We start from the raw sequence: 288,358 nt of genomic DNA, 5'->3' as shown, positions 1-288,358 counted from the left end.
ATTTTTTTTTTTTTTTTTTTTTTTATATATATTTTTAATAAGACTGAGTAACAGGGGCTTCCCTGTTGGTCCAGCAGTTGAGAGTCTACCTTGCAGTACAAAGGACACTGGTTCGATGCCTGGGCTGGGAAGATCCCACATGCCACGGTGCATCTAAGCCACAAATACTGGTTCTACACTCTGGAGCCCACAAGCCGCAACCAGTGAACCCACATGCCACAGCCACTGAAGCCCACGCACCGTAGAATCTGTGCTCCACAACAAGAGGATCCACTGAAAGGAAAGAGAAGCACTCGCTCTCTGCAACTAGAAAAAGTCCGCAGCAACAGGGGGCCAGCTCAGCCAAAAGTAAATGAATAAATAAGCTGAGTAACAACAAGGGAAAACTCATGGGCATTTTCTCCCACTTAATTTTTTTCTTTTTTTAATTTTCATGCTCTGCTGTTTTACCACTAAATATGGTGATTTGTGACTGTGAGCTCGTGTTCCTTGCAAATGCATTCATGGAAACGAAAGGGAAGGAAGAGAGGGAGAGGAAAAACGAGGAACACAGCATAGCTTGGAAGAGCAGTGTATTAAGACTTCGTGGGAGGCAGAAGTGGTTCAGCGGGTGGAGTTAGGAATACAGTGAACATGGTAGGAGTGTGCCCTCTGCTGGTAGCTGCTGAGTGGTGCAGAGAACAGCACGTCCGGATGGAGCCTCGGGCAGCCTCCTTCAGCGCATTGTGCTGACTTGTCTCCTAGAACAAGAAGTTCCTTCTCTTTTGCAGGCAATGTGAAGAAGGCAAGATAGGGTAGAAACAGGAACTGCTGGGCATCTGACAGGAGATTACCGTTTGATTGTGGGAACAGGAATTCACTGACTTTCCTCCACCCTCCTCGACCCCAACCAAAAGCTGAAAACCTGAAACTATTTGTGTCCTGAGGGTGAACGGATTCACAGAACACAGGCAGGGCGTGGGTACTAAAGCACTTCAGTCGTGTCCAACTCTGCGTGACCCTGTGGACTGTGGTCCACCAGGCTCCGCTGTCTATGGGATTCTGCAGGCAAAAATACTAGAGGATTGTCAAAAGGGGATCTTATGAGGGGATCTTCCCGACCCAGGGATGGACCCTGCGTCTCTTAAGTCTCCTGTATTGGCAGGCGGGTTCTTTACCACTAGTGCCACCTGGGGACACAGGACATTCAGTGCTAAAACCTGGACCATCTGAGCAAACCAAAACTGTTTGTCACCCTGCTCCCAGTGTCCTTGACTTTCTGGAAATAAAAATAACAATCAGTTCAGTTAAGTTCAGTTCAGTCACTCAGTCGTGTCCGACTATTTTCAGGTCAGTTCAGTTGCTCAGTCGTGTCCGACTCTTTGCGACCCCATGAATCACAGCACGCCAGGCCTCCCTGTCCATCACCAACTCCTGGAGTTCACTCAGACTCACATCCATCGAGTCAGTGATGCCATACAGCCATCTCATCCTCTGTTGTCCCCTTCTCCTCCTGCCCCCAATCCCTCCCAGCATCAGGGTCTTTTCCAATGAGTCAACTCTTCGCATGAGGTGGCCAAAGTATTGGGGTTTCAGCTTTAGCATCAGTCCTTCGAATGAACACCCAGGACTGATCTCCTTTAGGATGGACTAGTTGGACCTCCTTGCAGTCCAAGGGACTCTTAAGAGTCTTCTCCAACACCACAGTTCAAAAGCATTAATTCTTCAGCGCTCAGCTTTCTTCACAGTCCAACTCTCACATCCATACATGACCACTGGAAAAACTATAGCCTTGACTAGACGGACCTTGTTGGCAAAGTAATGTCTCTGCTTTTGAATATGCTATCTAGGTTGGTCATAACTTCCCTTCCAAAGAGTAAGAGTCTTTTAATTTCATGACTGCAATCACCATCTGCAGTGATTTTGGAGCCCCAAAAAATAAAGTCTGACACTGTTTCCACTGTTTCCCCATCCATTTGCCATGAAGTGATGGGACCAGATGCCATGATCTTAGTTTTCTGAATGTTGAGTTTTAAGCCAACTTTTTCACTCTCCTCTTTCACTTTCATCAAGAGGCTTTTTGATGTGAAGCCTTTGAAAGTGAAGTTTCCTCTTCACTGTCTGCCATAAGGGTGGTGTCATCTGCATATCTGAGGTTACTGATATTTCTCCCAGCAATCTTGATTCCAGCCTTGTGCTTCTTCCAGCCCAGCATTTCTCATGATGTACTCTGCATATAAGTTAAATAAGCAGAGTGACAATATACAGCCTTGACATACTCCTTTTCCTATTTGGAACCAGTCTGTTGTTCCATGTCCAGTTCTAACTGTTGCTTCCTGACCTGCATATAGGTTTCTCAAGAGGCAGGTCAGGTGGTCTGGTATTCCCATCTCTTTCACAATTTTCCACAGTTTATTGTGATCCACACAGTCAAAGCCTTTGGCATAGTCAATAAAGCAGAAATAGATGTTTTTCTGGAACACTCTTGCTTTTTCCATGATCCAGCAGATGTTGGCAATTTGATCTCTGGTTCCTCTGCCTTTTCTAAAACCAGCTTGAACATCAGGAAATTCACGGTCCACATATTGCTGAAGCCTGGCTTGGAGAATTTTGAGCATTACTTTACTAGCATGTGAGATGAGTGCAATTGTGCGGTAGTTTGAGCATTCTTTGGCATTGTCTTTCTTTGGGATTGGAATGAAAACTGACCTTTTCCAGTCCTGTGGCCACTGCTGACTTTTCCAAATTTGCTGGCATATTGAGTGCAGCACTTTCACAGCATCATCTTTCAGGATTTGGAATAACTCAGCTGGAATTCCATCACCTCCACTAGCTTTGTTCATAGTGATGCTTTCTAAGGCCCACTTGACTTCACATTCCAGGATGTCTGGCTCTAGGTGAGTGATCACACCATCATGATTATCTTGGTCATTAAGCTCTTTTTTGTACAGTTCTTCTGTGTATTCTTGCCACCTCTTCTTAATATCTTTTGCTTCTGTTAGGTCCATACGATTTATGTCCTTTATCAAGCCCATCTTTGCATGAAATGTTCCCTTGGTATCTCTAATTTTCTTGAAGAGATCTCTAGTCTTTCCCATTCTGTTGTTTTCCTCTATTTCTTTGCATTGATCGCTGAGGAAGGCTTTCTTATCTCTTCTTTTTATTCTTTGGAACTCTGCATTCAGATGCTTTCCTTTTCTCCTTTGCTTTTTGCTTCTCTTCTTTTCACAGCTATTTGTAAGGTCTCCTCAGACAGCCAATTTGCTTTTTTGCATTTCTTATTTAGCACTTTCTTTGTGCTCTATGTAGCTTATGTCATAATCCTCACACCAACTTAGAAGGGAGGTATTTCTGAGATAATAAAATTTATGAGCCTGGAAGAGTTCACAGATTTCCACACCCACTCACCAAAGAAAGTCTATAAGACAGCTTTACTCACAGCACCCCGCTGCCATCCCTGTAGGTGAGTGTTCCATCATTCACATTGGCTGTTTCTAATGTTTCTGTCTTTGCAAACTTAATGCTCCCCCCCCCTTTTCTTTTCTATGATTAATTACAATGGATTCCTCCCTCCACCCATACCTGCATTTGCCTTTTGAATTTCAGGAAGCCTTGCAAAAGATCAAAAACCTTTAAAATGTGATATCTTTTAGTAATTTTGACAATGAGATAGAGAACAAAGTTTGGAAGAATTCTTACAGAGAAATCAGCCCTTCTCCCTCCCCCTCCCTGCCACCCGCCGCAGGGGTGAGAACAGGCTTCTGCCCCCAAACATTTGTAGACTCCCCCAGATAGTGTTTCTTTCAGTTTTCTTTCTCATGTTCTAAGCTTTATGTCAGAAAGGAGACTTTAACATGTATTTACATCTGAAAATAAGTCAAAATGCATAAGATTCTGGCAGGCAAAGTTAGATACAATAATTACTTATAGACAGAATTGTTTACTTAATTTTTATTGCTGGTTATTAAGTATTTGGAAGAATCTTTTTTTTTTTTTGGAAGAATCTTTGACAACAGTCCAATTAAGCCCTGGAATCAAGATATTTTCCAAAAGAGGTAGATATTGATGTCTTTAAGTTTTTTTTAAAATCCAGTTTAAAATTTCTTTGACTGATATAAGAGATAAGTTGTTCACTTTAAATTGTTGGGTTTTAGGGGGTTGTTGGAGGGAGACTCAAAAGGGAGGGGATATATGTATAAAAATGACAGATTCACATTGTTGTATGGCAGAAACCAACACAACACTGTAAAGCAATTATCTTCCAATTAAAAATAAATATAATAAAACAATTAATTGCTGGATTTCCTTTTTTTTTTTTTTTTGCCTCACCCCAAAGCTTGTGGGATTTTAGTTCCCTGACCAGGGATTGAACTTGGGCCCATGGCAGTGAGAAAACCAAGTGTCAACCACTAGACCACCAGGGAATCTCCTGATTGCAATTTTAAATGTAAAACCAGGCACGTCTTTTCTGAGAATTCAATTCACAGCTTGATAAAGAAAAATATAATGTACTAAGAAAGGAGGTTATCAGACAATCTTTTTTTTTCCCCATGGAAAGCTCTTTCCCCTAAACACATAAAACTAACTTCCAAGTGAAGCTGGATTTGAACTGAGATCAGGGAGCACAGAAGAACTTGCAGAAATCTGACATTCCAAGATTCCCCTCATTTGGGACAAATTCATCTATTGTTACTTCCCTCCCTCCTTCTCCCTTATTCATTCCATCTTCTTATCTGTTTTTTCTGCTCCTTTCTTGCTTCCATTTCTGAGTTTAGGTGCAGAAGGTCGGGTTCATCATACACCTCGGTTTATGACATAACATCCCGTTTGCCCTGGTGAAGCTGCTCCCTTGTTTAATTGATTCCTTTTACCCCTCGTCTCCATTTCCATGTTCCTGTCTTCCATAAAGAAACCACTGCCCTCTAGTGTTTACTGTCCCTTCTTTTGTTCTGTATTCTTTTAAAAAGGTACATTTGTTTGGTATGCAGGCTTTAACCGACTCACTAAAATGGTGTATAAAATATCTTGTTCTGTTGCTTTTTGTCTGTTGACACTTTTAAGACTCTTCCCTGTTGCTCAGAGCACAGCTGACTCACAGTGTCAAAATATAGACAACTTACTTTCAAATGGCTCAGAAAAAGCAAGCAAAGGTGAACCTGGATGACAGTGTCTGCGTTTTCTTTGTACTATACACTCAACTTCTCTGGTTTAAAATTTTCAAAATAAAATGTTGGGGGAGAAGAAAGAGGAAATCATAGAAACATTAACAATGCACATTGAGAACTGGACATGAAAAGGCCCGCTTGTCCTCAGAAATGACCGTCAGTCTCCCAGGGCAGGAGTGGAGATGGCATCTGGTGACTTTTGAACTGCGGTGTTGGAGAAGACTCTTAAGAGTCCCTTAGACAGCAAGGAGATCCAACCAGTCCATCCTAAAGGAAATCAGTCCTAAATATTCATTGGAAGGACTGATGCTGAAGCTGAAACCCCAATACTTTGGCCACCTGATGTGAAGAACGGACTCATTGGAAAAGATCCTGATGCTGAGAAAGATTGAAGGTGGGAGGAGAAGGGCACGACAGAGGATGAGATTGTTGGACGGCATCTCCGACTTGATGGACATGAGTTTGAGCAGGCTCCGGGAGTTGGTGATGGACAGGGAACCCTGGCATGCTGCAGTACATGGGGTCGCAAAGAGTCGGACACGACTGAGCCACTGAACTGAACTGACCACCAGGGGGCAGCCTCCTGCTTCCCTGAGGTGAGCAGGGTCCTGTGCAGGCTTACTCTCCTGGGAGGCTGGAGCCCTGGCTCTTTCTCCAGGGTCTATTTCCCTCACACTTAGGGTTCTCTCCAGGGACTGAGCAGAACTTGACCTGCCAGGTTTGCAGCTCCCAGGACTTCACAGTGAAGAAATTCAAGTTCAGCGCCCCCACAGTTCTCCAAGCCAGGCTTCAACAGTGAACCATGAACTTCCAGATGTTCAAGCTGGATTTAGAAAAGGCAGAGGAACCAGAGATCAAATTGCCAACATCCGCTGGATCATCGAAAAAGCAAGAGAGTTCCAGAAAAACATCGATTTATGCTTTATGCCCAAGCCTTTGTATGGATCACAATAAACTGTGGAAAATTCTGAAACAGATGGGAATACCAGACCACCTGACCTGCTTCTTGAGAAACCTGTATGCAGGTCAGGAAGCAACAGTTAGAACTGGACATGAAACAACAGACTGGTTCCAAATAGGAAAAGGAGTATGTCAAGGCTGTAAATTGTCACCCTGCTTATTTAACTTATATGCAGAGTGCATCATGCAAAATGTTGGGCTGGAAGAAGCACAAGCTGGAATCAAGATTGCCGGGAGAAATATCAATAACCTCAGATAGGCAGATGACACCACCCTTATGGCAGAAAACAAAGAACTAAAGAGCCTATTGAAGAAAGCAAAAAAGGAGAGTCAAAAAGTTGGCTTAAAACTCAACATTCAGAAAACTAAGATCATGGCATCTGGTCCCATCACTTCATGGCAAACAGATGGGGAAACAGTGGAAACAGTGACAGAGTTTATTTGGGGAGGGCTACAAAATCACTGCAGATGGTGACTGCAGTCATGAAATTAAAAGACTCTTAACTCCTTTGGAGATAAGTTATGAGCAACCCAGACAGCATGTTAAAAAGCAGAGACATTACTTTGCCAACAAATGTCTATCTAGTCAAGGCTATGGTTTTTCCAGTAGTCATGTATGGAAGTGAGAGTTGGACTATAAAGAAAGCTGAACACAGAATAATTGATGCTTTTGAACTGTGGTGTTGGAGAAGACTCTTGAGAGTCTCTTGGACTGCAAGGAGATACAACTAGTCCATCCTAAAGGAAATCAGCCCTGAGTATTCATTGGAAGGACTGATGTTGAAGCTGAAACTTCAATACTTTGGCCACCTGATGAGAAGAACTGACTCACTGGAAAAGACCCTGATGCTGGGAAAGACTGAAGGTAGGAGGAGAAGGGGACGACAGAGGATGAGATGGTTGGATGGCACCACTGACTCAATGGACATGAGTTTGAGTAAACTCCGGGAGTTGGTGAGGGACAGGGAGGCCTGGTGTGCTGCAGTCCATGGAGTCGCAAAGAGTCGGACACGACTGAGTGACTGAACTGAACGTTTTAGAGTAAGTTTATCAATTCTTCACAACATCATAGTATAATAAAATTTTAGTGTTTTTAGGCATCAGTAAGATAAAGGGAACCAGGTACATGGAAAGAATGTAAATCTAGAGACATAAACTTTCACTTTTAGGTCACCTGAAAAGAGTTATTCTTGTGATTATGTTTGGACTTAGGGAAAAATTGATCTCTTAAACCCTTTGCCCAGGATTTCACAACCATCAACTATCTTGGTGAGAAATAGTGAGATATTGACACTGGGCAGATAAGGGGAGGTAAAGAGGTGTTTACTGTGTTCCCACATCTCCCTTACAGAAAGTCGTCATCAACAATAACTACTTCTTGTTCAGTGTCATTAAAAATCAGGTAAGTCAGGAGATGTATTGCTGTCCCACATCTATTTTTCTGATGCTATACTAATGTAATCCCAAACCGTGGTTGTGGTTTTGATGTAGGAAATTATAAATGTAGTGTTTGCCAAATGGGTTTTCACTTTAGCACATTTATTTGTAAGTGACTTTCAAACCAAATATAATGAAGGACTCATTAAAAGAGGTAAATTGAATGCAGGTTTGCTTAAGCAATCAGTGCTGGGATAAATTAACACAGCAACCCAACCCAGGATTGTGGTGGTCAAAAAACGAGGGCTGTTGAATGAGTTGTCACTTTCATTCAACAAATAACTGGATGCTGGGTATGACACACACAGGAAGAATCAGAAAGTTCAGATTTATGGAGTTCAACTGAATTTTCCAGAAAGGCATTGTCTTCACCCAGTTCTTACTTCTTACTTTGAAGTTGGTCAAAGTGGTAAAGAATCTGCCTGCCAGTGCAGAAGACAAGGGTTCGACCCCTGAGTCAGAAAGATCCCCTGAAGGACAGCGTGGTAACCCACCCCAGTATTCTTGCCTGGAGAATCCCATGGACAGAGGAGCCTGGCGGGCTACAGTCCGTGGGGTCACAAAGAGAGCACATGACTGAGCGACTGAGCACACACACATGCATACATTTGCCTTCTAACTGCAAGACTGTTTCCAAATTCTTCTTCATGGATGTGCCAGTTATCTGGGCAATCTGACTATTTTGCTATATGGGTCTGCAATTAACTTTTTTAAAAGCACATTCCAGCCTATTATACAGAGTGAAGTAAGCCAGAAGGAAAAACACCAATACAGTATACTAACGCATATATATGGAATTTAGAAAGATGGTAACGATAACCCTGTATACGAGACAGCAAAAGAGACACTGATGTATAGAACAGTCTTATGGACTCTGTGGGAGAGGGAGAGGGAGAGGGTGGGAAGATTTGGGAGAATAGCATTGAAACATGTGAAACGTCATGTATGAAACGAGATGCCAGTCCAGGTTCAATGCACGATGCTGGATGCTTGGGGCTGGTGCACTGGGACGACCCAGAGGGATGGTGTGGGGAGGGAGGAGGGAGGAGGGTTCAGGATGGGGAACACATGTATACTAATTAAATAATTTTCTATTAAAAAACAAAAACAAAAGGCAAGAAAAATAAGTACTTGCTGGAAGGTGTACTTGGATGTTCTCCAGGAAAATTTTTGCTGCAAAAAAAATAAATAAAAGCACATTCCAGTTCTTTCTCCTCCTTAATTGCAATCGATTACTAACTTCAGGCAGACTCCCCAGCTCACCCCAATAGCATGGTAGCCAAGAGAGATTACTCCGGAACCTGATATGTAGTGTCTACACCTCCCAGGACAGATGGAGAGTCTGTCTAACTCATATAAACAATTTGAGTTACGGCCTGCATTGCTGCCAACTTGCTAGCTCACAGAAAACCTCCCTAGTTTCCCTTTAAAGATTTTTTAGAGCAAATGATTATGCTGGTTCAATAGTTTGTACCATTGGACAGCTTCTTCCAAAATGAGTCCTCATCTCCCAATTACTTGTCAAAACCTCATTCTCTCTCTGTAAATCTTTCTCAATTAATACAAATTTCCGTAAATTCTGAACAGGATGTTTGATGATAATTTAATGACCATACTATCATTTGGTACTGGAACTGCCTTTTCTTGATTATTTTGTAATGATTCAAACTCAACCTAGAGTTTCCAAACATCATTCTATTTTATTTAGAGATGGGTTCGCATTCAAGGCTGGTCCCATCATCAAACCACGTCCAGCAATGGACTCTGAGCAAGAGGCTTGGGGACAGAGGGCTGAAGAGGAGGAAACAACACATTCAACCTTGAAAGCCTCTTCTCCTATTCATGATGCCTGGGACAGACATGAACTTTTAGGAGCTGGATCTTGTGGTGGCGAGGAACAGGCAGGGCTTTGGAGGCCAACGAAGCTAGGCTGGCCTCATTACTTCCTAGCAGATGTGATTTAAGGCAAGTTTATTTATGTTTAGCTTTCAAAGAAAAGTGTGGTAAAATATAACTGACATAAACTGTCCCATTTTTACATTCTTAAGTGAACCATTAAGTACTTTCACACTGTGTTACAATCGTCACTGCCATCCATCGCCAGAATATTTTCATCTTCCCAACTGCTACTCTGTGCCCATTAAACAAGAGCTCGCCATTGTCCAGCCCCTGGCAACCACCCTTCTCCTTTCTGTCTCGAATCTGACTACTCTAGGACCTCATTTAAGTGACATACACAATATTCATCCTTTTGTGACTTGCTTATTTCACTCAGCGTAATGTCCTCAAGGTTCATTCATGTTGCAGCAGGTGTCAGAGCTTCCTTCCTTTTTAAGGCCCAATAAATACTGGATTGTACGTAATAAACGAAACCACATTTCATTTATCCATCCATCTGTCGATGGACAGTTGGTTGCTTTCATATTTTGGCCACTGTGAATATAGCTGCTATGAACACAAGTGTACCAATATCTGCTGGAGTCCCTGCTTTCAGTTCTTTTTTTTTTTTTTTTCCTGCTTTCAGTTCTTTGGAGTATATTCCCAGAAGTGGAATTGCTGAATCATCTGGTAGTTCCATGTGTGTTTAATTTTTGGAGGGAATTTTTAGCTTTTTATTTATTTTATTATATATAATATATTATTAGAAAGCGGACATGAGTGTACTGTTTGAGTTTTCACAAGCTAAGTACTATATAACTAGGACACAAGGGTTGTCAAGATGATTCATTTACTCATTCAGCAGATATTTATGAAGTGCTTCCTTTGTGCAGGGTACTATGAACAAGACAGATAAAACCTCTCCTGGAGTGAAATTAGTAAATATGTGTGAAAAGCAAGCACAGGCGCTTGGCTCATAATTGGTACTCCGTAACTGCTCAGTTTGCTCTCTCCCCTCCCCAACCTACTCCTAGTCACTGCTATCATATAAGCAGTCTCATTTCTACCTTCTTCAAGTGAGATCCCATCTGGCTGGTAGATCAGAGAGGGCACCAGGGTCAGATGAACACAGAGCAACCCAGGCAACGTCTCCTCCGATAAGCGCGGGAGCCGCAGACCAGTAGCATACGAGTTAATGTTATTCTGTTAGAAAAGGAAAGGAAAGAAACAACTAGAGATCTCTGTCGTCACCTCAAATAAAGCGCTGATGTACGCCAAACTGGGCTTCCCTAGTGGCTCAGCAGTAAAGAGTCACTAAGAGTCTGACACAACTGAGCAATTGAGCGTGCACGCACGGGTCCCAAATACAGTAGGTGCAGTGTTGATCCCGACAGTTGCCTAGTTTGGCCACCAGGTGGCGCCATACACCAGTAAGAGGCCATGGCTACCGCCGCACAGGCTCCGCTGCAGGCTTGGACCGGCTGGTGAGCCGGAGAAGGGGCACAGAATGAGGAACCGCAGGAAGTGAGTGAAGGCTAAGAATGTCGAGGCAGTCCAGAGTAGAGGCAGGAAGTGTAGACTCTGGGATCAAATGGCTTGCTTCGGAGTCCCTGCTCCCCCACCTTCCTAGCCCCTGGCCTTGGACATCTTAGTTTTAGATTCTCATTGAAAAAGTGAGAAGACCGGCTCAGGGTAGGTCATTCAGTGAGGAAAAAAATGGAATAATGTTGTGGAGCACCAAGCACAGCATCCAGAACTTACCAGTCACACAGCACTCATCTGGGGCTGCAACATGGTAGAAATTTAAGACTGTATTACTGTTGTTAAGGGGAAAACACTAATGAGACTTTGCATACACAAAGGATTTTTACATCTGTTATCTCTAATATTTCTCATTTTGCAAAAAGGGGAAACGAGAGCCTAATCCACTGAAAGGGTACATGCACACTTAGTTGCTCAGTTGTGTCCAACTCTTTGCAACCCCATGGACTGTAGCCCACCAGGTTCCTCTGTCCACGGAATTCTCCAGGCAAGAATACTGGAGTGGGTAGCCATTTCCTTCTCCAGGAGATCTTCTTGACCAAAGGATCAATCCCGCATCTTCTGCATCTCCTGCCTTGCAGGCAGATTCTTTACTGAGAAGGGCAGACAGGATGAAATGATTGGATGGCATCACCGACTCCATGCACACGAGTCTGAGCAAACTCCAAGAGATAATGAAGGACAAGGAAGCCTGGCGTGCTGCAGTCCATGGGGTTGCAAAGAGTCAGACATGACTGAGCGACTGAACAATAACAGCATGCTCTTGAAAGTACCCCTCCCCTCCTTCCTCTCTATCTCCTTCCATCCTCAGCAACACAGCTGGGAAAGCGCTGTGTGGGGTGTTTTATTTCCCAGGAGCAGACCCCGGTTCCTGAAGACTGGGTTTCACTCCCCTTTCCCCAGCCAACGTGCTACTGATTAATCTCTTTTTAAAAGGAGTAAAGAATTATTGGGGGGGCAGTGGTGTCTTGGGTTATCTGTTTAATGATTTTTTTGTTTTGAAGAAGAGGAAAGAAAAGAACTAAGGAAGTTCATGAGTAATACCTGGCACAACACTATTTTTTCTTTTCTTTCCTTCTTTCTATATGTATATAAAAGCAAATACACAATCGCCTTCACAGCATGGGTCATTAATAGATCCCTTTCTCATTTTAAAATTAAATTTTCAATTCTTTAGTGCACCATTAACAATGGAACAATTGGGCAGAGATAAAGATTTCTAAGGAAAACTAATGGTTGACATTCTGCTATGTTACTCATTTTGAATTAAAGCTGTGGTTTTGGAAAGACTTACCTAGTGGTTCAGTGGTTAAGACTCCACACTTCCACTTCTAGGGCCATGGGTTGATCCCTGGTCAGGGAATTAAGATCCCACATGCCTGGAGGTGTGGCCAGAAAAAAAAAAGTAACAATGTTTGCATTTCAAGATGCTTATTCCAGGGTAAATTCAGTTCAGTTGATCAGTCGTGTCTGACTTTTTGCAACCCCGTGGACTGCAGCACACCAGGCCTCCCTGTCCATCACCAACTCCTGGAGTTTACTCAAACTCACGTCCATTGAGTTGGTGATGCCATCCAACCATCTCATCCTCCAACCATCTCATCCTCTGTCGTCCCCTTCTCCTCCCGCCTTCAATCTTTCCCAGCATCAGAATCTTTTCAAATGAGTCAGTTCTTCCCATCAGGTGGCCAAAGTATTGGGATTCCAAGGTAAAGTGATGAATAAGTGTTCTTGGAAATTTTTTTACTCAATTAGAAATACTACAATGCCAACTTGAACGCTAGACGCTTTCTGGTGTCTGGTGGAGCCAGTAGAAAAGGGGTATAAAATTACAGTAATTTATATGGAAAAGAAAATAAATCTTCCCCTTCCACATTTTGCCATCATCTCCAAGGGTACTCTGGGTTTTGCCCAAGAATCACCTGGAGGTCAGGGCACAGGTGGATGACAAGCCCTCCGTTCTCTAGTTTGCCCTGCAGCCTGAGGGTCACCTGGAGCCAGAACCCCAAGGCCCCTTTTGGGGGAGGTGTGCCCCCCGCCCCCACCAGATCACCCGGTAAAGCCCCAAACTACTTCCTCTCTTTCCAATCCAGCACACCCAGAATCGTCTTTCTTACAGAGTTGGTTCAGTGAAAACCACACCAGTAACAGCCAGATGTGTGTGTGTGTGTGTCTCTTAGTATTTGCGTGTGCACTCAAAATATGTTTTTAAAGGAGATTAACTGAGAACCCTTGAATAAAGGAAAACTGTATTTAATCCTTCCTTCCTTCAAATCACAAATTCCAAATAATGATATTATTGTAAGGGCTTCAAATTCTGGCCAAAACAAATCTCTTGGGGTTTCAAAATCCTCTTTCACTGGTAATGAAATAAGCCTGTTTACAGAAGGCTGTTGTAGTTCTGTGGGCAGAAGGTGGCCGCCTACGTGGGTGGAGGCAACAGACAGTCAAGAAACTGTGGGTAGGACGTTTGGACTTGGAAACCGGCTGGAGGAGATGGGGGAGCGTGCAGGCGGTGTCATAATATTAATAATTACAGGGTTTGGGGAATGCGTATCTGAGCATGTGGCAATACCCTAACTGACAGGAGGGAAATGGCAGAGAACAAGCCCCAGGGGGAAGTTTAAGGGCTCAGATGAAAACCGAAGTGAGAAGAGACCATCTCAGTGGACCCCTTAAGCAGTGGCATCAGATGCCATGGAGAGGCCAACACATGAGGACTGAAAATGTCTCCTGGACGTGAAACAGGGAGGCTCCTGGTGATCTCTACAAGCATGAGTTTTATGGCATCATGGAGATGCAGGCAGACCAAGACAGGCTACTGAATGATTATGTGTTGGAGTAGAAAGAGTAAGCGGACACAATTTTTTAAAGATGCTTTTCTTGGAAAAGAAACAAAGAGCAGTAACCAAAGAGGGTTGAGAGTTTAAAGGAATTTTTTTAAATTACTTTTGTTTGTTTGTTTTGCTTTTTGTTGACATATAGTTGACATATAACATTGTATTAGTTTCAGAGGCTTCCTTGATGGCTCAGTGGGAGAACTGAGACCCCGCCTGCCAATGCAGGAGACAGAGGTTTGATCCCTGATCCAGGAAGATCCCACATTCCTCAGAGCGACTGAGTCCCTGGGTCACAACTACTGAGCCTGTGCTGTAGAGCTCAGGAAACACAATGAATGAGCCCTCGTGCCTAGAGTCTGTGCTTCGAAGCGAGACGGGCCCGTGCACCAAAACTAGAGAATAGCCCCCACTCTTCGCAACTACACAAGAGCCCACACAGCAACGAAGACACAGGGTAGCCAAATAAATAAATAAAATTCTTTTTTTAAAAAATAAAGAAAAAACATTAGTTTCTGGATGCAACATAATGATGTAATGTGTATATGTAAGGAAATCAGTCCTGAATATTCATTGGAAGGACTGATGCTGAAGTTGAAACTCCAATACTTTGGCCACCTGATGCGAAGAACTGACTCATTGAAAACAACCCTGATGCTCGGATTAAGGGCAAGAGGAAATGGGGACGACAGAGGATGAGATGGTTGGATGGCATCACCAACTCAATGGACATGAGTTTGAGTAAATTCCAGGAGTTGGTGATGGACAGGGAGGCCTGGCGTGCTGCAGTCCGTGGGGTCGCAAACAGTCAGACACGACTGAGTGACTGAACTGAACTGAACTAACATCCATCACCACACAGCTTCAATACTGTTTTCTTGTAATGAGAATTTTCAAGACTAAATCTCTTAGCAACTGTCAAATACGCAACACAGTATTGGTAACTATGGTCACCTTGACCATGTTTATTATATCCCCAGGGCTTATTTATCTTATAACTGCAAGTCTGTACCTTTTGACCACCTTCACACCTTTCACCGTCGTCGTCCCCCCCACCCCAACTCCTTGCCTCAGGCCACCACCAATCTGTCCTCGGTGTCTATGAGCTTGATTTTCTGTTTGTTTTTTTAGACTTCATGTGTAAGGGAAATCATATACTTGTCTTTCTCTGTCTGACTTCTTTCACTTACCATAATGCCCTCAAGGTCCATGTTTTTGTTTTGAAGACGAGAAAAGCAGCTGCATTTATGTTTAAGTGCTGATGGGAAAGATTCAGTAAAAAGGAAGCGTTTGATGATGCAGAAGAGAGATTGGGGAAAACTGCAGAAGCCAAGCTTTGAAAAGGCTCAAAGAAATGAGAGTCCCAGTGAGCACATACATGGAGCTATCGGCCTTTGTCAAGGAGTCTGGGGTGCACAACTTGGGTTCTTTGGCTGGACAAGGGGAGCTGTCAAAGAATCTACATGCCCCACAGCCTCACTACAAAGTCAGGGTTAAACCAGCTTCACCCAGAGATATTTATTAGGCCCAGTTATCAGCACAGAAGACACAATACCGTTCATGCAACCAGGTCTGCAGGCTTGACCCACTGCCAGTTCCCCAGCCTCACAGGGTTGGTAGGTTGTGTCTGTGTCCATGTTCCCCATCCCTGACCCAGCAGCCTGGGGTCTGGCCATGTGGTTTGCTCAGGCCAATGAAAGGTGGAGCTGGAGAAGACTCTTGAGAGTCCCTTGGACTGCAAGGAGATTCAACTAGTCAATCCTAAAGGAAATCAACCCCGAATACTCATTGAAAGGACTGATGCTAAAGCTGAAACTCCAATACTTTGGCCACTGGGTGTGAAGAGCTGACTCATTGGAAAAGACCCTGATGCTGGGAAAGATTGAAGGCAGAAGGAGAAGGGGAAGACAGAGGTTGAGATGGCTGGAAGGCATCACCCATTCAATGGATATGAACTTGGGCAAACTCTGGGAGATGGTGAGGGACAGGGAGGCCTGGTGTGCTGCAGTCCATGGGGTCGCTGAATAAGACAGGACTTGGCGACTGAACAACAATGAAAGGGAAGTAGAAGTGATGTGTGTTACTTCCAAGTAGAAGCTGTAAAATCCTCCCCCTTGGTCCCACGATCATTCTCTGCCTCCTGCCTTGAGACCAGCATATCCCACGAGGGGCTGCTCCCTCAGCCTCACGGGGTGAAGAAGACCATAGAGCAGCACCTCAGCCGACCTTCAGCCAACATGCCGGGGGAACCAGGACACTGTTTGCTATTGTAGCTAAGCTGATACACAGGATTTCCAGCCTACTTTTGTGTGTGTGTGCACTGAGTCGCTTCAGTCGTGTCCAACTCTTTGCAACCACATGGACTGTAGCCTGCCAGGCTCCTCCATCCATGGAATTCTCCAGGCAAGAATACTGGAGTGGATTCCCACTCTATAAAGGATTCACTTGGACATCTTTCCCAAGACAACATTCTGCACCCTCTTTCTGATACCAGGTGGTCAGAAATTTCTCTAGGAGAAGGAAATGGCAACCCACTCCAGTATTCTTGCCTGAGAAATCCCATGGACAGAGGAGCCTGGTGGGCTTCAGTCCATAGGGTCTCAAAAGCGTCAGACATGACTGTGACTAAACAGGAACCATGGTTTGTCTTCCATGAATTATGTCATGGGATGTCTTCAAGTCCTCGCCAAATGGTACTGAGTCTAACTGCTCCGTAATATTGTTGCTTACGTTATCTGGGTGAGGAATGGATCTATAACTCTCCCCCTGGCTTTCACCCTCATAACTGTGAGAAACGTTTGACCCAAGTGGTGGATATCAAGAAACCCCAAAAAGACTGTCAGCATCTCTAGAGAGTTACTGAGCAGTTTTGCCAAATCCTGCTCTTTTTGTTCACACTGAACTCCAGCCAGTTCGAGATAATGTCAGATTCATTCTGGCAGCTTTCCATGGCTTTAGCTGAATAAGCAAAGATATGTCAATGGCAATGAGCAATACATCTCGACCTTTGTAATGGACTAAGTTTGTGTTTCCTAAAAAGATGTATTGAAGTCCAAACACCCATTATCGCAGAATGTGACCTTACTTGGAAACGAGGTAGTTGTGGGTGTAATTAAGAGTAAGATGAGGTCATCTTGGGCTTCCCAGGTGGCACAGTGGTAAAGAATCCACCTGCCAATGAAGGAGACGCAGGAGATGTAGGTTAGATCTCTGAGTGGGGAAGATCCCCTGGAGGAGAAAATGGCAACCTACTCTACTATTCCTGCTTGAAAATTCCATGGACAGAGGAGACTGGAGCCTACAGTCCATGCAGTCACAGAGTCAGACATGACTGAGCGTCCGTGCACACACACACACACACACACACAGAGACACGGCGGTCATGTTGGAACTGGAGTGGAGAGCTCAACCCAAAATGACTGGTTTCCTCAAAGAGAGGAAACGTGGACACATACAAGCACAGAGGGAAGGTGATGTAGAGAGACACAGGAAGAAGGGACCCTGTGAAGATGGAGGAGGGACCAGACTGATGCATCTACAAGCCAAGGAGCGTGGCGCTGCCAGAAACCAGACGACACGAGAGAGGAGACTTCCCACCAGGCTTCGGAGGGCTCAGGGCCTCGCCGTCACCTAGAGTCCAGACTTCCAGCTCCAGGGCCAGGAGGAACATAAATTCCCGTTCTTTCTGGCCATACAAATTTTCCATACAATTTTCAAGCAGGCCTAGGAAACTGATGCCATCTGCGAAGACTTTGGTCTCTGCCCTCTGTCGTCCTCCTAAACCTTCAGATCACTCCCAGATCCCACTCAGAAGGATGCACAGAGAGGAGAGAGAGAGGATGGGGAGGTCCAAGGGCGAAAATCCTCCAGGTGATGAGCGGATCCACCATAAACCTCAGGGACCCAAGGGGGATGTGAAGGCTCTGGAGGGGCTTTGAGGTCCTGAGGCTGGGCCCCTCCCAGGGGACAACACGGTTGTGTATCTGCATGTGTCCCTCTGTTCACCTCACCCCACCTCTCCATGCCCATCTTGCAAAAGGACGTGTTATTAACCGTACTTAGAATGAAAGCTGAAACAGATAGGCGTACACCTAAGATCATGCTAATTACACTGAAGTTTTAAAAAGTGAATTGCAGACACCATGATTGGGTAGGCAGGGCCGTGTTTGTGTCTTGGAGCCCTATATCAAGGTCACGGGTGTGGAGCTCTGTACTAATGTTATAGGATAAAAATCTCTGGAACTGACTGAGCCCTATAGTAACTGTTGCCATGAGCCTCATGATCTAAACGGGCCAGTTCCTTCACCCTATATTAGGTAAGATACCCACCCTAGTATCCACCTTATAGCATTCTAAGTGTTAGTTGCTCAGAAGTGTCCCACTCTTTGCAACCCCATGGAATGCAGTCCGCCAGGCTTCTCTCTCCATTGAATTTTCTAGGCAAGAATACTGGAGTAGGTTGCCATTTCCTTCTCCAGGGGATCTTCTTGACTCAAGGATCGAACCTGGATCTCCCACATTGCATGCAGATTGTTTACCATCTGAGCCACCAGGGAAGCCCAGGGAACGCTACATTCAAGTAGGAATTTTACCTGTCTTGAGACTATAAAAATTGATTACTAGCCTGCAAAGGGGTTCTGCTGTCCCTTGAGCAGGTCCCCTGTTCTAACAGTGTCTCCCACTCCAATAAACTTTATTCTCCTCTCATTTTGCCTCATGTCTGGAAATTCTTTTCCAACCCACACATAGACCACGAATGTGTGTGTGTGTGTGTGTGTGTGTGTGTGTGTGAAGGTTTGAGGAGGGGAGAAGAAAAGGCCTGAGGGAGTTATTTTAGAGAGTGGGGAAGTGACCTTATTAGTAAGATTTCTTGCTCCTTAAAGTCTATGTGAAATTTGTGATCACATCTCTAATAAGGTCAGCCTGCCCAGGTGGGCGGAGAAGGCGATGGTACCCCACTCCAGTACTCTTGCCTGGAAAATCCCATGGATGGAGGAGCCTGGTAGGCTGCAGTCCATGGGGTCGCTAAGAGTCAGACATGACTGAAGTGACTTAGCAGTAGCAGCCCAGGTGGGTGATTCCTCAGGAGTGCCAGTGGCAGGTGTGGAGCAGGTGGGGCTGCCACAATCTAGGACTTGGTCTTTTCCAGATGATACAGCTGACAGAAGGAGGTGGCATTGCAGGTGTTTACCAGAGTTTATAATTTGGGGTCGTGGAATTCTGGCTGGACCTGAGATGATGGCATCTGTGGGGAGGGGTCTCCAGGAGGCTGAAGAGTTGTTCCCGTGGGGATCCTGGAGCTAATAGGCAGGAAGGATGGGGGATGATTTGGAGAAGAGGGTTTCTGAATGTGAGATTCCAGAGGTGTCGCACTTGCTGGTCATGACAAGATCCAGGGTTTGGGATTGGAATTGGGTGGTTGAGATGGACGGAGTGGAGGAAATCGTTCTTGTGAATGGATGGTTATGGAAAGAAGAGGCCAGCGTATAAATGCTGATGGAGTTATAGTTGTATCTTAATTGCTAAGTCCAACTCTTTTGAATATGGAGTGAAAAGACTTCCTCTTAAGTGACTGCAGGGCAGAGAGTAGGAAGTTGCTTGAAAACAGAGAAAAGGTGATTGGGGAGAGTGGGGTGGTCTCATGGTCTGAGTATCAGGGGAGCTGGGATCATTTGTTGTTGTTCAGCCACTCAGATGTGTCTGACTCTTTGCGACCCCCTGGGCTGCAGCACGCCAGCTTTCCTGTCCTCCACCATCTCCCAGAGGTTGCTCAACTCACGCCCATTGAATCAGTGATGCCATCCAACCATCTCATCCTCTTCTTGGCAAAAAGGAAAAGGAGAAAGGTCTGGAAGGCAAGGACAAAGGCACAGAACCCAACTTGGGATCTGAGATCTGAGTAGTGTGTGTGTGTGTGTGTGTGTGTGTGTGTGAAAATGAAGAGAAACTGCAGAAGCCGTTGGGGGAAGCCCCTGTTAGGGAAAGGAGGCGGGAGAAGAGATGGGACTGTAGGGAGCTTCTCTGGACACAGAGCGGGTGTTCCTGGGAACTCAATGGATGTTTGGAGCCATGAGCATGAACAGCTGGATCAATCAGAGCACGTACTGGGCAGTTTGGGGATGACACTGGCATGTCCTCCTCTAGGACGTGCTAGAGGCTCTAGGATTGGAGTCCTGACTTCTTTCTAACCTGGTTGTTCAAAAGATTTTCCTAGAGCCATGGTGGCATCGAGGGGCAGGGATTCCATTCCACCCCAGGGCAGGTGATGAGGAAGACAACCCCTCTGAGTTTTCTGGGGGACATGGTGGCCAGTTTCCCCTCCAGGTGCTGCAGGGAGAAGCCAATTCTGACCCCTCGTTGGAAACTGTTTCTTTGACTTGATTTTCATTGCTTTTGTTACTATGAAGTGAAGTCGCTCAGTCGTGTCCGACTCTTTGCAACCCCATGGACTGTAGCCTACCAGGCTCCTCCGTCCATGGGATTTTCCAGGTAAAAGTACTGGAGTGGGTTGCCATTTCCTTCTCCAGGGGAAATTCCTGACCCCAGGGATCGAATCCCTGTTACCATGATCTTACTTAAATAGCTTGTCTCAGAATACCCTGCCCCTCTGCCTGACCATAAACTAAAGCGCTCTTAGAGCTCTTGGAGAGATAATCTGACCTGTGAATAGAAGAGATTAACATCCCCTTGGAGATGTTTTACAAGACTGAAGACCCTTTCATTTCACTTCCCCACTGCCTCTTCCTCTCTATTCTGCCTTTTGACTTTAGTTCCTCATTGCTTTTTTCTCTCTGACTCTACAAAAGAACCTGGCATCCAGACCCCAACAAGATGGTCATTTTGAGGTGCTAGCCTGCCATCTCCTCGGTCAGCCAGCTCGACAAAACAAGTGCCTTCCTTGTCTTAACCCCTCATCTCTCAGATTTATTGACCTGCCTCGCGGCAAACAGAGTGAGCTGTCACTCCCAACTCTACTGCTTTGCAGCTTTCTCTGCTTCCCATGGCTGCTGTTGATTGATTATACAACAATGTGAATGTACTTCACACAACTGATCTGTATGCTTAGAAATGGTTTCGATGGTAAATCTTATGTATGTTTTACCATCATTAAAAAGATTTTAAAAATCTGTGGAGGTTCTCCCAAAAGCCTGGACTGGGTGATTTACACGTGGCAGAGAAAATACCAAATAGCAGGAAGAAAACAAGTTATAGACCCCCATTCTGTTCACTCAGATCACCTCTGTGTCCCACTTGGTAGTTCCTGGTTCAGAGATTATCCAGTTCAAAGCTAGGACACCCACAAAGCCAGATTCTAAGCCCAGAAAGACCAGCATTCAACAGCAAGTATATTTCAAAGAAGTTATTAAGAACACTAACTTTTTTTTTTTTTTTTTTTTTTTGTCTTTTGCAAAGATGTCTTTTCTCCCCCTCTTCTTTTTCAGATCAGGAAAGCTTGCCAAGAAAAAAATAATCAGGTAATTAAGAACTGGTGTTGTTAACCAGCCGCTTCTGTTTTCATTCATAATAAGAGACCTTCCAATTTCCCTATGGAAAAGAGGTCTTGATGGCAATGATAAACCCAGAACATGGAAAGAATAGGATTCACTGAAGTCCCCTTTGGCCTTTGTCCAAGTTGGCTCTGGGAAATTTGGCAAGGCATGGGACATCACTTGGAAAACTCAGATTAGAAAGCCTAGAGGAGAGCTCCCTGGGGAAGTGGATCAAATGGATGAAGAACTTGGCCTACAGGGCACAGGGGAACCTGCCAGGGACATTGCCTGCAGAGGCTTCCCAGGCCTAGAATGCAGAGAAGAGACTCCCTACAGACCTCTCTAGGGGTTGTGTTTAACTTTGGGGGCTCATCGCCATCCATTCATTTACAACTATGCTTTTTAAACAGAGATGTAGCAAATTCTTCACTCACCTACCCAAGCAGAGCGGGCCTGGGGCCAAGAGAAGGCTTGTTGTGTCTCCATCACCAGTCCCCTGACTGTTGAGTGAGCCCATGACTGAGAGGTGGGGAGGAGGGTGAGATGAATCAGTGTCCATCGGCCCCACAGCCAGTCCTCCCCCTGCCTGACCCCCCACCTCCTCCCTTCTGTTCCCTCTGCCTTTGTACCTGCCCTTGGATTTTCCCTCCCATCCATTCAGGTCTTCCCAGAGTTCTATCTCAGAGCTGAAATCTTCCTTAAGCCAATCTCTCTATTGTTTAAAAGCTTATCCCTTGATATTTGAGTGGCTTTACTCAGAAGGACAAGGAGGTGAGGATGATGATAATAAAGGCAGGAGGGTCTGAGGTATTGATTAATTTCTTCTCTCAGCTTCCAAACTAGGGTATGGGGCATATAACACACAGGAAAGGCAAATATCACAGCATTTTCACCAGGTCCTCTACAACTGTGATGGGGAGGAAAATGTACCCGTGTGGGTCGTGACCTCCATGAGGCAGCCCCTCCCACCACTCTGACTATGTTAGTCGCTCAGTTGTGTCCAACTCTTTGCAACCCAATGGACTGTAGCCCACCAGGCTCCTCTGTCCATGGAATTCTCCAGGCAAGAATACTGGAGTGGGTAGTCATTCCCTTCTCTAGGGGATCTTCCCGACCAGCGATCAAACCTGGGTCTCTGGCATTGCAGGCAGATTTTTTACCATCTGAGCCACCAGGGAGGTGGCACCCTGCCTCAGAATCATATTTCTGATTTCAGGTGTTGAATGGAAAGTTATCTTACTAGCTTATTGCATCAGTTCAGTTCAGTTCAGTCACTCAGTCATGTCTGACTCTTTGTGACCCTGTGAACTGCAGCACACCAGGCTTCCCTATCTGTCACGAACTCCTGGAGCTTGCTCAAACTCATGCCCATCGAGTTGGTGATGCCATCCAACCATTTCATCCTCTGTCGTCCCTTTCTCCCCCTGCCTTCAATCTTTCCCAGCATCGGGGTCTTTTCCAGTGTCAGTTCTTCACATCAGGTAGCCAAAGCATTGGAATTTCAGCTTCAGCATCAGTCCTTCCAATCAGCGCTTATTGCATAATCAGTGCTTATTGCATAATAATGACAAAAGAAAAGGAGTGGTGTCAAGATAAGACTGAAGATCTTTATCTAATGTTTCAAAGGGAAGAAATGAATCATTCTGGAAACTGCCATGATGTAAAATTCCAAAGTGCAGTAGTAAACCTTATGATGATTTTGAAAAAGAAGCAGTGATCATTGAACCGACCTCTCAGGTTCAATAAATAAAGAAATAGAATGCCAAAGTAAATGCATATGCTTATAAAAACTGATGGATCTGAAGAAAACTGTAGATCCTGTATACAGATTTCAGCAGGCATCTGACAAAGTTTCTTAAGATGTCCTTGATACAGACATACACAAACACACACACGTATAAATATTTGATTTAGTTAAGGTGATTATGGTGATTATTAGGGGAAGAACATTAAATGAAACCAACCACTCTGGCCAGGTACCATAGTAACCATTTTTGTGAGTTATTTTATGACAGGAGGTCCTGGTAAGGAACATGAAACACATAAGCTACCACCAACTGGAAGAATTCAGGAAAGGTCAAAAGGTGATGCCATGTGTCCTAACACCTCCCAGAATCCTTCTCGTTGGCATCTATCTTGGCTGAGCAAAGCATGGGCCACCAGGAAGGACCTTAAGTCATAATGATTGGCCAAAGACAACCCAGAAACGACTCCCATCACCATAAAACCCAAGACTGTCAGCCACACGGCAGAGCAGTTCTCCTGGGTTCCCTTACCCTACTGCTCTCTGCCCGGGCACCCCTTCCCATTAAAGCCTCTTGCTTTGTCAGCACGTGTGTCTCCTTGGACAATTCATTTCTGAGTCTTAGACAAGAGCCCACTCTCAGGCCCTGGAAGAGGTCCCCCTTCCAGTAACAGTTAGCTGACTCAGCTGGTAAAGAACCCTCCTGGCCAATCCAGAAGACACAAGAGATGTGGATTCAATTCCTCAGTCGGGAAGAGCCCTGGAGAAGGAAATAGCAACCTGCTCCAGTATTCTCGCCTGGGAAATCCCATAGACAGAGGAGACTGGTGGGCTACAGTCTGTGGGTTAGAAAACAGTTGGACACATCTGAGCAAATGCACTGAACTGAGCACGTGGTACAAGGGCACAAATAGCCATTTCATATAAGTGGAACCATGTGGTATTTGTCTTTTGGTGACTGGCTGATTTAGCATAATGTCCTCAGGTTCACCCGTGCTATAGCATGTGTGCTCATGTGTTTTTGCCTAAGAAGGTGTCCCTGTCCTTCATACATGTAAAGATCCTTTCATCCTCTCCTCAAAAACAAGATACATTTCCAACAGTCCTCGTCTCTCTCTAGTTTATGTTAATGTTTATCTAGTTCAGTCACAGTCACTCTGGACTAATCTGTTGGCTAAAGAATAAATCATAAATTTAAACACCATCGAAAATCCTCACATAAACAGCATATACAGAACAACAAAGTAGAAAACATGCCTAGCTGCTGTAGATTTTTTCCTATTACCCGCTCCATCTTGCCTTTCACCTCAGCCAGAAACTCAGCAGGTTGGGATTGTTTACCTGCTGTTGTGACCTAAATCTTCATTCCTAAAGGATCAGAATCCTGCCTTAATTGGATTCATACAGTCATTCTCTTAAGCTTTACTACTAGACTTCAGGTTATAAAGAAGCATTTCAGGGAGCCCCTGGTTTGACCTAGTCTTACCGGCCACCCCTGCCGCCGCCCATGTAGTAGCAACCCTACATCCTCTTATAATAGGAATCAATTACTCCAGTCTATAATTTACCTTCTTCTTTGCATATTGATTTAGTGGCAGGGAAGCCTCCAAAACCAGTTCACCTGGAACCATTGATGTGTCTCCTGGTAGATGCATTCTCCTCTCAGAAATGAAGAAAGCCCACTAAAACTGCTGCTAAGTCGCTTCAGTCATGTCCGACTCTGTGCAACCCCATAGACGGCAGCCCACTAGGCTCCCCCGTCCCTGGGATTTTCCAGGCAAGAACACTGGAGTGGGTTGCCATTTCCTTCTCCAATGCATGAAAGTGAAAAGTGAAAGTGAAGTCGCTCAGTCGTGTCCGACCCTCAGCGACCCCATGGACTGCAGCCTTCCGGGCTCCAGTCCATGGGATTTTCCAGGCAAGAGTACTAGAGAGGGGTGCCATTGCCTTCGTTAAAAATGCAGGAATGGGAAGCAAATTTTAGGTATACGAGAGCAGCTATTCTAACTTCTGCCACCTGAATCCTGGACCAGTGTCTGACTGTGGGAGAAATATTAATTTCATTTCTGAACCAAAGCATATACCTTATCCTATAGAATAGTACTCCAACTTAACAAGGTGCTTTCAACCAGGGAAAGGAGTCTCCCTGGACACGAAGAGGGGGAATCCACTTGTAATGGTGACTTAGGGACCTTTGGTGTCAAAATCATTTATTTGTTCAAATCCACACGAATGTCCCCGTTTCAATTATCAGCATCCTAGTGCTTAATTAAGGCCCTATGGTTTATGACAGAAAAGTAGAGAGACTGCTGAATCAGTTTCTCTGGTAATTCTTCAGCCCAAATCATCCAGATGTGGGTCTCTATCAGTTCTGTGTCTACAAAGGGTTAGTGATTTTTCTAGGGCCAGCATCAAAGTTCTTGGGTTCTCTGGTGGCCTTAAACAGTATTTAATGTTCTGGGTTTGTCATTTTCTTTTGTTAATGCTCTTTGGTATAGTCATGAGCAGTTATCCAACCTCACAGTCCTTGCACCATCATTCCCAAGGAAACATTAAATGCCACAACTGCTTAGTGTCCCATAGCCTTGTCTTTGAAAGGCAGTTCCTCCTAGGCAATCAAAGGCCATAATTCAAACACCTCTTTTGCTGCTTATGCCACACCCTACCCACGTCCTAGTTTCCACTGGCCTATAGTTGCCACTATACTCCAGCCCCAACAATTTGATGACCAGTCTCAGATTCCCATCTTGAGGATCTGGTGTGTGTGTGTGTGTGTGTGTGTGTGTGTGTGTGTGTGATCCTATCCTAGTATCACATACTGCAACAGTCAGTCTCTGGTCCAGAGAAATACGACTCTCAAAAGCATTCTTCTGCACTGAGGAAGACTGAGTGAGACCCAGGCTTCATAAACACAGAGGGTAGAGGAGCATATATGAAGATGCTTCAAGGAGAGAGGGAAATGCTGAATTTTTATGACTAAGGCATGTGCGTACTTGAGTGTTTTGTTGGAAAAATGAAAGTGTGGTGACTGTGCTTGTACTTGAACTAGATGAAGTAGGTCATACTGAAGGGCTTACATGACCTCTTTCTTAAACAGAAGGCCGGGGACTTCCCTCGTGGTCCGGTGGCTAAGATTTTTGAGCTCCCAATGGAAGGGGCTGGAGTTTGATTCCTGGTCAGGGAACTAGATCCCACATGCTGCAACTAAGACCCAGCACAGTTAAATAAAAAAAATAAATACCCGAAGACCAAGGAGATGGCTCCCTCATGTAAATTTCCCCTGCTCTTTCCATCTCTTCCAGCTTTTGGTGCTTCACCCATGATTATTTTTCTGTGAACATATCCTACCACCCCAGTGAGATTTCAAGCTCTAATGACACAACCAGAAACTATTTTCTTTCCTAGATGCATAACCTTAAAACACAGTGATGCCTGAAGAGACAGGAAGAGGTGAACTCATTCACCCTGTTAGTCATCCCTTTGATCTCAGAGAACTAAAATTACCAATCAAAAACATATTAAGTAACAGAAGTCACAAAATAGTAAATGATTAGCAGAAAGAAAGTCTTAAATGTATTACCAAAATCAAACTAGTTAAGGTTTTTTGTTTGAAAAGTGAGTCTCAATTTTCATCTATTTTTGTATTTACTCAGTTTCCAATTAATATTGCACAGTTGGTCTTCATGTACTGAGTTTCTATTTGCTAAACCATTACACAGATGATTTCCATAACTTAACTCCTGTAATGGCAGAAACAATAAAAACGTTAAATATTAGAGGTAAGGGATCAGTGTCAATTCATTTTAAAATTACGGAGTAACGATTTCATTATCTTGGAGAAGAATGCAGAGTTTAAGTTCCAACCCCTTTACATTTTATTCTCAAAGCAATGTAATTGAGCAGATTTGTGTTTGTAGCTAGAAATAGGAGCAAATGAAACCAGAAACATCAGGTGATTTGGCCACGGTTTCCTCTGCCCGTGTGAGAGTCTCTGTGATTTGCTTGGACTGATTGGACTATTTTGATAGATAGATGCAACCACTGGTGCTTTCCGGGTGGGGCTGGTGAGTGGGCATGGGAAAAGCTTTCTGCCTCTGAAACACATATATTGGAGAAGAAAATGGCAATCCACTCTAGTATTCTTGCCTGGAAAATTCCATGGCCAGAGGAGCCTGGTGGGCTATGCAGTTCATGGTGTTGCAAAAGAGTCACAACTCACTGAGTAAACTGAGTAAACAACAATCAAATGCATATGTGTGGAATCCAGAAAAAATGATACTGATTAACCTATTTGCAGGGCAGGCCTAGAGAAACAGATATCTAGAACAAACTTGTGGGTACAGAAGGGGAGGAGAGAGTGGACGAATTGAGAAATTAGCACTGACATACATACACTACTACATGTAAAAAAGAGCTAGTGGGAAGCTGCTGTATAGCACAAGGAGCCCTGTGCTCTGTGATGACCTAGAGGGCTGAGATGAGGGTGGGTGGGAGGAGGGTGCATGAAGGGAAAGATGTATGTATGCATACAGCTGACCAATGTTGCACAGCAAAAGCTAAAACAACGGTGTAAACCAATTATACTACAATTTTAATTAGTTAATTTTAAAAAAGAAACTAATCCTCCCAACACCTTAATCTTGGATTTATAACATCTAGAACTGAGTAAATCAATGTTTGCTATTTAAGCTACCTAGACTTAAGGTATTTTTATTATGGCAGCCTTAGAAAACTAACAGAAGGGTCAATTTTAATATCTTATTGTATAAAATGTCACAAAAAGCAACTTGAAGTCATAACTATATATTTTATCATTGTAGCAATCTACCTTTTATACCAATGTTTTAGCATATTTGTCGCCTAAATAAAAGTGTGTCTGTGCCTTAAATATCCACAAAGGAATTGTATCAGATCAGATCAGGTCAGTCGCTTAGTCGTGTCCGACTCTTTGCAACCCCACGAATCACAGCATGCCAGGCCTCCCTGTCCATCACCAACTCCCGGAGTTCACTCAGACTCACGTCCATCGAGTCAGTGATGCCATCCAGCCATCTCATCCTCTGTCGTCCCCTTCTCCTCCTGCCCCCAATCCCTCCCAGCATCAGAGTCTTTTCCAATGAGTCAACTCTTTGCATGAGGTGGCCAAAGTACTGGAGTTTCAGCTTTAGCATCATTCCTTCCAAAGAAATCCCAGGGCTGATCTCCTTCAGAATGTATGGGTTGGATCTCCTTGCAGTCCAAGGGACTCTCAAGAGTCTTCTCCAACACCACGGTTCAAAAACATCAATTCTTCGGCGCTCAGCCTTCTTCACAGTCCAACTCTCACATCCATACATGACCACAGGAAAAACCATAGCCTTGATTAGACGAACCTTTGTTGGCAAAGTAATGTCTCTGCTTTTGAATATGCTATCTAGGTTGGTCATAACTTTCCTTCCAAAGAGTGAGCATCTTTCAATTTCATGGCTGCAGTCACCATCTGTAGTGATTTTGGAATTGTATGTGAAAGTCTAATTATCCTAACAACTTTTTAATATGCTAAAAAGACTGGAAGTTTGTACTGAATGTGTTGTGTAATAAAGAATAAAATAGAGTAATTTAAAAACATTTTAAAAAGCAGCTGTATGTTCCCTATAAGAAACAAAATGCACTTTATATATAAAGATGTATACAGAATAAAAGTAAAAAGATTAAAAAGATATACCATGCTAATACTAGTCAAAAGACAGAGTAGCTTTATTATATTAGAGCAAAGGATATCCAGGGATAAAGACAAGAACGTCAACTAATCAGAAGAGTCCAAGCTCCCTCTGCTCTCCACACGATAGGCCAATGAATCCCAGAGATGAGATGTTGCAGCAAGGAAAACGACTTTACTCAGAAAGCCCACTGACTTTGGCAGGATAGTGCCTCAAAATAGTATCTTATCACGGTCTAGATGCCAGGTTCTTGAGATGGGAGGAGGTGAGGAAGCAAGGTAAAAAGGCCGTTAATCTTGCAAACATCTCCTAGCATGGCAAGCCTCAGACAGGGGATGTGTTAATTTCTTTCTTCCTGCCATCTGCAGGTGGCCGGGGTTCTGAACAAAGGCACTTTAACAGTCAGGCAGAGGGGCAGGACTGTGTGGATCACCACAAACTGTGGGAAATTCTTAAAGAGATGGGAATACCAGACCACCTACCTGCCTCCTGAGAAATCTGTATGAAGGTCAGGAAGCAGTTAGAACTGGACATGGAACAACAGACTGGTTCCAAATAGGGAAAGGGGTACGTCAAAGCTGTATATTGTCACCCTGCTTATTTAAATTATATACAGAGTACATCAGGAGAAATGCTGGGCTGGATGAAGCACAAGCTGGGAGAAATATCAATAACCTCAGATATGCAGATAACACCACCCTTATGGCAGAAAGTGAAGAAGAACTCAAGAGCCTCTTGATGAAAGTGAAAGAGGAGAGTGAAAAAGTTGGTTTAAAGCTCAACATTCAGAAAACTAAGATCATGGCATCTGGTCCCATCACTTCATGGCAAATAGATGGGGAAATAGTGACAGACTTTATTTTTTTGGACTCTAAAATCCCTGCAGATGGTGACTGCAGCCGTGAAATTAAAAAATGCTTGCTCCTTGGAAGGAAAGCTATGACCAACATAGACAGCATAACAAAAAGCAGAGACATTACTTTGCCAACAAAGGTCCATCTAGTCAAAGCTATGGTTTTTCCAATAGTCATGTATGGATATGAGAGTTGGACTATAAGGAAAGCTGAGTGCTGAAAAATTGATGCTTTTGAATTGTGGTGTTGGAGAAGACTCTTGAGAGTCCCTTGGACTGCAAGGAGATCCAACCAGCCAATCCTAAAGGAAATCAGTCCTGAATATTCACTGAAAAGACTGATGTTGAAGCTGAAACTCCAATACTTTGGCCATCTGATGCAAAAAACTGACTCATTTGAAAAGACCTTGATGCTGGGAAAGATTGAAGGCAGGAGGAGAAGGGGACGACAGAGGATGAGATGGTTGGATGGCATCACCGACTTAATGGACATGAGTTTGAGTAAACTCTGGGAGTTGGTGATGGACAGGGAGGCCTGGCATGCTGCAGTCTATGCGGTCGAAAAAGAGTCAGACATGACTGAGCCACTGAACTGAACTGAGAGGGGCAGAGTCCTTGAAAACAAGCCATTCTGTTTGATTATAATAACAAAAGCAATAAATAGCAAGTCAAAGAAGCAGTTCCAACATAGAGTCACAATTGGCTTCTTCTCTGCAATGGAAGGACCTAATAATTTTTAATATTAATGCCCTGAATATCTGTTTCAAAAATCCATGAAAGCAAAACCTGATAGAACTGCAAAGAAAAATAGATAAATCCACAATTGTCAGAGATTTCAAATCTCTCTTCCAGTAATTGAAAGAATATGTAGACAGAAGATCAGCAAGAATATAGCAGATCTGAGCAACATGATTAGCCAATAATAGACCATAAAATAAGTCTCAGTAAATTCGAAAGGATTCATTCAAGTCATATCAGAAATATTCTCTGACCATGATGGAATTGAATTAGAAATCAGTAATAAAAAGATATCAGGAAAATCTTCAAATGTTTGGAAATAAAAGAATATACTTTTAAATAACCCTTGGACCAGAGAGGAAATCAAGAGGAAATTAGAAAATATTTTGAGCTGATTGAAAGTGAAAACAGAGTATGTTGGAATTTGTAGAATGCCAGCAAATCAACCCTTGAGAAGTTACAGCACTATATTAGAAAGGAAAAAAAGGCCCCAAATAATCAGCCTCAAATTTTCCCTTAAGAAACTAGAAAAGGGGCCTTCCCTAGTGATTCAGTGGTTAAGAATTTACACTTCCATTTCCAGGGGCATAGGTTCGATGCTATGGTCAGGGAAGTAAGATCCCCCAAGCTGCAAAGTACACCAAAAAAAAAAAAAGAAAAGAAACTAGAAAAGATAAAGCAGTCAAACCCAAATTAAGAAAGGAAATAATTAAGATCAAAGTATAAGTTGATGAAATAGCAAACAGCAAAACAAGTGTGAAAATAAATCCAAAACTGGCTCTTTGAGAAGATCAACAAAATTGTTAAACACCTAGTGAAACATTCTTGTGTACCATTTCCAATATCTCATAAATTGTTTTGCGGTCTATTGAGATAATTTTGTGAAAAGTAATAACAAGATACAACTATAGGGAATTTCCTGACAGTCCAGTGATTAAGAATCAGTGCCTTCACTGCCATGGGAAACCAGGTTCAATCCCTGGTCACAGAACTAGGATCCCATGCACAGTAGCCAAAAACACAGATAGGACTAGAGACTTCCCCGGTGGTCCAGTGGTTAAGAATTGCCTTCCGATGCAAGCAACAAGGGCTCAATTCCTGGTTAGGGACTTAACATCCCACATACCTTGGGACAACTAAGCCCACAAGCTGAAGATCCAGTACAGCCAAAAAAAAAGTATGACTATAAGATTATAGGGCTTCCCAGGTGGCGCTAGTGGTAAAGAACCCACCTGCCAATGCAGGAGACAAAAGAGATGCAGGTTCAATCCCTGGGTCAGGAAGATTCCCCTGGAGAAGGGCATGGCAACCCACTTCAGTATTCTTGCCTGGATAATCCCATAGACAGAGGAGCCTAGCGGGCTACATAGAGTCCATAGGGTCACACAGAGTTGGATATGACTGAAGCTACTTAGCATAGTATAGCACAGCATAAGATTATAACATCATTTCTAAATGTCCATTAACCTATGGTGCTGCATTTAATTCTACAAATTGCTTAATGGTTTGAAATTGTAGAAACTGATAATTAAGGCAAAATGCATTCATTGGTCAATTCTGTGAGAATTCACAGAACTTGTTCAACAAGGAGAAAAATGGGATGTTTGGCCCCAGAATACATCCATCCTGTCTCCTTGATGCCAGATCACCTCTGTGGAGATTTAAGAAGAGAAGTCTGTTGCTTCCCATCTCAGAAAATTACAAATGGCAAAGCTAAAGCAAATATCCTACAACCCAAAATGGGATGAGCATTAAACATATCCAGTGAGCTCATACTGCATGACACCACGTGACTGATATAAGAGAACAGATTCTGAAACTAGAGTTCTGTGTTCAAAGTCTAGCTCTGTCCTTTACTTGAAAAACTTTACTCAACCTTCAGTGCTTCACTTTCACTGTCTGAATAGTTTAGATAACACTGGATCACAATGCAAAATATATTTCTAACTATGGGTCCCAGTCCAATATGTTGAAAGCCATTGATGTAGTAGCTAAGAGCCTAAGATCTATAGTCAGGTCTTCCACCAACAACTGAATACTCCTTTTGCAGTTCATGCCATAAAAGTTTGGGGAATTTACTCAAGTTCTCCGTGCTCAATTTTTTAATCTCTATAAAGGGAAGAATCATAATAACTGACTCAAAGGTTGTGAACTCTATTTATAACACAAGCTAATTTTTATTAATCACTTGGGTCATTACCTGAGATAGAATAAATGAACTCTAGCACAGGAACTATTTTGGCCTTGGTTGGTTGGTTGGTTTCAGTGGGTACTTACTTCTTTGGGAAAGACTTGAGGATCACAGGGAGTGTCCCATCAAAGCACTTATCAGCAAAAATATTTTGAACAAGCACAATTTTTTTTTTAAGGCAACACATTCAATATTCTATAGAAATTATATAGCTTTCCCCATCTGTAAGTTTTGCCCAAAACACACAATGATAACTTGCTGACAAGGACTAAATCTTATATTTACTTTTATCTCTGCAGCTAGCATGGTGTTCATATGTAGACTGTTAGTTAAATCCAACTTCAAGAGCTTAAAATACAGCAGTGTCCAGGGCACAAGAAAACAGTTGGATGTAAAGACTGGCAAGTGAAGTGAAAGTCACTCAGTCACGTCTGCCTCTTTGAGACCCCATGGACTATACAGTCCATGGAATTCTCCAGGCCAGAATAGTGGAGTGGGTAGTTGTTCCCTTCTCCAGGGCATCTTCCCAACCCAGGAATTGAACCCAGGTCTCCTGCATTGCAGGTGGATTCTTTACCAGCTGAGCCACAAGGGAAGCCCAAGAATACTGGAGTGGGTAGCCTATCCCTTCTCCAGGGGATCTTCCTGACCCAGGAATCAAACCGGGGTCTCCTGCATTGCAGGTGCATTCTTTACCAACTGAGTTATCAGGGAAGCCCAAAGACTTGCAAACAGGGTAATAAACAGACTACTTGCTTAACTAAATTAGGGAGAAGGGAGAAGCATGTGTCAAAGATGACTACTATAGAATTAGGAGAGCAGCTCAGCAATGGATAGAAAAAGGGAGAGACAGGAAGAGAGACAGAGACGGAAGGAAAGGTAGAAGGAAAGAGAGGAGGAGAAAGACGAGTTTTTTAAGAATGCCAGCAGGGACTTCCTGGCAGTCCAGTGTTCCCAATGCCAGATTCCCTGTTCCCAATGCAGGGGGCACAGTTTCGATCCCTGGTTGGGAAACTAAGATCCCTAGTCAGGGAACTAAGATCTCTAATGCTACACAATGCAGCTAAAAATAGAAAAAAACTTTTAAAAAAGAAAGGCCCGCAATACTAATGAGGACAGGCAACGCTACTCAGTACTCTGGAAGGGTCTATATGGGAAAAGAATCTTAAAAAGAGTAGGTATACATATACATACAACTGAATCACTTTGCTATACACCTAAAATTAGCACAACATTGTAAATCAACTATGCTCCAATAAAAAATTAGAAAATTTAACTAATTAAGAAGAATGGCCTGCATTTTGTGGTAGGAAAGCCAGTGGAGAAGTTTAAGATGTCTACAACAGGGAGGGGAATGCCTGATCTTCTCCTCACAGTGTGAATTGTAAAGTCCAAAAGAAATGACACCTTCTAGCAAGTTAACCGCATGGTCTTGCTCCCACAGTTAGGATTCTTACAGGTATCCCGGAGTTTAGGGATAAGCCAGTGCCTGATGCTAGCACCTGCTTTGGAAGCATGTTCTCTTGTAAACTTCCCAGAACTTTGGCACTGGCACTTCCAGCACCAAAGGCTGGGATCACTGGGCACCATTATAGAGAGATAATGAAACTACGAGACGAGAGAGGGTGCAAGGAACCCAAGGCTCACTTATCTGAGTAAACTTCCCAGTCATGTTGACTCAGGGATAAAGTAAGAGCATGGAAACCTGGCAGCAGTCCCCAGCCGAGCCCCTAATTGTGAAATCAATGGAGCCTTCCTACGCCAAGTTTCAGCAGGTGCCCGTGGGCAGCCTCTCTTGCGTTCATGAGCAGCCGTGGCTCTCTTCATGTGGTTAAGAGGTGAACTGAAAACACCACATGTCTCTCAGGGGTGTGGTGTTTGTTGTTCTTCCAAGACAACAGCTCCAGGGAAATCTCACTCAAGGGTGGGGAGAACCACTGTCCGGTCAGTGCACTGGGCATCGTGAGAAGACACTCCAGAGAGGGTTTCCTGGTGCTTCCAGGCAGTTCAGTTCAGTTCAGTCGCTCAGTCGTGTCCGACTCTTTGCAACCCCATGAACCACAGCATGCCAGGCCTCCCTGTCTATCACCAACTCCCGGAGTCCACTCAAACCCATGTCCATTGAGTCGGTGATGCCATCCAACCATCTCATCCTCTGTCGCCCCCTTCTCCTCCTCCTCTCAATCTTTCCCAGCATCAGGGTCTTTTTCAATGAGTCAGCTTTTCGCATCAGGTGGCCAGAGCATTGGAGTTTCAGCTTCAACATCAGTCCTTCCAATGAACACCCAGGACTGATTTCCTTTAGGATGGACTGGTTGGATCCCCTTGCAGTCCAAGGGACTCTCAAGAGTCTTCTCCAACACCACAGTTCAAAAGCATCAATTCTTCAGCGCTCAGCTTTCTTCACAGTCCAACTCTCACATCCATACATGACCACTGGAAAAACTATAGCCTTGACTAGACGGACCTTTGTTGCAGTGTGGCCCTCTAGTTCCCGTGTCAGTGCAGCCTTCCAGGAACCAGACCAAGGTACTAATCAATGGGCTGGAGTACTTCCTGCACTTCACACCCCTCTCAAATTGCCTTCTTGTGAAGTCTTGGTGTTTCTGGGATGGTCCTTCATATCACCAAGTAGAGGTGATAGAAAGGCAAACACATAACACAGCTAGGAGGGCAGGTCTTTGAACCTTCCCACGGAAGGGTGAGGACTGGGGTCTTGTCAGTCAACAGGAGGAATCAGGTTTACTCTGCGGCCCAAGGTTAATCCCAGCCCTGGAGACCTCTCTTGGGCCCCTTTAGTGACTCAGAAATACCTGGCTGTATTTCCAGGTATTTAAGAATTCGCAGTTCATGGAACCTGTAAGACAGTCTTGCTAACATCTTAGCAACGTTGCTTGTAGTTTACATCCATATTTATACACTTGATATCAGGCCACAGCTTGTCTTCTGCCTATACTTTGTAGAGGACATGGATTTAAATCTGTAACTAAGTCAATAAATTTTTATCACTTGTACTAAAAAAAAAGTTTCATCAAAATATTTTTGCTAAGTCATCCTTACCTTTGAATTCTGAAAGGGAACACAAACTACATCTTGACTCAACTTGGTTGTTTCCAAATTCCAAGTTGGATGAGCTCCAGGGCAAAGAATGCACTCTTGTAGCTCAGGAACTGACGGCTTGGCCCAGGCGAGAGCCTAACTATTCAGATTCCAATGTACGTCTACAATGGTCATGGTGCTATTCAATATACCCCTCCTAGCAAGCTTTTGAGGCTTATCATTTAAAGTCAGACCTTCTTGTTTTTCTCAATTCAGTTTGCAGTCCAAGTTAATGATTGTGTCATATTATGCTGAGTGCTAATGTGGTATATATAACAACTGAGATAGGAACTGGCTTGAAGGTTTCCCATGACTCTAAAAAATGCCCAAGTGATCTGACTAGACAAGAGAAATTGGGGCACTGGTCTCGAGCAGAGTTCCTGGGACCTGTGCTGTTCCTAGGTGGATAGGCCTTGATTTCAGCAGCAACACCTAGAGTCAAGGATGTGCCAAAAGGCAATATCTGGAAGGAAACTGAAGTAGAAGACAGACAGCGCCACCCAAGATATCAAGCAAAGGGACTAAGAGAAAAGCAGAAAGTGCAGGCCCAGTATGAGGTCAGAAACATTCAGAATCAGGCTCAAATAAGAGAGTTCAGGGACTTCCCTGGCAGTCCAGCAGTTTCGACTCAAAAAAAAACAACAAAAAACCAGAGATAGAATGTAAACCGAGTGACGGTCCATGCCTTGCCTTGCACTGTTCCCATGGTATTGAGAACTACCCAGGCAGTTGCCTGTGTACAGCTATTAGGGTCTTCTTGGTAGATTCTGTAGCTGCCAAAAGTTGTTTTAAAAAAAAGGCTAACTACCCCCCAATAATTTTGCTATAGAATTTTTTTTTTAATTTTTGCTATAGAATTTTAATGAGAGCTGATTTCAGACAGAATTCTGTCACGAGTAGAGTCAGTTTTTAGCAAACATTTATGAGCAAGCAAGGATTTCCCAGTTGGCACAGTGGAATAGAATCTGCCTGCCAGTGCAGCAGACACAAAAGACGCAGGTTCAATCCCTGGTTCAGGAAGATCCTTTGGAGTAGGAAATGGTAACCCACTCCAGTATTTTTGCCTGGAGAATTCCATGGACAGAGGAGCCTGGCGGGCTAGTGTCACAAGGTCACAAAGACTCATACACAACTGACTGAGTGACCATACACACACACACACACACAAGCATAAACTTGTTCTGTAAACTCTGTGAAGTCCTGGCTCCCTGTCCTCATATGTGCTCTAACTACCCTTGTGAAAGTTTTGATTTGAGACTGATACACAGTCTAGAGATAAGAAGTAGTTAACCCACTGGCAGTTAAAATTCTCTGAGGTCATAGCTGGGCACACAAGACCATTTCGGAAACATGCCTTGAGATCCAGTCCAAAAGAAGAGGGAGGGAAATCTCTCAAAGTCTTATTTCTACCTTGTTCACGTAAGGTGTGGTTGACAGGATGCTGTCTAAAATATTTCACTATACTCATGTCATTTGAGTGCCACTGAGTCACCAGTGAGGGTCTACATCTACACCCATAAGCCCATTATGAAACATTCATTTCACCAGTAGTGAGAACTCAGTTACAACTCAGTCCAGTAGTTAGAACTCAGTGCTTTCACTGAGGTGGGAACTAAGATCCCACAAGCCATTCTGCATGGCCAAAAAAATAAAATATAAAGATAAGGTCATACTTGATTAGTGTGGACTCTAAATCAAGCACTGGTATCCTTAAAAGGAAACCTCTAATTGCTATATATATTTCAGAGCTCTCCCTATTATCTGAAGTTATTGTTTGTATTTTCACTTCTTTATATGTCATCCTCTACTAAGCTGAAAAGGACCCTATTTGTTCGCTTGTTTTTTTCCTGTATTCCTTTACGTCTTTAAGACTGTTAGGTGAATGGTAGAGGCCCAATAAATATTTCTGAAATCAATGAATGAATATGGCTGTAGTTTCCTAGGGTTGTTATAATAAATTACCACAAATTGGGTGGTGTGCAACAACCACACATATAAGAAATTAATTCTTTCACAATTCTGGAAACTAGAAGCAGCACCAGTTCTCAGTGTAGGGGGCAGGGGTAGGGGGTAGAAATATAAATGAAAGTGCTCCCTCTAGGAGGAAGCAAAACCATCAAGTGAAAAAAAGTCTGGTCTGGTTGATGATGGGATAAAACTGGAAGAAAGTCCATACTGAGGAGATCAGGACCCTGGGCTCATCAGACCTAATCTAGTGAAACTGATGTAGAGAATTTGCAGCCCCATAGCTCATGCACATGGTTAAGTTCTCTTGATCAGAATCAACTTTGGAGTGGAATGCATGACTTTGTAAAAGGCATTCAGTTAATGCCATAGATGGTGGGACTGGCACTAGCGTGGCTCACAAGGAAACCAGTTCCAAATCCAGAATGTGTCTATCCCACTACAGACAAGTTGCTGCCCTAGTTACACTGGAAAGGCCCAAGGCATCACATTCCAGGAGACAGCTGGGGTGGCTTTGTATCCTTTGGTGGTATTGTTAGGTAGTTAGAATAGGAAAAGAGTTCAGAATGGCTGTGGCTAAAAGATAAGGAAGGGAAAAGCCAGTGAAAATAGAAAAAAGGAAGTTCCGAGGACCAGAATGAGGACCTCAGGTAAAACAAACAGCAGTCCTGGTTAGCCCAATTTACATAGGACAGGCCCAGGGGGAGGAGGAAAAAAAAAACAATAAAAAGAGAAGCCAAAATTGGGCTGGGGCCTCTCTTCTCTTCGGGTCTTTTGGGTCAGCATTTCCTTGTGTCTCGAGGAAGTATTTTCCTTTACTTTCTAAATAAAACTGAGTTGTAAGATGGAACTGTAACATTGGCCTGTCCAAGAGCTGTCACACTGGTCCCTCCGAGGGCTGTAACGCTGGTCCGTCTGTCGCTTCAAATTTTTGTTGCAACAAGACAGAACCAAGGAAATTACACACTCCCCTGACAGTATGGAACCATACTGAGGTTTTGGGGTTGGTTGCTACAGTTGTGGGCAAGCTAGACACTCCATAGTGATAGCAGCCAAGCTAACTTGACGGGAAGGAATCTGTGTTACGGAGTCGAGGCATGGCTTCCATCCCCAGCACCTTCGCCACTTTGTTCATGAACTCATTAAGCGGGTCTTAAGGAGGCTGATCAAAGAACCATTGTAGAGTGGAAATACCCGATTTGAAAACACGCTCAGCAGTGAGGGACTCCCAGCAAGCAATCACATGGGCAAAAATATTATCTCACTGTGGGATGATGTCAGAGATCCATCCATCCATTCATGCATACATCTCTCCTCTAGAATTTGTTACAAATCTTCCAACCAGGGACTTCCCTGGTGGCTCAGTGGTAAAGAATCTGCCCGCCAATGCAGGACACATGGGTTTGATCCCTGATCCGGGAAGATCCCATATATCACAGAGCAACTAAGCCTGCGTGCCACAATTATTGAGCTTGTTCTCTCGAGCCCAGGAGCTGCAACTAATGAGCCCACGTGCTGCAGCTACTGAAGCCCAAGCACCCTAGAGCTTGTGATCCACAGGAGAAGCCCCTGCAATGAGAAGTCCCCACTTGCACAACTAGAGAAAAGCCTGCACAGCAAGGAAGACTGCACACGGCCAAAATAAATAAATAAATAAATAAATCTATTAAAAAAAAATCTTCCAACCATTAATTCCTACAATCTGGCTAAAACTGCAGCCATGATAGATGGATAGATAGATAGACAGATATGTTAGGTAGTTAGAATAGGAAAAAGGAGTCCATAATGACGGTGGCTAAAAGACAAAGAAAGGAAAAGCCCTTGAAAATAGAACAAAGAAAGGTCAGAGGACCAGAGTGAGAACCTCAGGTAAAGCAAACAGCTCTCCTGATTAGCCCAGTTTACATAGGGCAGGCTCAGGGGGAGGAGAAAAAACACATAAAAAGAGGAGCCAAAATTGAGCCTCTGGCCTCTCTTTTCTTCCATCTTTTGGGTTGCCTGCCCTCATGCCTGGAGGATTTTTTTTTCTTTGCTTGCCAAATAAAACAGCTGTAACACTGGTCCATCTGTTGCTTCAAATTTTGCTATAGCAAGACAGAACCAAGGAAATTATACACTCCCCCGACATACAGATAGATAGATAGAGATAGACAGGAAGGAAGGAGGGAGGGAGGTTAGAAGGAAGGGAGGAAGGGGATATACATTCATGTCTGTTCATCTTTCTCAGGCTATGCCTTCTAGGCAAGGTGGGTAATAAAGTGTACAGACCACTCAAAATTTTGCTAACAGGGACTATTTCGTATCAACTTATATAGTTCTATCCCTGAGTGTGGCTAATACAGTACAGCAGGTCACTTTTCCCCGAGATAAGCATTTGGTGCAAAGACTGCTACTTCCTACTCTACAGGCACTATCAGCAGGGTGTTATCAATGCAGTGGACCAAACTGCTACCCTCTGTAATAAGGAGATGATAAAAGTCACTGCAGACTATTGTGGCAAAATGCCTTCTGTCATTTTATGTCATTCTACATCAAGATAAGTCAACTGCTTATTGTGTTCCCTGTTTATTGGGTGAGAGCAAAGAAACTGTCCCCTCAATAGCTACATATCAGGTGGCAGGTGCTATGTCAATTTTCTCTAGGAAAGAATTTAATCTAGAACAGCAGCTGTTATTAGAGCTACCATCTGATTAATTTTGACTTCCCTGGTGCCTCAGATGGTAAAGAAATCTGCCTGCATTGCAGGAGACCACGGTTCTATTCCTGGGTTGGGAATCTCCCCTGGAGAAGGAAATGGCAACCCACTCCAGTATTCTTGCCTGGAGAAACCCCATGGATAGAACAGCCTGGCAGGCTACAGTCCATGTGGTTACAAAGAGTCAGGCACGACTGAACGACTAACACTTCACTTTCACTTTCTGATTAATTTTATAATAAGCCACTTGCTTTATTCCAGATCTATCTGACTTCTGCACTGTCTAAACATGGGGAATAATAATATTTGCTACCTATAGAAGAGTTTGGAGAAGGAAACGGCAACCCAGTCCAGTGTTCTTGCCTGGAGAATCCCAGGGACGGGGGAGCCTGGTGGGCTGCCGTCTACGGGGTGGCACCACCAGGCTCCCCCATCCCTGGGATTCTCCAGGCAAGAACACTGGACTGGGTTGCCATTTCCTTCTCCAATGCATGAAAGTGAAAAGTGAAACTGAAGTCACTCAGTCGTATCCGACTCTTAGCGACCCCATGGACTGCAGCCTGCTAGGCTCCTCCATCCATGGGATTTTCCAGGCAAGAGTACTGGAGTGGGGTGCCATTGCCTTCTCCAGTAGCAGCATAGAAGAGTTATTAATTTTCCAATGGTTGTTCTTCTCTTATTTCATCATAATAGAACTCTTGTTTCCAGCTTGGCACACGGCCCTTCCAGCTAAGAGTGGCCATGAGACTAAATTCTGGCTGATGGAATTTAAGTGGACGAGTTCTGTGCTTATAAGATTTAAGAGTATTTGTTGGGGACCTTATATCGCCCTCCTTTACTGCTGCTGCCTAGAAAGAGTGTGTAATCACCAGTCCTCCTACAGCTGAGAGGCCGTGGGAGTGAATGAGATCATTGTGGGTGTCAGTACAGAGGATGAAAAGAAAAGTTAGGACAGTGAAAAAAAATCAGAAGAGATGACTAACTATAAGGTAGGCAGAGAACTGAAAGAGTTATGCCCCAGAGAGCAAGAGAAGAAAGTGATTCAAAGACAGCTGTTCAACAATAGTACACAATGCTTACAGGTTGAGTAAAACTTGGAATGAGAAATGATCATTGAATGTGGCAACAAGAAGTTTCCTGGTGACTTTGGGGCTTGTCTACTGTCTTCTCATGATTAAATTCAGGTTACACATTTTTGGCAAGAACATCACAGAAATGATATTGTGCCCTTCTAGAGAAAAAGAACTAACAGAAGATGAAATAAAATTCATATTTTATGACAAGAAAAATTTAAATTTCTCTCTGCATGTTTGAGCCACCTCCCTCCCCTTTAGTGTGTATCATGCAGACCTCCTTAGGAGATAACCTGCCTTCTTAATTTTGGAAAGAGTCAGGATGACCCACAACTTTGTACCAGCAGATTTGGATTGTGTAACTGTCAATACGTCATCTGACAAATTGCCCTTGGCCTCAAAAACACACATAACTGTGCATTGATCTCTAATGGTGCAGAAGAGTCCTCATTGTTTTCTAGAAGACTGTCTTCTAGGGTTATAATACCCAAGTTGGCACCAACAGAATTTTCCAGTTCTTTCTTGAATCAACTATTGATCTATGTTTCATCGGCATATACCTATATGTATATAGACCTTTATAAAGAAGATTTATTATGAAGAGTTGGCTTACATGATTATGAGGACTGAGAAGTCCCACTATCTGCCATCTGCAAACTGGAAACCCAAGAAAGCCAGTAGCATAATTCAGTGCAAGTCGCAAGAAGGCCTGAGGGCCGCGGCGGCACGGGCGGCTGAGGAGGCGGCGGCTGAGGAGAAAGCGGCCACAGCGGCTGAGGAGAAAGCGGCCGCGGGGACGGAAGCCGGGTGGGGGGGAGGGGGGGAGACGGAGCAGCCTTGAGCCCTGCGGGGGCCGTCGCGCGGGGGGACCCACCCGCTCTCCCCCCCAACCCTCCTCAGCAGAAGCAGCCGGCGGCGGGGGCAGGAGTCAGTCCACTTCCGACTGCACCCCGCCCGCCTCCCGGGGCTCCCATTCTTTGGCCCCGGGACCCAAATTAAAAAAAAAAAAAAGAAGGCCTGAGAACCAGAGGAGGCAAAGGTGTAAATATCAGTCCAAGGACCGAGAAGATGAGATGAGACATCCGTTCAAGTGGTGAGGCAGGAAAAAAAAAAAAAAAAGGAGGGAATTCCTCTGTCTCCTGGCCTGCTTCTATTCAGGCCCTTAATAGGTCGGATGATGATGGCAACCCACCCTAGGGAGAGTAATCTACTTTACAGAGGTCACTTATTCAAATGTTGATTATCCAGAAGTCCTTCACAGACTCACCCAGAAATGTGTAATCTGGGCACTCTGTAGCCAGTTGAGCTGACATCTTGTTGGAGACACATGATATAGATGTTTCTACACGGTGTTGTTAACTCGATCACAGGTTTCTTCACTGTAAATGTCCTATTTCTCTTTCAACTTACTAAGGGTCTTGTGGGGCTGTGTTAATACTTTAAGACTCTGAAGATATCCTGTTTCTCATCTGTTTTTTTGCCTATTAATTTTAGCATTTATTCTTACTTGTAATTAGTATTACTGTGATGCTTACCACATGGTTATTTTTAAAATTTCTGCCAACCCATCTAATTTATTAATGTAATTAATATAATGTAATTTATTAATGTAATGTAATTATTAATGTAATTAAAGAGTCTTCTGCTCACTTCTAAGTGAGAATTGGTAGGACTGTGTCCTGACTGCTGGCTGTGTGGTTTGTGGAGATGGTTCATGGTCTCCTTTGTCCAGGAGAAAAATTGAGGAGTGGAAGGAAAGGCACCAGCCTTCTGACCATGAAGAAAAGAATTGACTTTCATTTCTTCATATTGTTCTCTAAATTTTATGTGATTATATTTTCATGAATTTAAAAATCACAGTTTACAGTAAAATAGACCATAACATGACTGACTACCTTCTGGGTGACTACATTCATTAAGTCAGAAAGAAAAGAGTGGGAAGAGGGTAGAAATGAAATAAAAAATTCTCATTCAATGTCCTCTGCATGTGAGAAGCAGAGAAAGGACAGACTTCTCAAGCTCAGCGTGAATGATATGATGACCTTTATGAACCCTGGATGCTTTAGATAATCTAACAAAGCCTTTTCATGGACTTGGCTGGAGGCTCAAGAGGCGCTATTGACTCGAGAAAAATGCTTTGATTTGAAAGGGGTTTTGGTTTCTATTTTTCCTTACAAGAGCAGAGGACACAACATTTCGTCTCCTACAGAAAACTGTACTCTCCTGATGGAAAAATCAGGGCAGGGTCTTTTATCAGATGAATTCCAAGTGTTTTAGGGTTGGCAACTCACTGTTTCTCACAATGCTTCCTTACAAACAGGCACAGGATAGAGAATTATTAGTCTTTGCGTAAAAACCAAGGGGAGGAGGGCACTGCTGTAATAAAAAAGGACACGCTGGCCTCTGCAGACAGGTGGGCTGATGGCTGGAACACTGGACAGCTGCAGCTCTCACTGCTGAGGTTTGCCGCCAGCGCCTCACGCAAGTTCATTTCAGAATCCTTTCTCAACTGTCTCATGGTTTGCTCTCCAAATATCTGCTGCTGCTGCTGCTGCTGCTAAGTCACTTCAGTCGTGTCCGACTCTGTGCGACCCCATAGATGGCAGCCCACCAGGCTCCCCCGTCCCTGGGATTCTCCAGGCAAGAACACTGGAGTGGGTTGCCATTTTCTTCCCCAGTGCATAAAAGTGAAAAGTGAAACTGAAGTCGCTCAGTCGTGTCCGACTCTTAGCGACCCCATGGACTGCAGCCCACCAGGGCCCTCCATCTATGGGATTTTCCAGGCAAGAGTACTGGAGTGGGGTGCCATTGCCTTCTCCGCTGCAAATATCTAGACTCCCCTTATTCAGAATAACCCTGGAAACGCCCTGCCTTCCTGATCTTCAATCAATTCCTTGATCAGACTTTGACCCTTCGTAAGTGTTGTATCCACAAATGACAAAGGAGTGAAAATGAATTTTATATCTCACATGTTATCCTTTTGCCCTCTGACTATGAGTACTTCCCGACACAAACAAGACCAGATTCTTTTCTCTGAGCAGCAAGAACATTGAAGGAGGCAAATAGAGAGGAGATTAAGGACTGGTTCACAAAAAAAAAAAAAGGAGAGGGGGATTGAGGTTTGTCCACCCAAATACTAATGCGTTGATCTTCTTGAATCTCTAATCCCACCTGCTCATCTCAACTCTACCTCCACCACCCAAGCCCAGGTGATAAGTATTTCTCTCTTGGAAGACACAGTCATAGTGACCAAAAGAGCCCTGAATTCACTCCAGCCCAGTGATTCTCAATAAGAAGTTGGCTTCCCCAAGGACATCTGGCAAAATCTGGACACATTTTTAGTTGTCACAACTAAGCGGCGGGTGGGCAAAGAGTGCTGGCATCTAGTAAGTAGAGGTTAAAGACACGGCTACACGTCTTACAATGTATAGGACAGCTCCCACCACTGATAATGAATTATCTAATCCAAAATGTCAGTGGTGCTGAGGTTGAGAAAGCCCGCATTCAGTCTCCCTGCAAAACCTCAAAAATGTAACCATGCTCATTCTTTAAAAGGCAACTTGTATCATGCCATACCATTCCTTAAAACTGTTTAATCTTTCCCATTTTTTCCTGTTAAGATTAACCAAAAAATCCTCCACTCCTTGAATCTGCATGACCTAGCACCCAGCCTCCCTCCTTTCTTGTGTTCTGTGCAGTAACCAAACTAACTTTATTCCTGTTTTTCTAGAAAGTGTCGTGGTTCTTCCTACCTCACAGGGTCTTGGCACCTGCTATTCCCTCATATATCATTTTCTCCGGCTTACCAGCCCCTCCCCCCTTTTCCTGCTCACAGCTGCCTTATAATCCTTTAGGAGACCTCAGCTCACAGGTGACTCCATCAGAGACTCCCTCCCTGACCTCTGAGCTGTCAGCAGTCTGAGGTGAGAGGCCATGTGGGGAGAGAACCCAAGCCACCCCAGGTCCTCCAGCCATCCTGGCTCAGCCCACGGTGGAAATGAGGCCCGTCTGGACACCCAGTGCCAGCGGGGCCCTGGCTGTGAGCAGGCCTGTGAATGAGCCCAGGAGGCCAGCAACAACTCTGCCTCATCAGCCTCACAACTGTACTGAGTAATGAATAAGTGACCACTGCTTTAGGAGGCTTATGTCTCAGGTTGTTTATGTAGTGACAGACAGCAGATTCATTCTCCCTGGTGTTCCTGAGCTGTGCACTAAGAAAAGCTCCCTGCTACTGTGGGGAATTCCCCCCTCACCTCCTGCTCTGTCTTCACAGGATTGCTCTCAGAACCTGAGTTTCTGAGTCACGGTCCACTTGACAGGATGACACTCTCTCCCCAGTAGGTCAGTGAGTGGAGGTGGAGAGACTGTTCCCCTTCCCATCTCACCATCCTGTCCATCTCCCTGAAACTGCAGCCCTGCACTGGACTGGGGTGTTCTCATTTAGTTAACTCAAGAGCTGGAGTAAAGTCAAAAGGGTATTTATTTCACTGCAGAAGGGAAATGGCTGAAGTTTTTCACAACTTGTCTTTTCTCAGGTTCTAAAAGGGAAATCACATAAACAGTTGGTCATTTAGCAGAAAAAAACCCTTCATGGGAACTCCCCAGGGCAACACCATCCCTCTTGCCCTTGTTTTTTTACTGAGAGCCCCCTTCCACTCTGTTCACATGAATCTCTACCTGTCTCCTACAGGAGACCAATCCTCATAGGAAAACTTCATCCCCATAGAGGTCTCATCTCCTGAATCAGGCTCCGTTTCCCTGCCCAGTCACCAAGTCTTGAGTCTAAATTACTCAGTTGAGTGACAGGGGTGTTTCCTAGGGCTCAGGTCAGTAGGGTGGGAGTGTCTGAAGGAGAAAACATCTGATACAGTTGGCTCCTGGCTCTAGTGTGAGCCTGGGTCTCCTGGACAATAGATTTCCTTCCAAGAATCCCACCTCTAAAAAACAAAAAAGAAACAAAAAAAGAATCCCATCTCCGAGAGGTCCCTGAGTGTCAGGTTCTTGATAGGTCTATAATCCTCACCTGCCTTCTATCAGAAGGGGAGGCATGAATTTCCCAAAGTAAATATCACTTTTAAAGGGGCCGATGCAGACCACACTCATATCAAGAATTAATTTTCTTAGCTATTCCAGCGTGCTTCCCTTCTCTAGGTCTCTAGGAGACTAACACACCGTTACTGGGCAGAAGAGGGTTTGATTTCTTTCTGTTATGTTACTGACCCTCCCGAGTCAGACATCAACAGAGGTCCTTCCACTGGTGATCACAGAAAGATCAGATGAGATGCACAGGAAAGTTTCAGTCATTGATAAGAAAAGGAGGGGGAGAGTTTACCCTTTAGCATACACTGCCCCTGAAGGCGTGCTTCCCTGGTGGCTCAGACAGTAAAGAATCCACCTACAATGCAGGACACCCTGGTTTGATCCCTAGGTCGGGAAGATACCCTGGAGAAGGGAATGGTCAGCCCACTCCAATATTCTTACCTGGAGAATCTCATGGACAGAGAAGCCAGGCAGGCTATATATAGTCCATGGGATTGCAAAGAGTTGGACATGACTGAGCAACTCACACTTTCACCTTCATTCCCTCTGAAGGCACTTGGACTCGCTGCTTTATTTGTTTCCAGCCCGCCAAGAGGCAGTTGGAGCTCTTGTGGGTCAAGCACACATGTGCACCCACGGCTCCCCACAGCTGCAAATCACACTGCCAGGTGCAGCATCTCTGCACATGGCCCCCTGGACACCATCTCGAATCACGGTGCGAGTGCAGTGACTCTGCACATGGCCCCCTCGCTGCCCTATTGAATTACAGTGATGGGTGCAACACCTCTGCACACACTTGGCATCCCTAGATGCCAATCTGAATTACAGTGCAGGACATAATGTTTCTGCATATAGCCCACCAAGCCAAGGTGCAAGCATTTCACACCAGGGACTCTGGTCTGAAGGCCTAGGTACAAAGCCTCTGCTTTGAACAGGAACCTCCTCAAAGCACAAAGGAAAAGAAAAAAGTCTAGATTTTATTTATGAGCAGAATCTATGTTTCCTCCTGGGAACTGTTGATGGGCTTTGCGGGTAACACGTCCCTCCTGTGACTCCCGCCCTGAGGTCACTGATGGGGAAGGTCTGGCTCCTGCAGCTTCCTGGTGAGTGTGGGGTCGCCAGGGCCCTGGGGAGGGGCAGGACTTCTCCCGCCTCCTGGAGACGGGTCTGGTGGCCGTGGTCATGGTGGCGGTTACTGTTTTTATGGTGACAGTGCTATGTATGGTTCCCCCAGCCAAGGTCACTGGCCGCCCTCTGAGCACAATGATTCCTACAATTAGTCTGCTCTTTCAGGAAACACTTATGTTGCTTTTTGGAAGAGAGGCTTCAGGTCAGAGACTGGTTCACACCAGTACTCAAGGAGATCCGTTTGCCCAGGTTATCTCCCCACAGGTTGGGGATCAGGGCCCCTTTCACTCGAGTGTGATGTCCCCACAGAGTGAGCCCCTGCAGCTTCAAGGCAGATGGGTGGTTGGCATCACCAAGTGGGATCCCTTCCTCTTAGGAATAACTCACCTTGCAGGCTCCAGGTTTTCCACGTTTCTAAGACATTTCTGGTCTCCTGGCCAAAAGGGGTGGAGGGCAGGTTGAGGGAGGGTAGCACATGGTTACCATGGCTTCTCCTACCTGGAGGGCATATTTCAAGGGGGTTAAAGTGTCCCTTCTTTTGGGCTTGGGGAGTGGGTCTAACCATACATGAGCTCACATACTGCTTAATTTATCCCTTGAGGCTAACCACATGCTGAGTAGTGTGTGTGTGTGTGTACTCACCCATTCAGTTATGTCTGACTCTTTTGGGACCCCACGAACTGTAGGCTGTCAGGCTCCCCTGTCCATGGGATTTCCCAGACAAGAATACTAGATTGGGTTGTCATTTCCTTCTCCAGGGGATCTTTCTGACCCAGGCTTTGAACCCTCATCTCCTCCACTGGCTGGCAGATTGTTTACTACTGAGCCACCAGGGAAGCCCTTGTTGTTGTTGTTCAGTCGCTCAACGGTGTCCTACTCTTTGCAACCCCATGGACTACAGCATGCCAGGCCTCCCTGTCTCCCACTATTTCCCAGAGATTGCTCAAACTCATGTCCATGAAGTAAGTGATGCCATCCAACCATCTCATCCTCTATCACCCCCTTCTCTTCTTGCCCTTTAGCATTAGGGTCTTTTCAAATAAGTCAGCTCTTCGAATCAGGTGGCTAAAGTATTGGAGTTTCAGCTTCAGCAGCAGTCTTTCCAATGAATATTCAGGACTGATTTCCTTTAGGATGGACTGGTTGGATCTCCTTGCTGTCCAAAGGACTCTCAAGAGTCTTCTCCAACACCATAGTTCAAAAGCATCAATTCTTCAGTGCTCAGCTTTCTTTATAGTCCAACTCTCACATCCATATATGACTACTGGAAAAACCATAGCTTTGACTAGACGGACCTTTGTTGACAAAGTAATGTCTCTGCTCTTTAATATGCTGTCTAGGTTGGTCATAACTTTTCTTCCAAGGAGTAAGCGTCTTTTAATTTCATGGCTACAGTCACCATCTGCAGTGATTTTGGAGCCCCCCAAATAACGTCTTTCACTGTTTCCACTGTTTCCCCATCTGCTTGCCATGGAGTGATGGGACCAGATGCCATGATCTTAGTTTTCTGAATATTTAGCTTTAAGTCAACTTTTTCACTCTCCTCTTTCACTTTCATCAAGAGGCTCTTGAGTTCTTCTTTGTTTTCTGCCAATAAGGGTGGTGTCATCTGCATATCTGAGGTTACTGATATTTCTCCCGGCAATCATGATTCCAGTTTGTGCTTTATCCAGCCCAGCATTTCTCATGATATACTCTGCATATAAGTTAAATAAGCAGGGTGACAATATACAGCCTTGACGTACTTCTTTCCCTATTTGGAACCAGTCTGTTGTTCCATGTCCAGCTCTAACTGTTGCTTCCTAACCTGCATACAGATTTCTCAAGAGGCAGGTCCGGTGGTCTGGTATTCCCATCTCTTGAAGAGTTTTCCACAGTTTATTGTAATCCACACAGTCAGTGGCTTTGGCATAGTCAATAAAGCAGAAGTTTTTCTGGAACTCTCTCGCTTTTTCAATGATCCAATGGTGGAGGAGGTAACTTCAGACTGAACACTAGATTCCCAGAGCACCACCCTGTTGCCTTACCACCAATCAATCAGAAGAAACCCACACAACCTGCAGCCCTCCCCCTAGATTTTGCCTACAGAAAATTTCCCCTAAAGAAACCATCCAGGAGTTAGGGGTTTTAGAGCACCAACCACCTGTCCTTCCTGTATTGGTACCTTTATAAGAAAGCTGCTGTCGACTAGAAAGATGCCCAACATGGAGAGTTGTCAGCTAAGTTTTGTTTGGGTCAAAATGAGGATTGCAGCCTGGGAGACAGCACCTCAGATAGCTCTGAGAGTCTGCTCCAAAGAGGCAGTGAGGGATTTCCTTTGGGGAATGTCAAAGTTCATTAGGCAGCAGGCCAGGGCAAATGCTCTTGGCAAGTGCCAATTTGTAGTTGACAAGAGAAATCCCTCTTCTCCTTAGGAAAATGGAGCTGGGATGAAAAACAGGGACGCTGACTTCCAAACCCCTCCTTCCTCAGTGAATATTCTGCCCCTTATTTGTTTGCCCCTCAGATCCAGCTTGCCAAAGACCCAGGGCCACAGTCCCTCACCTGTCTGCCTGCTCTCAGCATATCTTTGCTTAAATAAGCTTTCACTTTACTTTCTTAACCTCTCTGCTTTATCTCAGAATTCTTTCTGAGCTAATAAAGAACCTCAAATGTGCCGGCAGCACTACCAACCTCCTAGAGTCCTCCTCGTTGGAATCCATCTTAGCTGAGTGATGTGTGCACCAGCAGGAAGGAACCTGAGTCAGAATGATTGGCCAGAGACAACCCAGAAACTAATCCCCTCACCATAAAACCCAAGACTGTGAGCCATGTGGCAGAGCAGTTCTCCTAGGTTCCCTTACCTGCCTGCTCTCCACCCGGGCACCCCTTCCCAATAAATCTCTTGCATTATCAGCACATGTGTCTCTTTGGACAGTTCATTTCCAAATGTTAGACAAGAGCTTGGACCCTGGAAGGGGGTCCTACAACAGTTTCACTTTCTGATTTTTCCCAAGTGGGAAGTGAGAGTTTTCTACTTCACTCGTAACACAGGCTGATGGCATGGGAGTCTCCTCTACAAAGCTGCCAATTCACCTGGCTTCTAGCAGGAGGTAAGGCATGAGCCATACTTGAAGTGGTTTCTATTGTATTGTTAGGTAGTTAGAATAGGGAAAAAGTGTACAGAATGGCGGTGGCTAAAAGATAAGGAAGAGAAAAGCCCGCGAAAATAGAACAAAGGAAGGTCCAAGGACCGCAGTGAGGACCTCAGGTAAAACAAACAACACTCCTGGCTGGCCCAGTTTACATAGGACAGGCCCAAGGAGACAAAAGCATAAAAAGAGGAGCCAAAGCTAGCTCCCCCGCACCCCCCCCCCGCCCCCGCCACCCCGCTCGCTGGGGTGCTCTTCTCTTCGAATCTTTGGATCGACGTGCCCTCACCCCTCGAAGATGGATTGTCCTGAGATCTTCTAAATAAAATAGAGCTGTAACACTGATTTGTCTAAGAGCTATAACACGGTCCGTTCGAGACCTGAGAGCTATAACACGGTCTGTCCAAGACCTGAGAGCTGTGACACGCCGAGGGGGCTTTAATGTCCATCACTCCAAATCTTTGTTGTGACGAGACAAAAACCGAGGAATACATTTGCCTGACAGTATCCAGTATCCCCTCTATTTTGAGGATGGTGACCACTGGGGACAGAGATCTCCAACTCTCTGCCTCTTGTTCCCAGACCTTTGGTCTCCTGTGACTTGCGTTTCAGTCTCTTTTCTGTGGAGGATAACTTGGTTGGCTAAGTCTTCTTGAAGACTGTGCTCTTTTTGCCAGCACCAGTGCCCTCCGTGCTGAAAACTCCAGGAACTCCATGCCTTCATTCCTTTTGTACTTTGTGTGGTCTCCTATTTCTTCCATGTCAAGTGTTAAAGGAGGAAGGGCTGCGCTATAACAAAGGCATTACAGGGGCACAAAAATGACATCGTGCAGTTATGTAAGAGTGACCGTCTTACAAAAGTTTCCAACGCCAGACCATTCCCATTGTTGCTCCAGAAGACAAGAGGGATTATAAAGATGAACGTGTGACACACGGAATCAGACAACGGGCCCCAAGGACTTCACAAGCTGTTCAAGGAGGCAGAAGATCTCATCTGAAACCACTGAAAGGGAAGAGGAATCCTTGGATACAACAGGCACATAATAGGGAGGAGTTAAGAAGCTGCCAAACAGGATTTAACTCACAAAGAGCTTTAAAGTCCACCTCCGGAGTTTTCCTATCCTACGTAGCAGCAAAAGAGGCCAAGCTCTGAAATTACCATGGGAACCTAATTTTGCTTTACAAATGCTGGCTCCTGGCCCGATTTCTGAAGATCAAGTAAACAAAGGTTTTCTTTATCAGCTGAAGTTCTCAGATTCCTATGCTAATAAGTACTATCAATGTAAGCAGGAGACTGATAACCAAAGAGAAAGAGAGAGATTTTAAAAATGTATTGAGTATATTCTAAACAAACTAAGACATCCTAGTGGCAAGAAGAAAATGTCACTATTTTACTTTTTGGAGCATTTTTTACAAATTCAATTGAAATAATGATTGAAGGCAGATTGAATGCTTTATACCCTGTGTGGCCCATGAATCAGCAGCAGCACCACATGGGAGAATGGAAGAAATAAAAGTTCTCAGGAGTATCCTGGTGGTCCAGTGGTTAAGATTCAGGGCTCTCACTGCCAAGGGCCTAGGTTCAATCCTTGGTTGGGGAACTAAGATCCCATAAGCCATGCAGCATGGTTAACAAAACAAAGGAAAGAGAGACAGAGAGAGAAAAATACAAGTTCTCAGGCTTCAACCCAAACCTGCTGAACTGGAATCAATGTTTTAACAAGATTCCCAGATCATGTGAACATTAAAGCTTGTGAAGCACTGTGTATGTAACTTTTACATTATTATATATAATAAAGGCACATATCTGTTCCTGAAAGCACCTTTGGAACAATGCAATTAATATATTAAAATAATACCTATTTCATATAAGATATAAGTGATACTGTTAATATTACAAAATTGTTCTCCTTAGATCTTGCATAACTTAGATTTTTTTAGATACACATTTACTTTTACTTTGAAATCATTTATGTGTTAGGAAAATTAGCAAAAACAAGTCACTTTGAATTTTCAGATCTTCAGTTTGAAGGAAGATTTAAAAGCTTTTTTTGGCCGCACCCTTGGTTTGTGGGGTCTTTTGTCCCTGACCAGGGATCAAACTTTGGTCCTTGGCAGTGAGAGAGCCTGGAGTCCTAACTACTGGACCGACTAACAGAGTAAAATCAAGGATCCTGAGGCTCTTGAAGTTCAATGGGCAACACCAAGAGGATCATGGTAGCCATGTTTAGGCATTAGGTAGAAATCTGTTTTTAGCTGAAACCTAATTTGGAAATTACTCTTCCTGAGGAATGAATAAGATTCTGTACCCAGTTCCATTTGTAACCATGAGAGAAGGGCAGCAGGCTGTGAGGATAAGGTCTGGGGCAAACAGTCTGCGTGAACACAAGGCTGACACATTGCATTCCCGGGTGAGACACAAAAAATGTAAGGAGAGGCTTGTTAGCAAAGTGTTGGACAGAAGCAAACCCTCCCTAAGAGTCCACTAAGTCAAAGTTTGTTCTTAGTTCCACCCTTGAGCAATTGTACACAAGACCCAAGAAATCATTCTGCTGTGAATAAGGATGAATCTGAAAGAATGAAATAAAACCCTAGTGATCAGCACAAGATCCACAGAGTAGAATCAGCAGAACCCCAAATACAATATGAAAAATGGTCCATATCTGCCTAGTCTCCAGTTTCCTTAGTAAAGAACAAGAAGTCACTATCAGATTCTCCTTTATGTGCGTTGATAGTTTATTGTAACGACTTCCCTTAGAGGTCCAGTGGTTAAGAAGACATGCTTTGACTGCAGGGTCATGGGTTCCATTCCTGTTGGGGAACTAAATTTCTGCCAGTCATGTGGATCCCCCCCAAAAAAGAGTTGGGGCAGCTCCAAACTTTTCTATCACATTCTTTGGCAAAGAGAACAAACTCACAGCAATATTGCAGATCTCAGCATGTGCAGTGATATGTTAGAGCTATTTACAGTGACTTGAAACTTGCGATGGTATTATATGATTCTTCTTTGGTCCAGGCTTCTGAGTCGCTTCCATGAAGAATGAGGACATTTCTGGCACTCAAAGCTCCACATGAGTCTTTGCCAAATGTCTGTGCCTGATAGCAACTCTAAACAGTTTATTCAAGGACTGGTCTTGTGACTTCCACAGTGTTAGGAACTATTAATATGTTTTTCCATGTGGTTCCTCTAGAGTAGAAGGAATAAAGGGAATCGGGGGTGTGGGGGTAGGGTGCGAATAGACCAGATGGAGAACTGAAACAAGGAGATACACTGCTCTGATTACTAGGATTGGCCAAGATAGAAAAATGATGATGGAATAAATGGATTTGAACTCTACATGTAGGTAACTTCAAAGGAAAGTCTACCTCCTGGCAACACCGATAGGGGCCTAAGCCCAGGAAGGAGTTGCAGGAGGGATCTTCAGATCCACAACTCTGCTCCTGTAGCATACTCGGGCATCCTCGCCCCCTCACCACACTCTAACTCATAGAAGTCTCCAGGTGTCTGAAGGCTTTCAGACCATTCCGTGACCATTCCACATGGGTATTTCTTCTCAGGTGTATGGTTGCCTCATACTCTTAGGAAGTTCACTCAAGATGACCTGAGGATGCCAAGTCAAGAATGCAACCTATAATGTGCAGAAGCTTTTAAGGTTAATTAGGTCCCATTTGTTTATTTTTGCTTTTATTTCCAATATTCTGGGAGGTGGGTCATAGACGATCCTGCTGTGATGTATGTCAGAGAGTGTTTTGCCTATGTTCTCCTCTAGGAGTTTTATAGTTTCTGGTCTTACGTTGAGATCTTTACAGTCTTATGGACTCTGTGGGAGAGGGAGAGGGTGGGAAGATTTGGGAGAACAGCATTAAAACATGTAAAATATCATGTATGAAACGAGATGCCAGTCCAGGTTCGATGCACGGATACTGGATGCTTGGGGCTAGAGCACTGGGACGACCCAGAGGGATGGTATGGGGAAGGAGGAGGGAGGAGGGTTCAGGATGGGGAACACATGTATACCTGTGGTAGATTCATTTTGATATTTGGCAAAACTAATACAATTATGTAAAGTTTAAAAATAAAATAAAATTTAAAACAACAACAACAACAACAAAAAAAAAAAAAAAAAAAAAAAAAAAAAAGAATGCAACCTATAATACTCACACATGAATACCAATGGCCAGTAGAGACTTCTATCCTTTTCTATTCTGAGTATGGTATCTGTAGTCTGCATATACTGTATCCTGTTCGTCAACAGCATCCAAACACTAACAGATTCATCATATCCTGAGATGTCCCCCAATAACCCATTTGTTAGTACCAGGCAGCCATATCTTCGCTGAATGGGTGGTTGTGATGATGGAACTTGGCTTGATTATGAAATAGGAGAAGCCTTTCATCCATTGTGGAACTATCTCTTTCAGCATGGAGCCTCCCCTTCCCACCTTCCCAGGAAGTTCCCTGAGAAGCTACCCTCAAAGAGAGGAAGAGAGGAACATTACAAACCATGACGAAGGAGTTGTCTTGCTAAGTGAACCAGGCCACTCCTTCATTTGCAAGATTTAAAGCAAAACTCCCAAGAAAGCACAATTGAAGATTCTGAGTTCAGTTTTGGGTCATTCAAGTGAGAAAGTCTAAGCTGAAACTGAAGATTTCCTGGACAAATAAGCTATAAATTGGGTTTCCCAGGTGGCGCTGGTGGTAAAGAACCCACCTGCCAATGCAGGAGATGTATGAGATGCAGGTTGGATCCCTGGATTGGCAAGATCCCTTGAACGAAGGCATTAGAACCCACTCCAGTATTCTTCACTGAAAAATCCCATGGACAGAGGAGCCTGATAGGCTATGGTCCATAAAGTCTCAAAGAATCAAACATGACTGAAGCACCTCAGCAAGCAAGCATGCATGGAAGCTATAAATTAGCACCAGTGAAATGAAATTCACTAATGTATCTGAATTCTGCATGGTGTTTCACACATGGTTATCTGACTTAGGCTCTCAGAAAGAGACAGATAATCAGGTTCAGATCTACAAGAAATAGAATCCAACCTACTAAACTGTGAAAAATTCTGAAAGAGATGGGAATGCCAGACCACCTGACCTGTCTCTTGAGAAACTTGTATACAGGTCAGGAAGCAACAGTTAGAACTGGACATGGAACAACAGACTGGTTCCAAATAGGAAAAGGAGTACATCAAGGCTGTATATTGTCACCCTGCTTATTTAACTTATATGCAGAGTACATTATGAGAAATGCTGGGCTGGAGGAAGCACAAGCTGGAATCATGATTGCCGGGAGAAATATCAATAACCTCAAATATGCAAATGACACCACCCTTATGACAGAAAGCAAAGAAGAACTAAAGAGCCTCTTGATGAAAGTAAAAGAGGAGTGTGAAAAAGTTGGCTTAAAGCTCAACATTCAAAAAACTAAGACCACAGCATCCGGTCCCATTACTTCCTGGCAAATAGATGGGGAAACCATGGAAACAGTGGCTGACTTTATTTTTCTGGGCTCCAAAATCACTGCAGATGGTGACTGCAGATATGAAATTAAAAGATGTTTACTCCTTGGAAGGAAAGTTATGACCAGCCTAGACAGCATATTGAAAAGCAGAGACATTACTTTGTCAACAAAGGTCTGTCTAGTTAAGGCTATGGTTTTTCCAGTAGTCATATATGGACGTGAGAGTTGGACTATAAAGAAAGCTGAGCACCGAAGAATTGATGCTTTTGAACTGTGGTGTTGGAGAAGACTCTTGAGAGTCCCTTGGACTGCAAGGAGATCCAACCAGTCCATCCTAAAGGAGATCAGTCCTGGGTGTTCATTGGTAGGACTGCTGCTGAAGCTGAAACTCCAATACTTTGGCCACCTGATGCGAAGAGCTGACTCATTGGAAAAGACCCTGATGCTGGGAAAGATTAAGGGCAGGAGGAGAAGGGGACAACAGAGGATGAGATGGTTGGATGGCATCACCAACTCAATGGACATGGGTTTAGGTGAACTCTGGGAGTTGGTGATGGACAGGGAGGTCTGGCGTGCTGCAGTTCATGGGGTCTCAAAGAGTTGGACGTGACTGAGCAACTGAAGTCAGTGAGTACTAACTTAATCAGATGTAAAAGTTACTACAGGCTTTTGCAAATTCACAGAAAATCCAGTAGAGATAAGAACTAGGATTGAAAGCTATGTCCGTCAACAGGAAAAATATGTCTGAAATCCTGCCACCAAGCTAGGCTTGTGAGGATACCCTTGCTACTGCCACTGGCCACACTTGCTCTAGACCCTGGACCTTGTTGTTAGAACCATGACCCCCACATCTCTGGAAACTGACTGCAGTAGTACTACCTAAGCCAGGTGGATTCTGTCTAGGTTGCTCTCGTGGCATCAGTAGTTCCTAGGTCAAACTCTTGTGTGGGTAAGTTCAATTGACAGAGATTAAGTAGGTATCTGGCCAAGTGGGTAGGAAAGAGGGCACTGCTAGGCGTGACCCCTTTCCCCTTCTAACCCCGACCAAATTTTGTTCTGATGTCTGTACTCCATGCCATCCTGTGATTCAGAAAAGATGAATTCAACTACCTCAGGAGTTGAATCTAGACCTTTTAGGGATTCCATTGCCTTGCCAGTGCATCCAATTTTAACCAGTAAGATGTGAGGATAAATCTGTTACAAGTAATATAGATACCAAGACACTCAGTTCTAACTTTAGGTGAACAAGAGAAAACAAGGCCTTAAATGTCCTCCGCTTCATAATCTCATGTGTTTCATCAGTGCTCTTTACTGTGTGTGTGTGTGTGTGTGTGTGTGTGTGGTATCAGGAGACAGCTGGCCTACTCTCACAAGGGGATATGAATAGGGGTGGGATCAGAATAGGGGTGGGATCCTTAGCACCATTTCCCCCCATTAAGTTCTTTAGTCATAGTACATGGAGTCTTGAGTGTTTCCAGGACACATGCCAATACCTGGGTCTAAAAAACAGTCATCAGCTTAAAAACATCAAAAGAAAACTATAATATTGAGACAGTTATTTAATTAAATATTTAATTAAATATTCATACAACACAACTAATGACAACTCCTTTCATTGCCAATTCTGATGTTTATAAACATGTTAGTGAAAGTGATTTGAAAGGCCTGATTTTCTCACCACACAGGAATTTCTAAACATATACACTGTTTGTAAGGATATCTATGGATAGAGATGTTAGAGTCAATCAAGGAAATGTTTTGCTTGTAGCCACAAAATTTCACTTCCCTGGTGGCTCAGACGGTAAAGAATATGTCTGCAATGCAGGAGACCTGGATTCGATTCCTGGGTCGGGAAGATCCCCTGAAGGGGGAAATGGCAATTCATTCCAGTATTCTTGTCTGGAGAATCCCAAGGACAGAGGAGCCTGGTGGGCTACAGTCCATGGGGTCGCAGAGAGTCAGGCACGACTGAGCGACTTTCACATACATACAAAATTTCAAAGCAAAATCCTTTCCCAAATGATTCCAACATTAAATACCTTCAGTAGAGTGTGAGTGTGTTTTGACATGGAAACTAATGTGGGGTGGGACTTATCAGAAATGTTCGGAGGCAAGGCCAGTTCTGTGGACATGTAACCAGGGCATTAGCACAGGGCCCCTATGTTTAGAAGGTGCTTCCCAGGTCGTGCTAGTGGCAAAGAATCCCATCAATGCAGGAGACTCAAGAGACTTGGGTTTGATCCCTGGGTCAGGAAGATCCCTTGGAGTGGGAAATAGCAACCCACTCCAGGATTCTTGCCTGGAAAATCCCATGGACAGAGGAGCCTGGTGGGCTACAATCCATGAGACTGCAAAGAGTCAGACCTGACTGAGCACACCTCTTTAGAAGGGCCCTGAGATTGGTTTAATGATTTGCTGTTGTTATCTTGGAAGTCTTGATAATTTAAAAAAAAGGAACCTAGTATTTTCACTTGTCACTGGGCCCTACAAATTGTATAGCTGGTTCAGTCCAGAACTTAATACGATTTCAAAACAGCCCTGGGTGGAGCTATGCATCATTCTAAAACAATAAGGCTATTGCTTCCTTTGCTTGCTGTTTTTAAGTACTGTGTTTAATTCATTTGAAAAATGTATGAGATTTTATATATTTTAAAAGTTGGGAAAATATTAAACTACATGAAAAGACAAAACTCCCATTAATCAGAGACACAGACCAAGATCAGAAGGCATTACAAACAGTGCCAAGAATTTACAAAAAAAATAACGGGTGCCTCAAAATTAAATTCAGACTAAGCACTTCAAAAGGGATTGGTGGCCAAATTGCATCTAGGCTGGGAATCAAGAGTAAACAAACATTTACCTCCACAGATTAAATTTTAAGTTGGCTGCAGGACATTTTCAGCTAGTTCAGATAAAGTTGTGATATAGTTGTGTTCACAATCCATCAAAGTGCTGTCTAGACAGAGGATGGCATTTTCTGTTTGGGGAAATCAGGGGAGGAAAAACCTCAGGGCCACATCCTGCTGATATTCAAGGGGACTCAATGGCAGGATAAGGCCCTGAGCATTCACTTCACCCTCCCCTTTCCTCCCACACCCTGGGGAGTCAAGGGCCAGGTGAGGACACTGCCATTGGTAGACATAAAAGGAAACCTCAATCCGGAGACTGGTGAGTGGAGACACACACTCCCTAGGAGTCCCCAGTGCTCTCTGGACAGGATGAGGAGAGGAGAACCAGCGGGAAGGGACTGGTTCATCAGCTTCTTCATCAGTTTTATTCATTACATAAAATTTATATTAATTTGCTGGCCAATTTTTTTTACTCTAAAAATAATATCTTCTCATCATGCAACATTAAAAAACAGAAAAAAATAGAAGAAACCACCTATAATTTTACTTCTTTAAGACAAACTATTACATCATTAATACTTAGATACCTTTCTTTCTGGTCTCCCACAGTAATGTATATTTTTACATTTACTGTTTAAAATATATGTTCATATTGTACATATAAAATTTTGTTTCCTTTTTCCTCTTAAATGGTACAACACAATCAGGATAAATAATGTAAAAACTAAGATGATTCAAATTAAGTCCAAATATATCAGTTTTTATAGTAAGTTAATAATGATTAGTTTTACAAAATAAGAGAAAGAAAATATCATGTTGGAGGAAAACAAAAGCCAGACCTATACTGTTTACCAAAAATGAAACTAAACCAGAAAATCTATCAAGTTGAAAGAAAAAAAAAGAACATTATCAGATACCAGGTAATACTAGCTAAAAGAAAGTGGTAGCCATAGTCATATTATACAAAATATCCTTAATCCATAGCATAAGATCTGAATAAAAATGAAAATATTGCCTATTAAATTTCATAGGATGCAGATAAACTGTACTTATCAAGAGTTACATGTTATCTGTATCCAGGGCACCTGTATTTGGTTATCTGTGTCTATTTTACAACATAGTTGTTCCAAATTCCTTTGTTTTCTTGGCATACAGTTTTTTTTTTTTTTTTACATTTAAAATTTTTAAACATTTTTATTGAAGTATAGTTGATGTACAGTGATATTATATGCTACAGGTATGCAATATACTGATACAGTCTTTAAAGGTTATACTTTATTTACAGTTATCATAAAATATTAATAGGATATAAAATAGGGATAGGATACCCACTCCAGTGTTCTTGGGCTTTCCTGGTGGCTCAGACAGTAAGAATCCACCTGCAGTGTGGGAGACCTGGGTTCGATCCCTGGGTTGGGAAGATCCTCTGAAGGAGGACATGGCAACCCACTCCAGTATTCCTGCCTGGAGAATCCCATGGACAGAGGAGCCTGGGGGGCTACAGTCCACGGGGTTGCAAAGAGTTGGACACAACTGAGCAACTAAGCACAGCATCGCTTATTTTTCACCTGGTAGTTTGTACCTCTTAATTTCTTATTCCTCTGCCCCTGTATTGCCCCCCTTTCCCTCTCACCACTGGTAAACACTAGTTTGTTCTCTGTATCTGTGAATCTGCTTTTTTTGTTGTTGTTATTGTTGTATTCACCAATTTGTTGCATTTTTTTAGGTTCCACATATAGGTGATATCATTCAGTATTTGTCTTTGTCTGACTAATTTCACTTAGCATAATTGGGCATATGTTCTTTTGTAGCGGGGTGTGTGGGGGAGCATATGCTCTTACTGCATCCCATCTCCCCGGCCCCAGATCCCTCCACACACATATTTTTGATACAGATAGGCATGATCAAAATACTTATATTTGGGTAGTTGCTACAAGATGGTTTCAGAAAAACATATTCCCATTTTATTCTAGATTAAAGAGATTATTCACTTTAGGCCCTTTGTGTGCATCAAGACACTGTTGAAGGAAAGGTGAGTTTCCCAGTCATCCTAGACTCCTTGGTAACCCTCTCCAGAGTGGAAACTATTAAGTATCCACATACATGCAGGGATGATGCATGCTACTGTTTGAGGGTTTCCACAAAGTAAACATATAACAGTATTCTTTTCTGTCCTGTACTTTTCATCTCAGGATATATTTTGGATAATCTTTGATATTAGATAAAGCAGATAGAGCTCTACCTCATGCTTTTTGTTTCCCCGGTATTCCACTGTATTAATATAACCAGTCCTCCACTGATGCGCAGACATATCGTTGTAGCCCTTGCTTTTACAATCAATTTTGTGACAACATCTTTCTTCAGAGATGTCAACACACAGGCATGATCGTATCTTTAGGATGTGTCCCTGAAATACATGCTGTGTTGAAACACACGTCTGTCAAAATTTTTAGATTTCCTTTTTTCATAAAATGTCACCGAGATGTGTAAAGACGCCTGTTTTGACTCTCTAGCCAACACATTTCTTTATCTTTTGCACTCTGTAAGGTGAAAAATTGCATATTATTGTTTTGAGTTTCCCTAATTCTGAGCAAGATATTGAGCATCTTATCTGTGGTTCATAAGAAATTTGCATTGTTCCCCTATGATCAGCCTTGATCTTTTGTTCAATTTCCAGTTGGGCTGTTAGTATTCTTCTTACTGGTTTATCTGATATCATTGTAAATGAAAGAAACAATCCCCTTTATCTCCAGCATGCTGCTAAGTCGCTTCAGTCGTGTCCGACTCTGTGCGACCTCGTAGACGGCAGCCCACCAGGCTCCCCTGTCCCTGGGATTCTTCAGGCAACAACACTGGAGTGGGTTGCCATTTCCTTCTCCAATGCATAAAAGTGAAAAATGAGAGTGAACTCGCTCAGTCGTGTCCGACTCTTAACGACCCCATGGACTGCAGCCTACCAGGCTCCTCTGTTCGTGGGATTTTCCAGGCAAGAGTCCTGGAGTCGGGTGCCATTGCCTTCTCTGTATCTCCAGCATAGTGATTGCAATTATCTTGTTTTCCTAGCTTGTCATTTTCATTTATGTGATTTTCGCCATACAACAAACTTCTATTTTTAATAAATCCATTTTAACAGTCTTGTTCTTCATGGTGTCTTGGTGTCTGTGCTTATGACTTTGGTTTCCTAACAAACTATTTTTATTTATTTATTTGGCTGCTCTGGGTCTTAGTTGTGGCATGCAGACTCTTTTAGTTGTAGCTTGTGGGATCTAGTTGCCTGACTAGGGATTGAACCAGGCCCCCTGAGTTGGGAGCATGGATTCTTAACCACTGGACCACCAGGGAAGTCCTTGAGTTTATGACTTTTAAAGAAAGTTTTCTCTGAGTCAAGATTATTAGAAAGAGATCACCTATGTTTATTTCTATAACCTTTATAGATTCTGTTTTTAAAATATCTAAATCTTTGACTCATATATATTATATATATATGGTGTAAGGTATGACATGTGTACCAAGTTTTATCTTTTCCAAATAACCTATTACTTTAATACCATGTATTATTGCTTCTTTTTTTTCCTTTTTAAAAAATTTAAAAAATATTTTTGGCCTTGCCTTGTGGGATCTTAATTCCCTAACCAGGGATTGAACCCAGATCCTCAGCAGTGAAAGCACTGAGTTCTATCCACTGAACTACCAGGGAATTCCAATTTAATGCTATTTATTCAGTCCAGTCTGTTGTATTTTATTATTGTGCTGGTGCTAAACTTTAATTATTTTGCATTTATTTTCCAAGTTGTCAATTCATGTTTTTTTGTTTGTTTTTTAACATTTATTTATTTATTTGGCTGTGCTGGGTCTTAGGTGTGGCATGTGGGATCTAGTTCCCTGACCAGGGATTGAACCCAGGCCCCCTTCATTGGGAGTGTGGAGTCTTAGCCACTGGACCACCAGCGAAGTCCTTCAACTTGTGTTTAGTTCCTTTCTACTATGTTATCCTTCCTTGGTGGCTTCCCTGGTGGCTCAGATGGTAAAACGTCTGCCTGCAATGCGGGAGACCGGGGTTCATTTCCTGGGTCGGGAAGATCCCCTGGAGAAGGAAATGGCAATCCACTCTAGCACTCTTGCCTGGAAAATCCCATGGACAGAGGAGCCTGATAGGCTACAGTCCATGGGGTCACAAAGAGTCAGACACGACTGAGTGACTTCACGTTATCCTTATCCTTATGTACATTTATTCCTTATCCTTATCCTTACATACATTTATTCCTTAAGTCCTTAGATTTCTTCTTGGAGCTTTTGTTTCAGACAAGCCATAGTTGCTTTCATGGATTAGTATTTACCCCAAATTTATTTTCGGATTCCTGACATGTGCTGTCAGAGATTTCTGATGGAGACTTGGCTCTGTAGGGCAAGCCTACTGCTTAGGTAAACAGGTAGGCTCCACTGTCCAGGGGGAAAGATTATTTACCTTGGAATTATCTCCACTGTTTGGGGGAGAGTCACAATTATGTCAATGTATGGTGAGTAGGCCTCCTATAACATGAGTTGTCTTGCTGTAACCTTGACTGTTCAGTTTGGAGCCATATAAATTGCTATGTAATGTTAGTAGTCCCATGTGAGGGAATAAATTTTAACTGGACCTTCTCTTTTGAGTGGCTGCAGACCTCTATTGTGAAGGAAATGGGGGAAGGTGGGTCTGGTCTGAGAGGCAAGAGATTAGGACATATCAGACATAGCCCTTCAGAAGCTGGACAGTATTATGGAAAGTGATGGGGGACTTCCCTGGTGGTACAGTGGATGGGAATCTGCCTGCCAATGCAGCGGACACTGGTTTGGTCCCTGGCTCAGGAAGATTCCACTTGCTGTGGAGCAACTAAGCCAGTATGCCACAACAACTACTGAGCCCATGAGCTTCAACTACTGAGTCCTCCTGCCTTCAGTCTTTCCCAGAATCAGGGTCCTTTCTAATGAGTCAGTTCTTTGCATCAGGTGGCCAAAGTATTGGAGCTTCAGCAGCAGTCCTTCCGATGAATATTCAGGACTGATTTCCTTTAGAACTGACTAGTTATGATCTCCTTGCAGTCCAAGGGACTCTCAGGAGTCTTCTCCAACACCACAGTTCAAAAACATCAATTCTTCAGTGCTCTGTTTTCCATACATGATGACTGGAAAAACCATAGCTTTGACTAGATGGACCTTTGTCAGCAAAGTAATGTCTCTGCTTTTTAATACACTGTCTAGGTTGGTCATAGCTTTTCTTTCCAGGAGCAAGTGTCTTTTAATTTCATGGCTGCAGTCACCATCTGCAGTGATTTTGGAGCCCAAGAAAGTAAACTCTGTCACTGTTTCCATTGTTTCCCCATCTATTTGCCATGAAGTGATGGGACTGGATGCCATGATCTTTGCTTTTTGAATGTTGAGTTTTAAGCCAGCTTTTTCATTCACCTCTTTCATTTTCATCAAGAGGCTCTTGAGTTCCTCTTTGCCATAAGGGTGGTGTCATCTGCATATCTGAGGTTATTGATGTTTCTCCCGGCAATGTTGATTCCAGCTTGTGCTTCATCCAGTTCAGCATTTCACATGATGTACTCTTCATATAAGTTACATAAGCAGGGTGACATAATCCTTGTCGTAATCCTTGTCGTAATCCTTTCCCAATTTGGAACCAGTCCGTTGTTTCATGTCTAGTTCTAACTGTTGCTTCTTGACCTGCATACAGGTTTCTCAGGAGGCAGGTAAGGTGGTCTGGTAGTCCCATCTCTTGAAGAATTTTCCATAGCTTGTTGTGATTCGCCACAGTTAAAAGCTTTAGTACAGTCAATGAAGCAGAAATAGATCTTTTTCTGGAACTCTCTTGCTTTTTTTATGATCCAGTGGATGTTGGCAACTTGATCTCTGGTTCCTTTGCCTTTTCTAAATCCATCTCCCAGTAATTTCTCCAATATATTTAGCTCCCTATAGTTTGCATTTCTGAAAAAAAAAAACCTAATCTCCTTTTCCTTTGTCTTGTAACATCATGAATCTATGTTTCTTTGTTAAGATGCTATACTTACCCTAAGTTCTAAGGACCCATTTGAGTTAATACTGCATTTCTCTCACATGCCTGCATGCTGCACATGTCAATAAAACTGTCTTTCTCTTGTTCATCTGTCTTCTATGAGTTGACCTTCCAGGGCCCCAGTATTTTGGAAGGGTAGAAGAAAAAGCAACTTTCTCCTCCTCTAATTGGTAAAATGTAAATAACATTGAAATTTACCTTACCAGTTTTTAAGTGTGCTGTTCTGTGGCATTGAATACATTCACATTGTTGTACAACTGTCATCAATATCCATCTCCAGAACTTTCTCATCTTCCCAGACTGAAACCCTGTACTGATTAAAACAGCTCCCCACCCATCCCAAACCCCCATCCTCTGGCAAATACCATTCTACTTCCTGTTTCAAATATTGGAATGGGTTGCCATTTCATTTTCCAGGGGATCTTCCCCACCCAGCGATCGAACCCAGGTCTCCCACATTGTAGGCAGATTCTTTACCATTTGAACCACCAGGGAAGTCCATTCATATACATGAAATTATTGCCAAAGGCAAATTCAGGTGCCCAACGCACAGTGAGGCTAAACAAATGCAAACCAGAGTTTAGAGCAGAGAAAGGTTTACTGCAGGGCCAAGAAACAGGAAGATGGCTTGTGCTGAAAAAACAAAAAGTCCCTGATGCGTGTCAGGGAGTTTTTGTAGGCAAAATTTGAGGTGAGGGCTGCAGGTGGTATGACTTTCTTCTGACTGGTTGGTGGTGAGGTAACAGGAAGGTGCTCCAGGGATCCTGGGTTCAGCCAGAAGCAGCTCTACCTGGATGGGGGCCCTAGTTTCCCTAGAAGAACTCAAAGGTATCTTTAAGTATATTCCTTGAGGAAGAACCGGGCTTCTGCTTTAATCTCTGCACTATAGTTTTTTGATTGTTCCTTCTGTGTTTTTGCATCCCCTTACCCCCTGAATCTTGATTCCAGCTTGTGTTTCTTCCAGTCCAGTGTTTTTCATGATGTACTCTGCATATAAGTTAAATAAGCAGGGTGACAATATACAGCCTTGACGTACTCCCTTTCCTATTTGGAACCAGTCTGTTGTTCCATGTCCAGTTCTAACTGTTGCTTCCTGACCTGCATACAGATTTCTCAAGAGGCAGGTCAGGTGGTCTGGTATTCCCATCTCTTTCAGAATTTTCCACAGTTTATTGTGATCCACACAGTCAAAGACAGAGGCAAAGTCAAAGGCAGAAAGTGGAGAGGAACTAAAAAGCCTCTTGAAGAAAGTGAAAGTGGAGAGTGAAAAAGTTGGCTTAAAGCTCAACATTCAGAAAACGAAGATCATGGCATCCGGTCCCATCACTTCATGGGAAATAGATGGGGAAACAGTGGAAACAGTGTCAGACTTTATTTTGGGGGCTCCAAAATCACCGCAGATGGTGACTGCAGCCATGAAATTAAAAGACGCTTACTCCTTGGAAGGAAAGTTATGATCAACCTAGATAGCATATTCAAAAGCAGAGACATTACTTTGCCAACAAAGGTCTGTCTAGTCAAGGCTATGGTTTTTCCTGTAGTCATGTATGGATGTGAGAGTTGGACTGTGAAGAAGGCTGAGTGCTGAAGAATTGATGCTTTTGAACTGTGGTGTTGGAGAAGACTCTTGAGAGTCCCTTGGATTGCAAGGAGATCCAACCAGTCCATTCTGAAGGAGATCAGCCCTGGGATTTCTTTGGAAGGAATGATGCTAAAGCTGAAACTCCAGTACTTTGGCCACCTCATGTGAAGAGTTGACTCATTGGAAAAGACTTTGATGCTGGGAGGGATTGGGGACAGGAGGAGAAGGGGATGACAGAGGATGAGATGGCTGGATGGCATCACTGACTCGATGGATATGAGTCTGAGTGAACTCCAGGAGTTGGTGATGGACAGGGAGGCCTGGCGTGCTGCGATTCATGGGGTCGCAAAGAGTTGGACACGACTGAGCGACTGAACTGAACTGAACTCCCTGAATAGTAACTGTTGCCACCTTCTCTTTGGTATTGAGGAAAGCCTAGGTGGCTGAAGTCTTTTTCCTGCAAACAAGAAATGAGGGACAGGGAAGGGGCCCCATAGCATCCTGCCCCATTTCAGAGTAGTTGTCACTTGGTGACCTTCAATACTTCTGGCCACCAAATGGTGCAATTTTTCCCCACACTAACCAGTTCTCCAGAAACCAACATGTTACTTTCTCCACACATCTCACCCTCTCCTCCCTCTCCTCATGTTCGTAAGTCTGTAGTTACTTCTTCTATTTTCTGTTCCTCCTTAGAGCAAAATTTCTCACAGAAGCTGTGTACAACCATTGTGTCCACACTTTTACACACCATTTTCTGCTCAACACATCTTATAGGGTTTCTACCAGTGGTCATGTATGGATGTGAGAGTTGGACTGTGAAGAAAGCTGAGCGCCGAAGAATTGATGCTTCTGAACTGTGGTGTTGGAGAAGACTCCTGAGAGTCCCTTGGACAGCAAGGAGATCCAACCAGTCCATCCTAAAGGAGATCAGTCCTGGGTGTTCTTTGGAGGGACTGATGCTGAAGCTGAAACTCCAATACTTTGGCCACCTCATTCGAAGAGTTGACTCATTGGAAAAGACTCTGATGCTGGCAGGGATTGGGGGCAGGAGAAGGGGACGACAGTTGGATGGCATCACCAACTCGATGGACAAGAGTTTGGGTAAACTCCGGGAGTTGGTGATGGACAGGGAGGCCTGGCGTGCTGAGGTTCATGGGGTCGCAAAGAGTCGGACACGACTGAGTGACTGAACTCCTGAACTGACCACTGTCTTTAAAATACTGCTTTTGCTAAGTCAACAAATACCTCATCTTTGCCAGATGTAATTGTTACTCTTCTGTATTCAAATTACTAACTTCTCAGAAGCGTCTCTCAAGCCAAAATAAAGATTGCAGAGAGACATATCAACAACCTTAGATATGCAGATAATACACCCAAATGGCAGAAACTGAAGAGGAGCTAAAGAGCCTCTTGATGAGGGTGAAAGAGGAAAGTGAAAAAGCTGGCTCAAAACGCAATATTAAAAAAATTAAGATCTTGGCATCCAGTTCCATCACTTTATGGAAAAATAGAAGGGGAAAAGTGGAAGCAGTGACAGATTTTATTTTCTTGGGCTCCAAAGTTACTGTGGACGGTGACTGCAGTCATGAAATTAAAAGATGCTTGCTCCTTGGAAGAAAATCTATGACAAACTTAGATAGTGAATTAAAAAGCAGGTATCACTTTGCCAACAACATTTTTTTGTTTTAATACTAGAACACAGTGAACTTTATTTCCATTATTTATATTGTAATGAACGTCTTCACTCAAAGTTTGGACTCTAAGGATGGAAATTGCTCGGTTGTAAGCTCTATGAGAGAGCTGGACTATAAAGAAAGCTAAGCACCAAAGAATTGATGCTTTTCAACTGTGGTGTTGCAGAAGACTCTTGAGAGTCCCTTGGACTGCAAGGAGATCAAGCCAGGCAATCCTAAAGGAGATCAGTCCTGAATATTCATTGGAAGGAATGATGTTGGAAGCTGAAACTTCCACCTGATGCAAAGAGCTGACTCACTGGAAAATACCCTGATGCTAGGAAAGATTGAAGGCAGGAGGAGAAGGGGGTGACAGAGGATGAGATAGTTGGATGGCATCGCCAACTTGATGGACATGAGTTTGAGCAAGTTCTGAGAGTTGGTGATGGACAAGGAAGACTGCCATGCTGCAATCCATGGGGTAGCAAGACTCAGACACAACTGAACGACTGAACTGACTGACTGAAGCTGTGTGAGGGTATGAAATATACAGTTCTTTTTATTTATTTATTTGGCTGTGGTTGGTCTTAGTTGTGGCACAGGGGATAGTTACCTGACCAGGAATCAACCTTGGTCCCCTGTATTGGGAGCTCAGAGTCCCAGCCACTGGACTACCAGGGAAGCACCAACATACATTTCATTTAGATGCAATTTGCTACTTTTACACCTACAGCTTCCCTGAGAGCTCATATCTAAAAGGAACGAAAGGAAGTCTGTTCAGAAAACAAACAAAAATTGTTAAGTTTATTACGTTTGGGAAGAGTGTTTCTGCTTTTAAATCCCTGAATGTTATATATCTGTGCTGTGCTTAGTCTCTCAGTTGTGTCTGATTCTTTGTGACCCCATGGACTGTAGCTGACCAGGCTCCTCTGTCCATGGGATTCTCCAGGCAAGAATACTGGAGTGGGTTGCCATGCAGTCATCCAAAGGATCTTCCTGACCCAGGGATGGAACCCAGGTCTTCTGCATTGCAGGCAGATTCTTTACTGTCTAAGCCTATCTATGACTATCGAAAACAAAGATTAAACATTAACACTATGCAATACCAATTAATTTTATAAATATCTTTCTTACCTCAAGTTGTATTTATTTTGGCTTAATATTTAATAAGCCAAATAATTTTTAGTGAAGAAAATATGGAACTGATGATGGTAATTTTAAAGGGATGGAAAGCAGATTATGATGATAACTTTGGTGATGTTATATACTGTATTTTTAAAAGTTGACATGAGAAAAGCTAAGTCTGCCCTTCCAATTTTCTTGATTGGTTTTGGAAAAATATATAATGACATTTTCATCATTATTGAATGATACAAGGTATTTTTGTTGTCCCAAAATCCTCTGTGTGCCACTCTTCATCCCTCATTCCCATCCCCAACCTCTGGCAACCACTGATCTTTTAACTATCTCCGTGGTTTGCTTTTTTGGTCATATAGTTAGCATTACACAGTATGTAGCCTTTTCAGATTGAATTTTCACTTAACAAGTCGCTTCAATCATATCTTACTCTTTTGGCCCTATGGACTGTAGCCCACCAGGTTCCTCTGTTAATGGGATTCTCCAGACAAGAATACTGCAGTGGGTTGCCTTGCTCTCCTCCAGGGGATCTTCCTGATCCAGGGATTGAACCCACATCTCTTATGTCTCCTGCACTGGCAGGTGGGTTATTTGCCACTTGTGCCTCTTTCACTTAGTAGTAAGCATTGTTTCCTCCCTTGCATTCATGGTTTGGTGCATGCGTGTCCTTTTTGTGCCAAATAATATTCCATTGTCTGGCTGGGCCAATTTATTTATCCATTCATTTACTGAAGGGCTTCTTGGTTATTTCCAAATTTGGGGAGTTATGAATAAAGCTGTTATAGACATTTCACAGATTCAAAAAAATTCCTTTTTCGTTTAAAATTAAACATATAATGAACCAGCTCACTTCCAATATGCATCCAAACCAGACTGAAGAGGCATCTCCTTTCTTCTACTTCATGCTCTCTCCATGTTTGTATTAATTGCATTGTTAATGTTAGCATACTATTTTCTCCATTTTCCATTCATTTGTTTTAGACAACGCTGCTGCTGCTAAGTCGCTTCAGTCGTGTCCGACTCTGTGCGACCCCATAGACGGCAGCCTACCAGGCTTTTCCGTCCATGGGATTTTCCAGGCAAGAGTCCTGGAGTGGGGTGCCATTGCCTTCTCCTTAGACAATGCAGGAAAATGCAATAAAACCCCAAATGGATCAAGAAGTGTCATTAAGGTAGAGATGGTTGTTTTATGAAAATCGAAAAATTGACTTATAGGCAGAGATGGATGGCTCATACTCAAAAACTCCAAACTCCCAGATGGTTTTGGGGTCGACATTTCTATAGGCAAAATTTGGGGTGAGGGCTGCAGGGTGAGTGACTTTCTTCTGATTGGCTGCTGGTGACCTAACAGAGCAGCGCTCCAGGAATCCTGGGCTCAGCCTAAAGTAACCATCTTCCACGTGGGTGGGTGGGGGGCTTAGTTCTTATGCAAGAACTCAAAGATAAGGATTGTTATGTTTATACCTTGAGGAGGAACCAGGATCCTGCTTTAATCACTGCACTTTGGTTTCCTCCTGATTCTATTAGCAACTATTTGAATTTGCTTTTTGGAACAGGGAAGTTTAGAAGTTTGAAGTTTGTATCCAACAAATTAGAAATAGGGGATAAAAAAAGAAAGGCTTTTGTGCTCAGGAGGCCCCTGCAGGGTTTTGCTTGGTTACAAACTTATTCAACCTGAATAACTGAAGCTAAAAGCTGTTTTGTTGTGTTTTTTTTTTTTTTTTTTAAGTATGGGACCCAACTGAAGAGACTTAACACACATGCACACATTGTTGATTTACAAAGTTGTGCTGTCATTATTAATAACAAACATGATTTTAGTCAAGGTACATGGGAAATTATCAAAGTGATCTTGTTATAAGCACCAAGAACTTTGATCTTTCCTCATTTAGGGTGGAAGGGACCAGAAACTGCTGAGCTGGTAAGAAGGCCACACAAATAACTAAACACTTACTGGGAGTCAAAGTTTTTGTTCATTCAGCCCAAGTTACTCATTCAGTGTATTCTAGACACCCGTCCACACACACTGTCCATCCACCAGACCAGGCTGAACTGTGCATCCAAATCAGAATTCATCATTTATTGATTTTTAAGACCTTGGACAAGTTCTGTACTTAAGCCTCATCTGTGAAATAGGGATGATTATAAGTACTTAATTAGGGCATCCTTATAGTTAGAAGTTGGCTTTCCAGGTGACTCAGTGGTAAAGAATGGGCATGCCAATGCAGGAGACCTGGATCCTGACAATCCCCTGAAGGGAACGGCAACTCACTCCAGTAATCTTGCCTGGGTAAAGCCCATTGACAGAGGAGCCTGGAGGGCTGGCTACAGTCTAGGAAGCACAAAGAGTCAGACCCGCCTTTGCGACTAAACCACAACAACATAGTTAAAAGTCAGGTCAGGTCCCCAGAAATGCGAACCAACTTCATGTTTCGTGACACATGTCACTGTTAACCCACTAGGAACTGAGTATATGATGAAAGAAATCATAAGTGAGTCTGTCTCTCTGCAGATTCCCTTTTCCCAATCTAAGTGTGTGCTTCAGTCCTGTCCGACCGTGTACCACGTTAAGGACTGTAGCCCTCCAGGCTCCTCTGTCCCTGGGGATTCTCCAGGCAAGAATACTGGCGAATTGGAAGCAGCTGGGTTGCTATGCCCTTCTCCAGAGGATCTCCCCCACCCAGGGATCGAACCCCCATCCCCTGCCCGGTCTCTTAGGACTCCTGCTTTGGCAGGCGGGTTCTTTACCAATAGCGCCACCTGGGAATCCCTCCCAATCTAAAAGGGCAGCGAAACGCGCAGAGGTCCCTACACAATGCAGCAACACGAGTGCCAACAGCCTGTCCCCAGTGGCAACATTCACTCATCTTCCAAAATCGTTTTGAGTTCTTCTAATCCTGTTACTTTTCTTTGGCTCTTGACACTCTGCAAACGTAATCTGTGCTAAACCATGCTGTTGTCCGACGTCAAAGGCTTGGCCGCAAGTCGGAGGACTTCTCAGAGGACCATAGTTTGGTACTAAGAGGACAGGGTGCCTGGAGCTCCAACTGTTCACGCCTTCTGTCAGCTTTTTCAGGATATTTGCAAAGTCGCAGCCGAAGGGGCGTTTCCGAGCAGCGGGGGGCGGGCAGATACTGCGCCTCCCCTCTCCACGTTCTGGGCCGGGGGGCGGGTACCCGGCTGGGAGCAATAACTAAGGCCGCGTTCGCAGCCAGGTGCGAGCACGTGGACGCCTAGGCGCTGAGCTCCGTGTTGCCGGGCGGTCCGTTTACCCTCCTCCCTTCGCCTCGTACCTTCGCCCGCCTCCGGGCAACCTCAGCCCCGGCCAACGTTAGGCGCCTCCGCCGCCCCTGCTCGCGGCCTGTGGCTCTGGGCTCCCGGCGATCCGGCCGCGGAGCTTTGCCGGCGTCCTCCGGGCGGGCCCGGGAGGCGGCGCGGCCTTGGGAGGCGGGGACCCGGCGGGCCGCAGGCGCTCGGCTTCCGGAAGCCAGTGGTTCTCCGGCTCCCGCTGCGCGGACCGGCGCGGCGGCCTGAAGTCCAGCATCCCGGCCAACACCTCCCGGAGCAGCGGGCGGCACCGACGCTTCTGCGGCTGGATCCCAAACCACGCTCGCCCAGGCCGGCAAGATGCAACCGGTGTACCCGGAGGTGAAGCCCAACCCGCTGCGGAACGCGAACCTCTGCTCGCGCATATTCTTCTGGTGAGCGCCCCGCCTGGGCCGTGATACCCCCGCCGCCGTGGGGCGGGTACCTGATGCCGCCTTCGCCTTTCGGGGGCAGAGGCGCTTTCCGTTCTCCCTCAGGCCGCCCGGCTTCTTGCCGCCGGTGGGGCCGCCCCGCGCCGGCCGCGTGGTCCCCGTCGGCTCGCCGGCTTGCGGGGGTGTGGGGAGCAGGCCGAGGAGGGGGACGTGGTCGCGGGGTTGCCGGCTATCCCAGTATATTTGCTCGCCGCTCCGGCAGCCTCCGGTTCCCAAAGCAGGGGGAGCAGCTGGAGCCGGAGGCGGAGAACGGAGGCTGCCCATGGGGAGTCACCGCCCCGCCGGAGAATGGACCGGACCCTCCCCCTCACCCCGCTGCCCTCCTCCACCCTACCCTTAGCCGGCTTCTCCAATACTGCTCTGGGAATTTGCTCTTTCGAGCTAGAGCTGCACTTTTTTTTCGTTTTTTACGCCCCCTAAGCAAGCAGCTCATGAGCAGCTTCCTTTATGTAATTAGCGCTCTGGACCAATTGCCGTCTTCCAATAATGTCTCCATCTTTAACCATATTCCTTATGTGACATCTGCCGGCCAGTTGCACCCGGCTGTCTGTCTGTCTGTGACCGTGTCTCTCTCCCTCCCTCTCTGTCTGTGTGCGTCTGGTACCTAATTAAGGCAAATTTGTAATGGGTAAAGAAACAATTTTTATGTAATGAATGGGGACACTGTTCTTGAACATGTTTTGCTTTTGCCTGGGACACAGCGACGACTGGCTTTTGACCAACCGCTTTCCTATTGTGAATATTTATTTACCCTTCCACCTTTGAGGACTACTCTGGGCTTGGGGTCCCTGAAGCCTGTGGGGTCTTGTCCAGATCTCTAGCCTTCAGAGAAGCGATTTGTGGTTGTTCCTATAATTTCAGGCAGGGCAGGCAGGGCAAGGAACTCTCCAAGACAGTTTTTGTGGATTTTAAAATGTATGTATGGAAATGGAAAGTGAGGACCTCATTGATTGTGGTAGGCACCCATTTCCAGTTTTCCTGTGGGAGCAGATGGAGCTATTATCTTTTACAGCTGAAGGTACTGAAGCATAGAGATTGAGGAAGTTGCCTACATCATATAGTGAGTAAGTAGTGGAGTGGGATCCTGAACTAGGCAGTCTGACTTCTGAGCCTGTGATTCCTGTGTGTAACTCCAGTTCTGTTAACTGTTCTGTTTAACCAACTGTTTCTGTTGGTATGCTTACTTGTTCCTAAATGCACAAAGAAGGTGATTCCAAACACACCTTTGTTCTTGTAGACAATTCAGGTTCTTGCTGTGGGAGATGATGCATGTGAAACACCTATAATCAAGCTTTAGGGCTCAGACCTGCAGCATCCTCCTCACCTGGGAGCCTGTTGTTGTTCATTCGCTCAGCTGTGTCCGACTCTTTGTGACCCCATGGTGTGGAAGACACCAGGCTTCCCTGTCCATCATCATCTCCCTCAGTTTGCTCAAACTCATGTCCATCGAGTTCCTGATGCCATCCAACCATCTCATCCTCTGTCGTCCCTGTCTCCTCCTGCTTTCCATCTCTCCCAGCATCAGGGTCTTTAATGATGAGTCAGCTCTTCACATCAGGTGGCCAGAGTATTGGAGCTTCAGCTTCACCATCAGTCCTTCCAATGAATATTCAGGATTGATTTCCTTTAGGATGGCCTGGTTTGATCTTCTTGCAGTCCAGGGGACTCTCAAGAGTCAACACCACAGTTCAAAAACATCAGTTCTTCGGTGCTCAACCTTCTTTATGGTCCAGCTCTCATATCCATACATGACTACTGGAAAAACCATAGCTTTGACTATATATGTGGACCTGGGAGCCTGTTAGAAATGCAATTTTCCTGCACTCATTCTAGATCGGTTCTGTAAAATTAGAAGCTCTTGGGATGAGGTTTAAAGAAGCGTTCCAGGTGATTCTGATGGCAGGTTGATGCTGGCAACTGCTTTTTAAATTTTTTTTTTTTCTGGCAGCTGCTTTAAGCCACTCCTTGCACTGGCATTCAATATAATCTTTTAAAAAGGGGTCCAGACTTCCCTGGCAGACCAGTGGTTAAGACTGCTCTTGTAGTGCAGGGGGGTGACGATCCAGAGGAGAGGGGTTTCAGAGTTTGCAGACTTAGTTGTTGACCATAATAGCTGTCTTGTATTCAAAGCCTGAAGTACCTTAGTGATTTCCTTCTGTACCCAACTTCACTACCAAGGGAATGATGAACTGAGCCCAGCCAGGAAGTTTTGCCCAGAGAGAAGGCTCACCTTGTAGAGAAAGACCAAGTTTTCATGTTCTCATTGGGTATATACTTTAAATTTCATCTGCAGTTTAGTGTTTCACAGCAGTTTGCAGGTAGGATATAAGGATATGGATATTGGTGATTTTACCAATATGGGTGTTGGTATTGTTGTGGATTTTATAGAAAAATATTTTTATATTTTGTAAGAAATTTAAAACTATAAGGCAAGAAAGGAAGAATAAGGATTTGTTTTTATTAGCCAAGTACACTTAATGATATTTTGATTGTTTCTTAGTCTTTCCCCTAGAAATTTTTATGCACACCTGCTTACCCATAAACAGAGTATTCGTCTTTTGTATAAAACAAAATCGTTTTGAGTATTGAAGCTTTCTTAATTTTCTTTGGTTAACATTTAATACAAATCTTCAAAACATGGTATTTAATTGCAATTTATGCAGTCTTTCACTTTTGTTTAACAGTTTATTGCTGGTTATGATAAAATGACCAGTGAAAGGCCAAATTGTTTTCCATAAGGTTCGGACCAATTTGCCCTCTTCACAGCTGTTTGTGAGCTTATTTAAGTGTCAGCTTTGAATACCTAAATTAATTCTTCTAAGTCTAAGGTTAATATCAAACGGTCTTTGCTTTTTGGCCCCGCCATGAGGCATCCGGGATCTTAGTTCCCTGGCTGGGGATGGAACCTGTGTCCCTTGGCAGTGGAAGAGTAGAGTCTTAACCACTGGACCCCCTGGGAAGTCCGATAATATCAAACGTTTTTAATTTCAGTTTGTTTGATTTGTAAAAATAGAACCTTTTTTTGGTGCCTACTGACCACTTATTTATTTTTTTGAATTGTGTATTAATAGATTTTTTTTTTCATAGGCATTTATATTTTTGAAATAACTTGTAAAAGCACTTATAATTTTACAGATTTTCATTTCTCTGAATTTAAAGGTTTTAAATGATATGTGATTAAGTATATCAAGCTTTTTGGTTTCTCCTGTTGCTTTTATAATATGTCTTTGTAAAATCCCAGCATCATTTAAATCTCTGTAGGCATTTTATTTTAATCTTATTTCATTTCTAACAATAAAGCCAAGTAGAATTTCATTTTTTCCTGAAACAGCCCATTTTCCTGTCATGGTTTATTGAATAATTCTTGCTCATCCCTGTTATTGAAAATAAAGAGCACAGTTAACGAACTGTCTCCAGCTGGGGAATGGATTCTCCAGTCTGCTAAGACTCTCCCTGGTGATATCCTTGCTGTCCTGCACTTCAGCCCCCTGGGGTGTGCTCTGCATTTCTCAACCACCTTGGTCCCAGAGGCCAGCAGGTTGAGGGCTAGTACAGGACCTATCCACAGAGATGAGGGTTGAGTAGGGTCTTGGACCAGATGCACTTGTTCCATCAGTCATTCAGTTCAGTCGCTCAGTTGTGTCCAATTCTTTGTGAGCCCATGGACTGCAGCACACCAGGCTTCCCTGTCCATCATCTCCTGCAGTTTGCTCAAACTCATGTCCATCGAGTCTGTGATGCCATCCAACCATCTCATCCTCTGTCATCCCCTTCTCCTCCTGACCTCAATCTTTCCCAGCATCAGGGTCTTTTCTAATGAGTCTGTTCTTCACATCAGGTGGCCAAAGTTAGTAAGAGCTTCAGCTTCAACATCAGTCCTTTCAATGCATATTTAGGACTGATATCTTTTTGGATTGACTGTTTGATCTCCTTGCACTCTAGGGGACTCTGAAGAGTCTTCAGTAACACCACAGTTCAAAAGCATCAGTTCTTCAGTGCTCAGCTTTCTTTATGGTCCAACTCTCACATCCAAACATGACTACTGAAAAAGCCATAACTTTGACTATGTGGACATTTGTCAGCAAAGTAATGTCTCTGCTTTTTAATATGCTGTGTAGGTTTGTCATAGCTCTTTTTCTAAGGAGTAAGCATCTTTTAATGTCATGGCTACAGTCACTATCTGCAATGATTTTGGAGCCCAAGAAAATAAAGTCTGTCACTGTTTCCATTGTTTCCCCTTCTATTTGCCATGAAGTGATGGGACTGGGTGCCGTGGTCTTCGTTTTTTGAACATCGAGTTTTAAGCCAACTTTTTCACTCTCCTCTTTCACTTTCATCAAGAGGCTCTTGAGTTCCTCTTCCTTTTCTGCTATAAGTGTGGTATCATCTACATATCTGAGGTTGTTGATATTTCTCCCAGCAATCTTGATTCCAGCTTGTGCTTCATCCAGCTTAGCATTTTGCATGATGTACTCTGCACATAAGTTAAATAAGCAAGGTGACAACATACAGCCTTGTTGTAATTCTTTCCCAATTTGGAACCAATTTGGAACCAGTCTGTTATTCCATATCTGGTTCTAACTATTGCTTCTTGACCTGCATACAGATTTCTCAGGAGGCAGGTAAGGTGGTCTGGTATTCCCATCTCTTGAAGAACTTTCCACAGTTTTTTGTGATCCACACAATCAAAGGCTTTGGCATAGTCAATAAAACAGAAGTAGATGTTCTTCTAGAACTCTCTTGCTTTTTTGATGATCCAGCAGATGTTGGCAACTTTATCTCTGGTGCCTCTGTGTTTTCTAAATCCAGCTTGAACACATGGATGTTCTCAGTTCGTGTACTGTTCAAGCCTGGCTTGGAGAATTTTGAGCATTACTTTGCTAGTGGGAGAGATAAGTACAGTTGTGTGGTAGTTTGAACATTCTTTGGCATTGCCTTTCTTTGGGATTGGAATGAAAACTGACTTTTTCCAGTCCTGTGTCCGCTGCCGAGTTTTCCACGTTTGTTGGCACATAGAGTGCAGCACTTTCACAGCATCATCTTTTAGGATTTGTAATAGCTTAGCTGGAATTCCATCACATCCACTAGCGTTGTTCATAGTGATGCTTCCTAAGGCCCACTTGACTTCACACTCACGGATGTCTGGCTTTAGGTGAATGATCGCACCATCGTGGTTATCTGGGTCATTAAGATGTTTTTTTGTGTAGTTCTCCTGTGCCACCTCTTTTTAATATCTTCTACTTCTGTAAGGTCCATACTATTTCTGTCCTTTATTGTGCTCATCTTTGCATGAAATGGTCTTTTAGTATCTCTAATTTTCTTGAAGAGATCTCTAGTCTTTCCCAGTCTATTGTTTTTCCTCTTTTTTTTCCGCATTGATCACTTAGGAAGGTTTTCTTATCTCTGCATGATATTCTGTGGAACTCTGCATTCAGATGGACATATATCTTTCCTTTCCTTCTTTGCCTTTCGCTTCTCTTCTTTTCCCAGCTATTTGTAAGGCATTCTCAGACAACCATTTTGCCCTAAATCGTAATTCCCCTGACACTGACCACATTTCAGTTAGTGAACTGTCCCCTTGCAAAGGGAGTGTGGTTGTGGAAACTGCCATTGATGTCAAGACAGACTCTCTAGAGACTCGTGTCAGAGAATCTGATGACATGAGGGGGATGTGAACTGGCTGAGTGCTGAGATGGTTTAGGGAGGTTGGTTCTGTTAGGTCCTCAGTAACTGTCGATGGTGAATACATATAAATGTTTAATTTCAAACTAGGATTCTTGGCACCATTTTCAGAATTCCACTTGTATGAATCTTGTTGTTCTTCATTAACAGTCAGAAATCCACATGTTGTTGATGGAGTCTGGGTGAGCTCTCCGGGGCTCTTTCTCTGGCTTTGTTCTGTTCTGCCTTTTTAGACACATATGTAATTTTTTTAATTAATTAATTTGGCTAAGTTGGATCTTAGTTGGGGCATATAAACTCTTAGTTCGGGTAGGCGGGATCTAATTTCCTGACCAGGGCTCAAACCTGGATCCCCTGCATTGGGAGTGTGGAGTCTTAGCCACTGAACCCCAGGGAAGTCCTCCTAGGCATTTAGTTCGATTATTTTTGGTGATTTTATACAATAACTCCAGCTCCAAGGAAGATGCAGAAGGATCACCCTAAAGGTGTATTAAAGTTTACTACTAAGTCCTTGGGCTTCCTTCATAGCTCAGTCGGTAAAGAATCTGCCTGCAATGCAGGAGACCCAGATTCGATTCCTGGGTTGGAAAGATCCCCTGGAGAAGGAAATGGCAACCCATTCCAGTATTCATGCCTGGAGAATCCCTTGGACAGAGGAGCCTGGCAGGCTACACTCCATGGGGTCGCAAGAGTCGAACATGACTTAGCGACTAAACTACTACTACTGCTACTAAGTCCTTACCGTGAAATAAACAGTGTAACAGATTTAACTCCTGTAGTTTATTCTTGATATTGGGGTTTTATACTCCACATCTGGTCAGCCTGAGAGATGGCAACTAGTGTCCATTCAGATGTGTCAAGTGAGTAATTTGCTTTTCTGAGTCATCCACGGGTCCCCCGGTGTGTTGACTCCCTTCCCTTTGTTGACCTGAAACAGACTGTCAAGATATTTCTCCTGCAAAGATGGGTTTATGTGGGAACAGCAGAGAATTGCAGTCTGCAGCCATGGGAAGCCATGTGCAAGTCTACAAAGGAGAAGGAAGGAGAACTCTTATAGAGGGAAAGAAGACTTGGCAGAGTTATTGTAGTGAACAGAATCCATGGCTTTTCATTGGCTGAATCCTTGCCAGGAAAGGAAGATTGTTACCTCTTGCCACTGGGCTCTGATATTGTTGCAGTCAGGAGAGCTCCCCTTCCTGGTCTCCCAACTATGTAATTGAGGTTTCTCTGTGTGTTAATTTTTTACACCTGTGTGTCTTTCCCCCCAGACTATGTCTCCTCTGTGATGTGTGGAACATTTTCATCCTAAATCTTGCCTGTAATGTTTCAGTGGAGCCAGAGAACACTGTCCTTCTTACCATGAGGCTATTACTATGGGTTTGAGTAAGATAAACCTCTTTGAGTGTTTTCTGTAATGAGTTCGATCTCTGCTCCAGGAAGATCCCCTGGAGAAGAGAATGGCTATCCACTCTAGTAGTCTTGCCTGGAGAATTCCATGGACAGGGGAGCCTGGCAGGCTATAGTCCATGGGTTACCAAGAATCTGACCCAACTGAGCAACTAACATTATCTGTTAAACTTGCCAGCGCTGTTCTTACTAGTGAGTATACAGCAGTTTCTCAGCCCTCAATATGATTGACTCACCTTGTTGGCCCTAAAGTTTGAATGCCTAATCCCTCCCACTTTATATTATTTATTTTTTAAATCAATAAATTAAGATCTTTTTGTTGGAGTTTTCAATGTCAAACTCAAAAATTAATAGACTGAATAGACAGAAAAATAGAAGGATATAGGAGACCCAAAAAGCACTATGAACCAGTTCAACATGGTTAAGATTTATACAATTTTCACACAACAGCAGGATGCAAATTCTGTTCGCGTTCCCATAGATGATAAATCTCTCCGGTGTAGAGGAGACACTGATACATATCCAGGGTCATGAAACAAGGTGCAGAACTTTCATGGTCTAAAGGTGTTAAAATCATACAGAGTCTGTTCCCTTATTACTGTGGAATTATGTTAGAAACCAATATCAAAAGATACTTGAAAATAACCTACATATTTTTAAGATCTGCACCCTGTTTTTAAGTTCCTCTCAAAGCATGAGAACAGCTGGCTTGTTCACTCTTGTGGGGACTCAACAAGGTATTGGGGAGGAAGGGGGCTTCCTGTGTTCGGAGATAAATATACCTGGTCCTTGACTCCTTGGATAGTAGACCCTCGTTGCACCTGGTTTTGTCTTCCTTTTACCAAAGTGGGACATTGAGGAGCTCAGAGTTAAGGCAAGGTGACAAATTCCAGAGTATGGGCTATGACCTCCGTGTTGCTGTGTGTATTTCCTCACCCGGGGCACACAGAATGCCTGGATTGACTGAGCTTATAAGGGTGATTGAGTGGAAATCTCACATTTGTCAACAGAAAGCTCGTGAACATAAAGTTGCTCACCCAATAAATTGCTTTTATTTTTCAGACCCTTGTTGGTGTGTTTTGTTGGTGAGGATGTGACAGATTATGTGATAAACCCATCTGGCTACTACTTTAAACTTCTACTGAAGAGATTTCTCAACTCTGAAGAGATTTCTCAACTCGGCAGTGTACCTTCTTCCCTTTCTGTAAAGAGAGAAAGTTGTCCTGGTTTTTTTTTTTTTTTCTGTTCAGAGAGGAGGTTTAACAATTCCATTTCTAATTACAGTATTTCCCATCAGTTTAAAAAAGCTATTTACAAGAAGCATTATTACACTGCTGCTACTGCTGCTAAGTCGCTTCAGTCATGTCCGACTCTGCGACCCCATAGACGGCAACCCACCAGGCTCCCTCGTCCCTGGGATTCTCCAGGCAAGAACACTGGAGTGGGTTGCCATTTCCTTCTCCAGTGCATAAGAGTGAAAAGTGAAAGTGAAGTCGCTCAGTCGTGTCCGACTCTTAGCGACCCCATGGACTGTAGCCCACCAGGCTCCTCCATCCATGGGATTTTCCAGGCAAGAGTACTGGAGTGGGGTGCCATTGCCTTCTCTGATTATTACACTACTACTACTTTTAAATTCATTAAACACTTCTAAATATCTAGAAAGACTAGATATTTCATATATGAACTTACTTATCCACTATGTACACGGTACTGTTAAATAAAATTGCACACACCTAATAATGGTTATAATTTGTGGTATCTTCTAAATATGACCATTTTGGCCTGAACCATTTCCTACCTCACTTCCTTCTCTCTACCACCAATTGTCCTGTTTTTAAACAGAAATTCAGTTCTGTTGCTCAGTCATGTCTGACTCTTTGTGACCCCATGGACTGCAACACGCCAGGCTTCCCTGTCCATTACCAATTCCTAGTTGCTGCTGCTGCTGCTGCTGCTAAGTCACTTCAGTTGTGTCCGACTCTGTGCGACCCCATAGACGGCAGCCCACCAGGCTCCCCCGTCCCTGGGATTCTCCAGGCAAGAACACTGGAGTGGGTTGCCATTTCCTTTTCCAGTGCATTAAAGTGAAAAGTGAAAGTGAAGTTGCTCAGTCGTCTCTTAGCGACCCCATGGACTGCAGCCTACCAGCTCCTCCATCCATGGGATTTTACAGGCAAGAGTATTGGAGTGGGGTGCCATTGCCTTCTCTGACCAACTCCCAGAGCTTGCTCAAAAACTCTGGGAGCTTGCTTAAATAGAAGGGAGATGGCTTAAACCTTAAGCCTGGGCCTGTAGGGGTTGGTGTATTGGTGCCTCAGATTACACAGGTGGCGTTTATATGAGTTCTGAATGTTCGTTGAGCAACACAGTTTGTTCACTTGTAAAACATAATACATTTTTAATAGCACAGGTAAGTGCCTCCGGCATATCAAGCCCTCAATAAATGGGGACACTGAAGATTATTGCAAGACCCTCCCTCCCTCCCTCTCTTGAGTGGATTTGGTCTTCTCTGCTAGGAGCCACTCAGAAAGTAAGTTGAAGTATTTTGAAGGGAAATTCCGCAGGGCCGCCTTCTCATCAGCCCCGTTCCTCAGGAGGGATTCCTTTCCTGTAAAGGGGGGAGACCTTCTTAGAAATCCTTACAGGAAGGATGAAGTGCCACTGGAAGGAATCCTGCAGAGCCAGCCGCCAGCTCATAGACACAAAGAGGGAATCAGTTGCCTTTGATTTCTGGGAACTGGCCTCTTTAGTGAGGGCAGAGCAAAGTTAGGGAGTAGTACCTAGTGCTGAACATGTGTGGAAAGGTTGGGCTGGGGTTGGGTGAGGTTCCTGTGGGTGAGATTAAACTCCACTTGCAAACTGCGGGTGAACCCGAGGCCGGCCTCGCCATTCTGTGACTCCCAGTCATCTCCGGCTGATTCTTCTGGAAAGTCTTACTCTGAGAGGTTGGTGGCAGGCGAACGGCGGGTGGGGTGTCCACACACAGGTTGAATCCAGCTGGCCCAGAGCCACACAGACAGCCTGTCTGTGGTTTAAAGCCGCACTGTGGTTTCCTCCTGCTCACGTGTTTAGGCTAAATTCTGGCAAGAATGTCAAGGCAGGCAGAGGTGAACGTGAGCGCCGCTGCAGCCCCCTGTATGTGGAAGAAGCCACCGGCCCAAGCGTGGTGAAGCGTGTGGGCCTGAGTGAGGTCAGGAGCCCCTCCAGGCAGGAAGGGGTGATCCTCCACACTTCCTGCCTCCTTCGTGCTCACTTCCTCCGGCCTCTTTCTGCTTCCTGCCCCTGCCTTCTGTGTTCTCTGCTTTATTTTGTAGCTCATTTTTAAACTTTTAAATTTATTTTTAAATGTTTTTATCTTTTGGCTGCGCTGTGGGGAATGTGGAATTTTTAGTTCCCCGGCCAGGGATTGAACCCCTGCCCCCTGCACTGGAAGTGTGGCATTTCAACCTCTGGACTTCCAGGGAAAGTCCCTCTGTTTTGTTTTTTATCTCTGCCGTCCCTCCTTCCCTCCTTAGAAAATTAGCCCCACTTGGTAGTCCCACAGAAGTCCGAAGTGAGGTTTGGTGATCTTTGAAGATGTGGGTTGAGGATTATCAGCGGAGGGCCTGGCCTCCCTCCATTTCCTCTCTCAGCTCCCCTCCTGCTGAAGCAAGAGGCAGGGTCTCGTCTCATTGTGGGCACAGCCACGCTGAGCACTCCTGGACTCGCTGAGATATTCAAGAATACCTTGCTACCTTAAGCAGATTTCTATACTACCAGGTAGAAGGCTGTCACAACCATGATTAACGTTTGTATCGATAAAAGATTGGCCAAGCACAGCCACTTTCTTTGCCTCCAGCTGAAGAAACTGAGGTGCAGAGAGGTTAAAAAAATTTCATGTCCAAAGCAACACAAATTTGTAAATGGGGAGGAGGCTGTTATTTCAGCTTCAGATGTTGGAAGTCAAGTGCCAGAGACCCTTGGAAGGCAGAGAATGAGTTACATACAGCTCTAAGAGTGGTGTGAGCCAAGAAGACAACAGGTGGTGCTTGTAAAAAAAGCTATATTGTATCTTCATTTGTGTAGAAATTCTCAAGTCCATTTCCAAAAGCATATTGCACTACAAATGATGCCTTTATTCCTAAACATTTAACAATCTGGTGTTGATGTTCAGTCTTAAATTTCTGACGTGTCCCCTGGTTCCTAATGGATGTTAGCATTTGACTTGATTGTAGAGCAAAGCAAAACCTTTGTGTTCCTTATATCCTGGTCTTTTGACAGGCCAGGATCCTAGTATTCTTGCGCTTGCATCTTTTTGTTTTATTTATTTTAAGATTTTTGTTTATTTTGTTTATTTTTGTTTTTTTTGGCTGGGCCATGCAGCTTGTAGGATCTTCGTTCCCTCACCAGAGATCAAACCCCAGCTCTCAGCGGTGAGAGCATGAAGTTGTAACCGTTGGGTAGCTAGGGAATTCCTGCATCTTTTTATTTTGGAAGGAAATTATATGGTATGGCAGCCTCCCTTCTGCTCCTCTCCCCAACAAAAGGGGGGAAAAAAAAACCTTGATTTGATAGGAAATCAGATTAATAGTAAAATTTTTGATTGCCTGAAGTTGTAGAGCTGTTCTCAGTCTGTTTTCAAAAAGTTGCTCCTTTTGGCCTGCCTCAACTCCTGGTTTGCCCAAGACAGTCCTGATTTACACTCCTTAATCACACTGTAATTATTAACAGCACCCTGTTTTACTCCTAGCAGTATCTTAGTGAAGTCACTCAGTCATGTCCAACTCTTTGCGACCCCATGGACTGTAGCCTATCAGGCTCCTCTGTCCGTGGGATTTTCCAGGCAAGAGTACTGGAGTGGATTGCCATTTCCTTCTCCAGGGGATCTTCCCGACCCAGGAATCGAACCCAGGTCTCCTGCATTGCAGGCAGACGTTTTACCATCTGAGCCACCAGGGAAGCCCAGCAGTATCTTAGGTTGGGTGATAAATAATATGGTCGCTCTAACAGAGCTAAATTCATATTCCATAAAATATGTTCCTCCCTCTCCAGTGGGTTCAGTCCCTGCGTGGGGAAGATCCCCTGAAGAAGGGAATGGCAACCCAGTCCAGTATTCTTGCCTGGAGATCCCATGGGCAGAGGATCCTGGCAGGCTACAGTCCATGGGGTCGCAAAATGCTGGACATGACTGAGCAACTAACACACACACACACACACACACACCTGTGGAGTATGGGCAGGAACTGTGGACAGAGTTCAGCTAAACTTTGATGCATTTGAGTAATGACAAGTGAAATCCTGTTACTGTCACCACTTGAGCAGGTATCCTTCTAAGATAATCCCTGACCTGTGATTTGTACGTGAGAGTGATGGCTGTGAAAGCTGCAAGGAGAGTGTGTGCTCCTGGAGGTGGCACTTGGGCATCTGGGTTGCTTGGTCCTTCCAGCCGTGGGCCCCCGGGGAATGCACAGAGTCACTGGGGCTGGAGGCACAGTGCCTAAGGGGTCTCCTGAAGGTGTATGCAAGTCCAGCCATTGAAGGTGCTTATCTCCAGCTGAACAGAAAGCCAAGACGAGGGCACTTTGAGCAGCCAGGCACCAGGGAAGCCCTGGGTCAGGTGGAGAGGCTGGCAGTTCCCCAGATGACCCGCACCCTCACCGTCTTAGGTAGCTAAGACGATAGACTGGTTACACTGCTTTTGCAGTGGGTTGGAGGAAGAATAGGCCAAGGGTTCTGAGGGGCGTGGGGGCTCCCTTGGGCTCGGCCAAGGCTGAGGACCCCTCTGCCCTGTTGGAAGGACCCCATGTCTGAGATGAGGCTCAGTAAGTGACTCTGAACTCTGTGCTGACTGTCCTGGCGGTAACCAGCTGTGTGATCTCGATCTTGGTCCGGATCCAATCTGAGCCAGTTTCTTTATTCGCCCAATTGAACATGTTAGCATTAGCCTCGTGGGTGGATGGAAAGGAGATATTAGATGTCAGCCACCTTTGCTGCTTTCCTCGGGGACCTCAAGCCCAGCTACTATCTCTCCCAGGTTCCCTGGTTCTCTCCCTCCTACAGGACATTCTTTTATGCTCTCTGTTGCTTAAGAGGCAAACACTTAGCGTCTCAGGATTTTTCTTTAAGTGCTTTAGGCCTTTGGGCTCCTGCCCCACTGTTCCTTTGGCTTGGAACAGGATGAACCACTTGTCCTTCGGGTCTTGGTCCTCACCTGGCCTCCTTGGTGAGCTCTGTTCTTCACCCCGTCTAAAGTGGCCGTCCCCACCCTCAGTTGTGTCTTCCTGTTTTATTTTCTGTCTGGTTATTATCATTGTTCTTGACCTGTCTCTATAATTTGATTATCATCCCTCTTCTCAAGTTTGAACTCTGTAAAAAAAAAAAAAAAAAAAAAAGACCCTATCTAAGGTCTCAGAGAAGGCAATGGCACCCCCACTCCAGTACTGTTGCCTGGAAAACCCCATGGATGGAGGAGCCTGGTAGGTTGCAGTCCATGGGGTCTCTAAGGGTCGGACACAACTGAGCGACTTCACTTTCACTTTCCACTTTCATGCATTGGAGAAGGAAATGGCAACCCACTCCAGTGTTCTTACCTGGAGAATCCCATGGACGGAGAAGCCTGGTAGGCTGCAGTCCATGGGGTCGCACAGAGTCGGACACGATTGAAGCGACTTAGTAGTAGTAGTAGTAGTAGTAAGGTCTAGAACCTAGAAAAGTGTCTTACTTAATGGGTGATGAAGATTAATTTGAATTAAAGTTATAATTCTGGTTTCCCTATAGTCCTGTGATTGAGATTCCTAGTGAAAAAAAGCTTGTGGGTTGCATCCTTTTTTATTAATAAAGGGGTCATGCATATCTTATGGTTTGAGGGCTACTTCCCAGGGGATTGAGGGAGAAAGGTCTCATCTGGATATGCCTCTCTTGACCATGGCATTCAGCTCACGGGCTGGTTTAGGGCTGGGAGACAGAACGGCCTGGAGCCAAGGTGACACTTCAGTTCAGGCGCTCCGTCGTGTCGACTCTTTGCGACCCCATGGACTGCAGCACACCAGGCCTCCCTGTCCATCACCAACTCCCGGAGTTTACTCAAACTCATGTCCATTGAGTCACAGGGCATCCGTAAAGAATCTCCTGCAGAGCATTCTCCCTGCTGACAAAACCTGTTTCTGTTGTTTTTGGTTGCTTTTTTCCCACCTCTGCAAGCTTTTGTGCTTATAGGAAACTTTTTTTTTAAGCAAATGGGAGAATGTACCAAAATTATTAAGGAAGCTGTTTTAGCCTGTCCTCAGATTCACTAGGGAGTTTTCTCTCTCTCTACTTAACTTCCAATCAAATAAGCCCTTTAATAGATCACATACAGAGAGGCTTTTCAAAAGATGTTTTTGTTCTTTCTGGATATACAGTTAGCTATTCAAGCTAAGGGTTGTTATGTTCATAATTGACCTATAATACTTCAAAGAATGAACTGGTTTAGCTGGAATTTTCCTAAAGTCAGTCCTGTTGACTTTGTATTGCCCAGATAGAAAGTGTATGATTTATAATTAGCCTTCCCCCTTTAACTCTGAGTAATAGGCAGAAAGGCTATTAGATTTTAAATTGGTGTTAAATTTTGGACAGCTGTTCTCAATATTGTGTAAAGAATTCCACATTGTCTGTCTGGAGTCTCTGCTGAGAGACGAGTTGCCTAGAAGACAGACGGACAGAATAGTCTTAAAGAAGGACTGACCTGTTGCGGAAGAGTGGTTTTATATTCAAAGCCAGTGTGGGCGCTGGGGGTTTTTCCATCACACCCTCTGCCTTAGGGCTGTTGGGCCTTGTCTGTTTTGTTTATGGAGCTTAAGCATCTTTCAGTAGTTGAGTTGCTCAGTCATGTCCGATTCTTTGTGACCCCACGAATCGCAGCATGCCAGGCCTCCCTGTCCATCACCAACTCCCAGAGTTTACTCAAATTCATATCCATCGAGTCGGTGATGCCATCTAGCCATCTCATCCTCTGTCGTCCCCTTCTCCTCCTGTCCCCAATCCCTCCCAGCATCAGTCTTTTCCAATGAGTCAACTCTTCGCATGAGGTGGCCAAAGTACTGGAGTTTCAGCTTCAGCATCAGTCCTTCCAAAAAACACCCAGGACTGATCTCCTTTAGAATGGACTGGTTGGATCTCCGTGCACTCTCAAGAGTTATCTCCAACACCACAGTTCAAAAACATCAATTCAAAAGCATTAATTCATGACCACTGGAAAAACCATAGCTTTGACTAGATGGACCTTTGTCGGCAAAGTAATGTCTCTGCTTTTTAGTATGCTATCTAGGTTGGTCATGACTTTCCTTCCAAGGAGTAAACATCTTTTAATTTCATGTCTGCAGTCACCATCTGCAGTGATTTTGGAGCCCAAAAAAATAAAGTCAGCCACTGTTTCCCTATTTGCCATGAAGTGATGGGACCAGATGCCATGATCTTAGTTTTCTGATTGTTGAACTTTAAGCCAACTTTTTCACTCTCCAAATATGAACTCAAATCACTGCTTTTTGGAGAAGGAAATGGCAACCCACACCAGTGTTCTTGCCTGGAGAATCCCAGGGACGGGGGAGCCTGGTGGGCTGTGGTCTATGGGGTCGCACAGAGTCGGACACAACTGAAGTGACTTAGCAGCAAGCAAAGAACTATCCTGTATAAATGACTTAACTGCCTCTTTACTGCCCTTCTCAGGGGGATGCCCGCACCCTTTCTCTCCAAGTGTGTGTGCATCTCTGCCTTGCTCGTCTCTTAACTGAACAAACTGTTTCTTTGTGTGCTTTCCCTCTTGTTGTAACGCTGTGTCTAATAATAAACTTTGTACCTACATTTACAAAAAAAAAAAAATCACTGCCTTTTTTTTTTTTTTTATAACTGCATTTTCTCCTAATCATGTAGGTTGGTGACATAGAAATTCAGTGAAAAGGTAGGCTCAACTACTTTATTAGTTATTCTGTTTACTTGGAGGAAAATCATAGCTGTGTTATCAGCTGCACTTCTTTTCAAACCTCATACCATTTGCCACAAAATATTTTGGATTGTAGGGCAACATCGGCCAGGGGCTGAAGTCTCTGTCAGTGTTCCTGCCTTAAATATTAAAAATCAGTTGCAAAAAATATAAATAAATAAAAATTAGTTGCTATGCTGTATGGTTCAGTGGTAAAGGATCTGCCTGCCAATGTAAGAGATGCAAGTTCGATCCCTGGGTCTGGAAGATCCCCTGGAGGAGGAAATGGCAAACCACTCTAGTATTCTTGCCTAGGAAATCCCATGAACAGAGGAGCCTGGTGGACTAGTCCACGGGGTGTCAGAGAGTCAGCCATGACTGAGTGAATCACCAGGTCAGGTCATCTTATAGAAGCATCTGATGATCATGCCTGAGGAGAAAGAAGCTTGGGCAAAAACATGAAGAGCTGAAGTAGGTTGTTAAGAAAACCCTGGAGCCAGTTAGAAGAGGCATTGGACAGAACAAGAAGGTCCATGGCATTGGACAGAACAAGAAGGTCATGGTGCTGCACCAAGAGTCCTCTACCCTCCCAGTGGAACAGAAGGAAATGCATCAGATGCTGCCTCAGTGAACAGGGTGCCTTTTTTGTCAACTTACTGTGTTTTCAGTGTCTTCCTCTGGGGAATTGAAGGCACAATGCGAGTCTGATAGGTGGACCTGAAGAGTCATGACCCCAGGGGAAGGGACTAGGAACAAAAAGAAGCAGTAACAGAGGGTGTTATTCCGGACTTCACACCTGAGCCAAGTTGAAAGCTACGGAAAATCTGCACAAGACAGAATTGCACCCTGAGATTCACTCCTGTGTTGAAGGGGGCCCTTGTTTGTCCCTTCTGAATGAATCATCGGAGAATGAGAATGTCTAAAAATTAGAACTATGCTGTGAGGAGACTTTGGGGGATAAAAGTTTGGAAATTTGGGGGAAGCTCCAAATAAGTGTTCTGAATAAATTGTATTTGAAATAGAGATAATTGGAATTGATGCATCTTTTTTTTTTTTTTTGATGCATCTTCTTGATTTTTTTTTTTTTTTTGATGGCAGAGTATCTGTTTTTCTTCTCCTTTTTGGGGACATAAGATCAGTGGGGACACACATGACACATAGGTTTGTTTTTGTGTTAAGTATTTTGTGCAAGAATTTAGTTCTGCCCAGAATAGACTTTGCAATATGTATTAGGGGATTTGGGGAAATGAACACAGTAAAGATAGCTTGTGGCCTCATGGGGCTTGAACCCTCCACTGAAAGTAGAGAGGGTTGATTTAGATTTCTTATTTGGCTGAAATTTGTGGCAATTCCAACAGCGGTTGGCTGGAAGGTGCTTTCTTTCCTGGCTATGGAAGGTTTTTCCTAAGTACACGAACAGTGTGAGATATTGTCTCAGGTCCCTGATATTAAGCAGTCTGCACCTCTTTGAGGTCATCCAATAATTTAGATTTCTCATGCATCCCAATTCGGGCTTCCCAGGTAGCTGAGTGAGTGGTGAAGCATCTCTGCCTGCAAATGCAGGAGACACAGGTTCGATTCCTGGGGTCGGGAAGATCCCCTGGAGGAGGACATGGAAACCGACTCCAGTATTCTTGCCTGGAGAATCCCATGGACAGAGGAGTCTGGTGGGCTACATACAGTCCATGGGGTCGCAAAGAGGTGGACCTGACTAAGTGACTGAGCGTGCGTGTACATACACACCCATGAATGCCAACTCAGATGGCTTTTTGTTAGATTTCGTGGGCAGAGGCTTGCGATGAGAGTTCTTGGGGAAAGCTGAGGGGAAGGGTTGGAGCTTCCTGAATATTACCCAGGCTTTGGTTTAATGGTGATTTTAGGTTGAGGGAACGCTGTCCCTTCTCCTGGTTTCATGCAAAGCCATGTCATGTTCTGTGCCCTGTTTCTCTTAGGCCTAATGTCTGTTGCGCTAAATAGCAAAGGAACATGAAGTTAAGTAAGCTTCACCTTAAACCTCAAAGAAGTTCCATTGCAAACTGGAGCTATTGTGGGAGTTATTGCCAAGTTCTCATCTGCTTCTTGCAAAATTTTGGACAAACAGGTTGATATTTATATGTAGGTCTTATAAACCCTGGACTGCTAGGATGTCCAGGGCTGCAAATATTTGCCCAGGTTTTATACAGACAGTCTGTTAACGATATCTGTGGTCTCAGAGAGTAAACAACTTCCACATGGACTTCTGTGCGAGACTGGCATGGCTGGTGGGGCCTGTGTGTGAACCCAAGGCCCGTGTGTGCCCCTCTTGTCCTCTACTGCTTGGCCAGCTGTCGGTGTTCTGTGCTCTGGAGATTTCACTGTTGACAGCCCTGTGCTCTGACTCAGGGTGGCAGATACTGTTTTTAGTAGAACCCAGCCAACTAGTATCACGTTGCACATACTAAAGCAATCTGTCTGCAGCTGTCTCTGAATTCATTTGCTAGCTGCACTTTGAGACCAGAGTTAATCATAGAGCTGAGTTAAATTCTGTCATGGGTCAGGAGAGAAAGGCCAGCCGGCTATTTCTGGTGGGTCTATTTTGGCGTGTCTTCTACTGCTCATCATTGGACTGCCATCTCTGAGGCATCAGAAAGGAGAACCTCTTCGGTGGGTGGCTCTGCAGACCAGCAGTATTGCCGTCACCTGGAGCTTGGGCGAAATGTACTCTCAGGTCCTGCCACAGGCTTAGTGAATCAGAATCTGTATTTGACCAAGGTCTCCAGGTGATTGAAATCCATGGGGCTAGGCCAGGCTCCTCTTGTCTTCTGCTTCGCTGAAGCAGGTTCTGAGGGTGGAAGAGGAGAGCGTGGAGAAGGTGTGCTCATCATGGTTTTAAGGTCTGGGTCCTGTGTGTGAGTCACACACAGCCCTTTTATCTCCCACATCACATGGTCTCACCTAGCTGCAGGAGGCTTGGGAAATAGAGTCAGACCATGTAACAGGAGTAAGAAAAGGAAGGATCAGACTCAGAAATGGGCAAAGCAGTGGATTAGCTGAGCTACGCTGTGGATGGAGTTCAGCTGTAAACTTTATGCCCAGCTTTCTTTTTGTTACTCCTTTTATTTTTTTCTTAACTCATTATACCAAAAGATTTTTAAAAAAATATGCTCATTGCTGATGAGAGGAAAAGATTAATTTTATTGCTAAGCTCATACAACACCAATATTATCATTGGGTGATTCACTTTCACAGAGGAAATAACCCAACATCTACGACTGATGTAAGATGTGGATTTCCCCCTAGTCTTCCCTTCCCTGTCATGATGGAAAATGGCAAGCATATATACAAAGCAGAGGGAGCACCCATCTGTGAGTGTCAGCAAGTGGACCGCCTCATGGCAAATCTTGATTCAACTCACTTCTGACTCACTTCCTGTCCTAAACATGAACTGTCCTTTTTTTTTTTTTTTGCAAGTCTGATGAGTGAAGAATGCTGTTATGGGTTGCATTGTGTCCCTGTAAAACTTATGTGTTGAAACCCTAGTGCCCAGGACCTCAGAAAGTGACTGTTGTTTGGACATTGGGCCTTCAAAGAGATGATTAGGTGAAAATTAAGATGTTAGTGTGGGCACTAATCCAATATGACTGGTGTCCTTGTAAGAAGAGAAATATTGGACACTAGTGATGAATATGCATAGAGGAAAAGGGCCTGTGAAGACGCACAGGAAGTGGCCCTCTGTAAACCAAGGGGAGAGACCTCTGAGGACACCAACTCGGCCGGCACCTTCATCTTGGACTTTTAGCCTCCAGAACTGTGAGCAGCTTCCATAATTTTAAGTCACATAGTCTGTGGCGTTTTGTTGTAGCAGCTCTAGAAAACAAAGAATAAATGGTATATGGAATACAAATGGTACACCTACCGTTGCTGTGTTTCTTTTCCTTTTTAAAGGAAGAGTACTGTAACCTACTTTTCTTAATAAGTCTCTGCACACATTTGTTTTACAAGTCTTTGCAGGAAAGGGTCAATATGATTATATACACTCATACAGACCTGCTAAATTATCACATTGTATATCATCTCGCTTCATATTTTTGTTTTTGCTCTGTGTCATGCAACAGGCACAGAATATTAGAAAAACAAAGCCATAGCTTTAGAGAATTATTATAAACTTAATACCTTGTAAGTTAACCAGGTCATGAAAGAAGGTTCTGCCAGCTCTGCTTGCTACCCTCCAGTATTCTATTCCAGTCACAAGCCCTTCCCTTTCCTCAAAAAGAAAATTCAGCTTCAAACTCTTCAGGGTCTATATTTAACTTTTCATCAGTGTACCTGTAATGTATTTATTTTTTTAGTTTGAGTTTTAGTTAGTCTGCATACTCTGGGTTCACATTCTGCCTCTTTTTGGAATGCAGTATAATTTACTATAGGCAGCACCTTTTGGTAACTAGCACAGATCCTATATTTTTAAAATAGCTCTAAAATATTCTAGCATGTTAGCATATTTTAGCAATATATCTGTTTTGGGGCACTTGCAATTTGGCTACTTTCTAAGGAAGTATTTCAAGTATAATCATCATATCTGGACTGATTCTTTAATTCCGAACCATATAACCCATTCATCCTGAAACTACAGATGAAAATGCGTATCTCCGCCCCAGGTGCTGGTCTGTGCACTGGGGAGAGAAAGTGCTGGCCTTCTCCCCCAAGCTTCAGAGCTTAGCTCTGTGGAGTAATTTCTAAAAGTTAAATTTCTGAGGCAAAGGATACACTGGCTTTGTATTAATAGCTTTAATGAAACCTATCTGGATGGTTTTAAAGAAAAATTGGATCGATTTGAAATATGCCAATGCTGTAATTGGGTCTATGTTGACTTTGGAGGGAAAAATAAAATTGGGTCTGGCATGGTACCTTCGAATTATTCTGATTCCCAACAAGGCTGATGTTTCCCCAACACTGATTACTGTTGGGTTTCCTGAACAGGTTGACTGTTTCTCCCTCTGTCGTGGACCCTTGGGCTTCCCTGTTGGCTCAGTGGTAAAGGATCTGCCTGCCATTACAGGAGATGATCCCTGGGGATTTTATCTCTGGTCAGGAAGATCCCCTGGAGAAGGAAATGACAACCCACTCCAGTGTCCTTGCCTGGGAAATCCCATGGACAGAGGAGCCTGGTGGGCTACAGTCCATGGGGTCACAAGGAGTCGGACATGACTGAGCGACTCAATAACGGGCTCCTTAGCAGTGAGGCAGGGCCGTCTTCTCCTCACAGGTGTGCCTGCCTCAAGTCCTTCTGCTTACTAGTGTGGTCCCTGGTGCTTGGAATTCATCAAGAGCTTTTCTCCTACCTCCTGCCAGTTACGGATCTCCATTTCCACCGCTGTGTGGAGGCTTAGACCTCTTCCACTCCTGAGCTAGTGGTCAGTGGTGGCCGGACTGGTAGACGAGGGGTCACCAGTGACGGAGCCCTGTGCATCCCCTTTCAGGAGCTGGTCTGCTAGGCAGTATTTTGAATTCTTTGCCTATCCTTTCCTCAGGCATCCGCCACAGGTAGATTCTAAGGTGAGGGAGAGATCTTTGACTTAACCTATTGTAAGCTTCCTCAGGCCAGGTACCTCAAAGCATGAGTTTTTGCTTCTAGCCAATCATTTAACTGACCTTGGTGTCTTGGGCCTGTTTTCCTCTCTGGGGCTCTTGGACTGCACTTAGGTTTTTCCAAAGAGGGTTCTAGCTCTCACCTCCTTTGATCTAACAATCATTTACCACCGCCCATCTTTCCTAGAAAGACAGTTCTCCGTGTGGTTCGTGACCAAATCCACGAGAAATGCTTGCTTAAAACGCAGATTCTTCGTCTCCACCCCAGTTCTGGGGAGTCGGAACCCCAGTGAATGGGGTCTGTGTCTATTTTGAAGAAGCTTCTCAGGTGATTTCATTGTAGATTAAAATGTGGGAAGTCTATCCTAGAGCGTGTGGCCACCAGGCAAGAGGAGAGAGCTCTTAAAACATTCCTAATCTCTTCCTTCAGAGTTGGCAGAAGTGTTCATAGTGACGGAAATAGGTCTAGGACCTCAGTTGTGTGTCAGCTGAGGGAAGGACAGCAAGGTTGTGGGAGAAAGAGGTGGTCAAAGCAGGGGGAGCCAGTTGGTGAGCAGACCTCTCGGCCAGCAGAACGTTTCCTGAGGTGTGAGCTGATAATGTGTGATCATAAGCTCTAGGGAAGAGTCCACCTTAACGCTGAAGTCTGGCCCCAACTCCCTGGAGCTGACCCAAGCCTCACAGGTGAAGGGCATGTTCCTCCCCAAGACTGCCCTCTTTTCAGAAACCAGCTCTCAGTCCCGAGGTCCCCAGGCCACCCTCACTTTTGACCAACTGGCTACAAATTTAGCGGTTCCCACCACCCCCTCCTGTTCACTAATTCATCGAAATAACTGAACACTGTTTTGTTCTGGCAAACAGATTCAAACTGGAAGGCTGAGGTTTGAGAGGGTCCTAATCTCTAGGCTTCCTTGTCTTACCCCAGTGGAAACAGGTCGTGTCACCTCCCAGCACATCAGTGTGTCATGATACTCAGAGTATGGCCAACCAGGAAATCACCCCCAAGATTTGGAATCCAGAGTTTCTATTGGGGATTCATTATGTATGCATCACGAAATGGACCGCTGGGTATGTGATTGATCTTATCTTCAGACCCCCCTCTATGAAGATTAGACTGAAAGTATGTGACTCACAGGGGCAGCCTTCTAATTCCATGGTTGGTCTTCCTGGTATGGCGAGCCCCCATCTTGAATCATCTGTTAGCATAACCTTTAGGGGGTCAGGCATGAGTCACCTTGTTAGCAAAAATCATCAGAGTTCACACTAATGTTACTTGGAAAATTCCATGGACTTAGAGGAATGAGGACAAGTAGCAGTCACAGTCTTTTTTTTTTTTTTTTAGCTTTATTGAAGTAAATTGACAAAATTGTAAGATATTTGCTTTACAGTTTGAGTTGATAAATGTATGCATTGAGGAAAGATTCCATCAAGTTAACTAATACTGATATATCGATCACCCCATTGTTACCTTTTTTGGGTGAAAACATGTTAATTCTACTTTCTTAGCAAATTTCAGTTGTACAATATACTGTTAGCAGCTGTATTCACCATGCTTTATATTAGACCGTCAGACCTTATTCATCTTAGAACTTGAAAGTATGTGTACTTTTGCCAGCTTTCCCTTCTTATTCCCAGCCTCCTTCCAAGCCCCTGGCAACCACTTTTCTTTTGTTTCTTTAAGTTTGACTTAAAAAAGATTCTGCATGCAGTATTCGTCTTTCCCTGACTTACTTCACAAAGAAAACATAATGCCTTCTAGGTACATCCATGTTGTCACAAATAACAGGATTCCTTTTTTAAAGGCTGAATAATATTCCGTTGTTTTTATGTGTGTTGGGGTGAGTGTGTGTGTGTGCGCACGTATGCATGCATGCCTACACGTGTATATTAGTATCAGTTTCTTTATCCATTCATTTGTCACTGGACGTGTAGGTCGCCTCCTTGCCTTGAGTGCTGTGGTTAATGCTGCAGTGAGCATGGGAGTACAGGTATCTCTTTGAGATAAAGATTTCATTCCTTCGGATGTTTACCCCAAAGTAGGATTGCTGGCCTGTATGGTAGTTCCATTTTTAACTTTTTGCGGAACCTGCATACTGTTTTCCATAGTGGCTACACCAGTTTACATTCCCACCAACAGTGTATGAGGGTTCCCTTTTCTTTATATACTCTCTAACACTTATTTCTCGTCTATTTTGGTGACAGCCATTCTGACCGGTGTGAAGTGATATCTCAAAGTGGTTTTGATTTGTATTTTCCTAGTGATTGGTTATACTAAGCATCTTTTCATGGGTCTGTGGGCCATCTTTTTACTTTCTTTGAAAAAATGTCTATTCAGATCCTTCACCTGTTTTTTAATCAAGTTTTTTGTTTGTTTGATATAAGTACAGCTACTCTGCTTTTTTGTTTCTGTTTGCATAAAATATCTTTTTCCATTCTCACACTTTTAGGTTGTGTAAGCTGAAGTGACTCATATACAGACAACATAAGGATGGGTCTTTTTTTTTTATCCATTCAGATACTCTGTGTCTTTTGGAGAATTTAGTCTGTTTACATTTATAGGAATTACTTATAGATGTGGGCTTACTGTTGCTATTTTGTTAACTGCTTTCTGGTGGTTTATGCTTTGTACCCCATTCTCCTGCCCTCTGTGATCTGATGCTTTTCTGTAGCGTGCCTCTGACTGCACGCAGAACCGGATTACCCGTACAGGCTGTTTCAGGCCCAGGTCCCTGTGTTGTATTTAGTTGTCATATCTCTTTAGTATGCTTCAATATGGAATGACTCCAGTCGCTCATGTCCTTGACATTTTTGAAGAATACAGATCATTATGGTGTAGACTGTTCTTCAATTTGGGTTTATCTGATATTTCTTCATAGCAGGAATACTGAGAGACACAGTACTCAGTAAATCTTATGCACCTGCCCTCCACTTGGCCTCCTTTCTGGATGGTAACTTTTGTCACTTGATTAAGATGGTGTTTGCCAGGTTTCTCTGTGTATTAAATAATTTGTCAGCTGAAGCCACTCCCCTCTGCAATGTCATTAGAATATAGTAATGCAGTTATTTTTTATTTTTGGGTCTATCCTACAAATCTGATGTAATAGTATTGTCTTCAGTCATTGAAAAAGTACAAAGTACAAAATTGAGAAAGTAGAAAATTGGACTTTTTACTCTTGTAAAACTATGTGTATTTGTTACTTCTCTACCTGTGTTTTTCCCCTCTTTTGTTAGCTGTTTGCATCATTACTAACAGTTCAATGAGCCATCTATTTCTTACATTTTGTTTTAATGAGAATGAACATAATGTAATGTGTCTTGCTCATGAGCAGAGTTGCTCATGGATATAGTTTTTTATACATTATTATATAGAACATATATTACAGAGTTTTTAATATGTCACTGGCATGCTGATCTTAAGGAATTTAATTAAGAATTAATTTGAGGACTTCTGGTGGTCCAGCAGTTAAGAATCTGTGTGCCAGTGTCAGAGACATGGGTTCGATCCCTGGTCTGGGAAGATTCCATCTACATGCCATGGAGCAATGAAGCTCATGTGCCACAACCCTTGAGCCAGTGTGGCAGCTACTGAAACACACGTGCCTGGAGCCTGTGCTCTGCCACCAGAGAGGCCAAGGTACACAATGAAAAGTAGCCCCTGCCAGCCACAATTAGGGAAAGCCCGTGTGTAGCAACGAAGACCCACTGCAACCAAACTAATGTTTAAAAAAAGAAATTAATTTGATATAGAGTTACTATTTCAGTTTATATTACATAGGATAATAAAATAAGTTGCAGCATTTTTTAATTGATTTGACTTTCTAGGGTTAACCAGTAATAGGATGTTGAATTTTAAACTGTTGATTCACCTGGGTTATCTCTATGGTAGTCTGGTTCAGTTCAGTTCAGTCACTCAGTTGTGTCTGACTCTTTGCGACCCCATGAATTGCAGCATGCCAGGCCTCCCTGTCCATCACCAGCTCCCGGAGTTCACTCAAACTCATGTCCATCGAGTCGGTGATGCCATCCAGCCATCTCATCCTCTGTCCCCTTCTCTTCCTGTCCCGGATCCTTCCCACCATCAGAGTCTTTTCCAATGAGTCAACTCTTCCCATGAGGTAGCCAAAGTACTGGAGTTTCAGCTTTAGCATCATTCCTTTCAAAGAACACTCAGGGCTGATCTCCTTTAGGATGGACTGGTTGGATCTCCTTGCAGTCCAAGGGACTCTCAAGAGTCTTCTCCAACACCACAGTTCAAAAGCATCAATTCTTCGGCATAGCTCCAGAATTAGGACCAAGCAGAGGACAACCAAGATTAGTGTTACTAGAGGAAAGCTTCAACATCAAGATGAATCTAATTTATTTCAGTGAAGCTACATGAATTAATGAAGTCAGTGTATTGGTCACACCTACTTAATATTTCAAAGTCAATGCCTAAGTACTCTCCTTGCCTTCCACAGTCCATTGTCTACAAAATGGCTTAAAAGATTCCACAATTTCCTGTTACTTTTCTTTGTGGCTCAGCTGGTAAAGAATCTGCCTGCAGTGCAGGAGACCTGGGTTGGAAGATCCCCTGGAGAAGGGAAGGGCTACCCTCTCCAGTCTTCTGGCCTGGAGAATTTCATGGACTGTATAGTCCATGGGCAGAGAAGGCAACAGCACCCCACTCCAGTACTCTTGCCTGGAAAATCCCATGGATGGAGGAGCCTGGTAGGCTGCAGTCCATGGGGTTGCTAAGAGTTGGACACGACTGAGCGACTTCCCTTTCACTTTTCACTTTCATGCATTGGAGAATGAAATGGCAACCCACTCCAGTGTTCTTGCCTGGAGAATCCCAGGGACGGGGGAGCCTGGTGGGCTGCCGTCTATGGGGTCGCACAGAGTCGGACATGACTGAAGTGACTTAGCAGCAGCAGCATAGTCCATGGGATCGGGAAGAGACGGACATGACTGAGTGACTTTCGCTTCACTTCACTTAAGGATAAGTCAACATTTTTTTTCTTATTTAAATAATTCTTTCAGTATTTTAAGTTGTAGCTTGATCAGTAATATAGACACCACTTTAAGTGTTGACAACAGAACACAGAGAATTAGTTAGTGAGGAATGCACAAAAGCTCTCAGAAATTATAGGCTATCACACTTAAGATTTCAGCTGCCCCTGCAATCAGGGAGCAATTTGAAGATTGGCCGAAACTGGTGAAGAATCTGTCTGCAGTGCAGGAGACCTGGGTTCTATTCTTGGGTAGGGAAGATTTCCTGGAGAAGGGCATGGCAGCCCAATCCAGTATTCTTGCCTGGGGAATCCCATAGACAGAGGAGTCTGGCAGGCTACAGTGCATAGAGTCACACAGAATCATAAACAACTGAAGCGATTTAGCATGCATGCACAAAGAGGGGACTTCTGTGGCAGTCCAGTGGTTAAGACTCTAAGCTTCAAATGCAGGGGGCATGGGTTTGGTCTTTGGTCAGGGAACCAAGCTACCCCACATGCCATGCAGTGTGGTTAAAAAAAAAAAACCCAAACCCCACAGAACCTCAGATTTGTTATCGGTTGAAGCCAATTGTCAAAAAAGCAGTAATGATTTCACCTCCCTTCATCCTGTTACACTCCATGCAAATACTTTTTCTTGGTTTTGTTTTTCTGGAAAGCTTCTTTCCTTGTCCTCTCATCTCCTTAGTGAATGCCAAGTGATTCTTCTGGACTCGACTCAAGCTTTGTTCTCCTAGAAATACTCCGTAACCTCCCTCTAGCAAATGGTTCCCAGACCTGGCTGATGACTGGAACTGTCTAGTGGGGTCTTTAAGAAGACCACCCCTTGGGTTCCGTCTTGGTTCACTCTGATTCATTCATTTGGGATGGGGCTCTGGATACCTGTTGGTCTTTATTTAAAAATAACCCAGTCTGAGCTTGTGATTTTGACTTCACTGTGGTTGGGACTGTTGGTATAAATACCAGAAGTGTCAAAGCACACTCTATGGCAGGGTCTCGACTTGAGCCAGCATCAGCATCACCTGGAAGGCTTGGTATAGTATGGATGGCTGAGCCTTACTCAGCGTAGATCATGGTTGGGACTGAGAATTTGTTTTTCTGATGAGGAGTTACAGGATGCTAATCTTGTTACTCTGGGGACCACAGTTTGAGAACCTGTTCTGTACAGAAGATGCGTAAGCTGGGGGTTTGATCCCTTTATCCCTACTGCAAAAGCCAAGAAGCAGATCCTGTGTGCATAGCTCAAAACCTCACTTGCCACTTCATATCTTAATGATATGTTAACGTTGATCCCTTGTTCCCCAGCCTTAACTGCTGGAGGACAATTGAAAGTGTTAGTTGCTCAGTCGTGTCCGACTCTTTGCAACCCTATGGACTATAGCCCACCAGACTCCTCCTGTCCATGAAATTTTCCAGGCAAGAATCCCGGAGTGGGTTGCCATTTCCTTTTCCAGAGGATCTTCCCTATCCCAGGATCGAACTCTGGTCTCCTTCATTGCAGGCTGATTCTTTATCATCTGAGCCACCACTAATAGTGATGTGTTTATGTCATCATCCTTGATTTGTTGGCTAAGGGCCTCCTGCCAGTATCCTGTGGCTACTCTCTGGGGCCAACCTTTGAAGAAAAGTTCTACCCCTTTTCCAGAAAGATGGTGGGGCAGTTGTTCTGATCCAGGAGATTTTGCTACCCAGGTATTGTCGCTGTAGGTTGTCACAATTTGGGGTGAGGAGATACTACTGGCATCTGGAGGAAATAGTCCTGGGATAGTGCTCACCCTCCTACAAAGCACGGAAGTGCCTCCCACAGGAAAGAACCATGCAGCCTGAGATGTCAGCATTGCTGAGCTGGAGAACTCCTGCCTTAGAGGAAACAGTTCTAGTGAGGTGGTCGGTTTAGCTGCCTAGTTGTGTTCAACTCTTGCAAACCCATGGACTACTGTAGCCCACCGGACTCCTGTGTCCATGGGATTTGCCAAGCAAGAATACTGGAGTGGGCTGCCATTTCCTCCTCTGGGGATCTTCCTGACACAGGGATCGAACCAGGGTCTCCTGCATTGCTGTTGGATTCTTTACCCCTTGAGCCACCAGGGTCTTACTGTGAGATCTTTCTGCGTGCCTCTCACTTGTCCCTCCCTCCAGCCCCTGCTTTTAGACTCGCTGACCCAGGTCTCCCTATTTCTGTAGCCCCCTTGCCTCACCAGCCCTGCCCAGGCTGGGCCACAAAAGCCTCCAGTAATCAGGGCTGGCAGAAGCTGCAGGGAACATTAACCAGTGGTTAATAATTCACCACAGCTAAAAGTGCTTTAAAATGCATAATTTGTTCAACAATAAATGACTTACTTGAGTGGGTTGAGGGCACTTGAATGATTAAACTGGCCTCAGCAGACCTACACATTCCCCTCTCATCAAGAGATGTAGAGAGCGTGTGTGAGTGCTCTTCGCCGCTGTTTTCTCCACCAGACGGTCATCCATTCATTTACTCTGCCGAGTTCTGAATGACTCACTCGGTGCCAGGCCCAGTGAATTGCCAGGGATCGACTGGGTCCTGCCCTCATGGAGCTCTTATTCCAGCGAGGAGAGGGACAAAATACATAAGTGTATTTTTTTCTCTCAACAAATAGATTGCAGTAAAAGGGTAAAAAGAAAGCTGGAAGAAGGAAATAGAAAAGCTGGATCTGCTTTTGTAAACAAGGCAGTCCAGGCCTTTCTGTGGAGGCAGCAATTGGCTTGAGACCTGGGAGAGAAAAGGTGTTAAGTAATCATGGGGGAAATGAGAAAAAATGTCTATTCTCAGGAAGGGGCACAGCAGTCAGGAGCCAGGCAGGCTCTTGGAAACACAACAGGTCAGCATGGCTGGAACACTGCATAAAGGGGCTGGACACTGAGCGAAGGGACTGAACACTGAGCAAAGTGGGGTGGTGAAAACCTATAAAGGTCATAGCATGTCTTTGCTAATTTTTCCTTTCATTCAGTATTGATTTTCTTTCTTTTTTAAATTATTTTTAAAAATTTATTTATTTTAATTGGAGGCTAATTACAATATTGTGGTGGTTTTGCCATACACTGACATGAATCAGCCATGGGTGTACATGTGTTCCCCATCCTGAACCCCGCTCCCACCTCCCTCCCCACCCCATCCCTCAGGGTCATCCCATTGCACTAGCCCTGAGCACCCTGTCTGCTTTTCTTTTTTTTTTTTAAATGCTCCACAAGTTACTGTAATTTCTGGGAAGATGTGCCAATGTTTCTGGGTCTTTGTGTACTCCTGGGGCATCCGTGAGCCTGCCCAGAGAGGTATTGCCCTTTATAGCTTAAGTACTTGGCTTCTTTTACATGTCACTTCCTTCTCACTCTGTGGGAAACAGCTGACCCAGAGTGGCCACCTAATGTGAGGGGGGGAGGGACGAAAGCCCTCAGAGGAGGTTATTACCATGCGGCTTAGTGTTCACTGAGCTTCACTGTGTCCCAGGGGCCGTGCTGGTCACGGAGTCTGTGAGGCCGTCTGCCCTCAAGGGAGCCCCAGTCTATTATGGAGATGGTGGCCCTAAGAGCGTTGCTGTCCACACCAGTGTTGTTCAGACATAACGTTGCAACCCATTAGTGCAGCTGGGAAATTAATTTAATCAATTTCAGCTGGTATTTCTTTCTTTTTAAAAACAATTTAAAAAGTTTGTGGTAAAATATGCAGCATGATATGTACCACTGTAACCATTTTCAAGTGTACCCTTGAGTCGCAGCAATGATGTTTCACCCTGTGCAACTGTCATCAACATCCACAGGATTCTTTTCATTAGTAGCGATGGAATGTACCTATTACTCTGACTACCCATTCCCCTCCCGTGATCCCCTGGTGGTCACCATCCTGCTGTCTCTCTCATTTTGATTCTTTTGGATACAGCATATAAGTTGAATCATATGGTGTTCTCAGTGTGATGGCTTATTTCACTTAGCACAATATCCTCCAGTTTCATCTGCGTTGTAACCTGTGTCAGAATTTCCTTTTTTCAAGGCTTAGAAATATTCCAATGTGGGCTTCCCTGGTGGCTTAGTGGTAAAGAATCCACACCTGCCAATGCAGGTGACCCAGGTTTGATCCCTGGGTCAGAAAGATCCCCTGGAGAAGGAAATGGCAACCCACTCCAGTATTCTTGCATGGGAAATCCCATGGACAGAGGAGCCTGGCAGGCTGCAGTCCAGGAGGTAGCAAAGGAGTCAGATATGACTTGGCTACTAAACAACAAAACAATACTCTAATGTACGTGTGTGTCACGTACCAGAAAACGTGTACCACATTTTGGTACATTTCATCATTGTCCTCTTGGGTCACTTTCACCTTTTGGTTACTGTGAGTAATGCTTCTGTCATTATAGGTATACCGCCTGGCATTTATTTTGTAATGAAGTAGGATAGAATAGAAAATATCAGGGGACATGTGCCCATAGCATGGGCAGACCCAGAGCACTGATGAAGCCCGAGGTGCAGCTTTGTGAACTCTATGAGCCTACATTAAGCTAAATGCACCAACGTTTATTTCCCACAGACTGATACACTTTGAGCAATCTGTGAAAAGCATCAAGATGACCCTCAGTTCTGTAGCCTTGGGTTAACCGGGTCCTTTTGACAAAGAAAATGTGACTTCATGTTCATATATATTTAATTCAGCTTCTGGAATTGTTCTTTGACCTAAGTAAGGTAGTTTCTTTCCTATGCTTTGTGGTTTCTCAAATCCCAGTGAAGAGCCATCAAAGGCTTGCTTGGGTAGGCAGTCATACTCCCTGTTGTCAGTGGGGATACCTGGAACTTGGAACCAAAGCTCTGTATTTCCTCATGGGGGGAGAACTTGAATAGTTTGGAAGGAAGCGCTTGATTGGAACAGGCCCTGAAAGCCTGATATTCAGAGGCGAGTCAGCACCAGGCACTCAGGAGCTCAGGGGGACTTTGGTGATGATGGAGTCCTGTATCTAGTGGTGGCCTTTCATGCTGCACTAAGTAGATAAGGTTGATCACCTGCTGGATGTGAGGTCCCTTACTTGTTAGTTCCAACAAGCACTGTTTTAATCCCTTCAAAACCTTGGGAGGTGGCCAGCGTGAGTATTATTTTACTCGTGATTCCTTGTTTTATTCTCATTGTTAACTGAATTGTGTCCAAATGTGTCAAAATAATTTTTTTCTTTTTTTTGAGAAGGGGATTAGGGTAGTTACCATGCACGATAGTTGTAGATTCTCAGTGTTGGTTGTAGTGTGGGAAAAAATGTTGGGAAGGTATGTGGTGATAAGACAAAGGACACTATGAAGATGCGAAAGGCATGGATTAGCCAGTGGCAAGAAAAGGGAGTCAAGAAGGCCAGGGATGAAATAGAAAAGGCCTGGAAGCTGTGAGGCCGGAAGGTTTTGCCGGCCCCACAGGCTGGGAGGACCCTGGTGGGCCCCAGGACAGAGGATGTCCAGGGAGCTGGAGAACCTTGGGGAGGGAGGGGTACGCAGCCTGTACTATCACTTAGCTTAGCACAAGGATGAGAAAATGGATTCTGAGCAAGTTTTAGGAAATGAAGAAAGTTAAAGAAGAAGAAAGTTAAAGAACCTCTTGATGAAAGTGAAAGAGGAGAGTGAAAAAGTTGGTTTAAAGCTCAACATTCAGAAAACTAAGATCATGGCATCTGGTCCCATCACTTCATGGCAAATAAATGGGGAAACAGTGGAAACAGTGACAGAGTTTATTTGGAGCGGGGGGGGGGGGCTCCAAAATCCCCACAGATGGTGACTGCAGCCATGCAATTAAAAGACACTTACTCCTTGGAAGAAAAGTTATGACCAACCTAGATAGCATATTGAAAAGCAGAGACATTACTTTGCCAACAAAGGTCTGGCTAGTCAAGGCTATGGTTTTTCCTGTGGTCATATATGGATGTGAGAGTTGGACTGTGAAGAAGGCTGAATGATGAAGAATTGATGATTTTGAACTGTGATGTTGGAGAAGACTCTTGAGAGTCCCTTGGACTGCAAGGAGATCCAACCAGTCCATCCTAAAGGAAATCAGTCCTGAATATTCATTGGAAGGACTGATGTTGAAGCTGAAACTCCAATACTTGGTCACCTTATGTGAAGAGCTGACACATTTGAAAAGACCCTGATGCTGGTAAGGATTGAAGGTGGGAGGAGAAGGGGATGACAGAGGATGAGATGGTTGGATGGCATCGCTGACTCAATGGACATGAGTTTGAGTAAACTCCAGGGGTTGGTGATGGACAGGGAGGCCTGAAGTGCTGTGGTCCATGGGGTCACAAAGTCAGACACGACTGAGGAACTGAACTGAACTGAAAGAAGAAAGGAGAGAAGGTTCTAGCTTGAGCATTGCCAGTCAAGTATGGCTAATTGGATTTGGCCGAGGGCCACTTGGGGAAAGCCAGGGTGATGACATGTTTTGAAGATAGCTCACCAGCAGCGTGGGTGTTCTGATGTCATTCTGGATGGATTCCAGTGTTGTCTGTGCCAAGCGCCGTGGCACGCGAGGCTCATGGAGAGTCCATGTAGTGTGTAAGTAGTCATTGCCATGAAGGAGGTGTGCTCTCTGGGACAGTGAGGAGGAGATGCTGCTGCTGGGTAGAGATACTGGTGGGAGGGGAGGAACGGGTGTCCTTAGTGGGGAGGACCACTCTTGGAGGAACTGGATTGGAGGGAGGGCTTACTTGGCAGAGATGGAATTGTTGAGCAAACGCTGTCAGTGACAAATTGGAGTCAGGGTGTGAATTGACTCAAGTCTCCCTGTCTAGCTCTTTTGTTCAGGTGGGGAGACACACTTTAGCCTCCTGTCAGCCAGCACGCCATGTGATGGGAGTGAAAACCTTCACCCCTTGATGGTACCCAGAGGGCTCGGCTTGGCTTTTTGAGATATGATATGGTGAAGGGCTTGGTAAGGGTCCTTAAATCAAGAACCGTGGGGAAATAAATCTGCCTAGTTGAGCACCGTCATCTATTTTTTGCTGGGGCTTACATGGGAATTATTCAAGAGCGTTGCCGTGGCGATGGCTGTTCTTTGTCTGACCAGACTTGGTTGTGTTCAGAGCATCACTGACCATTTCAGTTGATCTCTCAGCAGCCCAGGTGAGTGTTGTTATCTCCAGGTGTTATCCCCATTTGCTGGAGGCCAATGTCGAGAAGTTCTATGGCAAGTTGAAGTTCCTGCAATGAGAACGTGGCACAGTATCATTACATTAAAAAAAAATTGTGATAAAGGCATGCAACAAAGAATTTTGCCACCTTGACCATTTTAAAGCATACGGTTCAGTAGTGTGAAATACATTCACATTGTTGTACAGTCAGTTTCCAGTACTCTCTTCATCCTACATTCATGTGTAATTAAACAATAACTACCCACTCCCATCCTGCCCCTGGCAGCCTTTGGGCCACTTGGTTTCTCCCTGAATTTAAGTTCTTCCTGTCAGTGGAATCCCGCCGTATTTGTCCTTTGTGACCACATTACTTTACACTCCCACCAGCAGTGTGCAAGGGTTCCAGTTTCTCCACATCCTTCCCAACACTTACTATTTTCTTCCAGTCTCCTCCCTGCCTTCCCTCCTTTCCTTCTTCTAATAGCCATCCTAATATATGTGAGATAGCATCTCATTGTAGTTTTCATTTGCATTTCCCTGATGAAGCGATGTTGAGACTCTTACCCCGGGGCAAGCAGAGTTTTAAAGAGGGCCTTTCAGGGTTACGTCCCAGTGCTAATTCCCTGCGCATTTTCTGTAGGGAATGCTGCTGCTGCTGCTGCTAAGTCGCTTCAGTCGTGTCCGACTCTGTGCGACCCCATAGACGGCAGCCCACCAGGCTCCCCCGTCCCTGGGATTCTCCAGGCAAGAACACTGGAGTGGGTTGCCATTTCCTTCTCCAATGCATGAAAGTGAAAAGTGAAAGTGAAGTTGCTCAGTTGTGTGAGTGGGGTGCCATTGCCTTCTCTGTGTATTATGCTAGGAATAACGCAATAAATAAGAGAAATGTGGTCTCTGCTTTCATGGGTGATTATCATCTGGCTTTGGAAATTTCCTTACCCTGTCAAAATCAGTAGATGATATTCATCTTTGGGCTGTCTTTGCATATTAATCATTATCATTTAAATGATACATAATTGGTTTGAATAAGGTCTTTTAGTCTTTTGTACAGTTACTGTTTTTTCCATCAATAATAAGTAATTTGTAGAGGGATAGTTTGAGACTATGTAAATATCATGATTCACATTAAACTTTCACACTAGTTTTAACTTCTACTGATCATTTCCTGACTCTATTGTTCCCTCTATATTTGTTTCTGTTGTAGAATGCAGGCTTTCCCTTCTCCTATTTATGAAGCAGTAAAGAGTCATGGATTTTTTCATTATTACTGGGTTATCACTTATTGACACTTACTTAATATCCTAGTATCTCAGATTTGGCTAGCATGAGTACCTCAAGCTGGCTTCTTTGTCCTCTGGACACATGTTTATGATTCCTTGAACTGTTTATTTTATGAGGCAAGTTGTCCCCGGCTTATCTTACACTTTACATGCCTGTTGGTCTCAGCCTATCAATAGTGATGCTGTTGCTGGGAATGCCTGGGGCTCTGCTCACCTGGGCCCATTCTTGTTACAGTAGCCCCCACAGACATTTTCCCCATTGGAGCCCATGCTGTGGCTGGAGTTGTCCTTGTGGTTCTTGACTATGACCATCAGGGAACTTTGAAATGGCAAGTTTATTATGCACATGTCCTGGAGGGTACAAGGCATGCCTAGGGCCACACAGCAAGGTCCTAGGCAGAGAGCGAGATGGATCATGAGCGAACCTGGACCTGTGCTTCTGTCTTGTTGGGGTCAATGGCTGGGTACCTGGGGTTTCCAGTCAGTATCTGTTGGTAACTAAAGACATGAGTGAGAATTAAAGTATAGGAACGGAGAAATAAGCAGTCTGTTATCAGAAATCAGATGGTCTGTTAGCAGGTCAATTAGAGCTTTCTGAAAAAGGGAACTTCAGGAGTGGAGTGGCCTGGCTACTTATCTAGTTGTGTAGGTGGCCTGTGTTTATTCTAGCTGAAGTCTCCAAAGTGAGTGTCTCCAAAACATAATGTCAGGCGCTTGCATTATGACCAAAAAAAGCTAATTGTCAGCTGCTAATACATATTGTCAGCTGCTTTTAGTACTTTCCTGGTGGCTCAGTGGTAAAGAATCCACCTGCCAATGCAAGAGACTCAGGTTTGATCCCTGGGTTGGGAAGATTCCCTGGAGAAGGGAACGGCAACCCACTCCAGTATTCTCCCTGGAGAATCCCATGGACAAAGGAGCCTGGTAGACTACAGTCTATGGGGTCACAAAGATTCAGATATGACTGAGTGACTTACAGTACATATGGCAGCAACATTGGAATCAGCCATTGCTTCAGGGAACCCTGGCTCCTCTTAGAAAGAATATTAAAAAGCAAAGGTCTGGGTGAAGGGGGCCAAGAGGCAGAAACTTCAGGTACAAATAAGTCAGGGAGACATTCAGCATGGTGACTATTGTTGCTAATAATGTGTCACATATTTGAAAGTTGCTGAGAGTTGTCCTTAGAAGTTCTTCTCAGAAACGAACAAATTGTAATAATGTATGTTAAAAAACCAAAACACCAAGGTCTGGGGGCTTGAATGATCTTTGGTACCAGTGTGTCATTGCTTTGAGGGTGTCTCACCATGTAGAGTTAGGGACTACATGTATATGTGTCTGTGTTTTTCCCATATTTGTATATATTTAAAACTGAAAGTGAAAGTGTTAGTCTCTCAGTTGTGTTCAACTTTTTGTGACCCTGCCATGGACTGTAGCCCATCAGACTCCCCTGTCCATGGAATTCTCCAGGCAAGAATACTGGAGTGGGTATTCTGTCAGGATTTCCTTCTCCAGGGGATCTTCCCGACCTAGGAATCAAACCTGAGTCTTCCGCATTGCAGGTGGATTCTGAGCCACCTGGGAACCTATTTCTGTAGACCTCTTTTTAAAAACAAACAAACAACAAAGCCTGTCAGAGTCGGAATCTGATTAGACAAAGATGTGTACTTTGGATATATGTCATTCTCCGTTTCTCTTAATTTTTCACAGGTGGCTAAACCCCTTGTTTAAAATTGGTCACAAACGGAGATTAGAAGAAGATGACATGTACTCAGTGCTTCCAGAAGATCGCTCCCAGCACCTTGGAGAAGAGCTGCAAGGGTGAGCACAGACAGCAGGGAGAAGGGGAAGGAGAGTGAGAATTTTCACGTGTGGCTGAAGGTGTGGGGTGGAGGTGGGGGTGCGGTTTGCCTTCCTCTGGGTTCTTCTGAGCCTCCTCTCCTGACCCTGCACATTCACCCCCTCAGGCTGACCCTGGGCTCAGCCCACTTTGGAGGGCTGAGCCCTGTACGTTTGTGGACGTGGAGGGAGCCCGCAGTCATGGCCCTGCAGGCCGATCTCTGTCCCTGGAGGTGGGGTCCCTGGAGGAGGGAGTCTGCCCTCTGAGCTGCTCATGGTGCTGAGAATCCAGCAAAACTTGGCAGGGGCTCTCCCCTCAAGGTGCGTTTTTCTGGTGCTTCAGTCTGCACCGCTCATCTTTCAGGAGCCCTGTGAGCAGCTTGCCCGCACCTGTGGGGCAGCCACAGAGCGCCCTGTGGTAAAGGCTTATCTCCCACCCCGCCCCTCCCCTGCGTTGCCTGTGGTGGACACCTGTTGTTTATTGTGTTTTGTTTCTCATCGCAGGTACTGGGATCAAGAGGTTTTGAGAGCCGAGAAAGATGCACGGGAGCCTTCTTTAACAAAAGCAATCATAAAGTGTTACTGGAAATCCTATGTAGTTTTGGGAATTTTTACATTAATTGAGGTAAAAGCTTTTACATACAGTGCATTGCTTTTCAGTGTATGTGGTTCAGTACTGAGATGGATGAGACCTGTGGGAGAGAGGTCACAGGATACAATGTGTCTGAAAACTTGTCTGTGATGTAGTCAGTGGTTGATGTATCTTTAGAATAGACAGATGCTTAAAGTACTGGACCTCCGGGCATTATTATTTTCCTTTTAACTGATTAAAACAGTGTTATGGAAAGATGACACTGAAAAGGAGAATTTTATGCCATGTTAGAGTGTTCTTGGTGTTCAGTATGAATGCTAAGAGTGGTCCTTGATCAAAAGAAGATCCTACAACCTCAAAGAATGTGTACCCTGTGGTTTTGAGGAAGTAAACTTGGATCCGAGCCCAGAATGCATGCGTGTGCACTCAGTTGCTGAGTCATGTCTGACTCTTTGGGAAACTTCGGCCTAGTAGCCCGCCAGGCTCCTGTGTCCATGGAATTCTCCAGGCAAGAATACTAGAGTGAGTTCCCATTTCCTTCTCCAGGGGATCTTCCTGACCCAGGAGTTGAACCCACATCTCTTGATTACAGGCAGATTCTTTACCACTGAGCCACTTGGGAAGCCTTGAGCCTAGAAGACATTTTACAGGCACTCAGCAAATGATTGTTAACTTGCCCAGATCACATCTGATAAATGGTTTCCTAAGAAGGGATTGTCGCTTCTCCTCTTCCTGTGGAACAGAACCCAGGGCCCTGCATCTGGGCAGGAGCTGCTAGAACTTCCCAAGAGCACACTTTTCCCCAGGAGGGTGCCCCCTCCCCACAGGCCCGGTCACCCAGGTCAGATCCCCGCTGTGGGGAGGAGCTCCAGCTTCACCATGACTTCTGTGCACCCTCCATGCTCTTTTCTTTTTTTTTTCCCATTCTCTTTTCTATCCCTGACTGTGGGGCTGGTCTGCTGGTTGAAGGGGGATCCTGGTAGCCTGGCATTGGCAGAGGGTAGAGGAAGGAATGTACAGGGCAAACCAGAGTAGAAAGCCATTAGGTCAGTGACTTCCATGACCCTGAAGATCCTGGGTCAAGATCCCCCAGAGGACAGTCCACCTGGGGACACAGTGCCGTCAGCCCCCTGTTCTGGCTGAGCCTGCTGGGGGTTTGCTGCAGACCCCCCTGGGTGGCTCGTGCTTTCCGTGGTTCTTTAGTGCTGCCTTAGGGACACGGGCGGCCTGTGAGTGTGTGAGGGTTGGAGGGATGGAAGATGCAGTTGCTGTGAAAGGGGTGTTTTAGGTGGAGAAGGTGTGAGTTGTCCTCAGTCCATCATGTTGGGTTGAGGTGATAGGCCAGGTGGCAGGTGGGTGGCGTGGCTCTTGTTTAAAGGCTGTGCTGAACTGAAGGGCACTGCGGGCAGTGGGCAACTGGGCAGGTAAAGTCCACCCCACACAACTGGAGAGACAGAGAATCTGTCAGCTCCCAGGTGACTGAGTGGTCCTGGGAGGTTTAATTCTTGATGACCAAAGGTGGGTTGGCCTTTGCTACAAGTGAATGAGCTTGTGACTATTCTGATGACTTTAAGTTCTAAACATCCATCCACGCTGTTATGAAACCATTCCAGATCGGCTCCTTGAGATGGACCAAGGCGGAGGTCATAGATAGTGGCTGTGTTAGGACATTGATAATCTGCACAGAGGTGGAATCTTCTTTGTTGTTGTTTTTTTTAGTACATGTGCTAAGTTGCTTGCTAAAAGCTGATATCCCAGTGAATCTGGGAATGCATCTGTTCAGTGAGAGTGAGAATCCCAGGTCAGTTACCAGAGTGTGGAGAAGTTTTCCTGTTCTGGTGTCTGAATACACTTTCCCACATGCAGGGTGTGTTCCAGGCCTGAGGTCTTAGGGTGGGAACCAGACAATCTCTAGGAGGGTAGCAGATTAATCAGGTCAAACTGGGCTTCCTCCCAGGAGGGAGGTTTCTTGATCTTGCTGTGTTGCGACCTTGGTGGTTTAAAGCATAAAACTAGACAGTGGCCTGTATTCCCTTGGTGACTGTTCCTATATTCCTAGGTGACTGGCATACAGTGCTAACTCGAAATTTGTGTCCTTGGGACACTGGTAGAACTGGTAAACTCTTAGTTCTGATGCATTGGAATTCAGGGACTTCAGGGCCATTGAAGTTCAAGAAGTTTGTCGTTGTTGGCAGTCAAAAGAAGTTTGAAATCCAGCACAAACATTCCTCTTTTCCTTGACTTGCCTTTTGACACACTGCTGTTTTGGAGAAATTAGAAATCATTTCTTATGACGAAGCTAGTAAGGATCTGATTTTAGAACTCATTTTCAGGTACTCTTTTGTGTTTTCAGTGATTAAAGCTACTGAGAAAAGTGCAATGAACGTTAGTTAAATAATTGATTTTATGAAGCAGCTTTCCGGTTTTTGATCTTCTGTCTATGCTGCTTGCTGATCTATGTTAGATACTGGAAGATCTAAACTCAACCCAGGATTTTATAAAATGCAAACATGTTTTCTGTGTGACCTGCAGCCCTGTTTTGGTTCATCTGGTGCACAGAATGCTGCATGGGTCATCCATGATTCCCACGCAGTGTGCTCTGATCAGCCACAACACAGGCAGGGCCTTCCCTTGAACTACTGGCAGCAGCACCAGTGGGAAGAGGCAGGGTGATGCCAGTCCAGGGCGAGGCATTTAGGGTTCGGATTTCAAAACCATGAAAACCTCTCTCCTATGAGTATTAGGAGTGACTTTAAGGGTTCGAGGAGCTCTTGCAGGCTGATGCTAATTAGAACAGAACAGAACAGCCAATGAGTTCCCAGCACGCCTGGCCTCTGTGTGTGCCTTCATGGGGACCGAGAGTGGGGAGGACAGGTCTCTGCCTGCCCAGGGCCCTCAGGGTGGAAAGGAGGGGCCTGAAACCTCTGCCTGGACCAGAGACACAGAGACCACCTCCCCAGGTCATCAGGGCTTCGCACTGACAGGTGAGGTCTCCACTGCTGGTGTGTAAGTGGGGTGACCTCAGAGAGCCAGAGTGGGTTCACGCAGTCCCTTCCCCTGAGAGCGGAGGAGTGGCCAGGGTTTATGTACTCTTTCTGGGAACCTTAGAAATGGCCTGGCCTTGTCCTGTCACTTGGTCTTTGTTCAAGGCTGTTTTTGCTGGTTGTCTGTGTTTTAGGTGGAAGCTGTAGGAACACGCACATATTTGTGTACGTTTTCACTTTGGAGCTCAGCTGATGGGCAGGAAGTAAACAGAATCTTCTGCGTCCCACAGTGGGCTTTGTGCCTCAACTCAGGGCTGGTTTCCCAAGAGCTGAGTGGTCTTTGCATTTATTTCCCAACCCTCCTTCCATGTGTCCCTCACTTCTGCTCCACCCAGGAGGCTGAGGAGTGGCTGCTGGTGGCAAAGAAACTCTGGGGCTGGAGTAACCCCTGAGGACTACACCGCAAGAGAGAGGAGGAGGGAGCATTGAGCAAAGCAAGACAGGAACCTGCAGAGCAGACTTGCTGTGTGCACCCTGCGGGTTCTTAAGAGCATCATGAAAGTCGCACAGTCATGTCCGACTCTTCGACCCCATGGACTATACAGTCCATGGAATTCTCCAGGCCAGAATACTGGAGTGGATAGCCTTTCCATTCTCCAGGGGATCTTCCCAACATAGGGATCAAACGCAGGTCTCCCACACTGCAGGTGGATTCTTTACCAGCTTAGCCACAGGGGGAGCCCATTAATACTGGAGTGGGTAGCCTATCCCTTCTCCAGCGGATCTTCCCAACCCAGAAGTTGAACCAGGGTCTCCTGCATTGCATGCAGATTCTTTACCAACTGAGCTATCAGGGAAGCCCCTCTTAAGAGCATAGCACTAGCCATTAGGTGTTATTAATATCCACAGTGATGACCTTGAGGCCTAAATGAGGGGAATGCTTTTCAATCGTTTTTGTTTTTAAAAACATACGTTAATTTTTATTATAACAATTTTTTTTCAATTTCAGAATGGTAGACTTACAATATTATATTAGTTTCACATATATAACATAGTGATTAAACATTTCTGTACATTACAGAATGCTCACCCTATTAAGTCTAGTTACCCTCTATCACCATACAGAGCTCTTCCAATATTATTGACTATATTTCCTATGCTGCACATTACATTCTCTTGCCTTTTTAATTTTACACCTGTAAGACTGTACCTTTTAATCTCCATCACCTATTCTACGCATCCCTTCAACCTGTTTTCTTTTTGAAGTCAGGAAGTAGGTAACTTATTTTTACAAGACTGCATTTATAATGGATCAGATTTCAAAAATCTGGCTAGAACTGATACTTTTCATTACTGTCCATAAGAGTGAGCTTTTATGAATGACTTTCCTCAAGAGTTCTTGTTCTGCTATGATCGCCTGTGAGCAGTGAAGAGTTGTCCAAGCTGTTTGCGAAACCAGCCTCTGCCAAAACCAGCCTCTGCCATTAAGAATACAATAGGTCTCTTCCTGGAAGTTATGTATAGTAAAGTGATTGTAGTTTACATTTGTTTTGATTCTAGTTTAAGAGCACTCTGAGCTGTTGTAACTCATTTAGTTGTCCCAGGATTCCTCCGAGGGAGGCAAGGCAGGTATTTCCAACGATGAGGACCTGGGGGTGCAGGAGGGCCCAAGAGCGGCCTGGGTCATGTGATTCGCAGGTGGCCAACCTGGTTTCTGAAGCACAGTGTTTTGATTCCTAGACCAGTGTTCTTTGTGTTCTGTCCTGAGATTTCCTCTCCTTCCACAGCCTCCACTGAAGAGTCACAGGTTTAGTTGCTAAGTCGTGTTGTACTCTTGCAACCGCATAGACTGTAGCCCACTAGGCTCCTCTGTCAATGGGATTTCCCAGGCAAGACTGGAGGGATTGCCATTTCCTTCTCCAGAGGATTGAACCCAGGTCTCCTGCATGACAGGTGGATTCTTTACCGATTGAGCCACTAGATCACAGAGCCAAGACTTTTTTCTGACAACAGCTTTGTGCTCCTCTTTCTGTTGCTTCCTGCAGCGTGGGGTTTTCTTTTTCCCTGGAGATTTTAAGGAACATTTCAAAAAATAGAAGAATAGAACAAGGTCGCAGAATGCATTACCCTAGAATCTGCCTTTTTGGAGTAAAGACTATTTTGAGCTGACTTTTTTGAGAAGTAGACACAGGAAGGAAATCTCCATTTGTAAGGGCTTCTTCTGCTCTGTACCTGAAAGAGAGTGTTGGCCCTGAAACACAAAAGCATTTTGTCAGTGGAGAATGGATTTGCATAATGAATCCAACTCTATCTTTCTGCTTTGTTTATTCTGGGTTGCCTATTAACTTCTCATGAGCCCCCCCTCCTGCGCCGTACCCTTTAGCTGGAATGTCAAGACCTGGGTTCATATGGGTTTTTCTTGAAAGTATGATAGATCTCATGGAATTCTGCTTAAAACCCTTTGTGGTTCTTGTAAATCATTCACGATAGGTCTGTTATCCCCCCAGGCTCAGCTGCCTTGACACTGTAGGACAGGAGGATCGCAGATGCTTATGTGGGGTTAGTTTCTGCATCCAGAATCTTCCAGGGAGAGAGGGGACTTCAGTCTCCATTCGTAATTTGTTGTGAGTTTTGGGGGTCTTCCCTGAAAGCTCAATTGGTAAAGAATCAGCCTGCAATTCAGGAGACCCCGGTTCAATTCCTGGGTTGGGAAAATCTGCTGGAGAAGGGATTAGGTACCCACTCCAGTATTCTGGCCTTGTGACTCAGCTGATAAAGAATCTGCCTGCAATGCGGGAGACCTGGGTTTGATCCCTAGGTTGGGAAGATCCCCTGGAGAAGGGAACAGCTATCCCAGTCCAGTGTTCTGGCCTGAAGAATTCCATGGACTCTGCAGTCCATGGGGTTGAAAAGAGGTGGACACAACTGAGCAACTTTCACTCACTCACTCAAACCAGTTTCTGGGGGCTGGGCTACAGGCATCGGAGCTCTCAGCTCCTCTCGGGTGATGCACTCAGGATGAAGTCCACTGTGTAACGGAGGAGTGAAAACTGATAGGCTGGAAGACTGATGGTTTAATTTCCCCAAATTCACTGCTTTCCCTCTTAGCTCTGGATCTTTCTCAAGTCCAGCATTGTTATCTCTTCAGTTTCTAAAGATTAGCTGCCTGTTCATTTTCCCATAAGCTCACCCACTTACTTCCTTCTGTGTTAGATGGTTTCTAGTTCCTGTGTTTTCTTTTTTTTCTCATGAATCAGAGATAACAGACTTGGGCAAGAAATGTTTAAAGCAGCACATGTGGAATCATAGATGAGGAACTGTACCCACTGGGGAGTTTCTAGCATCAAGCTGTGTAAGAAGTTCCCCTAAAAACAAGAGATAGGGTCACATGGGAGGTGCTGTCTGGAGGCTGAATACCAAGGACTCCACCAAGCAGTGTCTGCCTCAGAGACTCGAACCTCGAACCATGTGGTGTTGTGGTATTATATTGGGATCTTGTAAAAATCCTTTTTGGCTTTGCAGTTGTGAATAATTCTTGTGAAGGAATAAAAACTGTCTTCTCAGTTGGTTTGTGGAGTTGTAGTTTGGGTATCAAATATGAAGGGATTAGAGGAGTAATTTTGACCTTGTTCCTGTTTATCTGGAAAGTTTTCATTTGGCTACTTTCAACTTTGATACTGAATGTTTTCTCAGTTTTATTTCTCACTCAGTTGAGGGTTAGGGTCAAGAACAGACAGAAGTGTGGACACTTTGGGTCATGGACCAGATATACTCCTTAATGAGACTGTTTGATCAACTGGGTTATTCAAGTTGGCCTCAGTGGAAAAAATCAAGATGCTAAGGCAGTAGTGATCCTTCTTTTACAAAAACTAATTTTTCCTGAATTTGTTACTTCTATTGGTATTCTCTTTGGTGGGTTTTCAATGTTAGGCCCAAGTGGAGAGCTGAGTCACAGACAATAGTGATTCCAGAGATAATCGTAAGTTTTAGGAAAGTTTGGGATGGCGGCTGTTAACCGCTGGGCTTCTGGTGCAGAGCCCCAGGTCTGTAGGCTGCAGCTCTGGACTGCTCTGGGTCACACCTGGGCTGGGACTGCCTTTGTGTACAGTTTGACATTCTTGCTTCTCTGTGTAAGACTTCTTCAGACTTCTATCTCAGTGAAGTCTATAAACAGTGTGTTTTGCAATATACGATGTGAGGGGCTTTTTAAATAAGCTCTTCATGCCCCTTGGGATGAATCATGGGGCTTGCTGGAAATGTAACAACGAGCCTTTGTGTTCTTGGGAAAACTTACTCTCATATGATCATCTTACTCATAAATATTCAGCTAAACAGTGTTCATCTTCTTTTCCCTACTAGATGAAACCTTCCATGACCTTGTGGAAGGCAAGGCCGTCAGTGAATGTGTGGGTTTGTGTGTGCAGAGCAAGATATGAGTGTTGGGCTTCCGTGTTGCATTCCTGTGAAGGACGGAGACAGCATTTTGTGAATAATCTGATCAGGCATTAGTTGACTGAGCAGAAAATATGTGTTAGTTTTGTTTGCTGATTGAAGTTTTTGATTCTCCTTCCCTTTGTCCTGCATGTGGCTTCTTCGGCTTTGGACAGACAGAGCTATCAAAAGCAAACCCATCAATTATATACCTTGTCTGTATTAAGGAGGGACTGCTTAAAAGGAAAAACCGAATTCTGGAACAATCTCCAAACTTTCTGGCATTTTGTCCTTTGAGAATTCTGGAGGAAATGATGTCGAGGGCCAAGGTGTTTACTTTTGGTGACTTGGATTTCATGAGTGTTTGGTTTTCCTTGGTGAGAGAGAAAGGGACCTTCAAGGAGCGACAAGCGGGCAGAAGTAGATTGTGGGGTGGAGTGTCCGTTTGGCAGAGTGGGCAAGTGTTGCAGTTTTTTTGACATTAGTTTTGTGAAAGAAAATTGTTTTCCCTATGCCATACTAAAGATATAAGTCCCAATGCTTCCCAACTCATTGGTTTAGAATTGTAATTTTTGCCTTGGGGAAAAGAAGATTGGTAATATGTATTCTAAACCAGTACCTGTAGTGTTTGGCAGATGAAGAAACATGGATGACATCATTTTTTTAGCTTGGCTTCTGCTGTATTTAATTTTTGGCTCCAAGGAATATCGCAACTTCTGGGCTGGAGAGACAGTGATACAGTGTACCCTGGGCCTGGGATCCTGGGAATCTCCCAAGCCTGATTTCTTCGAGAAACTCCAGCAGAAGCTGGACTCCATTCTCTTGATCCCTGTATGTGTAGAGTTCAGGGTTGGAAAGAGGGTATCTTATGTTTGTGCCAATGTCTCAGTTTATAAAGGCTCCTGATTAGGTTGTTTTTTTTTGTTTGTTTTTTAATATTTATTTATTTGGCTTCTGCAGCAGGTCTCAGTTGTGGTATATAGGATCTTTAGTTGTTCAAACTCTTAGTTGTTACATGTGGGATCTTTTTCTTTGACCAGGGATTGAACCTGAGCCCCCTGCATTGGGAACATGGGGTCTTAGCCACTGGACCACCAGGGTAGTCCCTCTTAATGAGTTTCTGATGTATTTGTGGGGAGGCTCACGATCTCCCTGTCTTACTCCTGTGCTGTCGTCTTCAGCTTCCCCTCCATAAAGGCTCTTAAAGCTGACAGAGATGGCAAGAGTGGTCCTCTTGTATGTGAATGACCTTGAATTTCTGTTGGGCTGGGACACTGAGAGTACAGGGGATCAGGAGCAGGCTGCCAAAAGGGCTTGTTCATATGCAAACAAATTTCTTACCTTTCTTATGCTCATCTGAAGCCAGGAGTCATTTGGTATTTTGCCAAATGGGTTCTAAAGCACTGGTTGTAGTATTTGCTGAGCATCCACAATGTACTAACCACAAGCATCCACAATGTACTAACCACAGTGCACTAAGGCTTTATTGTTTTTACCACATTTTTGCCTAGGTTAAAACTGTTGTCTGCTTGTCTTATAGAAGATAGTGTACCTGTGGATTTTTTCTTTAGATTAACTAGGAATGTTGTATTTTGTCAAGATGTCTTTTTAACAAGTAATAATAAAAGTAAAGCATGTGTTAAGAAAACCTGGTTTGGGGCTTCCCAGGCGGTGCTAGTGGTGAAGAACCCGCCTGCCAATGCAGGAGACCTAAGAGACCTGGGTTCGATACCTGGGTAGGGAAAATCCCCTGGAAAAGGGCATAGCAACCCGTAGCCTGGAGAATCCCATGCACAGAGGAGCCTGGCCGGCTACAGTACGTGGGGTCGCAAAGAGTCGGACATGACTGAAGTGACTTAGCACCCACGAATCCAATTAGGTTCAATCGTCCAACTAGATTTTACGATTTAAGGTTTGAGGGCTGAATAAAGTCTTTACTCTGTTGAGTGGGAAAAAAAAACCACCAACAAACCAAAGCCTAAAAGAAAACCTGATTTGGCTTGTATGTCTAATGAAGATTTTTTAAAATTTGTTTTTAGGAAAGTACCAGAGTAGTTCAGCCCATAATTCTGGGGAAAATTATTGGTTATTTTGAAAACTACGATCCCTCTGATTCTGCTGCTTTGTACGAAGCCCATGGCTATGCCGGGGTGCTGAGCGCCTGCACGCTTGTCTTGGCCATTCTACACCACTTGTATTTCTACCACGTCCAGTGTGCGGGGATGAGGCTGAGAGTAGCCATGTGCCACATGATTTACCGCAAGGTAAGTGTCACTCGGTACCAAAGTGTATACCTCTCATGAAGTACCAGAAGCATTTTGGGAAAGTTCTCTGTCAATTACAAATTTTATAACTAGTGAAAATCGTGAATCACTATTGTACACGTGTAATATATAACATTGCACATCAAGTATACTTCAGTAAAAAAGTAAGACACATTATACCCAAGAAGAACAATTTCCTTTAATGATTATGCTCATTTACACCATGCTATGGAATTTTGCTCTTTGCATCCAGCCCATTTTGTTGTTTAAGAAAATGTTATGAAAACATAATGAAGAGATTTGTATTGAGATCAGGTCAGGACAGCTTTTGATAATGTTTATTCACAGGCTCTTGTATAATATTCAGTAAATTTATAAAGAAGTCTATAAGCATCAGAGATATGAAGTTGATTTTTAATGCTTTCATGCCAAAATCACATAGTGGTATTAATGGAAATTTTGTTGTTCATGAAAACCTTTATTTACACAAAGTTGTATTTATTAGAAAGCTTCTGTAATTGGATCTATAAAATCTAGGAGAAAGGAATGTGTTTGAGAAAAGGAATGCTTATTTTTTTTTCAAACATTGCATCTAATCATATTCATTATAATTATGTTTACTAAAAAAATGTAAATGGAATCCATGCCACATATAGACGCACTCATCGTGTTATATAGTTGTGATTGTTAATAACAGTAATAAAGACAGTAGATGTTTGGATAAAACTTGAAATTTTTCATTGTTTTTAGTAATTTTGAAGAGAATTTGTTGGTTGCCATTCATTTAGTTTTTTTCATAATAGATTTCCTTTTTTTCTTTAGTAAGCAATATAGCAGTTTTAGTATGACCTGGTTTGATGATTTTAGTGCTTTTGTGCTGAGAAATACCCATAAAATTATTCCATAGGTTACCCTGGTCTTAACAAGTGTAAAGAGAGTGAGGATTTCTGGTGGATTTACAGAGAAATTGCCACTGTCAGGAGCTGAAGTGCCCTTTATAAACTTGATCCTGGGTATCTCTGCCCTGTTTACTTTTTAAAGAATTTTCATTTGACTGTATTAGATAATTTGAAATTTACTGAGATAGCAGACACACACAAAAAGGACAACAACATTGTCAATGTGTTAAATGGCTTTACTATAGTAATTTTTGCCATTGTATCTGAGCCTCACATTGTACACCTTATATATATATACAATTTTTATTACAAAACAATTAAAATTGTCATTGAAGTCTAAAGCCAAACAGTTTAAATTGAAATTATCACTTCTTCATCCAGTTGCTACTTATTTAGACTTCTGCTTCCTGAGGGTACATTTGTTGGCAAAATGTGACTTGTCTCCTCATTTTCTCTTGAGCGGAGTCTTGTTAATCTCAGGGCTGGGTCATCCCCGGGGGCCTGGCATCTCACTGTCTGTGTTTGGCTGCAGCATCTGAGCCAGTTTCCTCCTGGGTGATGTGGAAATGGCCGTGGTGCCCCTACACTCTGGTCAGGGGTCTTCCTTGTCGTTCATCACGTTCTTTGATATTCAATGTACCATCTACTATTTAGGAGATAGACACTCTGACTCCCCAAATTTAGCTAGATGTTTGTCTTTCCAGATCATGCTTAGCTCCCATAAATAAATAGGAAATTTCACCAGATCCACATTGTAAAAATCTTTTGTTAGGTCTGATGGTTCAGTGAAATAAAGCTTTGTCTTTGCTGCACAGGTGAGCCAGGGTCCACCTGTTTTTCTTCCTCTTCGCACTAACACTTTGGAACATTGCCTTTGGGAAATCTGATCTGGCCCTGGCACTTTTGCTTGGATGAATGTAAACATCTCCCAAAGCCATTAATTTGCTGACTTGATTAGGCTAAGAGAATTGTCCCTTTATGAAGTCAGGTATTATTGGGGTAAATCACAGACGTAACCAGGAATTCCAGAAACATGAGAAAGAACTTTTTCCAGCCTTGCATCTAAGATTCCGCTGGGGTGGAGAAATTCAACACTTCTATGCAGGTTACCGGCAGACTGATTCATTAGGGCAAAAGCTGGTGCTGCTGAACAGCTCTGAAAGACCCCTCAGAACGATTGTGGTTCATGCTCAGGCCCCACCTCCTGATCTCTGGTCCTGGAAAGAAATCAGCTTGGGTGTTATAAATGGCTGCTAAGGCACAGTTGTAACTTTGAATGATCCTTTGGAATATATCATATATACAGGTGACTTATTTAATTTACCTTTTGACTGCTTTGGTAAAATTACTTTTGGTCATTGCTTTTTATTTATTTATTTATTTATTTTGTTTTTGTTTTTTTTTTCTTTTGGTCATTGCTTTTTAAAAAAAAAATTGTAGTAAAATATACACAACATCAAGTTTACCACTTTAACTTTTTTTAAAAATTAATATATTTGTTTGGCTGCACCAGGTCTTAGTTGCAGCATGTGGGATCTGTTTCCTAACCAGGGCTCAAACCCGGGCCCCCTGCATTGGGAGCGCATAGTTTTAGCTACTGCACCGCCAGGGAAGCCCCCCTTTTAACTCTTTTTAAGTGCAGCGTTTAGTGACATTAGGTTCGTTCACATTGTTGTTGCAGCCATCAGTGCTATTCATCTTCAGAACTTTTTCGCCATCCCAGACTGAAACTCTATACCCATTAAACACTGACTCCCCAGCACCTCACCACCATTCTACTGCTCTGAATTTAATGACTCTAGATGACTCAGGTGTCAGAATTCAATTCCTTTTAAAGGCTGGATAACATTCCATTGCAGGTCTGTGCAACATTCTGTGCATCCTTTCATCTGTTGTTGGACATTTTGGCTGTTCCTACATTTTGGCTGTTGTGAATAATGCTGCTGTGAACATGGGTGCACCAGTATTGGCTCAAGTCTGTGCTTTCAGTTCTTTTGAGTGCATCCCCAGGAAGCTGAATTTCTATACTATATGCTAATTTTATCTTTAGTATTTTAAGGAACTTCCAGACTCTGTTTTATTGTGATAACATTATTTTACATCCACACTTGATCACTGATCTTTCTGTTTGACTTGAGGACTAAATGAAAAGTTTTTATAGACATGACATTTCATTTGGATTAGTGACTCCTATTGGTGGTCTATTGAAGCAGCTCAGGATGTCTATTCAGATTCCTCAGATCTCTAGGGCAATTTTTTTTCGAACTTCTTACCAAATATCGGGATTATGCAACATGGGCTGTGTTTTTTTGTGAAGTCAGCTAACTGGCATTAAGAACACAGATCCGTCAAAGGAATAGTGTTTTAAACCTTGTTGTTGTTCAGTCACCTAGTCGTGTCTAACTCTTTGCGACCCCTTAGACTGAAGCACACCAGGCCTCCCTGTCCCTCACTATCTTCTGAAGTTTGCCCAAGTTCATGTCCATTGCATCAGTGATGCCATCCAGCCATCTCATCCTCTGACGCCCTCTTCTCCTTCTGCCCTCAGTCTTTTCCAGCATCAGAGACTTTTCCAAGGAGTCAGTTCTTCGCATCAGGTGGCCAAAGTATTGGAGTTTTCAGCTTCAGCATCAGTCCTTCCAATGAATATTCAGGGTTGATTTCCCTTAAGATTGACTGGTTTGATCTCCTTGCAGTCCAAGGGACTTTTAGGAGTTTTCTCCAGCACCACAGTTCAAAAGCATCAATTCTTCGACGCTCAGCTTTCTTCACAGTCCAACTCTCACATCCATACATGACCACTGGAAAGACCATAGCCTTGACTATACAGACCTTTGTCGGCAGAGTAACGTCTCTGCTTTTCAACACACTGACTAGGTTTGTCATCGCTTTCCTTCCAAGAAGCAATCGTCTTCTGATTTCATGGGTGCAGTCCCATGAAATAAAATCACATCCGTAGTGATTTTAGAGCCCAAGAAGAGGAAATCTGTCACTACTTAGACCTTTTTCCCCTTCTATTTGCCATGAAGTAATGGGGCTGGATGCCATGATCTTAGTTTTTTTTAGTGTTTAGTCTTAAGCTGGCTCTTTCCCTCTCCTCCTTCACCTTCATGAAGAGGCTGTTTACTTCCTCTTCACTTTCTGCCATTAGAGTGGTATCATCTGCATGTCTGAGATTGTTGATGTTTCTCCCTCCTATCTTGATTCCAGCTTGTAACTCATCCAGCTCAGTGTTTCTCATGGTGTGCTCCACATATAGGTTAAATAAACAGGGTTTAAGCCTTATACTGTCTCCTTTTAGAAAATCGCCAGGAGTCCCTGGTGATATTCCCAGCATGAGTCACCTATCACCTTTACAGTGAGACCAGTGTCTTAATTCCTGTCTGTTTATGGTTGGAGCACAGAAGAAGGAGTACTCTGCCAGCTTCAAATCTCAAAGGGTAATAACTCCCCCAGCTTAGAGCATGGGAGGTGGACCTGGAATAGGGAAAGATGAAAACTTAAAGCAAGCTGAGCCTGCATTGAAGATAGTTGTCAATCTCCAGCCCAAGTCAGTAGTGAGAATGTCTCTCCCGTTTGCCAGTCCTGTCCTTGTCTTCATGCCTGAATGCTATGGATGTTCAGATGCGGGACAGGCAGCATGAGAGTATCACTAATCAGGATGGTCTTGTCATATGGCACAGAGATTTTAAGAAGCATGGTCTCCCACGGTGAGTCCTGATAATGGGATGGTGTGCTCCCAATGCCAGGTAAAGCCAGAGCAGATAGTCAGGGAAGTCACTGAGTGTTCTCTGCTGCCTGTTACCCAGGGCAGATTTACCTGCAGAATCTGATCAGTTTGCCAGACTTCTTAATGTGACTGATATCTCATCCTAATTCTCTTTAGTGTTTGTTACCCAAAGGGTGGTTTGCAGGAGAGATTTCGTCATTTGTTGTTTCAGCTTCTAAGATGACTTGATTCCCTGCAAACATCCCAATTTGCCTTTATCTTTTGTTGTAGATCTGTAGGGATTTCCCGGTGGCTCCATGGTAAAGAACCCACCTGCCAGTACAGGAGACATGGGTTCAGTTCCTGGGTAGGGAAGATTCCCTGAAGAAGAAATGACAACCCACTCCAGTATTCTTGCCTGGGAAATCCCATGGACAGAGAAGCCTGGCAGGCTACAGTCCTTGGGGTACAGTCCATTGGGGGTACTTGATGTAGTGTTTGAAAAACAACAGTATTCCTGAATACTCATAGATTCTGTATTTGGAAATTTGCCTACTTGCTAAAATTTATGTGTAATTCTAAAAATCATTCTAAAATTTACTTATAATTCTAAAAATCATTAAAAAATTGGGATACTTTCCTGGTCTTCTGCCCATGTTCATACAGTCCCTTAAGTTTCTTGTCATCTGACGTGCATACTCCCAGTGGGGTGGAATGTATTTCTGCTTTCATACTGTGGAACAGATGGCTTTTTTGTGGTCTGCTTGGTGCCTTGCTTTTCGTGTTTTTGTTCTTTTCAGAGGAGTTTGCAGCTTAAGAGTGCTGAAGTGTTGTCTCTTGTTCCTAAGCAGAAGACTGTGATGTGTCTTTCGGGGAAATATGTGTGTAGGTGAGCTTGGTTCTGGTAGTGTTCTAGTGCTGCTGGCTGTGTTTGTGTGAGGCCAGTGTTTGTGAATTACCAATGGCAATTAAATAAGGTTAAATAGAAACATACATAAAAGAAGGTCATCTAAGTGTTGAGGTTGATGAAGATGCTTTTACCAAAGGCTGGCCAGAACCCTAGCCCTGTAGTTCCCTTAGGAACAATTAGTATTCACTTAGGTTCATGTTGTTGCTTAGTTGCTAAGACTCTTTATGACCCCATGGACTGTAGCCCACCAGGCTCCTCTGTCTGTGTGATTTCCCAGGTAAGAATACTGCAGTGGGTTGCCATTTCTTTCTCCAGGGGATCTTCCTGACCCACGGATCGAAATCTCCTGCATTGACAGGTGGATTCTTGACCGCTGATCCACCAACGAAGCCCTAATTCACCTTCGTAGTGACCATAGAGTATGACTACTGATATTCATACAGTACAACTCAGAGAGGTTGTTTCTATACATTAGCATCTTAAAGAAATATTCTTACTTACCTTAGATCTGTTTTCAGTTTTCATCTAAGCAATGTAGTTCTAGTTTCAGAAGTTTGTAATTTGGGGGAACTTACATGCTCCTTGTATCCACACCATTTCTATTTCATGGTTTCAGGTAACCATCATCTGTCTGAGTGAAGGACTCTTTCTCTTTCCTTTAATCCTGTCTCTTAAGACCCCTTCCTTCTCCGGATCATTTCCCATCTCTTTTGCAGACACTTGTTCAGTTAAGTTATGTTTTAAGATCAGTGATCAGGACAGCAGGCATCCTTTCTCCTGGAGCCTGAACTGGAAGTAGGAGCCCTTCCAGGGTGCCAGGAGTGGTCAAACTTGCAAACTCCTCTGGATAAATGGAGCCTGACTTTAAAAACAACCTGTGTACCAAGTGTGCTCCAGAGGAGCCTGGAGGCCTACAGTCCATGGGATCATAAAGAGTTGGACACGACTGAATGACTAATGTTTATTGTACACAGGGAATGACAGATATTCAACTGATTTGGGGTAATGAAACAGCGATTTCTTATGGTCAATCTAATATCTTGCTTACGAGTTTGCAGTTATATTTCTAAGAGACCAGGATGTTGAGTATTGTTCAAGTGAGACAGTGTGGTATTTATGAAAATAAAATGACTCTCTTACAGCATCTGATACCTTGTTTGGACTTTATCTTCTAATGGTATTTTCTAACTTCCAGATAAAATTAGAATGTGCTAGTAATGTTTCTTGCACTGTTTAGCAGTTTAAAAAATATTTTCCGCCTTTATTGCTGATATAAAATCGCATTTTGTGAAGAGTTAATCTCATCAAGGAGCCTCTGGGTGAGGATTTACTTTTCTGTGGGCAGGAGATTGAGCAAAGCAGGTTAAGCAAGGAGAGGCTGTTTGGTTTAAACTGCTTTGTTCAAAGGATATGTTTCTGTTGCTTGAGAATAAAAGGTGTCAATTGCATACTACCTGGTAACTTGCTATGTGGGGTGCAGTGCAAACTGGAAGGGAACACTTAGCTCCGTGGTTCCCAAACTGCTGCACTACAGATTCATGAAAATTTAAAAAACACGGATACCTGAGCCCTCTCTGTGGAAATCCATTCTAATGGCTTGGCGGTGGAGTGGGGAGCAGATTTATTTCTCACCACATGAACTGTTGGATCTTAGTTAATCATGGAGGCTTAACCACTGGGATAGCAGTGTTTTTTTTTTGCATGGGGGAGTTTTAAAAGGTACCAGGTGATAGTGATAGGCCTCAAATGCATTTTTAGCTTAATTTCTTTCTTGTATCTTATAACCAAGATCTTCTAGTACATTGCAGTAGCATGTGGATTAGATGTTTAACATTTCTCAGTGGAGATGCCCTTTTGAAATTGCAGCTATAAACCTGACCAATGGTGGCCATTCTGTAGTTCTCCCGTGGCTCAGATTCTAAGCTGGGAATCTCCTGTGCACTGAGTGATCAGGTTCTTATCAGGTGCACAAGTACTTGCTAGATGACAGTGTGGCAGGTCAGATGGGAGAGAGACTGGGAGCGTAGACTGAGCGCAGTCAGACCCGAGATCCAGTCTTGATTTCGCTGTCTGCTGAACTGTGAGTGAGTGAACCCACTTCTCAGAGCCTCAGTGTCCTGAGTTTAAACACTGAAGGAGACAATATATGCTTCATTGGGGTTTTTGTGAGCACTGATTTTGCAGGGCACCTGTTACAGAATCATGTATTCAGTTTAGGAGGGTGGAGGGTCATACACACAATAGGACTCTGTAGTTTGAGTGCTTTTGTATGAATCACAGTTTTCCCTCTTTGTAGACATTAGCCTTAGGCTAACTGCTCTATGCCTACATTTCCTCATTTGTAATAGTACCCAACTCTTAAGGTTGTAGAGAAGATTAAATGAGCCAATCTGTGTAAAGCGTTTAACGTAGTGCCTGGCATTTAGCTAGTGTTCACACGTTCCTGTCATCTTCATTACTGGCACTCGGTTACAGAAGGCTAGAACACCTACAATTAGATGAAATAGAAATATGGGTGTTAAGTGGTACTCAAGTGTACAGACTTAATGGTTCAGGAGAGGACCCCTTCGAAGGGTGGGTGATGTGTGCGTGTCTGTTATTCTGTGTCAGTGTGTATGCCTGCAGCGGGCCAGTCCATGCATGGAGCAGTGTTGCAGTAGAAAGCCAAAATGATTTATTCAGGGAATTGTAGAAGCACAGTTGGCATAGCACGAGGCTCCAACATACATCTAGAAAGGAATATTGGGACCAGGGTCTTGATCATGAGCTTAAGGCTGTTGGAGTTACTGAACTGGTAAAGGGGAACCCTTGGAAATTTTGATTAAGGTAGTAAATGATCAGAGTAGTGATTTAGGAAAACGCAATGAAGGCTATTGTGTGTGGGTACATGTGAAGTTGTGAGTCAGCTGAAAAAATGATTGGAAAGGACATAACGTCTGGCTATTCATTCCTTCATTTCATTCTTACTATTTTGCCCATTTAGTGAAGAGTTTAGTGAGAGTGGTGGGTCATTGAAAGAAAAAAATAATGTCTTATTTAATCTCATATGTGAACTGATGTAGTACAGTACATGTTAGACAAAATAGCAAAATGAATTAGGTGTGGACTTTCTAATGCATTATAATATTCATGAGAGATGGAGAAAAGAAAGGATTCAGCTCGCAGGGGTTTATTATAGAAGGGGAGAAAAGTGTTTGTTAGGAAATCCTGGTTCTGATAGGAATCCGCAAAGGCAGTCTGCCTTGAAACTTCGGCTGTTTCATAAGCATCGCTGGTTTGCTTACCATTATTGCAAAATTTGGGAGGAGAAACCCCAAACACCACCATCCTATAAGGGCAGGCATCATTTTTGTAGATTCTTTCCCAGTCTTTATCCAGTCACACATATTAATATAGTTACTGTGTTTATATATACGGCTTGTGTTCAGTTTCTGAGTCACTGTATTGACTGCCCTTTACCTCCTCACTAGCTATATTCATGGTCGAGTGGACTCACTGTGTTCACTAGTCTTAGGGTGACAGGTGTTTGTGTTCATGGCCTTACAGGGAATGTCTTTTTGATCCATGTTTTTTTCTTGGCTGCATATGCCAAAGTCATCTTCAGACAGGATTTATTTTGTTGCAGTTGTTTGCAAGACCGAGTTTGGTGGCACACTGTTCCACTTGAGCTGTGCCAGTCCCATAGTGACAATATGTGTACCCCTGGAGGTGGGCTGTGCGTAACGGGGAGTAATAGGTTTTTACTAGGTAACCATCTGGAAAGCTAATTGGTAATCCCTGCTTTCTTTGAAAAATTCCTCAGCAACAACCAAACTCCTATACCCTTCCATCAAAAGTCAATGTAAACAAACTCCTAAGTTTTGGGTATGTGCTGTGCTGTGTGTACTCAGCTGTGTTTGACTATTTGCAACCCCATGGGCTATAGCTGGCCGGGATCCTCTATCCATGGGATTCTCCAGACAAGAATACTGGAGTGGCTTGCCATTTCCTATTCCAGGTGGGGATCTTCCCTACCCAGGGATCAAACCCAGGTCTCCTGCATCTCCCTTCATTGTAGGCAGATTCTTCACCATATGAACCATCAGGGAAGCCCTCTTAGGCTTTGAAAGTCAAAGTCGCTCAGTCATGTCCGACTCTTTGTGACCCCATGGACTGTACAGTCCATGGACTTCTACAGGCCAGAATATTGGAGTGGGTAGCCTTTCCTTTCTCCAGGGGATCTTCCCAACCCAGGGATCGAACTCAGGTCTCCCACATTGCAGGCAGATTCTTTACCACCCGAGCCTCTAGGGAAGCCCAAGAATACTGGAGTGGCTGGCCTATCCCTTCTCCAGCAGATCTTCCCAACCCAGGAATTGAACTGGGGTCTCCTGCATTGCAGGTGGATTCTTTACCAACTGAGCTATTCGTCTTTTCCAAGACAAGTCTAGAGTATCTCTGTTTTAAGAGGCGGGTTTCTAAATCTCAGGCTTCCCTGGTGGCTCAAATGGTAAAGAGTCTGCCTGTGGTGTGAGTGACCCAGGTTTGATCCCTGGGTTGGGAAGATCCCCTGGAGAAGGAAATGGCAACCCAATCCAGTATCCTTGTCTGGAAAATTCCATGGAAGAAGGAGCCTGGCAGGCTACAGTCAGACACAACTGAAGTGACTTAGCAACGCACCTCCCACTTGAACATATCTCCCACCTCCCTCCCTATTCCACCCCTCTAGGTTTGAATTCCCCAAGTCACAAAAGCATTGGTTACCTTTACATATGGTAATGTAAGTTTCCATGCTACTCTTTCCATATAGCCCGCCTACTTTTTCTCCCTCCAGCCTGCATCTTATGGCCAATGGGATTTTAGTTCCCTGACCAGGGATTGAACCCAGGCCCCCTGCATTGGGAGCATGGAGTCTTAGCCACTGGAGCAGGGAAGTCCCTCCCTTAGCATTTTTTAAGGAGGGGGCCTGGAAATCTGTATTGTTTAATCTGTGCCCCAGGGATTCTTAACCATGGAGAAAGTTTTGGAAACTCTGTACTGGGGAATGGTGAAGGGAACAGCAGACCAGATCAGGCTGGTGGAGATGTGGTGCCTCCCTGGAAAGGGAACGAACAGCATGTATATTCTTCTGCCTTTCCCTGGGGCTTGTGCTGCAATCATGACTCATACCTATTTTTAAACATTCTAATTTTTTTGTCTACCTGTGTTTTCATGTCTCCATTCTTTTAAATATTTCACTGCATTTACAGTTTTTGTTTGGTGGTTATTTTCATTTTGGTCTTCAAAGGTCATTGTTTTTTAAATTGTTTCAAACAGTCAAAACATAAAATTGACTAGGTTTGCCGTTTTAAAGTCTACAATTGAGTCACTGGTGTTAAATCCATTCACATTGTTAGGCAGGCATCACCACCATGCATCATCAGGTCTCTGCCTCGTGAGTGGCAGCTTTCCATTTTACTTTCTATCTGAGTGTATTTGTCTGTTCAAGGAACCTCACATATGTGGAATCATATAGGAGTCATCCTTGGGTGGCTGGCTTATCACTTTGTCCTCAAAGCTAGGTTAGCTGTATTCAGTATTCATTGGAAACAATTTACTGTTCACCCAGGCCCTCAGCTGTGGTGATGACTTTGAGTTAGTTATGGAGGAAAAGGAAGGCATTTCAGAGAGAACTGCATCCTCTCTGGGTGCTTTTCTGAGCAATCGGCTCTGCCTTGGTTCTGTTTTGAAGCCTTCATCCCCTGCTTCCTCTGGGACTCATTAGCTGAACTAACCGGGCCGTTTTCTTCGCTTGTGACCTCTGGGAATTCACAACTCTGGGTAACGCCTGGTATTTTATATGCTCCACTCCAGTGAGTGGGAGAACGTGGGATTTAGGGATATGGAACTGGGTAAAGAGTGTGTAAAGATGGCTTTCTGGGAGGAGCTTGTGCTCTTGGCTCTGTGCATTTTTCTCCTAATTCCTTCATTTGCATCAGTAAGAGAAATTAAGGCATGGCTGGGTATGTTTGGTTGTAAAACTGTATATTGAAAACATTTAGGGAGCATCTCCTACTTTTGTCATTCTGTTTTTCTTTTCTGCTGCACAGATTTCATTTTCTGAAAGCTTCCAAGGTGACGTCTAAGGGAAGGGTAATGCAACTAGTTCTGTGACGTTATAAAAGTGAGCACCATTGGTTACTTTAGGTTTGTTGCTTGTCCTCCTCAATCAAATTCAACACTTTGCTACGTAGAAAACATTAGGAAAAAGGAAAAACCCTTAGAAAATATTATCATTTTGACAAATTCTCAGTGAAATGATTTACCCTCAGTGAGTTTAGACTGGGTATGTTGTTTTCCCCTTGTATTCTTTTGATCTGAACGGAAGCATACTAACAATAAAATAATTGGAAAAATGGTTCTCAGTTTAGTTGCTGTAAAAGACAGCATATGGCCTCATGTATAAGTTCTTACCACTGAGCATTCCATTTGAGAAGATAGATTATTACTTTTTAGATGTAGGAAAACATTCATTAAAGAAAAATGCTGATAGAAGTCTCCCCTTCCTTCTTTTGGGGTCACAGTTGATTTGTATTCTCATTAAGATTCTTCTCTTGCTGAGCCATAAATGTATATTTATGCATGTTCTTGGATCTCCTTTCTCTTCATTGTGGAGTTTTCCACCCTTTCTGTGGTTTTCCTCCTTTCTGTTGCCCTAGCTCACGTTGATCTGACCAGGGTTCTTGGTCTTCCCCAGGTAGAGGGAAATTGTCTAGAGAACCCAAAAGAAATTCAGGCAAGGTTGTACTGGGGCTCCTGCACTGGTTGTAGGAGGTAAAACGGGCTCTCCTGTTGTCTCCCCAGGTGAGGAGGCCAAGCTCCTTCCTTACGTGGGTGAGGGTTGTGGTGGGGTAGTTCAGGTGGTCTGCCTTTCCTTTTGTGGTGTTGAGTGTGGGGGAGGGGGCACTCTGTTTTTGCCACACCTTTGGTTTAGGTCCCAGCTCTTCAGAAATGGCACTTGGTTCTTTTTGTCTTTTTGTATCTTTTGGTCCAGAATTTGCCCCAACTGCACATGAGCACAGTTATTTTTAGTCCCATATAGTTTCTTTGTATTTTGTAGCTCTAGGAGGGGTGTGTCCAGGTGTGAGCTTTGCCCCATTGCGACAAAAGTTCCCTGATCCCAGGCCGGGGGCAGGGCAGTTCCAAGGGTATCATCTCAGTGACTCAAAGCCCTTGGAGAGGATGAGGTCTGAGAATATGCACAAACTCCTCCTGAGGGGTTCACGTCCTTAGCCTGACCCCATGGTGGCTATCAGGGGCTTCCACCCACCAGTGGTGCTTAAAGTGTTAGTTGCCCAGTTGTGTCCAACTCTTTGCAACCCCATGGACTGTGTCCCACCAGGCTCCTCTGTCCATGGGATTTTCCAGGCAGGAATACTGGAGTGGGTTGCCATTCCCTTCCACCAGGAGATCTTCCCAGCTCTGGGATAGAACCTGCGTCTCCTGCATTGCAGGATTGCTTTTTGAGCCACCAGGAGAGCCTGGATTGCTTGGAGTCCACATTTTGGTTCTCATACTCAGAGGGCCACTTGTCAGCTCTGTATACATGGCGTTCTGGTGCCTCCAGTAGGTGCTGTGGATTTAGGTGAAAGCTAATGGTACTTGCAGGAGCTAACTGCTACATCCTTCAAAGCTTGTAGAGAGCTGAGTAGGTTGTGCTGGCTTGGGTGCCAGCCATGGAAAATCAGGCCAGCAACAAGAAAAAGGCAGTGGAGTTGTCAGATGAGAGAACAGCAGGTGGTTGATCTTGTATTGACTTTGTTTTTTATTTCCTGCAGTGAGTTTTTTTCTCCACACAACCATAGAGGCAATGTGATTAGTTTTATGGCAGTTTCATTAGTTTAATAGTCACCCATTATGTTCATGCTGGGGGAAGATATTAGGCAGTTTCTGCGTCCTCTCCGCAAAAGCAGAGATGAATGGCTTTATATTATGTAATCATGTAAGCAGGTATGACAGCATTACTAAGCAACTCTAGGCAACACTCTGGGAAAAATACAGCAGTATTCTGTTTCAGGTGAGCTAAACATACGCTTACCCTAGTTGCCTGTTGGAATAATTCCCATTATCAATTCTGGGGGGCAGGGCCATGAACCAGGAAATAAGCCAAATGCAAAATAAGTGGTGAGAGCCTGAGTCTGCTTTCTGTTCTGAGTCCTTTAGGTTCTTATTCGGGGTCTGCTACTCTGATTCACTTATGATATTACGATGCCAGAACCTAGTTTAGAAATAGCAGTAGGTAATGGTGAGCTAGTCAGTTGAAGGGATAACCTGATGGCAGGGGAAAAGATAGAATTATAATGTATGAAAAACCCAAAAAGCATGGCCATTTGGAGCATTCCGTGGGACAGAAGCGCTTCTATGCACTGAGGGTCATCGGCACTGGATATAAGTCTTGCTGGTGATGAGGAGTGCAGCGTTAAGACGGTGAACTGAGTTCTCGTCTTTGGTTTTAAAGGCCGACTGCAGCAGGGTTTGGGGGAAGATGCTGTTCAAATGAACATTGGATTCTTAAAGGATTAATACTTCTCACTAGTCTGGAAAACTCAATTCATGTGCAGAGAACATTTTTTTCTCTGCTCCTTTGATGATATTTGTGTGTCCATATGTGGGTTATGGAGTTTCACATCTGATTCAAAACAGTTGAGAAAGGAGACATTGTTTATTTTTCAAATGGAATGACTAATATTTTTTTACACTATATTTTTTAAAAAGTTGAACAAAATTTATGTTTTGGCCTAGATTATCAGTTCAGTTCAGTCGCTCAGTCGCTCAGTCGTGTCCGACTCTGCGACCCCATGAACCTCAGCACACCAGGCCTCCCTATCCATCACCAACTCCCAGAGTTCGCCCAAACCCATGTGTATTGAGTTGGTGATGCCAACCATTTCATCCTCTGTTGTCCCCCTCTCCCACCTTCACTCTTTGCAAACATCAGGGTCTTTTCAAATGAGTCAGCTCTTCGCATCAGGTGGCCAAAATAACATCAGTCCTACCAATGAACACCCAAGTCTGATCTCCTTTAGGATGGACCGGTTAGATCTCTTTGCAGTCCAAGGGACTCTCAAGAGTCTTCTCCAGCACCACAGTTCAAAAGCATCAATTCTTCCGCGCTCAGCCTTCTTCACAGTCTGACTCTCACATCCATACATGACCACTGGAAAAACCATAGCCTTGACTAGACGGACCTTTGTTGACAAAGTAATGTCTCTGCTTTTTAATATGGTATCTAGGTTGGTCATAGCTTTCCTTCCAAGGAGTAAGGGTCTTTTAATTTGGTTGCAAATCACCATCTGCAGTGATTTTGGAGCCCAGAAAGATAAAGTCAGCCACTGTTTCCACTGTTTCCCCATCTATTTGCCATGAAGTGATGGGACCGGATGCCATGATTTTAGTTTTCTGAATGTTTTCAGAAAAGCCAACTTTTTCACTCTCCTCTTTCACTTTCATCATGGAGTTCTCTTAATTGTCCCATAGGTAATTTCTCTACTGCCTATCCTCCACCTCCCCATAAATGGATCCCTGCTTTGATGGAATGAATACTCCACAATTCGTAGTATTGTTCTTAATGGCCATGCTGATTCTAGCATAATCAGTAATTAGATATTTAGATTGTTTTCTAATTTTTAGTAATTTGACATGTAGATCGTTTCCAGATTTATATATTAACAAATAGCAGTGCAAATGAACCTGATTAAAGCCAAATCTTCCTAGACATGTTTAATTTCTCAGGGTGTGTGCATTGGAAAACTTTTGATATGCTAGGTTTCCTTCGAGAGTTAACTGCTTATATGCTCTTTGATCATATGAGATGTTCCTACACCGCTGCCAAACTTAGATGTCATATTTTGAGTATATTTGATTATTAGTAAATTTTCATTAACATTCTGTGTTTCTTTTGTAGTGTATTTCCTGTACATGTTCTTTGTCCCTTAAAAAAATTGGTAGGCTTTTATAATTGTTAATCAATATTTAGTTCTTGATTTATTAAAAGTTAATAACTTATTAATTAACTTAACTAATTTAGGGTCTGACTTACAGAGCAGATTTGATCCAGTTTATTTTCCTTTTATTGTTCTCATGGTAGAACTATTTTGCTTCCACAAGGAAAACAAATTTAACCAAATATTGATAATATCCCATTGTAACATGTTAAGTAAATATAGAACTAAAATAATAGCATTAATTTGTATGTTGTTTTCTCTAAACTGGATGTGAACTGTTTTTACTATAACCTATAGATGCTAGTTCGATCCCTGGGTTCGATCCCTGGGTCGGAAAGACCCCTGGAGAAGGGAATGGCAACCCTCTTCAGTATTCTTGTCTGGAGAATTCCTTGGAAAGAGGGGCCTGACAGGCTACAGTCCATAGGGTTGCAAAGAGTTGGACACGAGTGCAACTGAGCACACACGAACACACTTTATTAGAACTGAAGATTAATTTTCTATAATTAATGGGCAGCAGTGTGTGGACCGAAGAAAAAACAGTACCTAGAAGTTGAGAATTATGTTTTATTTGGTGGGCCTGGAAAATCCCATGGACAGAGGTCACAAAGAGTTGGGCACAGCAGAGTGACTAAAAAACAGCAAGCCTTGGATTAGATGATAACTGAGTTTTGTTCTGATATGGAATTCCTGTTAGATTGGTTCTGTTAGTCTGTCTGGGGCAGTTATTTCCATTTTGAACTTAGTCCAAGTACATGGTTCTTACTCTAGTTTGTAAGTCATGTCCTTCCTGACAGCTGAACTGGATGTCTGAGCTGTTTATTAGGAAGATCTCTTTCTTGTCGTTGGGTAGAATCTGCAGTCTCCTGGCACTGAGTGACCTCAGCGAGGCCCCGTGGAATCTGCCCCTGTTCACATACAGTGATGTTCAGGCAAAGTCCTTTGGGAAATCCCCACAAGATGTTCTGGGCTTAACCTCTGCTCTTCCTGCCCAAATTGCAGCCATTTCTGCAACTTAAAACATCCATTTCTTCCTCTTCAGTTCAGTGACACTTTAACTCTGCTTGGGCACAATATACCCCCAGGTAGAAAACAGGTCAGCCACAGGGCACACTTCTTCCCAGGGGTCACAGTCCTGCACTGCTGGTCTTTTACTGCCTGAAAACAGGTGCTTCGTATATTTTGTCCAACTTTATGGTTTTGCAGTGGAGGGCAAGTCCAGTACCCATTATTTTTTCATGGTTGGAAGCATAAATCTGGCAGATTTGCTTGTAAGTCATGTCTTCCTCATTAATAATACTATTGTTGCATCATGTTCTGTTTTTTTTAATGCAGTGTAGCATCTGAGTGATTCTCTTGTGACCAGTTCTTGATTTCTGTGTTGGCTGCAGTGTTATAATTGCTTCATGTTAACTTTTGTTCCAAAACCAGCCTTTTGGTCCATCGATTCCAATTAGGTGGATTTTTTTTTTTTCCCCCTTTGATAATCAGTTTAAAGTCAGAGTTGGTGTGCACTTCTGCCTTCTTTTAGTTGTTAAAATTAGGGATCAAATATCTACTTCTTCAAAATATGTGTTTTCTGCATGAAAAATTACCATTTATTTGTATATAAAATTGCCTTTAAAAAGTAAATAGGAGCCTTTTAATATATCTGTTTATATTTTGCCCATGTCTAAATTCATCCAAACAAAAACAAAAACAAGACAGGGTTGGGGACTTTGCTGTTTGCTGTCCTTGTGGACATGGCTGTCACCACATTGAGGGGTTGAAGGACAAACGTGGGTCCCTAGAGCCCCGCTGCCAGGGGTCACGCTCCTCATCCTGACATAGCTCAAGACCCCATCAAAACGGGCTCTGTTGTGTTATGTTCCAAGAGTGACTTGGTGTCACCACAGGAATCCAATTCTGTCTCTTTCATTTCAGGCCCTCCGCTTGAGTAACTCGGCCATGGGGAAGACCACCACAGGCCAGATAGTCAACCTGCTATCCAACGATGTGAACAAGTTTGATCAGGTGAGCTGCCCAAGGGATCCTCTTCCATTTTCCATCCTTCTCACTGCATTCAGCTTATTGGGATGCCAGGTTCTAGGGTTTGGTGTCAGCCAGGGTTCTGTTGAGGACATAAGACAAGGGTTCTCTTTATCCAACTCATTTCATCTGTGTGCAACTTAGATGTAATCATGTGTATTGCCCTGTAGATGAGAATTTTGTTTTTCTGACATTGTGTACAACATGCTTCAGTAATAGATAGGCAGCAGAGTTCTTGCCCAGCTTGGTTGGTGTCTCCCTTGGTTAGGGGTCCTTCTGGCATGGCCCTTCTTGGCACATGATGTTAGTTTGCTGCCTGATCTGTTTTCCTCCTTTCGAGGTGATGAAGGCCTGGTGGGCAGGAGTTGTTCTTTCCCCTGTGCCCTGTTCAGTGCCTGCTGCATAGGGAGCCTGTGAGGAATAATGCCAACTGGGTGGTCCCTAGCCAGAAGCAACCTACTCTCCACTGTCCCATTACAATCTTTTTTTACACTTTATGAATAGATCACATTACCCAGGGCATTATAGCTTCTAGACAAATCTGTATTGCATTAGACACCTCTCTTTCAGTTATTCATTCATCAAACATGAACAGAGGCCCCTATCAGTTTCAGGGATGCATAAGATTTAGTTTTTTGCCCTGGAGAAGCCACAACCTGTTAGGGAGGTACATACACAAAGAATTACTGGAGAGTGAGGGGGAATTAGACTTTCCTGGGGTGCCGGGCAGCTGGAGGGGACACAAGGACTGAATTCTGAAGTAGACAGAGTTTGGGGAAACCCCGAGCTCACCTCTAGGGTAGACAAGATTGAAATCTTCCCAGGGCTGCCAGTCAACTTCTCCCTGGACATTCCTGCAGCTGACCTTGTGCTGCCCTAGAACAGCATCATCTCGGGCAGATGCTTAGATTTCTGCTTTAGCAGGTTTAAAACCCACTGTAATCATTTCTTTTTAGGCTCCCATCTGTTCTTTGACAGGAGATTGTTTTAAATTGTGTCCTTATAGGTTTTGTTTTTGTATAGTCCTAAGAAGGCTTTGTCTTTTTCTTTTAAGGTAACGATATTCTTGCACTTTCTGTGGGCAGGGCCACTGCAGGCTATCGTAGTGACCGCCCTGCTCTGGATGGAAATAGGAATATCATGTCTTGCTGGGATGGCGGTTCTCATTATTCTTCTGCCTTTGCAAAGCTGCATCGGGAAGTTGTTTTCGTCACTCCGGTAAGACAAACACTGGTTTAAAAAATTGCTAATATGTAATTGATTAACATCTACCATCTGCTTGAAGTCATTTGCTGGCTCCTCGAGGCATCATACCTGAATAAGTAGAGTCCTTAAGCAGAATGTACCTTAAATGATGTTATTTAAGCTTTATTAAATAGTAATAACCTTAGAGGCCCAGTTCCAGATGCATACATTTTTGTTATGCTTGTATTAGAGCCATTTTCAGGTGTGTATATGTCTGTATCTTGTTTTTAATACGTTATAAGCACCCAAAGAGCAAGATCAGTCTTAAATATGACTTTGTAAAGTACCACAGACCCAGCAGCGTTTGTGATAGAAAAGAGACAGGTGATGTAGGACCTAATGGTGATAAATTAGAGCTGAAACAGGTCCCAGAGTGTTGGAGGTGGGTCATTGTCCAGGTTGTCAGGTGATGGAGATCTTGTGCTATTTGAAGCACATTTAAGTTTTTTTGTGTGTGTATACTTTTTCATGTTGTGTTTTTCTCTCCTTGGAATTTCATTTCCTACCTTTGCTGTGAAAAGCTGTTCCTTATCCTTTGAGACCCTGTTCTATTGCTACCAGTTCTCTGAAGCTTTTCTTGCTCTCCTTTCCCAGTGCCATTAACAACCCCATCTTTTCTGCTCCCCAGCACTTTACTCCTATTTTATTACATCACCGACACTGTCTTCCTGTTAGATTTGGGTGTCTTTCTGACTTCTCTACCCAACCACGACCTCCTTGGGCAGGTGGTTTGTATCTGACTCATTTCAGGTCTTCCTTAGCCAATACTGTAAGTTCTCCAGGTTACTTCTTGAAGTGGGCTGAATGGTTGACTCCCTAATTGAAGTCTTCCTCCGTTTGTACTCTGAGTAGGACCTGCCTGTGCTGTCAGCTCAGGAGAGCTGTAGGGAATCATTTGATCCCTGGTGCTTGGCTGTGCCCCTGCTGCTGTCGGTAAGGAAATTCTTGCTGTGGTCACTAAGGCTCGTCTCTCACGTCTGTCCCCTTAGGAGTAAGACTGCAGCCTTCACAGACACCAGGATCAGGACAATGAATGAAGTTATAACGGGCATCAGAATAATAAAAATGTATGCTTGGGAAAAGTCTTTTGCAGACCTTATCACCAATTTGAGAAGGTAAGTTTTTGTACATACACCTATTTTCTGGTTTATTTCATATTTACTGAGTGGTTTAGAAGTCTTACCAAATTTTCAGATTAAGGTGAATTTAAATACTCTTTAGTTCACCCTTTATACACATGACAGGAAGGTTAAATAGAATAGGAGAGACGTCATTTGAGTAAAGGAATAGATACATATGCTTCTTACTTATACAGAAATTAAGTAACAAGTGTTTCTTAATACCATACATCCCAAATGAGCAATGATTTAAGATTTTAGCATTTAAAATGATATTTAAACTGAAACTATAACTTATATAGCACGAATGGGGAGATTATAGAGGTTGAGTGTACATGTATCAGGCCAGACTTTATGAATCAGTATTGTTCCAAACAGCCATAAAAATATTTTTTATGCTTTGCTTTATGTTTATAGAATGTTTTTTTCTGTCTTTCATTTAAATATCTGATGAGTGTTTGTACTCCAGCACTGGGTGCCTAGAATTCTGTGGCTGCTCCCGTCACCTCTCACTTTGCACCTTTATGGGTGCCCCTCCCTCTGCTGGGGATACACTCCCATCTTCCTTCTTCTCTGGCCTCCGCCAGCCTGACTCCAGCTCATCTTCTCAAGTTCCTCGTCCCTGTGACCTGCCCTGACGTCCCTGTGACCTGCCCTGACGCCACTGCTCCGAGTTAACACGCCTTTGCTCTTTGTTTCTCTGCTCCCTGCTTCTATCTGTTGTCTTCGTGTCTCTCAGTTTTGGGGTTGCTTATTCTCTTTCCTCTGATTTCATGAGCTCCTGGCAGGGACGGGCTCTGTCTTTTTGTCATCAGTGAAGAACTTAGCCCAGGACTTGTTACAAATGCTGGTTGAATGAAAGTTCAAACCTTGTCTAATTGACCCAGAATAGTGTGATATCAAGACTCCATTTAGTTGGAAGAGTGAAGTGGTGATGAAGTGTGTGGTCCTTATCTCGGCGCAGAGCCCCTGGGCATGCAGTGTCTCCAGGACGTGAGGGATGGATTATCTTAATCTGTGTCCACTCTCTAGAAAGGGACCACTCACACAGGGCACTGAATGCATGTCTTGGATGCGGATGCTTCTTTTAAAACCTATTTCCTATGCTTTTTTCCCCCAGAAAGGAAATTTCCAAGATTCTGAGAAGTTCCTACCTTAGAGGAATGAATTTGGCATCATTTTTTGTTGCGAGCAAAATCATCGTTTTCGTCACCTTCACCACCTATGTGTTCCTTGGCAACGTGATCACAGCCAGCCGTGTGTTTGTGGCGGTGTCGCTGTACGGGGCTGTGCGGTTGACAGTCACCCTCTTCTTCCCTTCGGCCGTCGAGAAGGTGTCAGAGGCATTCGTCAGCATCCGAAGAATCAAGGTTTGCTGACATATAAATTTATTATGTTGTAGGTGGATTTTGTGTCTTTTTTTTTTTTTTTTTTGCCTCTTTTTATTTGGTGTCAATGTGTTCCAGTTAGCTGAGGTTTAGTTTTCTTAGTGCCAAGGCTGGCAGTCATTCCAAAATGTCTCAGTACTCCCCTGCCTTCTGATACAGCTGCTGCCGCCACTAAGTCGCTTCATTCGTGTCCGACTCTGTGCGACCCCATAGACCGCAGCCCATGAGACTCCTCTGTCCCTGGGATTCTCCAGGCAAGAATACTGGAGTGGGTTGCCATTTCCTTCTCGAATGCATGCGTACATGCTAAGTCACTTCAGTCGTGTCTGACTCTGTGCGACCCCATGGACAGTAGCCCACCAGGCTCCTCTGTCCACGGAATTCTCCAGGCAAGAATACTGGAGTGGGTTGCCATTTAGAGTGCATTGTTAATATCATATGATCCCTGCTTACTTATAGGTGGTAGTATGAGTCGCAGGGGTACAGGCTCTTGATGACTGCAGGATGATTAAGTTGTTTGAAAGTAGGAAAAGCAAACAGATTGCATCTCCTGTGCTACCTTGAATGACTAGGTAATGACTGTGCTCAGTCCTGGCGTGAATAGGATTCCTCTCTAGGCCAGGAGGGGAGGAACTTACTGAGAGGTCCCTGCTCACTAAGTGGCCTCAGATTCACTAAGTTCTTTGTATCTAAAATAGATTCTTTCCTCCATAGTTGTTTCACTTGATTTCTGAGCTTCCCCTTTTGATTTGCCTCTTTTTGTTTCTGCCCTTTTTCTGTTACTGCTTAATCCTCTCTAGCTGCCGTCTTCCTTTCGAACTTGTGATTCCAACATACCCACAGTCTGTCCTGCTCTCTTTTTAAAAAGTGTCTTTAAATTGCCAGAGATGAATAATTTCCATCACCAAGATAAGACCCTGTAGATATTTAAGGATTTGTGTTTTTATGAATCAGTCAAAAACGAAGATGAATTGGCTCTGTGAGGCGGCCTGGGCATGAAGTGTTTGGGCTTTATAAAACTTCTAACTTGTTTTGTTCCCATGTCTCCACAGTGATGGTTGGCCAATAATAGATTTCTAGTGAAATTAGCTTTGGCTGTGGTTTTGATTTTATTTTTTGGTCTTGCCATAAAATCTGAGGTATTTTATGAAGTTTCTGTAGTATAAAAAAACCATTGCACCTAAAACAAATCAGTCTTATGAGGTCAGTTTGGTCCCCTGAGTTTATCTTTATTTCTGATGGGGCTTCTAACAACACTGTTAAGGAATGGTCCATGTAGTTCAATAAAATTTCTTTGTGCTTTCACATCTTGAAGCAGAACATTTAGGAATGGATTTGGACCATAGTAATGTTCTCAGTGACACGGTGACCTGTCCAGATGGAAGCTTCACATGTGTGTTGTGTTGCTGTGGTTTTGTTATCACTGCTGCCAGGGCTCCCTGTGTGGTCCAGAATCTCTGAAACCCTGTACACATCATCTAATTTTATCTCCACAGCAATTGAATGAGATAAACATTAGTGTCCCTACTTTACAGATAAGGAAACAAGTTCCTGTGTAACAGGTGAAATAGCTCACCCATCCTCACACAGCTTTCAAATGACAGAACTAGGATTCTGCCAAAAGCCTGATTTTTTTTTTTTTTTTTTTAAACCACTGTTAACAGAACCTTGTTCGTACCTTCTGGCATGTGGAATGGTGGAATCTCTTGACTCACTCTTTTGGGCCCCCTGGGTCACCTTCTCCTCTGTCCTTGATTTAAGTAAATGCTGCTGAACCTCCAGCAGCCCTGTGACCCTCTCCCAGCACTTTCGTTCACCTGGATCTAGGGCTTCATCTATATGCATGGCCAGCCCTGCACTGCCCAGCATCATGTCCAGTAGAGTGATGCTGACTCCCTGGGAGTGTTCAAAGTTCCGGGCTGCTTTGAGTTTTAGGGCTGGCAAGTCACGTGGAAGGAGAAGAGCAAGAACTTGGTTCCTTCTCTTCCTTGTCTTTCACCTGGATGTGTTCATGCCCAATTAGAAGGTCAAAAGGACAGCTCGAGTGGAAGAAAAGGTCAGCTGAGTTTACTGACCCAAGTGGTCAGAGCTGGGCAGGGTTTGATCACAGATGGGCTGGAGGCGTGGTGGCCATGTAGAGTTTAGAACAAGGTGTGGTATTGAGTCCTGCTGCCCCAGTGCCTCCTGCAGGCTGGGACTCAGTAGACTGGGTGGTCGTCTCCCAGGATTTCCACTCAGGTCATGTCTGGGAGCCCTAGGAAGGAAACCCACCACCCCTGCGCACCTTGGAGCGGGTGCAGTGGTGCCTTTATTGTTCTCTTAGTAATAAAAGGGGACTGAAGGCCTTGGCATTGTGCTACTGCAACAGGATTATAAATATCTTGTCTTAACTTAAAAGTAACAAAAGTCTTCAGTGTCTTTTACATCCAATGAAATGTGTCTCGGAGGTTAATATTATTCAGAAAGCTGTGTAGGTTTTCCCTTTCCAGCCACTGGGAAGTCAATCTTTTTGGCTGCAGTTCTGACGTTGATACTTTCCTGCATGACCTGTTCTGGGTCTGCACTTCATGGCTCTAATGGCCATTTAATTCCAGCTTTATCATCAGCCTGAAACTGGGGAAAAAAATGCAGCCAGCACTTTTGGCTCCTTTACAAGCTGGTCATGTGTTGGAATCTCATTTAACCTCTGGAAGATTATGCTGTCTTTCCCCACTCAGGCCTATTATTTGTGGACAAATGCTCAATAAATTTAATTCTTCATTTAAGGCATAATTTTTCCTTTTTTTGAGTCCGTTTTATTTTTGAAAGTGATGAATTTCTAGTTGACTATACACACACTGAATATTGAGTTTTTTGGTAACACTCTTAAGCTAAAATTTTAATTTCTGCCTAGACAAGTTGGATAATATACACGTACAACCTTTTGCTTGTTGCTATGTGAACTCAGACTGTGTAAGGCTGTAGCCATCCAGTCAGTGAACAGTCAAATCCATGCAGCCACTACATGGTACAGTCTCTTCCTTTAGCTAATTCCCATGATGGGCTGACTTTGTGCAGGGCTCAGTCTTAGTTGAAGTTGGACAGTGTAAGTGAATGAATGACATAGTGTCTCCTCTCTATATGATTTGCTATCCCTCTGGGGATTCAAAGGTGGGGAAGATGGTGGCAGCCTCAAGGGTTTTGAGCTGGCTCCCAGGAGGGTTAGCGTTTGAGTTGGGCTGGAAGGATGGATGAGATTAGTACTCAGGGTGTCTAGGCAGAGGCCACTTGGGGACTGTGGACTTAGGTGCTGGTGGGACATTGTGGGTATTTAAATGTGGTGGACACGTTCAGTCGTGCTGTAAAGAGATCAAGAGGGAATGGTGTTGAAGTAGGGTCAGTGGTGGTGGGGAGAGCTGGGGAAAGAACCAGCAAAGAAATATTTATGTATATCAGTATTTGAAATAATTAATAGTGAGTGAGATGCTGAAATTATGTTGTTTCAAGAGGAATGGAGAATTGGCAGAGAGATAAGCTGTGTCAGAACAGGCAAGAGCTGGTACATGGCTGACGATGGGACAGGTGGTATGGAGAGAGAACTCAGGCTGCAGTGGTTGAGAGTCTGCAGAGGACTGCTCAGACAACTGTCCGTCCGTCCTTCCTCCTGCTGGACACAGGCTCAGGGCAGGGAGGATTATCCGTGCCCCGTGTCCAGGTTCTCGGTGAACCTGGATGGGAGGAGGAGGGTACAAGTGGATTGTGACTCCCACCAGCTGGTCTCTGGAGAGATGCAGGGATCTCTTCTTCCTTTTCCTGCACAGAAGCAGGTTTTTATGTTGTTTTTACCAGTTATTCTTTTGAACTTGAAGGTGCAAACACATGTGTCGCTGTGTGGCATGATAGATGAGGATGTCGAGGACTTGAAGGCTGTTCATGATGTTTAGCAGAGAAGGTCCCTGCTCATGTGTTGTTCCGTTTCTCAGACGTCCTCATGTGTTGTCAGTCGCCACCTGTGTTGGTGGGGATTCGGTTTGCCTCTTGGACCTAGAATTACCCGCCCTGCTTACAAGTTGCTTACAATTAACGAAGTTGCTTATAAGGATATTTTGTTTTTCTCTCATGCAAGAGTCCCTTTAAGTTGCTGTATGGATTTCCTGGGGCTGCCATAAAAAGTACCCCAAACTTGGTGGCGTAAAGCCATAGAATTATTTCACAGCCTTGGAGCCTAAAAGTCTGAAATCAGGGTGTCAGCAGAGTCAGGATCCCCCTGAATCCTTCAAGGGTAACTCATTTCCTCTCCTCTGTTGGCTTCGGAGTTTGCAGGCAAACCTTGGAGCTCCTTGACTTGTAACTGCCATCACTCCAGCCTCTGTCTCTATAATCACATGGTTATTTTCTGTCTCTGTGTCTCTCTTCTTATAAGGACACCAGTCTTATTGGGTCCAGTGCCCACCCTATGCACTGTGAGCTCACCTTAATTGATTACATCTGCAACAACTCTATTTCCAAATAAAGTTGTGTTTTGAAGTATTTAGGGTTAGGACCTTATGATATTTTTTGAGTGAGGGGTTACAATCCTCCCCAGAACAACTTCCATGTATATATATATATATATATATATATATATATATATAATATACTTTATTGTATGTTATTATAATAATGTATATATATATATATACTTTATTATATGTTATAATGTGCATATATGTGTGTGTATATATATATACATATACTTCATTGTATGTTATTATAATAGTATATAATATTGTATATATTATCTAGTTTGTTCTAGTGTAAACTACACATTACATACAGTTGGCATAGCAGTATATAGGCTGCATAAAGTTTTTTTTATTGCAAATTCCAAGGAAGCAATTCTTTTTGTTTATTCATTGTTCCTACAGTTTAAATAATCTGATCTGTGTGTTTCCTTCTTTTGTAGAACTTCCTGTTACTTGATGAGATAACACAGCTCCACTCTCAACTGCCATCAGATGGTAAAATGATCGTGAATGTGCAGGATTTCACTGCTTTTTGGGATAAGGTAGCAAACCTTCTGTTATAAGATCTTGACTGCTGAAAGATTTATTGGAGACTATTAAGGTTTTATATATGGCATAAATGTGATTTATTCATTTACTGAAAGTATGTTATAAAAATTCTCAATGAGGAATAAGGTTTGCATGTGATGGAGATTCAGTGTAAAGTCAGCCTAAGACATTTGGCATGTTGCTCTCAAGAGAACTATTAACCCATTTGGAACTTAAAGTACATGTGTTTGTAATGGTAGAATTTGCAGCATTGGAGAGAAAATGCCTCAGTGTGATATGGGTTAACCAACAAATACACAACCAGTTATTAAAGACAGCAGGTTTTTGGGAATCAGTGTATGTTTTTTGCCTTGATGTTGTCAGACCATCACTGCAGCCTAGTAAGACCATGCTTGCGTGCTCTGCCCTGTCTGACTCTTTGCAACCACATGGACTGTAGCCCTCCAGGCTCTTTTTCCATGGGATTTCCTAGACAAGAATACTGGAGTGGGTTGCCATTTCCTACTCCAGAAGATCTTCCTGACTCAGGGTTTGAACCCTTGTCTCCTGTATTGCAGGCAGATCTCTTTACTGCTGAGTTAGGTTTTTTGCTGTGAGTTAGGGTGGGGGACTCCCCCATCGTAAGCTTCTGCATGGTTCTGGCTACTTTGTTGGCAGCCAGGGACTGGGAGGAGACAGCAGGTGGGCATAGTGAGCACCAGTGATTGCCAGTTGAAGGGTTGCAGTGTGTGGACACTGACAGGGAGAACTGGAAATTTTCCAGCACTTGTTTTATTTATGAAACAAAGGGCTTCCCTTGTGGCTCAGCTGGTAAAGAGTACGCCTGCAGTGAGAGAGACCAGGGTTCAGTCCCTGGGTTGGGAAGATCCCCTGGAGAAGGGAATGGCTACCCACTCCTGTATTGTGGCCTGGAGAATTCCATGGACTGTATAGTCCATGGGGTCGCAAAGAGTCGGACACGACTGAGCGACTTTCACTTTCACTTAAAAACAAAAAAAAAAAAAACAATAGGGACCACTCTCAGACTTGTACATGCAGCGCCTCTCCCTTTACCAGGGACTGAAAGTTTCCTGCCTCCCTGGTTCCATGGTTTTCTGTGCACATCCTCCTGCACTGGTTTGGCAGATTCTTTACCAACTGAGCTATCAGGGAATTAATCAGAGTGCGGAAGAGTAGGGTAAATAGAACCCATGGTCCAGGAGAGGGAGTTCCATGCAGGGAATTACTTGTGCAGACAGTGGAAGAGCCTCTCTGCTGGTGGCATTGGGGACCACAGTGCAAGTGTCTGGACCCTGTAGACTCGTGTGTTTTCCTGCCTGTGACACTACATATCGTGCCACTTGAGTGTGTGACATGACTTATTGTGCCACTACTTCAGATTCAGTACCTGCCTCTGCACCTACAAAAGAGTAGTATATTTCCAAATAAATAATAATATACCCCTACAGCTTTTGCACATGGAAATTCAAACAAGGTGACTTTTCCAACCTGGTAGTTGCTCCTAGCTTAGTATTACAGATTTTCCCTCCTATTTTTGTATTTCTCGTCATAATACAGTTGAAACATTTATGGAAAGCAGCATTAAAATTCCGTTATAAGGGCTACTATGTAAATGCTAACATTTCCAAATTTATCTTGTTCCAAACTATGCAGCATTTTAAAGTGAACTCTTTTGCTCTTAGTCCAAAGAAGTTAATAGCATGTTCTGATACTTCTGTGCAATTTGCATTACAGTACATCTCAGCCTTCTGGCCTTGCCTAGGGAAGGAACATGTCCCTTGCTGGGCTCATTAGTAATTAGGAGCTGTCAGATTAGGTCATAGGTGAGAGAGCCCTTGGGTAGGGGGAGGGACATAGACATTGGAGATTTAGAGAGAAGTTGAGTCTGAATGAAACCCCTGCTGGGCTGGGAGGCCGGAGGAAGACATGAGCTTTGTAACCTGCTCCCCTCCATAACCAGCCGGGCAGGTGGGGGAATATGTCAGGATCCAGGTCTCATTCATGAAACCGGAGTGTGGGGCTCAGCTGATGATGCTTATCGACCCAGCATCTCCTGTGCCAGGATAACCAAGAGGGGAGGGGACCCAGCAGCAGTGAGCAGTCCGGTGCTGCCCCCTTCTGGGCGCAACAGAGCAGTGCCCAATCCTGAAGCCTGAGCAGGGAGTGAATTCAGTGTCTGGCCCTGACAAACTGTGAGGGTTGGTGACAGGGAGCTGATGTTTGTAGGTGGCTCACTATTTTTAGTCTTAGCTGAGTGAAAAGTAGTAAAATAGAAGCCCTAAATGTTAGAGACGAATAAAGAATTGGAGGGTGCTTTAAAAATGTTTCTTATGTATTAAAATCTAGCCTCTTATTGATAACTTTGTAATTCCTATGAAACCTGGGGCTAGTATTTTAGTAATGAAAAGCCTCAAGCCCCAACGGGAAGGGAAGTCCATGATTTTTGCCCTGCCCAACTGAAGGGCTGCAACAGGAAGCTATGCTTGTGTATTTTGTCCACAGAATCACGAACCGTTGTGAGAGGAAAATAATGAAGTATTTCTGAGTGAAAAATAATTATGGAATCCAGGGGTCAATTAAAAAAAAGGAGTGAAAAGCTATTTCTCTTACAATCTAGGGATAGTTATTTTGATGATTATAAATAATTATTTTTGTTTTTAGTAAGTGACTGTATCTATAATCGGTTCAGTTTTTTCCAGAGAAATTTTTCATATAGAACATCTTTTCTTAGTCTTTTGGGCATTTTATGTAATGACATTTAACTACTTTAAAAAAAATTAGCAGTTAAGAATACAGTATATGTAATGACGCACATATACACCCTTAAGTTTGTTCATGAACGTGACCTGTATTGGCATGATGAATACTTTGTTCTTCTTTGTGGATGAATACTTTGTTCTTCTTTGTGTTGGATTGTTGACCATCACAGGTAACTCCCTGGTTTGTTTTTGCTTTTACAGTAGAAGTACTTTATTCTCTCTGTTCGGCATGTAAGAGGTATAAAATTGAGGCATTATCACTGACCCACGATGTTATACTTAATCCTCTCCCCTTTTTTTGATTTTGTTTTGTTTTTGGTGTGAAACTACAGCTCTGGTTAAATTGGAGCCTTGACTACCATTTATGCAACTTTATTTACCAAGAGCAACTATATCATATAAAATGCTCTGCTGTTTGCTGAGCATTAGTAAGACTCATTCTTTACCAAGAGAAAATACAGAGGTGAGAGGAGGTATCAAATTGTTAGTAGAGGAGCAGGCATGATATGTCTGTATTCTGCCACCTTGTGGACAATACTGAAGTTGACATAACCAAGGGGTATAATGAAAATTCACAGTTGATTTAAAAACCTCCCATACTGGATATTCAATTAAGTATATTATTATAGTAAGTTAGTGTGCAACGTGTAGGTACATATTGAACACGTGACTTGTTATTTCAGTCCTTAAATCCTGAGAGTGTCTGGAACAGTGTCGTATTGAAATCTGGTAAAAAGTAGGAGCCTCCCTAAAGGCAAATTAAAGCTGTTTCAAAGATATTTTGGGATAAAAGGCCCCCAGGGCTCAGTATCTTAAAACAGGACGGAGGAAAATATGGGTTATATTAGCATATCAATGATATATTATTTTTTACACTTTTCAGAGTTCCTTGTGTTATTTTAATGAGATGAACAAAGTTTTCTAAACGTATATTTGCAGGCATCAGACACCCCAACCCTACAAAGCCTTTCCTTTACTGTCAGACCCGGTGAACTGTTAGCTGTGGTTGGACCTGTGGGAGCAGGAAAGGTAAGTTGTGACGCCTTTTGTCAGCCTGATGCGAAGCCACAGCCCCTGTTAAATTCTCAGAAAGAGCCCAGAGCTGTGTATAATTCACTTTGAATCAAGGGTGTCTAGAACAGTGTTTCTCTAGGTGTGTTCCATGGAACGTTAGTTTTTCAAGAAGGTTTCATGGCCAGATGAATCTGGATAAATGCACACTGTGCTTTCCTTCTTGGGGCTTCACGTTGCACATTTGGAAACTGCTTGTCAGGCTTTTGACCTGTCAGTGAAGGAAATTATTGTTCTGACAGCTGTTCAGGACAGAGTGAGATAGAGGGGTCTTCTTTTTGTGACGGTTGTCCCTCCAGGGAGTCTGGAGGTTGGAAAGGCTCTTCTGGGAATTTTGAGCATTTCCTCACATGACGTGACTTGGTCCCGTCAGTGCCCAGGGTAGTGAGCGTGTAGCCACGTGCCGGAGCTAAAGGTACAGGTGAGAGCAAGACTCCAACGTCTCTGCCCTCCAGAGGCAACCAGGTTCCAGGGCAGACAGATTATTTCAGCCCAGTGTGGTAGAGTTGTGATGTGTGGACACGGACACACCACTTCTGTGTGGTAGACAAGATTTGAACGACATGCACATGAACCTCGTCTGAAAGAACAAAACACAGAGCTCTAAGTGAGGGGTATGTACACGAGAGGGTGATGAGTTCCTATATGATGGACTTTTTTGAAACATGACTCCAGAGGTTTTTTTTAAAAAAATAATCATCTTTGGATATGTTTAGTCACAGAAAGCTTGTTAAGAACAAATATTTGATAAGTAAAGGATGCCTGGGATGCAGGGACAGCTGAATTAAACATCAGATACATGAACCATGCACCCTGCTGGGCTGTTTTATTGGTTAAGGATGTTAAACATTCTTAATTAGTCTTTGCTGAGTTTAGCATTTCATTTGGGAGAAACTATTTAGTTTCTCCAGTTTAGGTTGTTATCTGTGCTTAGTCACTCAGTCATGTCCGACTGTTTGTAATCCCATGGACGGTATCCCGCCAGATTCCTCTGTCCATGGGGATTCTCCAGGCAAGAATACTGGAGTGGGTTGCCATGCCCTCCTCCAGGGGATCTTCCCCACCCAGGCATGGAACCCAGGTCTTCTGCATTGCAGGTGGATTCTTTACTGTCTGAGCCACCAGGGAAGCCTGTTTAGGTTGTTTCAGTATTATATTAATAATAATGTTACTTATCAACTGAATATATTCATTCATTAGTTTATATTGACCAATAGTGTTATTTCTTTTTTTTTTTTTCCCCTGCAACTGCTGTTCTAAATGAAAGGATTCTATCATTTATCAAGCACCAGGGTGGGGTCGGTTGTGCTGTGGGGCGTGTGCTGTATTGAGTGCTCCCTGTTCACACGTGTGGGTTCCTGTCTGTTTCAGTCGTCACTGTTAAGCGCTGTGCTGGGGGAGCTGCCCCCGAACCAGGGACAGGTCAGCGTGCACGGGAGGATCGCGTATGTTTCTCAGCAGCCCTGGGTGTTCTCAGGAACTGTGAGGAGTAACATTTTATTTGGGAAGAAATATGAAAAGGAACGATATGAAAAAGTAATAAAGGCTTGTGCTTTGAAAAAGGTGAGTAATGACTTTTGAGTTGCATATGCTCAAATTTCAAACGACGATCATGTTGGTTTAAGCTACAAGATCTGTTAGAAGGTCTTTTAGTGTTGTTTAATATTTGAAGCTGGTTTCCTTACGAACATTCACACACATTGCTACTCTTTGAATTCTGATGTTGTAACACAGAATGCCCTTTTGGAGGTGGTGGGGATTGTTTAGTCTTTTGCAGTTTCATTCACTTTTACTTCTCTTTTAGTGCACAGTTACAAAACTTTATAAAAATAGCGCCATGTAATGAACCCTCATGTACCCACCCCAGGTTCACCCGGGTTCAGATGGTGGCCAGTCTTGCTGCATCTCCACTCCTGCCTTCTGCCTGCCCCACCCCCACCCCAGACTATTCTGGAGCAGATTCTAGACTTCAGATTAGTTTATCAGTAAATATTTCATTAGTTTTTCTCTCAGAGACTGAAAAGAGACCGCAATATTTCAACTGAAAAATAACTCAAATTCCTGACTGTCATCGGCTTTCTCATCAGTGCTTACATGCTGTTGATCATCTCACTGAGAAACCTCCTTCACTGTTTTTGGAATCCACATGAGATCTGCCTCCTGCACTTGGTTGATGCCTCCTTGGTCCCTTTCTATCTCTAGGTTTTCCTCTCCACTTCGCTTTTCCTTAGTAATTAAAGAAAAACGACTCCTTTAACATTTCTTCTTAATTACAGCCTATTTTCACTGGAGGAGAGATTGTTTTCAGAAACGGTATTGGGTTTCACAGAAAATGGAAATGGAAACATTTTACTGTACATGGAGATTTAGTAAATAAAATTAGGGAATCAGTTATGCAAACTGGGCTTACCTAGTAGGAGAATATATTGATAATTTGATGGAAGGAAAGGAAAGAAGGTAAATACTGATTAGATGCTATGTTATTTTCTTTGGTTATAAAAACCAGGGAATAATAGCATTAAAGGGCACCCCCTGGGTCAGTTCAGTGCAGTCTGGACATCCGACTGTTCTTTTATACTGTGAGGAAAAAGGCTGGACAGCCTTTCAAAGGTGTGGGGGTGAAGACCTGTGAGGAAATAGTTATTCGGCTTGAACAGTGGCTTGAACATCATAGAGTAGCATTTGATGATTTTGTGAACATAAGAGAATTGTTTGCTTGTTCTTTTTTTTTTCTATTTCTTTCTCCTGAGTTGTTTTAAATAGACTTTTCATTTGCAGAAATGATGTAGGGTTGGCAGGATTGAGGTAGCTTTTTAAAAAAATATTATAAGGAAAGGGTAAGTGCAAATGTAAAGTAGTAAGAATGCCTCTGTGCGTGCTAACTCTACTCAGTCATGCCTGACTCTAACCCAGTGAACTGTACCCACGAGGCTCCTCTGTCCATGGGATTCTCTAGGCAAGAGTACTGGAGCAGGTTTTCATTTCCTCCTCCAGGAGATCTTCCTGACCTAGGGGTCAAACCCGCATATCTTGAGTCTCCTGCATTGGCAGGCGGATTCTTTACCACTGAGACACCTGGAAAGTCCCAGTAAGAACAATAGCTCCCATTTATTCAGAGTTGATGTCCAGATCATCTTTGTCATTCCCATGCAAGCATACATAAAAAGGCGTATGAGTTATTAATGTTTTACCAGTGTTTTCTATGTTGTTGATAAAACTGAAGCTTAGAGAGATGAAACACCCCATCTCTACGTTTGCGGTTCAGGTTCGGATCCACGACGGTCAGTGCTTTGCTGCAGCCTTTTGGGGTGATTGGACCAGTAATGTGGGGGACTGTCCTGGGGCTTCACACACCCTCAGGGCTGCATGTGTAACAGACTCTGGTGGGAAGGAGCCCTGCAGAACTGGGCTGCCCAGTGACGTATGTGGTGTGACGTTTATAAACATCAGCTGCCCTCCTGTTCTCTGCGTGGTCAGAGCATAGAGGCAGGGCCCCTCATGCCCATTCCCTCCTTGGCAGGAAGGGAGCTGAGTCCCTCCCCCGATTTTGTGACTTGGCTGCTGTCCCTTTGGACACGTCCTGTTACCTGTCTGGGCATCTCACATTTCTGCCGCAAAACGAGCACGTTGGGTCAGAGTGTTTCCAAGAGGTTTTGTTGCTGCTCTGAAATGTCAGCTATGACTCTGATTACCAAGGGGTCAGCCAGGTCTGCATGACACCTGGGAACCACTTAATGCATTTTTGCAGCCTCTGCTTATCTCCTTTTGGAATCCATGTTTCAATGGATGGACATAAGACAGTCACAAACAGTAGAGGTGCCATGGGGGTATTTTTACTCGTAGAGACAGATTGCATGTGTAGTAGGAAAAAAAAAAAAGTGTGTCCTCTGGAGAGCATCATCTTGGATTGTAATTTGAGGAGTCTGTTTCCTTGCTTGTAAAATGAGGGGGGTACGGGTTTATTGCAGTAAACGTGGCAACTTTTGTAAAATGGAAACCTACCAGGTTTTCAGTAAATACATGCATACAAACTAAATACATACAGACAGGTGACCCCCCCCACACCTGGAAGATAAAACAGGAAAAAGGAGCATTTCGTGTATCACATGCATTAATAACAACTAGACACATGATAACTAGATCTAATTGAAGCAAGCGTTTTAGGTTCATTGAGCTGCAAACATTTCTGTAATAAAACATGAAGTAATCACATTTGGCAACATGGAATTAAGCTGATGCCTTATTCAAAGTGACAGTATAGTGAGTTACACAACACAGTTCAGGGAACAAGCCAAAATGTTTGGTCAGCTGGAGGGGTCGAGCTTAAACGACAAGGCTTAGGAGTCATGAGGCTCGGGGATTGAGTTTGTTTCTCTGTGATTTTGGCTTCTTTTCTGAACCTAACAAGGCCCCAGTTTCATCGTCTTTAAAGGAAATCGTAGTGCTCTGCCATCGGCGAAATGGAGTTACAGGTGTGATAAAAGTCAGGGTCCTCCTGCTTTGACTCAGGAATCCAGCCTTCCTCTGACAGAAACTCAGCAGTCTGCTCTGTGCTGTTTCCACACCAAGAAGCCAGCGTCCCTGAAGGGCCCTCCATGTGCTCCTGGCTGATGGCATCAAACCAGCGAGCCATTTCCTAGTTTCCCTGTAGTTTGTGTGTCTGCTCTTCATTGGGAATTGGTTTTAAAAAATAAATAAATAAAAACTTTCTTGTCCGTGGGAGGCATTGTATTATATGCTGAACTCAGACTTCTTCTGCTTTTACCTAATCAGAAAATGGTGGCTGGAAAATTAGGCTGACTTGGATTTTTACTTCAAATCCTGTGAAATGCTTTTCCCATTTGTGGCTGGCCCATAAATAGTTTGCAGAGTCAACAGCATACTTGGAGTCCTGGTACCGGACTCAGAGAGAGCCTGTTTCTTGGAGCCCAGCTGTGCTAAATGGAAGAGTGGACTTAAGTGCCTTTTCCAGAGCATGGCTGAGATTGCCGTGCTACAGTGTGGTGCTGTTTTGTGAAGGAAACCAAAGCAACATAAAATCTAGGCATTAAAAACTGAAAGAGTTTGCAGGGGCTGTCACCAGTAAAACAGAGACCAAGTAAACTGTGTGTGTGTGTGTTTAGGGTTGGGAATGTATCTTAAACCGGCTTATTGTATCTCCAGAAAATCAAAATCAAGAATTAAAGTAAAATAATGATGAATTTTCACAACAGAGCAATTGCTGCCTTTCACTGGATGCACCCCTGTTAAGCTTCCAGCGAGCAGGGAAGCTGTGTGTGTGTGTGTGTGTTTGTGTGTGCGCGCCTGTGGCTTTCAGGGAGGGTGATGATGGAGACAGTCTCTTTCTTCTCCTTATGGTCATGTGCCTTATATGCTGTGATCCACACGGTGAATGGGGTCCCAGTGTTGGTTTGATGAGAAGGTAAGCCTCATTCACCAGTAGCAAGTTATAATCAGTCCGTGTCCTTTTTCCATTTATGGAGGGTGTTTATACACTTTGGGTTCTCATCGCATCCTTGAGTTTAGTGACTCTTGTTTCTACAGCACATTTTGTAGAAGAAGTTGAGACTTAGAAGGTGAGAAAGCTGCTTATCCTGGGGGCTTCACTGTGCTGTTTCTGTTCTTCCCAAATTTGCTAAAGTACAGAGAAGCTCCGGCTTCATTTGCAGAAAAGTGCTGCTGTGCATCCTAGGATGATGCCTGAGGGTTTAGTGGATAACAAACTCTATGAACTCTGCTCGCTATGGCAGCATCACTTGAGTTACAGGCAGTCTACGGAAGCCCCCCCCGCCGCCTCCCACTGATCTGCTCACACCCACTCTGTGAGCCGTGCCCTCCTGACCGCAGTGTGGACTCGCTTCCCTCCTTTACTCTCTGTTGCCCTGAGCTGGCTTCCTTTTCTTTCTCATCCTCAGTACTTGCACGCAGGTTCATTTTCCATATCGTCTGTCTCATACCATGGAAAGAAACTCTAGGGACTTTGTTTCCTCATCCCTGAATTCACTGTGCTGAGAATAATGCCTGGAGTATAATCAATCCTCAATAAATACTTCCTTGTTATCATGGTCAAATTCATAAATGCAGTGAAAACCTATGGAATCAGAACAAATGAGGTTCTTTTGATATTCAAGATTACAATTCAGTCATTATGAAATATACTCATTGCTGTTCATAAAATACTTATATGTAGAGCTAAGGCTAAAAGGTTAGGATGGCAGGAGGAGAACACATTTTAAATCTTTTTCTTTTTTCCCTTTTCTGTCTCCATGTAGGATTTACAGCTTCTGGAGGATGGAGATCTAACTATGATAGGAGACCGGGGAACCACACTGAGTGGAGGGCAGAAAGCCCGGGTCAACCTTGCCAGGTAAATGGAGTTTCAGTTGCCATCCTGCCCCTCCTCCTCTGCTACTCCTAGTGGACGTGAGCACACAGACCCCACTCACCAAGTGGGCCTGTGTGAAGCAGGGTCTTGGTCCCTTCCCTGGGCTCCTGGAATGAACATGGAGTTGTTGGACACCATTGTGATTCAGAGATGTGACCCAGGGAGTGTGAAGTGTTTTATCCTAACGTCTCTCTACGTTTTCTAGAGCCGTGTATCAGGATGCAGACATCTACCTCCTAGACGATCCGCTCAGCGCAGTGGACGCAGAAGTTAGCAGGCACTTGTTTGAACTGTGAGTTTGCTCCTGTTTCCTATTACTTCTGCTTTCCAAGAACCGATTAAAAGATCAGGGAAAAGAGCTCAGGAAAGCCTTTGTGCTTCAAGAGACTCAGCTGGCTCTGCCCTGGTATCCCTCTCTCCCTTCCCTTCATTCTACAGAAGATCCATCTTAGAGAAATTTTGATCATGATGAGGTCAAGATAGGAAAATACAGAAGGTGCTTCCAGGGTGTGGAGGAGAGTGGAGTCTGTCCTTAGGGAGTGAGGAATAGATGGCTGATTTCCTCCTGCTACTTGCAGTTGATAACCAGACACTGTGGATGGATCCACACCCCAGAAATAAGAAGGAAGATTTACAGTTTTTAAATCGGAGAGTGGGACTCAGTAATCTAGTACTTGGCTGCCAATCCTTTTCCTTCATCTTTTTTTTTTTTTAAGACATGTTAAAAGTGATGTTTTCAGGACTGACATAGGGCTTCTGTGGAAAGACCTTGATGATGCTTATTATTCTGTAGGTTCAGAAATTCTGAATAAGGTATAGAATCTGAGAATGATTTGTTGCACCTCAGAATGTCTTCAGTCATTGCTCATTGCTTCATGGATTCTTACTAGAGTTTTTACTTAAATCCACAATGTATGTGTAACTTGATTTTGAAACTAGGTATCTAGAATCTGGCTGAACTCCTGACTCTCAGGTTGTGTTTCTGAAATTTGTTGTTCTTGTTTGTTGTTGAGTTTGTTGCTCTTGTCTGGCCACTGAACCTCTGAAGTAGAACAACTCTGATGTTTTTCTGTGTATAATGTGTCTAAGTCCCGCTAACCGAGGCCTCTGGTGGAGTTTAGACTGACCTCTTTGAAAGCCTCATGAACTCTTTCTGAAACAGTATCTGCATCTCCCCCACGGTTCGTTAGTTCCCTTGCTGCTGTTCACCTTGTTAAAGCCAATGAGCCTTCCAGCTGCACTTATTAACACCCTGCTGTGTGCACGGAGATCAGTGCCCTTACAGATGTTACTGCACAAAACCTCTTAGTTTACCAGGAGGACAGTGTGCCAGGAGAGGGAAAGGACCCACACTGGGCAGAAAAAGGAGACTTGGATGTTCAGCTCTCATTCCTGCCTCTAAGGAACCTGTCTCCTTGGCCTCTGATAGCATCCACCTTCCGGTTTCCTCATGTGGGCTTTCTTCTGTTCACGTGCCCTGCCCTTCTGTGTTAGGCTCCTTTGCTTCTGGAGATACAAGTCAGATTGGATTAGAACTAATGTCGTTAGGGGTAACAATTATGTATTTAAAGGCCTTATCACCAAATTCTCAGGTGTCTGCATTTGAATTGGAGGGGAAATGATTGACTTACAGCAGAGCCACAACTGCAAAGTAGAGAGGCTTCAGCAGAGTCTGCAGATGTGTGAGAGAGAGAGAGACGTGTGAGGAGCGCTGAGCTCTGGATACGAGGACCTGGGATACCACATCCACTAAGCAGGATCATGGGGCGGGTTCTACCAAAGTCTGTGTGTAACTTGTGCTTAGTTTGGGGTGATGAAAACACTCTGGAGACAGATGGTGGTGATGGTTACAGAGCAGTGTGAATGGGCTTAATACCACTGAGCTGTATGCTTAAACATAGGCAAAGTGGTAAATTTCATGTTATGTAATGATATGTTTTATTAACCACAATAAAAAGGGACTTCCCTTGTAGTCAGTAGAGAATCCACCTGCAATGCAGGAGGCCCAGGTTCGATCCATGGCTTGGGAAGATCCCTTGGAGAAGGAAACGTCAACCCACTCCAGTATTCTTGCCTGAAGAATCCCGTGAACAGAGGAGCCTGGCAGTCTACAGTCCATGGGGTCGCAAGAGTCAAACATGACTTAGCAACTAAACCACCACCACCACCACGATAACAAGTGCAAAGAAGCATTAAATTGTTCAGAACAGGAGAGCAGGGCATGTGGCATTGCTTCCAGCTGTGTGGTCTCATCCGGCTTTCCCACCCTCTCCTGATTGTGACCTGATAGAAAAGTGCCTTGTCATGGGTTTGGTAACAGGGTGGGAGCGCTGTAAGCTTCATTTGCCATTCCTCACTCCTGGAATCATTGGCAGTTCAGCCTGTTCGTTTCTCTTGTACTTATCACAGAAGTTCTCAAAAGTTCTCCTTCAAACAGAGAAGTTTTTTTTATAGCTCTTGGGTTTAATGACCTTGGATGTACACTTGATAGAAGCAAGCTTGTTTGGATTATTGTTTGCCAATCAGAACCACATTCTCTGGGGAAACTTAGGGCAGGGAGCACGAATGCAATTTAGGAAATCACTCAGCAGCAACTGAGGATGTTCTCAACGAGTTAGAAAATTGGATGGAACAACATGCTATGAGAGATGGTGGTCGTGTCAGAGCTTAGTAATGGGGAGTGTTTTCTATTAAAAGTGAGTGACTCACACTTCTACTTGCCATTAACAGTTTCCTCTAGTCTTGAATCTATATCCAAGGTGATTCAGGTTCATGAGTGTTACAACTTTATGCTGTGAGCATAGTGGGTTCTATAAGCTACAGAAGGTGAGGGGCCTTAGATGAGCTGATTAAGTCCTAGCTGTGTCTGCTGTGGATCCTGATGTGTTTCAATTCCACATTGCCAGACCCCTGCCTCCTGTGTCATCAGATCTTCATGTCTGTCTTGATCGGATTCTCATGCTGCTGTCTACACAGCTCACCCTCCTGCTCCAGCCATTCTCAGACAACCCCACCCCCACCCCAGCCCGTTCAGGAAGCAGCTCCAGGTCCTCAAACAGAGAACAGGCTTCTTTGCCATCTGCCCACCTCAGCCTTTCCAGCTCTTCCGCACACCCACTCAGTGTCCAGCTGTACTGGCTCTGTGGGGTCCTTTCTCACCCCTGTCTGTCTGTTCACACTGGTCCCTCTGTCCCAGAGCCAGGAGCAGTGCCCCAGAACACAGAAGGAAGGTGGGCCCTGCCGTTCCCTCCCGCTCCTCTAGGGGGCGCCCATGCCCTCTGGCTTCCCACAGCCCTCAGTGGGTGCCCTTGACCATTTATGAGTCCCCCCACCCTCCATACGCTGTGAATGCAGGAAGGCGCCTCGGCCCTGCGTGTTCAGTCCCAGGACCCCTGCACCTGCTGTGTCTTCTTCCAGGATGTTTCCCCACACAGTCTCAGGGCTCCCTTGTTTCCCTGTCTAAGACAGCAGCCCCTCTTGCTTTCCCTCAGAGCACACATCACAGCCCCATAGGCATGTCCTGTACTCGTTCAGTGTCCCTCTGTGCGCAGTGCAGAGAATTCTTTGCTGTCTTGACCTGTGGGTGTATCCATGGCTTTTGGGACAGTGCCTGGTACCTCACCAAAGTTTGTTGATTGAATGAATGAAGATAGGGACTCTTATTTTGTTCATATTTGATGTATTCTATGGGATTTATCCCTTCCTAACACAGCTCTCGTATGGGAATAATTTTAAAGAATTCATCGCTGAGTCAATTTTTATGGTATGTCTTAGAAATCTTTACTCTTCAAAACTTGGAAGATTATTTTTCTAGAGATTCAGAATTAAAGTCTTACTTAGGAATACATTCCTAGCCATCAAAACTGATCACTTTATTGTGCTTATTTATATTACCTTATCTGTGGTGGAATGTCAGGAAGGAAACCTTTAAAAAACTTGTGGGTTAGTGCCATCTTGGACCTACCAGCCCATCTGCCTTCAGTGGTTAATAGCAGGTAAATTTTGAATGTAGCAAAAAATTCCATTGAAAACTGAAAAGGTATGCTTGGTCAAGAAATTTAGCACACACACACACACAAAAAGAAATTTAGCACAAAAGCTGAACTAAGACTTGTCAGAAAGTATAAATGAATCTTTTTGAACTTGATGAAGCGATGGCATATGTGTCTACATCCCCGGTCTTCTGACCACAGACACAGTGTCCCCTTAGGACTTTTCTGTCCTGTGTCCGAAGCACATGACAGCTTGTGGTTAGAAGTAGGGAAGGGGGCTGACATTTACTGAGCGGATTGGTGGTTTGATTTTTTAGAACATATGAATGGGTTGTCATTGGCGTTATTTTGAGATGAAGAAAGTGAGGTTTAGTCGTCAGGCTCATGAGAGGGACTGAGCTGCAGTCTGCGGCCTCCAGACTCCCCATCTGACTCACTCACAGGCTGAGCTCTGGCCCAGGTTCCTGAGATTTGCTCTGCAAGGGCCTCAGGCTCCCAGAGTACCTGTCTGGACCCCTGCCCGTGGTCACTGGGGCCCTGTAATTTTTCATTTTCACATTGAGAGAGTTTTCAGTGCAAATGAAGTAAGGTTTACTTCCTGGATGCGACTGGGAATGTTGTAGAGACTAATAAAGGCCACACTTGCATTCATTTTCCATCTAATGTTAGTTAGGAAGAAATGTCTATGGAACGGAGTATGGCTAAGGTTATTGAGAAAATATGACTCTTTTAGGGTGGTTAATATGTACATCATAAAGCAACATTTAAGAAACTAAGGAAAATGTATGTATATTTCTGTGACATCAATCACTGTTCTCATTCTCAACAATAAAATAATTAGTATTTTAATTTAGTCAACTTTTGAAATGTCAGTATTGCTCCATTGTTTTTCATCATGAAATATGTAAATAATTAGGATCAGTTTTAGGAAAAACAGCAGCGGATGCATGTTTCGCTAGACTGGTTTTTAGAATTTTTCTTTTTTTTAGTGGAGCTTGATTCAGACTTGATGCTGAATAATTTGAGGTCCTAGCTGAATTCATCAATTTCTATTTAATTTGTATTTTTATTCATATTGGTATTTGAACTACACGTCTTTGCTGTCTTGTCTTTGTCTCATTGTGTTTTCAAAATGTATGCTTGCAGTTTGGCTGACTTCCACTAATGTGTGTTTGCATACTGTCCCTTTTCCATCTGTAGGTGTATTTGTCAAGCCTTGCACGAGAAGATCAGAATCTTAGTGACTCATCAGTTGCAGTACCTAAAAGCTGCAAGTCAGATTCTGATATTAAAAGATGTAAGTAATTTCTAGAAGTCTCTGGAATTGCTAACACAGTGGTGTGTTGAAGGCCAGGCTGCCCTGCAGGGCAGTCTGCTTGGATTTGTGACAAAGCCCTCTTAGCTTTCAGTTTTTTGCCTTCTTCTTCTTACGACCCATATCTCTTTCTGTGTCTGATACGTGTGGGAGCCTGTGCAGAAGGAGAATAAGGCCCTGCCTACGTGGGGCTTGTTTTGAGAAGACAACCTCAGGTTTAGTATTGAGTTGGCCAAAAAGTTTGATCAATTTTAAGCAACAAGAAAAGACTTACTTTCCATTGTCACCAAGAACTTTATTGAAGAATATGCTCACTCACCAAGTGAACTTTCTGGCCAACTCAGTACTGTCAGAATGACCAGTTGTCTCCTGGTGAGCACACCTGGATGAGTTGGGGACCATCCTTGCAGTTGTTCTGGTTCCTCCCTCACAGCAGAGCAGGGACGGCTGCCCCCTGGAATGGTTAATACTTGGTTGTTGAGTAACATTGCTGTCTTTGTGCCACTAGTGGTTTCTGAGTGCATCTTACTAAGTAGAACGTTGTATGCAACTTTCCTTAAATAAGGTAAATGCACTTGTCTCCCAGGTGAGGACAAGATGTACAGCATATCCTCAATCATTTCCTTGTTCTGCAGTATCAAATGGTCCCCAAAGGCTTCACTGGGTTTCTCCTGGAGAGGGGCGTCCTAGCCAGCATGCGGGGCTACCTGACTTGCCTTGACCAGAGCTGTCTTCTTTGTTTCGTTTGCATCCTGGGATTTTTCCTCATATTTTGTTCACCACTGAGTGAATCAGCTGAGTCTTGTTTCATATGGTGAAAAAGTAGAAATCTTCTGCAGCTTATTTTATGTAACTTTGTAAATGAGGGACGCTGCAATGATGTGTCGCACAGTTTTCGAAGAAGATGAGTCGACTGGCTGTAGCTTAAGCAGTTGCCTAATTTGGGGAAGACCAGCCGCTGGTGATGGGTTGTGCCTATGTTATCCTCGGATTTAAGTGCTTTGCTTCTGGCTTAGGTTTTTGATTGTGGCATACCGAGGCATTAGAGCATCCCGGTCTTATGACCTCCTTGCTGAGGTAGTTTTTCCGGGGGAATACTGAATTTTCAGTTGAGAACTTCCTGAGTTTGTGGGGAGGTGTTAAAGACTATGAAGTCATATCTCTTGGGTTCTCTGTGCAGGGTCAGTTTCTTCAGGCCCTGTCCTAGTCAGACATGTGGTACTGTGGCAGTGGTCAGCAAAGACTTGTCTAATGACCCTTACCTACACAGGTATGCCAGTGCCCACCTCTGTGTCAACAAATTTCTTTTACGGAATATCCTCCCTAGTGGACTTTTTAAAAATTTCTGCTTGTCTCATGAGGCTTCTCTAACTTTCCATGTTGTCTTAAGAGATTGTGCTGATCCTCCCACCAAACTGTTATTTCTTTAACACATGAGCACACATTTCTTTCTCGTCCCCAAACCTTACACAGGGTTTGGCAGAGAGCACAGTGCTCACTTCTGTTCTAGTTGAACTGAACTAGATTTGTCCACCAGAAATTCAGACCTCAAGATCATTTTCTTACAAACATCATGATTTAATATCAGTTTACTTCTCTTGATTAGTGTTTACCATTAGCTTCCTAGGTGGCGCTAGTCGTAAAGAACCTGCCTTCCAATGCAGGAGACATAAGAGATGCAGGTTTGATTCCTGGGTGGGAAAGATCCCCTGGAGGAGGAAACAGCAGCCCACTCCAGTATTCTTGCCTGGAGAATCCCATGGACAGAGGAGCCTGGCAGGCTATACAGTTCATAGGGTAGCAAAGAGTTGGACACGATTAAAGTGCTTTAGCATGTATAACATGCATGTATGCACAATTGGTTAGTATTATCAAATGAAAATCCATTCGCCTCAAATTTTTTTTTAATTATTTGTTTGAAATGAAACAAAGATGAATATTTTTAATGATAGAAGGTACAATTCACAAAGAAGATAGATATCATAAATGATTAGACACCTTAACAAACTCTCAAATTCTTTATTGCTGTTTTAGGGCCAAATGGTGCAAAAGGGGACTTACACTGAGTTCCTGAAATCCGGGATAGATTTTGGTTCCCTTTTAAAGAAGGAGAATGAGGAGGCTGAACCATCTCCGGTTCCAGGAAGTCCTACCCTGAGGAACCGCACCTTTTCCGAGTCTTCGGTTTGGTCTCAACAGTCTTCCAGACCCTCCTTGAAAGAGGCCACTCCAGAGGGCCAAGACGTGAGTTTCTCGTCCTGCAGCATGCGCGGGTCTGTCGCTCTTGGTGGCCTCATGGACCTTCAGTCTGCTCTGTTTATGACATCTCGGTGTTCCAAAGAAGACACCAAATTTCCACGGCCTTGTTCCATGAAATTGGTAGAACTAAAACAGCATGCGGGGAGCCAGCCTGATTCGGCTTCTCCTTTTGGCGTAGGATGGAGACAAGTCCTGGTTGTACTGCTATGACTTGCACGATGTATGTGGTATTGACAGTGGAACTCTTGTTACCATAGTTAATTGTATGTGCTCTGGTGGACCCCGGCTTCCCTTATTCATCCAGATGGTTAATTTGAAGAATCCCTTATTCCTAGCCTGCTATGACTTCCATTAAATCAGCTGCTTTTGCTTTGTGTTGGAATATTCTGACATTGCAGGTGACTGATGGTATTGTTTTGCTTCAGCATCAGATGGTCTGTGACAGGACACCTCTGTCACCAAGGTGCAAAGCACCCAACACACAGCAGACACTTTGGAATGTGTTCCCATCTTCCTTTCTTATTTTTCAAGATGTGGAACCATATGTTGTCATCTCGCATATACAGTAGGCAGCAAACCTTTGGCCCATGTGACTGTGTAATATATTCTAAATCCTATAGACAAAAATGGACAAATGCACTAGGTCTCCTTTAAAATCATCTAGCAGTTTTCTCAGTGTCCAGACTCTCATTGTCCATACCCGGGATTCTGGGATGATTCTGATGAGTATTCAGATTAGTCCCTCAACTTCCACATTCAGGAACCACTCTGTCGTCACTGAGGGGCACAAATAAATTACATGGATACTTTGGTTATATATCATTTCGTGTATTATTTTGGAGAAAGCATCTACGTTTATGCTTTAATCAGGTACTTTGTATGTGTGCAGTTAATCATGCTGTTTATTTAAGCAAAGGCACCTTAAAATGAGTAACATTTTGCAGATGACATTTCCTTATTTCTGATAGATTTCTAGAATTGGCATGGCCGGGTAAATGCATACATGGTTTGGCTCAGAGTTTCCACATTCTTCTCTCTCTGTAGGATCTTGCCCTCCTACCAGCATATGAGTTGTGTCTATTTCACTGCAGCTTTGGAGTGGAGGTTATTGTTGATTTAGGGTTCATTATTTAAATTTTTGTCTCTCTCTGCCTTTCCTTCCAAGACCGAAAATATACAGGTTACCCTAACTGAGGAGTCCCGTTCGGAAGGAAAAGTTGGTTTTAAGGCTTATAAGAATTACTTCACAGCCGGTGCTCACTGGTTTATCATCATTTTCCTCATTCTAGTAAACCTTGCAGCTCAGGTAAGTAAGGATTTTTATTTTTATTTTTTCCATGGAAAAAAACCCTCTTGTTTATTTGATTAAACAAAAATAAAATAAGCTGCAAAGGAACAATTTTTATTTTGATTTGTGTCCTAATGTTGATATTTTTAATACTACTTATACTGTGTTTACCTTACTGTATTATTATTGTTTTTTAATATGTGAATTAAGAGATTTCTTTCAAATAACTGGCTCATGAGGTTGTGGGATCTGAGTGATTCTGAAATCAGAAAGGCAGGCCTGCAGGCTGGAACCTCAGGCAGGAGCTGAACCTGTTGTCTTGAGGCAGAATTTCTTCCTCCTCCAAGAAGCCTCAGGGTTTGCTCTTAAGACCTTCGTCCGACTGGATGAGGCCACCACAGTGTTGAGGGTGATCTCCTGTAAGTTCTAATGATGGATGTGAACCACACCCACAAAATACCTTCACAGTAACATCTGGAGTAGTGTTTTGTTGAATCAGTGGAGACTGGTATGGCCAAAATAACACAGAAAACTAGCTATCACAGTACCTATCAAGCTTTTATCCTATGAAAAATCCTGACATGTATATAAACACTGTGTTTTGAAGTCCACTGGAATTTGCATTGAAAAGTATCATATGTGCATAGCAAAATAAGTGAAGCTTTGTGGTGGTATGTGTACATGACAGAGAGGTTCTAGAAATAAACAGCGTCTTTTAGAGATATTAAAATGTAGCATGCCCTCCTCTGACCTTTGGTCATCTGGGGTGTGGGGCTTGGCACAGACCTGAGCTGGAAGGACTGTCTCCGTGTTCTGGAGCCTTTCCGTCCCCCATCCTAGTGAGCGGGGTGTGAAGCTCAGTGATGTCAGTGTGTGAGTGACTGTTGTTTCCTGCTCCAGGTTTCCTACATCCTGCAGGATTGGTGGCTTTCATACTGGTAAGTGATTTCTGGTCTGACCCAAAGTGCTGTGAAATCTGCATGAACCTCACCTTTCCACAGAGTCGGTGGGGGAGGCGGGCTTGTTCAGCCTCCTCTTCTGACTGACCCTCTCTTCTGACTGACCCTCTCGTAGTTTCCCTGAAGAAAAAGTAAAGATCCTGCTGGTGGCGTGTGAACTCCTGTGATCCTTAGCAGCTTCCTCACAGACAGTTCAGAGAGCTGAAAGTCGTGATTCAAATTGAAATTTTTTTTACAGTAGAGAAACAAAGGGCCCTGTGAGCTGGGAAACATTTTGCAGCATAAATCATGTCTCCTAAATCAAGGATTTGCCTGGAATGCGGGAGACCCAGGTTCGATCCCTGGGTCGGAAGATCCCCTGGAGAAGGAAATGGCAAACCACTCCAGTACTCTTGCCTGGAGAATCCCATGGAGGGAGGAGCCTGGTAGGCTACAGTCCATAGGGTCGCAGAGTCGGACATGACTGACGCGTGTGACTTCACAAATCAAGGATGATTTTTTTTTTAATATTTACCTAATTGTATCTATCGTGTAATCTTTTTTTCTTCCCTGTTCCCTAGGGCCAATCAACAGAGTGCCCTAAATGTCACTGTTAATGGACAAGGAAATGTAACCGAGAAGCTCGATCTGAACTGGTACTTAGGAATTTACTCAGGTAAAGTTGAGTCATCTGGTCTATTATCCGAGAGTCTGAGTCGCTTACAATGAGCCCATGTGAGCAACTAGGGCTTCCAGGAGTAATTCAGTAATGTCTTAACAGATTAAGTTTCTGAGCCAGCCGCATTTATTCTGTGAATTAATTAGAATAATTATTTTAAAAATCTGCTAGAAGAAAAGAGGTTGAATGAAGACTCTTAATTTGCTCTGTACTGGATTTTGGAAGTTAAACCAGCATTGCATATTGAGAAAATCAGCCACTGGAAATATGTGACTATTGTCTATTCTAATAGGTTGCTTTAGCTAAATCTTATATTATTTTATGGATGTGTGAGGGGATTAGAAACAGATCCCCACCTTATGGTTCAGATTGTTCCAATTCTTTCTGAATGAAACTTGGCTTTTATTGACCTTGGTTGAAATCCTCTGGCAGCCAGGGTCCCAAATAAAAGCATTACTGCCTCGCAGGTGTGCAAACTCTCCTTCGCCACACTGCTCATCTCTTGGGCTTTACTAATTTCTTAAGGCAGAAGCTAAGCAGGAGAAATCCAGTGTCTGGGCATTAGGGTTCCTTCTCCTCCTTTCCTGAGATCACAGTGTTATTATGTCCATAACTGTGTGATTAATTTAACATCTGGCTTGCCTACTAATATCAACACAGCTCTTTGTTTTCACACCAGTGCCTAGAATATACGTGGCATTGCATACTTTTAAGAGGAAATCCTCATCTAAAATTTTAAATATTCGCACAGGAAATATACAAGCTTTCTGCAAAGATAGAGTGAGTTATCTTTGTAAGATAACTCATTGAAATTTTCTATGTATTTTGTTGATCTCTTGCTAAGAACTCTAAATCCATTAGCTATTTACCTTCTGAATTGGACTATGGGGGCTTGAAGGAGGAAGGGTGGGTTTATGTTACATATTCATATAGGATGGTGGTCTAAGGCAAATGCCTGTTGATGGAACCCAGAAATTTGAATAGCTTTCAGAATTTAAATACTGAAATTTAAATTTCAGAATTTAAGTGTCTCATCAGAAGGGAATAAAGTACTTAATGGAATATTTATTACAGAAGTTATCCCCTCTCTGTTTAGCATTGTGAATTCAAAAAATGTTGGGAGGGTATTCTACTTTTTATATGCACAGTGGTACTCATTTCTGTCATTAACAAAATGTAATTTAAATGCTGATGTTCATTTACATTTATAATTTGTATTTTCCTACAGTTCAGTTAGATTTTTTGCTTGCAGATTTATGTGGTATTTTTATACTCTTTAAAGCTACTTGGGTTTGTCTATAAGGACATGATAGTAAATCATTTCTTGTGTTTCCTATTCATTAACATGCCGATACCAAAGCCTTTCATCGTTTTAGATTATGAGACATTGTAATTATTAACAATTGAAATGTGAAGGGAAGACCAACAACTTTTAAAAATTTTTCTGAGTTTTATTGAAACTTATAATTGAATTAGAAAATACTGGAATGAAATTTTGTTTTACACTTCATTTCCTTCCCCCTCATGAAGTTGATATTTAATGAGAGGAAAACAGTGTATTTTGTTTTCTTCTTTTTAAAATGTCTGTCGTGAATGACTTAAACTCTTCTAGAATCCAGATACTTGATGGGATAAGGAATATCTTTATAAGCTGCTTGGCATGGCTTAGCATTCTTGTATCAAAGGCAGAGATCTTGGGCTTAATGATGTTTCTTTATTTCAGGGTTAACTGCATCCACTGTCCTGTTTGGCATCGTCAGATCTCTCTTGGTATTCTTTGTCCTTGTTAGTTCTTCACAAACTTTGCACAATCAAATGTTCGAGTCCATTTTGAGAGCTCCGGTATTGTTCTTCGATAGAAATCCAATAGGTAGGTCAGACACCAGACTTTTCAGTAAGTGTGTCCTGTTATCGTACTTAATTAACGCCTGATTCCTTTTTTTAAAATTTAATTCTTTTTAATACCAAAAACATTTTGTATTGGGAAATAGCCAATTAACAATGTTGTGATGATTTCAAGTGAATAGTGAAGGAACTTGTAAATATGTCTTGTTATCGTACTTAATGCCTGATTACTGTTTTTAATTTTATTTTTTTTAACATCAAAAACATTTTGTATTGGGATATAGCCAATTAACAGTGTTGTGATACTTTCAGGTGAGCAGTGAAGGAATTCAGCCACATGTGTACATGTATCCATTCCCTGCCAATGCCTGATTACTTTTGATATTTGAATTGCTTGGGAGAAAATCTCTGTGCCTATCGATCCATTTTGTGCAAAAAACTTTACTGATATTTTTCTTCCACCAGGGTATATCTGAATATAATTTTATTCCAATTTTGTATGAGTGTGGAAATATAAATGTATGCTTACTTTGCAGAATGATTCAAGAGCTGATTTGTGTGGCAAATGAACCTCTCTACATTTAATGCAAACATATTTACATATTTTGTGCTTGTTGCTAAAACGTAGGCTGTGTTACATACTTTAGGTAGGTCTCTATTCAAACCTTGTTACACTGAATCTCTACTCAAGACCAGCTATGTGGTTTTTTTCTTTCATTGCCCATGCATATCTAGGATCCCTTTGGCTTGTGCCCTGAGTATGAGATCTATCTAAAATGGTAATGAATAATTAATTAACATCCAAGATGAATTTAATGTAGATATCCTCTTCAAATAAAACAACTGTATAGCTTATAGTGGAGTTTTGGTAACACGTAAGAGACTTTGTGGTACATACGTAGCAGGTGGATGCTCAGTAGTAAGTTTCTCAGTATGAGTGTCCTGGGAGGTTTCCCAGTGTTTGCTTACTCCACCTTGAGGCCTTCAATCTGTCTTACTTCAGAATGTAGCCTCCTGAGCTATGTTTCCATGAAGTTCATCAGTGGATGTGTCCACGCTGTCTAGTTGACTACACTTGTGCTGAGGCCCGGGGTAACTTTGTTTTTGCAGGTGATGATTGACAGGACCTATTGAGGCAGGGAGGTGGGCTGCAGGGAGGACAGAAGTAGCCTTGGCCTGGCCATCAGCTAGCCATGTGACCAAGGCCAATGCAAGGTAGATCTATTGGGCAGGCAGATCTCAAGGCAGGATGTTGTCTGTCTTGGTTTTGAAGTGTGGTCTGTGGAGCCAACTGCCTGGGTTCAATCATGGTGCTAGTTACTAATGGTCAAATTTTAATTAATACTTATGTGTTGTTTACTCTGCATCTCAGTTTTATTTGGAAAGTGGGGTGCTATTCCCACACTTGCCAGAATGTCGATACTGTTAGAATTCAGCAGGTGAGTATATTCACAGCATTTAGATCGAAGTCAGGGCCTTATGACTCTTCGAGTCAATGACCACATGCTATGTGGGCACTTCGTCTCCTGTGAAATGGGAATAACTGCTGCCCTTCCTATATCACTGTGTGAGGATTAAATGAGGCTCTTCGTGCAGCATCTTGTGTACATTTATCCAGCACGTGTTTCATCCAAGCACTGGGTGGAGCACAGGATGGTAAGTTGCAGGGGCCCATACAGATCTCATCTTATTATAAAGCTGTGGACACAAACTAATTGGAGGGGTCCGTGCTGTTATGGTTGTGGTGGTGTTCCACTTTTCAGTTAATGTGAAAAATACAGTCATAACGTTGGAAGCATCAACAACCCCTGTAGGCTTCTCCATATGCTGGTTAATTAATTATTTCGGGATTTGGGCCCAAGCGTAAATCTTCAAAATCACTCATCTTACTGCAGCCGGCACACTAGGGTGTATCTTGTCTCCCTGTCCTGTGACTATTAATAGGACCTGATTCCTTCAAGAAAATAGAAGCCCAAAAAGTACTCCAAAGACAGGCCTGCCTTGCCCAAATTAGGAGCCACAGTTTATTTATTTACTCTTTTGTTAATAGAGTAAAACTTTTTTTTAATGAAAAATTTTAAGTGATGACTTTTAAATTTGTATTCATTTTTTGTACTTTTAATACTTGTTTTATCTTGTTCTTCTTTGGAAAAGCAAGTAATGTGTAAGAATTATACCTCATAGTTGAGATTATTGATTATGTGTATCCTAATAGTTATAATATTTTTTTAAAAATCCCCTTCTACAGCTGAGAGACTGACTTGCTCAACTTTTTGCTTCTGTGTTGATTTTTTTTCTTGGCATGTGGGATCTTGGCTCCCTAATCTGGGATCAAACCCACAACCCTTGTGTTGGAAGATGAAGTTTCAACCCCTGGACTGCCAGGAAGTCCTTCAACTTCTAAGTTACCTTAAATATCTGGGTTTAATTCAACAAAGTTCCCAGCATAAAATTGTGGGTGATTTGATTTCCAGAGTCTGTTTTCCCTGTAGCATGTAGTGATCATGAAGGGTGTCTCTCTCCAGGATATTGTAGGGGGTCAGCACATTTCCTATGATTTCAGGATCCTGACAACCTCCCAGAGTTAGAAAAGTAATGAAAGGAAGGACTTTGGGCTTGGGATGGTGAAGTTGGGAAACACAGGCCCATCGGGTCTGCACCTTCCCCAGTCTGACTGGATTTGCACTCATCTCACCAGAGTTCCCTTGTTTCTACTTGTCTCCAAGCCCACTTGTGCCAGTGGGTTCTCAGTGACCCTGAACTGGATGGTCACAAGGCCTTACACATTCATTCATTGGTGGACCCACTCTAAATGTTCTGTTTCCATTCTGATGCTTCATCCCAGATCTTCATGAATTTTGTTAGACACTGGGGGAGTAACTGGTTGTAACTGCACTGGTTGTGCTAAGAACCAGGGTTCCATGGGAAGTTGCTGAAAACACCAATTGCTCTACCAAATTTGCAAGTTCCCTTACTTTCATTGTATTTATCATATTCTATGAAGGAAGCGTCAGCCTAGAAAGTGCATGGTTTTTCTGCGTACAGTTTAACATTCCAGCAGTGCTCCTGTGGCTACTCTCTATTTTGAACCTGTGTTTTGATGCACGTGCTTTACTTTGTTCATATAATGTGATGCTTCATTGCCTACTGGTGTTTTATAATCTGTGTGTGGCCTTAGAATGGCAAAACTAGGTTTCATTTTTTCCTTTTCTCTTCCTTTTACCTCCCGTTATCTCACCCATCTCTCTGTTTCACTTTCTTCCTTTGATGTATTTTGGTAATGGTGTGTTAGGGCTAAGTTGCTTCAGTCCTGTCCAACTCTGTGCAACCCTATGAATTGTAACCCGCCAGGCTCCCATGTTCATGGGATTCTCCAGGCAGGAATACTGGAGTTGGTTGTCATGCTCTTCTCCAGGGGATTCCCCTGACCCAGGGATCAAAACCTACTTCTCCTAAGTCTTCTGGTACCACCTGGGACACCCCTCGGTAATGGTATTACATGTTGAGTTATTTAGTTCTTAATTTTTAAAAAAAACTAATTCTATTTATTTAGTTATTTTTTTTGGCTGTGCTGGGTCTTTGTTACTGCTTGTGGGCTTTCTCTAGTTACGGCTTGTGGGGGCTCCTCTTCCTTGTGTTGCACAGGCTTCTTTTTGCAGTGGCTTCTGTTGTTGTGGAGCATAGACTATTAAGCCTGGGCTCACGAGTCGCAGCCCACGGCTTGGTTGCTCTGAGGCATGTGGGATCTTCCTGGACCAGGGATCAAACCAGTGTCCCCTGCATTGCAAGGCGGACTCTTAATCTCTGGACCACCAAGGAAACCTCATTAAGTTTTTTCTGAGACGTATTTTTAATGAATGGATTGTATTTATTTATTTTTAATGTGTACTTATTTATAAATATTTTTTTGCTGCACCACGTGGCATGTGGGATCTTAGTTCCCTGATCAGGCATCGAAGCCACGCCCCCCTGCATTGGAAGGTGGGTTCTTAACCACTTGGCCCCCAGGGAAGTCCCACTTCCTTTGTGTGTTTAATAAAGAGCTACAAGTTTTCAGGAGCCAGAGCAGACATCTCTTGGATGTTTTGATTGCAGCTGGGTTTGACTAGTACCTTTTGGGCATGTGGGCCGGGTTCGTGTGCTGTTTGTCATGTCCACATCTTCCTAGCCAACCTTTTGTCTTCTGTCTCTGAAGTCAACTTTCACTTGCATCAGATCTTCATACTCGGGTAACACAAATCGCAAGTCAACAGTAAGTCATTTAGAAATTCAGAGATGATTTCTGTTAGAAACCCAGATTTTGTTTCCCTTGTGAGGACGAAATTTGTTTTATTTTCTACATCGGGCACAAGAGGGCAGCATGATCTACATTATTTCAGGGATGTACTGTAAGGGGCACCTTGCTGCAAAATCTGGTTGTTCTTATACTAAAGCTTTCTTGGAAATTTTATTTTTATGGCCTGAGGCTCTGTATTCTGTAGTGTTAGTTTTTAAAGCATTGTTGAGGTTCGTTATGTCTGAAACATTAAACTCTTTTGCTGTCCTTAAATAACTAGCAATTCAAAGATGGTATTTGGATTTCTTAATTTATATGGTTTACCCTAGTAACTGAAATAGGCCACTGCTGACATGTTTACTGGATTTTATTTTCATTCCTAAAGAGTAGAATATGATCAGTTGTAGGACCCGAGTCGAACATGAGCTTTGGAAGATATTATGATCAAGCACTTGTCATCCACGCAGTCAGAGTTCGTAGAAACATTTTATCTTTATCAAGTGTCTAAAGTTTCACGCTTTGATTTGGAGACAAGATGAGAAGATAGTTGTCCTGTTTGTTCCTGCCTAATTATTATGGCAAAACACTTGGCTTAGAGCTTTGCGTGTAATGGATTCCAGATAAGTATTTGTTGATTTCCTTTCAATTGGCTAATTTGGCTTTAAGATACTGAGCCACGGTGTGAGTAGATGTGTATCTTCTCTGAGGAAAATGCAGGCAGCTGGGTTGTGGCTGGTATGTTTGTTTCACATGACTGATTTTTGTGCTCTGTGTGTGTGTGTGTTCGTTATTCAGTGTTTAAGAACTACAAATTTATATCTCTTTTTTTAATAGATCAAGTTAAGTTAGAGCTAATGCACTGTAAAAAATTTACTAATTTCTTTTGTTATTTTTATTCTTCTGGTAGTACTACAGTTTTGGAGAAGGCAATGGCAACCCACTGCAGTACTCTTTCCTGGAAAATCCCATGGACAGAGGAGCCTGGTAGGCTGCAGTCCATGGGGTCTCGAAGAGTCGAGCACGACTGAGCAACTTCACTTTCACTTTTCACTTTCATGCACTGGAGAAGGAAATGGCAACCCACTCCAGTATTCCCTGGAGAATCCCAGGGACAGAGGAGCCTAGTGGGCTGCCATCTGTGGGGTCACACGGAGTCGGACATGACTGAAGCAACTTAGCAGCAGCAGCAGCAGCAGCAGCAGTACTATAGTTTAAGAGAAGACATATTCTTTTATCTTCCATAATGAAAAATCTGGAATTGCCCTAAGTATTAATATTTCCTACTTGACTGCGTGGGAGATGAGGCTGTGTAAATTTCACCCATGTAAAATACCAAGAACGAGGAATTTAGTTTGGGACAAGGAGGAGGAGGGGTGGTCGAGATTTGAATGATTGCTGTTTCTTAAATCTGGAAAGGGACTCATTAGCCTCCTCTTCAAGTTGCTGATGAACTCATGAAGTAGTGGAAAGTAAATTGAAAGCAACGTGCTGAGCTTTTTGTACTACTGAGAGTAACTATCTTGCTATAGTATTTATAAACTCAGTTGTCAACGGACTGCTGCCTTGCTAGGAAAAAGAGTCATTGGTAGAAAAGAAGAATAATTGTAGGGATCCATGTCTGTTTATTCAGTGCAAATGACCACTGAGGTTTGTGCTAAATGCATATTCTTAACAAGGATAATATTTCAGCACTGTCAAAATTACCTTGACGATAATAGGCCTGTTAAATTATAGCTCTATAAGTTAGGCGGTAAGATGGCTCTGCTTAGCGCACATTAATCTATGCCTGTTCGCACAAGTGATTCTGCTGAGCAGGTAGCGTGTTAGAACAAGAAATACTGGTCCTAAAACCTCTGATTTATGGTAGGTGTTGTTTTGACACAACATCATTCAGACGATTTACAAGGCAAGGCTTCGTGTTAAAATATTTCACCAGTGTCATCATTCGTCACGACATAAATATTCAGTAGTGATGCTGGAAAATTGGTAATACACCCATTCATGCCAAATCACTCGCTATGTTTCCTTTCAAGTAAGATCTGTTGCGGGTATGGTTTTAAAGAAACTACGAGTTTTCTTCCTTGAGAGCAGATGAGCTGTAAGAAATTGAGAATAAGAATAACAACTTTCCAGACAGCTTTCATGGACTCAATCTTGCCCACGTTGCTTTGAATTCTGGCTTCAGTCCTTCAGCTCCCCTCTCCCCCTCTTTTTCTTTCCTTTCTTTGCTTAATGCACATAGTAAAGAACATATTTGTATGTACATTAGTTACAGAGGCTTTTTTGTCTTCAAAGGAAGAGGTTAGTCACCATCTGAAAAGCTTTGTTGCAAAACAAAAACACACATTTCCCCTTTCATTTTTCCTTGTTATTTTTTAACAAATGTGAGTGACTATAAAGGGAATAACACAAAAGATCGCATCAATCATAGTGAATCTCAATGGCCACATAAATATTATTTCTTCAGGTTTCAATGAAATAGCTAATAGTCTGAAGTAGGTGTGGTAATTATATCCTGTTGGCTTGTGACATATTGAAAATATGTTTTTCACATAACAATGGCTATATGTACTTAAACTCTTATCAGGGTGATATTAAGTCATATTTTATGGGAGTTGCAGTGTTACTGCTAATAGTATCATAAAAGCCTTTGTTAGGAGTTTAAATAGTTACATAGTTTCATATATTTGATTGCTATTGTTATTTTGTCAGTAATCTTCATAAAGGTAATTGTTAGAGTGCTTGGCTACTCCTGGTAAATATTGCGCCATTTTGGTGTACATTTTTAATCTGTTAGTGTTCTGGTTACTCATTCATTTTTTTGTCTGTAATAATCATACATGGAAATATTGATAACTTAGTAACAGAGAAAGCACTGTATTTCTCCAACAAAATGTTAAAAAAATAAGATTTGAGAAGCTCATTATGTGTTCAGAGTGCTGGTCCTAATTATTGTTGTTTATTCACTAAGTGCTGGCTGACTCTGCAACCCCATGGACTGTAGCCCTCTGCCCATGGAATTCTCCAGGCGAGAAGACTGGAGTGTGGAGCCATTTCCTTCTCTAGGGGATCTTCCTGACCTAGGGATTGAACCCTCATCTCCTCCACTGCAGGCCAGTTTTTTTAACCACTGCACCACTTCAGGGGATCATAAGGATGACATTTTATTTGATTGCACTAATACTTCCTAGTATTATAGTATACATAGATTGTATGTATACATACATTCTTCATTTTAATACCTGTATTGTCTCAGCCTTCAGCTAAATCAGAGCCAGGCAATGTATGGCCCCAGGACTTCACTTTTATATTCCAGTTTCTGGCATAAGTGTTCTCAGTTATTTGCCATTACAGTTACCCCTTGGCATCTTTGTTGGTTGGTTCCACGACCCCTGTGGATACCAAAGTCTGAAAATGCCCAGTGTTCCTTATATAATCTATGTACATTCTCCCATATACTTCAGATCCCTTCTAGATTGCTCATACTTTATACAAGCAAATTCAAGTTTTACTTTCAGGAATTTTTTTTCCAAATATTTTTGACCAATGGTTGGTTGAATTCAAGAACCCATGGGTAGGAAGTGTCATTCAAATAGTGCTATCTATTGCCACCCCCCACATCTCTCTCTCTCACACACACACACGCACACAACTACTTCAACCTTTAGCTGTTTGTAACAGAAAATACCTCAAAGTAGCCTTATGACATAGTTCATCTTTGTAGTACATCATTTCAAGAGAAATTGGCATAGTTCTTTGAGGTCAGAGTCAACATCAATAAACATTGAGAAGCATATCAATTTGTTGTATTAAATTCTGAGTGGTTCTGCTTTATGACCCAAGTCCTTCCCCTCAAAGATTTAATATAAGATTAATATGTGGCTGCGGCTGCTGCTAAGTCGCTTCAGTCATGTCCTACTCTGTGCGACCCCATAGACGGAAGCCCACCAGGCTCCCCCGTCCCTGGGATTCTCCAGACAAGAACATTGGAGTGGGCTCTCATTTCCTTCTCCAATGCATGAAAGTGAAAAATGAAAGGGACGTCGCTCAGTCAACTTAGCGACCCCATGGACTGCAGCCTACCAGGCTCCTCTATCCATGGGATTTCCAGGCAAGAATACTGGAGTGGGGTGCCATTGCCTTGTCCATGATATGTGGCACCCTAAGGCAAAGTTTGATTTTCATTTTCTGTTTAAAAAAAAAAAATTATTTACTTATCTTTATTTTTGGCCATGCTCGGTCTTCATTTCTGCACGGGCTTTTCTCCAGTTGAGGTTCACGGGCATCTCATTGTGGTGGCTTCTCTTGTTGCAGAGCATGGACTAAGGTTGTACGGGTTCAATAGTTGTGGCGCCAGGGCTGCAGAGCCCAAGCTCAGTGGTTGGGCCACACCCATCAGGTTGCTTGCTCTGACTTAGTTCCTCTGAGCCATGTGGGATCTTCCCAGATCAGGGGTCGAACCTGTGTTTCCTGCATTGGCAAGTGGCTTCTTTACCATTCAGCCACCAGGGAATCCCTGATTTTCATTTTCTAACTGAAGACTTCATGTTCTGTTACCATTTCTTCCCTGCTCCCCACCAACCTTGCCTTTAGTTTAAACGTTATTATTATTATTTGACATCAAGAAAATGGGAAAAAATCCAAATATTAATAATATTGATGCTTATTTCACAGTTGTGTTTTTAGTCTCATTTTTATAATGCTTATCACAAAGTAAAGTATTATTTAGGTGATTTTGTATTGACTGTCTCTTATCGTAGCCTTGTGTGCTATGCCCTCCTAGAGTATATGATGTTTCTGTGAAAGCCTCCACTTCCAGGATTGGGCAACTTTAGCTGCTTAGTAAGTATTTGTTGAGTGGATAGAAGAAAGGGTGTTCAGGAATGTGTTTGAATGTCTCCATGCTGTGATCTCATTCAACAGTGGAACTTCAGTCTTTCAAGTGAATTAGAGCTATTTTTTCCTTCATACTTGTTGTTTATATAAATTTAATTTTTATAGTTTATTTTCAAAGGTTGAGTTTGTAATATATTTTTATATGGTGGACTTTGTTTCTGTTATTTGGTGGCGTAAAGAATAAACCATGTTTCTTTGGAAAGTGCAGTTCATGAAACCAGACTATGCAAGTTTCCAAGTTCTCTTAATGCCAGATAGTCATGGAAATGAAGCTGTCCAACACTTAATATGTTTGGTGGTGCTTTAAAAATGAATCTTGGGACTTACATGGGTTAAATATTTGATGCCTGGTCGTTTTTACCTTATAAATTACAGTCCCTTAAGAAGTAAAGAGGAAGAATTCATCCATTATTAAAAAAAAATCAGTAGGCATTATTAAACTGAAGCTGAGATGTCATGATGTCCCAGTTCTGCTGGAAACATAGCTTTGCAAGAGCTGGGCCAGTCACTTAACTTTTCACTGGGGCTTTTTCACTCATCAAGCATTTATTGCTCATTTACTGGTTATCAGGTGTCGTCCCAAACATTGGAAGAAAAAGTCCTGTCTTCTAGGCCTTTTTCTCATTTAAATAATTGTTGACAGTGAATTGTTGTTGTTTTTTCTTTTAGATCTAGTACCAATATTCTATTATTCCCTATAGAAAAGATTCAGATTCAGAATTTAATACAACTGTAGATTGGAGCTCAATCCATGTATAAACAAAACATGCATATGGTAATCACATAAGAGGTTGCCCTTGATTTCATAAAACTTCCAAAACCTGTTTTCCTGGAACTTTAAACAAGCATTGTTTTCAAAATGAAATCGCACCATTGGGAATGTGAGGAAATTAGGAAATAAAAGTAAGTGATTCTTTATTTAAGGTGACTAACTTACTAACTCATAGCAGACTCATCCTGGCTTCTAAAGAGACTCTTTGACAATATGGAAATGATTCTTTAGGGACTGATTGGGTGGTATGCACATCGCTGAAAGTATTTCAGGGAAAAAAGAGGGAAGCCGGCACTTCAGGTGTTGCCTTTTACAAATATGTACGCACAGCTCTCTTTGGGCTTCTTACAAGTGTGTTACAAATGCTTTGACAGTAGGTGGAACATAAGCAATGATGTTTTCTCCATAAGTAGTGTTACTTTGAAATCAACTATCATCTGTTGAGTGTTCTTTTCATTCTCAGTAGACAGGATGATTCTGTTAAAAACTTTCCCATCATTTAGATAGAAAGTCTCTCTAACAAGCTTCAAAGTACACATTGAGTGGAAGTTTATTAAAATACTCCAGTTAAATGGAAAGCTATCATAAAATTAAGTTCTCTGTTCTGGAAATATTTTCTTTCATTTTTGCAAGTGTATTTTAATAGATTGTATCACACAGGGAAATGCTTCAATCTCTTGAACACCTGGAAAGTCTATTTTAGACTTGTTGTGTGTTTAAGAGCCTTTATCCCTGATGTTACTCCAAATACAGTCATGCTTCCGCTGATGGGAAAGTCTTGCCTCCAGGTCTGCTTTTGGGGGAGAACAGGGCTAGAGTGGCGTGTTGATAACATCAGTGAAAACCAGAGTGTCTGCCCTGGGTGCTTTTCAGCCTCAGTTCCTGGTTTGGGGATGTTTAAGTCAATAATTAGTTAAGGATTACTCTCTGAACTTCAAGTGGATATTTCACTGAAGTGTTCTTTTGACTCAGTCCCTGATCTTATTCTTTACTCTGTGTGAGGCATTAAATGAAAATGTATAGAGATTTTTAAGGGTGTGGTAAGAAAAACAGAGCATCCATGTCTTTGGTTCTACACAAAGATACTTAAACAGTGTGTGTGGATTTGTCCTTAAATATATTTTTGTACATGAATAATTCCATCCATCTAGGTCAGCAATGCTGCGTCAAGATCATGGAATAATTTTTTTTTTTCCATTAGCTTCAAATATTTAAAAAGAGAATAAGAAGAAATAGTTGCTTTCCTCTATGTAGTCATTATTTTTAGAATTTTTTTCACTTTTTAGTTCATCAGACTGATCTGGGCTCATAAAATTTATTTCCTATGGTAGAACTATAAATCTATTATTCTTCCTTTTTGGGGAATAAAGTGGCAATAACATCTTAAAATTATATCTCATGCTAATATAAATCTTCACTCTATATTCCTTTTTACTTAGCATAAAAATGAAAAAGTTGTCAAATATGGCTTAATGAGTTTCACCAATGGGTTATACTGTAGACAGACGTATTTCTTATTGGTGCCAACTTTTAAATGTTAGTCGTGACATAATCCTGTAAACAGAAGGGAAACAAGCACATAATTCAAGATGATGATTAATCAGTATTGCTAGAAAATTGTTCTTCCTTGACTTCAAGATTAAATAAATAGTTGTTGACACAAATGGCTGTGGTAATAAAATGCAGCACCTCTGTAATCCAGACAGTCAGTGGTTTATCAGATAAGCTGCTGTTTTTTGTTTTTTGTTTTTTTTTCTTAAATAAATTGTCAAGCCTTTAGACCAGGTGAGTAGATTTCACTCATACATTAGGGAGTTCTAAAATTTGAGTGATGGTGGTTTAATACCCCTTGATATCTAATTTTCTAACCATTCAAATCTCCTTTACTAGTTAATCTCCTATACTAGCCTCCAGGTGTATCTTTTGCTTCTTGTTATAACTAAGTTGCTAACTAACCTAAGGTTAGGGTTTGAAATTTTGGGTGACACAGTGAGTACCTTATAGGTTTTAGATAAATATTGAGTATTTTTTAAAAATATATAGGTCATCTTTCGGAGAAGGCAGTGGCACCCCACTCCAGTATTCTTGCCTGGAAAATCCTGTGGATGGAGGAGCCTGGTAGGCTGCAGTCCATGGGGTCGCTAAAGAGTCAGTCATGACTGAGCAACTTCACTTTCACTTTTCACTGTCATACATTGGAGAAGGAAATGGCAGCCCACTCCAGTGTTCTTGCCTGGAGAATCCCTGGGACGGGGGAGCCTGGTGGGCTGCCGTCTATGGGATTGCACAGAGTCGGACATGACTGAAGCGACTTAGCAGCCCCAGCAGCAGCAGGTCATCTTTTTTCTCCCCGTTAATTCTTATGTCCATTTTTCATTTGATGTCAGGTGAGAAAACTGTGTCATCAGTAGAAAATTTAAAGCTATTAATGGACAGGGAGTTGGGATGTAGGTGGAAATGTTAGAGCTTTCAGAGAGCTGTGCTAGTCATTTAGCTGGCACAGTCAAGTTCCTTTGGATTGGACCATAATTGTCTTAAGCAGCATTGACGTGTGTGTGTGTGTGTGTGTGTGTGTGTGTGTGTGTGTGAGAGAGAGAGAGAGAGTGTGTGTGAGGGAGAGAGAGAGGAGGACTTCTTTGAGTTAGATTGCTATACCAGCATAAGATCCATATTATTAGATTCTATTAAAGAGATGTGAAATTTAAGATTTGAAAATTAATCTAATGAATAAAGTGATCTTGGACATACCAACACCACACTGAGTTGTTTTCTTTTATTTTCCAATAGTGGTTTTGACCACTATAATTTGGGACCCAAAGTGCCCAGTGGTAAAGAGAACAGACTTTGGAATCAACCGATCTGAATGAATGTGAATACAGCCTGACTGCAGATAGACCTTTGTCCAGTGATTTAATCTTTTTTGTTATATACTGGGGATGATTATATGGGTATAATAATAGTCACAAGGTTTTTTTATATGTGTGAGAATTAAGAGACTTAGTATATGTAGAGCATTCATTTTATAGGGATGAACCATAGGACTAAGTCATGCAAGTTTGTGATTTTTCTTTTTGTCTTTTTCTTCCTCCTACAAAATCCAAGGGAATATGTTAATTGTGATAAAATCGTGGGAAAGGATGTATGTATCTTCCCAGATACAAGGAAAAATGTATAAATGATCAAACTAACAACCTGGAAAATAGAATCAATAGCATGTTTTTTTTTGTTTGTTTGCTTGTTTTGTTTTTGTTTTCATAGGGCCTAAGTTTCATTTCTCAGTTCATTTTAATTTGGTTTCACAGCAGGAGCTGAGTTTACATATAAATGCCAAACATCTGGATTTTTTTGTGTGTTTGAAAATGATATGGCTGAAGTTGATTACAGAAGTCTATTGTGTAATTAGAAATACAGTTTGAAGTTTTATAAAGTAAGTTCTATTTAAATGGAACATTGTAATTCTTCCAGGGAATAGCTATACTTCTTAGGAGCAGCAGGAACTTACTTTTTATTTTTTTACGAAAATGCAGTAACTGGTCAAAATGTATTCACCTTTTTCAAAAAGCATGAAAAATGACAAATTTCACATGTGAAAGTTAAAGTTGACCTAAGGCAGTTTTAGATTGTCAGGCCTTCAAATTTTATTCATGGGATGTTTTTAGAGACATTTTGTGGTTTGTTCACTCCAGTTAATTCCAGGCAGTCTTCCTGCATTTCTATCAGATGGACATTTTGATACTTCACAACTTCTTCTTGCACAATATAATGATGAAAGTAGCTTGGGATGCAAACGAGAATTGCCTGTTAGATCTTTAAAAATGTAGATTATATTTTTAATGCAGATAAAAGTATAACAAATGCAATAGAACAAACACAACTTTCTTATAAATGGGCTTCCCTTGTGGCTCAGCTGGTAAAAAAAAAAAATCAGCCTGCAATGCGGGAATCCTGGGTTCGATCCCTTGGTTGGGAAGATCCTCTGGAGAAGGAAAAGGCTACCCACTCCAGTATTCTGGCCTGGAGTATTCCCTGGACTGTATAGTCTATGGTGTCACAAAGACTTGGACACAACTGAGCGACTTTCACTTTCAGTTCTTATAAATACTTCCCAATTATTGTTAATAAACTAACCATGTAAATACCACAAATTACTGGCTGGGTATAGTGGCATTGAAGGAGTTGAAGAAATAGCATAGTTTTGAGTGGAGAGACCTTAGTGAAGACAGTTGCACTTAACACCTGGATGCCAGGTAGCTGTGAGCACCTACCTTTCCTGAGTCTTGGCATTCAGCCTCAATCACGTCTGAAAGGCTTTGCAGCTCTGAAATTCAACTGTTCTTTCATTCTGCAGAATTTGCTAGGAAATAATTTGATGAAAAAGAAAACCAAAAATAAGTTGTAAGAAGTTCAGAGTCTTTGTGATACACCGCCTAATGTTTCAGAGATCTGTTGCATGACAGAGTTTTCATCTGTTGGCAGGTATAATCTTGTTCCCTATCATATTGAACATCAGCCTGGAGTATGATAAATTTGAACCATCACTCTTTGTCTTGTCAATTCAGGGCAATGTTGTAAATTTATATGACATTTTAAACTTGTTAAAATACTCTACTTCCATTGTTTCATTTTTAATAGCAACCAAACACAAGAAATCTTTTGCAGTCTTTTCTGCTTCTAGAGCCATGTTTTTTTTTACCTTCTTGCCGAATCCTCTAGTTACTGTTCCCATTGGTTTTTATGTGGAAACCATAGAGCTCTGGTGCCTAGAATTGAAAATGAAGAACCAGTTTGACCCAAATCATCATACAGTTACATAACCCAACATTTTAAAAGCATCTTTATATGCCAGCATGCTGGAAATTTCACATGAAGTAACCAGATAATGTATTCCGAAATCTCCATGGGCATTTTCGAAAGATTCAGCACCCATACCTACATATTATATATTACACAATAATGGCCGCTCTCTCATGGAGGTAAAATTACGTTTAGCACAGTATTTCCTATGAAATGAATATGGACATTATCAGAAACTGTTTAAAACATTTGCACGATTTGGACAATCCACACAAACAGGTACTTCAGTGTGTGTGAAAGATCGATATGTGTGTCTGAATGTGTCTGTGTGTCTGTACTTCTTTGACCTTTATCTTCCTCATTTTGTTTATCTAGCTTTTACATGAGCTTCTTGCTTTGGCCAATTTTCAAAAGGATTTAGCATTTGAAGATGAATTAGCCCAGCATGGGGATGGGAGGTGGATGTTTCATCTTCAAGGAAGATCACTATTTCTGAAAACTGGATGATCATTTTTTTGCCTGTTCTCTTGGCCCTAATTTTTAAGACTTCTCCTAGTGCCTTGTCATGACTTTTAAAAAAAGTTATATTTGTGGTACAACGTGGTATAAGTTTGAAGTATTGATTTGATTGATGCATTGATTTGATACATTTATATTGCTGTATGATTGCTCTGATTGTATTAGGTAACTAACACCTATGGCATCACATAATTATTCTCATGTTGGGAATGAGTAAGATCTAATCTCAGCAGATTTAATGTTTATAGTACAGTTTTGTCTCTTCTCACCGTACTGTATGTTATGTCTCCAGGGCTTATTTATTGACCAATTGCAAATATAAACCTTTAGGCATCTCATTTTACTGTCTGGTTTTAAGAATTATAGATTCCACATGTAAGAGCCAGCACACCGTGTTTGTTTTTCCATGTCTGACTTCACTTAGCATGATTTCCTCAAAGTCCATCCATGTTCTTGTGAATGGCACAATTTTCTTTTTTCCTGGCTGAATAATATTCCACTGTGTGTGTGTGTTTATACACACATTCATCTGTTGATAGACTCTTCAGTTGTTACTGTATCTTTATTACTGTGAATAATGCTGCAGTAGAAACAGGAGTGCACATATCTCTTCTGTATCCTATTCCATTTCTGTCTTATTAAAGTTTTTGTGATTTTATAACTGCTGATAAGTTAAGAAAATGTCAGCTCTGCAATTCATATTATTTGCTATTATAGGAGAATATGTGGGATGTTGGTATCATAGTAAGCTCTTCTTTGACATTTAACCCCCTCCTAGGAGTAAAAACAACTTCATGTGTGGTTTTTGTTTTTTTTAATGTAACTTAAATAGGGAGGAAAAGAGTTCTCTAATCCTATCATATTAGAAATGCTGTTAAACACCCCATGATGTCTTTTATAACTTGCATAAAGATAAAACTACCTTTACGGAGGGTATTTTGGAAATGTAGTAGTATTTTTAATTGGGCTCATGTTGATTTTAAATGGGAGAATAATATGGTTAGAGGACTTAGTAAGTGGAGTAGAAAGAATGGAGATCTGAGAAGGTTTCTATAGGGAGAGCCACAGAACATGACTCCCTATGTTTCAGAAGCTCTTCTGTAGATGTAAAGACTTCAGGCCTATCGATGGCTGGGTGACTTCTCACATTGGTTTAGTATATTTAGTTAAACCCCGTTACTAACATGCCTCAGTACCAGGAGCTTAGAGTTTATGATAACAGCAACTGGGAGCCATAGATGTATCAATCGAGATGAAATCCCACTAAAAACACCATTTTATTCTTTCTTTTATTCTGCCTTTGGCACCTGGTTCAATCATGCCCCCACCCACCAAATTTATGGTGACTGGAAAGACAGAGATTCTTCTATTGTCTGTTTTACTGTCTGTATCATCATATTTTTGCAGTGATGTTAGTGTTTTGCTTTCTTACTTGTTTGACTGCCTGATACAGAAGTGAAAAAATATTTGGAAAGTTTCAGAAAAATAGTGTCTAGGAATTTCTTTTTGTCTCTATAAGGCTCAGTATTTTACAGTGAGAGTTTTATTTCTGCTAATTCAACTTTTGCTTATTCTCGTTATCTCAAGTAGTAAAACTATAGGACCTAATCCTAATTTTAGTCATCTTTTTGTTTTTTTGCTATAAGCTTAGGTTTATAACCTGTAAGTATCACTGTGTCCTCTGTTCCTAGGAAGCCTGTTTCTAGTATCATTTGTGTTTTGCAAAAATAGGATTTTTGAACTCTTGGGGGCTTGGCAGGCTCCCTGGGTGTTACTTGGACCAGTGTCTTCTTTGTTAAAGGTCTAAAGAGACTCAGTGGCCTGGGCCCAGTCCCTGGTCATTGGTTCCCCCAGTCGCTGCTCAGACACAGAAACATACTAAGATTTATTGATCAAAAAATGTCATTAATTCCACACCCCCCGTGATATGCAGTTTAGTGAAAGATTGAGTCGGGGGCTTTCTGTTCTTGTAATAACCTGTGTTCTCTGTCTTCACGTGTTCACGTTGCACTTCAGGGCAGTCTTGCACTTTCAAAACTTTTTCTTTCCTTTACTGAGGACACAGACAAGTTAGGGAAAAACAATTGGCTGGTGAACACTGCTTTTAGAAAAAAGACCTGGATAAAAAGTGAATTTTTTTTTTTTAATTATCCTAGAAAATCCAAGGATAAGGAATGATGTGTTTTGATCTGAGAAAAGTGAAATGTTCTATTGGCCTCTTCTCCATACACGTTCTGATGACTATTTCACAGCATCTGAAGGAGAGATCCATTTGGCCTTGGGCCTCCTGGCAGCCTCCAAGTTGTAACGTCGTGTTGAATTAAATCTCTTAGTCCTTTCTGGTGAAAATATTAGCAGTTTCGGAATTGAGACTAGTGGATCTATACAGCTCTGAGGAGGCCTGTCAGCAGTGGGCAATGGGACTTTTCATCTGAGGCCTTTGACCCCACGAGATGAGCCTCCCGCAGTGATTTCTCTTCATTATGAACACACACCAGCATTATTTAATGCAGCCAAGTTTCGAATGCTGGTTAAGGAACACGGTTAAGGTCTTGGTCTCAAAGGACTTTGATGTCCTGTGGAAGCCTGATTTTCCCCTAATATCCATGAACAGCTTGTGCAGTATAGCTCTTGGGAGATGAATATTTGTTCACGTAGGTTACAATAGCAGACATATCCTGAGAGTTATGGGGATATCAAGCAGAATATGTATTTTGATGGAAAAGAAGGACTAGTATGGGAAAATTAGCCATGGAAATCCATAAATACCAAGCCAAGAATATTCCAGCCGATCTGTCAGTTGGGTTTTACTAGAAATGACAGACTGCTACTTTTGCAGGTTTTCCTAATAGAGAATTTTTTTTAAAAGTTCAGCAGAATGATGCCTTTATAGATTTTAAACCTTTTCCCCCTTACACAGAAATTTCTCCTTTCCTTAGTTTCTAGAGTTTTCTTTTGAAAGAATGCATGAGAGACCTTTGTTCTGTGGACTGTCCCTTAAGAAATGAAGGATCTTCCTAGGTGGCTCAGTGGTAATAAAAGGATCTATTTGACCCAAGAGATGCAGCTTCGATCCCTGGGTTGGAAAGATCCCCAGGGAAGAGGGAATGGCAACCCATACCATAATTCATGCCTGGGAAATCCTATGGGCAGAGGAGCCTGGCAGGCTGCAGTACATGGGGTCATAGAATCAGACACCACTTAGTGACTGACCAGTAGCATGAATAAATGTATACCGACTTTAGTGACCGGTACTCTGTGGCAGTCTTTGGTAGCCTGAATTACTGAGAGGGTTTGCTTTTCATATTGTTCACTTGTGCAGCGAGAAAAGGTTCAGTTTCTGATCAGGTTTTACTACACCTGCAAATTCTTTGGCCATCTGTAGCCTGTCCTTAGACTAGCTTTGTTGCCTCTCCTTTGAGTCTGTAGAAGATCTGTAGCCTGCCCTTTCTTCTGAAGGAGATCAGAGAATGGAGACACCCACTCCCCACAGTTGAGGAAAGGCAGAGCCTAAGGGTGTATCCATCCTGAGGGCTGGGCAGAGCACCCCGAGCTGGTGAGAGGGCACTGGGCTGGTTTTGATGTCTCAGTTTTTTAGTGGCTGACTTCACCATGAGGAGAGTCTTTGAAAGTAGAGCCCGAGGCAGGCTGAGGTAGCAGAATCATTCTGAGTGGCATCAGGAAAGAGGGGGAGTGGGGATAATTGAGGCAACAGAGAATTCAGCTTTGCTGGTGGATTGTAGAACAGATCAGAATGAGTGCTAGAGGCTAGGATGTCAGCATGGAATTGACAGAGTTTTCCATCTGGGTTGCTGCCAGCTTCACGCCAGGGGATGCTGTGCCAATTGTGGAAGCACATGTTTGTATAGATGTGATTAACCACTCAGAGGGTTGGCACCAAAATCTTTCCCTTTTAGAACAGCTACCGAGATGAGAAGTTGGCTACGATCTAAGTGGGGAATCACAATTGAATGCAACCTTGGAACTTTAAATATCTTGAAGCTGCTAGGAAGGAACTTAGAATGACAGGCATGATGAAGTCCTCTTTTCTTTGTTGAGTTTACACAATTTCCATAGATCCTACTCTCCTTGAGATGGAAGCAGACAGGCACCATATACATGTGACTGTTGTTTCTGGGAGCACATGGCCTCATTTAGCATGAGCAACGGAGGTGCCCAGGCAGTCCTTAGACTAGTTTTGTTGTTCAGGCAGTGTTGGGGGAGGGAGCGGCTAGGGAGGCAGGGGGCAGGATTCCTGGAGCTGGAGGTATCTCTCTCTGCCTAGCCATCATGTTTTTGTCACAGGGACAAGTTGCTGTCTGTGTTGCAGTGCAACGTAAAGAAGGTGCAGCATTCCTCTTCTTTTGAATTTGACCAATGACTGTCCCTGTGTCCCCAAACCCACCTTTCACATCCTCTTTCATCAGTCCTTTGGGTGGTCAGTGTCAACCTGGCTCAACATTGCCCTCAGTTCTCATAACAAGATTCACATAATATCTCTTCTCTAGTGCCAGTCTATAAGCACTATGCATCTTTTTTTTTTAATCCATCTGCTGGGGTAAGGGCTCCATACGTATTTCTCAAATCATGCATGGCGTCATCCAAACTTGTGTGTTTTCTGCTGAATACAGTAGTGATTGTGGAAGAAGCTGTGATTGGCTGTATAGGGCCAGAGATGCTCAGTGTGTGCCAAGAGACCTGAGCAGATTTCAGGAGAGGCTGCTGTTGGATGACAGGATGGTCCAGAGAATGAGTCTGGATTACCCAGGACATGGGACCTGCAAACCAGGGAGGGAAGGCTGCTTGTCTGGAGTGGCATCACTGTGGGCAGGATGGAGGGAGCAGACCCAGGCCAGGATGGGAAGGCTTTCAACTCTGTCCTGAGATCAGTAGCATCTGCTTGGTGAGAGGACTGATCATACACCTTTCTGGCTTTCCAAAGGTCTGTCACATTGTGGAACCTCGTAGTGGGGTAGATTGGGAATTTGGGGCATTTTCGTTTTTTAAATGGCACTTCCCTGGGGGTTCAGTGGCAAAGAATCCACCTGCCAGCGCAGGAGACCTGGGTTCGATCCCTGGGTTGGAGAGATCTGGAGGAGGAAATGGCAACCCACTGTAGTGTTCTTGCCTGAATATTCAGCGGACAGAGGAGCCTGGCTACAGTCGGGCTACAGTCCACGGGTCACAAAGAGTCGAACATGACTGAGCACGCATGCTTGTACACACACAGTTCTTTTTTTTAAACTTTCCCAGCTCTCTTACTCTTAATTCACACTTAACCACATGGTTTGTGGTCATTTGATTCTTTGTTTTTAATTTAATTTTATCAGGCATAACCATGGCAAATTCTATATTCTCACTGTTTATTATTGTTCAGAGGGCCTCATAAAGAGGAAAAAAAACAATGTATTTTAGCATCCTTTTAACACGGAAAATTATTGTATAATGAGTAATTTGTAAAATCTGTGCAAACTTCACATCAAACTCAAGTGAGATTACCGTATTGTCTGGATTTATTTTTGTAGTTCTAGGTAATGACTGTTATTTTATACCATTCCACGATGAGTTATTAAAAAAGTGAATTTTGGTCCCATCTTTTTTCTGGGCTAGTACTGAAGTTCCTTCTTTTGTAGCTATAGAACATCAGAAACTCTCCTTTCCCCATGACATACAGACTTCAGCTTTCTGAAACTTTTGTCATGTCAGAGGGGGGTTTATCGTACGGAAAGAATAGGACATTTTTCCATAAAAATAAAAATGCTGTTCAGTGGGGGTTTCTTCTCTGCTATCCACACCCCTCATCCCTGAAAAAAAAAACTTTGGTGCTTAATCAGGGTTCCAGATGTTTGTATGTATTTATTTATTTCGATATTTATAGTGTTTGCTGTCAAGCCATTTGCCTCCCTGGGTGCATTCCAGAAATTTTAAAAACATACATGGCAAAGCCACAAAGATCAAAGACCTGTGTCTTAGGAACTCTTTGTAGCACTTTAGGCCTGTCCCTAAGAAGATTTCTGTGAAAGGAGCCGCAGAAGAGCTCTTACTGTCCAGGTCACATCTTGAGGAATGTTCTGGATGCGGACCAAGCACCTGGTGAAGAATCCATCCAGGGTGGGGTTCTTCCTCTCCTCAGTGAGGGGCCTTTGCTTGAAACCTCCCTGCAGCGCACAGCCTTCCATCGCTCATTAGGACACCTCCTGCCTCTTCTATTTTCACATTTTATCACTGGTCTTTCTGTTATTTCTTCCTTTAAAACATAGGGAATAACTGTTTCTCCACCCTCCTGTGAAAGTATGGGTTTCATTTTCTGTATTACTTTTAAAACACATAATATCTACCATCTCAGTGGGAAACAACAGGAGTTTTGTAGTAACCATACTGCCTTCGTGACTAATACCTCTGAGAGAGAAGGTGCCTTCAGGAGTTGAGACCGAGAGAGAAGCAGCCGAGCTTCCCAGGTGGTGGTAGTGGTAAAGAACCCACCTGCCAGTGCGGGAGATGTGAGACATGGATTCATCCCCTGGGTCGGGAAGACCCCCTGGAGGAGGGTGTGGCAACCCCCTCCAGTATCCTTGCCTGGAGAATCCCATGGACAAAGGAGCCTGGTGGGCTACAGTCCATGGGGTCGCAAAGAGTCGGACACGACTGCAGCGACTGAGCACAGTCATGTGCTCTTGTGTTCTGCGTAACAGAGTCTCAGACATTGAAGGCCTCCTTTGAAGTTCTTTTCTGAATGTTTTAAAAGATCATGGATTTAGCTTATGGGGTTATTGATCAATAGATATTTTCCTGCTTAGGCCTGCTTACTGCTGATGGGTGGTAGTTGAGGTGGAAAGAGAAGTGGGAGGATGAGGCAGGCAGTCTTGTGACGCGACAGCCTTGAAAAGAAACCTCTCGTACCTTTATACCTACTCTGAAGGTGCAGCAAGTGCTACAGAGCAAACCAGCCAAGGTATAAACTTGACCTTAAAATCAAACTCTGGGTTTTACCCATCTAGAAATCTGTGGTGCTTTCCTCACTAACCCGGGAAGCTTCTGCCAATAGCAGCATGTGACTTGCCAAGCAGATAAGGAGCTGGCAGGTTGGGCCTCACGCCTCTTGCTCTTGGGCATTCCGTGTGCCTCCTTACCTTTTCAGGTGTTTGACTCTGCCCGCCCTTTTTCTCTCCAGTGTGTCCACCTCCTTTAGGTGAGAGAGTTGAAAGGAATTGGCTTCAAGTGTAGTAAGCTTAGCACAAATTGTGTGGAATCTTCTCCAGGTTGCCCTGTTTGGAGAGGAACCTTTTGCCTTTACTTAGGGGCTGGATCTCCTCTTAGAAATCCAGCCTTGTCAACAGTGACTTCAAGAATATAACTTGGCTTAGGTTCCCCACACTGCCAGTTCATGCTGAGTATGCCCTCAGTAACTGGCTGTCTGCTCAATCCAGTTATCCAGCCCTTTTGGTCAGATTTCAATTTGAGACCTTTCCTGATAATAAAAGCCTTGTTGTTTAGTCACTTCAGTCATGTCCAACTCTTTGAGACCCCACATACCGTAGCCCACCAGGCTCCTATGGTTCTCCAAGCAAGAATACTGGAGTGGGTTGCCATTTCCTTCTCCAGGGAATCTTCCCGACCCAGGGATTAAACCTGCATCTCTTACATTGGTAGGTGGATTCTTCACCACCAGAGAAGCCTTAATAATAATAATAATAAAAGCCTTAAATATTTGTTAAAATCATTAGTTCACTTTTTCTATTTAATGAGTTTCACATTAAATTTTGTCTGAAAAGTCACAATTTAGCAATGTTTTATAAAATCCTTTGTTTCAGTTTTGCTAAATGTATTTTGAAGCCCAGGTTGAAATTTAGCTACAGATGCTTTCATACTTAGTGTTCTTTCACCCATGGGAACTGGTGGTTTTGTTTTTCAACAGAATTTTTATATTTTATGTATGTGAGACCAGTAATGGCTTCAGATCGCTGTTTACTATTAGATCACAATTGCATGCTGTAGGTATGGGTAGTTTTATGCCTAATGACCGAAAAGGCTAAATTAAAAATAACTGTTAAAATATTTTCTCTTTCTAATTGAATGCTGGCAACATCTTGATTTTTCCGACAAGAGTGATGGGTATTATTAGAAGTTTATCTTATCCTGAATGATAAGAGTTCAGGGGAGAAACTTTTGTGTTGAGTTTGTCGAATTCTGTTCCCGTGGTCCTCATTTAATTTTCTTTGGTTCTGACATCATTGTTCCCTTTTACTTTGTCTAAGGGTCTGTATTAAATGTCATGTGAGCAAAATAGAAACTTTTTAAAATGGCATCATGTTTAGAACGATGTCGGCTAAGTCATCATGTCTGCTAAGTTCTACTGAGGCTTATTCAGAGGTTTTCAGTTTTTGCATAAGGGCAAAGATGTTGACAGTTCTGTATATGTGTGGTATCCAGAGTTTAGAAACAAGCAGACCTGTATTCTGAAAGAGAGGCCCCACATGCTAGGAGTCTTCCCTGCATGGCATTCTCTTCTGCATTTGTAGCTTTCTTTTTGGTCCCTTCCTTCAACTCCCCCCAAACATTTAAGCTTCAAGCCTCCTTTCCATCATGTAAATGGATCCCCGGTCATCCTTCCTTTAATACAAGTTCTTAGATGCTCGCTTCTAGCATATTCTGTGGGATTTTTTCTTCTTTAAACTCCAGGCTCGCCCATCCTTGCCTCCTTTGATCTAATGATACATCTTTTGTTATTCTTGTTGTTATTCAGTTTATAAATTGCCTCTGACTCTTTGCTACACAGTGGACTATAGCACGCCAGGCTCCTCTGCCCTCTACCATCTCCCAGAATTTGCTCAAATTCATATTCATTTGGTCAGTGATGCTATTAACCATCTCATCCTCTGCTGCCCTCTTCTCCTTTTGCCTTCAGTCTTTCCCAGCATCAGAATCTTTTCCAGTGAGTTGTCTCTTCACATCAAGTGGCCAGAGCATTGGAGCTTCAGTCGTAGTCCTTCCAGTGAATATTCAGGATTGATTTCCTTTAGGATTGGCTGGTTTGATCTCCTTACAGTCCCAGGATATATCTACCTTTGCTTTTAATTCCAGGAGAAACATGCCCTGGAAGGATAGGGAATGTAAACACTCACTGTCATCTTCTATTCAGATCCACTTTGGATTTATTTTGGTGTTTTCCCCCTTAGCCTTCTGTTCTTTTTATAACCTCCTCTACCTTCTTTCTGAATGTTGAGCTTTAAGCCAACTTTTTCACTCTCCTCTTTCACTTTTATCAAGAGGCTTTTTAGTTCCTCTTCACTTTCTGCCTTAAGGGTGATTTTCCCAGCAATCTTGACTCCAGCTTGTGCTTCTTCCAGCCCAGCGTTTCTCATGATGTACTCTGCATATAAGTTAAATAAGCAGGGTGACAATATACAGCCTTGACGTACTCCTTTTCCTATTTGGAACCAGTCTGTTGTTCCATGTCCAGTTCTAACTGTTGCTTCCTGACCTGCATATAGATGGGGAAACAGTGGAAACAGTGTCAGATTTTATTTTTGGGGGCTCCAAAATCACTGCAGATGGTGATCGCAGCCATGAAATTAAAAGACGTTTACTCCTTGAAAGGAAAGTTATGACCAACCTAGATAGCATATTCAAAAGCAGAGACGTTACTTTGCCAATAAAGGTCCGTCTGTCTAGTCAAGGCTATCCAGTGGTCATTATGGATATGAAAGTTGGACTGTGAAGAAAGCTGAGCGCCGTAGAAATGATGCTTTTGAACTGTAGTGTTGGAGAAGACTCTTGAGAATCCCTTGGACTGCAAGGAGATCCAACCAGTCCATTCTAAAGGAGATCAGTCCTGGGTGTTCTTTGGAAGGACTGATGCTGAAGCTGAAACTCCAATACTTTGGCCACCTCATGTGAAGAGTTGACTCATTGAAAAAGACTCTGATGCTGGGAGGGATTGGGGGCAGGAGGAGAAGGGGACGACAGAGGATGAGATGGCTGGAAGGCATCACCGACTTGATGGACATGAGTTTGAGTGAACTCAGAGTTGGTGATGGACAGGGAAGCCTGGCATGCTGTAGTCCATGGGGTTGCAAAGAGTCAGACAAGACTGAGCGACTGAACTGACTGACTCACTTTCCTGAGTAAATCATAGGAGGTGGATTGCGATATCATTCCTCTGTGGCAGCAAGCCTGCGTCCCACCTCGCAAAACAGTTGGACAACAGGTCCCTGAAACGAGGGTGCCCTGGTCGATCAAGTGCAGGTTTCTTTGGTTTAATCCAACACTTGAAAATTAGATAAAATGAAAACCGTGTTTAGATTTATTTACAGTTTTTTGGGGGCTTCCCTCATGGCTCAGAAGGTAAAGAACCTACCTGCAGTGCAGCGTTCAATCCCTAGGTTGGAAAGATCCTCTGGAAAAGGGAATGGCTGTGCACTCCAGTATTCTTGTCTGGAGAATCCCACGAACAGAAGAGCCTGGTGGGCTGTAGTCCACAGGGTCACAAAAGAGTCAGACATGATCGAGTGACTAACACTTTCATTTTTAACAATTTTGTTAAAAACCCCTCCTGACAGACTTGGTGTAAGAAATCTGTTTAAGTAGTAAATTAATTTAGGTGGCAAGCACCCCACCTGAATGTTGTTATATGCTGACAGTTTAGATGAATGGATATTATCATCTCAGCACATTTCTGCCCTTTGATAGTGTGTCTGTTTGCAGGAGTCTACAAACGTGTTAATATTTCATCAGTTTGCGGCATAGAAGAAGAAGAAGAAAAATGGCATAGTTTCTTATTTGTATTTATAGGATGCCGATATGAAGCTGAAAATGCTGCCTGGCAGGTTACATGGCTAAATACACATGAAGAAAGATAAGAAGCCTGCAGACTTTTGGCACGGGGTAGGGGGGAGACAGGGTCCATACCAGTGACTGTCAGCTGTGTTGGAGGGACATTCTCCATGGCGACCAAATATTTTTTAACCTTCAACTCACCATTTCCTTGAGGAATGTAGCATATTTTTAATGACTTTATTGATTTGATGATTGGGTTACAGTGTACTTTATTTAGTGCTGGAACGTTTCTCTCCTGGCAGCACTTTAATACAAAAAAATCTACTTTTTTTGGCACCACTTTGATAGGCTGTAAAATTGGTTATATTTGCAGGAAAATTTGTTTTCCTATGGTATGGTATGTTTATATGCAGACATAGTGTGACCTTCCCCCCTCACACCCCTGTTACAAAATCATTATCTGTCGTAGTTTACATGGAAATAAACACATGAAGGGCTGTTACTGCTGTGTCCTGTTAAAGCAACATAAATAAAAATGTGGGTTTTATGTCTGAGGGATCACAAAAATAGATTTAATAATTTAATTATAAGTCAAATTTTTAATGCTTTAATCACTTATTTTTTGCTAATGTGTTACAACTTTGCAGTTGTAGACTCAGTTATGTATTTTTTAAAATAATAAGCATGCAGTATATCCTTCATTCATTGTAATGGTGTACAAGTGAATTTGATATTATATGCAATGAGACCCAGTAAAAGTGCATCTTTATTTTGTTTGTATCACTCAATTTATGAGCAGAATTAGAATACATTCTGCTAATAAGTTAAAGTTTCTTATGAAAAACAATGTCACATATATTTGTCTTTGGTCAGTTGTCATAAATTCAATCTGGGGGTTCAGATAATATATATATATGTGTGTGTGTGTGTATATATATATATAATCTTTCAAAATAGTTTTTATGAGACTTTACTTCCCTTCTAAGAATACTATCTAGTACATATTTTGTTATTAAATAAAAATATAATTAATTTTATTCATTCAGTTTCAAAAGATTTTTTAAATTATTTATTATTTATTTTTGTTTGCACTGGGTCTTTGTTGCTGCACATGGGCTTTCTCTAGTTGCGATAAGCAGGCTTGTCATTGAGGTGTCTTCTCTTGTGGAGCACGATCTGAGGGTACACGGCCTCAGTAATTTCGGTGCATGGGCTTTGTTGTTGCATAACATGTGGGTTCTTCCTGAACCTGGGATTGAACCCATATCCCCTGCATTGACAGGCAGATGCTTAACCACTTGACCACCAGGGAAGTCCTGCTTATTTTTAAAGCATGATAAAACATTTAATAAAGCTGCCCTAAGAACCCCTCTCTAAAGAGGCAAGTAGAATTTTACAGCATTATAAAAGCTCTTTTCACCCCACTTTCAAATAATTTTGAAGGGCAGAAATTATGCATTTAATAAATAGCCGTGTTACTGAAACTATGGAATGCTTATAGTGCTAGTGTAGGCAAAACCCCCAGCAAATATGGACCAATGTCCATTTCTTTGATATTTTCTCCATGGGAAGAAAGGAACTTGCAGAAAGTTGATAGAGTCCACTTAAGAAACCCAGGGAAAAGTCAAACTTAAAATGGCTGTCTGAGTTTAATGAGTGGTTGTTTTCTGAAGGGACAAGTAATTTAAAGGAAGCAAATTGATAAGGTAGGTGCAGAAAACGCAAATATTTTTCCTGGACAGTTATGTGTATCCAGGGTTTTTTTTTTTTTATGGTGGGCAGTATGATGCCAAGGGAGAAAAAGATCATAGCTTGCTTTTGCTTGCTGGAAGGTAGGGTCTTTTAGTCCTTTCCTTGCTTAGAGTGAACAGACATTTTCAGAATTTGGTCAGCTGTCCAGCTCTTTTCCTTGAAGAAGAAGGGAGTTGCCTCGCCTTGGTACTGAGCACAGAACCCAAGGAAGACTCACAGATGCCTTGCTGCCCAGGAGCAGCCCAACACATCCGGAATCATGCAAATTGAGCTGCCTGCTAAGTGAGGAAGGAAAGAATATCGTGCACAGGCATTTGATGTCTTTTTATGGGAGAACAAAAGAGTTTCGATTCTTTCACTTGGAGTTCAGCCTGGCCATTGTGTGGCAGAGGAGGCTTAATGAATCATTGTTTAACTAAGATCCTGCCAAGTATTTGACCATTAAATAGCCTGCATGTGTATAGAGTTCTTCTCTGACAGACTCTTATTTGACTGTGATTAATTGGCATTGAATTGGTATTTAATTACCTCCCCAGAAATCTAAGAACAGTTTGTGTTCTGATTAAGTTATTTGATGTATAAACCTGCCTGGCGCTGGGAAAGTCGGCTCTGTCCTTGCTGTGTACCTGTTTCAGTGCTGACGGCCTGACCTCTGGTTGCTCAAAGCCGAGGGGCTGTCTCAAAGTATCAAAACGCAATATGGATTGGGATTTCAGTTTCTCTTTTAATGTGCAAAAGTTTTAGGAGTCAAAATACAGCCTGTAAAGGTTTTCTTTTATGTTGAAGTTCTTTAATATATTCATCGGGCTGTGTTAAACATTTTATGCAAATGTATCAGCTTCCTCACTGCATAATGTATTACTGTGTGCATGCACGTGAGATGTCCAAGGGTAGAGATTCCACCGGCTGGACACAGCAACAATGAAAGGACTCTTTGCGACCCCATGGACTGCAGCCTTCCAGGCTCCTTTGTCCATGGGGGTTCTCCAGGCTAGAATACTGAAATGGGATGCCATGCTGTCCTCCATGGATCGAACCCGGGTCTCCCTTGTTGCAAACAGATTCTTTACCATCTGAGCTACCAGGGAAGCCTGATGAAGGCCAGTTCTGGTTCAGGTGTCACTGTCCTTAGAGAACAGATGATAGCGGAACCAGTGGGAAATGACCATTTTGGGGAATAGAGTTCCAAATATAAGGGGGGCAGGTGCAAGCCAGGTCACGGGAATGAAGAGAGGTATTAAAAAATAGTTATATCCCGGAAACCAGCACCTAGGATGATTTTCTTTTTTAAAAGTCATTACAGGGATTAGCTATCACAGAAGAAGTCAAGATGAATGAGGATGGAGGGAAAGATACTGGTTTTACAAACCAGATGATGTGTGAAGAGGGTGGCAGCTGGACTGGAAGAAGGGTTTGTGAGATATTTGAATAGCCCACAATTTAATGTGAGGAATGTTTGACCAAGAGGGAATGTGTCTCCTATGCTCCCTCCTGCCTCCTTTTCTTTTTTGGCCTCTACACGACTTGCAGGATCTTAGTTCCCTGAGTAAGGATTGAACCTGTGCCCTTGGCTGTGAAAGCCTACAGTTCTAACCAGTAGACCACCAGAGAATTCCCATCCAAAAGCTTTTTATAACTCATAGTACACTATATAGAATTATAACTCTTTGAGCAGTGTTTCCACTTCTTACAGCTTTTATCTAATTTTTAAAGGAAGGAATACAGTACTGAAAATGATTTTTCCCTTCCCCCTCTTTTTTAAAAAGAAAATTGAAGTGCAATCGATGTACAATGTTGTATTAATTTTAGATGTACAGCAAAGCGATTCAGTTATTCATATATACGTATATCCATAGTTTTCCAGATTCTTTCCCATTACAGGTTATTACAGGATATCAAATGTAGCTCCCTCTGCTATACAGTAGTTCTTTATTGTTTATTTTCTATATAGTATGTATCTGTTAACCCCAAACTCCTAGTCTATCCCTTTTCCCCCTTCCCTATGTCTGTGGGGCTACTTCTTTTTTATAAATAAGTTTATTTGTATAATTTTTAATCCCCTTGTTTTTAATGGTGTTCTCCATTTGTGTGTTTCATTTTCCTTCCCAACAAAGGCCCATGCTCTCACACTTAATACAACCCAACCACATTTGTGTAACAACTGTCGGGGGTTCCCAGAAATTAAAATGATGTGCTATAGATACACCAAGATCAGATCTGGGTGTTGGTTGATCCCACTCCAGTTCACCTCCCGTCACTTTACATGGGATGGGTTGTGGGAGGAAGCATTGTCTTCAAGTTTAGTCATGTTCTCACACCAAATGTTCTGCTGTCCCATTTCTGAGCACTGCAAGTTCTTGTATGCATATTGGAGAGGGAAGGGTTGATTTTGCATTCTGAATGGCAACTTCCTGATACTTGCCTTTGAAGAAGTGGGATGTCCCTGGTCAGATGACTTTATTAACAGATCTTTTGACCTTTGTTTCTGTGGGTGCACATTTCCCAGGCGAGACTGCTCCGTGTTTTAACTCCCCAGTTCTCATTCTTCGGGAAGTATGAGATGAAAACTGTACATTTTGTCCTGAAACTTGGTCAAGGTGCAGTGTGCTGGGAAAAAAGACCTTGGAGGCAAAGTGGTGTGTTTCTGTGATTGGAGGAGTCCTGTGATGATGTGTGGTGTCCTGTCCCCTCAGAATTGACATTTCTTAATTGCCTAAGAAGAAATGTGGCCACCCCACTTGCTATGGTTCATAGTTTATGTATGTATGTATGTAAAGGTTGCTCAGTCCTATCCGACTCTGCAACCACATGGACTGTAGCCCGCCAAGCTCCTCTATCCGTTGGTTTTTCCAGGCAAGAATACTAGAGTGGGTTGTCATTTCCTCCCAAGGGGATCTTCCCAACTGAGGGATGAAACCTGGGTCTCCTGCATTGCGGGCAAACTCTTTACCATCTAAGCCACCAGGGAAGCCCGGTTCATGGTTTAAGAATCCCCAGAAATCATGAAAGCTGTAGGCATTTTCCAGTGGGTATGCTCCATTGTTTTTATCAGGCTCACAGTGTTTCAGAGCCATCGTCTTTTAACTGTCTGTTGCTGTGCGCTAGTCTGTCCAGTCCTGACCTTCTATGAGCCGTGAGCCAGACTCCTCACATGACATGTGCACAAGATCCAGGGGTAAAGGAACTAGCCTGATCTAGCTTCCTGACCTCTTTTCCCCCCACCGTGCTCAGGCGATGTAAAAAACTACTCTCTGTAGAAAGACATATATAGCGACTGCAACAGGTGGTTTCCTGGGGCAATATGCAAGGTGTATCCACTCCTTCAAGGTCAGTGCGCTGCCATAGTTAACATTAGGTGATGGGTCTTGCCCTGTGTCACAGGATAGCATGAGGCTTGGAGAGGGTTCTCGAGCCCTGAATTTTCTTAATCAGTTATACTTTTCTTAGACTGTCTGGTTCATTCATTCTTTCATGCGCTTATTCACTTCTTACTCCATTCATTGAATCTTCAGTAACTTGTTCAGTTTAATTTAGAGGTGGAGATATTAACCATTAATTATGGTTAGCCAGGAGAGAATTCCGAGGAACTCGTCTATTTTAATGTTCAAAGCATTCAGCAGCCAGTGGAGCACGTATTAGCCAGTCAGAAGGGGCCGGGCTGACAGAGGCCAGTTTGGCCTTAACACCAGCCCTGCCTGTAATTTTATTGACTCATTCTCTCTCTCTCTCTCTTTTTTTTTTTTTATTTATTTATTTTTAACTGGAGGATAATTGCTTTACAATGTTGTGTTTGTTTCCATTATACATCAACATGAATCAGCCATTCTTATTAGTAGATACCTAATAGAGTTTTTAGATGTGTCTGCTAAAGTAGCTCTATGTCGTAGATGTGATGGCATGAATTTTCTCAGTCTCTGTAACCCTGGATGCAAGTCTTGACCTGTTTTATAACCGAATGTCAGTGAGTTAATTTCCTCCTGCCTCTAAGCCTAAACTGCCTCTTCTGTAAAATGGGGACAACACTGCTCTCAAGAGTTTTGATTAGATGATTCATCCGTGGTTTCTGGCACTTTTCGGTGCTCATGTGGTGGTGGTGGTGTTCTATAACCAAGCAGGGGTGACCACAAGGCACGACCTCAAGGAAAAAATGCCGCCCAAGCTGTGGTGTGTACCACAGGCACGCTGATGAGTCTGTGCAGGGTTGGTCTGTGAGAACAGTGGCCGAGACAGAACTGGTCCTCAGCCACCTTCTGGGAGCACTCAGACTGTCACTCCCCTGGGTAACTCGTGTAAGTTGGTCCTCCCTCCTCTCTGCACCCAGCCTTCTCCTCAGGATGTCCTTCTCACAACCATGGCTTTGAAAAGAGAAGTCAGGCCTCTTTCTGACTGAAGGGAATTTTTCAGCTCAGGCCCCCTAAGACTGGACTCGTCCTCCACTCCTGTTCACACTCAGCTCTCTCCTATCTTAGCACTCCTGAGGTCATGCCCTTTCCATCAAAGAGGCAAATATTTGCCCTGCTTTTGCCCTTTCTCACCCCTCAGTCCGCACACATGTCATTCCTCCCACCTGGACAAACTCCTCTCTCCATCAGTCCATCCCCTGCCCTCCTCCCAAGCGCTCAGGCTGTGTTTCCTCCATGAGAAGTTGTTAGCCTAACCCTGCAGTTCACCCTCTCTGGTGTCACCCGCCGCACTGTGACTCCGTCATCGCTGCCTGTCTTCTGCTTGCTCCCGCTGTCACGCGTCCCTCTAACTGCTGTGTCCCCTCCTGTGTATCCCACGAGCCTGCACAGCATCAGATGACAAAGTGCCCCCACAGACACCAAACAAAAAGCTGGGTCAAGTTTTTAAATCCAAATAGCAAACTCTCTTGTTTCCAGATTCTGCCTACGTTAAAAAGCTGTGTTTTTCCAATAAAGAAGTCATAAAATTTAAACTATATCTTTTAACTTTTTTTTTGATGTGTATATTCCTGAGTTTGGCATTGATACTTTGAGAAGTTTAAAAATGGCTAGGTGGGCCACAAAACAAGTAAGAATGTGTGGGAAAATTGCCCATCTGATGTTAATGGTCCTTAAGCGGAACTGATAGAGAGCCCATCGAAGTGTGGCCTGGGAAACAGCAGGAAGGGCCGCTTGGAGGAAATGCAGACCCTCTAGCTCCCCCAGCACTCCTGAATCAGAGTCTGCATTTTACCAAGTGGGCCCTCCTGCAGCACCTGCTGGGCTTTGCCAGGTGACATGATGTCTCACCTTATTGGTTGGGCACCTGTTAACTCACCCGGCGTTGTGACTTAATTCTTTCAACAGCAGGAGCCCATTTAATCCTGAGACTCACCTTCTATGAAAGCAGGCATTCATAGAGGCTCAGAAAAGTTGTTACTGGGGCATACAAAGGTATCACGAAAAGACAGTTTCTGGGTCTGTGTTTCCTAAGGGTGAGATAGGAAAGTTGAGGCCCAGCCTGTGAAGGTCTGGCCTGGCCAAGTGCAGTAGCCTCCAGCTCCTGGTGTGGGCACACCTGTGCTTCCGGTGAGCCAGGCTCCTTGAGGAGGACAGTGGAGCAGGCTCATCCCGGCAGTGGAACCCCGGCCCCGGCTCATTCATTGTCCAGCTGTGGCTGGTGTGAAGGGCCTCAGGAGAAAGTCACCTGTGACTGAGATCAGGAAGTGTAGGTAGAGGTCCCTCATCTTACCTACAGGCTGGCTTCCTGGAGTCTTTATTACAAAAGAAATTTAGGGGCATAGAGAAACGCACTTCTCGAGCTACTATCCCAGAATAGGGTCTGCGTGTGTGTGTGTGCACGCATGCATACCTCTGTGCATTGTGTGTGAGTGCGCAAGTGCATGTATGTGTGTGCATGCATACCTCTGTGTATTACTTCAATTTCTTTGACTGTAATCATTAAAAAGACCAGAAATCAGTTCTCCTCTTCCAATCCTGCAGCCTTTAGGATATCCTGTTTGGGTGGATTCTGAGAAGGGAAATAGAAGCAATGATAGGAAGTGATCATTAGGCATCAAGTAATATTTCTGTTTTCTGCCTCTATCCCTCTGATCATCTTGGATGGTGAAACGTGAGCTGTGTGTTTGTCACATCTGGTATACCTCTGAAAGCAACAGCTTATCACCCCAATAGTAAATGCTCAGCTTGAAAGAACCCCAAATTTCCCAAAATGTAAAGTGCTTTTGCACCATCCTGGAGGCTAAAAAGTTGAGGAAAGTTTGTAATTACTTTTTTTTAAAAAAACAGTATCACTTAGCAAAATTAATTCTGGTAGCATAGTTAGTGTAACAATTAGGATTATTAGTTTATGTACTTTGTAATTTACCAAGCTAGCACTTGAATCCTTAAATAGTATGAACAGAAAAGGAGGGAATATTCTACAATCCTTCAACTCTTCCTGATATTCTCTTTTGGTAATATCGTATATTTTTTCTTCATCACTGACACTGCCTTATTTCATGTGAATCCCTAATATATTAAATACATATGCATTTAAAATGCTATTTTGATTTGTCCATGAATTGTTTCTGTTAAAGGGCTTGCCTGGGGAAATAAGTAATTTCTTGTGTCCTGTTCTTGCAGGAAGAATTTTAAATCGTTTCTCCAAAGACATTGGACATATGGATGACTTGCTGCCGCTGACATATCTTGATTTCATCCAGGTAATGTTTAAGAGTCCTGTTAAGAGTTCTCCCAGGGAAGAGCAGAGTACCTTTTTCTCAAGGCATTTTCTCAGAGGCTGAGGGTGGGTATTTTAGCCTGATGATGTGTCCTGTTATCTTAAATAAATGCTATGTTTGTGAGAGAAAGGTGCGGCTGTGACTGGGAGACTAAGTAAGTTAACATGAGTAACACCTGGGACAGGAGTGGCTACACAGTCACGTCAAGGTTGGTCTGCAGCAGCAACATGCAGGGTAAGTGGTTCTCCTTCTGCCTTCCAGGTGTCTGGCGTGGATTCCCTTTACTGTGTGCATTTCATAATATAGAAGTAATAATCTCTCACGGAAAGATAGCCTAGATTAACTAAATTATGCATTGTATTACCACAAAGGACAAATATTTACTGCACTTTTTTTTTTTAATATAAAGCTAGGTGTGGTTACTTACAAAGAAAAGATTAGTAATAATAAGGTGAAAATAATACTTTAACAAGGACAATAGAGAGCAGTTATGGAAGATACAAAGCCTTTAAAAGCAAGTACCTTTAAGCCAATAATTTGAGTATGGGATCAAAGTCATCTCAGAAAATGTATTTTTTTGTTTGTGTAGGCAGCTTTTCTTTTAACATGTTGATTGCTGTATCTTAAGGTGTCTTTTTTTTTTTTTTTAAATCCTATAATCCCACAGAAATACCTTCTCTCCAGCCTTTGTTTTGTCTGTCAACTTGGAGGTTCTAAAGAATGGTGTTAGGTCATCTCAGTTCTCATCTGCTTATTCAGTACGGTTGCTATTTGGGATTTTTTCCCTGTTGTTTTTTCCCTGTCTGCTTTTCACTTATTCAGGCTATACAGAGACCTTGTCAAGTGTTTATTTTGGATTTATCAAATATATGGCATTTATAAAAAGCTGTATATTTTCTAAAATCCCAGCTGCTGCTGCTGCTGCTGCTAATAACTCCTGGATTTAAACCCTTCTCACTTTCTCTAAGTGCCAGTTAACATGATCCCATTTAAGGCCAGGAAGGAGAGAAATGTGGTGGTGAGGATGTGCAGTTATGGCCTGGTGCTGATGCTCCCAACTCCCAGTTTTATTTCAGTGTTCAAATGCTCTCTAAATCAAAACTTAGGGTCTCTTCAGGAGCCATTGCTATAAAAGGAGTCCGAAGTACATAATTTAGAAAGTTAGCTATGTCAGGAAAATCAGTACTTGGTCTGAAATTATTCTAAGCATTCCTGTAAGTCACAAACAATGTGTCAGTGAATATCTGGCTGTAAAGGTGTAGCCTATGGGAGAAAGCTGCCACTGTCAACCAATGTGAAATAGGCTGTGATTTAGAGGCAAACTAGTTTTTTCTGCAAAGATGTCTGATTCTGCTCCCCACGCGCCCGCCCCCCCACCCACTGCTTTTGCAGACTTATATGTTTGAGTCCTACCGGGCTACATAAGTTATCCTCAGAAACAATTTTTTACCAAGAGTCCTGTGTTGTGAGGGTGATTGTTAATTACTTTGAGAAGATTTTGTGGAAGTTTCTGTGTCTTGGCTACTGCTAGCCGGGCCAAGATTGGGTTTCCAGATCCGATTGGCCCACTCTGTGCTTAGCACATGGTTAATTAGTCCTCATAAAGATAATGCACCACATATATTAGTGTGATCTAGAGAGGAACAGGGATAGATGCCACCTGCTGTCAGCGTCCAACATTCTCAGTGGTGTGAGGAGAAAATTCTAGTCTCACCGTTCTTCTTTTTAACCTGAGAGACAAGGGTCTCAGTTAATCTTGATGGAACACACCATTGTTAAATACCAGTAGTCCCAATTAGCTGATTTCTTGAATCTAACAGCAATGGTAAATCTCTGTATTATTGTCTCTAAGAAAGCAGTGTTTGTATAAAAGATGACTCAGTTATCAATTATGATAAAGATCTGTTGTCACTTGCTTTGTTTGCAGGTGTCTTTAATAAGGCAGCCATAATCCCTTCAGGAAGAAATATTTTCTCCTTTTAAAAATAGTATTAGCTAAATATAAAAGCCCTGATCCCTGCCATTGTTGTTGATTCTTTGAGGGACATTTCCCAACATTCATTGTTTAAATGGTTGTCAGGAGGAATCAAGTGAAACTTAATAAACAATGCGGTAACTGGTTCATCGTACTTTATGTGCCGAAGCCTTTCTGCAGAGGATTTGCATTCGATGAGTGGGCTTTTGACGAGGTATCACTGGGATCATTTTGAAGTATTTGGGCCTGTTGCTGTATTAGCAAGAGAAGATTTTTATTAAAGCCAGAAAAATGAAGTTAACCTGACCTCAATGAAAGGCCAACAACAAAAAAAAAATGTAAATTGATTTTTTTTTTTTTTTAAAGTTGGGTAGGACTCTGTAATGATGAAAAGAACTCCGAGGTGTGATCTGGGACTCTTAATGGAATCATGTAAACTTAAAATAAACACTATTATGGTAAGCACATAGAATGAAAACTAATTTTCCAAATCAAATACATTATATTCAATTCATTTTCCCCAATCAACCAAATGTTTAAAACCTGTTAGTTATAACAGCAATCTTCTGGAAATTAATTAGAACCCTATTAGCTCTGCTAGCTGAGCCGAATGAAGAGGGTTACTCGTTACATTTCTAAATAGGCTCCTGAATTAAAGCAAAGGAAGGTCAAAATGACAATCAGCTTGACTCACCTTATGACTTTTCTTAAGTTGATCTAGTTTTTTTTTTTTGTAAGGAATTGTTTGATTTTTTGAATGGACATTTTATCCACTTTGACTTATCCTCAGTATTATCTCAGTGACCAGTAACATCCTCTCAAGTGCATGGGAATCTGAAATGGAAGGTCTCTTGTCTGGCCCATCAGCTTGTCTAAAGAGTTTTGTCATCCCCCTTCTTAACTGAGATTGAAAATTTCCTGTCTGCCTTTGATTTTAATGTCCTTAGCAAAACCTGCTGCCGACCTCAGGAGAAGCTGGGTTTTAATACCTCTCATCGGATTCTTAGGGTAAGGATCTTAGTGACTAGCAGCTGCCCCTGTGCTCAGGGAAACTCACACAACGCCAGTCCTCTTAAGCCCATCAGCTGAGTTTAGAAAGGGTTGGGAATTTCCATATCAAGAAGTTAACCTTGGTTTTATCTTGTGCTCCTTCCTGATCTACATGTCATCTCTGAGGCTTGAGCCAGAAAGAACTTGGTAGGATGTATAGCAAGAAATAGAATGCAAATCAAAATTCAAAGCTCAGATATCTTTCCACTTTTGAAATATTCAAACCAACACTGACATGTTTAACATTTGTTTCTTACTGATAAGCATGTGATAATACCTTACAGGAGAATTAAAATCAAATAGATATAGAAATAATGTAATTATACTTATCCATGGGAATTTTTTAATCCAGAGCATGTGTGCTTCATCAGTTTTTCTGCAAGACAATGACAGTTTTGTTGGTCTTGAAAGTAAGAGTTCAGAAAATGGACCATTGGGTTGTAGTATAATTGATTCTGCTGCTGGTGAATTGGGGAAAGGAAACAGAGAAGAGGATCCTCATCAAGGGTTAGGAAAGGTAATTCTCCAGTGAGGAAGTCAGAAGTCAGATTTTATCATTCATTTCACTATCAAAGGGACTAAGATGAGAAAATGCTATTTAAAGTGTGAACCAGTTTGCTGGGCAGGTAGAAACTATTTCCTTAACTTTGTCCCTTGGACTTCAGTTTGAATTTGTGTGAACATTTATGGGTTTTGGTTTATTTTTTGTTTCATTTTTAGTTTTAGTGAGTGATCCATATCCATGCTGATGAGTGACACAGCTCATTTTAAAACGAGTGTGCTTCACAACTGTCTGGCATTCCCATGAGAATTCCAGAGGCCCTGTGGGCTAACGTGTGGGATTTAGGAACCTGAGTTGACACAGGTACAGAACAAGAGTGAATGAACAGAAATTTTTGGCTGCCAAGGCCTTCTGGAAGGAAGGCCAGAAGTGAGGGAAGTTTTTGGATGTATCATAGGAAATAAATAATTTATACAAAATGACAACAGTCTGTAGGTTACCTCAGGGTTGCCGTGGGCTTATCAGATAAGTTAGCCAGTGGTTGGCAGCACGAATCTGGTTTATCAAGGTGTTGTTGAAACTCGTTTGTTTGTTTGCTTTTTCAAAAATCATAACAGCTTTGAGTACTAACAGTATTTTTAAAAACCAAGTCATTTATGAAGCCACAACTTGGTGTTCTTCCCTCATTAAAACTAAATATCTTACATGTGAGAGATTTCAACATGGAAGGAATTCTTTGAAGAAGGGTTTGACTTTCAGAATATACTGAATTTGAATAAATACAAACAAGCAAAATACTGGTCCATTAAAATTCACATTCTTAGTGTATGACTGATATTTTTAATAGCACAACATAAATACAAGCAACATAAATATAGCCACTCATTTTCTTAACAGTGATTAATTTAATTAATGGTACATACATACATAATATTTACAATGTTTCTGTCGTATTTAATTTTAAATTTTAATTTTATTTAGGATTAAATAATTCTTAGTGATTAATCATTCCAATAATGCTTAATCATTCCAATAATGCTTAATCATTCCAATAATACAGTATATTTATAACATTTGATGGGCAGTTATAGTCTTCAGTTTGCACTGAACAGTATTTGTATTGTTCTGTTTGCAACTAGATATATAATAATGGAAAACATTGAAGTTTTTTTCATAAAATGAGTTCTTCCTATTTCATGTCTCACATCATATCTATATATCTTCCATTTTGGTTTGTTTTCAGCAGTCTTTTATTGGACTTCTATGTCCTAGGGATGTGGGATGGAAAAAGTAAAGCCCTTGTCTTCATTCACTGAGTGTGTTCCATGTAGTAGGCACAGGCAGGGCTTGGAATGTGGACGAAGTGAAGTAAAAGTCGCTCAGTCATTTCTGACTGTTTGTAACCCCATGGACTATACAGTCTATGGAATTCTCCAGGCCGGAGTACTGGAATGGGTAGCCTTTCCCTTCTCCAGGGGATCTTCCCAACCTTGGGATCAAACCCAGGTCTCCCGCATTGCAGGCGGATTCTTTACCAGCTGAGCCATGGAGGTGAATGAAACTAATTCTGTCTTCCATGGTGAGACAGTCATCAAGTACATCAAATACAAATACAAATGTATTTGATGTATTACTGTGAGAGTGTACTATTTAGGAGAATGGATAAGGCTTTATTTCCATGTGAGCCAAATGTGATTTACACATTCAGATCTTCCTTGATGTTTCTGGACCTCCACGTGGAGGTATCCTGTGCTTAATTGGAAGTAACAGAGAGAAACCTGGAATGAGCATGGCACCTGCATATCTGTCACTGAGCAGATAGTCACTGAGTCTGTGAAGGAGGACAAGTTTTCCCAGAGAGAGTGAATGATTTTCAGGGCTGAACCTCAGAAGCTTATGGAAGTATTGATGGGGTGGGGATTGGGGTTGTGCTGGGTGATATTTTCCTCTTTCCCTTCAACAAACAAGGGTTAGAGTTGAGTCCTTGAGGTACAAAGCCCTCCCCTCTTGAGTCTTCTCCAGCCCCCCAAGGAGAGGGAGCCCTCCAAGAATTCATCACTTTCAGAAGGAAGTCCTGGAAGGCAAACTAGATGAGGGGGGGGCGGGGAGGGGAGGTGCAGCTGGAGGCAGCTCCTTGTCCTGGGTCAGGAGGTGGGTGGAGCTTCAAGGAGGTACCTTTGATCCCAAATGAGACCCCTGTGGATGGTGGGGTTGGAGGTGTGGCTGGAAGCCAAGTGCCCAATGGGAAGCAGTCTTTTCTTTCAGTCACCAGCTGAGAGTAGGTATGGCAAGGGGTGTTTAGCGGGTTGTTCAGTTTTCTTTTTAAAGGATGTAGTTAGTGCCAAGTGTGTTCAAGCTCATTTTTGATGATTCTGCTCATCCTTGGGTATATTTGGTAAAGCTTGAAAGATACTTGATAATTTTCATTTTTATTACTTCTAAAGTGTATATTCTATATACTTTTTCTTGTCCTATTCCTTCTCACTCCCTAAAGAGAATTTATTTACTATTTTGTAGTTATATGAAAGACCTGCTTTGTTTTATTTCTTTGTTTCTTGTGTCTTTGCTTTTTGAACACTGTGTTGAATAGATTACCCTGCCCACAATTCTCTAAGACCAGCAGACACCTTTGTTTTTTTCCTTCAAATGCCCGAATGTTTGCTTATTTAGGAATCAAGTGTACTTTCTTCAGTGAAATACAGACTAATATATCATAGAAAGGTGTTAGAATTTCATAGATGACAGTACTTATTGGAACTGTTAAATTGTGAATTCCAAGTGCAAGAGTTGTTTGTCTGGCAAGTTGGATATTCTGGGTGGTCTTAATAAATAAAGGCTTTGCTTGAATAGAAAATATGTTAATGAGACAGCAGATGTGTGGGAGTGAGGGATGAATTGGAGAAATAAAGGAGAATTCTGTGCTGAGAGTTTCACAATTGTCGTAGATGTTCTCGATGACGCATTACAGATGGGATTTATACAGAGAAACTCTGAACTGATACCTATGCTGCTGCTGCTGCTGCTAAGTCACTTCAGTCGTGTCCGGTGTCCGACTCTGTGCGACCCCATAGATGGAAGCCCACCAGTCTCCCCCGTCCCTGGGAATCTCCAGGAAAGAACACTGGAGTAGGTTGCCATTTCCCTCTCCAATGTGTGAAAGTGAAAAGTGAAAGTGAAGTCACTCAGTCGTGTCCGACTCTTAGCGACCCCATGGACTGCAGCCCACCAGGCTCCTCCGTCCATGGGATTTTCCAGGCAAGAGTACTGGAGTGGCGTGCCATTGCCTTCTCCGAAATTATACCAAAACATTAAGATTCTGAATTACTCTAGCGTTGGCCAGCTATTTAGATTGCAGCAGTTAAGGGAGCATCTTCCGAAACCCTGCCTGGGGAGTTGGGAATGGCTTCCAGAACTTTATTTAGGGATGGATGAGGCACAAAGGGTAGGGAGCCCAGGAGAGTGTAGAATGTTGGTGTGGCTGGCATAGTGTAAATAGTTGGATTGTGAAGTTGGAGATCAGTCATTGGAGGAGACAGAGATGGAGAGGCCCAGTGGGGGTCAGAACATAGGATGACTTGTGTCATCAACACAGGAATTTGGTTTGGAATGTTTGTAGAATGTTGGGGTATTGACAAGGTAGGGAAGACAGGAAGAGGCACTGGTTTGTCCAAGTTCATCTTTGGAACAGCCAGATCATGATGTCAGGTGTGGCTAATGAAAACCCTCCGTTCTTAATCGGTTTCTACCCTGCAATACAGTCTGTTCCCTCAGGTGATGGCATTGTTATCCTCATATCCTAACAGAGGGGCAGTCACAAGTTTGTACACTGCTAATTTGATTCTTCAGTTGCCTGTCCAGTGAAATTATAGTTACTGACTGTTCATTATAGAGCATGAAAAAATGCAGTTGCCGAAGTCTATTTAGTGTGATTCTGATGATGTGAGAACCCTGAAAATGTTTTTTTTTTTTGCAGAGTTCTTCAATCTCTAGGACAAACTTGATGTTCTCATGGTCTGAGGGTATATTGAATCATATACAGATTTTATGTTAACTGGTAATCATTCATGATGCCAAGAGCTTTAAGTGCTGGAGTGGGGAACCCCAAGGTCTGCCTTTCCAGTCTTGAATCCTAGGTCTCTCCCTTTGTCCCAAAAAGCTGTACTTTCCTTCTCCATAAAATAGAGATAATATGACCAATATCAGAAAACTTGTTCTGTAGACATAATGGAGTCAATAAAATTCTTGGTGTAACATCTAACTACATGTTAAATGATAAATAATGGCTGCTGCTAAGTTGCTAAATCGCTTCAGTCGTGTCCGACTCTGTGCGACCTCAGAGACAGCAGCCCAACCAGGCTTCCTGGTCCCTGGGATTCTCAAGGCAAGAACACTGGAGTGGGTTGCCATTGCCTTCTCCAGTGCGTGAAAGTGAAGTTGCTCAGTCATGTCCGACTCTTAGCGACCCTATGGACTGTAGCCCACCAGGCTCCTCCATCCATGGGATTTTCCAGGTAAGAGTACTGGAGTGGGTTGCCATTGCCTTCTCCGAAATAATGGCTAGTTTTTTTAAATGCCACATATATTTTTTAATTAGGAAAAATAATCCAATAATGCATTATGTTGCACTAAAGTAATTGTCACAGTTTCCAGGCCCATGTGTATCACCACGTGAATGTGTATCACAGTGTTTCTAGGTTTGTAATCCCTGAAGATTTTAATGGATTTTTAAACTTTTTGGCTGCACTCTGAAGCCTATGGGATCTTAATGCCCTGATCAGGAATCAAACCCATACCCCCTGAACTGGAATCGAGGAATCTTAACCACTAGAACACCAAAGTGAAAGGTAGTGTTAATTGCTCAATCGTGTCCAACTCTTTGCGATCCCAAAGATTGTATCATCTCTCAGGTTCCTCTGTCTATGGAATTCTCCAGGCAAGAATACAGGAGTGGATAGCCATTCCCTTCTGCAGGTCGTCTTCTTGACCCAGGGAATGAACCCAGGTCTCTTGCGTGGCAGGCAGATTCTTTACTGTCTGAGCCACTAGGAAAGCCCCACTGGACTACCAGGGAAGGCCCTAATGGACACTTTCTAATGTAGGCTCATTGGGTTGGGGGGCAGTGGGGAATAGAGCTAAGTATTTCCATAGAATTTCTGAATCTTCAGGATCTCAGGTAACATGTAGCAAGGAATCTCAATTATTCCTGAACTCTTTCCATTAAAGACCTGGGTTCGATCCCTGGGTTGGGAAGATCCCCTGGAGAAGGGAAAGGCTACCCACTCCAGTATTCTGGCCTGGAGAATTCCATGGACTGTATAGTCTATGGGGTCGCAAAGAGTCGGACACGACTGAGCGACTTTCACACACACTCACTTCCATTAAAAGGATGGAACACACACATACTTTCAAGAAGTCCTCCAATAGCAAAATATGTGGAAATGAGCAGTAAGAACTTATGCATATTAATAAAGTTTGAATTTATCCAGACTAAAAAATTGGGAGACTGCTCTGAGCATGCAAACTTGCATGCTACAAAATGCTGTAATTTATTGAGGAAAGCTGGATTGCCAAACCTGTCCTCCTCACACTCCTTATTCTCTCCCCGCCACTCCCCGCCCCGCCTAGAAAACACCATAACAACAGCTCGGCTGGGCTCAAATAACTGACTCTTCAGGTCCTTTCATGGACACAAAGGGCTTATCCTGAGGCCTCTTGAGCCACCAATGCTGGCCATGGTGAGACCACCAGGGACCTTGTCATTCCCTCAGCACACACACAAGGCACTGACTGCAGTTTTATGAAGTGAAAATGCCCCCAAAAAGAAAAAGTGAAGGAGGTGTCCTCAGTCATTTCTTTCCAGAGAGGGGAGCGCAGAGGAACAGGCTATTGCATCTGGATATTGAGAACAAAGCCTGAGACTCAGCATAATAGGCTGGGTCACTTGCTTTTATAAAAGCAAAGAGTGGAACTGCCTTTACTTGTCTCGGTACCACTGACCCTTGCATTTCATTGTGTAGAGATGTCAGGGAAAGTGTGTAGAAAGCATTCCAGCCTCTTTCACTGAACAATGACTTTGTCATTTTGAGCTTTTCTGTGGTGTGTTGACCCCTTCCCCCAACCCCTCCCTCAAATCCTGGTTGGACAAAAGAGATTGTTAGTTAGGGAGCCTTGCCCTGTTTGAAAGATCTCTGTTTTACGGACTCTTTAAAAGTAAACTCATTCATTTGAACTGAGTCACAGCATTTTCACGCTTTTAAAATCAACAAAAGCGTTTTAGTTAGGAATTTGCAGGGATCGAATATTCCCTGGAAATGCTAGTCCCAGAGATTTATGCACACTGCAGAGTTAAAGTGGGTTTCCTTGTTAATAGAAGGGAGAATCAATGATATTGGTTACTGGAAATATTTACAAACACTTGACCCTTGGGTTTCTGATATCAAGGTAATATACTTCACATAAGCCCACTCATATGCTCTGTTTACCTTTCTTTTTAACGAAAGATGAGATGGTTGGGTTTTTTCCCAGCATAATAGCACACTAGAAATCAGCCCCGTCAGCGTCAGCCTGGTGACAGTTAATCAGCGGGGACCTTCTCAGGCTGGCAACCAAGTGTTGCTTTTTGTATGTGCCAGCACGTGTGCTCCAGTGATAATGTTTATAGTTTTACAAGAAGCTAATTAAGACCTAAGGAAAAAAATAAGGACCCCATTTTTATCAAACTTCCTGGTGGTGTTTAGAGCATAAAATTTTACATTGTAGCATCATTGGATGACGTCCATTCGAAAACTACAGCTGTCATTCACAATACTTTTCCCTCCTTGCCATCTTTATATTTAGAAATGATCAAACATCAAATAACTTACTCATGTTGAGGGCCATGTGCTGTTTGTTTTTTTTTTTTTTTTAATTATTTTTGTTTGAACTGGTTCTTCATTGCTATGCACGGGCTTTCTTTAGGCGCATCGAGCAGAGTCTGCTCTTTAGTTGGGATGCGCAGGTTTATCATGCTGTAGAGCACTCGGGCTTCAGTAGTTGTGGCACTTGGACTTAGTTGCTCCTTAGCATGTGGTATCTTCCCCGACCAGGGATTGAACCCCTGCATTGGCAGGCTGATTCTTATCCACTACACCAGGGAAGTCCTCCATATTCTATTCTTGGGCACATTTCTTCAATTCTGTCTACCAATGAGTTTTCTTAACAAAATGAAGAGCGTGTGTGCTGAAGAACTTCCTTGATTTTTGTTAAAACCCTGTACTTAGCATTTTACGTGTGGATATATTGCTTCAGTCTATTGTGGAACATCATTTATTGTAATGTATTTATCTTGTGGTGGTTCTCCCCTTGTGAGTTTCAGGATGCATTTGTGTCTTGCAACTCTTGCTTTGGGTCTGTTGATTTAGTCTTCCTTTGATTAGCACACAAAACCAGATTCAGAGTATTCTCCTCACCTCAGAAAATCTCTTCTGGCCCTCTGGAGTAAATGTCCACAGACCAACGGTTGTGATAGATTGCTGTCAGCGTGTGTCAGTTTTCCTGCTTTTGTGCTCCTAAAATAAATGGAGTCAACACAGTACAGGTTTTTCTGCGCTGCCTTCTTTTGCTTAACATGTTTTCAAGATTTTCAAGACCTACCCGTGTTGTGGCATGTTTCAGTGGTTCTTTTCTTTCTTACTCCTTTCTGAGTCATTCTATTGTATGAAGATGCCACAATTTATGTATCCATTCTCTAGTTGATGGACATTTGTGTTGTTTGTAGCTTTTAGCAGGGAAACTTCTCTAAGAAGTGTTTATATGGCCATAGGTTATCATTCCTCTCCATCGAATGCGTATGTACGGGTGGAATTACTCAGTCATAAGGTAAGCATTTGTTAACTTAAAATTACCATAAAACTTTTCAAGATTGTTGCACCATCTTACACACCCGCCAGCAATATATGGGAGTTCTGGTTGTTCCACACCTTTGCAATTTTTGCAACACATAATATTATCAGGCTTTGTGTCTAGTCTTTTTGTGGATGACTACTCTCATTGTGGTATCAATTTGCATTTTCCTGATGATTAATGATAGAGTTCTTTTTCATGCATGCTTACTGGTCATTTTTTTCTCCAGTTATGCTAGCCACATTTATTTACAACACCATTATGGATTGAATTGGCACCTGATTCAAAATCATTTGATTCTCTGTAGTCAAGTCTGAGTTTGTATACTTCATTTATTTGGCATATTTTATTTTGTTCCACTGATTTGTTTATCCTTCTACTGATACCGCGGTCTTAGTTATCGTATGTATAATGGTTTAATTCCTCTAATTCATTACGTCTTCAAGATTATTTTGATCATTCTAGATCACTTACGTTTCTGTATAAATTTTAGAAACCTTTTAATTTGTTTTCAAAGAAAGCCTTCTGGAATTTTGATTAATATTTCCTTTTATCTATAGATCAGTTTGAGGAGTGTCTGAGGTCAGTTATATATTTGACTTACTGAGGTCATCTTTAATTTTAGAAGTGTTTTTTAGTTTTTATAAAAGTCTTATCATGCTTTGATTGACTTCATTCCTGAATATTTGATGTCTTTCAATTGTATTTATGGAATTGTTTTTAAGATCCACTTAAATTGTTTAAAGATCCACTTTCTTGTTGCTAATATATAGAAATATAATGATTTGTTTGTGAATCTACTTTCCATTTCTTGGACTTGATTTTTCTTTTTTAATTATATAGAATTTTCTATATCCACAATCATGTCAGTTTTCCTTCTTCACTTACAATTATTAGTTTTATTTCCTTGTTGTGGCCGAGGTTTGAGTAAAATGTTGAAAAGAGTGATAAATTCTTGTACTATTAAGGCAAAACTATTTCAATATTTTTCCATCAAGAATGATGTTAACTACAGTTTTTTAGGTAGACTGAATATTTCCGTTAATTTCTAAATTCCTGAGAATTTTACTGTTTTTAAAAATCAAGACTAGGTCTTGAAATTTGGCCAATATTTTTTCTACATTTGTTGAGATAATCATATGATTATTCACCATTAATATTTAAATGTGATAAATTATACCAAGTGATATTTACAGGTTAAATTAACCTTATATTGCTTAAATAAACTACAGCTGGTCATAATGTGTAACGTATTTTTTTCTGTACACATCACTGTATGCAATTTGTTAGTATTTTGTCAAGAATATTTTCATTTCTTCATGAATTATATTGGTTTATACTTTTCTTGGAATGTTTTGCCAGTTTTTGGCATCAAAGGTATGCAGACCTCATAAAAATACATGAGAAATGTATCTTTTTGTTAATGTATTTTCTTTTTTTCATTTTTTGCCTTACCTCAAGCTTGTGGGAATCTCAGTTCCCTGACCCGGGATTGAACCCCAGGCCGTGGCAGTGAAAGCTTGGAATCCTAACCACCAAGCTACCAGGGTCAGTTTATGTGTCGGTTTGGCCAGGCAGCATTCCACAGTTACTCAGTCAAAAAGTAGTCAAGCTGTTACTGTGTAGATATTTTGTAAAAATGATTAAAGTGCATAATCAGTTCACTTAAGTAAGGAATCCTATCTTAGATAGTCTTGGTGGGCCTAATTCAGTCTGTTGAAAGGGCTTAAGAGCTAAGGCTTCTGTGAATAGAAAGAAATTCTGCCTATGTGAACAGTATTGGCTCCTGCCCAAAAGTTCCAGCCTATCGCTTGTAACAGCCAGCCCTGTGGGTTTCTGACTTACCTAGCCAAGTTTGATTGTGAAATATTACTTTTTTGTGTTGTTAGATTCAGTTTATTGGTGTGTCCCTTAGTGTTAAGACAGTTTGGATTATGATTTTTGTTTCTTTTAATGTCTTTGGTTTTTATATTATGATAATGTTGGACTCAAATTCCCTGGATGAATTTGGTAAAACTTTCTTCACAAGCTACTCGTGAAGCTCTCTGGGCCTAACGTCTTTTTGTGTGTGGAGCGGGGAAATACACAGCATCTAAGCACAGCCTTAGTTGCGGCCTTCAAATTTTAATATCTGTAGATTTTTATTTTCTTTTATGTCAGAATACTTTAATTTTATTTCAATTTTGAATTAGATGATACTTCCAATGTGTTACTGAACTTCCAAGTATTTGATGATACAGTAGTTACCTTTTTGTTACTGATTTCTTATTAAATACACTTAGGTCAGAATATATTCTGTACTTTCTGTCCATTAAAGTTTGTTGATACTTGCTTTATAGAATAGGATATATAATTGAAAAGAACATCTAATGACTACCTTATCATGTATTTCTTGATTAGGTCATGTTTGTTAATGATGTTTTAAAAATATTTTATATCTCCATTGATTTTTTTTTTTTTAACTTGTTTATCCTATTAGTTTTTGAGGTAGGTAAGTTTAAATCTCCTATGGGTATGGCATTGTGTATTTCTACTAAGCTTTGTCAGATTTTGCCTTACACACTATTTAGCTATGTTATTAGGTGCATATAAATTTGGGTTTAGAAAAAAATCTATTGGATAAAATTGGCCCTTTATAATTTTTTAAAATTTATTTATATTTTAATTGAAGGAGAATTGCTTTACAAAATTTTGTTGTTTTGACCCTTTATTCTTATGAAATGTGTTCCTTTATTTCTAGCAGTCCATCCTAACTTCAAGTTAGATACTCCAGCTTTCTTTTATTTAATTTTTTTATGAGGTACCTTGTTCAACATTTTATTTCCACTTTTATGTGGATTATTTTTAAGGTGTGCCTTTTAATTTTTTAGTTATCTTATTTATTTTAAATAAATTTATTTATTTTTTAATTGAAGGATAATTGCTTTACAGAATTTTGTTTTCTGTCAAACCTCACATGAATCAGCCATAGATATACATGTATCCCTTCCCTTTTGAACCTTCCTCCCCTCTCCTGCCCCATCCCACCCCTCTAGGTTGATACAGAGTCCCTGTTTGAGTTCCCTGAGACACAGCAAATTCCCGTTGTCTGTCTGTTTCACATATGGTAATGTAAGTTTCCATGTTACTTTCTCCATACATCTCACCCTCTCCTTCCCTCTCCCCATGTCCATAAGTCTGTTCTCCATGTCTGTTTCTCCACTGCTACCCTGCAAAAAATTCTTCAGTACCATTTTTCTAGATTCCATATATATATGTTTGTATATGATATTTATCTTTATGACTTACTTCACTCAGTATAATAGGCTCTAGGTTTTTCCACCTCATTAGAACTGACTCAGATTTTTGAATTATTTCATTTTTAGCTGTGCTGAGTCTTCATTGCTGTGCTGGCTTTTGTCTGGTTGCGATGAGCAGGGGCTACTCTGTTAATTGCCGTGCACAGGCTTCCTGTTGTCGTGGTTTTTCTTTTTGTGGAGCTCAGGCTTCAGGGCATATGGGCATGCAGTTGTGTTAAGGTGGCCCTTTTTAAAATAGCAAATAGATGGACTCTGTGTCTTGAATTTCATAATGAGCTCAGACCCTGAGAAAGGTTAGACAGGAAGTATTGATCATTGAGATTTGCTGAACACAAAGGAAGGGAAAAGTGCACTATGTTTTCCTAATGGTTTCTGTTGTGTTGGGTCAGGAACTGTAAACCAAATCTCACCATTTACTCTTCAGTGGAGCAAAGTGTGACTCAGGATTAAGGGCTAACTGAAGAATTACACAGGTTTCGCAGCCAGGGTGGATGCCTCAGAAAAGATCTGAGGCAGTCAAATTAGGGATGAAAGGGATGGGTAATGAATCCTAAGGACAGCACACGTTTAGAAAACTTAATTCATACTAGAGTGTGTATGGATCTCATCATACAGATAAGACACACTAACTTCCCATCATTTTCTGATTTAACAGAATTAATTGGGTTAGGTGAGGTGAAGAGAAACAGGTGATAAACGAAGGGTCTGGAACCAAACCAGAGCTGGTCTCTAAACTCCCGTGAGCATTCAAGATACCATCTTTGCTTAACACCTGCAGACTCAATAATATTAACTCTAGGTCAGTATTAGATTTAGGACCTTACACTGAAGAGCTTTCCTTGTTTTTCTCTTTACTAATATTTATCGTGTGTTTGAAGGTTACTGAATATTGATTCATAGAAATTACATTTTATTTCTTAATACTTGGAGAGTTTTGTGTAACCTGTTCAAGATTTTAAAACAAGTACCTTGTTTCCTAGCAGTACAATTGATGAGATAGTCATTTCATTGAAAGGTAATTTTTTTTATCTCACATGTTTCCAGAATAAATAGAATCACTCCTACACCCACATCAGCAGACACCTTACTGATCAAAACTCGGCAGCATTTGTTTCTTTCCCTAAATCAGAAGAAACTTGTGCCAAGAGATGAATCTTGTTTATGGCATTTAAGTCATATCTTCCATATAAATCAGTAGAAGTTTAAGGCAGTCAGGATGATTTGTACTTATTACAACTTCGAACAAAATTCTTAAGAGTCTGACAGGAAAATTCAAAGGTTTGAGAGTCTTCTGAGGTGTTAGCAGTCTTAATGTCCCTGATTTTATTTTTTAATACTGTACACAGATAATAAAAGTAATGTCTACTTATTACGTGACTTTATGATTAAATACATATTTCACATTGTGCCTAATATGAGCATGAGCGAGAGAGAGTTCAAATAAGCATGGAGTGAGCCAAAAGTATGGATTGCATATTTATTTGCATAAAATAAGAAGAATACATTTTTACTGCTGTTTATAGAAAACATGTTCTTTGGCACAAGCTTCACAAAGACTAGCAGGAATAGAATCCTGTGGAATTAAGTTGAAAGTAAAATGTGGGTAGATACCTAGGAATTCCTACAGGACTGTAAGCAATTTGGAATTTAAATACTAAACAGGCAAACAGGCCCTCATATTTAAAACTGTGTTTGTGAAAGGAATACGTTAAATCTGCAATATTAGAATATAGTGTTAATTGTAGACTTAGAGAATTCCTGGGGAAACTTTAACCCAAATGTATATATTGAACTTATAAAACTTAGTCTCATTTTGTGTTCTTGGGGTTTATGTATTTATGACAATTAAATTGGGTTGTTTTTTAATTTTTTTTTTTACGCTTATGAAACTTTTCTTATTTAAACAGTATTTATTAAAATATGTAAGTGTCTATTAAACAGTGTTTATTAAAATGTGTAGCATTCAATTTTTTAAGACCTTTTCCTGATCTGTCTGCTTTTTGAGGTGAGCAGGCTCTTACGCCCTAATTAAGTAGTAAACACGGACTGGTCCCTGCATGGAAGAGACCCGTGTAACCCTAAGAAATTCAACAGAAATAGAAAATGCAGATAAATGGGCGAAAATATAATAGGGGATGATATTTAGATCTTAACTTTTTTATTATGAATTTTATGTGTATATGGGATACCATAGCAGGCAGAAATTAAAAGGACAGGCTTGGAGTCAAAATGAATGAATTCTCTGACTTTGAGCAAATTACTAAACCTCACTGAGCTTTTAAAAGAGAAATCTCCTATTCAGATTTGATATGAGAATGAAATTATATAATGCCTGTAAAATACTGGAGAGGTGGCACCCATGGCGAGCCTTATGAATTATCTATTATTGGTAATTTGAGGGTGAGGTGGTCACCACCACTTACTTGGTTGTCAACTTAATCTAGGAAATGGTGGAATTTCTTCAGTGATAGAGAATTTGCTGTGTGCAGTAGGAATAAAGCAGTTATTTTAGTTTTCACATTTTTCAAATGGTTTTTACACAAAGTCATTAACATTTTTTCAGAAAGCATTTCTTTTTCCCTTTCTCTGCCATGTTTGTATACTTAGCTTATTTAGATGCCACTGTGTTTTTGTCAGAAACAGCTGCTGTCCCGAGACGGCATCTGTTCAGAGGTGCTCATCAGATTTCCCTTCCACACGTGGTGGTGACAGGGTCCTCAGTCTTAGTCATCTTGATGTCCTAACCAGGCTGCTTGCTCCAAGAAGGCTGACCTGAGGGAGGACACAGTTGAATTTCCGGGGATTCACAAGTTTGCAAATTCTAGCTTTTTTCCTTACTATCAACTACCAATTCATACTGCATGGAATAGAAAATATCATTCATTTGGATTGATAAGCACACCACTTTTTCCCTTGGTCTCCCAAATGCTTAACATTTTTATAACAGTTAAATATTCACACAAAAGCTGAGTTTTTGCTCAGATTAAGAGTGTTGGAGTGTCTTACCCTTCCTGGTAGTATTTGAGAAGGTTAGCCCCAAGCTCTGTCTGAGATGGCACGATACCTGGGTAATGGATTTTGCTTTCCGGGTGTAGGTTGTCTTTGGCTGCAAAGAAAATAATCACTCCTCATTGTCCATAATGACCATATTCTCTCAGGTGAAAAACTGGATCGAATAATTGTTTGAAATGCACACTTTGAATCTTTAGCATAATGATAGAAAGTTGGCTGTAGGTTTGGGGGAAGATTAAATTTATCACAGTGACTCACGCCCAGACTACCCCTGGCTCTGTGACTTATGCTTTGCATTCGACATCAAGTTGATTTTGCTCTCCATCTACAAAATGAGATAATTATGCTGTTACTCAGTAGGGTTACTGTGATGAATAATGAGTTAATACATGTGATACTTTGAATGTGCAGACCTATGTACAGTCAGCACTCATAAACAGTCACTACAGACAGAAAACCACGAAAGAAGAATTCCAACTTTCAAAGGTCAATATTTGAGTGTTTCTTCCTTTTCTGAACTCAGAATTTGTAACCAACCACTTCTTTATCCCTCCATGTATAGCTGAGGCTTCTGGTTTCCTCATCTGTGATAGGATGACAGCTGACTATCTCATAGTTTCTGTTTTCTGAGCCTCAGATATTCTCATCTTTTCCAAATGGTACTGCCTGCACTTTAAGGCTACTTAGTCGATCAAAAGAGCTTATACCTAGAAACTTCGTACTTAGCCCAGTGTTTCACACATGGTAAGTGTACAGTAAACACCACGAGGACCACCTTTTTCCAACATATCCTTTGAGGAAAAGGAGTTTAATCCTAACAAAACAACCCAATAAATTTTATTTTTTAGAAGAATGCTGGATAAACAGGCCCTTGTTTCTATATTTTCTCTTTCAGACATTTCTACAAGTGATTGGTGTGGTGGGCGTGGCAGTGGCAGTGATTCCTTGGATTGCCATACCCCTGGTTCCCCTTGGCATTGTTTTCTTTGTTCTCCGGCGATATTTCTTAGAAACATCACGAGATGTCAAACGCCTAGAATCTACAAGTGAGTACCGGGGCTCTCAGGTTGGGATGTCAGTGCAGACTGACTTCCATTTATGATAATTAACCAGCACCCTGAAATCCTGCAGATTCCGTTTTGGAATTTCTCACCAAGTCTACATTTGGTAATGGCATATTAGGGGCCTTATGAGTCAGTGTAGCCTGTAAGGCACACAGAGCGGGTAGTGTGTTAATGGCAGCTTTGCATTATAGCACAAGGAGAACGAATGTGAGCACCGTGAGGATAGGGACCGATTTTGTCTTGCTCGTCACATGCTTCCTAACATAGACCAGCCACTCAGGAAAAGGAAATATTGCATCATTTTTCTAAAAAGGAAAATAGTGCATCATGTTAGAAGTAATGATCTTTTTCAGGAGATGCACAGGTAGCAAAGTGATGTCCTGATGGTATTAATACAACACAGGTTATCACTCGTCCCTGACAGAGGTCACAGGTTACAGTCTACCCATGGAAAAAAACAGCTTACAGCCCTGTTAACAATGGAAATGAGAACCATATGTGGTCCTCACTGCCCGGCAGCCTGCAGCCTGTTCCCTGATGATCAGGATCCTGACCCTGCTGCTTGTGGTCTCTGGGCTCTTTGAAAAGATGGCAGGAAGCAAGTGGCCAGTCATGTGCCACCAGGCCCAAACCCACATGAAATCACTCAAAAGAGAATGACCACTCTGAGGCCATGCCAGATTCTACAAGGGTGATGTGAGTGTCACATGCCACAGTGACCTCCAAATTCCTCAGGTATTCAGCAGGGCAGTTATAAGAACATCCGTCAGTTTGCCAGAGAAGAAGACGCCTTAATTGCCCGGGTCCTGCGGTCACAAGGGCGGTATAGTGCCAGGTTCTCTGTGACCCGCCCAGAGACTCCTGGTGCAGGGGCAGGGATGATGCTGTGAGACGGCAGACTGTCCGCTCACCTCACTCATTGCACCCTGTCCTCTGCCAGCCCTTAAGTTTCTAATCTTTTGGTGGTGACAGCACAAAGTTCATCAAAATTCAGTGCAGTGAGGACTCTTTATGGAGGATTAAGTTTAAAAATGATAATCAAAAATTAGAGAATTATAACTTCTTACCTGGAGGGATGTCAGGGAAGAATAGGGAGGGAGGCAAGATTGAGGGGGACCTTGATGAATGAGTTAGTACAGAAATGTGTTATCTAAATACAGGTCCGAATTGAATTTGATCAAAGATGACTTTGAAGGGAATCTGTTATATGCGGGTCGTGAAAGTGAAGCTTGGGATGAGGAGTTATTTGAGGGTCACAGTAGGTACTTTGCCAGGCGATTGCCAAGAAGCCCTGGGTGTGCCCCTGGGGAAGATGAATGACCAGCCAAGCTCAGGAAACAGTTGACTTCCTTGCGTGCAGCCTCCCTGACGTTCTCTGTCGTGTGTCTGTCTCTGCTTCCCCAGCTCGGAGCCCGGTGTTTTCCCACTTATCATCTTCTCTCCAGGGACTCTGGACCATCCGGGCATACAAAGCCGAACAGAGGTTTCAGGAACTGTTCGACTCACACCAGGACTTGCACTCAGGTCTGTAGAATTCTGGAAATGATTTCAAAGGATGGGATGTGCTGCCTTCTGAGGCCTGACCTCCCTCTCAGGTGGCCCTGCTGGCCGCACCTCTATGCCACCCCGTGTTCCCCTCTGTAAACCTGCCTCCCCCAGCCCTTCCTCTCAGAACCCTGTGTGTGCTCCCCTCTTCCCCGGTCACCCCCTGCTTTTCCTCCTCTTACTACCTTGCATTGTCCAACTGTCACCACATCCTATGGCTTTGGCCCTTTAAGAAGGACGTCCACAAACTTATAAAAAAACACACACAGTCTTTGTTGCAGCTACTCAGTTTTGCTATTATAGCACTAAGGCAGGCAAAAAGAATATATCAACAAATGGCTGTGACTATCTCCGAATAAAACTTTATTTAAAAAAGCAAGCTGTGTCCATTATTGGCCCACAGGCTGTTAGTTTGCCGACTCTTTCCTGAGCATGCTGTAGTTGGTCATTCGTGTCCGATTCTTTGCGACCCCATGGACTGCAGCACGCCAGGCTTCCCTGTCCTCCACTGTCTCCAGGAGTTTGCTCAAACTCATGTCCATTAAGTCGGTGATGCTATCTAAACATCTCATCCTTTCAGAGCATTAAGGAAAATAATTTCTCCATTATCAGATATGGCATCCAGAATTTCCTCTACATTAAAAAAATCCTGGTCCAACTGATGAAATGACATTTGGAAAGCCACATGCAGATACTGTTATCTGATGGTCCTTCAAATACTGGCTCCTAAGAATTAACACAATGTGGGGGGCCCTGTAGTAAGTGCAGGCAGTGCTGGAAACAGTGCCAGGTATCCTGTGCCAGCATAGACTTGGGAACAGTCAATTTTATGAGAGGATAAGCCTCACGTGGAGCCCAGTACCACAAGACACACAATGATGAAACCATTTTTGTATGTTAATCATTAGGATCATATTTCTCTTTATAACCTGTGGCTTGAAGTTTCCAGTGTCTGCTTCCCACAAGGCTCCTGGAGTGATTCCTATGTTCCCATACACTGTCATGTCAGAACCTAGCTTGTTGCAATCCTCAAGGTGCTTGAACCTATAACTTTGCTGTCCTAACTTGTGTAAAAATCTTCTGTGGTTCACCTGTGCAGAAGACCCCATCCCAAATCAAAGCAGCCTACGTGATATCTCTGCTTATTCATTCTGCTTATTTCTGTCCTCAAATCCAGAGGCTTGGTTCTTGTTTCTGACGACGTCCCGATGGTTCGCTGTGCGTCTGGATGCCATCTGTGCTGTGTTTGTCATTGTTGTTGCCTTTGGGTCCCTGATTCTGGCAAAAAGTAAGTGCATCACTGTAGTTTGATTACAGTTACAGCTTCATTTGCAGTTATTAATTTACCTTATTGCCCCTTTGTCTAATATACGGTTTCGTTCTAATGAATTGTGTTAAAGTGTTTGCACCATGTGATTCTGCAGTGTGGCCCCTGTAGAGGAGTCATTTGTGTCTTGATGAGGCTTTTGGTGAGACTTCTTGAAGTGTTCTTTGGTCCCTTTAATCTGTCTTCAGTGGGATGAATTCAGCCTAGCAACTGACCTTCTGAACATTACTGATAGCATTTTAGGTTGGGAGGAGAGAAACAAGTTTGCTGTTAAGCTTTTTGTCCAGCTTGTGGCTTTAGGACTGCTCGGATCTCTTGGTTATAGATGCCTGGTGTACTGCGGTGAGAAACATTGTCTGTAGGAAAGAACACCATCCTCACTGCTGTGTGGGTACCAGATGAGCGGGTGGTGTTGGTGTGCATGGCATGCATTCACCATCCCTATTGTGAATTACTATTCCATAGTAATAACACTGAATCATTGGGTTTAATAATGGAACAACAAGAGCAGTATTCTAGATTTAAAAGCAGTGGCTCTTAGAACCAATTGACTTGTTTTTCGTGGTTTTCAACTGTGGCTGCGTTGCACGTAAAAAGTGGAATTACATGATGATCCTTGAAACCATAGTGACGAAAGTCTGCATGATGACGTGTTTCTTTCCCTACATCGTAACTGTCAAGAGTATGTCAACCCTGTCAGGATTAATATGCTCTTTTAATAGTTTTCTGTGTTCATAGTGGTTGTTTTATTTCTTCTTCTTCTTCTTCTTTTTTTTTTTACTTTCACGGTCTCTATCAGTAGTTAGTAAAAGTAACACTATCTGTGTGCCAGTGATCTAGGCACAGTGACAGAAGGAGTCCAGTTCAGGGTTAACAGTGGGACTGAAATGTTTCCTTTCTTCTTCCTCATTTAGCTTTGGACGCTGGTCAGGTTGGCCTGGCGCTATCCTACGCCCTCACGCTCATGGGGATGTTCCAGTGGTGTGTCAGGCAAAGTGCTGAAGTTGAAAATATGGTGATGTTACCTTTTAGCCTTTTCCTTAACGTTAAATGACATAAAGGCAATTATTATGTAAAAAAAACTCTTAAAACTTTTTTACATCATAGCTAACAGGGTTTGTTAGATCCTTCCAGCATCTGTTTAACATTTATTTAAAATAAAATATATACATCTTTTGTCAGTGTTATGTATGCCACGTCAGCTGGTTTTATATTCATCACAAGCTGTCTTCAAATTTAATACATGTCTCTGTAGGAGGGAGTTTCTGACATCCTGCAGAAGATACAGCTTATTTCTTAGAGGCTTGTTTACATTTGTTATTTAATAGTTTAAGAATTTAGTATTTTGAGGTTTATTTGTTCAATTAATTTAATTATTCCCCACCATCTCCATTTTAGAATGTCTCCTTGTATGTGTTGAATGCCTGAACTTACCGATGGCCCTTCTTTTGGAAGGTACTATCAAAGGTGTCAAGTTAGGTTTGTGTAGGAGGCCTTGGAGAAGGAAATGGCAACCCACTCCAGTGTTCTTGCCTGGAGAATCCCAGGGACACAGAGCCTGGTGGGCTACCGTCTCTGGGGTCACACAGAGTCGGACACGACTGAAACGACTTAGCAGCAGCAGCAGTCAATATGTAAATTGCTTCCTTTTTTGAACATTTTCTCCTAAAGAGAGAAAAATGATGAAACTGAAATTTGTCTGTTTCACTCTCTAATAGAATAGAAAGTAGCTGATTATTAAAATGAGATGTAGTGACCATCCAGTTCTATTCATCTACAACAGATGATCCTTCTCTAGCAAAATATTAGTAATGATTTCTGTCCATACATACTGTTTTCATTGACAAGTATGTCAATGCAAATAAGTTTTAAAAACATATATGAAAATTGGGTCACATAGAGTATTCAATTTCTCTAGGTCATTTAGTCTTGATATAATGTTGAACATGGTAGCCATGATAAATGTACTACAAGACAATGAAAAGGTTACACATCATCGTAGTACTTCTGTCTTTTGTAGATGGTAAGACCTGAGGTATTGTTAACTATAGAAATGCAGATATAAAGATACAAAAGCAGAAGTTTCATTTATAACCTGGTATCCATTACAAAGACCCTCTGTTCCTAACTCGTGTGATGTCCTATGTTTCAGATGATTTCAGTAGAAAGGGTGATCGAGTATACAGATCTGGAAAAGGAAGCGCCCTGGGAATACCAAAAACGCCCGCTGCCGTCCTGGCCCCATGAAGGCGTGATCATCTTTGACAACGTGAACTTCTCATATAGCCTAGATGGGCCTCTGGTATTGAAGCACCTGACAGCACTCATTAAATCAAAAGAAAAGGTTTGCTTCAGCCACTTTGTTCTGTAATAGTTTCCCTGTGAACATTTAGCCCTGCATCTGCTATTGGCTTCCTGAGCGGTGTGTCGGGGGGGAGTCTTTTCATCCTATGTGCGTGAAGATTCGATCAGTCTGTCGGTGGGAACCAGGGCAGGCTCTTGGAAAAGAGACTTAGTGAGAGTCGACAAGGTGGTAGGAACCTCTTCCCTGCCTACCTCGTGCCCCACCTCCCCTCTAGCTTCAGGTTCTGATGTTCACATACTCTCAGCACTCGGGTTGTCTGTAGGCTCTCCGGAAGCTTGCTGTCCTCCTGGCTCCCACTGCACATGCTACCCTCCTCCTCAGAGACCCTTCCCCTTGGCACCTGCCCGATGAACGGCTCCTCATTTTCTGAGCTGACTCTAGCGCATCTGCTTCTGCAAGACTTCTTCCTCAGTGTCTTATGTCTAAAGAAAGTGACAGGTGAATGGATAAACAAATGTGGTGTATCCTCACAGTGAAACATTCAGCCTGAAAAAGGAAGAAAATCCCCATCTCAGGACATCAGGTTAAATGATAATATGGCAGACACAAAAGACACCAGTACTGTGGGATTCCACTTACTTGGGATTTCCTAGAGTACTCAGATCCATACAGAAAGAAAATCGGATGGTGGTTGCCATGACCTGAGCGAGGGGGATTGTTTGTTGTTGTATAATGCATACAGAGTTTCAGTTTTACCAGGAAAGTATTCTGGAGGGGCAAAAAAGTGAACGCGCTTAACACTAAACGTAAAGATGGCTACGTTGGTAAGTGTTACGTTATCTGTACTTTACCACAGTTAATTGATGGCATCTTTGACACACTTTGTAATTTGGGGTCTGTATCTCACAGATCCCTAATGCTTCTTAAAGATCAGAGAGCATCTTATTTTTATCTCTGTTCCCCCACAAAATTGTATTTTTCAGGGCACACACAGTGTGCTGAGAGACTCCTCGCTGGGAAAGTGAATGAGTAACACATAGCTGTGAACAACCAGTAACCAAAACACACACACAGCACAACTGCGTAAATAACCTATTACCTACCGTGTTAAATACTTGGTATTTAACTGCTCTTTAAAACTCTTCCCACCACAGACCCATCTAGTGGACGGGAGCTGTAATTTAATGAATGATACCCTTGTGACGTGAAAGAGTATTCAATTTAACGCCCAAATGATATGCACGGAGAAGCTTCAGTTAGTCACACAGCAAAAGCTGGCTCGTAGGTTCGGAAGGAAGTGAGGTTTGCTTGCTCGCAGACATTGTGTCCACCATATTTTCTGTTGTATACATATTTTCTGTTAATTTACCCATCTTAACTTCCCCCAAATGCCATAAAATATGAATTATCTAAGAAACTGCAATACAGCTACATGCATTCTTCCATCTTAAAATCCCTGAGTCATAGGTCTATCTAAGCTTCTAAAATGTATGTAGGAAAAGTGAGTCTGGAGAGTGAATTAAAAACTGCAATAATGTGACTTTTGATCTGTGTCTCAGTCCATTGTCAGTGTCACTGTTAGCGTCATTTCTGTGTTTGGAGATGACACTCGGGCAGTGTGCTCATGAAGTCCTTACACTCTACCTGCGTGCATCCCAGGTTTGCCCACCTGCTCACCTGGCCCAGCCCCCGTCACTCCAGGACACCCCTTTCGTGCTGGATTTGATTGAGAGCTGGGAGTGGGGGGGATGTGGGAATGAGCCAGCCCAGCACAACTGGGGCTTTAATTCTCTTTCTCTCATTTTCTTTGCTGCCCCGATTCCCAGAAGTAAATGGGAAAAATTAATAAAAATTAATTATGCTGCTTTCTAATTCATAGAAGAAATAGTAAGTAAAAATAAAGAACCAAAATGAGGTAAATAGCACCGTAGACTTCCTGAGTAGATTCTGAACACGGGCTGCATTTTTCATTTAGATGATTTTGTGGTTGATTTGATCATTTTAGAAAGTACTGGGCCATTTTAAAGCGTTTTCCAGCTCTAGAGGTAGATTGATTTTGGTTTGTTATTTTTTTCTCGCTCAGAGCTATTACTTGGATAATACATTTTTACAGATGCTTACTAGACCTTGCTATAATGTGCAAAAATATTAGTTTCCTACCTTTCTCCTTTTTACATAATATATCCTCAGCAAACCCTCCCCTCACTCCCAGATTGTCCCAGCTTCCTAATTCCTTGCAACTCAGACTGTGTTGCCAGGGCCAGCAGCACCTACAACACCTGGGAGCCTCTCAGAAATGCAGAGTCTCAGGCCCAAAGAGACCTCTTTTCTCAGCATTGCATTTGAGCAAGACCTCTGTAAAGATTTTCTCTGAATGTCTTTGGTTTCAGGAATGTAAATTTCAGTGACACTGGTGGCACTGTCCATGGGCAATTCGTAAAACCCGTTGGTGACCTGGGAAAGACTTTCAGATGCTAGTTTTGATGAGTGAACGGTAGAGATAGCCTGGTCTGGGTTTTATTTGAGTTGTTCATTTCTTGCCTCTCCTCACTAGAGTGTTGAAGTTGCATTCCTATGGCCCTGTGCAGCCCTCAGTGTCCCCTGCCACATCTTGGCTATTTACCCAAAGTCTACAAATATCCCATTTTACACAGATGCATCAGTTTCAGTATAGCTGATAGATATTAATAGCATGGGCTTCCCTGGTGACTCAGTAAAGAACCTGCCTGCAACGCAGGAGACCCAGGTTCAATTCCTGGGTTGGGAAAATCCCCTGGAGAAAGAAATGGCAACCCACTCCAGTATTCTTGCCTGGAGAATCCCATGGTCAGAGGAATCTGGCAGGCTGCAGCCCATGAGGTCACAACAGGCGAACACAGCTTAGCGACTAAACCACCACCAATATGAGTAGCATAGTAGTCAAGTAGTCAAAATCACTCAGTTGTGTCCGACTCTTGCGACCCTAGGACCTGCCTAAATGCAGAAAGTGTCCCATCTATATTATATAACTCGGGATTTATCATATCGTACAAAATAGGTACAAAGAAAAGCCACTTTTCTTTCTGTTAATGTGTCTAAAGTTAAACTTTTGAAATTGAATTATTGTCTTTACAGACTTAAGGTTTGAAACTTTGGAAGTATTTAATGAGAAACTAAGTCAAGTTACCATAGTATAATCAGTGCTTAGAGTGGTTTGGTTCTTCCCTGTTTTTAAAATTTCTTTACAAGTGAGTGAAAAGCACGTCCCCCTCTGTGTGAGTGCGAGCTTGGTGGTGAGGGAGATGATGATGAAGACAAAACACAAACGTCAATAAAGCCAGCTTTAGAAGCCCGCAGAGGGGGCACTGCTGGTCACAAGTTGCCGGTGCTGGCTATGCCCTCTGGGCTTGGCTAATATCGTGGACTTCCCAGGTGGCGCTAGTTGTAAAGAATCCACCTGTCAGTGATAGAAATGAAAAGATGCTGGTTTGATCCCTGAGTTGGGAAGATCCCCTGGAGGAGGAAATGGCAATCCACTCCAGTATTCTTGCCTGGAGAATCCCACGGACAGAGGAGCCTGGCGACCTACAGAGTGTCAGATACGACTGCAGTGACTTAGCACACGTGAAAGTCATATGCCCCACCAGGGAATTTGTAGTCTGCCACCTAATTGGTAAAAAAGATGGATTTCTGCATACATGTTTGAATTCGGACAACTAACCAGTTTTTACAGTGAAGTTTTACTCCCGATCTGCATTTTACATGCATTATATTGAATCTTTGATCTTATTGTTAATGCACTTAATTTCTCTTTGCTTAGATTTTAATAACTTGGCTGATACTTGACACGTATCTTTCCAGGGTTTAATTATAAGTATTAATTGGTTTGTAAAATGTCTTTTGAAGTCCTGAGATGAAAGGTCCCATATAAATAGAAAGTGTTGTTTGTTTTGTTGTTTTTGTTGACCTCATTATGTGTGTTTTGTCTACCTGGCTACTGCCTTTTAAGACACTGAGACTTGCGTTTTAAAATTTTAAGATGTTTCCTTTCAAGACTAGTCATTAGTAAGGTATTTATTATCTGGAAGTGATTTAGTTTGTCTACGAAAGAATACTTCTCTTAACTGAAAGAAATCTGGAAATCTGAATATTTGTTTGTATGTAAGACTTCTGACTTGACTTGTTGACATATCTGCAAAATTGCTCACATAATTCTCAATGTTTAAAATATCTAGACACTAGGAATACAACTAATGTAAAAGTTGAATTCTAATGGAACACTTGGAAAGCTTCTGACTTTTTGCTGATAGTGAGTGGACTGATTCTGTTCTTCGAACCAGGGGTCTTAACCATGGCACATTTGTCATTGTCTGTTATTTTTGGTTTCCACCATCTGGCGCATGCTCCTGTCATCAAGTGGGTAGACTCCATGGCTACTGGTCATCCTACAATTCTCAGGACAGCCTCCCTTCCCCAGCAAAGAATTACCTGACCCCGAATCTCAACAGTGCCACAGTTGAGGAACTAGAGAGACTACACTCAGTAGAACTTTTAAAATTCATCTTCAGCAACTAGGGTTTTTCCTAGGTTTGTTGCATATTGTTAGTTCTTAATCCCTCCTGGATCTCTTTACAGGTTGGCATTGTGGGAAGAACAGGAGCTGGAAAAAGTTCCCTCATCGCTGCCCTTTTTAGATTGTCGGAGCCTGAAGGTAAAATCTGGATTGATAAGATCTTGACAACTGAAATTGGTCTTCATGATTTAAGGAAGAAAATGTCAATTATACCTCAGGTATGCACATCAGAGCATTTTCACATGTTCTTTTTATACACCATCTAAAGTTTAATTTCTTTTGATTTCTTGTTTTGTAGTTGGATGAAAGTGTTGATTCTTTTTCCCCCGGTAGAGCATATTTTTAAGTACAGGTATTTTCACAGATACTTTCTCAGGTATCAGGTTTTTTTGTTGTTGTTTCTTGTGTGTGTGTATGGTTTAATAACTTTTCCTGATAAGATTTCTGGATTTAAGCTTCTTCAAGTACTACTGTTTTGCCCACTGATAAGCACATAATTCTGGGAACACAATTATAAACGGTTTGTTTAACATATGAAAGGTTTCTGTCGGGAAAAACAGGCATCTTAAATGTCTTAATGATGGAATTTTGCTATAGGAAATAAGCTGCGTCTTTAGAGTTGAAGGCTTTCTGTGAAAGTGTAGGACTTTGAGAATTACAGTGTGTATAGATGGACAGGGCAAAGTTTTAGAAATTAGCCGTTAGTAAATGGTTTTAACCAGGTATGCAGTACAGAATAGTGAGGAAAAGCACAGGGCATGGAATTCCATGTCCTCTCCCTTACAAGGCAGCTAACAGTACCACCTCCTCGAGCTGCTGTGAGGACTAAATAGGTTAAGTTCGTGTGGATCGATTCACATAGGCCCAGTACATGGCTTCTGTGTTGGTGGAACATTGAATTAACCATCTCTTCCTGGTTTCTGATTCTTCCTTTTTTTTAACGTCTTAAATATGTATGCTTTTTAAGGAGTGCTTGATTATTTGCATAGTAGACGTTCTTGTCATTCCTTATGTTTCATCCACTTAAAATAATGCAGAGGATGTCTATTGATCAGTTACTGTCCTCCATGTATATAGCCAAGGACAGCATAGACCCTGTGCCTTCATCTTTAATCTGCCCTCTGCTATGATAAACCTGCTGGTTTATTTTTTTATCTTTGGTGTTTTAAAAAAATTCTCTACAATCAGCTGACCATCAAGGAATGCTGAGAAAAATAGCTACCTTTAAGAGAACCATAGAAAAGAGAGATTAAGAGCCAGGCAAATGTGCTTCCTGGAATGCGGGTATAATAAGCTCTGAAATGTTATTAGGAAGCATATAGAACATGGCACCCAAAGGAAGGAGAACATGGACTTGTGTCTTATGACTGTACAATTGTTGCTCCCTGTCCTCTAAAATACCTGGAATTAGTATAAGTCCTTTTGGAATCAAGATATTCTTTTTAGACCACAATGAAATGCCACCTCATACCTCTAAAGATGTCAACTATTTTTAAGAAAAAAAAAAAAAAGAACCGAGTGTTCACAAGGATGTGCAGAAATTAGAATCCTTGTGCATTGCTGGTGTGTGTGCGTGCTGAGTCACTTCAGTCATGTCCAATTCTGTGCGATGCTATGGACTGCAGCCTGCCAGGCTTCTCTGTCCATGGGATTCTGGACAGGAATACTGGAGTGGGTTGCCATGTCTACCTCCAAGGGATCTTCCCAACCCAGGGATCGAACCTGCATCTCTTAAGTCTCCTGCATTGGCAGGTGGATTCTTACCTGAAGTACTTAGAGCAGTCAGTTCTTGGTGGCTGACTTGGTGATTAATGTAGAAAATAAATGTTTCTAGATTCCCACTTTTAAGTTTTGATTTTACCCATCTCTGAAATGGGCCAAATGAGATTAGTTCTAAGACATAATGGGTGTGTCTGTTAAGTACTTTTATGTCCTTGGATAAAAGGATTCAGAAACGTGCCATATATTACTTTTAATGCTTCTTAATAAGAAAAGGTTGTATGCTTGTGTACATAAAAGAACTCTATAAATAAAGAAATAACGTTAGATGATTCTTGACTCTGCCAATAATGTTTTGGAAGCACATCTGAGCAAAGACTAAACATCCCTTGACATCACCACGTTTTGGTTCTGTTCCATCAGTTTCCACCCTACGTTTGAGCATGCTCTGTGTACACACTCCAGGGAGCTTGCTTACAAAACAGTGCTAAGCTTTGTATCCATGTAGATAATGATCACTAACCATTGTAAACACAGAACTTTATTTTTTCACTCTCTATGTCTTTGTTTTTGAGGCACAATGCTATTTGATAAAAGAGAATGTTTGTGTAAAGTGTCCCAGGAGATTATTCAGGAGGCAGCCATGGATAGAGCATAGACTGAGTGTCAACAGGAGCCACCTTTTAATTCCTGCTCTGTCTCATAGGACTGTAGAGCCTTGAGGAAGTCACTTGTCTGGAGGTCCAGCGTCCTGGTCCTTGAACCAGGTCTAGAAACTAATGTGACACAGATTTGTTGTGAGATATGACTAAGGACTTTCCTGGTGCTTCAGTGGCTAAGACTCTGCTCTCAGTGCAGGGGGCTCAGGTTCAGTCCCCGTTCAGGAAACTAGGTGTCACATGCCATAACAAAGACCCGGTGCAGCCAAACAAATAAATTAAATACTTTTTAAAAATATGTGGGGTTCCCTGGTGGCTCAGATAGTAAAGAATCTTCCAGCAATGTGGGAGACCTGGGTTCAATGCCTGGGTTGGAAAGATCCCCTGGAGAAGGAAATGGCTACCCACCCCAGTACCCTTGCCTGGAGAATCGCGTGGACAGAGGAGCCTGATGGGCTACAATCCATGAGGTCACAGAGAGTTGGACATGACTGAGTGACTAACACTAAAAATGTAACTTAGATTAGAAAATGTTTGTGGCCCATGGCTGATTCTTGGCACCAGTCAGTCAATAGTAATTATACGTATTCTTAAGAATGAAGGCACTGACCTTTCAGGTGTTATTTCTAAAAGACTAACACATTTTGGAAAGGCTTTGCTCTTTCTTTTCATGTTTTTGTAGTCCTTGGTGATTTGCATTACTTTTATTGCTTATAATGTAAACCACATTGTTTATAGAAATTTAAAGAGCAAAGCAAAATTAAAAAGCAACGCAGTAGAGTTTTAGTGAAAAGCCTAACTGAAAAATCTATGAAATGTCTTTTCTCCAAGGAGCAAGAGGAAAGAATATCACTTTTTCTCTTAGATATTGGCTCCCCTCCCACCAGGTTCTTTCCTGACGATCACCCTGTACCCCAGTCATACTTTTCAGTCCCCCACGAAGACCTCTGGCATTTTTCTCAATGCTTTCAACATTCTTGACAGCTGTCTTGCTCTCCTTGAAGACATGACTTCTGTCTCTTATTTCTATTGCTCTAGTTTTTATTGCAGCCCCTGACAATTTACACAGTATTAATAATAATTCCTAACACTTGTGGAATTCTTAACACACGTTGGCCTCTTACCTACCCTCTCCTCCTTAATCCTCATAATTCTCTTGTTATCCTTATCTGATAGATTTGATAACTGAGGCACTACGAGCTTAACCCACTTAGCAAGTAAGCAGCAGAGCCTGAATTTCGTATGTATTTTATGGTGATTCCCAACTCCAGAGCCTGAGCAGCTGATCACCCTGTGAGGACTTCAATACCCTGTTGACTGTCATCCACAGTAGAACTGCTTTGTATCATGATTTCATGTCCACACACACACACACACACACGCAAATTTAAAAAAACATTATTACTCTATATGCTGCTTTTCACTCTCCATTCTTCTAATTAGCTTTGCTCTTTTTTTAAAATGGATTTTAAAACCATCTAGGATATCCATTCTGTTCCAGCTAATAGAAAAGATAAAATGACAGTCACAAGGCACAAAATTGACTTTCTGATCCGTTGACTGAGCTTGCAGTTGGATAGATCCTGCCCCTCCCTGTCCCCTGTTGGGCTGGGCTCCTGGTCAGTGTTAGCATTACTGTTGTTCCAGCTTCACACATCAGCCTTGCACCGGTAGCCCCTTTTGCCAGTAAGGAAACTTGGGTCTTGGGAAGAATAATAAGTTATCCCGAGTCTAATCGCTAATACGAGCCTCTTTGGATGGTTCTTTGTACCTACAGAAAATGGCACAAGGAAATTTATGGCACAAGGAAATGTTTTCTGTTGAAGAGGGATTCCATGTCAATTCAGTGTTTATGATTGTAGCCCAGAGGTCAGCACAGATCAGCAGCCATCATCTTAATTATGATTAGATTCATTTCCTATATTTAATAGTTTTTCTCTCTATCAAAGCAAAAGCTTGGTATTTTCTAAACAGCCCCCTCTGCTCTTTTGGTATTTCTGTTCCTTGCGTTTTCTTCAGTAAAGTTGAAGAAGGTGAACCAGAGCTATCTCTTTGACTTCTCCATGGTTTTCTGGTTTTCTTTCCCTTTTTATCTTGTTGAGAATTAAACTGAAAGAGAAGAGTAGGATATGTTGTTACTAGTAAAGAAATACAACTGGATTCTAGCCTAAAGTAGTCACCCTTTGTTCCTGACACTGAAGTCTTCTTGAACTGCTCCCTGGAGCTCCTGAAAGAGGACTTTACATGACTTAAATTCTTCTGTCTTTGTTGGCAAACAATGTCCTTTTCTTCTGAATATGGATGATGATTAATTCATTCAGAGGCTCCAGGATCTAAAGAAAAAAAGATGAGGGTACCAAAATTTAAAGTGACTTCAGGTGCTTCTCTTATTCTTGAAACAGGGAGATGAGTTTCCACTTATGAAAAGTCCTCAGATTAGAAAAGAGAACAGAGCTTTAGGACACCGTTAAACAGCAGCACTAGATACTTTTTTTAAAAAATTAAATCATAGTTGATTTATGAAGCTTCCCTGGTGGCTCAGTGGTAAAGAATCCGCCTGCCAATGTAGGAGATGCGGGTTCAATCGCTAGGTTGCAAAGATCCCCGGGAGGGGGAGGTGTCAACCCACTCCAGTATTCTTGCCTAGAGAGTTCCATGGACAGGGTAGCCTGGCAAGTTTACAGTCTGTGAGGTCGTGAAAGAGTCAGACATGATTTAGTGATTAAACCACAACAATTGTTAATTTACAGTGTTGTGTTAATTTCTTAGTAGTAGCTACTCATGATAGTCTTAGTTTGGGACTGAAATGATTGTGCTTTATTTGTCTTGTTTGTTACCGTTTGTACACTTTTTGTCTTGGTCCTGGGTCATTTTAAGCATTAGAAGTTTAGTAGGTAGCCTATACTTTCTTTTCTTCTAGCAGCCTATACTAAGACTGCCATTTTTTAGTCTTTCTGTTGTGTCAAGGGTATCACTAAACTAAGTGGTGTGATTCAGCGTGGCCATTTTTGGGTCACACACCTAATATGAACTCGTGTCATATTCATAACGAAGGAGAAAGTTACTGTTGAATATGGCACAAAGGATTACATCTGACTTTAAACCTTGATGAAAAACAGATTGGAATCCGATGCTTCATTTAAAATACTACGTTGTACAAGAGTGTTTGTTCTTCAACTGTACTGTGCCAGCTACTTTTTATTAAGTGAGGTTTAATTCTGTGCCTTCAGAAAAGAAGATTCTTAGCCTAATAAATTTAGTGTATATTTTCATGAAGCTTGTAGGTCCTACCATAAATCTCTGCACTGAAGTGTTCTGCCTGCAGAATAGTTTTACAACACTTATTTATATGATTATTAACTCTGTTGGTTATAAGTGGGTACTTTAATAATAATATCTGTCAGAAATGATCATTAATCTGACCATTGTCTGCCCTCGGAGTATGTGTCTACTGTGAGCACTGTTGTTACCTTTTGAAGATAATACAATGGTTTCGTATTTGGCAAGTGGATGAAAGTAGAGTGAGTAGAAACCAAAATGATCACCACACATAAAATACATTGACATATTTAAACAGACACTGTTCACAAATTGCCTGTTGTCTTCATAGCTTCAATCAGTTAGTGCTCTAGCACATCATTCTTTTCATTCCACAAGTTTTGATTGAAATTTTACTGATTTTGAAATATGTTTTTGACATGTCATAGCAAACAGAAATATTCTTAGGTACAAAGCAATTGTTTTTCCTCCATTGCTGCTAAATAAACAATAGATGCTGCCAAGTATATCCTCTGAGAGCAACAATATAGACTTAGGTGAGCACCCTTATAGCATTGTGAGATGTTAATTTCTTTTCTTTTTGTGACAGTCAACAGTGAATTGGTGATAATTAGCAGAATCCCCCTGAAGCCTATAGAGTGTCTGAGGGGTCCATTTAACACTTAGCATAAATCAACTACAGGCCTTGGTCAAGGGTTCAGAAGTGAAGGATCCTTCTTTCTGCAAAGAATCTCGTTTTAGTCCCCTAGTATTTGGAGAGACTCATTCACTCCAACAAGATTTCCAAAGAGAAGAAGTTGAAGGAAATGACAATGGACGAGGCCCTTATTATGAAATCTGTGATTGAACTTCAAATGGGGTCCCCGTTCCTTTTCTCCGGAACCACCCAAACACCATTCCCAAACATGTTGATCCTGTGGAACCTTTTATTGCTCAAGGAAGGAAGGAAGGTCTATCTTTTTTTAAAAAATAGTATTTATTTAATCTATTTGGCTGTGCGCTTGCTTTGTTGCAGCACATAGGATCCTTAGTTGCAGCAGGTGAGACTCTAGTTCCCTGACCAGGGACTGAACCCTGGCCCCCTGCATTGGGAGCACTGAGTCTTGGCCACTGGACCACTAGGCACATCCAAAAAGTCTTGCCTTTCAAAACCAATTTATTCCATAGATTAGCTTAAGTTATGACTCTAGAGTATAATATGAAAAGCAGATCACTTCATCAAAACAAACACCTCTTGGGACTGCCCTGGTGGGCCCAGCTTAAGAATCTGCCTTATAATTCAGGGGATGTGGTTTCGATCTGCAATTTAGCACCTAGGATCCCATATGGCGTGGAGCAGCTAAGCCCTCATGCCACGTGACACAGCGAAGGTCCCGTAACCTTGTTATTAATGATTATAATGAATGTTGGGTAATTTTTGAATTTAAGTTATTTTCTGTAAGCATTTGTGTAAGACAAATGTAGTTTACTGAAATAACATTTCCTATTTTGGGGTATATAGGAACCTGTTTTATTCACTGGAACAATGAGGAAGAATCTGGACCCCTTCAATGAGCATTCAGATGAGGAACTGTGGAATGCCTTAGAAGAGGTAATTTATGTAGTGTAATTAACATGTTAACATCAGTTCCTGTGTGTGTACCTTTGTAGCATTGCAGGTAATTAATGGGAGCCTATCAGTTTAACAGGCTTTGTTTACCTCCTAGAAGAATGTTGATGACATCGGTGCACTTAAAATATGTGTACTGATGATAATGAAAACCAGCAGTATAATGCCTCACATTTTTTGACTTTTTCCCTAGAACCCAAAGCAACTAGATAACATGGTTTTGTCCTTAGCAGAGCACTGAACTAGAAGTTAACATTAAGGGTTCAAATTCTACTAGTGACCTAGTGAATTAATATCCTAACTACCCTGCAGTATGGTACTGGAGATCAGTGGAGAAATAACTCCAGAAAGAATGAAGAGACTGAGCCGAAGCAAAAATAGCACCCAGTTGTGGATATGACTGGTGATAGAAGCAGGGTCCGATGCTATAAAGAGCAATATTGCATAGGAACCTGGAATGTTAGGTCCATGAATCAAGGCAAATTGGAAGTGGTCAAAGGGAGATGGCAAGAGTGAACGTCAACGTTTTAGGAATCAGTGAACTAAAATGGATTGGAATGGGTAAATTTAACCCTGATGACCATTATATCTACTACTGTGGGCAAGAATCCCTTAGAAGAAATGGAGTAGCCATCATAGTCAACCAAAGAGTCCAAAATGCAGTACTTGGATGCAATCTTAAAAATGACAGAATGATCTCTCTTCATCTCCAAGGCAAACCATTCAATATCACAGCAATCCAAATCTATGCCCTGACGTGTAATACTGAAGAAGCTGAATGGTTCTATGAAGACCTACATGGCCTTCTAGAACTAATATCCAAAAAAGATGTCCTTTTCATTATAGGGGACTGGAATGCAAATGTAGAAAGTCAAGAAACACCTGGAGTAACAGGCTAATTTAGCCTTGGAGGACAGAATGAAGTAAGGTAAAGGCTAATAGAGTTTTGCCAAGAGAACGCTCTGGTCATAGCAAACACCCTCTTCTGACAACACAAGAGAAGATTCTACACATGGACATCACCAGATGGCCAACACTGAAATCAGATTGATTATATTCTTTGCAGCCAGAGATGGAGAAGCCTATATGGTCAGCAGGAGCTGACTGTGGCTCAGATCATGAACTCCTTATTGTCAAATTGAGACTGAAATTGAAGAAAGTAGGGAAAACCACTAGACCATTGAGTTATGACCTAAATCAAATCCCTTACGATTATACAGTGGAAGTGCGAAATAGATTTAAGGGACTAGATCTGATAGACTGAGTGCCTGATGAACTATGGACAGAGGTTCGTGACATTGTACAGGAGACAGGGATCAAGATCATCCCCAAGAAAAAGGAATGTAAAAAAAGCATAATGGCTGTCTGAGGAGCTCTTACAAATAGCTGTAAAGAGAAGAGAAGCAAAAAGCAAAGGAGAAAAAGAAAGATATACACATTTGAATGCAGAGTTCCAAAAAATAGCAAGGAGAGATGAGAAAGCCTTCCTCAGTGATCAGTGCAAAGAAAGACGAGAGATCTCTTCAAGAAAATTAGAGATACCAAGGGAACATTTCATTCAAAGATGGGCTTCATAAAGGACAGAAATGGTATGGACCTAACAGAAGCAGAAGGTATTAAGAAGAGGGGGCAAGAATACACAGAAGAACTGTACAAAAAAGATCTTCACAACCCAGATAATCACGATGGTGTGATCACTCACCTAGAGCCAGACATCCTGGAATGTGAAGTCAAGTGAGCCTTAGGAAGCATCACTGTGAACAAAGCTACTGGAGGTGATGGAATTCCAGTTGAGCTATTTCAAATACTAAAAGATGATGCTGTGAAAGTGCTGCATTCAATATACTAGCAAATTTGGAAAACTCAGCAGTGGCCACAGGACTGGAAAAGGTCAGTTTTCATTCCAATCCCAAAGAAAGGCAATGCCAAAGAATTCTCAAACTACCATGCAGTTGCACTCATCTCACACACTAGTAAAGTAATGCTTAAAATTCTTCAAGCCAGGCTTCAGCAATACATGAACTGTGAAGTTCCAGATGTTCAAGCTGGATTTAGAAAAGGCAGAGGAATGAGAGATCAAATTGCCAACATCCGCTGGATCACTGAAAAAGCAAGAGTTCTAGAAAAATATCTCTTACTGCTTTATTGACTATGCCTATGCCAAAGCCTTTGACTGTGTGGCTCACAACAAACTATGGAAAATTCTGAAGGAGATAGGAATACCAGCCCACCTTACCTGCCTCCTGAGAAATCTATATGCAGATCAAGAAGCAGCAGTTAGAACTGGACATGGAACAACAGACTGGTTCCAAATAGGAAAAGGAGTACATCAAGGCTGTATATTGTCACCCTGCTTATTTAACTTATATACAGAGTACATCATGGGAAACACTGGGCTGGAAGAAGCACAAGCTGGAATCAAGATTGCTGGGAGAAATATCAATAACCTCAGATATGCAGATGACACCACTCTTATGGCAGAAAGTGAAGAAGAACTAAAGAGCCTCTTGATGAAAGTGAAAGAGGAGTGTGAAAAAGTTGGCTTAAAGCTCAACATTCAGAAAACTAAAATCATGGCATCCGGTCCCATCACTTCATGGCAAATGGATGGGGAAACAGTGGAAACAGTGGCTGACTTTATTTTGGGTTCCAGTATCACTGCAGATAGTTATTTTGGGTTCCAGTATCACTGCAGATAGTGACTGCAGCCATGAAATTAAAAGACCCTTACTCCTTGGAAGGATAGTTATGACCAACCTAGACAGCATGTTAAAAAGCAGAGACATTACTTTGCTAACAAAGGTCCATCCAGTCAAGGCTATGGTTTTTCCAGTGATCATGTATGGATGTGAGAGTTGGACTGTGAAGAAAGCTGAGTGGCAAAGAATTGATTCTTTTGAACTGTGGTGTTGGAGAAGACTCTTGAGAGTCCCTTGGACTGCAGGGAGATCCAACCAGTCCATCCTAAAGAGGATCAGTCCTGAGTGTTCATTGGAAGGACTGATGTTGAAGCTGAAACTCCAATACTTTGGCCACCTGATGCGAAGAACTGACTCATTTGAAAAGACCCTGATGATGGGAAAGATTGAAGGCAGGAGGAGAAGGGGACGACAGAGGATGAGATGGCTGCATGGTATCACCAACTAAATGGACGTGAGTTTGAGTAAACTCCGGGAGTTGGTGATGAACAGGGAGGCCCGGCATGCTATAGTCCATGGGGTCGCAAAGGGTCGGACACGACTGAGCAACTGCACTGAATTGAACTGAAACCTGTAGCATCATTGTATTCCTCTGTTCAGGTAATATCTACTCAGTGTGGGCAATAGTAGTTTTTCATTATTAACTGAAAGATAAACGAAATCCTGGTCATAAAATGCTGTGAAGTTTCAGAAAACTTTTTTCAGAATGGTAAATCACACATTTGGATTGTGATAATAATTATTTATTAGGAGTCATGTTATTTTAATGCTGTAACATGAATACAGGTAACAGAAGAAGCCTGGTGCTTCTGCTCAGTTTTTATATGGATAGGTTCATTTCTAGAGGATTTTCTATTATTTGTGTTTGAGTTTCTACCACTTCCTTGAATTTCCTTACCCTTGCATGAAATAGATTTTGACTGTTAGCGTGCTAATGGTTTGTATATTTTAATACTAATTATTTTGTATATTTGCCCTAGTTCTAAAATTGATTCTAAGCTACTTATGCCAGAAACTCTTTCTAGGTTTCTAAACCATACAGAGGTTCTTAAATATTCCTCATGTGACCCAGCCTCAGTTTTTTGCTTTTAAAAAGTAAGCACTTAATAGTTACTGAATAATTGCTTGATCTCTTCATTTCAGAAAAGTGTGGCTTATTTCCTTTAAAGAAGTCATATTTTTGTCATTGTTGTACAAATCCCAGTGACCAGTTGCTCACATTGTTGTTTTGAATTTGTACCTTTTGTCATTTAGTGTCAGTCTTCCAGGCTCTGAAATCTGCAATTTATAGGGAATTCAACTCTGAGCATTTTGATTCTGAGGTGTCACAATTTCCTGCCAGTATTTCTAGGTTCTGAAAGCAGATTATCTTTGGCAGTCAAAGTTTTTTTTATTTCTTTTTAATTTTGTAATACTGGTTAATCTTGTAACAATGGATTAAACACTATCCACTCCCATTGGCGGGGGAAATAAAACATTATGTTGTGTCTTGTGTTTCACAAGATTTTCATTCATTATGAAACTTTCACGATGTTGAAGTTAAACAGCCTTGAGTGGCCTAGTAGTATAGTGTTAAACTTGGGAAAGAAGCCCCCTGAATAGGCTTAAGGGTTACAGCTGTACAGTTAGTCATTGTTTGAATTTTTTTTTTTAAACTTTCAGACCTTCCAAAATGAATTCTTCATAGGATTATGTCTTTAGAGAACCATACTTCCTGCAGGAATTAAAAACATTTTTTTTCTCTGTAGAGTACTGACTCCACTGCAGGATGTAGTTTGGGAAACTTGAGTCAGCCATAAAGATCCCGATTAAATCACACTGAGAGAAACAGCTTCATTTTTTGAGAGACTTTCTGAACCAGTCCCTAGGTGAGGTCCCCAGTAGGTGTCCTGTGGCAGGATAGGTCACTGAGACCTTTCTGTCCTTCACTGACTCCACTGTCTTCCTTGCTGATATGAAGGAGCTCTCCCTATCACCTGGCTGTACATGTAGGACATGTAAGAAGTCCTGATGACCTCAAAGCACTAAGTCTAAGAGGCTTGTCCCCTTTAGTAGTAGTACCTTTAGGAAAATGTCCTTCTTTCTGTATCCACAGGTGCAACTGAAGGAAGCCATCGAAGATCTTCCTGGTAAAATGGATACTGAATTAGCAGAATCCGGATCAAACTTTAGCGTTGGACAGAGACAACTGGTGTGCCTTGCCAGGGCTATCCTCAGGAAAAATCGGATATTGATTATTGACGAAGCCACAGCCAATGTGGATCCAAGGTACAGAGCTTTGGCCCATGAAATTGAAATGTGAAGTTTAAATGTGGTAAAAGGAAAATAAAGGAATATTGCTGAGAAATGTTCTAAGTGCTCTCTTTTGCCCACATTTATCTCTTGATCACATTAATTTTAGAAAACAGAGAAAGAAACCAAAATGTGTTAATGTTGTTATGAGGCATCCTAAGAGAGTTTGATTTCTAGTCCAGCTCCTGATAGTTTCAGGAAATTTCTAAGGAAGACTGTTTTACATTGTTTTATAAAAAGTCTTTTAAAGAGACTTTTTTCTACTCAGTTTTTGACGAGCAAGATTATGTCTTAAAGTATTGATTTTTAAAAGTCTTATGAAAATATTATGTGGTAATTTTTTCTGAAGTCTGCTCTTTCTGTCTTTACCAAACTAATCACTTCAACTTCTTTGTTTCTAGAACTGATGAGTTAATACAAAAAAAAATCCGTGAGAAATTTGCCCACTGCACTGTGCTAACCATAGCACACAGATTGAATACTATTATTGATAGCGACAAGATAATGGTAAGACGCTCTCCTGTGTTATTTCAGTTATTTCCATTTATTTTCCATTTTTCAATGTATCTTTCCATGTAAAACATGATAGTAATGTCCAGTTAGTTAGTTTTTCCTCTTATTCTTGACAGTAACTCCAGTATGGACCCACACTTTTAGAATGTGCTATTAAATAACATATATAGTAATTTTATATTTTCATATTAAAAGTTTGTTTGAATTGTTATTTTTCATTAAGATGAAAAACCAGAAAAATAATTCAGATGCTAGGCAAGGCTTCAAATTTCACTGTTCAAGAACACAGTCATTTCCCCTATGTCACAGATTTTTTTTCCTGGATTTTTGGATTCCCTTAATCATAAAATCAGCCTTTCATTTAGACTGCCTAGAAGTTGTCAGGTTAGGTTGCAGAATTTCTCAGCTTTTGGAATATTGACAAGATTTCCTGAGGGGAGTCTTTGAGAAAAGGCCTAGTGAGAAAAACGAAGCATTTCAACAAATAGCATTTAATTTAGGAAATCTTATTACATAGGAATTGGAGGCATGGAAAAATAAAAGATACACTGTGCTAATTGTGTTAGTTAGCAACTATCTAGGTTAGATCTCCAGACATCGCTCTCATAATTTTGCCCTCTGGTGGCTTAGGCTAAGGTGGTAGCAGTGGAAATAGTAAGATGGTTGGATTTGGGATGGAGAAGAACATGGAGCCAAGTGGACTGTGTGAAGGATTGAACGTGGGATCTGAGGGAAGAGAGAGAAGTCAATGCTAGTGTCCGGGTGTGGAGACTGAGCATGTGGGTGAATGGGGAAGATGGAGAGAGAAGGGAAACGCAAGGATTCTCTTTGAAGCCTCTCCCCTTTGCAGTGACTGGACTTTTTTCCGTGGTTGACCTTGCCCTTCACTGTGGAGCTCCCCTTCCCACTCCTGTGTTGGGTGACCTTCAGTTTAGGGCTCCCTGGTTGGGTCGTCAGTGATGTGACGGGGAGGTCCTATGGGGAAGTGTAAACTTGGCCACTTGCTTACATCTTGGTCTGAGCTGGTGGCAGTTGCTGACTCCTTTGGTAGGCACGACAGGATTAGACTTGATGGGACCTAAGAGATGCGCATACCGCAGCTTCAGAGGTGGGGTATTGTCCTCTGTGCTCCACCCACCCCAGATTTAAACCTTGTGTTTTGTTCTAAAACTTCTGATTACCAGTCAACTTTTCAATTCGGCAAAAAAGAAACACCATAAATAATGTTCTTTCTCAAAGCTTTCATTTTTGAGACAGTTTTTTTCTTGTGTGATTTAGAAATATAGACATACTTGGTTTAACTGTGCTTTGCAGATGTTGTAGTTTTTACAAATGGATGGTCTGTGGCAACCCTAAGTCGAGAAAGTCTATCAAGTCCATTTTCCAATTGCATGTGCTTATTGCTCCATGTCTCTGTGTCACCTTTTGGTAACTCTCAGCTCTATTCCACATTCACTGCTTTCACTATCATATTTTTTATGGTGATCTGTGATCTTTGATCTGTGATCACTGATCTTTTATTAGTCTGCCTTGCTGAAGGCCCTGATGATGGTTAGCAGGTTTTTGGCAATGAAGTATTTTTAAATTAAGGCAGACTTAAGGCTTGCTAGGCTACAATGTAGTGTGAACATAACTTCAATACACCCTGGGAAATCAGAATATTTGAGTGCTTCACTTTATCGTGATATTCACATCTTCATGGTGTTCTAGAAATGAATCCCATAATTCTCTGAGGGATGCCCCCACTTGTATCCTTTGCAGAAAGTATTCCTTTTCAGAAAGTATTCCTACTTTCTGGAAATTTTTCCAGGAAGTGTTCCTAAAGCTTTAATGTGGACATAAAGACAAGTCAATTTGCTACAAAGCCCAATGCTCCAGAAAGCGGGCGGCCAGCCTCAGTCGGGGAGGGGCTGGGGAAGTGACAGATGCTGATGAAGGGCAGGGCCAACAGTGTTGTCACCATAAGGTCGTGTAATTACAAGCGCTTTCGGTGTAATAATCACATTTTGTTGCACTGATGAATACTTCTGCACAAAGATGGATATGGTTTTGTTTACTGTAAGTACATCAAGCAGAAGGCTTGTTGGGAAACAACTGTGACCTAATTAATAGCTTTGTTTATGTGTTGACTCTCCAAAGGGATTTACCCAGTTTTGGTTCATTAAGCACCATTAATGTGTTAGGCTAAGAATTCTATTTTACAAAGATGTTCTCTCAATTTTAAGTTTATTAAACATGATGGAGTCATAATGACAGCTAATGTAATCTTCCTTACTTTCTCTGTTGTCAAAAAACAGTGGAGCAAGACAGACAAATCAGAAATCCTCTTTCTTCTACGACTCAGCACTATCTCTACATTAAATGCTCCTTCGTATACCGTTTAGAATTAGCTGGTTGCTTGTGTCCTGTTTTGTCTTCAGCCAGTAGCACAGCTTTTCCCTCCAATCCTTGCGTACTCCAGTCTTCAGATCACCCCAGATTCTCCTTGGTAATATGAGCAAAGTTGGCCTATGAAAATCTACTATTGGCCTAACAGTATTGTTGCCCATATTTTCAGTGTCTGCAGTTAGAGAATTTTTTGGAAATCTATGATGTAAAAAACAAGAGGCGAGAAACTCAGATCCCACCTCTTCTGTTTGTAGGCAATCTTATGGTTTTTATATTCTTTGCTTTTCTTTATCAATTCAAACCTTGTTTTAGTAAGGTTTTCCTGGTAACCGAAAACCAGGAACTATTGTCGCGTGTCCACCTGGATTTGTCTCCACCCACACAAAAAAAAAACTGCCTTTATGCACAATCATTACATTGCTAATACTTTTAAGGGTCAAACAGATCTTTCTGCCTTTTATATTGTTAATCTTATTACTTTTTGAGAGCGTTACTTTTTTTCTGCCTTTCCCTTTATTAGATATTGAGTAGTGCTGAGAACTACTATGTCCGTGACATCGTGTGTTTTAGACAATATGAAAGAAAATGGAAAGAGTTAGTGTTCATTCAAATTTGAATAAAGTAGAACGTTGGAAAAATATTAATGTTACTGCTTTCTATTGAAAAATATATAGTTTTTATAGTCAGAGAACTCAGAGGTGATTTTTAAAAGTTGTGGCTTTTGAAGAATGTGAAGCTCTTCATTGTATAAAGTAATTTAGTCTCTGGCATGAGAGAGACCTATGTTTTAAAATTGCATTTTTTTTCTTCAACATCAGGAAGAATGGTTATGCTGTATAATGCTATACTTAAGTAAAATTACACATTCAGGGCATATAAATTGGCATGTCAAATTATAGGACATTTTAATAATTATGTAGATGTAACAGATTCATTTATTTTTGAACTCTTTTGTGAGGCCTCCTCTTAGCAGGGATTCCCAGTAGTAAACAAAAGTTTAACAGGAAAATGGCCTTTATGAGACTTAATAAAATGTTTGCGATTAAATACCCTGGGACAGAGTTAACTACAATACCTAGATGTGGAAAAACAACCTGTGTCCTGCTTAGCGTCTCAGCGTATTCTCCAAAGATGCATTTACTCTAAATATGACCTAAATGAAGAACTAAGTACCACTTAACATCAGAACTGTTTTCCTAGGTACGTCATTTGGGCCAATGGCTTCAGACTCTTCCTTCCCTCTGAAACCATTAAGCAAAGCCACTAATAAGCAGAAAGGCAGAGTTAAGAGCCCCTTCCTCTACCTTTCAGTTTCTAATTAGTGGACATATTAATGAGCAATGAAATGCCCAAAAGGCCGGCAGCTGAAGAAAGAACAAGAAGCAAGGAAAGATAATTTGCGACAACAAATTCAGATGCTCGGGAATTCAGATTGGGTTGTCCTCGTGTGCTGTGCATGCAGGGATCGCTGGAATTTAGAGCTCAGTTTTTTAATTGCTTCTTTAGTCTCATCCAAAGAGAAAATTGGATTTCTAGAGATTTGTTTCTGTGCTGAGCAGTTCAGCTAAAGCTGTTGACGTAGCAGCTCTTTTTGTCAGCCTTTCACTCAGAGCAATAAGCTACAGCCAAAGTCAGCACCTGAAATATTCCAGGAACCCAAAGAAATTCCAGAAGCATTTACTTTTTGTCCCCCCAGTGTTGCTCAGATTCTGTGAAACCAGCGTGGAGTTAATTAATTTGGTGTCAGGTTACTGCCATCAGTTTATATGACATCAACCTACTTTGTAGCTAGATTGAGTTTGATTTTCTTGAATCAAAAAATTTCCCAACTCTGTGTATCTGTATAAACAGCCTTCAAAGCTCAGAGTCTGAGAGCTAAAAGCACTTACTAATGATAACAACCCCATGGGGCAGAATATAATATGGCGAGTGCAAGTAATCATAGTCTGAAACTTTCATTTTCTTCCTTTAACATTATAATAATAAAAGGTCGGGTTAGGCCTTTGTCTGCCTGGTAAAACAGGGTAATCAAACCGTTTAAACACCAGCCACTGCTACCACCCAAATAGATTCTCTGTTCTCCCTGTCCTACCCCTTTCCGAAATATTGTCTGCATTATAATACGTTACTGCAAAACATTGTGTGCTAATGCTTTCTTTCTGCTGATCTACAGGTTTTGGATTCAGGGAGACTGAAAGAATATGATGAGCCATATGTTTTGCTGCAAAATAGAGACAGCCTATTTTATAAGATGGTGCAACAACTGGGCAAGGCCGAGGCCGCTGCCCTCACTGAAACAGCAAAACAGGTGAGCCCACTGTGGGGAGTTGTAATTAAAGTTCGTCTCCATGGTTCACTCCTCAAATGCTCTGGCACCAGGGGTCTGGTAACAAGCACTCTGTGCCCTTTTCAATTACAAGCCTTCAGAGACAAAGCTTCATGACTAGGTCTTAAGAATACTTTTGAGGTGGAAGACAGGGCTGCTGAGAATCTACAGCAGAGGTGGGGGAGGGGTCAGGATGTGCTCACACAAGTGAGATTTCGGATTGAACTAGCCACACGTTGGGACTCTGGGTTCAGATTCTCAGGGAACACAGAATAGTCTCATTTTGCAGACCCTTTACATTCATTCTGATTGGTGCTCAGCACATTTGTGATGCAAGTGCTGTTGAGGAATATCCTGGAAATATGAGTGTTGGAAGAGAAAAAAAATGGAATGTTGTTTATCAGTCTAGAAAGATTTAGCACGGAAATGTGTGGATCACTTCTGTTTTCTAATCTGTAAGGGAATTTCCTCCATGGTATGTCACTTTCCTCCTGATTCTTCAGTGTTTAGAATTAGGTCCATTTGCCCCACCACCCCCCCACCCCCTACCTCCCCCCACCCCCCCATGCTTCCTTTGCCTTCTAGAAGATGAAACTGTCATCAGGATAAGTCAGGATTCACAATGCCTTCACACTGTGGACTGAATTCTCTGTCATTGTTTTATCTCATTCATCCTCTTGGAAATGAAGACCAGTACCTGGGCAGGGTCACCAAGCTGGCTAAAAGAGTTTGGGGACAACAGAGACTGTGTTCTGAACTTTTCCTAATCACTTATATTGTATGCAAATATAGAGAAGCTGTACTCAGAGCGCTATATTTTCTTATCCCTGAAATTTCACATCACGAAACACTTTCATCCACTAGAGTGTCTCCCGGTTAGAACTTCCTGCTAAGATCCCATCATCCTTCTGGGATTCCCTGTGTAATCTCGTCACAAAACAGCCAGGAATCTTACTTTCTTTCACTTTCTACAGAAAGACATAAATACATATCCTGATTCCCATCCCAGTTGAGTATTTTCTTAACATCATTTCTGCATATATACCTGGTCCTCGTAAGAGAACAGGCTGTCAGATTGTCAACTTTTAATATGTAAAAACATCAGAAATCAATGTACACTTCAGAGCTATAACACCAAGAGGATTAGCCTGAGTCAACAAGCTTTTCACTCTAACAGAATTCATTCATTTGAAAACAAAACTCAACATCTGCAAAAGGGTTCTTCCAAGTCACGTTTTCTTGACTTCGTTGTTGATATCTGAAAATGTTGGTACAGGCGAGCTGAATCACTGTCTGATTGACCCTTTTAAATGATCCATGAAATAGTAAAGAAAAGTACCTGCTAGCTACATAAAGAGAACCACAGAGTAGGCTACTTAACAGAAACATTTCTCACAGTGCTGGGGGCTGGAAGTCTGAGGTCAAGGTGTCGGCAGGGGAGGCTTCCTCTGGGGTCTCTCCTTGGTTTGGAGGCGCCGTCTTCTGTCTCACATGGCCTTCCTTCTGTGTGCGTGTGTCCTGCTCTCCTCTTCTTATAAGGACTGCAGTCTGTTAGATTAGGACCCACCTTTATGACTTCATTATAACTGAATCACCCCTTTAAAGACCCTGTCTCCAAAAAAAATGACATTCTGGGGACTGGTGGATTTAGGACTTCAACATGTAAAATTGGAGGGGACCCAGTTCATCATGTAACAAAGGATTATTGCCTGTCATTCATTTTCTTCTGTGATGAAGCAGACCTGATTGAGGGGTTTTTTTTTCTTTCTTTTTCTCGTTTTGTTTTTTGAAGTTTCTGTGTTCCCAGTATGTAACAGAAATTTCATTTTATCTATTCATGTTTTCACCAGATACAACCCAAAAGTTATGAAATGTCATATCCTAGATCTAGGAGCCTGGACCAGTCTGAACAGATAGAGTTGGCACTTAGCATCCATGTAGCCTTGTGTCCCCCAAGGCCTCTGAGCCTCAGGTCCTCACCTGTGTGTAGGGCAGGGATTACAGCCCTGCCGGCTCCTTCCCTTATTACAGGGATCAGATGAGAGAGCAGGTGCTTAAGCGCTTTGAAAATATAGAGTGTTTTGTAATATAAAAGTGGGATCACTTTTTAAAAGGGTGTATATTGAACCCTTAGCTCCCAACAATAAGAAAATGTGCCCACAGTTCTTCTGAGTAGCATCAGAAAATAATTAAATTTTATTTTTAATAATCAGTTTTTAAAGAAATGATAATCTAATGCTACAAAATTCAAAAATCTTACATTTTAAAATCTTAACGTTTTAAAATTTTATTTATAAAATTACTTAATAAATTAAAAAGTCACTTTACCATTCCTGTCATTACAGGGCTCCTCTCCCAGGGTGGAGCCCCAGTACCATTTTTGACTATTCTGTTGACTTGTTCTGTGTACCAGTAAGAACTTGTGCATATGTGGCCTTCCTGTTTTTAAGCACAATGATAGTTGTTCCTTTTTTCATTATTACTATCTATGTGTATAGTTATCTCATTGTTAAATGGCTAAAAAGTATTTATCGTTTTTCTTTTTCTTTTTTTGTTTTTTTTTGCTTTCTCTTTTCTAAACTTATTTTTAATTAAAGGATAATTGCTTTCCAGTATTGTGTTGGTTTCTCCAAAACATCAACATGAATAAGCCATAGGTATACGTAGGTCTCTTCCCTCTTGAGCCTCCCTCCTACCTCCCCCCCATCCCACCCCTCTAGGTTGTTTCAGAGCCCCGATTTTCCATTCACTACTTTTATCTTCCCTTTCACTTTGTCATGTTTCATCTTTTGTTACTATTGCATGTTTCATTGTACTCAGATCTCTGTTGTTTACCGGTGATTATCCTACTACATTTTCTTTCAATACATTATTTTTTTCATAATATTTGTCTGTTCAGTGAGTATTTCTTTCATCCATCATGTGCTTATCCTGTTCCTTTTCCTTTTTTTTTTGTTTTACAAACTGTATTACCTTTTGTTTATTATTATTGCTACTACTCACTTTTTAATTCTGTTATTTTAAGACCATATATTTGCTGGATAGTTGTGGCTAGCGCATCATTTCAGACTTAAGGGATTCCCTCTGCTTTTAACATAGAAGCGCTCCCCATGACCCAGATTAAGACAGTGAGCATGTGTGTGCTAGAGAGAAACTGAGAATACATACTCATTTAGCCTGAACTTTTCCCTAACCTATAGAGCTGGGCAGCTACAATGCTGATTGTATTTCAGAATCTCTCTTGTCCTAGGACCTCACCTAGGACATGCTTTAGGCAAAGACAGCAATTCTCTATGATTCCTCATTGGCACCTTGGAATTCACCAGGTGGTTGGAGACCTGCTCTCCCATTGTTTCTCAGATCTGTTCTCTTTAGGTACCTTCTGTCTGTCTGGCTGCAGCCCATTGGATCCAGTTGCATAAGGCAATTCATTCAGATATTTTGTCATTTGTGATTTCAAATCATTCCTGATTTCATCATATATTGGGCTTACTTTTTAATCTCCAGTGTCCTTGCTTCTGAGAGGATAAGAGAGGAAATCCAAAATTCTGTTAAATGAAAAGAAGAAATCCTCTCTAATTCTCCAGATAACTTTGATAATACACCTGCCAGGACGTGTACTAACATTATACCTGACTTAAAGATGAGGAGTTAGAGGGTGGCTGAGGTTAAACTAGGGCCACGTGGTTCAGTGAGAATGAATGGACAGAGTCTTGACTCCTAACTCTATATATTTTTGAACCATCCATTGCTGACCTTTAGCCATGCATGAGAGAGTTTATAGCTTTGTTTCCATATTGGAGTTGAAACACTGTTTCAACCTACATTGGAGGATGTCTAATGAACCAAACTGGAGTAGGACATGAAAAGTCTCAAGAAACCCAACACTCACTGGCCTTAACGTTTTGCTTGCCCTGAATTTGAACTTCTTTGGCATTGTGTCTTTTTAATCTTCATTAAAACCATTTTGATCTGGTAGTATTTTTCCTCAGATCAAGAAATTGAGGCAGAAGGGCCTAGGTAACTTCTCAAAGTCACAGGTTAGAAAGTGTTAAGTCTTTTAATTACCTTTCTGCCTCCTGAAAGTGAAAGTCGTTCAGTCGTGTCCAACTCTTTGCGACCCAATGGACTATACAGTGCATGGAATTCTCCAGGTCAGAATACTGGAGTGGGTAGCCTTTCTCTTTTCCAGGGGATCTTCAAAACCCAGGAATTGAACCAGGATCTCCTGCATTGCAGGAGGATCCTTTACCAACTGAACTATGAGGGAAGCCCTGGATTACTGCCTCTTGGGTTACTATATTTATTGATTCAACTGTGTTTTAACTGCAAGCCTGCCCTACTGTGACGATAAAATCAGAAGATTCACCAAGGGACTCCTAGATGTTTTGTTTTCATTGTTCAAACCAGATGATGTTGCTACTTTCCGTGGGCTAAGGGGCCATGTCTCTGAGCGCCATCGTAATCACACCCAACATTTAGCTTACCCTGTTTTCATCCTGCAGTTTGTAGCCATCAATTAGTTCATATGAGGTAGGTCGTTGTCTCATTTCACAAAGTAGGCAGCCGATGTGGAGAGAGCTTAAGTGATTTTTCCAGGGTCAGCAGTGGTCCCAGGAGAGAGAGGTGAGACTGGGCTTTTCCATCCCAGGCTCAGCCCATCCACAAGGACTCTGCTTGACAAGCGTTCAGTCATCTCAACTCCCTTCATAACCCACCCTGAAAAGGATGCCTTCTCTCCCTCCTGCTGTCGGAGTGTGGGCTCCACCAGGGTAACAGATGAGACAAAGATCAAATCAAGGAGCTTATGCACACAGGAAGCTTGTTTTCATTTAGTTTCAAGTATTTTAGACCATTTTGGTTAAAAATTGCTAATAAAATTTTTTAATAAAAAGTGACATTGACAAGTGGTTTGGAGAAAGAACCAGTTGATGGGGGTGGTGTGTCAAGCATTAGAAATTGAAACTAATTTCCTTTGAGGGAGTGCTGTTTTTAGTTTCACTAACAGTATTGTACATAAATATATAACAACTCAAGTATGGCAATTTTTTTAAAAATTGCAGAGGAAGATGAAATGCAGTTAGCCCCCCCCCAAGACCCTTACTTTTAGATACTTATATTATAATGGAAATAGGTTCAGATTTTACCCAGTGGGGTCCAAGCATTCTTGGAGAATTTCTTCTTTTTCTCAAGTGATATTTTAATATACAGCATTTCATATGCAGTGTGGTTTTGAGATTAGCAAGTATGCAGGCAATAAGAGAAAAGGTACACCTAATAAGAAAGTAGGTGTCTCAGAGCTTTTCTGTTTCAAATATGAAGCCCACCGTCTCTCGTGATAACTTTGTTGACAGCATCCACAAACGGACTTAGAGTGAGGTTTAGTAAGAATCGTGTGTCTGAGCGACCCAGCATGTGACACGAGTCAGCCTCAGCTAGATGGTGCATTTTCTGTTTTAAAGACTTAAACAAAACTTTTCACATTCTTCCTTGGAGGAAAAAAATTACTTTTGAAGCCCTTTTTCACCTAAACACATTTGGAGATAAGAGCTCACAAGTCTTGACATTATTTCATTTTGTTATGTGTATCCGTCAAGGAACCAAGATACGATACAGCTACTAAAAAGTGATGATTGTGGAACAGAGAAACTTGACAGCATTTCATTTCCTTTGTGTTCTGATTATACATTTATCAGAAAACCTGTATCTCTTCCAGTTCAGCTAGAAATTGGTAGAATTCAAGAACTCAAAGGCCTGGCAAAGAACTGTCGTATTATTTGGTATCATCTTGCATTTTAGAGAAGTTGCTTGGTTGAGTCATTGTTAAAGCTTTTGATTCTCTCTTCATTCTTGGGACCCACTATCCACAGATCACATTTCTATAGGCTCTATAACTGCTTTGCCGCACAAATTAAACGCCAGGATATTTCATACATATACGCCAGCGTTTCAATGCTTGTCAATCAGAGTTTATAAAATATAGGGATTACAACCTGATATTAACATCCACATCGATTGTGCTCATTTTATGTGTGAAAATGAGAAAGCCTCATGCAGACGCTAGATTCCCAGCCTCTTTGTCATGTTTTTAATTTCTCTCCAGGCTTTGAGTCAGTAAGATGATTTTGCTTATCAATTTAATGTACTGATAAAGCATATCTGTGGATCAGAATGATCAGAACTGTAGTGGATCTACAGGTTGTTTGGCATTAAGCCCAGCCCCACTGAGGGTTTTAATGGGGCTACTTCCTCCATAGAGTAAATACATCCCTGGTTTTTAATATTGTGTCTCCGCTAGTGATTGCTTCATATGAAAAGTGGACAGAGAAATGCACTGCCTTAGGCAGGAGGACTTGAAAACTTTTAAACATGTTTTTATACCTGTCTTTTTTTTTAGGTGTACTTCAAGAGGAATTATCCAGATATTACTCACAATGGCCATGTGGTTATGAACGCTTCCAGTGGACAGCCCTCAGCCTTAACGATTTTTGAGACAGCACTGTGATTCTACCATGACGTCAAGTCTGTTCCAGAGGCAATTTTCCAATAGTTTTTGCACTGTGTAAACTACATTTTACTTATTTTTATATCAGCAGCAGATATTTACACACAGAATATTGTTAGTCTATTTGGATTTTTTTCCTGCAACTTCACCCAGTGGTTTCAGGCTCTTAACAAAATTATTATTGTTATTTATATGTTAATAGTATTTTTGTCTTATCTAAATCAGAGGTACGGGCCACCAATAAAAACTGTCTACCAGGTTTCGTGCCTTAAAGAGACTCCAGAGCCAAAGCACATTTTCTAAGGTGTAAGACAAAGTTGTCATAGATGTTTTTTACTGTCCCCAAATTACATATTCCTTTCTAGTTATATCAGGGATTCTGTTTACTTGAAGACTCTGTGAAAGTTGCCATTTTGCCTTACCACTTTCTTTAACATAAGTAGGATCCACTATTCCCCACCAAAGACCTCTAATTAAGCTAGTACAAAATAGGGAAAACAAAAAATACACTTTAGTTGAAATTACAATAGGACGCGTTACCTAGGAGAGCCCCTCCTCCCCACCCCCCAAGATAAATGGTTAAAATACATGAAGGTCAGTATTTCATTATATCTTCTAAAAGAGATGGAAGAGAAAGGAATGCTTTCAGAAAATTGCCACTCTATGGGAATTTGATAATGATAGACACATGAGTGATCATTGATCAGCTTCTAGAGTCCATGGCTCTGACTTGATATACCTGTTGCAGTTTTAGATTCAGCTTGGTGATATTTCAAAAAGGCCATGCTGCTAACTGAAATTCCTGAGTATGTGGTGGTGATTTCATCTGGATTTCTCATGACGATTGACCCTCTACTGACATAAGCCTTTTGGTTTAGCCATCATTGAAATCCTGTCTAAATAGAAAGAGAAAAATAGAAAGTGAGAAAAATAGAAAGCCGTTGCCTACATTGACTGCGTTTATGCCCTGTGTTCTCAGGATGCATCAGGAAGGTTCACTTTCATGAGCCTGCCCAGGTTAGTTTACTTCTGACCACTAATTGCACTTTGTCTAGATCTTTCAGATCAGTAGATCAACAAACCACAATACTTCTAGGGCCTACAGTACTTGATTTGAGCTGTAGGTCCTTAGCTTTTCTTCATGGTGGTGGCTATGGTGTATTGATTTCAAGTTACTAAAGTTACTGCCCTGGTTTTAAGTGTACTCTCATGACCTCTCAATAAGGCATAACCACCCTCAAATTGCATATGTTTATATATATATGTGCCTTCTGATAGCTGGTATTTGGACTCTTTACCAGAGAGAAACAGATATTTCATAGAATCAAGCCTTAAAAACCACATACTCAGCAATCTACCCAAATACATTGAGTGTAGTTTGTATTTAGAAATAATACGGTTAATGTTTAGTCCAATAATTATGTAGTAGTCATCGTTCTTATTTCAGGAGACTGAAATGACAACAAGGATAATATTGAGGTTTGTTAAAACAGTGGAAATATTTGAAATGTATATGTATGTGTTTGGCCTTTAGAGGTTTGTTTGGGTGTTTTTTTTTTTATCTTTAAAGGCAGTTAAATGTTTCTATTTTATTTCTTTTTCAATGGCATTATAGACTTTTTAAATGGAACAAAATTTAGTTGAAATAAATTTTTTCGTCTCCAACGATCTGTGTTTTCATTTTTAGAGGTCTGACTCATGTCTTTCCTATTGAAAGCTTGTGTGTTTCCTTGAGATCCGTTCCCATCTCTTCTTGGTTAAACGTACACCAGATGCTCTATGCCGAGAGGTGGGTGGCACTGATTTAAACAGTTGCTACTGAAGTAAGCCCAGCTGTATCCCTTCCATTAAGGGAAAATCATAGCTTATGTCCCAGGATTGCTGCTGCTGCTGCTAAGTCACTTCAGTCATGTCTGACTCTATGTCACCCCATAGACCACAGCCCACCAGGCTCGCCCATCCCTGGGATTCTCCAGGCAAGAATACTGGAGTGGGTTGCCATTTCCTTCTCCAATGCATGAAAGTGAAAAGTGAAAATGAAGTTGCTCAGTCGTGTCCGAGTCTTAGCGACCCCATGGACTACAGCCTACCAGGCTCCTCCGTCCATGGGGTTTTCCAGGCAAGAGTACTGGAGTGGCGTGCCATTGCCTTCTCCGGTCCCAAGATTGAATCAAGTATTAAATTGTTGGAGTTTGGGGGTTTTTATTTTTGTACCAAACTAGCAAGAAACCTCTACTGCTGCTACATTTAAATTGCCTACAGGATATATGTTCTCAAAGTGTAGTCATTAGGCCAGCAGCAGCAGCATCACCTGGAAACTTGTTAGAAATGCTGATTCTTGTGTCCCGTATCTACTAAATCAGAAACACTGGTGGTGGGGACCAGTGGTCCCCAGTTGCCTTAACAAGGCCTAAGGGTGATTGTGATGCAGTCCAACGTCTGAGAACCAGTAACACAGGAAATAAAGAACTCCTAAAACTCATTAAGAAAAACACAGAAAGCCCAATTAGAGAAATGGACAAGAGACTCAAATAGGCCCTTCACAGAAGAGAATATCCAAATGGCCAAAAACTGCAAAAGGGCTCAGTCTCATTAGTTACCAAGGAAATGCAAATTAAAACCTCAACAAGATACCACTAAACACCCAGTAGAGTAGCTAAAATTAAAAAGGTTGAGAATAAGAATTAAGTGCGGATGAAGCAGTGGGAACTCTTGTGCACTGCTGCGTGTGCAAAAAAGTATATGTTGACATAAACTTTGGAAAACAATTTACTCATACTGTGCGCCCTCAGATCCATTAATTCTGCTCCAAACATATACACTTGTTCAAGGATGTTCTTAGAAACCTAATTCCTAGTAGCCACAAACTAGACATTATCCATATGCTCTTCAACAGCAGAAGGAAAATGGGCTTTGATGTAATAGAATATCCCCCAGCAATGATAGCACTTGAACATCAACCACACAGGTGCAACACAAACTTAAGCCTGACCCCAAAGAAAATGTATGATTCCCTTTACACAAAGTTCAGACATAGTTACAATCAAATCATAGTGTTCAAAGTCAGCTTCTGAGTTACTTAAAATCTCTTGTTGGGGGGAGTGGGGTTAGGTGGATATTGGTTGGGGTCTTCATTTCTTTTCCTCACTTCTCTGTTGCATGTCATAATTCACAATTGAGTTAACTAAAAAGAAAGTTCTCGGCCTCACTTTTCTTGTAGAATCACATTCAAATGCAGCGGTCCGGTCATCTAAAGGTGAATAATCTATACCTGAGGAGTTATTTTTGCTGAGTTGTTAAAATATGAACTCTGCACAACGGTTGTCTTCTAGCCCATAGCAAATGGCTTCATGTGAAGCTCTTGGTATAATAGAGTTCAAGGTCTGCATCTTGTCTGAACAACCAAAGTAAATCCTACTTCGTCTCTCCAATTCTGTCCAAGTGGTTCTAGATTTTATTTTTTTTAACCACTTTATTGAGGTATGATTGACATACCAAAAGTTGTACATAGTTAATGGAAACACCTTGAAAAGTTTGAAGATAGTACACACTCAATGAAATCAACCTCACCAGCTATGCCATAAACATATCAATCACCTCCAAAAGTTTCCTCCCACCCTCCTTTTTAATCTCCACTAGTAAGAAAGATACAAGCACGTCAGTCTAATGCTAACTGCTTTCAATAACAGCATAAATGTGTTTTCTGAAGAAACAATTGAAGTCAATTCCACAAGGCAGTGATATAGACTAAGTATGATGATTTGGTGAGTTAAATATTAATATGTACCTTTACATAAGGTACATATGACCTTATGTAAATTGATGAAAATCTGGGTTTTTCTTTCGGATAGTTTGTCTAGAGATAAATAGAAGCCTCTCTTCTCAAATCTGAGTATTTATTTCATATCGAATTCTGAGAAATTTAAAGATGTTCAGAATCTTAGGGCTTGAGTGTGTTAGATTGAGTGCCTGTGTTTGTAAGTCAGGCTTTCACTATGATTCTATTTTGTAGTGTTTTCTCAATAGGTCTTTACCTAGAAATGTGTATGACATTCTGGATACCACATCTCAAGAGAAAATTTCTTTGTAATTTCACTAATGTATTTCAGGGAACGGATGAACTTTTATTAAAAGCAAGGAAATCTTTCACATGGAATGAGGAAAACAGAGACAGTTCAAATTCAAAACAAAACTCCAAAATCCATGTTCGTATAATCAACCCAGTTTAGTCTCCAAATGACCTAATTCTCCAAAGTTCATTTATTGAAACTGAATGAGTACAGTATGTGTCACTAAAGGAAATCGGTTCAGTTCAGTTGCTCAGTTGTGTCTGACTCTGCAACCCCATGGACTGCAGCACACCAGGCTTCTCTGTCCATCACCAACTCCCAGAGTTTACTCAAACTCATGTCCATCAAGTTGGTGATGCCATCCAACCATCTCATCCTCTGTTGTCCCCTTCTGCCTTCAATCTTTCCCAGCATCAGGGTCTTTTCCAATGAGTCAGTCCTTCACATCAGGTGGCCAAAGTATTGGAGTTTCAGCTTTAGCATCAGTCCTTCCGATGAATATTTAGGACTGATTTCCTCGAGGATTGACTGGTTTGATCTCCTAGCAGTCCAAGGGACTCTCAATAGTCTTCACCAAAACCACAGTTCAAAAGCATCAATTCTTCAGTGCTCAGCTTTCTTTATAGTCCAACTCTCACATCCATACGTGACTACTGGAAAAACCAGAGCTTTGACTAGACAGACCGTTGTTGCAAAGGAATGTCTCTGCTTTTTAGTATGCTGTCTAGGTTGGTCATAGCTTTTCTTCCAAGGAGCAAGTGTCTTTTTAATTTTGTGGCTGCAGTCACCATCTGCAGTGATTCTGGAGCACCCCCAAATAAAGTCTCCCACTGTTTCCATTGTTTCCCCTTCTATTTGCCATGAAATGATGGGACCATATGCTCTGATCTTAGTTTTCTGAATGTTGAGTTTTAACCCAACTTTTTCACTCTCCTCTTTCACTTTAGTCAAAGAGGTTCTTTAGTTCTTCACTTTCTGCCATAAGGGTGGTGTCATCTGCATATCTGAGATTATTGATATTTCTCCTGGCAGTCTTGATTCCACCTTGTGGTTCTTCCAGCCCAGCATTCAGTATGATCTATTCTGCATATAAGTTAAATAAGCAGGGTCACAATATACAGCCTTGACATACTCCTTTCCCGATTTGGAACCAGTCTGTTGTTCCATGTCCAGTTCTAACTGTTGCTTCTTGACCTGCATACAGATTTCTCAGGAGGCAGATCCGGTGGTCTGGTATTCCATCTCTTTAAGAATTTGCCACAATTTGTTGTGATCCACAGAGTCAAAGGCTTTGACGTAGTCAATAAAGCAGAAGTAGATGTTTTTCTGGAACTCTTGCTTTTTTGATGATCCAGTGGATGTTTGTAATTTGATCTCTGGTTTCTCTGCCTTTTCTAAATCCAGCTTGAACATCTGAAAGTTCATGGGTCACGTAGTGTTGAAGCCTGGCTTGCAGAAGCCTGGCTAGCATTACTTTGCTAGTGTGTGAGATGAGTGCAATTGTGCGGTAGTTTGAACATTCTTTGGCATTGCCTTTTTTGGGGATCGGAATGAAAACTGACATTTTCCAGTCCTGTGGCCACTGCTGAGTTTTCCAAATTTGCTGGCATATTGAATGCAGCAGTTTTACAGCATCATCTTTTAGGATTTGAAATAGCTCAATTGGAATTCCATCACTTTGTTCATAGTGATGCTTCCTAAGGCCTCAATTGGAATTCCATCACTTTGTCCAGTAGCTTTGTTCATAGTGATGCTTCCTTTTTTTTTTTTCCATAGTGATGCTTCCTAAGGCCCACTTGACTTCTCATTCCAGGATGTCTGGCTCTAGGTGAGTGACCACACCATCGTGATTATCTGGGTCGTGAAGATCTTTTTTATAGTTCTGTGTATTCTTGCCACCTGTTCTTAATATCTTCTGCTTCTGTTAGGTCCATACCATTTCTGTCTTTTATTGTGCCCATTTTTGCATGAAATGTTCCCTCGGTATCTCTTATTTTCTTGAAGAAATCTCTAGTCTATCCCGTTTATATTCTCCATTAAAAAGTTACAGACTTCATCCCTCAAAAACAAATTTTTTTTAAAAAGGTTAGCATGTTGCCTCAAATTTCAGTAAATTCATAGATTAATATTCACGAACTATGTGGCATATGTGCTTTCATCCTTATCAAATTAAGAATTTTGAGCCAAAGAGGGACCACATAACACACAAAGTCCTTGTTTCCACCACTCTGTATTCTGTTTTGGGATTTTAAAATGTTACAAGTATGTAAATATCCAATAATTGTCAAATAAAAATCCTCCCCAAATACTGGGATTTTTTTTGGATACTGGTTGCAGGTTGGTTCTCTGGGATGTACTAGATAGAGTTTAGTGCTGGAATGTTTATTAGGGGCACCCCTAATATCACCACTGGTGGAATCAGAAGGGATAGAGCAGAGGAAAAAATTGAGCTGGAACACCAGCCAGGTGACCTTAGATGTCTGAATGGCATCTGTCTAGATGTCATTGTCTAGATGGCTCTGAAGAGAAGATGGCTCTTCAGGGTTATCCTGACACGTCCAACGACCAGGCCTTTTTACCTTCACCTGGATGGGTCATTGCACAGAAGCTGCCCCCATAGGGGCTGGTGGTTTAAGGTTGCCCACTGGCAGCACTTCCAGCAGCTGGACAACAAGTCCTTGAAGGGAGGTCAGGGCAGCATGTTTCCATGTCCCCCCACAGCATGTGTCACAGCTCCAGTGGTTGGTGATTAGGATGTACAGTCACAGAAAACTGCTGGTGACTTAACATTTAAGTCAAAATTATGACTTAGTCATTCTCCTCAATACTATATGGTCTAAAAAACAGAGAAGTTCCATCTAGGGGAGATATCCTCATTCTCTAGGGTCAGCCCAGTTGTCACATCTTCTAGGAAGTCAACTTAAGGTCAGTCATCATCCTAGGTAACTCAGATTTCTGTAATACCCTGAGCACCTCTCATTAAACTGAACCATGCTTGGCTAGTGTCCTGTTGTCCTGAGAAAACTTATTTTTTGAACAAGGGACTCTGTTCTTTTCATTTTGCTCTTGTCCTATAAATTATGTAGCCTTCGCTGACTATGAGTATTCATATGTGGTCTGTTTTCTCACTAAACCACATGAGAAAAAGTCTTGGAACTGTGCCCTATTCATGTTTTTAATTACATCTTTCAGCACCGTGTCTGTCACATAGAGGGTGTGGTGCCTAGTAAATGTTTGGTGGATGAATAGACAACTGAGAATAAATCTTCTCAACTTCATAATTTTGAAATTCTAAGGTAGCCTAGGATAACAGAAAAGCCCTGGCTTTGAAATCAGTCACACTGATCTGTCAGTTCTTTCTCTACTGCTCACTAGCAGCGTGGGTGTCCAGAGAATGTACTGTCCAGAGAATGTACTGTCCAGAGTGGAACACTTGAGAGTTAAAGGAAAGCAGTAACCAGCAAAGGTACCAGGAGAATAAACTGGCATCATCCTTGACAAAATGGGCTCTGGTCACCTTATATCCATATAGCCATAGTTACACGCTTGGCTAAGTGTTTCAACCTCTTTGAATCTCACTTCCTTCATCTGGGAAATGAATACAGTTCCTGCCCTTGGACCATTGCTTTGGTTGGGGTGATAGAGGGACCAAGAGCATCCAAAGACATGGTGGACTCACTGACCTTGGTGATTCCTAACCACCAGGAGAGGAGAGCAAGATGAGTGTGGATGAAGGAGGTGTGTAGACTGTAGAAGGTGTATTTGAGGAGGTCCTCATCTGATGGCCTAAACCAGACTGTTCCTCCTTCACGTGTAATTAAAATGATACAAGCACACGGGGAGGAGCACAAGCTCTGGAGTCAGTCTTCCAGGGGCAAATACCCGCTCCTCTGGACCCTAACTGGATTTGGATTCAAGTTCTGTTAACTGATATTCACTGGGTCTTAAGGTTCGGAACCCCACTGTGCCTCAGTTTCTTTGTAACGTTGAGATGAGAGTAGTATGTTTCTCAGAGGGTTATTGCCAAGATTAAATACGACAGTGACACTCTCAGTGTGGCCTGTGGGCTAATGTTAGTCCACAGCCTGTTTGTAACCAGGTTAGAAGTAAGTACAGGAATTTTAAGAAAGTAATGACAGCCATACTTCGGATGGGTCGGATCTTGAACAGGCCATAGACCAGCGTGTCACACTTGCAGGGGAGGTGCACGTGGCTGAGCCGCACACCAGCCATGCACAGTGGGGTCATTGATTAGTTTGCAATGTAATGAAAATATAAATAAAACTGATTCTTAACCCCAGACAGTTTAGAAACTCTCTATAACACTAGTGTCTTTATTCATTGTTTTCATGATATTTACGTTTAAAATTAGACCATATAAACTTTCAAAAGGCCCCACTATACATTAACAATTCTTTTTTTAAGTTTTTGTTTTGTGTTGGCACATAGCCTGTTAACAATGTTGTGATAGTTTCACAATGAAGGGACTCAGCAGTACATATACATGTATCCATTCTCCCCCAAACCCCGCTCCCATCCCTCCTGCCACAAAACACTGAGCAATTCCATAAGCTGTGGTGTTGGAGAAGACTCTTGAGAGTCCCTTGGACTGCAAGGAGATCCAACCAGTCCATTCTGAAGGAGATCAGCCCTGGGATTTCTTTGGAGGGAATGACGCTAAAGTGGAAACTCCAGTACTTTGGCCACCTCATGCGAAGAGTTGACTCACTGGAAAAGACTCTGATGCTGGGAGGGATTGGGGGCAGGAGGAGAAGGGGACAACAGAGGATGAGATGGCTGGATGGCATCACTGACTCGATGGATGTGAGTCTGAGTGAACTCCAGGAGTTGGTGATGGACAGGGAGGCCTGGCGTGCTGCGATTCATGGGGTCGCAAAGAGTCGGACACAACTGAGCGACTGAACTGAACTGAACTGATACAGTAGGTCCTTGTTGGTTATCCATTTTAAATATAGCAGAGTGTACATATCTAGCCCAAACTCCTTAACTATCCCTTCCCTCTATCCTTCCCCCACCCTGGCAATCAGTTTGTTTTCTAAGTCTGTGAGTCTCTGTTTTGTAAGTTCATTTGTATCATTTCTTTTTGGATTCCACATATAAGGGTCATATGATATTTCTCCTTCTCTGTCTGACTTACTTCACTCAATGTGACAATCTCTAGGTCATCCATGTTGCACATTAGCAATGTTTTTAATAGCATTAAAAAGTTAAATTCCTGCTCAACATTAGGAGGGCTTTTTTCTTAAGTGTGTTTGTTGGGTGTGTTTGTACCCACTCTATTCGTGAATGAGTAGCATGCTCCTGATGAAGATAGTACTTGGAAACGCAGCAGGCCCCTTTAAAAGCCTTTCGGAGAACACAGGACTTTATGTGTAAGCTGTTGATTTTTCTTTAAAAACAGAATATGGATTAAAAAGCTCCTGCTTTTTAAATCTAATGTTCTAAAGGAAATTCACCTCACTTTTCTTTCAAAAAACTGAAACAGCAGTCTATGTGTTGAAAAATCTGAGAGAAATATATATTTATTTGAATTTAGAACTGAAAATAGAACATTAATAGAAGAAATAACATGCCCCAGCCCTGTAAGACCTCAATCTATACTCCAGGCCCATCTAACTCGCCTCAGGGGTCAACACTGGAATTTGTATAATTTTTCAAGAAGCAAGATCAAGACTTAGATACACCAAGAATGCTTTATGGAAAGCTTACTTTGGACGGTTCTGACTTAATTTACTTTTTCACTCAGCAACTAAATTCTTGCTCCTAAAACTAGCCAACTTACAATTATCCATCCCAATAGGTAGAAGCTTTGAGTATTCCAAAACAGTGTTTGATCCAAAAGCTATTTAATTTTGGAGTACATTATGTGAAAAACATTTTTTTAATTAAATTTTTCAGACTACCTAAACAAAAATTAATATGTCTCTGAGACAAAGTTTATATCATGTTAGAAGTGTTGTAAGTAAGAAAGAAACAGTCAACAGAGGATTGAGATTTTAAAACTTTACATTTTATGACAATGAATTTTTTTTTTTTTTTTTTAGCATGAACCCATGCCCCCTATGGTGGAAGTTCAGAGTCTTAACAATTGGACCACCAGGGAATTCCCTAACACAATGATTTTTTTTTTTTAATCCAAGAGTTTATAATACTTTTACTAAAATATAAGATAGGTAGAGAGATAGAAAAATGTGAATGGAAAGGTCTTTTTTCCAGTAGAATGCCAACTAACAAATGTAGAAAAGTGTTTGACAGATAAAGTACCATATAGCAGTCATTGCTGTCATAAGTAATTCTGATAAAATTCAGCAGTTGGCTGATAAATGAATACAGAGTGATGTTTGAGGGATGGAAGAGATAGGGAATTTTCATGGACTGATTTCCCAGATTAATTAGTTAATAAAAGAGTTGCTATATCGTTAAAGTGGAAAAATCGGGCAGACAGCACCCTAACCAAGTAACCAGAGTTATTTTCATCAGTAAGGGACCAACAGACACCCTTGACTCTTGATGTGTAAAGTAATGAATCATTACTTTACATAGAATCATTGCTATGGTATTCCTACACCCACCTCCAATATAAAAAACAAAGCTTAAATTAAATAAGGGTTCAGTTCAATTCAGTTCAGTCACTCAGTCATGTCTGACTCTTTGCAACCCCATGAACCGCAGCATCCCAGGCCTCCCTGTCCATCACCTTCTCCCGGAGTTCACCCAAACTCACGGCCATGGAGTCGATGATGCCATCCAACCATCTCATCCTCTGTCATCCCCTTCTCCTGCCCTCAATCTTTCCCAGGATCAGGGTCTTTTCAAATGAGTCAGCTCTTCGCATCAGGTGACCAAAGTATTGGAGTTTCAGCTTCAACATCATTCCTTCCAAAGAACACCCAGGACTGATCTCCTTTAGGATGAACTGGTGGAATCTTCTTGCAGTTCAAGGGACTCTCAAGAGTCTTCTCCAACACCACAGTTCAAACGCATCAATTCCTTGGCGCTCAGCTTTCTTTATAGTCCAGCTCTCACATCCATACATGACTACTGGAAAAACCATAGCCTTGACTAGATGGACCTTTGTTGACAAGGTAATGTCTCTGCTTTTGAATATGCTATCTAGGTTGGTCATAACTTGCCTTCCAAGGAGTAAGCGTCTTTTAATTTCATGGCTGCAATCACCATCTGCAGTGATTTTGGAGCCCCCCAAAATAAAGTCTGACACTGTTTGCACTGTTTCCCCATCTATTTTCCATGAAGTGATGGGACCAGATGCCATGATCTTCGTTTTCTGAATGTTGAGCTTTAAGCCAACTTTTTCACTCTCCTCTTTCACATTCATCAAGAGGCTCTTTAGTTCTTCTTCACTTTCTGCCATAAGGGTGGTGTTATCTGCATATCTGAGGTTATTGATATTTTTCCCAGCAATCTTAACTCCAGCTTGTGCTTCATCCAGCCCAGCGTTTCTCATGATGTACTCTGCATATAAGTTAAATAAGCAGGGTCACAATATATAGCTTTGACATACTCCTTTTCCTATTTGGAACCACTCTGTTGTTCCATGTCCAGTTCTAACTGTTGCTTCCTGACCTGCATACAGATGTCTCAAGAGGCAGGTCCGGCAGTCTAGTATTCCCATCTCTTACAGAATTTTCCACAGTTAATTGTGATCCACACAGTCAAAGGCTTTGGCATAGTCAATAAAGCAGAAATAGATGTTTTTCTGGAACTCTTTTGCTTTTTCGATGATCCAGCAGATGTTGGCAATTTGATCTCTGGTTCCTCTGACTTTTCTAAATCAAGCTTGAACATGTGGAAGTTCACAGTTCACATATTGCTTTTTGAGCATTACTTTACTACCACGTGAGATGTGTGCAATTGTGTGGTAGTTTGAACATTCTTTGGCATTACCTTTCTTTGGAATTGGAATGAAAACTGACCTTTTCCGGTCCTGTGGCTACTGCTGAGTTTTCCAAATTTGCTGGCATATTGAGTGCAACACTTTCACAGCATCATCTTTTAGGATTTGAAATAGCTCAACTGGAATTCCATCACCTCCAGTAGCTTTGTTCGTAGTGATGCTTCCTAAGGCCCACTTGACTTCACATTCCAGGATGTCTGGCTCTAGGTGAGAGATCACACTGTTGTGATTATCTGGCTCGTGAAGCTCTTTTTTATACAATTCTTCTGTGTTTTATGTATGAACAATATCTTATCCACCTTCACAGAAGCTCCTGCCTTCAATATCCCCACACCATCAGGACACGCTTAGGACAGATAATCATTCATTTCTAAAACTTTGAAAACTTATTTAATAAATATATACATATCACTGTGAAAGTGTTAAGAAAACCCAGTGATACACACAAACTACTTTGTCATTGCAGCTCCGGAACAGCCACATAATGGTCCTATATGATCTAGTTTTCACTGATAATTTTGGCTTCCAAATAACACAATGGGTCTAGATATGCTGACACATGTCTCTTGGGGAGGCACCTAAGATCAGTCATCAGGCAACAAGAAAAGTTAGGCAAATTTCCCTGAAAAAGTTGGTGGTTTTCCATATTGTATGAATGTTCCAGCTTCTGATTTACATGTGTAGGGGTAAAAATGCAGATGACAATTGGGAATCTGAGACAATTACTTCTTTGGGTGGAATTGGACTTTCAGGTGTTTCTACAGCAGCTGGGTGCCAAGGTGAGGACTGGCGGGTAAACTGTATCAACAAGCCAGCCCAGCCCTGATGTCTATGGCTGGACCTCAGTAGCCAATCCACAAAGGAGGACTAGCTACTTGTAGACGGCTGTTTGTCCTCTTTCTTGCTTTCTCATCTTGGTTTCCTCCCCTTCTATTTGGAACTCCTGACTATTAGTCTTTTGGATGGAGGCAGTAGAGTCTTTTTGAGAACAAGTTCTATGTTGGAGTCAGCAGTAGTTAACCCTACCTGATAAAGATATCACTATGTTGATTTCATCAGAGCCAGGAGCTTCTCTTCAAGGCTAGTTTTTGAAGAGATAGACCAGGTAGCTGCCCAAGCATTGTGATTTAAGGAGCCCTGGGGAAGATCTTCTATACAAACTATGTTTTCCACTGATGCTTAAAAGGCTGTCATTGTTGATTCATTCAGGTGGCTATCTTTCCTTGAGGTTCTTTTAGAACTGAGATCCCATAGTCTCATGAAAGTACAAAACATTAAGTCTTTGACACTTTAACTCAAGTGAGTTTGCCATATCACTTTCTCTCTAATAGAAGAAGCAGTGGATACCACCCACAGTTTGTAAGGGTGGGTGTTAGTGATCCACCTGGAAGGGAAGAACTCATCCTCATTAAGTATGACAGGAAACTTGACCAGTAAATATATTTCAACAACCAGGTTGCCCAGTAATATCAAATCACAATAAGGAAATTGTCAATACCCTGGATAACACATAGGCAATTGAATTCAGCTTCATTTTGGGGATCCAGATAGAAAAATTTGAGCACCACCCACTCTTTGTGCACACATGCATGTGTGCTAAGATGCTTCAGTCGTGTAGAACTCTTTGCCACCCTATGGACTGTAGCCTTCCAAGCTCCACTGTCCATGGGATTCTCCAGACAAGAATATTGGAGTGGGTTTCCATGCCCTCCTCCAGGTAATCTTGACGTAGGGATCAAACCTGAGTCTCTTACATCTCCTGCATTGGGAGGTGGGTTCTTTACCACTACTGCCATATAAGAAGCCCTTCAGCCTTGCCTATTTAACCAAATTATCACTCAAATTTGCCCTGGGGCAGAATTGGTTGAAGGATCTTGTAGGCTTTGGCTTTGAGTTCATCATTCTGGGAAGAAGGAAGTTGAAGAACCAGACCTGCTTAGTATGGAGAGGGCTGGCCAGCTTAGGCGGAGAAGGCAATGGCACCCCACTCCAGTACTCTTGCCTGGAAAACCCCATGGATGGAGGAGCCTGGAAGGCTGCAGTCCATGGGGTCGCTGAGGGTTGGACACGACTGAGCAACTTCACTTTCACCTTTCACTTTCATGCATTGGAGAAGGAAATGGCAACCCACTCCAGTGTTCTTGCCTGGAGAATCCCAGGGACGGGGGAGCCTGGTGGGCTGCCGTCTATGGGGTTGCACAGAGTCGAACACGACTGAGGTGACTTAGCAGCAGCAGCAGCAGCAGCCAGCTTAGGTACCAAAGGAGTTACTGAGAGCAGCTGGGTCTCATTCATCAGAGCCTGGCTAAATATGGCATCTGGGCCATAGAAGAATAACCAATGTTAGTGAGGAAAATGAATGGCTTTCATACTGAGCGTTAATTGAACAAGCTGATACTTGTTTCAGGCAAACAAATGTCACCTACATCTCAATAACAAAAAATTCAGATGTAGTTTAAACTTTTAGAAAACTGAATAGAGACAATGTATTTATAGGCCAATGTGCTATGTTATACCAACACTTTTTCTGTTTGTTTTTTTCCCTCTACTTTACTATAGGAAATTTCTATTGCCGGCAGGGCTTGCTCCTGATATTTTCTAGCCCAGAACAGGCGCACAAATGGAGGCCCACATATTATATGTCTAAATAGGTAGAATCAACCTAACAGAGTGTTCAATAATGTGTTATCCTCCCACCTTGATAATCCTTCCCAACTACCTGGAAGGCTCAATTCGAATTGGCTCGATTCGAATTTAGAATTCTTGGATTCTCAGAGTTCTTGCTGAAACGTGGAGGTGTGGGGCAAGCAGGCCCATGCCCACAGCCCACACCTAAAAGAGCCTCCCTCACAGTAGTAGAGACACCCCAGCTGGTACAGGCAAGTTCTGTCCACCGCTCCCTACCCTGAAAAATGGGCCCTTCCAGGCCCAGGACTACTCACACCTGCGGTGTTGCATGGTGCTATCAACCTTGGGAGGATGGACTTGGGCAACAGGCCCATGCATGTTCTCGATGTGGGCTGGAGCCATTTGAGACAGCCATTCTGGGTCCTGAGTACCCTGAGTGTCTACATTAGTCCTTCTGGATCTTTAAGGTGCCAGTAATCCCCCCAGGGATCTTGTTAGAATGCAGACTCTTATTAACATGGGAGCCTGCATGTCTCACCAGTGTCCAGGTGATGCTGATGCTGCTGGTCTGTGGACCACACTCTTGTCAAGCGAGCATCTGGAGGAGAGGGCTCTGGACACGTGTGTCCTCTTGGTTCTCAGAGGTTTCACCCCATGTATACTGGGGAGGGGGTGTTAGAGGAGGGTTAGACTGGGGTCCTCTAAATTGTGAGTCTCAGGGCAGAGGCCTCTTGCCCTGCTCTAAGGGAGGTCTGGTCCCTTCTTTGCCCACGTCCTGATGCATCCGTGGGCTCTGTTCCCACACTGCAGGCCCTGGTCCTCCCCTACCAGCTCTGCCACAGCAGCCCTTCGATCTCCCACCCACTCTTCCCAAGTCATGTTTCTTTTGGCTCCTTTTTCTGCGGTGTTCCCACTCCCTCCCCTGATTTTCTCTTACGCCAAGAAACAAATGTAAAAATAACATTTCAAAAATATTGAAAATTAATGCTGATGAAATCATGGTTTTGTTTTCTTGGGATGTAAGCAGGCAGTAACAACAACCAGAGATACAACCTCTCCAGCGCCTGGCTGTTTTCCTGAACAGAATCCTACTGCTCACCCATTACCTGAAATCGGGATTTCCAAACACAAATGTTTGCTGGATCAGAGCAGACTGGATTTTTCTCCGGTATTTTTATTTTGACAAGGCTAAGAAAGCTGCTTTCTCATCATCTGATGGAATCAAATAGGCTGCTAAAAATAACCCCTGCAAGTTTCTATTACAAACAGGGAAACACCTCTCCCACTCCTTGCCTGTTAGTTACCCTGCTGATGAAGCTTAATCCTTCGACTTGTATTCAAGTATTTGCACTGGTTTTGGGTTCCTTTATTCTTTCTAACGCTGTTTTTCACTATTGATCTGAGTTATTTGAACAGGTGGCTTTGCACCACCTACGCTAATGGCAGGCTTTTGTCTGCTTTGAGATTGCACAGGGAGGCGTTTAAGAAACGCAGAAACGTTTCTTTCTTGCTAAACTATTCACACCTGTCCTGATAACCACCTGTGGCGAGCTAAGACACCATTCCAGAGAGGTCTTCCCCGAAGTGGACACACGCTCAGCCAGGCAGAGGCCCAGAGGACGGCGAGCAGGCAGGAGTCCACCTTCTCTCTCCTCCAGCTCATGTGACAAGCAGCTCGGGTCTGTGTCCTGTGTCCGGATGCACCCCCACCCCCGCTCTGTCTGGAAGCGAGTGGACATTAAGGACCCCTGCGGGGCAAGTTTGGGGGTCTTCGCTGGATCTGGTCGGTGGCCCGGTGCAGGTGGGCGCACGAAGCCTCTGGGGGCCACAGCAGACCACGGCCGCCGGCCTGAGCCGGGTTTCCCGATTCCTTGGTCCGGGGCGCTTCGGGCGGCAGCCTGGGGCGCGGGCCCGAGCTGCGCTTCTGCGTTTGGCGGGCGATCACAGGTTGGCGCCCGGGACGCTGCGCGCGCTCCCTGGCCGCACATCACAGGCGCCCGCGCTCCGCCGGGCGGCAGGGAGCCCGCCTGCTGCCTGGAACGCGATCAGAGGCCGGGCCTCCGAGCCCGCGGGCGGGGCGGGGCGCGCACGGGCCGCAGGGGACAGCGATCGCGGGCGGGTTCCCACGGGGATGTCCGGGGCTGAGCGAGGGCTTCTCTCGGCTTCCCGCAGGGTGTCCTCCTGGTGGGAAGGCGGCGTGGGGAAAGGAGGTTAGTCCTCGGCTCTCCGGAGAAAGGGAGGCCGGGGCTCACTGGCCCCAGGAGGGGCCGTGTAGACGCTGCATAGGTAGTCACCGAGTGATAGGCTTTTCTAGAACATTGTTTTTGGCGGGGGAGTTGGGGGAGAGGAGGGGCGTCTACACTATTAGTTACCTGGTCAAAAGAAAAGAAAGAAAAAAAAGCACATGAAATAGACAAGGCCGGCTTGGATGTAGTTTAAAGGGAGCTGGTCCTGACCACAAAGGTGCCTGTGTTGGTGCCCAGTGGTTCTCACCTGGAGCTACTCCTCATCTGCGCGCTGTAGGTGGGCTCCCGAGCTGCCTCCCCTTCTGTTACCCGCAGGCACTCAGGGCAGCGGTGTGTGTGTGTGTGTGTGTGTGTGTGGTGCAAATGTGCGCTCACACGTGTGCACGTGAGTGTGCCTGGCCTGTGTAGACACACTCACTCTCTCTCACACACACACACAATTACAGGTAATCTTCTGAGTGGCAAGGAAGAGGGAGTGCCTAGTGCTCTTCACCTCTATAGACGGCCCTGTACCTACCACGACAATCCAGTACCTTATCATCTCTAGGGGAGGCGGAGGTCAACTGGCAGCTCCCATGGGAATACAAGGGTTCCCATCCAGTGGACCACCCATAAGAGGACCCTCATCCTCTGACCATAGTGACTGTTTCAGAGACTAGCAGTGGCCTGAGGCCTGAACCAATCAGCATATGATGAGGTGAGTGGCAGGGAGGGCATTTAGGAGACCAGAAAGAATGAAAGCAAAACCATGAGTATGAGATGCACTGTCTGTAAGAAACATGAGACATTCTGAACCCAGAAACACAGGGTACGCTGTTGAAGGTGGTAGTGATGAGGCTGGAAGACAGGTTTAAGAGTGTATTATTAAGAGTCCTAACTGGCACTGCACAAGAATTCCTCTGACAGGGGGAAAATTTGGGGTGTCACTATGGAGAAGGGACTGAAATAGAGAAGAACACCAGAAGCTGATTAAGAGGTGGATGTAGCGGCTAGGGAAGAAACTCTGTAGGTCTGGGGAGTTCCAAGACATTCTAGAAACTGAAAGGCCTTCCATGTCTCTTGGACAAATGTGGTCTTGCGATAGAATTCGTTTTACTTATCTTCTTCACAGTGGCTGAAAATGTATTCCAGAGTGGAGAGACAGGAAGGAAGGAGGTTTCTAAACTTTTCTTAAACCACAGGATAATGAAAAATTATATCATATTGAGGGGTTTGCCTGGTGGCTCAGATGGTAAAGAATCTGCCTGCAATGCAGGAGACCCTGGTTCAATCCCTGGGTGGAGGACATCCCCTGGAGGAGGGCATGGCAACCCACTCCAGTATTCTTGCCAGGAGAATCCCCATGGACAGAGGAGCGTGGCAGACTACAGTCCATGGAGTTGCAAAGAGTTGGACATGACTAAGCGACTAAGCACATACCATATGGAAAGAATATTTTCAGGAGCTCAAAGGTGTCTCAGATTAAACACATGAAATTATCAAAATTTGATTGATATGCTAGTTTAAAAGTGGGTTTATTGAGGTATGCTGTGCTGTGCTAAGTCACTTCAGTTGTGTACGACTCTGTGCAACCCTACGGACTGCAGCCTTCCAGGGCTCCTCTCTCTGTGGGACTCTTCAGGCCAGAATACTGGAGTGGGTTGCCACACCCTCCTCCGGGGGAATCTTCCCAAACCAGAGATTGAACTGCACAAGAACTGCAGAGTTCTTGTGCCTCCTGCACTGCAGGCAGATTCTTTACTGCTGAGCCACCAGGGAAGCCCTTATTGAGGTATACTTTATGAAAAAGGGCTTCCCTGGTGGCTCAGCTGATAGAGAATCTGCCTGCAATGAGGGAGACCTGGGTTTGATCCTTGGGTTGGGAAGATCCCTGGTGAAGGGAAAGGCTACCCACTCCAGTATTCTGGCCTGGAGAATTCCACGGACTATATGGTGTTGCAAGGAGTGGAACATGACTGACTTTCACTTTCACTTTCTTTTATGAAAAAGAAAAATTTTCAATTTTAAGTGTGAGGTTTGATGAGTTTTAAAGTGTATAAAGTCACATGTGCTGTGTGCTGTGAGTTGTGTCCGACTCTTTGTGACCCCATGGACTGTAGCCCGCCAGGCTCCTCTGTCCATGGAGATTCTCCAGGTAAGAATACTGCTGTGGGTTGCCATGTCCTTCTTCAGGGGATCTTCCTAACCCAGGGATTGAACCCAGGTCTCCCACATTACAGGCAGATTCTTTACCATCTGAACCACAAGGGAAGCCCAAGAATACTCGAATGCGTCGTCTGTCTCTTCTCCAGGGGATCTTCCTGGAATTGAACCAGGGTCTCCTGCATTGCAGGTAGATTTTTTACCAGCTAAGCTACAAGGGAAGCCCATATAGTCACATAACCAATATATGTAACATTTCCATCACCCTACAATTCCCGTATGTCCCTTTGAAGTCAGTCTCCTTGCACCTCCAGCCCTTGGCCACCACTGGTAAGGTTTCTGTCTCTATGGTGTTTCCTTTCTGGTATATCATACACATGAAATCATACAGTCTGTAGTTTTTTGAATCCTGCTTCTTTCACTTAGCAAAGTGCTGTTGAAGTGCATCTATGCTGTTCCATTTATCAGTAGCTAGTTCTTTGTTATGCTCATGTGGTATTGCACTGTATGGATATATCACAATTTGTTTTTCCATTCACCCATTGATAGACATTTGGATTGTGTAAGGGGCTAAAAATACATCTGTATTCTAATCCTTTGATACTGTGAAAATTAATGTGGCAAAAGATGTGATTAAGTAAGACTCTCCAGAAGAGTAATTCATCCGGGATTATCCAGGTGGATCCTAAGTACCGTCACATGTATCCTTGTAAGAGAGACTCAGAGACTTTAGAGATAGACAAATGGAGGAGAGGTGACATGATGGTGGAGCAGAGAGAGATGCAGCCAGGAGCCAAGGAAAGCCAACAGCCACTGGAAGATGGAAGAGGAAAGATTCTTTGCTAGAGCCTCCAGAGGGGATGTGATTCTGCCTGCACCCTGAATCTGGACTTCAGGGCTCAAGAACTGTAAGAGAATAAATTTCTTCTGTGCTAAGAAATGAATGAGAAGTCCGTATTCCTCACATCCTCACCAACACTTGGTACTGTCAGTCTTTTTAGTTTTTGCCATTCTAGTGGGTGTGTCATGGTATCTCATTTGGTTTTAATTTCATATCCTTAATGACTAGTAATGTTCCACATCTTTTTATCTATTCATTTGCCATACAGATTTTCTTTCAGTGAGATACTTTTTCAAATATTTTGCTCAATTTTTAATGAATTGTCTTTCATTACAGGTAACTTAGATACTTTTAACATATACTATGGCTTCCCTGGTGGCTCAGAAGGTAAAGAATCTGCCTGCAATGTGGGAGACCTGGGTTTGATCTCTGGGTTGGGAGGATCCCCTGGAGAAGGGAATGTCTGCCCACTCCAGTACTCTGGCCTGGAGAATTCCATGGACACAGAAGCCTGGTAGGCTACAGTTCATGGGGTCACAAAGAGTTGGACACGACTGAGCAACTTTCACTTCACTTTACTTCACATATACTATAACTTATACAAATATGACTTTATTTTATTGAGAACAAGATCCCCAGGGATCAAACCCATGTCTCTTACATCTCCTGCACTGGCAGACAGGTTCTTTACCACTAATGCCACCTGGAAAGCCCGTATAAAGAACAAAACATCTTTCAGTTTATACTTTGCATTATAACTCAACATACTGAATACATCTTTAACAAACTCTATTTTATATCTTTCCCTTTATCAGATATTAACATTTGGAACAATAGGGCTGAGTCAGACTTCATATCGGGTGCAACATCAAGTCTCTTCATTTATTCTGTTTTTGTTGGAGCACAGAGGGTGTTGTGGCAAAGAGGTGAAGAACACAAACGGCATGTTTTGCAATATTTGGGCATCTTTGCAATAAGCTGCTCCAAAAATCATTAATGATTTCATCTTAGATAGCTCTCCTTCCAGTTTTTCAGGATCTGAAGGCTGAAATTATTCATCTTCATTCTGAATTATTCAACTTTTTGTTTGTTCAGAGCTACAAGATTGACTTTTTGTTTCAAACTGCCATCTTTCTTGCCAGTCCAGGTTTGATGCATGAGACAGGGTGCTTAGGGCTTGTGCACTGGGATGACCCAGAGGGATGGGATGGGGAGGGAGGTGGGAGGGGGGTTCAGAATGGGAAACACATGTACACCCATGGCTGATTCATGTCAATGTGTGGCAAAAACCACTACAATATTGTAAAGTAATTAGCCTCCAATTAAAATAAATTAATTAATTAAAAAAATAAAACTGCCATCTTTTAGGTTCATCCATGAGAGAAGTAGAATAGAATGTTGTAGAATAGATGTAGAATAGAATTATTCAAGTAGAATAAATGTTGCAATATACAAGGAACATTGATACTCTCAGAAATGTGTGCTGAGGTTATAGGACTAATGACAGGCAGGTGACTGGTGAGTAAACATCATGCTGCTTACCTGTCCACAGGCATTGTACATGATGCTTCAGGTGCCTTTCCTCCTGGTCTCCCTGGTCTTCACTTTCACTTTAACATTCCCCCTTTCTCTAGTAAGTAGCATTTAGCCGCAAATTTGTCAACATCTAGGATAATCTGGTTTGGCTATTCAGTTGTACACTGTGTATTACTTCAACTACTGTGGAAAAGAATAAGTGGCCATGAAATGTGGTGAAGTGTTTCCAGTGGTCAGCAAACTATGGGGAGGAATTTACAAGCTGCTTTAAAGGAAAAAGTTTTAAATGAGAAACAACATGGCAGAGAGTCGAGAATGAGCTGTGATCTTGATTAAAACTATTGTCAACAAGGACATACCTGTTCTTTGATTTCTTTGGTAGCACTGTGGGGCATGTGGGATCTTAGATCCCTGGGCAGTGAACGTACTGGAGTCTTAACCTCTGAACCACCAGGGAATTCCCTAGACACCCCTGTTTTGTACTGCAGTTGTTTGAAAACTGGTCATGGTAATAGAACCGGGCTCCTTGGAGATACGGCTAATTCTCTGGTCGGGACATAGTATATACAGGATGAGCCTGGAGTGCCTCGAAGTAACTGAAAGAAAGACAGTACACAGAAACAAAACAAGGGGGCCACAGAGATGGACACATGAGCCAACCTGAAAGATCTCTCAGTGGCCAAACCTGCAACAATTTGAATGACAAAATCAATGTTGGGTTATATCTTAAGTATAAAGTACAAAATAAAAATCCATGGGTCCATAGTGAATGAAATGAATGGTTGAATAAAAAGTAAGGGAGGAAGAGAGAAATATACTACAGAAGAATTCAAAATTGTTTATGTAGATATCCCCCCTAAAGGAGATGGAGCTTAACTCCCACTCCTTGAGTATGGGCTGTGCCTAGGGACCTCCTTCTGAAGAGATTATGGAAAGGAGAGTGGAGAAAAAGTGGGAAACACTACTTCTGCCATGTGATTAAGATGAGCATTATCAGTGGTAAGTCATGTTTCTGGCGTATACTCTACCTGATGTGATGACAATGGCTCTTCACCTCTGTGGTCTTCATCCCCAACACATACAATCCCAGTATAACCAAAACATCAGACAAACTAGCATTCAGTTCAGTTCAGTCAATCAGTCATGTCCGACTCTTGACGACCCCATGAATTGCAGCACGCCAGGCCTCCCTGTCCATCACCAACTCCCGGATTTCACTCAAACTCATGTCCATAGAGTTGGTGATACCATCCAGCCATCTCATCCTCTGTCGTCCCCTTTTCCTCCTGCCCCAATCCGTCCCAGCATCAGGGTCTTTTCCAATGAGTCAACTCTTCCATGAGGTGGCCAAAGTACTGGGCTTTCAGCTTTAGCATCATTCCTTCCAAAGAACACCCAGGGCTGATCTCCTTTAGAATGGACTGGTTGGATCTCCTTGCAGTCCAAGGCACTCTCAAGAGTCTTCTCCAACACCACAGTTCAAAAGCATCAATTCTTCGGTGCTCAGCTTTCTTCACAGTCCAACTCTCACATCCATACATGACCACTGGAAAAACCATAGAACATTATATAAACTACCTGACCAGTACATCTCTAAGTGGTCAAAGTCATCAAAAACAAGTGAAGCTTGAGAAACTGTTGGAGGCCAAAGAAACCTAGGGAAACATGACTTCTAAACGTAACGTGGTGTCCTGGATGGGTCCTGGAACAGAAGAGGGGAGTTGGGGGGAAAATACAGTTAAACTCAAATGAAGTATGGAGTTTACTTAATTGTAATGTACTCATGTCGGTTCCTTAGTTGTAACTAGTGTATATCATGGTAAGGTAAGAGGTTAACAACAGGGAAAACTAAATCTGTGAAATTTTTTCTATACATCTAAAACTATTCAAAAATAAGTGTTTTATTTAAAAAGCAAAAAATATAAAACAACTGGTCATGAAAATGGATATGTTTATTATAGAGCCTGAGGTTCTATAAACCTGAGGTTCTAAAAAACTATAGCTACCATGAATAAAATGAAGTGGTGGTCAATTAAATTTTAGCATGGATTAGATCTAAAATAAAGATTATTTTATTATCTTGTTATTAAAAGCTCTGTTATTTAAAAAACACAGTGAGATTGTTTATTTTTCTTTTACAGAAATTAGTTAAATTTATCAAGAAATATTTGCTAATTTTCACCAATATTCATTACCCAATTTCTGGGCCTATCATTGTTACCAGTCTCACTCCATTACCTGGACTTTATTTTCCTTATTGTAAAGAACTTTACTTACATTCTTTTATTGAGGTTAGAGGGATAGAGTTATGAACTGAATGTTTGTGTCCCCCTCAAAATTCATATCTTGATGCCCCAAACCCAATTTTGGGGGAGTCCTTTGGGAAGTGATTAGAGCATGAGGGTGGGGTCCTCAAGCTGAGATTAGTGCCCTTATAAGAAGAGATACCAGAGATTGCCTATCACCTCCCTCCCCTTCCCCTTCTTCCCTCCCATTATTCTTTCTCTTTCCCTGGATCTCCCAATACCTGCCTTCTGAGGACACAGCAAGAAGACAGTCATCTGACTTACTGTGTTTAGTATGATAATCTCTAAGCCCATCCATGTTTCTGCAAATGGCATTATTTCACATTTTGTTCTTTATTCACGGTCCATCAATGCACTAACAGTGTGCTGTTTATAGAGACAGTAAAATCCCCTTAAGCAAAGGCCACATTTTATGAATATTCATTGCTCCCTGGAAGCAATGTGTTTCCCCAGATTAAGTGCTCAGGATTTCTTTGGAAGGAATGATGCTAAAGCTGAAACTCCAGTACTTTGGCCACCTCATGCGAAGAGTTGACTCATTGGAAAAGACTCTGATGCTGGGAGGGATTGGGGGCAGGAGGAGAAGGGGACGACAGAGGATGAGATGGCTGGATGGCATCACTGACTCGATGGACCTGAGTCTGAGTGAACTCCGGGAGCTGGTGATAGACAGGGAGGCCTGGAGCGCTGTGATTCATGGGGTCGCAAAGAGTCGGACATGACTGAGCGACTGAGCTGAACTGAGACATTGGCTAGCACTTTTTGACAAAGTGGAAAGATACACATAGTTTGTGATCAATTATGAACGTAACTGGGCTTCCCTGGTGGCTCAGACAGTAAAGAGTCTGCCTACAATGCAGGAGATTCTGGTTCTATCCCTGGGTTGGGAAGATCCCCTGGAGAAGGAAATGCCTCCCACTCCAGTATTCTTTCCTCGAGAATTCCATGGACTGTAGCCTGCCAGGCTCCTCAGTTACACTCCTCATGAGTTATACTCGTCATGAGTATAACTCTGCTAATTTGCCTAGTTGATCAGTGGTGCTCAACATTATGAAGTCTGATGCCCGGAGAGTCACCTTAACCCTCCCCAGAAATTGATTGAGTCGTCGATTTGGCCCCTAAATCACTGATCTCTGAAATGGTAGTTTCTCTTGCTTTCTGCCTTCATAACAAAATCAGACCGAATATGTGGCATTTGCATCAGTTCAGCAATGGCCCAAACAATCCAAATCAGCCGACTGTGGGAACTGTACTTATTATGATGACAGCAGGGAAAATTGGTATGTGTCAACTTTTTTTCAAGGCCACACCTTCCACCCACTGGGCATTTGAGGACAGAGTTATAGTGCAGACTCTCTTGGCAAGCCTTTGTTCAAACTTTCTAGAGCTCATTTTCCTAACCATTCAGGCAAGTGAGGGCTCAACACATTCAGAGGGGAAATTTTAAGAAATTTTCCTTCTGAGTCCTTTCTGGAAAATACCAAGTTATACAATTCTTTCAGAAAATATTTCCCTAGGGAGCCATTGTTTTTGCGAACCTGCTCAAATTCCCTGGAACTGCACTAGAGGATAAGTTTGTATGAAATCATGCAGGACCCCTCAGCCCATTTTTCTGTGCATCTTGCCAGAGAACAGATCCATGACATGTTCTTAACTTGGGGACTTTTTATATTCCACAGAAGGGCCCTCTCGGGGACCATTTCTTCCACTTGTTGTTGCTGTTGTTGCTCAGTTGCTAAGTTATGTATGATTCTGTGCGACCCCGTGGACTACAGCATTCCAGGTTTCCCTGTCCTTCACTATCTCCTGGAGTTTGCTCAGATTCATCTCCACTGAGTCAGGGATGCTATCCAATTATCTCATCCTCTGCTGCCCCCTTCTCTTTTTGCCTTCAATCTTTCCCAACATCAGGGTCTTTTCCAATGAGTCGATTCTTCGCATCAGGTGGCCAAAGTATTGGAGCTTCAGCTTCAGCATCAGTCCTTCTAATGAATATTCAGGGCTTATTTCCTTTAGGATTGACTGATTTGATCTCCTTGCAGTCCAAGGGACTCAAGAGTCTTCTCCAACACCACAGTTCAAAAGCATCAATTCTTCAGTGCTCTGCTTTCTTTATGGTCCAACTCTCACATCTGTACATGACTACTGGAAAAACCACAGCTTTGACGATATGGACATTTGTCAGCAAAGTGATGTCTCTGTTTTTTAACACACTGTCTTGGTTTGTCATATGTTTGTCAAATGTTTCTTCCATTTGGTAAGACCTAAATGCAGGCATTTGATTATGACTTATTATCAGCAAAAGAGACATCAATGTGGAAGAAACTCAGAGATTACTTGGCAACCACACTAAATTTCTCTTTCTGTGTCTTCCTAAAGAGTGTAGATTACACAGGAAAAAAAAAAAGGTAAATCCAAGAACAGGCTTGAGTAGCCTCTAGTTCCCTATGGAAAACATGCAAACAGACTCTAGTATAATACGAAAGAGCAAAACAAATAACGTTGTACACAGTAAGTTTTTCACAGACAAACCTGAAAACTGGAAATTCCTCAGCCAAATTGTGGCAGGTGGGAGAAATTGTAGTGAAACATCAAGCACCACAAAGTCCCAAAGACTCATATTCAAAAGCACATGGTCTGTGGGAAAGGCAAATACAGAGTTGTGAATAAGATATTCCGAGTGAACACTTGAAGTATATCAGCATGTGTATCTAAATTCCTTAATTACTGTGTTCAAAGGAGCAAATATTAAGGTGCCATAACTGTCTCCCAAATATTTACTTTAGGGATAAATCTTTCTATGCTTACTTTTAATCCTTAGGCAGTTTTCAGAGAGAAAAAAAATCAGATGAAATCCATCCAGCCATGTCTAATTATGCGAAAGAAGGAAATAATACACTTTTCTTAATACAAAGAAAAAAAATTATGATTGTTCCTTTGATGAATATGATGTCTTTCATTTTGCCTCTGTTTGTGAAGTTTTTGCTGATGTATTTCTGATATGTAACTTTCTACAGATAAAGGTCCAGAAGATCTCTTTCTTCAGCAAGCTCCTGGGGGGTGATTAACCAGAGAAGGCGGATAGAGCTGTAGAATAAGCTCACTCATTCATTCATTCATCTCTATATATAACACTTTGAATGGATGAGCACTTTAAGTGGTGACACACTAAGTCACCTCTCCTGCAGTGTCCAGAGACTTGGTGGGTAAGTGTAAAATAGGACTTAGACTTTGACAAGGGAAGATCTTGAGGGTCATTGCTGATCATTAAATTAACCTACTATAGAGGACTTCCCAGGAAAATGGAATACAGCGGGTAAGTCACAGGTTCAATTGAGAATCCCGGGATTCTTCAATTCTAGCTGTACAAAAGGATTACCTGAGAAGATTTTTCAAAAGCTGGACATTCCCCCCACCGACCACCACCTCACACCCCTCCCCCCAAATCTGGCTCAAAGTTTCAGGGGTGAACTGGGCTGAGTCACTTTTTAAAAGCTCTCAGTGATTCATGCTGATGTATAGCAGAAATGAAACCAATGTTGTAAAGCAATTATCCTTCAGTTAAAAATAAATAAATAAAAGCTCTTGGTGAATCTGATATGTCACCAGGGTTAAGAATCACCAACCCAAAGACCAATTATAACGTTCAATAATGAAGCAAAGTTGGTAGATTTAAGTTTAAGAAATTACTCAGTAAACATGTTTCTGGTGAGACTGTCAGTATTCTGGCGGTTTCAGAATTTCTGGGACAAGCAAAGGGTGACACAGGAGACAGGAAATGCTGTAGGATTCCGCCTGATTCTACCTCTCACTGGCACCTGCCTTTGACAAGATATTTCTTTTTTTGTTTTTTTGTTTAATGTTTTTTCACATTGTTTTGCAACTCTCAGCACCATCCATCTCCTGAATTTTTCACCTTCCTAAACTGAAACTGTGCCCCCATCAAACACTAACTCCCCATCACCTCTCCCCACCCCCTCTCCCCACCCCTCTGTCCCCCTGCCCCCAGTATTGACCCATGTACTTTCTTTTTTTTTTTTTAGAAATAAGCATGGTCTTTATTTTTTTTTCTTTTTTTTTAAATTTTATTTTATTTTTAAACTTTATATAATTGTATTAGTTTTGCCAAATATCAAAATGAATCCGCCACAGGTATACATGTGTTCCCCATGCTAGACCCTCCTCCCTCCTCCCTCCCCATACCATCCCTCTGGGTCATCCCAGTGCACTAGCCCCAAGCATCCAGTACCGTGCATCGAACCTGGACTGGCATCTCGTTTCTTACATGATATTTTACATGTTTCAATGTTATTCTCCCAAATCTTCCCACCCTCTCCCTCTCCCACAGAGTCCATAAGACTGTTCTATACATCAGTGTCTCTTTTGCTGTCTCGTACACCGGGTTATTGTTACCATCTTTCTAAATTCCATATATATGCGTTAGTATACTGTATTGATGTTTTTCCTTCTGGCTTACTTCACTCTGTATAATAGGCTCCAGTTTCATCCACCTCATTAGAACTGATTCAAATGTATTCTTTTTAATGGCTGAGTAATACTCCATTGTGTATATGTACCACTGCTTTCTTATCCATTCATCTGCTGATGGACATCTAGGTTGCTTCCATGTCCTGGCTATTATAAACAGTGCTGCGATGAACATTGGGGTACACGTGTCTCTTTCCCTTCTGGTTTCCTCAGTGTGTATGCCCAGCAGTGGGATTGCTGGATCATAAGGCAGTTCTATTTCCAGTTTTTTAAGGAATCTCCACACTGTTCTCCATAGTGGCTGTACTAGTTTGCATTCCCACCAACAGTGTAAGAGGGTTCCCTTTTCTCCACACCCTCTCCAGCATTTATTATTTGTAGACTTTTTGGATCGCAGCCATTCTGACTGGTGTGAAATGGTACCTCATAGTGGTTTTGATTTGCATTTCTCTGATAATGAGTGATGTTGAGCATCTTTTCATGTGTTTGTTAGCCATCTGTATGTCTTCTTTGGAGAAATGTCTATTTAGTTCTTTGGCCCATTTTTTGATTGGGTCATTTATTTTTCTGGAGTTGAGCTGTAGGAGTTGCTTGTATATTTTTTTGATTAGTTGTTTGTCAGTTGCTTCATTTGCTATTATTTTCTCCCATTCTGAAGGCTGTCTTTTCACCTTGCTAATAGTTTCCTTTGATGTGCAGAAGCTTTTAAGGTTAATTAGGTCCCATTTGTTTATTTTTTGCTTTTATTTCCGATATTCTGGGAGGTGGGTCATAGAGGATCCTGCTGTGATGTATGTCAGAGAGTGTTTTGCCTATGTTCTCCTCTAGGAGTTTTATAGTTTCTGGTCTTACGTTGAGATCTTTAATCCATTTTGAGTTTATTTTTGTGTATGGTGTTAGAAAGTGTTCTAGTTTCATTCTTTTACAAGTGGTTGACCAGATTTCCCAGCACCACTTGTTAAAGAGATTGTCTTTAATCCATTGTATATTCTTGCCTCCTTTGTCAAAGATAAGGTGTCCATATAAAAATGGATTTATCTCTGGGCTTTCTATTTTGTTCCATTGATCTATATTTCTGTCTTTGTGCCAGTATCATACTGTCTGGATAACTGTGGCTTTGTAGTAGAGCCTGAAGTCAGGTAGGTTGATTCCTCCAGTTCCATTTTTCTTTCTCAAGATCGCTTTGGCTATTCGAGGTTTTTTGTATTTCCATACAAATTGTGAAATTATTTGTTCTAGCTCTGTGAAGAATACCGTTGGTAGCTTGATAGGGATTGCATTGAATCTATAAATTGCTTTGGGTAGTATACTCATTTTCACTATATTGATTCTTCCAATCCATGAACATGGTATATTTCTCCATCTGTTAGTGTCCTTTTTGATTTCTTTCACCAGTGCTTTATAGTTTTCTATATATAGGTCTTCAGTTTCTTTAGGTAGATATATTGCTAAGTATTTTATTCTTTCCATTGCAATGGTGAATGGAATTGTTTCCTTAATTTCTCTTTCTGTTTTCTCATTATTAGTGTATAGGAATGCAAGGGATTTCTGTGTGTTGATTTTATATCCTGCAACTTTACTATAGTCATTGATTATTTCTAGTAATTTTCTGGTGGAGTCTTTAGGGTTTTCTATGTAGAGGATCATGTCATCTGCAAATAGTGAGAGTCTTACTTCTTCTTTTCCAATTTGGATTCCTTTTATTTCTTTTTCTGCTCTGATTGCTGTGGCCAAAACTTCCAAAACTATGTTGAATAGTAATGGTGAAAGTGGGCACCCTTGTCTTGTTCCTGACTTTAGAGGAAATGCTTTCAGTTTTTCACCATTGAGGATGATGTTTGCTGTGGGTTTGTCATATATAGCTTTTATTATGTTGAGGTATGTTCCTTCTATTCCTGCTTTCTGGAGAGTTTTTATCATAAATGGATGTTGAATTTTGTCAAAGGCTTTCTCTGCATCTATTGAGATAATCATATGGTTTTTATTTTTCAATTTGTTAACGTGGTGTATTACATTGATTGATTTGTGGATATTGAAGAATCCTTGCATCCCTGGGATAAAGCCCACTTGGTCATGGTGTATGATCTTTTTAATGTGTTGTTGGATTCTGATTGCTAGAATTTTGTTAAGGATTTTTGCATCTATGTTCATCAGTGATATTGGCCTGTAGTTTTCTTTCTTTGTGGGATCTTTGTCAGGTTTTGGTATTAGGGTGATGGTGGCCTCATAGAATGAGTTTGGAAGTTTACCTTCCTCTGCAATTTTCTGGAAGAGTTTGAGCAGGATAGGTGTTAGCTCTTCTCTAAATTTTTGGTAGAATTCAGCTGTGAAGCCGTCTGGACCTGGGCTTTTGTTTGCTGGAAGATTTTTTATTACAGTTTCAATTTCTGTGCTTGTGATGGGTCTGTTAAGATTTTCTACATGTACTTTCTGACTCTGTGGATTTGACCATTCTCGGTGCCTCATATAAGGGGAATCAAACAGTGTTTGTCTGCACCTAATGCATATCAGAATGCATTTGTAATAAGGTTAACTTGATACATGTCCTACAAACAGATTGTGCCTTCTTTTTTACCCCCCGTACTATAGAGTAGGTTCCCATTAGTTACCTATTTTATACATGGTGGTGTGTATATATCAGTCCCAATCTGTCCACTTATCCCACCCCCTCTTACCACCTTGGTGTACGTACATTTGTTCTTCAGGTCTTTGCCTCCATTTTTGCTTTGCAAATAGGCTCATCTGTCCAAGGTACTTCCTTACGCCCATAATACCCCCAAACAAGAAAAACAGCTCACAAGGTTTCATGAGGAAATGATATGGTCAACACGGTGTTTAGCATTGTGTCTCCTTCTTACCGAGTGTGGGACAGTGAAGAATGATTCCCCACCCCCGGCAAATGTATTCAAGGCACATCCCTGGAGTCTGTGAACATTATCTTGTCCGCAAAAAGGGTCTTTGCCATTCTGATTCAGGATCTTGAGATGGACAGATCATCACGGGTTATCCAGGTAAGCCTTAAATTGTATAAGTGTCCTTATAAGAGAGACGACGGGGGTGGGGGGGGGCACTGAGAGAGGACTCGCAGAGGAGAAGGTGCACGCAGAGGGCAGCACACGTGATGACAGAGGCCTGACTGGAGTGCCGTGGCTCCAAGCCCTGGAACCCCCCTCAGAGAGCGGACTCCCGGAGCCCACAGAACCCACCCTGCCAGCACCTTTGTTTTGGACTCTGACCTCCTGACCTGCAAGAGAATACATTTCTGTCTTTTTAAGCCCCCAAGTTGGCAGTAATTTTTTCCAGCAGCCCTAGCAAACGAACACAGCAAGAATTCAGTGAATGTGGCCTTGTTTCACAGTCAGGATGGGATAGAAAGCTCTGGAAAGGAAGTGGTGAGGATCATTTCCAGGCAGAAGCAAAGCCTCTTGATGGTGTGTCTAAAGATGTTTCTGGAGCAGAACGAAGACTCAGATACAGAGAACAAACCATGCAGAGAGAAGGAAGCTGGAAGTTCTTCTCCAGGCTTTCTGCCACAAGGCGACGGGGAAGCGATGCAGAGGCGTGACCCACAGCGAGCTATGTGTATATGACATACTCACCAGAGGGGCTAAACGCCGAACGTGCCAAGTGACGGTGAGGATCCTGGGCTACTGAAACAGCTGTGGGTACTAAAACTGGAAACTGTATGCTCTTATAAAGGTAAACATACATCTAACATGTAAGCTGGCCATTCCACTCCTAGATATTTACCCACAAGGAATGAAAATACATGTTCACACAAAGACTTTTCCTGAATTTACATAGCAACTTAATTGTAATACCCTCTGCATGAAAACAACCTCGATGTCCATCAGCAGATGCAGAGATAAACAAAATGATACCCATTCACACAATAAAATACTGATTATCAGTAAAAATCAGTATTTTTTATACTAACGGGGCTTCCCTTGTGGTTCAGCTGGTAAAGAATTCGCCTGCAATGTGGGAGACTTGGGTTTGATCCCTGGGTTGGGAAGATCCCCTGGAGAAGGGAAAGGCTACCCACTCTAGTATTCTGGCCTGAAGAATTCAGGACTATACAGTCCATGGGGTTACAAAGAGTCGGACACAGCTGAGCAACTTTCACTTCACTTCA

The 288,358-nt window shown here is 42.4% G+C and overlaps 1 protein-coding gene and 1 non-coding gene across 4 annotated transcripts; one reads left to right on the top strand and one right to left on the bottom strand.

The window, feature by feature from the left end:
• Positions 1-62,582: 62,582 nt before the first annotated feature.
• TRNAE-UUC (transfer RNA glutamic acid (anticodon UUC)) lies at positions 62,583-62,655 on the bottom strand. The gene has a single exon. It is a non-coding gene; the product is annotated as a tRNA-Glu (tRNA).
• Positions 62,656-72,622: 9,967 nt separating this feature from the next.
• Positions 72,623-257,695, top strand: ABCC4 (ATP binding cassette subfamily C member 4 (PEL blood group)). 3 transcript variants are annotated; one of them, XM_005909234.3, is made up of 31 exons: positions 72,623-73,106; positions 109,837-109,947; positions 110,470-110,590; positions 120,012-120,236; positions 137,640-137,729; positions 138,799-138,962; positions 139,979-140,104; positions 141,228-141,477; positions 146,420-146,521; positions 150,227-150,316; positions 151,730-151,921; positions 156,631-156,725; positions 156,949-157,035; positions 161,936-162,032; positions 164,085-164,294; positions 165,475-165,615; positions 166,498-166,535; positions 167,117-167,211; positions 168,938-169,084; positions 203,432-203,511; positions 222,144-222,294; positions 223,717-223,836; positions 225,035-225,145; positions 226,099-226,199; positions 227,337-227,528; positions 232,104-232,259; positions 239,200-239,289; positions 244,102-244,274; positions 244,700-244,805; positions 249,373-249,507; positions 255,923-257,695. In XM_005909234.3, exons 1-31 carry the CDS (start codon positions 73,033-73,035, stop codon positions 256,028-256,030), a joined length of 3,978 nt encoding a protein of 1,325 aa, XP_005909296.1. In that variant the 5' UTR covers positions 72,623-73,032; the 3' UTR covers positions 256,031-257,695. The 3 variants fall into 3 exon arrangements, with proteins under 3 accessions (XP_005909296.1, XP_070236763.1, XP_070236764.1); XM_070380663.1 differs by lacking the exon at positions 72,623-73,106 and adding an exon at positions 83,071-83,197; XM_070380662.1 differs by lacking the exon at positions 120,012-120,236.
• Positions 257,696-288,358: the final 30,663 nt, after the last annotated feature.

The sequence above is a fragment of the Bos mutus genome, chromosome 12, assembly GCF_027580195.1.
Source record: "Bos mutus isolate GX-2022 chromosome 12, NWIPB_WYAK_1.1, whole genome shotgun sequence".
Classification (NCBI taxonomy): Eukaryota; Metazoa; Chordata; class Mammalia; order Artiodactyla; family Bovidae; genus Bos; species Bos mutus.
The sequence above is the reverse complement of the archived record's forward strand: the minus strand, read 5'-3'. Positions and strand labels throughout refer to the sequence as shown.

Bases quoted from the DNA above. Each gene is read 5' to 3' on its own strand.
- ABCC4 (XM_005909234.3), top strand. From the start codon at position 73,033: ATGCAACCGGTGTACCCGGAGGTGAAGCCCAACCCGCTGCGGAACGCG. The intron at 138,963-139,978 runs GTAAGACAAACA...CTGTCCCCTTAG, and splicing joins AAGTTGTTTTCGTCACTCCG to GAGTAAGACTGCAGCCTTCA. The intron at 222,295-223,716 runs GTGAGTACCGGG...CTGCTTCCCCAG, and splicing joins CAAACGCCTAGAATCTACAA to CTCGGAGCCCGGTGTTTTCC.